This window comes from Stenella coeruleoalba (genome assembly GCF_951394435.1).
Source record: "Stenella coeruleoalba genome assembly, chromosome: 9".
NCBI lineage: Eukaryota > Metazoa > Chordata > Mammalia > Artiodactyla > Delphinidae > Stenella > Stenella coeruleoalba.
The window spans coordinates 23641459-23929816 of NC_137155.1; the positions used below are offsets into that span (position 1 = coordinate 23641459).

At 35.0% G+C, this 288358-nt stretch overlaps 1 protein-coding gene and 1 pseudogene across 2 annotated transcripts; both read left to right on the forward strand.

Annotated features, from left to right (window-relative positions):
• Positions 1-26842: 26842 nt before the first annotated feature.
• On the forward strand, positions 26843-221757 carry LOC307191509 (uncharacterized protein; the record flags this gene model as incomplete). Its single annotated transcript, XM_079931636.1, has 5 exons — positions 26843-27021; positions 27237-27488; positions 27531-27711; positions 27854-28223; positions 221350-221757. The coding sequence occupies 5 exons, from the start codon at positions 26843-26845 to the stop codon at positions 221529-221531; spliced, it is 1164 nt and encodes a 387-aa protein (XP_079787762.1). The 3' UTR covers positions 221532-221757.
• LOC307191827 (serine/arginine-rich splicing factor 3-like) lies at positions 190067-191360 on the forward strand (annotated as a pseudogene). Its single transcript has one exon. The product of its transcript is annotated as a serine/arginine-rich splicing factor 3-like (transcript).
• Positions 221758-288358: the final 66601 nt, after the last annotated feature.

The window sequence follows — 288358 nt, forward strand, 5'->3', positions numbered from 1 at the left end:
ATGTCTGCTATGAATATGATATATAGATTCCATTTAAAGTTAAATATTTCAGGGCTTCCCTGGTGGCGCAGTGGTTGAGAGTCCACCTGCCGTATTTAACTTTTTTTTTTTTTTTTTTTTTTTTCGGTACGCGGGCCTCTCACTGTTGTGGCCTCTCCCGTTGCGGAGCACAGGCTCCGGACGCGCAGGCTCAGCGGCCATGGCTCACGGGCCCAGCTGCTCCGTGGCACGTGGGATCCTCCCGCAGCGGGGCACGAACCCGTGTCCCCTGCATCGGCAGGTGAACTCTCAACCACTGCGCCACCAGGGAAGCCCCTCCACTGAGATTTTTAAAAATGATTAACAGTAAAATTAAAAGCTATTCCCTATATTATTTTGCAACACATAAAATGTCACAGTATCTTACACATATGTATCATGTATACCTATATATTCATATTTATATATTATATTTATATAATATACATTTATATTTAATAAACAGATCTTTTAAATAATTGAATTTTAGGTTTGCAAATGATCTTTAAAGTCAATTTCTAGTTAGCAGAGAAATTCCCTGAAAGAGGTCATATGATGTTTGCTGAAGGGGGCAGGGACCTCTCTTCTTCCAAGGAATTTCATTTATTGTCGCTGTATTCATCAAATATTCTGTCCTCACATATAGTGGTTTCTCAATAAATGTATAATTAGTTTACAAACTGAAACCCACCTAATTCTTAACTTTCATCTATTAATGCTAGTTCTGCCCCTGTAACTACATAAAATCAGTCTCATTCTCCGCTCCATAATACTTGAAAGTAGCTGTTTTGAGCTCCCTAGTCTTCACTTTTCCAGTGTAAACACATCAACAAATAGCTTTTCCCAGGGCAAAGAGTATTTCCCCCAAAATATTTATTACAGTCAGATTTCTATTTTCTTCAAATATAGAGCATACAAAGAAACAGCCAAAGTGCAAATGAAACAATTGAAATACACTCTGGGGTCATATTTCTGTTCATGAAAGTCAAGATTTTATTTACTTTGTGAGTCTCAGCAGACTGTTAAGTTTCACTGCTCTGTGGTTAAAATCATTTCTACTCTTGTAGTTGTTCTTGCTTTTGCTTGCATGTTTTGCTTTTATTTTTTTTTTCTTTTTTCACCATTAAGCTAAGTTTTGCATATCCTGCATTTTAAAATCAGGAGTGATGAAAACATATCATGCTACCATCAATGCCCTCTATGAGCCTGAATGGAAGACACTGGCCATTAATTATAGCCCTTTATCTTGTGAGGTTCAGATGCCAGCTCAGAATTTTCCTCGTTTTTTGGTGTTGACTTAAGGGATATTAAGTTTTGTAGGGTTGAAAACCACTGTCCTATAGTATATGAAAATTTTTGAGTATGGGAACACACATGCAGAGAGCTGGCTTCATGGGCATGAGACCTATATAGTTACACAGAACCCTATGCTTAGAAGGCACTCACCCTTAATTTAATGATCTTTTGTCACCATAGTACAATTTTTAATACATTTTGAACACTGGCTCCACATTTCATTTTACTCTGGATCTTGCAAATTAATACAATGAATAACTTGAAGATGGCTCACAGAAAATGCTGGTATTGCTCTCTCTGAATGAGCATATTTATATACCTACTCTCTTTCTAGATAATTTCATCAACTACCAACTTCAAAAGTAAGCTAATTCTTTCCCAATAATAAATTCTTGTCCTTGATTCATTCTTCTTTCTAGAGCTCCATACTGACGTTTTGCAGTGCCCAATAAACATCTCCACACACACCAAGTCAGCTTTTCCCCAAATTTCCAAGGCTCAGTGACCTGTGAACTAATTGAACCTCATCACATTGGTATTACTTTCTCAACTATTTATTTGCAGACAATGCCTTAGGTCCATGCATCTATATTATTATATACTCCTGATTAATCTCTTGATTTCTTGTTTCATAGCACCATAATTCAATCTCTAAACCACGCCTTGAAAAAACTTGTTCTAATTAAAACATAATTCTTACCATTTAATTATACTGCATTAAATGTTTAAATACTGCTCCATATATTTCTGAATTAAATCATAATCATTTGATCATAAGTTGCTTTAAGAATAGTTTCTCCCTACCTCTTCGGTCCCATTTTTGACATCTTTTCCAAAACCAAACTTAAGTTTTTAACCAAGCTGAAGTTCTAGAAGCTTCTTACAAACCTTGTTCTTTTACGCTTCTGTGCTTCGCTATAATGCTATTTTGACTGGGAGATCCTCAGTCATCATTACTGTGCTGGCTGGGTCCTCCTGAAAGCGGATGATAAGGAAGAGCTGGAAGTGCAAGGCATCTTTGGAGGATAATGCCTGTGAAAGATAAATGGAACAGGGAGAAGTGAACAAAGAAATCTTTCAGCTTGGAATGCAGGTCTGATCTCTTTTATTAAAAAGAGAAGAGGAAGCAAGGAGGATTGGGTACGATACAACTATGAATAAGTCTTGGCCAGCCCAAAGAGGAGCAGAAATGGCTGCTGGGGACCGGGGACTATGACTATTCAGGAAGAGCGTAATCTAAGCACAAACGCTGTGGTAGATCCTGAAAGCTACTGATTGGCAAGTTCTTGAAGAGCAAAGAAAGATCACACCTCCGTGACTGCTACAACTCTCTATCTAAGACAAATACTGTGGAATGTGATAGGAAATAAATCAGTCAATCCATAAATTAAATACAACAAATAATCCTTCAAAGTCAGCTTGAACTATTGAGTCATGATCTTTGACCTTCCTGGAAGGATTAATGTATTCCCATAGCTCCTTAAACATTTCAGTACTAAAGGACACTAATAAAATTACGTGTTGATGCTTGTCTATCCCTATTGCTTATGAGCCTTGCCCCTAGTAACTCATTTGGGTATGGACAGGGTGGCCACATGACCAGTTGGTAGTTAATAAGCCCAGGAAAAAGGAAAAGTTAACAGAGTCTTAGTAGGAATAGGGGTGTGTTTGGAGAGTCAAAGCCCATGAGACAATCATATCAACAACAAATCCTAACAGAGGTACAGTAGATTCCTTTTTCCTAAGCTCTGTATCAGGTACATGAATGTGAATTCTAGAGAATTCTTTGGAAGACTGCAAACCCTTTTAAAATACATTTTTATAATACCCCAAAATAAAAATCATAGATAAAATAGCCTACCTACTCTCATAGTATAAGATCAAAATCATGCTCTAATCATCCTATAAAGGAAGAATCAGGGGAAAGTGATTTGTCATAAAATAATGTGTATTTCAGTGTTTAAATCCTCAGTCACTATTTTACTCAAAGACATAAGATAGATACTTTCACCTACAGGGAAAAACACTATGAATATGACAATTATAAACTTCGACTGATAATTTTGTGTTGTACTGCCAACTCAAATACCATTAATGGTGGTAGGATTTTCCAAAATAGAAAACCAATCCTTCGTGAAATTCTAATCATAACAGAGCTCAATTTTCCCCCAATTTATTCTGTAGTTGCATTCCTGGTAATTTTGGTATATATTAAAACTGGGCAAGAAATGTGTTTATATCTATAATGAAGTTAAATTCTAGTCTTGACTTATTATAAATAGGCATTCCACCTACACAAACTACTGTATGACTATCAAAAGTTGCAAACAAAATGGAACAATTTTTGATAGTTTTGTTCACATTCTGCAGGATGTGTAATGCTCCTGGCAGTAGTGCTGCTTAATCATTGTGAAATCAAAAGATACCCCCGCAAATTTCCAAAACATTCTCTGAGGTCTGAACTTCCCCCACTGAGAACTACTGTTCTAGGTAGTATGTATAGAGATAATGAAGATTCATCCACAAAATAGTCACACTAAGATTTCCTCTGCAACCCTGGAGTACTGATGAGGAATTCTCTTTAGCATCAGCATTCTAGGAAAATAAAAACACATTTCTGATAACAAAAATGTGACTTTATAGTGAAATAGGAGTTAAACTCATGTAAGGGTGCCAGGAAAGTGCTAGTAGAGGGATGGAACAAAAGTTTATATAAGGCCCTAGAATTAACATAATCCAGTGGAAGGAACGCTGTTGGTTCTAGAGGATGGTAGAAGGATGGAGAGATAATGGGAGAAAGTTTTGAAAGCCATTTTACCTACTTTAAATTTTACTAAGAGCAATGAAAGCCATTAAAAGGAATGGTAAAATCAGATTTGCATTTTGTAATCTTGATGTAACTTGGAGTGGGGGACAATAAGCTTGGAGCAGGTGGTACAGTTAATTGTCTGATGGTTTCAAGTGAGAAGTATAATTCAAGTGAGAGATGTTAGGCCCTGGATAGGGCAGGCCTTGGGTATGGAAAAGAGCAGAAGACAGAAGAGCTATTTAGAAGGCAGAATTTACCTGACCTGGTGATTCACCTGACTGGGTATATGAAGTGAGAGAGAGAGAGATGAGTCTGGAATTTTTCCTAGGAGTCTGGATCCCAAAACTGGGTTAAAGTACTCCAATTGCAATCCACTTTTCATAAGGATGGGGACAAGACATTTAGTTTGAAGGGCAATAAGGACACAAGCTGTTAGAAAGTATGAAGTGAGATTAAAGAATATTGAAGGCAAAAGGACCTGCCCAGTTAGGTATCTGTATTTCTTTCTCTCTCTCCCTCTCCATCTCTGTTTCTCTGTCTCTCTCTACTCCCCTCCCCAAACTGGACACATTAAGTTTTAAAAGAACACATTCCGTCTTTGTTGCCAAAAAGATTTTATCTTTACATACCCCAAATGGATTTTAAAATCATGACAAAATTCACAGATGATAAGATCACATCTGCACATTTAGTAACAATGAAGTAAACACAAATTAGAGTAGCATAACTTTTGTACTGGTATTATTTTGTACACTGACCATTTAGACTCACTAGCTTAAAAACACCAAACTTTAGACTGGACAACTTATATGCAAGATAAACAAGAGAAAGCAAGAAGTATTGCTTTGTAGATTCTTTTATTTGCTAGAGAAGAAAATTTGATGTCTGACATTGCAGGGCAAGGTGATAACAAAAAAGCTAAAAGCAAGTTTCAAGACTTAAAAATTCTAGTACCAGATGGGCAGTTAAAGTGTCCAATTGGCTGCAAATAATAAATGATAAAGGAGACAACTTCTTTAAAAAATTCCAAGTTAAATGATCTAACTATGATATCATGCCTCTGAAATATTACAAACAGAATAATAACCTCTTCAGGAAAAATTTTAAGGAGCCAAGACTAATTAGGAGAATATAACCACATGCACTCATTTTATGACATAAGGAAGTCCAAAGAGGATTTATAATACAAAGAAAATATGAAGAATGATATTTATTTGTCACTGTGTTTATTTAAACTCTGATGTTGATGGAAGCCATTTTAAGTAAATATTGTTTTGCTACTCCTCTGAGCTCCTGAGGCATTTAATTAGCACTTTTATTTTACAGCCTATTAGAATTAGTTGCTTTTTTTGTTCAATTTTTCATATGTCTGTGTGCCTCTCTAGACCTGAAACCCTTTAAGGAAGAAAACAACATCTTATTTTTCTATGCTCCAGAAGACTAGCACAATGTATCCAGAGGACTAGAAGTAAAAACTAAAAGAAAGGTATATATTAAATCAATTTGTGTACTGAAGAATGTAATATGAATCAAAATACCATTCTAATTTAACCCTGACACAACTTCACAATTAGCATTTTTCCTGGATGTGTTAGATACAGGGATAAAACATTTATTGCTGAAACACTATTAATTAATTCTTGATTCTGATAATTAAAGATTTATGGTATAGTTTCATGATAGAAAAAATATCAGAGGAATTGGTAAAAAGATTTTGTCTTTTGCTTAGCGATTCAAGATTAAGAGATTTTCAACAGCACATCAACAATAACATTCTAGATTTTTATGTTCTGTATTTTAGGTCCTCTGGAGACATATAATAGATTCCTTAGGTGAAATAAAGTTTAAGTAAATAAGACTTGTTTACTCAAACAATCTTTGCTTAGTAACATGAGTTTTCATATCCAACATACGCTTGCCAGGCTGTAGACAATAAAATTCAATAAATGGGATGAAGACATTTCTCATTTTAAAAGTCTGTTTTCATTTTGAACTTATTTCTAAGAAAGGTTTTTGTTAAGATGTAGTCGGCAATTGGCCTTTTTTGCTCATCTTCAGTTTGAGAAATGAGTACAGAAATGGGAATTTTTTTAAGTTGACTTAGGAAAAAGATGGAAAGATGAGTATGACTTAATCCCCATACTCAACAATTTTATAATCCAGTGAGAGAGAAAAAACTAAATAAACACAAATAAACACTTCGAATATTGAAAAGTGAAATCAGAACAAAGAAAGATGCAATCTCTGGATGGAATTTCCCAACTGAAAATTGTATGCCTCTCCCTGAAAAAAAAATACAAATAAAATTATATAGCCATATATATGACATTTATTTTTTATTTGGTTGTAGTGATCTCAAACTCATATACTCCTTTTCAAGCAGAGTAAAATTGTCTTTCCTATAACTGTTCTCTGTTCTGCAAATCTTGGGTATTGGTAGCTAGAGATCCTATTTGTAGGTTTTTAGTTTTGTTTTACTTTCTTCTGGTCATGAAAAAGATCTGTAGTTCAGGTAGCTCATTACCTGAGCTACCTGGTATCTGTTAACACAAATGTCATCCCTACCCCTCACCTCCCCCCTCCGGTTTAACATATCCTAACATCTGAAAGCTTTTGCTTCTATTTGTGGAATCACTCTTCTTATTACCTCATTCTATAAATGTATCTGTACAACTACTAGTCCTCTATTTTAAATCACACTAAGAAGGGTTGCTTGAGAGTGAAGGGTCTCTAACAATATCTGTTGAGGTGACCAGGTTTTACACAGGCATCTATCTATTGCCCTATTTACAAAGTCTGTGTGCATTGCAATATGAAATTTCATTTAAATAAACTGATATGAATGGCAGGAATTATCTTTGCCATGACATTTTTTTTTTTCTTTCGGTACGTGGGCCTCTCAGTGTTGTGGCCTCTCCCGTTGCAGAGCACAGGCTCTGGACACACAGGCTCAGCGGCCATGGCTCACGGGCCTGGCCGCTCCGCGGCATGTGGGATCTTCCCAGACAGGGGCACGAACCCGTGTCCCGTGCATCGGTAGGCGGACTCTCAACCACTGCGCCACCAGGGAAGCCCTGCCATGACATTTTGAAGAAAATAGATAGATGTATTCTTATCTTTCATATATAGATAGAAAATAAATAACTTCCACTAAATATTACAGGCACTTTTTAAAAACTCTAGGATATTTGGGATAGCCCTGAAAAGTTTTTTTTTCTAATTTCTTTTCGAATACTCTTTACTATGGATCAGAATTTTTATAAACCATAAAGCCCACTGGATTACATCTCTCTGCATGATTTTATTAATTTTCATGGTTTCTTCTATCATCTGGTTTTTGCTAAACTGTAAGCACCTTGAGAGCAAGAATTATATCTTTTCTTCATTTCCTAAAAACTTGCTTCTGTTTCATGGACCTCACAGGAGTACCATAAATATTAACAAACTATAGATGAGTATCTAAAAATTGCGTTCCAGCCTCTCCAAAGTTAAGAGAGTCTTCATATTAAATTAGGCATTTGGGAATGTATAGTTTTATCTCCAGGCAATTAAGATCTTTAACAATCTGATTTACTCTTTATACTACTAATTTTTAGTAATGTATTTTCTGTTTTCAGGAAAAAAGATGTATAGGGCAAGAGTTGAATGCATATAAGAATTTTGTCCTTAAAAAATACATACCCATGAAGGCAAACTTCTAGAGTCTATTAAATTAATAGCATGAATTACCAAAGTAAAGCTGGAATTCAGGTCAATCAAAGAACCACTGTGCAGCTGAAATTTCAATTTAAACTTTGTTAGGGTCACAAAATGTGAGAGGTCAAGATCATTACAGTCTTTTAACTGGTATTAAGTCATCTAAGCAGATGGTGAATATATTATATTGAATAGTTAAGACTAACACATGTGCAAGAAAAATGTTTTCACTCTTTAATTTATAAAAATTTCCAGTGTAAAAAATATTTAAATTTACAGGATAAAATTTTAGAGGTTAACCTATGAAACAAAGTATATATGAACTCCCAGAGAGAAAGGTTTTGCTATTACCAATGAATTGAAATTGTAGAATTCTGTGAGTGCAGTCTGTTAATTTTATTTGTTCACACAGAACATGAAAACACAATTTCTCCCCTTAATTAGGATAAGAGATTCCTAAGTGATAATCTGTTATGAAGTCTACCTTCTTCTAAATTGTAGGTTTGACAAATAAAACAAATACCTGAAAAAGCAAAACTCCCTATTAATTTCCATGGGTCTGTGGCCACACGATCTAAGGTAGGAAACCTGTAGTTGTTCAGCACCTTGTTTAGGTGAGCTGTCATAATTTTTATAGGGGAAAACATAATATTTAAAAAAAATAAAATATGGAAATGCCCATTTTAGAGGTTATTAATGATGTCCAAGAAATATTTTCCAATTTTATATTGAAAAGTACTATAAAAAATGTCTACAACAGTCAGCTACCTATATTTAATTATAGACACAAAAAGATGGGAAACAAGGATTCCTTCTTCCCTAAATATCTGAAACATAGTTCTAAATAAGACATAATTGCTTTTCTATTATATAATGTTATTACAGTTTTAAGATGATTGATAACATTTTCCAAATTGTTAAAAATCGATTCCTATTACAAAATTGATTTCTGTATATCTAGAATCTAATGAAAAGAGTTAAATATTACATTTCATCATTTATACAGTAAGTCAAAGTACAGGGTATGTGAGTTGTATCTCAACATTGAAGCTGAAAAGAAATGCATTAAAAAAGTAAGATTTAAGATACACCAGTGATTCTCAGGTCCGTCCTGGTTGACAACCATAGAGACAGATTTCCAAGCCCCAGCGATGGCTCTGCAGAGCCTGTAGTTCCTGGGAAGACTGGGAGTGAACAGGACATTCAGATACACACACCAGGGTGCCTTTCAGAACTGGTGAGCCCAATCTGCTCAAACTCAATTAAAACAGCTTTTTCCTGGCCTTTAAAAATAGGGGTGCTTGACACATCATAACTGAATGTAAGAGTGACTGATATGATGAAGGTCATCATCGTTCAACCACAGGACTAAGAAGGACCTTCAGAGAGCATCCAGCCTAGCATTTCCCCAAGTGTTAAACGAACCCCACTAGTGGGACAAGGGATGAGTTTAGGTGGTACTTTGGCATATTAGTTTCCTAAACCTGCAGAAATTACCACAAACTTCGTGGCTTAACACAACAGAAGTGCATTCTCTTACAGTTCTGGAGGCTAGAAGTCTGAAATCAAGGTGTTGGCAGGGCCATACTCTCTCTCTGAAGGCTCTAGGGGAGGATCCTTCCTTGCTTCCTACCTAGCTTCTGGTGGTAGCTGACAATCCTTGGTGTTCCTTCTCTGTAGATACATCACTCCAATCTCTGCCTCCATTATCACATGGTATTCTCCCTGTGTATCTGTGTCTGTGTCCAAATTTCTTATAAGGACAGCCAGTCATTGAATCAGAACGAATAATCCAGTAGGACCTCATCTTAACATGACTACATTGGCAGAGACCTTATTTCCAAGAAAGTCCTGTTCACAGGTACTAAAGGTTAGGACTTGAACTTATATTAGTTTGGAGGACCCAACAAAAATGAATGTTATTTTTTTATAGCAATATATTTTAATTCACATCAATAAAATATAATTAGCCCATCAAACTATGATTTCACTGATGCCTGTATCATTGCTTAAGAAGACTAAAGACTAAAGGTTAAAAGAAAATAAATATCTTGAGTAAACAGTTCTATAGGGGTTACTCAGACATAGCAAAACTTGTGAAGTTGGTGCATTAACATTTGGAACTTACTGAGCTAGCCCCAACCCCTCCTTTTAGGCAGGCTGTTATCTAGAGAGGAAAATAAGGTAAATAACTGAAAGCTTCCCAGAGAGATTTTATAATCTCTCTTACAGTTAGAGGTCATTGTGCTACAAATCTCATTGCCTGAAAGTTCTTCCTCACATCTGACCCGAAGGCCTTGAGTTAAAAAAGATGACTGCTGGAGATAGACCCTTTATTATGCTTATGAAATTATATCATATATATCATCTATTACTTAAAGATAAGAAAACTAAGACTCAGAGAGTGTAAATTGAAAGGGAGGTGCCTAATTAGTGAGAGAGTAAGCTGACTAATCCTGGTCTTGTTAACCAAAAGCCTTTTATGCCACATCCTTTATACAATTCAAAACCATCAAGTAATCCAGCACACAGGCAGAGGAATTACAGGTATGCAGAACTTCTAGTATCTTAAGGATTTAATAGAACTATGACATATGAATTGTTTGTTATCTATTTTTAAAAAGATGTTTTAAAATGTACATAGCTATAGTTATTTAAATGTAAAAATTAGGGTTCATACCCAAACAGCAAGTGTTAAGATTTTTAATCTTGTGACAATAAAATATATATTAAGATTAAATTTTAAATCAAATTTACATTTAAAATATTTATATAAATCTTGTCAAATTAAGAAAGGTGTGTGATAGTATAATCTCATTCCTGAGCTTCTAGAATACAATTTTATGACTTGCATTGATTTACTTAATTAATTTTAACTGATACTTTAGCTTCAAGGATACAGAAACATTCTCTTATTCAATATCAATCCAAAAGCTCTCCACTACAAACATGATTTTAGTATGAACAATTTTTGTTCCTTACTGTCTTCCACTCTCACATTCTCTTTTCTTTACCCTTTGCAAAAGAATAATGCTTTAAATTTGAAAACTGGATGACCATCAAAGCTTTGTGCCTAAAACACTGTTTCCTAACAAAACTATGTAACAATTTTATACTCATATTGTGAAAGTTGATAGATTATTTTGCAGAGCTTTGTGGCACAGAGCAGATTGCTTTAAAAGTTTTAAAAAATAATTTTAGAACTTTTGAAGTTTTATAAATTTTTACTATTAATAATTACATTAAAAATTCTTTTAAAAGCCTTCTCAGATGAAAGAAAGCATTTGGAAACAAAATTTAAATCAACAACATAAATCAAGTTTAAATCAACTTTTTACCTGAACACTATATTTCATTTTGGAAGCACTTGGCATATAGGACAATAAGTAAAGCCATTTATTTTGTGAATGGAAAGCCATTCACATTTCTAGTGAAAAACATTGTTGGCACAAATTCATGAAATTTGAGAAATATAAACTGACCAAATGCAATAAATGTCAGAAGATACACTGACATTTATTAATGAATAAGTATGTTTGGAACACATTTTTTAATAATCATTAACTTTCCACAATTTATGAATTATTATTCAGGCGTTTTGCTTTGACCTTTCCTTGGTCAAATTGATACAATGGTCATTTCACAACATATTCTATTTTCTGTTGAAAGATAAGTAGAAAACAGTAGACAGGAAGTAATGTATCGTTAATAGTAGTTAAGTTTTGAGATACATATAATCATCTCTAATAACTATATTATCATTTTGTTCAGAAATACCTTCATATAAAATTTCCATAAGCTTCATGCTAGCTTGCATAATCTTGAGAAAATCTGTCAAATATTTAGTTTAAGAGTGGAATTAGGCAATAAAAGAGAGTCTAGATAATTCCAGTTCTATAAAAGAGAAATGTTTATTCTTCCTGTCTACTTGAACCCACTTGACACGCAAGTTTGTTATAGTATGTCTTTGGGAATCAACAAAGTTGTAGTACGTCTTTGAGAATCAGAGAAGAAATCTCCTCAAATTATGTGCATAGTATCTCAATATTGAAGCTGAATATTTGGTGAAGCATATTGAAAAGCATCATATAGTATGCTTCACCAAAGCTGTTTGACCCAAAAGATTTTCCTGGTCAGATTGGGGAATTACTTTATAAACTAAAGACCTATTGGCCCCTGATTTCTAACTCTTATGCAGAAATCCTGATAAATCTCTACCTGATTCTTTATCACCAAAATAATTTCTTTAATGTATTTTTTGTTTATTAATTGAGTGTTCGGTCTAATATAGCAAACATTCTTGCTCTGGAATCATATAATCTGGGTTTGTTTTTCAGTACGGGATACATACTGGTTGTGAAATTTTTAAAATATTATATCATAGAACTTCAAAATCCTCATCTCTCAAGGGAGATAACTATGTTAACCTTGCAAGTATTCGTATCAATAAACTGAGAAAGCAAATATGAAATACTTAGCGAGTGGCTGGCATATTAATGCAAATTCCACATGGGATAGCTAATCTACTTATTGTTTTATTTTCCCCCTCAAATCAGCAGTTATTAAACTTTTTGATCTCAAGACCTGTTTGCAGTGTTCAAAATTCCTGAACACTAAAGAATTTTATGTGGATTATAGCTGTTGATATATTTAAAAGAAAGTTGAGAAAATTTTATATTTATTAGTTCATTTGAAATAACACTAAACTGATTAAATATTAACATAAATAATATTGGGTTGGCCAAAAGGTTCTTTCGGTTTTTAAGTAAAAATAAAAGACACATTTTTCATCTTCACCAGGAACTTTACTGAACAATGTATTTACTGTATTGTTCCACTACCTTCTGCTGTTTTTCACGTGACTTCATAATTCCATCTCCCCAAAACTTTTGATCTTTTTGAGCAAAGAACTGTTACAGGTGCCTTTTGCAGTCTTCCAGGGAATTGAAATTTTTTCCATTAAGAGAATTTTGTAAAGGCCGAAATAAATGAAAATCTGAACGTGCAATGTCTGGTGAATACCACGGATGAATCAGAACTTTTCAGCCAAGCTGTAACAGTTTTTGCCTGGTCATCAAAAAAACATGCGGTCTTGTGGTAATCTGATGGAAGATTATGCGTTTTTTATCGACTAATTCTGGACACTTTTCGTCGAGTGCTGCTTTCAGTTGGTCTAAATGGGAGCAGTACTTGTTGGAATTAATCGTTTGGTTTTCCGGAAGGAGCACATAATAGAGGGCTCCCTTCCAATCCCACCATACACACATCACTTTCTTTGGATGAAGACCGGCCTTTGGTGTGGTTGGTGGTGGTTCATTTCACTTGCCCCACAATCTCTTCCGTTCCACATTATTGTACAGTATCCACTCTTCATCGCCCATCACAATTGTTTTAAAAATGGAATGTTTTCATTACATTTAAGTAGAGAATCGCAGGCGGAAATACGGTGAAGAAGTTTTTTTTCTCTTAACTTATGTGGAATCCAAACATCAAAGTAATGAACATAACCAAGCTGGTGCAAGTGATTTTCAATGCTTGAATTGGATATTTTGAGTATGTCAGCTATCTCCCACATGGTATGACGTTGACTGTTCTCAATTATTGTTTTGATTTGATAGCTATCAGCTTCAACTAGTTTACCCAATAGTGGAGCATCATCCAGGGAGAAATCTCCAGCACAAAACTTCTCAAACCACTTTTGACACGTTCAATCAGTCACAGCACCTTCTCCATACACTACACAAATCTTTGTTTTGCATTTCAGTTGCATTTTTACCTTTCTTGAAATAATAAGGCATAATATGCTAAAAACGTTGCTTTTTTTCATCTTCAATATTAAAATGGCTACAAAAAAATTCACCAATTTTGATGTCTTTTTTTAAATGCACACTGATATGACAGCTGTCACAATACAATCTAACAAAACTGTTTTGAATGAAGTTAAAGATAATTAAGCACTACTAGAGCCATCTCACAGAGAAATATGAATGAACTTTTTTGGCCAGCCAAATATTTGCTACAAAATGAAAGATATTTTCAAAACAATTTTTAAAAGGCAGTCTGCTGTGATATGTTTTATTTGTTGAAATTTATGAAGAAAATCTGGCCTCACACATATGCACAGTTAAAAAAGGATATTTTAATCTTTTCAGTAAGGGTAGATATTTTCTTGATTCCACACAAAAATTCCACAAATAGTTTCTAAAATGTTAGTGGCAACCTAGCTAAAGTTTAGTTGCATGGTGGTAAAGAAACTAAACTGAAACAATATCAATAAATATTTCATATTCTGTTATATTAAAATCTACGGCCCTATCTTACATTGTTATTGGATTTTATTGGAAAATATTGCATCACTGAGATTTGTAGATCTTCCAAATGTTGAAACATTTCACTACTGTATTAATTTGCTACGGCTGCTGTAACAAAGTACCATGAACTGGATGGCTTAAACAACAGAAATGTATTTTCTTACAATTCCAGAGGAAGAAGGCCAAGATCAAGATGAGGGCATGGATGGTTTCTTTTGAGGCCTCTCTCCTTGGCTTTTAGATGGCTGCCTTCTCCCTATGTCTTCACACAGTTTATCCTCTGTGTGTGTTTGTGTCTTAATCTCCTCTTCTTTTAAGGACATCAGGCATATTGAATTAGGGTCCATTCTAATGAACTTATATAACTTTAATTACCTCTTTGAAAATTCTATATCCAAATGTCGTCATATTCTGAGGTAATGAGGGTCAGGAGTTCAAAGTATGAATTTTGAGGGGACACAATTAGGTCTTTAAAATTATCCAATATCAAAAATCATATTTGTTAATATTGCCTAAATTTCATCAGTTTGATTAGAAGGAAGAACCTGATAGCTTTGTGGCTCTTTATTTGTTAATCAAGCAAACAAGTCTATATTTCAGTGTCTCACAGTCACGAATCTCTAGCAAGTTTTTACACAGTTCCTAGTTAGTCCCTGAAATATTTTTAACAATTAGACATGATTTGTAATTACCATCATTTCTCCCTTTGTTAAGGTTGCCCTATTTCAATGGCTGCTTAAGAAAGCTTGTGGTACTTAAATGCTAATACCTGGCACTTCTTTCCTTCCCTCCCTCCCTCCCTCTCTCCCCCTTCTCTTCCCTTCCCTTTCTTCCTTTCCTTCCTTTAGAAAAGGGGTCTTTATTGGACCCCTACTGTTTCCTCTAATAAACCTATGAATTTTGATATGCTGATGCTGTTTGACTGTTTGGTTGGTTACTCCTCCCTTCATTATACATACATGAGCTTTCTATCTGAAACTAATAGGAATTTATTCCTTTTCCTATAGAAATTATTTCTTTTCTTTAGGAATAATTACAGAAAAAGGGAAATTGACCATTCTCAAGTTGTCATTTTAATTTTGTCCCCCTTTCTCATCTTTTCAGCAAATACATCAGCATCAGCTAAAGAGGAAAGGGCAGCAGATATGGGGTGCTGCACATTTGTCTCTGCAAAAATGAAAAAGCTGAGAACTAATTTTGACAAATTTAATTGCAAATGATTCAGCCTCAGCAAATCAGATAAGAAAAAAGACAAACTTTAATTCTGACATGGTGAAGGATGCCTTTTTATGACACAATAAAGTTGAAAATAAACAGTACTGGACTAGGTGTTGACAGCTAAATGTTGCTAATGTCCAGAATTTCTCTCTGGGCACAAGGCTTATTGTGGTACAACTTCTAGACTAGGGGTTTTATGATGAGAGATATTTTGGTTGCCAAAAAGTTCAATCTTCTCCCCCATCCACCTTCCCCTGCCACACACACAGTCTAAAGTAAAGTAAATACGGAATAAAGAATAAAAATGGATTGGAGTGGGATCTAGATAGATCACTTGTCTCCTTTCTGCACCCCACTCCAGTAGATATAGGGAGCTAATAGCCTATTCTGATTAGAAAAAATATATTATATATGTCATAGCAACATACATAGAAACTTACACTTTTTTGTTGTATTGCCCCTTAAGATCATGGTAAGGCTTTAACAGATTCCTAACTGCTCACTTATCAGAACTATCTAATGCCTTCAGTTCAACACTGAGCAAGGGCTATTATATCCCTCAGGATTAAAAAAAAAGAAGAAAGGAAGAAAAGAAAAAATAAATTGATTTGATCAGAGTTGGACATGAATATTTGAGATCAAAGCCTTCAATAATTCTTTCAGGATGGAAATACTAGAGGCTGAATTATTTGACTGAATTCAACTTTGATGTACTATGCTAACTGAAAAATGTTTATTCTCCTTTGCTTTTACTAAAATAATCAATACCGTAAGCCACTGGTTCATATATTTCAAGAGGTCAGGAATTCCCTGTGGTTTTTAAAATAAGTTTGAATAATTGTTTCTTAATAATGTCTAACTTGAAGACAGATATATCTCCTTCAAGTTAGGTACAATAAGCAAGTATAGGTATACTTTGAAATAAGAGTGGTCTTAGAGACATAGAATTTGATATTCTTGGAGACTCCATAAACAAGGGCTATGATAGAAGAAGAGAAACTAAAATGTTATACTGATAAAATAAGACAGTTGAGAGATATATTGAGTACAATATTTTTTACTGGTTTTGCTCAATGTGTAAAGCTTATATACGGCTTCAGACTTTTATCCTCAACTAGCTGTATTCCCCATACAGAGGAAAGTATTTTCTAAATTACTTTTCATCTTACATAATTTTGGGATAATTTTTAAACTAATATTTTAACAGCTATCTATATATAAGTACTTCACATAGAATACTTTTAATTCTCCCAATGAAATTATAACATAGATATTATTTATTATTTAAAGATAAGAAAACTGAGACTCAGAGAATATACATTGAAAGGGAGGTACCTGACTAGTGAGAGAGTAAACTGTCTAATCCTAATCTTGTTAATCGAAAGCCTTTTATGCCATGCTGCCTTTCAAGAAGACATGTTTCAGTGAATATGTTTATGAAATTAATATAATTTATCAACAAAGATGGAGCTGGAGCAAAAGAAAGAAAGAGAGGGAGGGAGGGAGGAAGGAAGGTAGAGAGAAAGGTGGGGAGAGGGAGAGGGAGAAGGGGAGAGAGAGAGAGAGAGAGAGAGAGGAAGGAAGGAAGGGAGGAAGGGAGGGAGGGACGGAGGAAAGAAAAATAATTTCTATAGGAAAAGGAATAAATTCCTATTAGTTTGAGATAGAAAGCTCATATATATATATATATATATATATATATATATATGTATAAGCTTTTTATATGCATATAAAGGAGGGGGAGTAACCAAACAGCCAAACAGCATCAGCATATCAAAAATTAATATTTTTATTAGAGGAAAGAGTAGGGATCCAATAAAGATCCGCTAAATTTGTTTTAAAATTGAACTACTGGTGTGTGTTCAATACACTGGTGTCACTTTTTTTTTTCAATGGTATTTCTATTTTAACTCTTCTAACTTTCTGGATTAAGAGTAGAAACCAAACTAGAGTTTGCTTCCAGAAATAGCAATGGAATGGACAGTTGCAAAATTTTGGTGCTATCAGCAGAGAACATACCAAAAATCACATGGATAAGAATAAAATTGTTTGGATGAGTTTCTGTCCAATGTGGAAAGTGCAGGATGTTAAAAAATAACTAAGAAACGTTTTAATTTTGTTATGAGAAGTAGAGTGGTAAATTTTTAATTAAAATATTTCTTCACACTCCTAATAATTCATAATATTCCTAAGCATTCATAATAAAAGGAAAAATATACCATGTTGTCATCTTACCTTACCAGTCAGTCTTAATGCATATTTTAACACAGTGAAAAACAACCCTCTTTTTCATGAGATTTAATGTTAATATAAAGTAATATTTTGAATGATAAGCTAGAAGGTAGACCCAAGTAGTTTAAAGAGTTAATGGATTTTGTTTTTCATTTAAAATTTGAAACAAAAATCGTTTGTGTAATGTAACAAAATTAAAGATGTTAACTTCTAAACTAGGTGTTTTTTTGTTTTGTTTTGTTTTTTGTGGTACGTGGGCCCCTCACTGTTGTGGCCTCTCCCGTTGCGTAGCACAGGCTCTGGACGCTCAGGCTCAGTGGCCATGGCTCACGGCCCAGCCGCTCTGCGGCATGGGGGATCTTCCCGGACCGGGGCACGAACCCGTGTCCCCTTCATCAGCAGGCGGACTCTCAAACACTGTGCCACCAGGGAAGCCCCTATTAAGGTGTTTTGAGTATCAAATGTGTACGAAGAATTTTTAGGAAGTGTTCAGCATCGCTTTTTGAAAAAATGTTAGGTAATGTAGTTTTCCTTATTTTCCCAATTGATAAAAAAGTATCAGAGAATTCAGTGACTAATTCTCCATAGTAAACTGTCTAAGGTTTAAGTTATCTTTTTTGTGTTGTACATATTTTTAGGAACTGTTTCTTTCCTGCTGCCACCTAAGTCATTATTTGACTTTTATGACATATGTGTGTGTATGTTCATTTATGTGTGTTTATGCATTATATATATAATAATAGTTTGTGTCTGCAAAAGTATATTTAGGATAACTTTCAGACTGTAACAATATAATCCCAACATCATATTCTTCACTTTCCAGAAATTCTACTCACTAAATGATAAGCTTTTCAGAAGTATTTTGTGAAGTGGCAAGAAGCCAGCAGCTATATATACATATATATATATCTCAAGATTTATGATAGAAATGATAAAGTTAATCATGTGAGACTTTGTTACGTCAGATCCTTAGATATTTAGAAATATATACATTATTGATTTAAAATCACTTTCTTTACAGATAATTTCTTAATATGGAATTATTTCATATTTCAATATGAAAATATTGAAATTCATATTGAATTTTCATATGAAAATTTTCATATGAAAATGAAATTCATTTCATATGAATTTCATATGAAATTTCATATTTACAATATGAAAATAATTTCAAATATGAAATTATTTCAATATGAAATAATTATTTCTATGCATACAGTTGTTAATGGTCTCTACCAAAATGATAAAAGAGAGCTGATATATGGGATAATATATTTGATAGGAACAAAGGCTAAAAAAATACAACTACATAATAAAAACCAAATAAAAATTTTTGCATTTTAAGTATTTTTTAAACTATTTTTAAAATCAGAGTACAGCATTATGAAAAATTTTAAAGTTCAAAACTATACTATATTCCTAATGTTTTTCATTGTAATAAAATTAATACACATCCTTTTTGTCATATTGGCTAATCAGAAGTCCATATTAAACTTTCCAGAGAAAATTTCACATAAGAGGTTGTGAATGTGGCATTTCCAAAGACCAGTTGTTTCCATTTATTTTTATATACAACCCATATTTGTGACTTGAAGTCATTCAATTTTAGAATTTACTGTGTACATTTTCAATTCCTGGCTACCTCACCATATTTAATCATGATTTAGTTTTTAATTATCATAGAAAATGTAAAAAAACCAATTATACAGATGTGGTTGGTTTGTGTAAATTTCTCTAAGACAAGCAAAGAATTCTCAGATTTATTTTGACTTGCTTTATCCATTCATTCTTTAATTCATTCATCAAACCTACAGCAAATATTTATTGAACAAACTATGTAGAAGTTCTGAAAAGAATTTCAATTAGAATTTGCTTTTTGTTTTTTTAAATTGATTTTACTCTAGTCAGCTAAATCACTAATTTTTGACTATGTAAATTCTCAAATTAATTTATGTACTTAAAAATGATGAATCATGGAGCTTGTCGAGAAGTGACTGTCACGTTTATATTTAGGGATATGATTTTTCTTTTTAAAAAGCTATTGCTATTTTTAGTTACTTTGAAAACTGAGAAGAGTGCTAATACACTTTATTTAAATTAGGTTTTTTGTTTGATCTCTTTCCTTTCTTAGACATTATATTAAATTCTGTATTATATTTTTTATAAGCCAGGATATACTTACCATGACAAATATATATTAAAATTTCATTTCACAATTCCCACCCTCAACAGAATCATTTAAAGCCCTCTGTGTAGAAGTCTAGGAGCAGACAGAATAGTGACCAAGCCCATGTACTGAGAGATTAGATTTCATTATTAGTATGTCTGAACTTTATTATCTTAAACAGTCTAACAATCTATAAAGTCACTTGTATTCTTTGTGATTTTAATTTGTAGTGTTATCCAAAATTAGGAAAATAATTTTGTTTTTACTTTGGAGTCTAATTTCTTGATAATTTCTTTGTATGAAATGTCAAGGAAAGAAATATTGGAAGTTGCAACAGGTCATACTGTCTCATGAAGAAAGAGGTTAAGTGCAATGAAATCTTTTTATTAGCAAATGTAGGAGCAAATGTGCTTCAGAATTAATGCTATAGAAGTAGATCCAAAAGCATACTTCAATTTCCTCCTTATCTTTTCCTTTGATCATTGCCCAAGATAATATCAGAAGTAACTACTATATGAAAAATAATTTGACACCTTACTGCCTCTTGGAATTAGTAGTATCCTATTAACCTTACTCTAAAACGTTTTCCATGTAATTTATTTACTAACAATCTATTTTTTTGGTTTCAAACAGTCACTCTATTAAGGAAAACCTGCCTGTTTTATCAAAGGAGTAGAGTAAATTTCTCAAAGGCCCGTGGCAAAAATCTCTTTTACAATTTGGTCACTAGCTCTGATTCCTTCATGACAAGTCACATTTGTTTTAGCCTTTAAAAATAAAGCAAGGAAAAGCAAAAACTGAGGTAAAGAGGAAGGGTAAGATGAGGAGGAAAGAAGTCCAAAGCTTATATTATCTTAGTCTACTACCATGATTTACTTATTTCAAAAAGAGTTTACCTGGTAAACTATCTAGTAGCATGCATACATGCATGCATGTATACATACAAACAGACAAACAAATGGTTTGAACAACAAACATTTCACAATAAGAAAGAAATAGGAAGAAAATGTTTAGAATCACAGTAAATCCTTGTGTAATAAGTAAAAACTTCTTATTCTCCAGTCAAACCAACTCAAAAGTTAGAAAAATGACTGGCCAAAATCACTGAAAGATGTGAGAATTTTGTCCTTTTTTTCAGAAACTAAAATATGTAGTTTTCACCCAAATATAAAATAATAATAATCTCCTCCATTTTAAAGTGAACTTTAAAAATTACACTAATTTGTGAGTTTAATTACTATGATTATGATAAAAGCTATACAGTTTAAATAATTGTCTCATATTTCTACTTTAGGCTTCTAGATTGATCTTGACTTTCTACACACCTTATTTGGAAAAGTGTGAACTTTTCACTGTAGCATGTATGTTGCCTCATTCTGTACTGTGTTTGTTTTTCTGTACTTTTCTCATTATAGATTTAACATACTATGGCCTGTTGTCTAGGAATTGGTATAACTAATTCAGTGCTCAGAAAGAGTCATGTACATGGTACCAATTAATATAAATAATATATCGGAGGAACTGACTACATTTAAAGGATGCCTCTACTAAAGCGACTTACTCTAAAGCTGTTTTAATGGATGGATGATGGCACTTGAAATGCTGATCTAAAGAACCTCTTCAGGTGGATCCACCACAAACCCCACTATAACGAAGAAAATGTAAAATAAAACCAAGCCCTTACACTTAGTTCAAGCACAGCATTCAAAATGGATTTCATAAACATTATATTACTTAACAATCATTTTAAAGACAGCAAAATAGTGACTCAGAGAGTTTAAGTGACTTGTCCAAAGCAACAGATAATTAAAGATGTAAGTCTGAAATCCATGATTGTTTTTTCATTGAACTCAACAGTTACAAAATAATTGAGCTCATTTTGAAGCACCAAATCACTTTTTTTTGAAAGGGGGAGTAAGGAGTTAAAGTCCTATTTTTACCTTGTATAAATGTAAATTGCAGTGATGTTTATTAATTCGCCATTCATAAGAAACCTCACAATATTCAGTGCAATTATCTGCTATGAGCATATAAATCAAAGTTTTTCAGTTATGATGGTAGATTCATTTTCGATCCTCTTACTCTGTAGCAGACATTTTGATCAATCAATAAAGCATTTGACACCAATTCTTTGCCCAAACACATTTACACAATCATAAACTCTTAAAGATATCCTTGTGAATTAGCTCTAGGATTTATCATTTGATAAAGGGCCAATCTTTTACTTCTTGACTTTGCTATTTCCCGTCTAGACAACTACAGAATGCTATTTTGGGGGATAACTGTGCAGTTCTTTCAATTTTGTTTTCAAACTTTACAAAATGATGCAGTTGCTTTTCAGCACCATTAACTTTCTGGAGTAAAAGTTTTCTCTAATGATTACAAATATCCATGAGGCAGTCTTAGTCATTCTTTTCCCTGACCCCTATCCCTAGCTCCCTTATCCTTCTCTGCCAGGATACGTCGCCATATATTTTAGATTCTTTCCACAATTTACACTAAGTTTTTGGTGATATGTGTATTAAGGAGCAAACAGATTAGTGTTAAATATCTGAAACCAGAATATTTGCGGGGGGGTTTATCATATTTTCTCCGGTGAAATAAAAATTGTCACATCCTGTAATGCTATTAAATCCTCTAATCCTATGAAATAATACATTACACTAGATGTTTGTGCTCCCTTTTAAAAAGATTTAAAAGTGTAGTAGTATATTCATATGAAAGAACTTTTTAGAAAATTAGATCATAGTAACGTTAAAAAAAAATACTTCATTGTACTAAAAAAGTCAGGAATGGTCTGATACCATTAGAAGAATTAGTACCATGGACCAGGAAAGAGTAATTTCCTAGATTTGGGTGGTGTCAGAGCATAACTCTAGATAGAAGTTGGTTATCTACTTGTAAAATACTTCATTTTAGAACTGTATAAATTTAGATATGTTAGGAAGGAGCGATGATGTTTAAATACATGGATAGTTTTGAATACATGAATAGCTTCTTGGGGGGCGTATCTATCATGCTCCTCACAGAGATATTTAAGCTTTGTTCTATTCAGTTCTACCTTGGCTACTTATAAGTAAATGAAACATATATTTCTGATATGGACTGGTTAATAAACATTCTTTCTTTATAGTTAAACTTGATTTTAGTACTATAGTAAGAGAATTTAATTTCTCTTATGAGAACTCTGTCATGTATACAAATTTTTCCTCAAAGTCTTATATTATAAAAGAATATCAAAGAAAAAACATGTAAGATTTTAATAAAACTTTATATAAAATGTTGGTTGCTTTAGCATAAATGTTATCTGATGATAAAATAATAGTACTCCATTCTAGCCGGCCTGAAAATAGATTAAAATGCAATTAAAAGAGAACTGTGAATATTTTTTTTTTGGAATGGCAACCACCCCATGAACTGACCCACAGTTCTGTATTGCAATGTTTGCTAAAGCAACTACTTTGGATGGTATTACTCATGTTATCTACGGAATGCTAATTATGTTTTTCTTTTAATAATCAATTTTTTATGTATTTATTTTTGGTTGCATTGGGTCTTCATTGTTGTGTGCAGGCTTTCTCTAGTTGCTTCGAGTGGGAGCTACTCACTGCAGTGGCTTCTCTTGTTGCAGAGCTGGGGTCCAGGCACGCAGGCTTCAGTAGCTGTGGCGCATGGGCTTAGTTGCTCCTTGGCACGTGGGACCAGGGCTCAAACCTGTGTCCCCTGCATTGGCAGGCGGATTCTTAACCACTGCGCCACCAGGTAAGTCCCACTAATTACATTTTAAAGAGGAAATCAATTAAATGTAGTTTATACATCATTATTCTCATTTTGTATTTTATTTTAAAAATTAAGTGTATATAATTCAGGTTTTGCTAATATTACCTATTTTTACATATATTTTGGGGCTTCCCTGGTGGCGCAGTGGTTGAGAGTCTGCCTGCCGATGCAGGGGACACAGGTTCGTGCCCCGGTCCGGGAAGATCCCACATGCCGTGGAGCGGCTGGGCCCGTGAGCCATGGCCGCTGAGCATGCACATCCAGAGCCTGTGCTCCACAACGGGAGAGGCCACAACAGTGAGAGGCCCGCGTACTGCAAAAAAAAAAAAAAAAAATATATATATATATATATATATATATACATATATATATATTTTGACACTAATAACTAAACTGATTTTGAATTGCAATTAAAATAGATTATAAATAATATATATGTATGTATATATGTGTGTATATATATATATATAAATTTACTACTTCCTAAAACATTACCTCATAAGGCTCTAATTAAATTAATTAAATGGGAAATGTATATATTTGTATTTGATTATACAGATAAGTGTTAAGCCCAACTTTCTAGGACATTAAAAATGTAACCTTTGAATAGTGTATTTCCATGGGATAAATTAAAATCTTTGGCAATTTTTCAAAATAGAATTTTAAAATGAAGAGACATTTCTCATTTTCAGGTAGCTGTGTTAATATTTCCCATTTTTAAGAAAATCAGTTTGATTGAGTCTCTGACATACATCCTTTTAATGAGGAAATAAGAGCCTCCACATTATAAATAGAGATTCTAGTTACATCCAAGTTGGACTTATTAAATTAGCAAACACAATTCACCCATGTCCATAATATATAAAAGACTAGAAACTTGAACTAATGACTAACAGAAGCAGTGAGTAATCAGCTTAGGCAAAGTGCTGTGATATTTCCCTTTCTTCCTGTGGTTACAATCTCAATACAAATGAGAAGTCCTCCAGAAGGATTTCCTGCTACTTACTCCACTGTTAGAATCTTTCTAAACAGCAGAAATGCACAAGGCCACCTCTGGGGCTACTAGACCAGAGCATATTGAGATAAATTTTGAGCAAGCTTGACATGCATCTCCATAGTCTGGGGAATATTTATGAACAAAGCAACTGGAGTTAAATATCTTCTGGGTCCACAGGACTGGGTAAGGAGAAAGCAGTACAAGCACCCTGCACCCCCATAAGCAACATCTGGCAAAGATGTAGAGTTACCCATTGGCCTAGTGAAAATGCTGCACAAGTGGCCAGGCTCAAACCATCCTGACAGCACCCTATACAAGAGGGTGCCCTGTTGGGGAAAAGGATTCCAGCAATGTAACTCTATGGAGTGTACTTCCAGAAAGTGGGAAACTGAATGGATCTATGACATATGCAGGTACCCACAGGAGCCTTAGAAGTACCCATTAATACAACCAATGAAAGAATTCACATTTGCCTGACACAGAGTGCTCAGATGATAATAAAACCAATCACAGAAGATATCTTCCCATCTTCTCTCAAAATACACTAGAGGAGGAAATGAGACCCAGAAGCAAAGGGTGAGAAGTAGAGAAGAAAGAGAAAAAAAACATGTTTGTCTTCCCACTACCAGTTCCCAAGCCAAGTGAGGTCACAGCTACATTGGTAAGTGGGGAAAAGCTTTCTGTTGTATGTGAGATTTAAGTTTTAAATTAAACCAGACTGGACTTTTTAATACCAAAAGGATTCAGTATCTAAAAATGAGACTTCCTCTTACCAAGGAAATAAATATACAGCAAAAGATTCCAACAATTGAACTTTGTAGCAAAAGATTGCAGGCAAACTAGGAAGGGAGTATCAGAAATGTTTTAAAGCACTAGTATGGAGGAGGGGAAAAAAAGCCACTTTCTTATCTGTAACTTCACTGGATCCAATCCTTCTATTAAAGGGGTTAAATGCATGTCACCTCTCCTCCAGAAGCTCACAGTCCAATGAAGAATTAGTTGTGGGGTTGTTTCAATGTAATGCGAGATGTGAAAAGACGCAGATGCATTCATTAACAGGAGGGGCACCCCATCTAGTGAGCTTGTGAAAGACACTGGTACCTTAAATATGAATCTATTAGCTATGTAACACATGTCAGAGATGGAGTAATGGGTTGTAATGAGTATTCTAGCCACAGGGAGTTCATTTCAGGAAGATTCCTATGTGAGGGAAAATAGGACATTCTGAGGAATTCAGTCCAGTGTGAATATTCCTCTCTGGAGGAACATCTTTCTCCACCTCAAAATGTTTTGTAGAGAGACGTGTGAGAAACCTAAGTGGGTAAGAAGGACCATTAGAAACTAATTCAAAAGACCTGTTTTATTTTGTTTATTTTTCATCTCTGCAAAAATATTTGCTAACCACGGGTAGAAAAATCAATTAACAGATCTCCAAAGCCCTTCGGCAGAGACCAGCCAAGGCTCAAAAAGAAGGTACAAGCCGCAAGTAAAAAGAAACTTGAGGGGCAGCTAAGTAAAAAGTTCACTGGGGCTTCCCTGGTGGCGCGGTGGTTGAGACTCTGCCTGCCAATGCAGCGGACACGGGTTCGCACCCTGGTCTGGGAGGATCCCACATGCCGCGGAGTGGCTGGGTCCGTGAGCCACAACTACTGAGTCTGCGCGTCTGGAGCCTGTACTCTGCAACAAGAGAGGCCGCGACAGTGAGAGGCCCCCGCTTGCCACAATTAGAGAAAGCCCTCGGCACAGAAACGAAGACCCAACATGGCCAAAAATAAATAAATAAATAAATAAATAAAAAAGTTCACTTACTGGATCCAGTGGAAACACTGCATCCTCACCGGCACCATCAGGGAAGTCCAATTGTGTGGGCCAAGCCAGCTCTTCCTTCTCAGGCTCCCCCCGCCAGCATCTTGTTTCTCCCCTTCAGGTGTCGCTCCACCTCTGAGGCGCTATTTTCTTAGGCCGGTGAGGCGGCGGGCAACGAAACCTTCAAGGTGCTCACACCTTAACACTTCCTCTTCCGGCGGGTGTTCGCCAGCACCTGATGCCTCTCCGGGTTGTTCTGGAGCACCTTCTCGGTATGCCTGTAGGCCTTAGCCACTAGCAGTTTTGCTTCATGGTCCATTATCTGCCGGAGGCCCTGACTGAAGGGGCGCCGTTAACTGTGAGGCCCTCCGGTGCCTCGGGGAAGGAGATGGGCTGGATGCTCGGTGCCACACCAAACTGCTTCCCCCCCGGAGTGGGCGGTGCGGGTGACCTTCCTCAGGGTGTCCTGTGCCTGGGAAGGGATCTTTTTGAAGGAGATGGTCCCTAACGACATGCGGCCGCCTAGGGCCTTGTACACCCTCTCTACCAGTGGCTCCTTGGTGAAGAAGGGATGGTCTCTCACAAGCATCGGAGCCAAGCCCAGTGCGGCGTTTGTCTGTGGCGCGATGGCGCCTTTCACCACAGCCGCAGTGTGCTCGAGCGGCCAGCCAAACAAAGCATGGCCTGACTCGTGAAACGCAACCCCCTTCCTGTCATCCTCTGAGAGGATCCTGCTCTTCCGGGCAGCGCGAGAGGGAAAACTCGAGGTTCGCCGCTCGGTCTTCCTGCAGTTCTCGCGAGGCTTCGCTACAGAGCCCGGCTACACCCACACAGCTGAGCCCTGCCTTCAGCTGACAGGCAACGCAGATGAACTCAGCTGACCCGGATCAGCGCCGGCCTTTTCAGGTGCCGCTTGAAAACCTCCTGCATTTCCCGCCGCGTGGGAAGGTCGAGAAGGCTTGTGAAGTCGGCCTGGCCTCAGCAGAGCGTTGTCAAAAATGTCAGTTCAGTTGGTGGACGCCAGGGCTCTGACGTGGTCGGTGGTGCACGGTTCAACCATTTTCACAGAAGCTGGTTCAGAGTCCGCCCCGCCTCCGTGTTGCAGGAGCCGGACCTGGTGGTGGGGCGCTTCTTGACCACGGAGTCAGTCTCCTCAATGTACGCGACTCCCTCCGGGGGAGGGCGTCGGCTTCCTTGAAGAGGCTCCACAAATGCGCAGGGCCGAGACCTCCACAGACTCCGGACCGGCCAGCGCCAAGGAAGGCACAGGCCTCCGTCACTACCACCTTGGCCGGCGGCGTCTTCCCACAGCCCGGGCAAACAGCAGCGCACCTTCCAGAACTTTGGGACTGAGCTGAAGGAAGCACTCCGGGCTCTTAAGGTAATCACAAACCCTTTGACTGCATTCCCACCAAGTCTCTTGAGGCTGACTCGTTTCTGCACCTTGTTGTCCACCATTATGAAACGAGGCATTTTAAGCTGATTAAAAACACTGAATCCTGCCTCCCTCCCCGTCTCTCCAGTCAAATGGAAACAATGCACAGCCAAGCCCAGCGCTGATTTCCCCAAGGCGGAGGGAACATTTCCTAAGAAGCTGTAGGAAACTGGGGGTCCGGGCCTTGCCTTCCGTATTCAGCTTCTCTTCAGCCTCCAGAGTTTCTTTTTTAAACCGTCCATATCTGCACCTGCATTCGGTACACCCAGGCCAGCCGAGGACGCCGAACACTACAGCTCCGGGTGCAGGCCGACTCCCACCACATCCTCCCGGGCACCTGGTGGACCTGTGGGGCCTCGCCCGTGGCCAGCGCCTCGTAGACAAAGTCGGTCCCGGAATGTTGGCCCCGCAGGGGCTGAGGAGTGCAGCGGCTGCGCCGCCACAGCGACGAGGACAAGGTACAGGTGGTTCTCCCTCTCCTTGCGCCTCCTCTTCCTCTCCTTCGTCTTCAGGGCTCCTCCTCTTGGATTTAGCAGTGGCCTTAGTTTCTGCTTCATCCTTGAGGTGTTAAGTTAATAAGTACCATCTAAAAGTTTGTAGAGTCTGACTGGATTCTGGACCAGGTGCTGTGTCAGCAACCATCCGCAGATCCCGTCAGGGGTCAGCGTGAGCTGACGCACTTGCCAGCTCTGCGGGGGCTCGGCCTCCAACGCGGGGGAGACCCGCCGAGGCCTGCAGAGGCCTGTGAAGCGCGTTTGTGTCCTCACCGACCCGCTGAGCCACCTGGGCCCGGTGCCCTGGCTGAGGGCACACTCCCCCTCCCCCACCCCACCCCCGCCCGCCTTTTTTTGTTGTTGTTTGGACTTTAACCACTTCACCTTTGAAGGGGGAGCTATTTTGCATGGAAATTATGTTCCATCAGGCTTCTCCCTTAGAGCACTCCTCAAAACATCATAAAATGTGGTATACTTGTTGTTCTAATGAATCTTCAAGCCTTACTACCTTTCCAACCAAATAGTTGTCTCTGAGCTTGCCTCTTAGAGAAATTCTGGAGCCACTCTGTAAATATCAATATTATCAACCTTCAAATTGTATATACATATAGATGTAGAGTATACTAGTACAAATTTCATTTCATTGACTCCTACTGGTTTTGCATTTTTTTGAAGATTATTTCTTAGTTTCATTTTGTTTTAATGGAAGTACAGTGCAATGAAAACAACTTGATAAGCTTGTGGAAATGATTTAAATTAATAAAAGCCCGTTACATGTTTACTAAGAGACCCAAACACTAGATGTTCAGACTTCCTATTTCTATGTAAGATGTTGATTAATAACAGCTACTGCTTTTGCATCCATCCCAAGGCTTATGAATAACAAGCCTTTTACCTCATTTTGTTTAGTATATGATGCATGGCTTTTGACTCTAGTCTAGGGATTTATTTGACCCACATTGTACAAGTTTTAGAAACACTACTGAAGATTTAGATTGAGTGAATACCCAAGGGCCTAGGTAAACCACTATCTAGATTGAGTTGTTATTTAAATACTATTTAACAAAATTACACTTGCATCACCTGGGAATATTTTGAAGTGGCAGTTTGATGTAGAGGACAGCTACTGTAGGGCTACTCACTTTAATTTATTCAAAGGGAAGTCAAGTCATAAGAGGAAAAAAGTCTCTATATTAAGATAACCATCGCTGCTAACTGGTGATACATGGACGTTCTTTCCTAGGCAGGGTTATTGATTTGGAAAGGACAGTTCTTTTTTTGCTGTATAAGAAAATGAAACTATCAGGGTTATATGTGTGTTTTTACCGCATTTGTAAATTCCGTAAGAAAGGATTGGGCCATTGCATTTTATTCAGAGGTAAAAAGAGAAGGTACATTTTTCTGCAGAGTATACATGTTTTATCCCAAATTATACTTTCAAAGTATGTACAGATTTTTAAATACTAACTGTGATCAGGTCATTATCTAATTACTAGCAGTTTTAATTTTTAAAAATATAATTACCTCATTTGATGGTTATAATATTAACACTTTTCATTTAAGCTGTCACATAGTGGGGAAATGCTGAACAGGATGTGTTTTTCTCTTGGAACACTCTAGGAATGGTCTGCTTGTTCCTTTTTATAACTGTTCTTTTGCAAAGACTGATTAGAATAAAAAAATACGTATTTTACCTGCTGAAAAAAATGGCCGACTATGCTAGTCACATTTAAATATAATTTACCATTAAAAGAAAGCATTTTGTAATCCCAGATTATTGGGGAAAATGTTTAAATAAATTTATAAAAATTTACACTTAAGAAAGACTCAATTCCTAGAATATCATTCATGAAATCTTCAGTAAAACAGCTAATGGCTTTATCATAAATACATTAATAATCTGTACCCAGTAACTACCCATAGTGAATGTTAGACATTCTAGTAGAAAACATGAATAATATGAAACACTGATTTCAAATTTCCAAAGGTCTAAGAATGAATAGTGTTAGTGTTTCTTTGAGATTTTTTAAAAATAAGTTCTTCTCTGGCTGCAAGCATCAAATAAAATTGTATATAAGATTGTACAGAATAATAAGATTAAAATATCTAGTATGTAGTTTTCCTACTCTTAAAGATATTCTTAATTTTTTAATTGCCAGTTCTGCTTAGTTGTTGATTTTTTAAACATGAATATTTTTTAGTAATATTAATTTGACATCTCATAGGCTTATTATTTAAAATACATTTTTTCTCCTAGATTTATAACATGAACAACTTCAGAAAATAAGTAAAATGCATGTTTTATAATAGAATGTATTTCAAGTTGTAGCTTCTTGTAGTGGAGAAAGAGTGCATACTGTTTTCTATAATGGTTGTACCAGTTTACATCCCCACCAGTGGTCTACAAGTGTTCCATTTCTCCACACTTCAGGTACATAGACTTCTGATCTCAAATTTCCAATACCTTATAGTATCTCTATCTATACTATTTTTAGACCCCTCCTGAGTTTTATATTTTCATCCTCTCTTCAAATTGTATTTTTCCAGTGAACTTTTGTAATCATTTCATTTATTCCCATCCTTTTCCCTCATACCATAGATTTTCACATCTCCCATTTGGAATTAACCATTTCCATTTTTTTTTCCCAGTTAAGTATACTGTTTGTGGTTCCAATGTTTTTTTCAACAGACGTGTTAAAGTGAATATAAAAATCCATATGTTCAAGTTGCTCTTATTTTTTTTTTTTTTTTTTTTTTACGGTACGCGGGCCTCTCACTGTTGTGGCCTCTCCCGTTGCGGAGCTCAGCGGCCGTGGCTCACGGGCCCAGCCGCTCCGCGGCATGTGGGATCTTCCCAGACCGGGGCACGAACCCGTGTCCCCTGCATCGGCAGGCGGGCTCTCAACCACTGCGCCACCAGGGAAGCCCCCAAGTTGCTCTTATTTTAGTCTCAATGGATTTGGGGAATTTTTTTAGTAACAAAACCATAATTTTTATAATCAAACATGACCTTTCTAATTAATGAAGTGTCTGAAATGAGCAGTTTGTTTAAAGGAGTTTGTCCTAGGCCTTTTTATTTTCTGATTTATTTTATTGCAGTATAGTTGATTTACAACATCCTATGTCTGTTTTGATAATATTACTAACTTTTAAAATTTCCTTATATAGGTGAAACAGGAATAGAATTACCACAAGTTAATATAATTCTGTATCATGAATATCTGACTAATTTCTTACATATATTTTCTGGATCAGTTTAAGGACAACCTGAGATTGATTAAAAATATATTTTTACATGTAAAAAGGGGCAGATCAAATACCTTATCTTACTAGTACATTATTACTTTTATTTCTATTTTGCGTAAGTATAATAGTATCTTAATTCATTTGTTCAGTCTCTGATTTCCTCCAAATGTTGGTGAAAGGAGCCATGCTCTGGTGCGTCAGTAACATACACAAGTTTAGCAGAGAGATGTATTTCTAGGAACTATGTATGACAGGACATGCCAAGTAATTTGGCAAGGGTGGCTACTGGGCCTTACAGTGTAGATCTGGAAAGTTTATTTCTTTAGGATGATAAAAAGAGCAAGCCAAAATGAGAGGCTATGGAAGAGGAATTTAGAGCAATAGTATGGATTGAGCATCTACTCTGTGTAAAGGACTTCCTAGTTTCTGTGGAGGAGGGCGCCAAAAAAAAAATAAGATTGCTTCTTCCATCTTGAAAGTGATCTAGAGCTGCTTGAGAATAAGAAGCAACGGTAAAAGGGAAAACATCAACAACATAAATTACACTTTCTTAAGTGCTCTATTCTTTCAGATGCAATTCCTATAATGCCAACAAATGACTTGCCAATAATACAATGAAAGAAGCATCAAAAGTCACTCTACTAACTATTCATCCTCAGTCTCTCTTTCCAAAAAGAGAGGGCTGCTCTTCTGTAGGATCTAGAGTTTAAAGCTATGTCCCTAAATTTGAGTATTGCCAGGTATTCTCATTCTGGTTTTTCCTCCAACAATATAGACAGTTAAAATGTGTTTCTAGAAAAAGCTGGTCAGGGATTCACATAGATGCACTTTAAGAAAAAGTACTATTTTGGAGACCATTAAAGGTGTGAATCAGCAATGGAGATATAAAAAGTTGGAATTATTTTAAATGTGATAAATTACTTTAAATGTTCTTTAGGCATTTTAGTGAAATTTTACTTATACAGTTACAGGATGAAAGGGTTGATATATCAACATAAATAACACACACTCTTTGTTCTTAAGTAGCTAACAGTCTAGTAAGAAAGACACCTACATTGCTAAATATAATGCACATGTGATGCATTCAGTTGTAGTGGCCAAGCCATTAAGTCTCATGGAGTGCAGGAGAAGGATTCCTAGTGGATGACACATTTGTCTTAGAGTTACTTGAATTTCATACAGGGTGTGCGGTGTGTGTGTGGCAGTAAGAAAGATAACCCAAAACTCAAGAGAAGATGGTAAGAATGAATGTAAAGTATGATAGCCCATAGTCAGGAAGGTGCCTTTAAAGGATACTGCACATGAAAATAATGTGAACTCATTATTTGAACTCTTGATGTGTTTCTAAATTATTAGAGCAAGGTCCTTTTAAGTTACTTAAGGAAAATTGAAATCTAACTTTTGAGTGTCTCATTGTAGCGTGCTCTCCACCATTCTGTATTCCCCAGACCCATGTGATTTCTCAGATCTTAGAGGCGAATGTCACAGTTATTTTGTTCTCATTTATGTAAACTATGTTAACCACACAGCAATGCATATTTATACTAGTCTGTTTCCTGCCACACAAATCCGCTCTGTTCTCTTTCCTCTACCCCCACTGCTGACATACAGATGTACATGGCTTACAACACATGCGTATACACTAAAGAAAGATTTATGTTTCTGCTTGATGACTAGCTATTAAACACCGCCTTTGGTTATGGGAATATCACTAAAACATACACAGGTAGAACACATTTATATAAAGAGAAGCAATATCAAGTTCAGGAAGTAAATGCTAGAAACTAGCCATCAAATAGGATTAGCTTAGCTTCACTAGAGATTTTTCCTTCATATATTAAGCTTTCTTTGCTTCTGTGAAGATTATTATTTTGCACTCCAAAAATCCAGAACTAACTGAGCAAAATAACCTCCTTGTCTAGACATTGCCTAATAGACCATGGGGAAGGGGGTGGGAGGATGTGGAAGGTTTACAACAGGAGAAATATCTGTACAATCAGTTAAATATCTGCATGATGTGATGTTTTCAGAATAAAAGTATTGCTTGGACTTGACATGTACATGGAAGAGGATTGATTGACTAGAAAGAGTATATTCAAAACAGAGCACATGGCACTTAAAAAACTTTATTTATGAAAGTAGTGCCTTCTTAATTTTGGAGAGACTTGAGTAATTTAGTATGATTAAGTAAGCAGTAGGCACATAAGATAGTGGATTTACAGAAAAGAAAAAAGAAAACAGGCACTGCCTTGCTCTGTTATTATATGTGCACACCAAGTAGAATAGAATACAATTTGCAAGGGTGACAGAGGTTCACCAAAACTACTTATTTTCTTGTCCTTGTTGTTCCAAAACTCTTAATGTGATCAAAAGGATTTTGTGAATACGGCAGGACTTGTATATACCTCATTGGATTTTAAATTCCCATGAGAAGCCCCTTTGTTCTCTTAGAGTGTCCCTGCCCTTGACAAACAACGTAAGACTATAACTACTTTCATATTCTATGCATTTTCCACACTTTTTGTCATCTCTGTGACAGAAAAGTGCATAATAATTAAGGCATGGATAGGCATATCATCCCCTCTCTGATTTCAACACAAGAGAATTGTCTAATAGATTAACTGGAGGACTTTTGTCCTGGAAAACTGGTTAAAAAGTGAGGTGTAGTAGTGTGAGAAAGACTCCATGTTTAAAATACATAGTAAAGTACAGATAAAAGAATATAACCTAAAAGGAGAGGGAAAGAAGAGTGAGACAAGAAATAATGGATGGAGATAGGAGAGTTTGGAGAGTGGATGAAGAATTAATTGGGAGGTGATGACAGTTGTTTCTCGCTCTCTCTCCTACTCTGTGTGTTTGTGTGTATGAATGTAAGAAAGAAAGTAGACTTTTAAGAAAGTTTGTTATGCTGAGTATTATCCCCTTTGGCATTTTTGAGAAAATTCATAAGGGTAACTGACTCTATGTTGGCTACATCAGTAAATACTGTATTTGAGTCTTGTGAAAGATTTTTACCAGATAAAATCATTGCTCTCATACAAATATGAAATGAATGTGTACCAAATATTTTATTTAACTCATTTATTAATAAGGGACATGTAAGATGTTACAAAGGGTAGTTCAAAGGAGAATCAAAGTACTACACATATAGGTAAAGCAAGAATGCCAAAATGAATTTACAAATAGATGCAAAATTGGCTTTTTTCCACAAGATGGAAGGGAAGTCAATTGTCCTGTCACTTGACAATTCATTTGCATATGGAAAATAATAATATGCAGTGCTATGAATTGGTGAAGGTAACCTGCATATGGAAAATAATAATATGCAGTGCTATGAATTGGTGAACATAACCTGGAGGGCCAAGTTAGGACATCTGCTACTCATTTTTGCCCATTTTAAAGTCTTTTACAATTTTTCCTGGCTGTATGTACCAGGTTCATATTGTATTTAAAATTAGAATTTAGGAACCGTGTTTTAAAAATGCCATACACCTATAAATTGAGGAGAAAATGAGAGAAAAGCCAACTTGCTTTTTCATTTTGCAGTGGTTGTCCGGTATAATGACTCCTCAGGTCCTGCCAGTTTTCTAACTTTCCATCTAATAAATGCTTTAATTATTATACTGAAAACTCACATTGGTAAATCTTCCACTTCCCATATTTACCACATCCACACTCTCTTTATCTTCTCAAAGGATAAGTGAAATATCATGTGCATGATCTGTTGTTCTTGTCCCATTGGAATAGAGATAGAAGTGAGAAAAACAATCCTGATAAGGTAAGAATAAGGAGCATTAATTATAGGGGTTTAGAGTTAATTTGTTTAAAGTGAAGTTCTCACTTCCAGATCATCAGTTTCAAAGTATTAGAAAAGCCATATTAATTTGCCTAATGAATGGGTATTGAGCACTAAATGCTAAATAAAAATATAAGTAATCTTAGCACTTGGATGGCCACTAAGTTAAAACTATACAATTGATTTTCTTCTTTTCTGGGAAGCCCTTTAGCAAATTGGAATTAATCATTAATTTTAAAGATAGGTGATAGTTAAAAGTGTTTTACAAATTCATAAGTATCATACTATAAATATATTTGTGGTGCTATGCCAGTATTTACTGATTTTCAATTTTGATGCATGGGACTTGCAATTTAAAGTATTTTAATTAAAGGTAAATTGCGGTTATACCTAAGAAAAGGGAAAGACAAAATTTTTAATATTGTCTGATTAAAGGCTCAGTCTTTTAGCATAAAAGCCAATCTAAACATGTACAACACCATATCATAAGAATGGGTTACCAAACTGTTTCTGGTTTGCTTCATCTATGTTAATAACACTTTGAGCTCAAGTATGATGTATATCCCTATTAAAGTGATGTAAATATAGGAAGTTTAGTCTGAGAATTGCTTGCGTAATTTTTCTTGTTTTGGATTTTGCTAGTACCTAGAAAATGAGATTAGTCACTTCAAAATAGTTTTGTCATTTCCTAGGCTATTTACTGTGTGTAGATATTAAGCTTTGATTTAGCGTTTGTACCAAATAAATCACTGAGTCGATAGGAACAAATTTCAGAAAATGACTTAGTACATTTAACAAAACCAAAAAATAATTTGAAGTGTTCATTTTAATTAGGTTTTTGGATAAAGATTATATTATTTACCATTCTTGCCTCAAATTGGCCATGGAGAACATAAATTTAATGACTTGTTAAGAATAAATTACTGCTATGATTTTCCAAGCAAACAGCAAGTATAGCAACATTATATGGGAAACACAAATTTAGTAGCTTGTTAACAACAAAATACAATACTGAGGCTTTTTTATACTTTGTCCTACATTGAGGGGTTAAAAAAAAGCAATAAAATGGTACAAGTAATAAAATAGCTGCTGCTAAACATCAAATTAGGCTCAAAGAAATATGCAAGTTTAATAATCATCATTAAAGTTATTATCAGGCCTACAGTATGAGAAGTTTGTTGTTTAAACCCTTTGCTTTTAAACTAGGTACCAATTAAAATTATAGCTACAATATAATGCTGTGATTCTGACAAAAACTCACTCCTTAACCAAACGTTAGTCAGACTCCTCTGAGCCCTTTTTTAGACTCCGCTTTGTCCTTGAGCCTTGTGCTCAAGCCCTCCTAGCCCAGTTGTAGCAAGAATCCTGCTAAGTCATTGTAGAGAGAATCCCCACCCTTAATATCTGATCACGCTGGCCTGCTTTCACGATGAATCCTGTTAAGTAGGTTTAGCAAAAATCCCCTCTACCCTTGATGTCTTCTCTTAGTCATTTTCCGTCTGCTGATACCACCTTCCCCAACCTCAGTTCATTGGCTATAAATCCCCACCTGTCCTTGCTGTACTTAGAGTTGAGCTTAAACTCTCTCCCCTTTTGCAATAATTTTGATACCTATAGCAATAGTCTTCAATAAAGTCTTCATTATTATTTAACAAGTGTCAGAATAATTCTTTCTGTAACAGTTGAAAGCATATACTTTTGAGCCAGTGTAAAAATCAAGAAGATGCATTAGATGCCAAACATTTTTGAAAATATACAATTAATTACTCCAATTTTCTGAATCACAATTTCAGTTTTTATTAACATTGTTTAATATTAAAATCTTTTTATGAAAACAAAATCAATAAACATATCTTGAGCTCAAATTTCATATAAATGCATTACTTTGAAAATTTAAAGAAAACTTTGATCTTTTTATCCTAGTTCCCCAAGATAACCTGTATCAACACTTGGTGGATTTTTTAATAATATTTTTCCTTGGAATGCTTATTTTTATTTATTTTTTAAAATAAGTTTATTTATTTACTTTTGGCTACTTTGGGTCTTTGTTGCTGTGCGCAGGCTTTCTCTAGTTGAGGCGAGTGGTGTCTACTGTTTGTTGCGGTGTGCGGGCTTCTCATTGCGGTGCTTCTCTTTGTTGCGGAACACGGGCTCTAGGCACGTGGGCTTCAGTAGTTGTGGCATGCGGGCTCAGTATTTGTGGCTCACGGGCTCTAGAGCTCAGGCTCAGTAGCTGTGGCATACGGGCTTAGTTGCTCCGCGGCATGTGGGATCATCTCAGACCAGGGCTCGAACCCGTGTCCCCTGCATTGGCAGGCGGATTCTTAACCACTGCGCCACCAGGGAAGTCCCTGGGAATGCTTATTTTTCAAGTATTAATTGAATTCCTCAAAGTACCACTGTTTTTCTCTCCATGATTGAGTGATAAACTGTTCACATCTTGTACAATATTTAGTATATATAAAATATAAAAGGGCAGTAATTCTGCTGCTAAAACAAAATAAGCACAAAGCTGATGCTTTATAAAATCCAAACAACACACAAAATCATTAACCGTGAAGATTCCTGGGGGTTTACATATGTGTGTTTGGTGTTGGTGGTGGTAAGAAGAGGATTGGGTAACATTTATATTTTACTTGACATACCTCATTTGATTTTTAATTTTTTAAAAATGACTTTTACAATAAAAATAACATACAAAGTGTAGCACTTAGTATGTCTTTGATCAATAATGATGATAGGGTTTACTCCAGATACCTATTGCCCTACCCACTATATCGTGTCTCTAGAAAAGACATCGTGTGATAATAGGGTTGAATTGAATTGTTTTTTTCCTACTCATCTGAAAGCCTAAATGAAGATACTGTGCTGTTTCCTTCCCAGCACCACTTTTGAACCAGAATACCAAGTCTCCCTTTTATTTTTATTCGGATGCTATACACTTCGAGTCTACAACCTTCTTTATATAATCACTGTTATCATTCAACCCCAGATAAATCACTTGTATCTCTGTGGATAACTTCAGTTGAGTATTCATATGTGTATTTTCCAACCAACTTCAACTGACCTCATTCTCATGATTTCCAAATTGATGTTGGCTCTCAATGCAACTCTTCAAGTTCACGTCATCTTACTCTCCTCAATAACCCTGACCTTTACTTATCTTTATTCTAGATTGACCACCCAGTAATAGAGCCCCACTCTGAACCTCATCAGCACATCCACATCCAACAACTCAAACTCTACTTGGCATGTGTAATCAAAACTTCCTCTCTTGTTTCCCATATGCATACACCCGCTAAATCTGTTCTCTAACTTCACTAAGAATGCCCGTTTCTCAGCTTCTCTTTCTTTAATTCTCTCCTTTAAAAAAATACATATAATTTGTGGCCTTCTATGCATATTTGTTCAGAAAGCTTTTTTTTTAAATCATTTTTCTGGATTCTCTGGACCAATCTAATTATTTCTACTGGTTGGATTCATGGTAATTCTTGTGGGTAAGCCATCCAGAATTCCTTTGTTGATGCCTGTGATCTAAGTCTCATTCTCCAGCCTTCCTTTAGGTATATGAACCTAAACGTCTATTGGATAATTTTGCTCTCTGCTTAAACTAGTTATCTTTTTGAAAAAAATTATCTTTGCCACCGCGAATTCTGATAGACACAGCCAATAAAACCCCAGGGCCCACAATGAGCAGTTTAGCTTGGCTAGAGCACAGGGCATATCTGCACCAGTAAGAAGATAAGGCTTGAAAAGAGGTTTGGGAGCTCTCTAAACTAATCTTCTTATCATTTCCAGTGATTCTCAAATTGGAGTTCAAAGTTACGCAAGGAATCTGTGGATAGAAATGTATTTAACAGAACTGATTTTCTTAGGAGACAACCAAAGGTAACACTCAGTGAATAAATGCAGCTTAGAGTCCAGAATCTACAGTTGATAAGCAGCAATTACTCCACTGGGATTCTTTGTGGCTCTTTTTGGCCTTGAGACCTAAAAGTAAGAGGGCACACGGTATTGAACCCATGCACACCCAATATATGATGGTAGAGCATGGCCAGAAAACCACACCCACACAAAAATAGTCCCAGTTGAAAGAGAAGAATGGAAGTCAAAAAACAGTAAAAAATCTATAGCTTCTCTGAGCTTACTGTGAAGGCCTCTTACTTACTCTGGAGGTCAGGAGGTTCTTTAGGTAGGGTATGCTTCTCCTGGGAGAGCTGTTTTGTTCCTCTCCTTTATTTTTCATTATCCTCTTTGACCAGTTCTAAACTGAGGCTATGTAACTTTATTAGCTCACTTCCTGCTCATTGAAGTTTGAGGAACCACAGGTTACTTTAATTCCCAAAGAGTCACAGGCTTTTCTAATTCAGGCTCATGGCTTCTTTGGCAGTCACTACCCTTTCAGTCTGTTTGCTTCCAGTCTATTCTTGTGTTGGGACCATCTAGCCCCTTATTAAAAATGCAGCTTCCCATACTTCACTCAGTCACAATCTCAGGAGGTGAGGTAAGAGGCAGGGTCTGAGAATATGCATTTTAACAAACTTTGTTAAATAATTTTTGTTCTATGTAAATTTGGGGAACTACTGGGTTACACCGAAGATGATTCTTTGAGATAGGAGATGTTTTTGAGTTACTCAGAGGTAAAAAGATGGGTCCTAGGAGTCTGAAGTAAGGTAGTTACAGGGCAGATTGACAGAAATAAAAGATTCCAGAAATATTTTGGAGGTAGAATCCACAAGAGTTGGAAACATTACAGGTAGGAGATATTAAAAAAAATAAAGGAATTAGGATGAACTTCCAAGTTTTGCATGGAGTAGAGTGCATAGGAGTGTTCTTCATCAAGGTAAAAATACAAAAGAAAGAGTTTCTCTTGTTGATTTGCAGGTGTTTGTGGAGCATGGATAGAGAGGGTCTGTTAATTGAGGGATGAAACTTGAGGGATGAGAAGGTAAAAGAAGTAGAGTTTGTAGTCTTTGAGGAGACAGTATTTTGAATGATTCTATTCCAGTGCTATTCATTTGAGGTCTGATTAGCATACATTTTCCTCAGGTCCTTATGCTGAACAAGAACTCATTGTATAGTCTTTTATGCACTGGAAAGTGATTGTGGTTCTTTTAAAGTTAGGAGATTTCCTTGAAAGTATGATGTTCTATGATGTATTTATGAGAAAAAAAAAGACTTTGGCTTGACAAATTATTTTTGAGCCTTAAACAGTTCAGTTCTCTTACATTAACTATAAACCAGAATTCTATTGACACTCAAAAGGATGTGTTATTCTGTTTCCTCCCTTGTCTGAGACCGTGAAAGCATTACCTCTTTTCAGCACTAGGTGTTAACAAACATAAAGTAAAACTAGGAATGTTTCTATGTTTTCAAGACAAAAATTTCCTTGCCTGGGAATTGATGTACAATCTCTCAATCCCACAGGTCCCTGGTTAGACAAAAGGAGAGATAAAATGTGTGGCTGCAACCAGGGATGTAAAGTATCTTCTGTTCATGCTTTTGCTCATTTTTTTAACTCTAAAAAGTCAAGAATTTTGATTATACCTACCAATGATCTACCAGAAGTATAGATTCACTCTATTTTGCTCTGACCTAAGAGTTTCAGCAGCAGCACTTCTCCATTTAATAAAAATAAAAAAGAAGAGAGGATTCAATAAATGTGTCCATGCCATAGGAAGATAAAGCAAAAGTGTCCCTTGAGGCTCTCTCACATGACTCTGACAATTATAGCAGGGTGCTCTGGGGACATATCAATATGTCATTGTGTCTCCCAGGAGCACTAGATCAGCTTTCCCTTCCCAAGTGGGATCATTTTGCCTGACCAAAGTACTCTGACCTTTATACTACCCCACTGCCTTGTCATCCTTTCTGCCACCACTCCACTTCCCCTGGCTGTGCTTCAAGACAATCCCCAAATTCTATAAGACACCTGTACTCTCACTGTATAAAAAGTTAAGAAATAAAAAAAATTGATGAAAAATATACAATGTTAAAATTTCTAGGTCAAATAGGAGGAAAGTAATTGCAACTAGGAAGAATTTTATGGAAAAGGGTAGGCGAGCAGATCCTATTGGATCAAAGCCACATTCGTAAGGGCTAGTTTTTTCTGCATAGGTATTTAGTTGGGGGAGTCAAAAAGCAATAAGTATAAGTAGTAGGGCTAGGGTTGTATTTGTTAACAACGTTAATAGAAGGTTTATTGTTCTTTTTCGGAGTGTACCGAAACTAACTGATTGGAAGTCAGTTGTACTTATTAATACTAAAAGGACTATGAGCCTCATCAATAGATTGATACATAGAGGAATAATCATACAACATCTACGAAATGTCAATATCAAGCAGCGGCTTCGAAGCCAAAGTGGTGGTTTGATGTGAAGTGGAACATTATTTGGCGTATGAAGCAGACGATAAGGAAGGTGGATCCGATGATGACATGTAGTCCGTGGAAGCCTGTGGCTACGAAGAAAGTAGAGCCGTAAACTCCATCTGAGATTGTAAATGGGGCTTCATAGTATTCTGATGCTTGGAGTAGGGTGAAATAGAGGCCGAGTATGATTGTAATGAAGAGGGCTTGGAGTATGTGTTTGCGGTTACCTTCTATGAGACTATGGTGGGCTCAAGTAATAGATACACCAGAAGCTAATAGTACGGAAGTATTGAGGAGTGGGACTTCTAGTGGATTTAGGGGGTGGATACCTGTTGGTGGTCAGGAGCCTCCCAGTTCAGGAGTAGGGGCAAGGCTTGAGTGATAAAAGGCTCAGAAAAAGCCTGTGAAAAATAGGACTTCTGATAAGATAAATAGGATTATGCCATATCGAAGTCCTTTTTGAACGGTTGGTGTGTGGTGGCCTTGGAAAGTACTTTCTCGGATGATGTCTCGTCATCATTGGTATATTGTTAGGGTATTTGTTAAAAAACTTAAAGTTAGTAAAATTATTGAGTTGAAATGGAATCATATGATTAGGCCTGATGTTATGAGAAATGCTGAGAGAGCTCCTGTAAGTGGTCAAGGACTGGGATTTACTATACGGTATGAGTGGGTTTGGTGGGTCATTATGTATTGTCTTGCAAGTATAGGCTTACTAGTAGGGTGACTACGTAGGCTTGGATTAGGGCTACAGCGAATTCGAGGATGATTAATAGGGTGAGAATAATAAATGTGATGAGAGCTGTGAATAGACTAATGCTTATTAATGCAAGGGTTGCGCTTCCAATTAGGTGTAGTAGTAGGTGACCTGCTGTGATGTTCGCTGTCAGCTGTACTGCTAGAGCTAAGGGTTGAATAAATAGGCTAATAGTTTCGATTATTACCAACATAGGAATTAGGAAAGTGGGTGTGCCTAATGGTAAAAGGTGAGCTAGAGATATTTTTGTCTTATTACGGAAACCGATAAAGACGGTGCCAGCTCATAATGGAATAGCTATGCCTAAATTTATAGAGAGTTGAGTAGTAGGTGTGAATGAGTGAGGTAATATTCCAAGAAGGTTTGTGGAAGCGATGAAAAGGAAAAGTGAGATGAGTATTAGAGATCAGGTCTGTCCTTTGGGGCTATGTGTAATTATCAGTTGTTTTGATGTGAGTTTGGTAAGTCATTGTTGGATAGCGACCATGCGGTTATTGATTAATCGATTTGGTGTTGGAAATAGCATGGTGGGAAATATAATAATTAGAGTAGTAATAGGAATACCTAGCATAACTGGGATTATGAAAGAGGCAAATAGATTTTCGTTCATGTATGGTTTCAAGGGGTTTGTTGTTTTTGTAGTTTGGTGTCTACTGGTTTAGGGGAGGGAGAGTAAAAGTGCTTTGAAATTTTTAGTTGAAGTAGTGCGAACAGGGTGAAGATCATAGAGAGAATGGTAAGGAGCCATGTTGATGTATCTAGTTGTGGCATATCACTAAGGGGAGTTTATAACTCTCAATCTTTAACTTAAAAGGTTAACGCTAGTTTAGCTTCTTAGTGAAATTATAATATGGATGCAGATCATTTTTCAAAATTCTCTAAAGGTACTAGTTCGAGAACGATTGGTATAAAGCTGTGATTAGAGCCGCAAATTTCTGAACATTGTCCATAGAACAGGCCAGGTCGTGTTGATATTAGGGTTGTTTGGTTTAGGCGGCCAGGGATTGTGTCTGTTTTTAGGCCTAGGGAAGGGACAGCTCATGAGTGTAATACATCTTCTGAGGAGACTAATATTCGGATTGTCATTTGTATGGGTAGAACCATTCGATTATCTACTTCTAACAATCGTAGTTCACCTGGTTTTAGATCTGAGGTTGGAATTATGTATGAGTCAAAGTTTAGGTCTTCGTAGTCGGTATATTCATAGCTTCAGTATCATTGGTGTCCTATTGTTTTTACGGTAAGAGAGGGATTGTTAATTTCGTCTATTATGTAGAGAATTCGTAGAGAAGGTAGGGCGATTATGATTAAAATAACGGCTGGGAGGACAGTTCAAATAGTCTCTACTTCTTGAGCGTCTATTGTACTAGTGTGAGTTAATTTGGTTGTAAGTATTAGTGTAATAATATAAAGAACTAAGGAGCTGATTAAGAAGACGATCATTAATGCGTGGTCATGAAATTGTAGAAGTTCTTCTATAACGGGTGATGCTGCGTCTTGTAAGCCTAGTTGAAAGGGATAAGCCATGGAGATATACAGGATTTTCACTTGTGATTTAACTTTGACAAAGTTACGTAAGACTTTACTAATACCTCGCTCATAAAGAAAGACATAATGGTTATGATGTTGGCTTGAAACCGATTAGAGGGGGTTCGATTCCTTCCTTTCTTGAATATTTTAAGTTGACGTATACTGGCTCTTCGAATGTATGGTATGGTGGAGGACATCCGTTTAGTCATTCAAGGTTTGTGGAGGTGAGGTCTACTGCTAATACTTCTCGTTTAGATGCGAATGCTTCTCAGATAATGAAGATTATTAGTATGACTGCTGTTAGTGAGATAAATGAGCCTATTGATGAAATGGTATTTCATGTTGTGTAAGCATCTGGATAGTCGGAATATCGGCGAGGTATTCCAGATAGGCCTAGGAAGTGTTGTGGGAAGACTGTCATATTTACACCTACGAATATAATTATGAATTGGATTTTTGTTCATGTTGGGTTGAGTGTATATCCTGAAAATAGTGGAAATCAGTGAACGAAACCTCCTATGATGGCAAAGACAGCTCCTATTGAAAGCACATAGTGAAAATGAGCAACCACATAATAGGTGTCGTGGAGGATGATATCTAGGGACGAGTTAGCTAGGATAATACCGGTTAAACCTCCTACTGTGAATAAGAAGATAAAGCCTAGAGCTCATATTAGGGCGGGAGATCATTTAATATTTCCTCCGTGAAGTGTTGCCAGTCAACTGAAAACTTTTACTCCTGTAGGAATTGCGATAATTATAGTAGCTGATGTAAAATATGCTCGTGTATCTACGTCTATTCCAACTGTAAACATATGATGAGCTCATACAATGAAACCTAGGAAACCAGTAGAAACTATAGCTCATACTATTCCCATATACCCAAAAGGTTCTTTTTTCCCCGAATAATAAGTAACGATATGTGAAATTATTCCAAAGCCGGGTAGAATTAAAATGTATACTTCAGGATGGCCAAAAAATCAGAATAAGTGTTGATATAAGATTGGGTCACCTCCTCCTGCCGGGTCGAAAAAGGTTGTGTTTAGATTTCGATCGGTCAATAGTATAGTAATTCCGGCTGCTAAGACAGGTAATGATAGTAAAAGTAAGACTGCTGTGACTAAGACTGATCAGACGAAGAGGGGTGTTTGGTATTGGGTTATAGCGGGTGGTTTTATATTAATAATAGTTGTAATGAAGTTAATAGCTCCAAGGATTGAAGATACACCGGCTAAATGTAGAGAGAAAATAGTAAGGTCTACTGAGGCTCCTGCATGTGCTAGATTTCCGGCTAGAGGAGGGTATACAGTTCAGCCTGTACCTGCGCCGGCTTCAATTATCGAAGATGCTATTAGTAGTAGAAAGGAAGGGGGGAGTAGTCAGAAGCTTATAGACGAGGGAATGCTATGTCAGGGGCTCCGATTATCAAGGGAACTAATCAGTTCCCAAAACCCCCAATTATGATAGGTATAACTATAAAGAAAATTATTACGAAGGCATGAGCTGTTACTAGAACATTATAAAGCTGGTCGTCTCCGATAAGTGTGCCAGGTTGACCTAATTCAGCACGAATCAACAAACTTAGACCAGTACCCACTATTCCTGCCCAAGCGCCAAATAGTAAATATAGGGTACCAATGTCTTCGTGATTGGTAGAGAATAGTCATCGGTTTATGAACATAGGTAAAATGGCCGAGTAGGCATTAGACTGTAAATCTAAAGACAGAGGTAAAGTCCTCTTTTTACCAAGTCCTGTAGTGAATGATCATTTTGAATTGCAAATTCAAAGAAGCAGCTTCAATCCTGCCGGGACTTCTCCCGCCTTTTTTTTCTCGCGGCGGGAGAAGTAGATTGAAGCCAGTTTACTAGGGTATTTAGCTGTTAACTAAAAGTTCGTGGGAGATGTATCCCTCCAATCTAGTGAGGATTTAGCTTAATTAAAGTGTTTGATTTGCATTCAATTGATGTAAGATATAGTCTTGCAATCCTTATTGGACAGGGGTTAAGTAAAATTATACTTGCTTAGGGCTTTGAAGGCTCTTGGTCTTGTTTAACCTAAACCCCTATAGTAGGATAAAGAGTGCTGGTGTGAGGGGTAGAAGTATTGTGGATAGTACGATTGCTGTTGGTAGGAGAGTTATTTGTTTTGTGGGGTAGAATTGTCATTTTATTTTTATGTTATTGGTGGAGGGAAATAGGGTTAATGCTGTGGAGTAGGTAAGGCGTATATAGAAATATAGGTTGAGTAGAGCTGTGATGGCTATGAGGGTGGGTAGGATGAGAGTGTCGTTCTTTGTTAGTTCTTGAATAATTATCCATTTAGGTATAAAGCCTGTGAGTGGAGGAAGTCCTCCTATGGAGAGTAGGGTGAGTATAGTAAAAGTTGTTATAATGGGTATTGTAGTTCATGTTTGGGATAGTAGTAGTGTGGTGGTAGTGGAGTTTTGGATGAGTAATATAAATATAGTAAAGGTTATTACAATATAAATTAATAGGTTTAGTAAGGTGAGGGCTGGGTTGTATAGTAAAATAGCAGTTATTCATCCTATATGGGCGATTGATGAGTAGGCTATAATTTTTCGGAGTTGTGTTTGGTTTAGTCCACCTCAACCTCCAATTAGAATTGATAGGAAGGACATGGTGATTATTAGGTGTAGGTTGATTGATGGTGAAATTTGGTAAAGGATTGAGATAGGTGCGAGTTTTTGTCATGTAAGTAGAATTAGTCCTGTGCTTAGGGGAATGCCTTGTGTAACTTCTGGTACTCAGAAGTGAAAAGGGGATAATCCTAGTTTAATGGCTAGAGCTATTGTTATTAGAATAGATGCTGTTGGGTCGAATAGTTTTATGATGGTTCATTGGCTGGAGTGTATTAGGTTAATAATAATTGCTAGTATAAGTAATGAGGACGCTGTGGCCTGTGTTAGAAAGTATTTGGCTGAGGCTTCTGTGGCTCGGGGGTTAGGTTTTTTTATTATGATAGGAATGATGGCTATTATGTTTATTTCTAGTCCGATTCAGGCGAACAATCAATGGGAGCTAATGGTGACAATTGTTGTGCTTAGGATGAGGGTTGTTAGTAGGGTGATAGAGACGAATGGGTTAATTAGTATGGGAAGGATATGAACCAACATTTCCGGGGTATGGGCCCGGTAGCTTATTTAGCTGACCTTACTGTAGATTATGGTGTAGTGTGGTAGCACGAAGAATTTTGAATTCTTAAGGGTAGGTTCGATTCCTATTATTCTAGAAATAAGAGGATTTAAACCTCTATTATTTACTCTATCAAAGTAACTCTTTTGTCAGACATATTTCTTATTTTATGTTTGGGGTGGGATACCTGCTGTTATGATGGGTAATGAGATATGTCATATGCAGAGAGCTAGTGTTAGTGGGAGGAAATTTTTTCAAAGGAGGTGTATTAGTTGGTCATATCGGAATCGGGGGTAGGATGCTCGGATTCATAGGAAGGATATTGTTAGTAGTAGTGACTTGACGATTAGGTTTGTTGTACATAATTCTGGTATGTAGGGGTCGTGGAATGCTCCTAGAAATAAGATAGTTGTGAATATATTTATTATGATAATGTTGGCATATTCTGCTAGAAAAAAATAGGGCGAAAGGACCAGCAGCATATTCTACGTTAAAGCCAGATACGAGTTCTGATTCTCCTTCTGTAAGGTCGAAAGGGGCTCGGTTAGTTTCTGCTAAGGTGGAGATAAATCATATTATAGCTAGTGGTCATGAAGGAAAGAGTAGTCATAGTTTTTCTTGTGTGGTGTTTAGTGTAGATAGAGTGAAGGAGCCGTTTATTAGAAGTACTGATAATAGAATAATAGCTAGTGTTACTTCGTATGAGATTGTTTGTGCTACTGCTCGTAGAGCTCTGATTAGAGCGTATTTTGAATTGGAAGCTCATCCGGATCATAAGATAGAGTAGACAGCTAGGCTTGATATTGCTAGTATGAATAGTACTCCTAGGTTTATGTTGATGAGTGGGTGTGGTATGGGCAGGGGAGCTCATATTGTGAGAGCTAAGGCTAGTGCAAGTACGGGTGCAATTATAAATATGGTAGTTGAAGATGTGGCTGGTCGTAAGGGTTCTTTAGTGAATAGTTTGATTGCATCGGCGAAGGGTTGTAGTAGGCCATATGGGCCTACGATATTTGGTCCTTTTCGGAATTGTATGTAACCTAGGATTTTACGTTCTACTAGCGTTAGGAATGCTACAGCTAAAAGAATAGGAAGAATGAGTGTTAAAATGTTAATTATAAACATTTGTTGAAGAGAGGATTTGAACCTCTGGGTATAAAAGCTTAAGTTTTATGCAATTGCCGTACTCTGCCACTTCAACAAAGCCCTGATCTTGGGCAGGGTATGTTTGCGCTAGATTATTAGGTTGAGACTGGGTCACTAATTGTTTGAAGGCGCTTTTTTAAAGTTGGCCTTATTTCTCTTGTCCTTTCGTACTGGGAGAAATGCGTAATAGATAGAAACCGACCTGGATTACTCCGGTCTGAACTCAGATCACGTAGGACTTTAATCGTTGAACGAAGGAACCCTTAATAGCTGCTGCACCATTAGGATGTCCTGATCCAACATCGAGGTCGTAAACCCTATTGTCGATATGGACTCTAGAATAGGATTGCGCTGTTATCCCTAGGGTAACTTGTTCCGTTGATCAAAATTTTGGATCAATAAGTGATACTATACTTTGGCTGGTAGGCCTAAGTTTTAATCACTCGGAGGGTTTTTTATACTCCGAGGTCACCCCAACCGAAATTGTCAGCTCATGTAAAGCTTTGTTATCCCTTGGTGGTATTATTTTATGCTTTTTGAGTTGATTAATTAAAGCTCCATAGGGTCTTCTCGTCTTATTGTGTTATCCCCGCCTCTTCACGGGGAGGTCAATTTCACTGATTAAGAGACAGTAAAACCCTCGTGTGGCCATTCATACAAGTCCTTATTTAGAGAACAAGTGATTATGCTACCTTTGCACGGTCAAGGTACCGCGGCCGTTTAACGATTGTCACTGGGCAGGCAGTGCCTCTAATACTAGTTATGCTAGAGGTGATGTTTTTGGTAAACAGGCGGGGTTTGTGTTTGCCGAGTTCCTTTTACTCCTTTTAATCTTTCCTTAGTGCACACCTGTGTTGGATTAACAGTGCGATAAATAGTTTAGTGTTAGGTTATATTTATTAGCTGTTAACTATCAGTATATTATCAGTTACTGATATAAGCTTGTGCAAGGAGAAAATTTTTCTTGTTACTCATATTAACAGTATTTCTTCTATAGTTAAATAGATTAGTCCAATAGTCAGGCTAGGAGTTATTTTGCCTATTGTTGAAATTAAAACTTGTTTTTGTTGTTGAGCTTGAACGCTTTCTTAATTGATGGCTGCTTTTAGGCCAACTATAGTTTAAGTTTTATGTTACTCTCTAGTAAAGGTTGTATCCATTTCTAAAAAGCTGTACCTTTTTAGACTAACAGTTAAACATACGTTGAAACTTAATATGGTTTTTAGTACTGTTTAATGTTGAACTGAAATTCCTTTCTTGGACAACCAGCTATCACCAGGCTCGTTAGGCTTTTCACCTCTACCTACAAGTCTTCTCAGTATTTTGCCACATAGATGAGTTTGTTCTAGTTGCTGCTCATAAGTAGCTCGTCTGGTTTCGGGTAATTTAACTTAAGGTCTCTTTGCTAAATTATTACTAGTTAAATCATTATGCAAAAGGTACAAGGGGTAAACTTTGCTTTTTTCTACTTTTAGTAATTCTTTCATCTTTCCCTTACGGTACTTTCTCTATAGCGCCATTGATAATTAAATTTCTATCTCCTATACTTTAGATGTATGGTAAATGTTTTATTTGACTGACTTATAGTAGTAGTGATGAGGAGGAGTATGGGCTAGATATAGTTCAAGATGTGCACGAGTTGTGGAATCTTCTAGGTGTAAACTAGATGCTTTGTTTAAGCTACATCTTGTTTATCCAAGCACACCTTCCGGTATGCTTACCTTGTTACGACTTGTCTCCTCTTGTACGCTTGCTTAGCATGGGTTAGCAATCTGGGGCTTTGCTATGGCACTTGAGGAGGGTGACGGGCGGTGTGTGCGTGCTTCATGGCCTTATTCAATTAAGCATTCTATTCTTAATTTACTGCTAAATCCTCCTTTAGTTTTTAGGTTTCATAAAAACTTTCGTGTAAGTTTAAGGGGTGTTCTTATTATAGAAAATGTAGCCCATTTCTTCCCAATCCATAGGTTACACCTTGACCTAACGTTTTTACGTGCAATAGTTGTGCTTACTTTCGTTCCTTTTTTAGGGTTTGCTGAAGATGGCGGTATATAGACTGAAGTAGCAAGGATTGGTGAGGTTAATCGTGGTTTATCGTTTACAGAACAGGCTCCTCTAGAAGGATATGAAGCACCGCCAAGTCCTTTGAGTTTTGGGCTGTTGCCGATAGTACTCTGGCGAATAATCTTGTTTTAGGATTATTTAAGTTTACGACTAAGCATAGTGGGGTATCTAATCCCAGTTTGGGTCTTAGTTGTCGTGTACTCAGTTTATGGTAAAGTTACTTTCGTAGTTTAACTTAATTTTAATTATGGCTTTTTACAGCTTAATTAAGGTTTGACTTTATTTTTATATCGTTCTTTGACACTCTTTACGCCGGGTGTCTATTAATTTGGGTCAATCGTATGACCGCGGTGGCTGGCACGAAATTTACCAACCCTAATTAGCATGGCTAGGTCAAACTTTCGTTCATAGCCTAATTCTTGTCACTGCTGTATCCCGTGGGGGTGTGGCTAAGCAAGGCGTTATGAGCTACTAGTGTAGTGTGCTTGATGCCCGCTCCTTTTAGTCTTTAATGATTTGGAGGGCATTCTCACTGGGATGCGGATGCTTGCATGTGTAAGTCTGCTAAGAACTAATAGAAAGGCCAGGACCAAACCTTTATGTTGATGGGGCAATAATGCCCATCTAGACATTTTCAGTGTCTTGCTTTATAAAAATTTAAGCTACATTAACTTGTGGGGTAGAAAATTATTTGTATAATTTCATTATGGGGCTTGTGTCAGATTTAGTATTGATTTATTAAAAAAAGTGCGCGTAGATCTAGGGACGAAGCACTGTAGGGGGGTGGTGAATATCAAAGCAGACGATCAGTTTTGTAAGGGGGAAGGGGGGTTAAAACCTCTATGAGATAGGGTTTTTTGAGCCCGGGGGGAATAATAGAGTACTATGTCCTGTAACCATTAATTAAATAACACCTGTTGGTTGTGCTAGTCCAATCAAAAATACACACAGGTCCAGCTACAATTTATCTGACTGTGACAGGGCCTTTCTAAGTCCATAGCTGAGTCGGTGCAGGCCCCCCCCCAAAAATTAAAAAATACCAAATGTATGGAATCTCAGTTATGTTAGGCATGGGCTGATGAGTCATAAGTCCATCGAGATGTCTTATTTAAGGGGAATGAGTGGGCGATTTTAAGTTAAAATGGTCCTGAAGTAAGAACCAGATGTCTTATAAAGATCACCGTTAGCTACCCCCACGGAGCATGGGCCCGGTGCGAGAAGAGGGATCCCTGCCAAGCGGGTTGCTGGTTTCACGCGGCATGGTGATTAAGCTCGTGATCTAATGGAGCGACCATAGGATATAATGGAGGTGAAATTATTAGGGGATATATAATATGTAAGAGCATGCATATTATGTAATATGTAAAATTAATGATAATTAATACGAGCTTTAACTTATCGTATGGAAAATAAATGAATGCACAATAATACATAGCATGTATATATGGATATTTACAAGGAGAGACTAAATATTAGTATGCATACGTATGTGTGTATGTGATGTGTACAGTAAAATGTTTTTAAAACAAATTACTTTTAATACTGACGTAGTACTGTGATGTTGTGGTAATTGTACAATAAGCTTTTTCAAGGAATAGTTTATGTAGAATTCCAGCTTTGGGTGTTGGTGGTGAGGTTTAATGTCTCTTCCTTGAGTCTTAGGGAGGAATGGGGTTCTCCTTTTCCGGTTTACAAGACCGGGGTATTTTGTTATACTACAAAGACTCTTCATTTTAGGAGTTTATTTTCAATAAGGCCGGCTGTTGGTATTAGCACTAGGATTAGGAGGAAATATAGAATAGATGCTAATTGGCCTACAATGATGTATGGGTGTTCTACAGGTTGGCCTCCAATTCATGTTAAGGTTAAGAGGTCTGCGATTAGAGTTCAAAATAAGAGTTGGCTAAAGGGTCGGAATATTATGCTTTGTTGTTTGGATGTTTGAAGTATTGGGATAAAGATTAGGACAAGGATGGAAAGTAGTAGTGCTAGTACTCCTCCAAGTTTATTAGGGATTGATCGTAAGATTGCATATGCGAATAGGAAGTATCATTCTGGTTTGATGTGTGCAGGGGTGCTTAGTGGATTTGCTGGAGTATAGTTATCAGGGTCTCCTAGTAGGTCGGGGGTGAATAGGGTTAGTGCTAGTAGGGTTAAGATTAAGAGTAAGGCACCTAGGATGTCTTTGATTGTGTAATAAGGGTGGAATGGGATTATGTCTATGTTGGATGGGATTCCTGTGGGGTTATTGGATCCTGTTTCGTGTAGGAATAGCAGGTGAACAGCTGCTAATGCTGTGATGATGAATGGGAGGATAAAGTGGAAAGCGAAAAAGCGTGTTAGTGTTGCTTTGTCTACGGAAAATCCACCTCAGATTCATTCTACTAAGGTAGTGCCGATGTAAGGGATTGCTGATAGGAGATTGGTGATGACGGTTGCACCTCAGAATGATATTTGTCCTCAGGGTAGGACGTAGCCTACGAATGCAGTGGCTATGACTGTTAGTAGCAGGAGTACACCAATGTTTCATGTTTCTTGGAATATATAAGAGCCATAGTATAGGCCACGTCCAATGTGGGCGTAAAGGCAGATGAAGAATATGGAGGCTCCGTTTGCATGTAAATAGCGGATGAATCAGCCATAGTTGACGTCTCGACAGATGTGTGCGACTGATGAAAAAGCAGTTGAGGTGTATTGTATTTTTACTAATTTTTATCTGCTGAAGATGTATGTTTCTAGATACATTTTCAATAATACTCTAATTTGTCTTTGTATTTTTAAAAATTTTATGTCTGTTTCTATTACACAGTAGACAATTATGAGCTTTTCATTTATTCTGCACAAAGTTTTCTGTGTGTTAAATAGAAAAGAAAAAATATGTAGGTAAATATTTGGCTCAATATAAATCACATTTATAGAGTTTCTTAGCACAAAACAAGATTTATCTAGTTTGTTGGTGATTGTTTTTGTTTTTTTATGTTTGTGTAACAGTAGAATGAAATAGCTTCACAAATGAGAGGCAAATATTTATTTACTTTTTAAAAACCTTAGGATCAATTTAAATCTGTCCTTTATCTGAGAGGCCCTGAAACCGGATCTGGAGGTTGAGATTTGTGAAACCACTCTCAATTTCTGGCTCTGACATTCCCCAAATGCAGTGGAGAGAATGTCCTGTTTTTACAACACATTAAGAGCATATAGCTTGAAGCTATATTGAATAATCTGTAATCAGTGGAACACTGATGTGATTAAAAATGATAAATCAGTGGAAAAATTCTTCCAGAGGAGTAAAAGTAATGTCTTATTGGGAATGATTTTATCTGAGATGATCTGAGTTCAAAGTATTAGAAATACTTTCCTTGAACACAGGCCTCATTAATCTCCTGGAAATAGAAAACCACATTTTGAGTCAAGAAAGTATTCTTTGTTGGTGTAACACATACATACCTTTTATATCCAAATAAAGTGCAAAACATTTTAAAACTGTTTGGTGGTTGGAGGTGGTTGGAAACATTTTATTCAACAAAGTAATGTAGTAAAAAAAAATCCATAGAGGGAGAGTTCATTGATTCAAAAGTTTTGATCATTGTTAGGAACTTTACAAATATTTCTTTGTTCACAGGCTGTTTAGATAGTAATTTTAGGAGATATATTGGACTGTGTACTTTTCTTGTTATTTTCTACTACTACTTATATTTCCTAGAGACATCCTAAATAAGTAAATAAGATGGTATGCTCCTAATATATGAACAAATTCAGCTGTCTACAAATTTCAGAGGGATTAAACCATAGATCATTTGAAATTATGAAAAATAATTTCTTCTGTGAACCATACTTCGTTGAATTTTTTTTTACAACCCGACATAAATAACTTTACACAATTTGTATTTGAGGGTTTTTTTTATTTAACTAAATCATATGTCCATATCACATGTGTGAATTTGAGTTTTATAAAACATTTTTAAAAAGAAAGAAATAGTTCCAAATAATTTTCTTAAAAAGTTCATTATTGTTTTCTTTATTTTTCCATGAGGCCAAAATGAGAATTTAGGGATATTATACATTTTAATGTTAATACTCATTTGAATAAACTTCTGATGAAAGAGGAAAGGAAGGTACTTTTTCTAGCCATATTCTTTAACAATGAACAAAGAAAATAGAAGTAGTCCTTTCCACATATTTTTGGCAAAAAATTTTCCAAAAAAAATTTATTTCCTCCCGCTCACATGACTCCTGCTGTACAAGGGAAGATGCTTTGAGTTCTGATACCACTTGTTACTCAAAAGACTGTTCAGCCTAACAGCATTGATTACATATTTGCTTTCATGTGTGTGCTTTTTTCTTCCTTATCTCATTCTGTAAATGTAAGTATATTGAGCACCTACCATGGGCTAGGCACTGGCACATAAACTACTCATGTAATTCTCATAACAACACTGTTAATTTCATGCTATTCTTACACTACAGGTGAGGATTTTAAGGGTTAGTTAAGTGCTTGATCTGAGATCCAAACTTTTCTCAGTTCTTGAAAGTGAAGAACAAACAGGGTTTTACAGGCTCTTGAACTTAATTATTTGTCAGTAAATAATGAATTGATTTAGTCTTTATTTGATTGCTATAATTACCCACTGATAACATATTCCCCAATATTATTGGCTTGATTTTTACAAATAACATACATAAATAATCTAACTGAATTTCATACTAAAGCACTGGTTTCATGAGTTCCTAACCAGTGGCAACACCACAGCACTGCTCCTGTCCAAACCTTAGAAATGTTTGGGGTGGTTTTGCTTGTCAGTAGTGGAGGGGTTCCTCTAGCATTTAGTGGGTAGGGGTCATGAGTAGTAAATATCCCAGGATGCAGGACAGACTTCCATTATAACAACAGACTATCCTTCCCAAAATGCCAACAGTAATACTTTGGAATAACACAGAGAAAAACCAGCACAAAACTCAAACAAACTTTTGCACTGATGCTTCTATTATGTGAACTTACTCACTGAGAATTAGTTCATGCAATGTTTTTAAATTTGGGGTCTGATAAATCCATTAGTGGGTCATGAAATCAATGTAATATTTTGTGACTGAGATTATTTTTAAATAAACAGAGAATAGACAATATCAGATTGTACTGCATATAGTTAGGGTAAGTATTATTATGAAAACCTTTTGTTCCAGTTATATATTTTTCCCTCTGTTTTACTGAGATATAATTGCCATACAGCACTGTATAAGTTTAGTGTATATGGCATAATGATTTGACTTACATACATCATGAAATCATAACCACAATAAATTTAGTGAACATCTATCATCTCATACAGACACAAAATTAAATAGAAAAAAACCTTTTTGCCTATGATGAGAACTCTTAGGATTTACTTACCAAGTTTCATATATAATATACAGCAATGTTAATTATAGTTATGTTGTACAGTACACACCTAGTACTTATTTATCTCACAACTGGAAGATTGAACCTTTTGACTGCCTTCATCCAATTCCCTCTCCCCCTAATCCCTGCCTCTGGTAACTACAAATCTGATCTCTTTTTCTGTGATTTTGTTTGTTCATTTGTTTTTGAAGTATAATTAACCTACAACATTATGTTAGTTCCTGGTATACAACATTAGTGATTCCGTATTTCTGTACATTTCAAAATGTTCACCGTGATAAGTCTATTTACCATGTGTCACCATACAAACATATTACATAACTATTGACTGTATTCTCCACACTGTACTTTTCATACCTTTGACTCATTTATCTTTTTTTTTTTTTTTTTTTTTTTTTTTTGCGGTACGCGGGCCTCTCACTGTTGTGGCCTCTCCCATTGAGGAGCACAGGCTTCAGATGTGCAGGCTCCGGACGCACAGGCTCAGCGGCCATGGCTCACGGGCCCAGCCGCTCCGCGGCATGTGGGATTTTCCCAGACCGGAGCACGAACCCGTGTCCCCTGCATCGGCAGGCGGATTCTCACCCACTGTGCCACCAGGGAAGCCCGTATCATTTATTTTGTAACCAGAAGTTTGTACCTCCGAATCTCCGTCATCTATTTCTCTCTTCCCCCCACTTTCCCTCTGGCAACCACTAGTTTGTTCTCTGTATCTTTGATTCTGTTTCTGTTTAGTTATGTTTGTTTTGTTTTTTAGATTCCATATATAAGTGAAATCATACAGTATTTGTCTTTATATGACTTATTTCACTTAGCATAATGACCTCTAGACCCATCCATTTTGTCACAAATGGCAAGATTTCATTATTTTTCATGGCTGAGTGGTATTCCTGTGTGTGTGTGTGTGTGTGTGTGTGTGTGTGTGTGTGTGTGTGTGTTTGTTTCACATCTTCTTCATTCATCTGTTGATGGACACTTAGTTTGCTTCCATGTCTTGGCTAGTATCCTAGTTCTATTTTTAATTTTTTTGAGGAATCTCCATACTGTTTCCCATAGTGGCTGCACAAATTTACATTCCCACTAATATTTACATAAAAATGTGTATACAGGATTACTAGGAACATTTATTGCTTTCTAACAGTTGGCATTCAAAACAACTTTAAAAACCACCTACATAAGCTACAGTTGGCTTTTTTATTTTATCACATACAATCTTACTTGGGGATATTAGGCAATTAAGTCACTCCCAGCTCATTAAATCAGGCACTAGTTATCTATGCAGGAAGTTTATATAAGTCAAAGCAATAACTTAATGTTATTGTGAAAATTTTAGTGAAGGAAATAGGACTACATTACCAATTAAAGAAAAATGAAAGGAAAATGTGTAAATATATTTCAGCACAAATCATCTAGGAATTCTAAAAAGGAAAGATCAATATATACTTGAATAGTCAGGATTTTGAGGTAGATGTTGAATGAACTATATTTTAAAGGAAGTGTGGAATTTTCATTAGCAAGAGGAAGGAAATTTCTCCTTTGTTGAGAGACTAAGTGGAAGAATGTGAATATATAGCTCATTTAGTTTTGAAACTCATTTGTTTATTTATTTATTTATTTGAAAGTAACTTGAAAAATTTAACTTGCCTATCTTGTTTTTTAAAACCAGTTCTCTTTAACTTTTTGAAACTTGCATGTTCACAGCAAATAATTTAAAAAATAATTGGAAGCTAATATTCAGGTGACTTTCTCCTAACGGCAATAGTATCTGGCATAGCAAGTGATGTCAGTCTCTAAGATAATGTAACAAACAGAAGTGACCTAGTGTGTATGCCAAATATGGACTTTGTATTAACATCTTTTAAACACATGCTAAGTGAGCTATGAGATATCATTAGCATACTATTTGGTCTCAGTATAGTATAGATGAATGAGTGAAATTCATTCATAGAAATTAAATAATTCTTCAGTGTATTAAAATATTATTTATTTAAACATAAACTCTTCAGAACTCCATAAATACAATAAATAATGGAAGTAGATTACTTTTTCTTTTTTTATCATTTTAAAGTATAAGAACTTTTATTTGTCAGTCAGTGATCATTTCCTCTGTTTAAACAATTCAGTGTAGTGCTTTCTGAAACAAGTTCATTTTCATGAGTGAAGCAAAGCCATACATTGTATTATAAATATTTCACAGTGTGTTAACCATTGAGTATATAACTCCAATAATATTTCAGTTTATATGCATTTTCCTTTGTGAAACAGTATTTTGGAAGGGCATATGTATATATACCAGCTGTCAGAATTCCTACATTATGAGACAGTTTAAATTATCCCATAAACTGTTCCCTTCAAAACTGCTGCTTCCATAATCCACATGCAGTCACTTTAGACCTAACAGCCGAATTGCATTCTAGCTTTTGTAGTAAAAAATTTTATAGAAAGAAGATGAACTAAATTCTTAATTATAAGTCTGTGCTACATCTATGGAACTGAAGAAATGTATGGCATTGTATGTAATGATTAATTAAAAAATCGATGAAAATGACAGCTATTTTCATATTTAATTTGTAGACTTGGAAAATTATTTTAAGAAATAACTGTTACACACAGACTTACCCAGAATTATATTTATTCTAGCTAGATTTATATTAGGATAGTTTTCTTCCAAATAAAATAATTTATATTTTAGAAGATGCCTCAAATAAAATTTATATAAATCTTAGAGTTTTATAGCATTCATGTGATTTTACTCAATCATTTATGTCCTATTAGATAAGCAAAAAACAATTATAAAACTATTATTCTGATTTTTAGATTGAATTTCATCATTTTTCTTTTTTCAGAATATATTACAGAAATTCTGTCTCTAGAATTGTATTTTAACTGAATATACATCCCTTATACTCCAGATTCATTCATACAAGCCTGATATCTATGGTTATTCATCTTTCAGATGTTCAGTTGCTGATGAACAAAGAGTCCATGTCCTTTGTAGCATGTATGTTTTTTCATGCCTGCCCAGAGTGAGTCTGGTTTGTTAGATATGTACCACATACAGTTTTTCTAGGCTGTAGCTGATTGGTCGGGGGGTGAGCACCTGACTCAAACATACTCATCGAACTACAGGTGATAGAGAGAATTTGTTTCTTTTCCAAGAATTTTAAATAAGTTGATGGTGGATTCTGAAGTTGAATGGTCATGAACATTGTTAGTTTGGTGCTCTGGCAAAGGAAAACCAGTTGCAAGTTGAATTATGGGGATAAGAAACTATTAATTGAGTAGGAAAACCATACTGTTGATAAGTGAATAGCATTAACAGGCTGAGAGCATCAGAAATGGAAAATCTGTATAGCCCAGAAGAGAGAAAGGGAAATGTATTAATGTCTCCCATGCTTTCTGCATAAGACATGGCTGTCCTTCCTGCATTTTGACTTCAAGTTGATATCTTTTAATACTTTTCTATTATTGTTCTCTGTGGGTTTCATTCCTTTGTAAGGAAAGAGCTTTAACAGTCAGTATTGGTGGTAAGCTGACTCACTACACAATCCTTTCACTTGATGCAGTAAAGAAACAAAAAATATATATGTATATTACAGGTAATCTACCGACTAGTAATAACCATTTATGTCTATAGAATAATAATACCATTGTAAACATTTCTGTAGGATAGCTGCATTTCTTGATTGCAGTGGGATTTAATAACTTACAATTAGCAAGAAGTTATATTCTCAGTATTCAAATCTAGATGTGAAATAACCTGTTGTGCAGATTCCTTAGAATATATTATCTAGAATTTGAACAATTAGAATAAATTAGCCAGTTTTTTTTTTTTTTTGAATAATGCTATGGTGTGAACTTGTGTGCCCTGCACCCATCTCCCCATTCATATGTTGAAAACCTGATGCCCAATGTTAATTAGGAGGTGATGTTAATTAGGAGGTGGGGTCTTGGGGAGGTGATTAGGTCCCCAAGATGAAGGCAGAGCACAAATGAATGGGACAGAAACGTGCACTCACAAACATTAACCTTTCTTTCAGATGACAGTGGACCTGCTCTATAAATGTAAAGCAGAATCAATTTTTTTTTTAAGCCATTTCCTAACCAGCTTACTTTGGGCTGCAGTGGATTTTCTGTCTCTTAAGAAGCTCCTCCTGCCTCTTTCCATCTATCACCAGCTAAAGAGAGTTTACTACAAGAGATTTCAAAAATCTAGGACTAAAGAAGCATTTTTCCCTGAATTTATTTGATACAATAACTGTTTCTTAAGAAGCAAACACAGAGATTGCTAATCGCAGAATTAAGTCACTGGTGAGAGAGTTGAGAATGACTGATTTCAGACATTTTCAGGCAGAGTGCATGTAGAATATATATTTATCCTTTTATCTTACCAAGAATAATAAAAGCAGCCACCTGTGTACGAGTTTTTTATCTATGTACTGGGTACATATTATTTAAATCCCACAAACCCCACCACAACTTGTTATGGTAGGTGATGTTTTTATCTCGATTTTATTATTAAGGAAACTGTGACTTAAAGAACTGAAGTAATTTGAAAATGTTATTCAGTTAGTAAGTGATGAAACTGAGTCTTGAACTCACAACTTTTGATTACAAAGCTTCGGTTCTTTTCACTGAATAACACTGACATTATTTTAGAAAAATGCTTCATAATATAATGACACCACATATATTTTCAAAACTCCTGTCTAGAATGACATCAAATCCATTTGTTTATTAATCAGAAGATATAAAAGAAGCAAAATCAAATATGTTTTATTTATTTTATCCATATTTTCCTGACTTCTGCATCTTTCTCACAATTTCTCTTGAGGCAAGGGAGTATTTATTCTGTAAATACAGATACATGTTGTATATTTATATTTATGTATATGCATATTATATATTATAAATTGAGATTAGCCTTTTTAGTTTAATTTTTCTATATTTATAGTGAAAAGTTTTTCCACCTTTCCAAATTTTGCATTCTGAAAATCTTCAAAATATCAAAAGTTTCTCTTTGTTTATTAACAATGAAAGGAAATTCTGAAGTTGCATTCTCAGATTAAAAAGAAAGAAATGTGCTGTGAAGTCCAAAATGTAGTCACTAGTTACATGACTACTTAATGCAAAATAATTAAAGTTAAGTAAAATTTAATTTTCTTCACTCTCACTAGCCACATCTCAAGTGCTCAATAGCCACTTGTGACTAGTGCCTACCAAATTGGGCAACAAAGATGTAGAACGTTTCCTTCAAATTGGAAAGTTCTGTCAGAAAGCACCGAGATATAATCTTAGCATTAAGATATAATCTTAGCATGATTGAAAGTAGACCCTGAGGGCCAAATTGACTCTCCACCTGTTTTTGTAAATAAAATTTTATTGGAACATGTCCACATCCATTTGTTTACATTTTTATAACTCTTTTCTCACAAAATGGCAGAGTTGAATAGTTGGGAGAAAGACTATATAGCTCATAAAGCCTAAAATATTTAGTACTTTACTCTTTACAGAAAAACGTTTGCCAAACGCTGACCTAGAGTCTCTCTTCTAAGCAGTTGATAATTGGCATGATTTTCTGGCTACATGAGCATTTATAATCCTTTTCCCTCTTCACTTTCCTCTTCCTTACCCCTCCTCTCTTCTGTGTTTATGTTATTTCAATCATATATTCCTTTACTTGAATTGCTAAACTTGAATGAAAATCTCTTCAGGAATTTGTTAGTAACTTGACAATGAAAAGAAGTACCTAGACCTAGATTCCTGAATACTTTTATAACATTTTAGCCACAAAGACATTACAGTAAAAATCCAATAGTGTTTTCAGTAAAAGTCACAGAGAATATCATTATCCTGACATCTGCATCTGAGATGTAGAAAGAAAGTAATCGTTCTGTTTTATGGGCCTAAATAGAGAGGAAAGTTCTTTAGGGATGGAGTCCCATACATATCTCTTTTTTGCTTATTTCATTAAGAGAAACTTCATATTTCTCCTATTGATGCATAATATTATTTTTCATTCAAGATAGATTTATTTCTAAAGACAAGGTAAAGATTTTCCTTTCTTCTTATTTCATTCTTATCTAAAAACATTCCAAGACTGTCATTGGCTCTTTCATGGAATAAAATGAGAATTTTCTTTGACTAATCTCATATGGGACAATAATAGCTACATAAAATGTAATTTATTTGCCAAAAATACCCCCTGCTACTATAGGGTAATTACAGTTTAATTTGAATTTAACTACAATCTCGAGCTGTGTAGTAACTGCAAACAAAATTTTGGCTATGTTTATTAACGGTAATATAAGCCTGATAAGAAAATTGATTAGGCTTTCTCCACAAGTAATTGCTTTGACTCTTGGTAGATTGAAAGATTTATCTAATATTTGGTCAGACTCTTTACTGTGCACAATTTTATTCATTTTACCCAATGGTTAAGAAATAACTAAGATGTGATAAAATGGATTATTTTCCCCAGCTAGTATTATTAGTGATGAGCATACCCATCTGGCTGGCATTTACATAGCATTATATAGGTGAGAAGTCATGACAGAGATATCCCAACTCAGCCTCTTGCTAGCATGTAATCACTCACAAGTTACTTAGCCTCTCTGTTCCTCAGATATTTCATGTTATACAAGGATAAAAAGTGTCCATGGGATTGTTGAAGTGAATGAATTAAAACCTGTAAAACCCTTAGAACAGGGCCTCGATAAACTCTTACTAAATGTTAGAGAGCTCTGTGTTATAACAAGTGGAAAGATAATGTGCATCAGAATCAGACAGGTTTGTCCTTAATTCCCAGTTCTGTACTTCTAGTTATGTTAAATTTTCTGAGCCTCAGTTTCTTCAGCTATAAAATGAGTGTAGCTATACTTGTCTTAGTAGCTGTAGTAAAGGTCAGTGACAAAATACGTAGAATTCTTGGTATATGATAGATACTTAATAAATGACAGTTTATATTAAGTATGTGTAATTGTATAAGTATGAAGACTCCAAATTAGCTGACTGATTTAGTCAGTCCGGCCAACAAACAAATGTACAATTGTAGGTCCATTTCCTCAAATCTCCTCTGAGACCTGTCTTGTAAAATCTATTGAACAAATGTCTAACTAGTGAAGTTTGTGCTTGCCTTTCAAGAAAGAGGTACTTGCTCTTTGCCAATATGTGGCTTCCATTCCAGTAGAGTTAAGCTCAGAATCATGATTTCACAGATTATGAGAACTGGAAACAGACTGAACTGTATGTAAACTAAGCTCCTCATTCACAGATGTGGTGAGTGAGGTCCAAAAACTATAAACTATCTCCTTAGAGTTGTACAGCTATTTGGCCAAATTTCTTCCAGGAAGCTGGACTGACCCCAGCCCATGATGTTCCTTCCATCCCTTTGCATTTAGCATTTATTATATATACCCTTTATATACTTGTTTCTATATCTTCAGAGTTGTTCTACAGCTGCTCACATGTACATGTAATTTTTCTCCAAGTTCTAAGGTTTTTGAAAACAAGGATCTTGGGGTCTTCTCTAAACCCTTCCAAACAAACACAATAGTGTTATGAAAAAAAAGATGCATGTTTAATCAGCGATAGAATTGTTATAAGTTCCATAATAGAGTTAAAATTCTAGCATGTAGGGTGTCTCAGTCAGCTTGGGCTTCCATAGTAAAATGCCATAGACTGAGTGGCTTAAACAACAAAAATTAATATCTCACAGTTCTGGAGGCTGGGAAGACCAACATCAGGGTGACAGCATGGTTGGGTTCTGTGAGGACTCTCTTGGCTTGCAGATGGCCTGCATATCACTGTGTCCTCAGATGGTGGAGAGAGCCAGCAAGCTCTCTGGTATCTCTTTTTAAAAGAGCACTAATCCCATCATGAGGGCCCCACCCTTATGGCCTCATCTAAACCTAATCATATCCCAAAAGCCCCATCTCCAAATCCCACCACATTGGGGGTTAAGTTTCCAACATATGAATTTTAGGGGCACACAATTCAGTCCATAGTATAGGGGCAAGGTTTCTAATGTAATTTATATAAGCATTCCCATTCAGATCAATCTTCTTACATCTAGACATTTCAGACCTTGAAATTCAACAAACACATAAATACATGTACACAACATTCAGAGCTGGCTCTATTTCATTGTTCATGTTATTACCCATTCTTGGAATGCTTTAGTCACTGTTGTTTGAATGGAGAACAAACAACACATCTTCTACTCCTAAAATACTGATATGGTCCAGTAGGTTTCCTTGCCTCCCATTCTCCAATTACCACAATCATGAGCCAATGTATATGGCACACTGCAATTTTGACACAGCCGTTTTCACTAAACATGAACAAAATTAAATGTGAAGCTTTTAAAATTACTAAGTAACCTGTGATATAGACTTCCTCAGTCCTGTCCTTAAACATGCTCTCTGATCTCAGTGATTGCCATTTCTTGGTATCATGGATATGTTAAGGCTAAAGTTATCTGGGTTAGAAACCAGGGATAAGGGGGGCCAGAACTAAGGTCAAGGTAATGGAATGAGCTAATGCCAGGGATGTATGTTCATACATTACTGGGGTAATAAAAAAATGATTCTATATTGTAACAGATCCATATTTATTATATCAAACAACTATATCAAATAGACATCAACAAAAAGTCTTACTTTTAGTCAGTAATGATTATTAATAAGAAAAGTCAGTTTCTGATATTGGGTTAGAAAAAAAGATTGAGAATACTTCACCTTATTCTCTCTGTAGTTTGTTTCACATATTCTCAATGACCTGCATATAATGTCACATATACGTAATATATTCTTGATATGCATATTTATATATCTTGAGAATAAAAATGAACAGAATGAATGATTTATTTTTCTTTCCCAAATTAAGGAACTTCTATTAGCAGCAGTTTCTTAAGGTCTTATTCTGAAGAATTTAGTAATATAAAAATTCTCCAAATTATTTAGGTTAAGTTCACCTTCTTGTCTGTAAATACCTGATGTATTCATACACTAATGCTCTGTAGATTTCAGGTGTACTTTAAAACTTCTGATATCTCTGTTAAACGATTAGACTAATTTAGACTGTACAAAGTATTGGATTTTCAAAAAATCATCAGGATTACAAATGAGAATTAGAATCGTGTTATCATGAATATCATTAATGTAATTAAGCAAGGGCTATTAATTTCAAACAAGTGAAACCACCTTTGATTAGTTTAACAGAAAAATGAATTATTGGAAATATACCTGGTACCTTCCAGAACCAGCAGGAAGGCTGCTAAACTGGACTGAGAAAAAATAGCAGGATGAAAGGGAAACCAGGCAGCCAGGAAGAAAGCCGCCATCACATCATGCACTCAGTCTGTTTAGAAAATTGCCTCTGGTGCGAGGACCACTGGACATACCATGCTGAGTTGTTGGAATTCAGTGGAGCTGCCACTGTGGTCACTGGTCTCTGGCTATTTTTACTGCCACCACAATGTTTCAGAGGATTTGTAAGCTGTCAGTACAGAAGTGTTGTCTAGGACAGGCGAATCTACCTGGTAAAGCAGAGATCCCAAGCTCAGGCTGAGTCACTTGCCTATGTCTGAGCTGCCAAGGGTTTATGAGAACATGGATCTGGCCCTTTCAGTTTCAGAAGAAAGGCTTCACCAGGCCTTCCAAAGTGTCAGACTGCCTAACCCATAGGAGGACCATTTCAATGCAAATTAGCCAAAAAGCAAGCAATATCTATCTCACTGTTTGTCTTTTGTTGATTTTGATTCCTGCCTCTATTGTGACTCTAATCTTTGGCCACATAGAAGCCTCAATTATATTTTTCCCAAATTAAATGATCAAACTTATCTGAACTGTTGTTTATACCTCTACCTGAATTTCTTAGGCAATGGTGATGATCTTTATTACCAGTAATTTTGTTTTGCCAAATTATTCTTCCTAAACATTTCTACATTCTATTTCAGCTTTTTATTCAGCTTTGGCTCATTATCAGTAATAAAGAGTTGAATTACACCAAGGCAATGTCTTCTTCATAAGATGACCTTAACTCTACTGCATTTAGTTTAAATTGTGGTGAACAAATTGAACTAGTATCTTATTAGAGAGTCTCTCTTTTATTAGGTGTTAGGTATGGTATAGTTGTTACTAGTGAATTATAACTAAGAATGTATTATTGATACACAGACAGAAGAAAATTGCCATTTGTTCTCAGACCTAGTTTGTTTCTCTCTACAGTATTATTGCTAGTGTATCAGCAAATGTAGCACATAATTATTTTTCTTGATTTCTTTCCTAGGTAATTATCTCTCAGTGCCTAAATGCATTTGTGCAGCTGTTAGTACAGGCATGCAAAACATACACTTGCGCGCGCACACACACACACACACACACACACACACATACACATAGAGCTGCTATTTCTGTTATTCATCTTCTAGTTACAAGCAGAGCTGTGTGCAGGGAAGCTATAAGGAGCAAGAGGCCTGAATTCACCATTTTAAAAAAGACAAAGAAAAAATATTATGTATATGAATTATGCCTATGGATAGTAACCCTTAAAATAAATTTTCTATGCCTTTTATGCAGCATATCTATCAAGATACATTACATTTAATATATTAACATCCTGAATCATTATCTGAAGCAGTAAAAGCACTGTGAATTACTAAGATAGAAGCTACTCAGGGGATATGACCTGGTCTTTTCTGCATTATCAAATACACTAACATAGTCTTAAATTAATAAATACAACTCTATTATTCAACTTCGATAAGAAGACCTATCAATATTAATTCTATCCAAATAGGCTCATTTACCTCTCTTTGTTGATTAAGCTTATCTGTTGTTAGTAGAAAAGCTCATCTATTAGGTAAATAAAAGAAGTTGATTTTATGAGCATTAGCAATTGGCAGAACCCTGAGAAAACCATAATTCAAAAAGACATGTACCACAATGTTCATTGCAGCACTATTTACAATAGCCAGGACATGGAACCAACCTAAATGTCCATCCACAGATGAATGGTTAAAGAAGATGTGGCACATATATACAATGGAGTATTACTCAGCCATAAAAAGAAACGAAATTGAGTTATTTGTAGTGAGGTGGATAGACCTAGAGCCTGTCCTACAGAGTGAAGTAAGTCAGAAAGAGAAAAGCAAATACCATATGCTAATGCATATATATGGAATCTAAAAAATAAAAAATGGTACTGATGAACCTAGTTGCAGGGCAGGAATAAAGAGGTAGACATAGAGAATGGACTTGAGGACATGTGGTGGAAGGAGGAAGCTGGGGCGAAGTGAGAGTAGCATGGACATATATACACACACTACCAAATGTAAAATAGTTGGTTAGTGGGAAGCAGCAGCATAGCACAGGGTGATCGGCTCCGGTGCTTTGTGATACCCTAGAGGTGTGGGAGAGGGAGGATGAGAGGGAGGCTCAAGAGGGAGGGGAAATGGGGATATATCTATGCATATGGCTGATTCCCTTTGTTGTGCAACAGAAACTAACACAGTATTATGAAGCAGTTATACTCCAATAAATGTCTTTTAAATTAAGAAATAAGACATATACATGCATGTAACCAAATTTGGAAAAAGAAGGGAAAGAGGAGAAGAGTAAGTAAAGTAAAATAACTTTAAATTCATTGAAGGATCTCATTGGATATGGGTTAAATTTAATCAACTATGGTATAATAAAAGCATGCCATTTAGAGCTATACAGTTTAACTTCAGAAGAGCTGTGAATAGAAATGTTCAAGTGCTGTTACCTCTTAAGACTTAAATTTTGTGCTGGTATTTTGTCTATATGTAGAGAGAGAAGAGAAAAGGCAGAGATGGATATGGTGATTTGATTTTATAAACTTAAGATTTTGTTGTTTTGTCTACATATGCACATATTTACATAAAATAAAATTATACTACACAAAACCCACAACAAAAAAGAAAACTCTTAACCAATCTTAAGGAAATAATTTTAATGATAACGAAGTGCATCAAAGCTTTTTATTGGAGTAAAAGAAAAATGAAGGCAGAATAAGGGGGCACAAGAAAAAGGGACTAGATAAATAAATGATGATATAACTATATGATGAATTCCTTTACAATTATGAAAAATGATGTTTTAAATACAAGTTTTATTGACTGGATATCAGTTAGAATTAGGTTTGGATCATGAAACAGAAAATGCCAAAAGAGCAGTGATTTAGTTATAGAAATTAAACTTTCTTATTCATAAAAGAACCCTGAGAACAGGCAGGCCAGTACTGGTGTGGACTTCAGTTTCCTCTCTTCCTGCTGTCATTCTAGGAACATGGCTGCCAGACTCAGAACATGACTGCACCTCAGAACATAGCTGCTAGTCTCTCTTTTTAAGAATGTTTTTAAGAAAGCAGGCTCAGAAGAAACAGTGTCTCCTTCCTAGGCAGAAGGTGTTTAGGCTTAGTGACTGTTAATGAAAATTTCAGCTTCACGAGTGGCGGTATTGCCTGGCCCTCTTCTTGTAGCCCTGGGGAAGGGCTTAGAATTGGCTCTCGGAAAACTAGGAAAAGAAAACTGGTATTCTGACCACTGCTATTGCTGTGAGGAATAAGATCCTTTATTTCTGACACAGGAATCTCATATCTTCAGCTAGCTTCTAAGAGACTATAGTAGGCTAACTTGCTTGCTTGCAGGAAGTTTAAAATCTCAGAAACTTTGCAGTTCTTGACAGTCTCACACAATCTTTTGGCTAATATCCCTTTGTACAAAGGAGCCTGGGAAATGTTATCATTTAGCTTAGTACTAAAATTGGTGTATCATTAGCAGTGGAGGGAAGATGATAGACTTAATACTAGGACGCAAAAACTCACTGCTGTAGCCTTACAATATTTGTTCACAATTTATTTTTATGTGGAAGAAAATACATACTGACAAACAAACATAAAGAGGTCACAGATTAAAGAATTTATAACAAATGTTTACAGAAATTATGTCTGGGTAATGAAGGTACATTAGGTTGCTAGGGCTGCTGTAGAAAGTACCAAACCTAGGTGGCTTAAACAGCAGAAGTTTATTGTCTTATAGTTTTGGAGGCTAGATGTCTGAGATCAAAATGTCAGTAGTGTTGGTTCATTCTGGCAGCTATGAGGGAAGGACCTGTTTCTGCTCTCTCACCTTGGCTTATAGATGGCCGTCTTCCACGTATGCCTCTTCATGTAATATTCTCCCTGTGTGCATGCCCCTGTGTCCAAAATTTGTTTTCTTTTTTAATAAGAACACCAGTCACATTGGATTAGGACCCACTCTCATGATCCCATTTTACTATAACTAACTACATCTGCAAGGAATCTATTTCCAAATAAAGTCACATTGTAAGGGACTGACAGTTAGGATTTCAACTTATGAATTTTGAGGGGACATAACCCATAAGAGAACGTATGGATGATTTTGTTTCTTTTTTTTCCTTCCAAGTAATATTATATTGCTTTTATATTATTTTGATATTTTTAAAAGACACATTTTTTTGAAAACCGAAAGTCTGGAATGTTTTATGTATTCATTATGTAAGAATATTGTTAATAATCTCAAACTGTGGTTTAATGTTACCCACATATTTTTTAATCTTTAGTGAAAAATGTTTAGTAGCTGAATCAATAAATAGATAACTCCTTCCAGATTTGTCACAACAGGTTGTTATACCTCTCTTCCAGCACATTTTTATAATATGTGTTCTATTTTGCTTTGCCTTGCCTGTTTAAATCCTCAGGGCTCCATATATTCACAACATCATTGCATGCATGTATACTTAGTCCTTGAACTTGTATCCTTCAATAGAAGTGGCTGCAAGCCTGAGACTTTTAAGCCATGTATTATATTTCTGACTTTAGTGATGAATTGGTGGGAAATCATATCAACTATGCTTCATTCCCAGTGATACAGAGACACTGAGTGGGAGTTTGTGAAGTGATGACTTTTCCAGTAGAATGTGAAGGTAATTGTAACAGTTTGACATATAAGAACAGAGTGACTGCTTCAGGCATGAGGACATAGGGAACAAACCAAGATAAAAGGAAGGCTTGAAAACAAAGACTACATTCTGAACCAGTTCTTCCTAAGTACTTTACTCTGGAAGAGAACTTGTAAATGAATAACCAACATTGAATAGCTAACATGAAAGCAAACACAGAGCTATTCTACTATTAGTTACATTTTCACGCAAAGGTTACTACTCATTTGTTACTGAAAACTCAAATATTCCATATCACCAGAAGTAGGGAGTGGAGAGGAATGCTTAGGTAACCAACTTAGACCAAAAGATGAAGTAAGAAACAGGAATAATGAAGAAGAAAAATTGATCACAAATGAGGGAGTCTAAAACCAAGGAAAAGAAAGGAATGGAGGAGAGGCAAGCCCACATTGATATGGGGAAATGTGTGGCTCATTTTACTAAGCCCCAGAATAAAACTTTAAAGTTAACCTGATAATCAAGGTCATGGAAAGTTGGATCATTATATTCTTAGAAGTATTACTCCCAAATAGCAATATTTGTGTGTGTGTTTTTAACTCTGGTTACCATAAAAGACTAGAGCTTTACATAAATATTCTTTGTTTGACATCAGCAATATAATGGGACTCAACATCAATCTCATTTTAACAATTTAATACTGTATTCATTGTTCTATGCCTGATTTGTTTTTTATTTAGAAACAAATCTTAATTCTTTATTTTATAATTTATTTTAATTATCTTCTTAATTTTTTATCTCTCATAAATCTGATTTAATTTCTCTTCTCCAGTCACTTTCTAGTGTTCTTTTCTGCTTCCTATAAAACTTCCAATTACATCCACCACCAACCTCCTATGTGAAGTAACCCAGAAAATCACTGGATTCCACAGACATGTCATTTTAGTTAATAACATGTTAGATAAACAAATTCCAATTAACAGTTACATTTATTGAGTTGATTTTTTTTTTAAGATGTTGGGGATAGGAGTTTATTAATTAATTAATTAATTTTTGCTGTGTTGGGTCTTCATTTCTGTGCGAGGGCTTTCTTTAGTTGTGGCAAGCGGGGGCGACTCTTCATCGCGGTGCGCGGGCCTCTCACTGTCGCGGCCTCTCCTGTTGTGGAGCACAGGCTCCAGACGTGCAGGCTCAGTAGTTGTAGCTCACGGGCCTAGTTGCTCCGTGGCATGTGGGATCGTCCCAGACCAGGGATCGAACCCGTGTCCCCTGCATTAGCGGGCAGACTCTCAACCACTGCGCCACCAGGGAAGCCCTTGAGTTGATATTTTAAATTCATTTTTTAAATTTATTGAGTTTTTCCATAATGGATGATTCAATATCAGTTTCTTAATGGCTCCTCTCAAATTTCAAAGACAAGTCAAAAGTTCAATAGAAACTTCAGCCTCAGGGGTTCATGTATGGAAATATATAATACTATTTATATTTAAAATATAGAGTAAATTGAATTTTATATAATAAGCAAGGTTTTACATTCTGTTGGCTTCCAAAAAGCACAACTTACAGACAGTCTAAAAATGTGTCCTTTGTAGTCTAGTCTAAGTGTCAATTTGAAGACATGGTTCAATGTTAATAACTCAAGCCAGGAGGAATTTATTATTTCCCAAGCCTTGAAACAAGTACATCTGAAAAAATAAAACATTTTTAATCAAGCCTCATACATAATAATTACAGTCTGAATGAGATGCTTTAATCATGAAAAAAGAGGACAAAGAAGCAACTATTTAAAAAAATACTAAAGAAATGGAAATGTTCTGATGTGATAGAAACTGTTAGGTACTATAACACCTTCTACATTTTCCACCTCAGCTTCTTCTCCCCTTTTGATTAAACAAAAGCATACATTGCATAATTGATACCCAAGCAGATAATTTTTAAATATCTCCTATATTTCCATAACAAAAGTCTATCAATAATAATCTTGTAACAGTCACTAATAATTTTAAATCATCTTTTAATTCAAAATCAATTTTAAAGAGAATAACATTTAAGCTTTAAAAATATTATTCACATTCAATAAATATTTTATATCATTTGAAATACATACTTTATTGCTACTCCCCAAAGCACATTACCCCTTTCATGTACACAGTCTATTTTATCTAAAAAATTTAAATATAAGTAAAAACTCAAGTGGTTACATAGAAAGATAGAATTCAAGTTACTCAAGTTATTTCTTCATTTTTACAGTCATTGTGCTTTCACCATTTATTTAGAATCTGCTCTTTTAAATACAAGACTATGTAAATACTATGGGAGATGGAGACAAGATCTTTACCCAGAAAGAACTTACATGATTCAGAACCATTAGGAACTTAGTATAGGAGTAAACACATGTCACAGAGTCTGTGTGTATGTTTATGTTGAAGAATACAGATATAAAAGAGGTGCTTTAAAAATCCTTGGGAAGAATCTCAAAGTTACTTTTGCAATAAACATGATTTGTATGCTCATATGATGTGAAACATTTATATTTAAAGAGACCCTTGATTTGCTAGGACTTTTTTTTCAGATCTGTTCAACATTAAAAGCCCGGACATAAAAGATTTTTCTTTTCAACCCTGAAAAAAATGATTTACTGAATTTGTATTAGGTTAGTTGCAAAAATAGATCAGAAGATGCTAATCCATGAGAAATGTGTCTCCTCCTCCTATTTTTTCCTTCCTTTAAAACCAAGAGATGCTTTGGGTAACAACCAGCATGGGGTTGCAGTGCATTGAGTCTAGTTTCTAAGGAAGTACAATACTTTACATTTTTAATGCATCACTGAGCAGAGGTCAAACAGAGTGGTTCTAACATAACACATCACAGCACATCAAACTACCCACACTATAGTAACTCAATATGCCCTATGTATATTTCTCCCACATTAACAAGCAGGTCATCAATCTCTCAGCCAACATAAGTCCAGCTGTAAATTTATGGTGTTATGCTTCCCAACATGTTCCTGCTCAGTTTTCATGATTGTCCCTAACATATGATCACCTGACAAATTAAAAAAAAAAGACTTAAGATATTTATTTTTGATTGCCAGATTAACCTAGAATGATTAATATTCTCTAATGAGAATTTGGAGAAGCTACATAAACTATCAAAAATAATAAGTGCTTATCCAACAGAAGAGTTAGAATTATCCATCTGGTTTCCTTTTAAATTTTTTAATAACTATTTAACTAAATTAGCAGCTGGGGCCATCACCTTGAGTACAAGTAATTAATGTCAGATAGTAGAGTTTACATAATCTCTAAATTACAAATTTCAAAATTGCACAAAAGCAAATAAGATAATTAGAAATTCTGTAACTGAGAAAGTAGAAATTTCACTTAATGTGGATGATTGATAACATATATAAATATACTAATTCCCACAAGTTAATATATTTTCCTTGCTGTTTAGTACTTGTTTGTGGAAGTTTTGATATATATATATATATATTTGACATATATACTTCATTTTAAGGGCAATAATGATATCACAGTTCAACTACAAATGAGAAAAATGGAAGAGTTTGTGGCTTATTTGAACAATTCTTTCTTTATACGGTTATATGATCATATTTTCATACAACGAAGTTTAAGGTTTAGAAGATTTTTATACCATCTTCCTTTCAGTAAATCTAAGCATCTAACACATGTACATATACCTTTAATTTAAAAATATCTCCACTAGGCAATTATTTAATAATATTTGAGCATTATGCATGTTTCGGGGGTATGAAGTGAGTAGGATACAAATCCTGGTTTGAAGAGCTTTTAGTCTAGTGAGGAGAATATTGTTGGACAAGGTGTTTTGTTTCTCTTCTTAGATAACACAATTAGAAAGTGTGCAATTCAGACACCTTAAAAACTCATATTCTCTTAACCAATGAGGTATAGCTCAAATTGTTTATTTATATATATAATTGAAGTATAGTTAATTTACAATGTTGTGTTTCAAGTGCCAGGAAAGTGACTCAGTTATACATATATATACATATATATGTATTCTTTTTCAGATTCTTTTCCAATATAGGCTATTACAAGATACTGAGTATAGTTCCCTGTGCTATACAGCAGGTCCTTGTTGTTTACCTATTTTATATATAGCAATGTGTATATGTTACTCCTAAACTCCTAATTTATCTCTCCCACTCCCCGATCTCCCCTTTGGTAATCATAAGTTTGTTTTCTATATCTGTGAGTCTAATTCTGTTTAGTAACTAAGTTCATTTGTACCATTGTTTAAGATTCCACATATCATGTGATATCATGTGATATTTGTCTTTCTCTGTCTGACGTACTTCACTTAATATGATAATCTCTGGGCCCATCCATGTTGCTGCAAATGGCATTATTTCATTCTTTCTTTATGGCTGAGTAATATTCCATTGTATATATGTACCACATCCTCTTTATCCATTCATTCATATGTCAATAGACATTTAGGTCGCTTCCATGTCTTGGCTATTTTAAATAGTGCTGCTATGAACATTGGTGTGCATGTATCTTTTCAAATTAGAGTTTCCTCTGGATATATGCCCAGGAGTGGGATTGCTGGATCATATGATAAGTCTATTTTTAGTTTTTTAAGGAAAGTCCATACTGCTCTCCACAGTGGTTGCATCAATCTAGCTCAGATTATTTTGACATGTTCTAAAGATTCATGGTGGAAACCTGACCTGGGCCACTGCAAATAATAAAAGTCATGCTATCTCTTGGAAAAAAGAGTCCACTTTCGGAGCAGGTGACTGACTTATCCTCCATGGCTGTCTAGGCTGGGACCTGTGAATCAATCTTTCTGACTTACTTCACTCTGTATGACAGTCTCTAGATTCATCCACGTCTCTACAAATGACCCAATTTCTTTCCTTTTTATGGCTGAGTAATATTCCATTGTATATATGTACAACATCTTCTTTATCCATTCGTCTGTTGATGGGCATTTAGGTTGCTTCCATGACCTGGCTGTTGTAAATAGTGCTGCAGTGAACATTGGGGTGCATGTGTCTTTTTTTTCTCTGGGTATACGCCCAGTAGTGGGATTGCTGGGTCATATGGTAATTCTGTTCTTAGTTCTTTAAGGAACCTCCATACTGTTTTCCATAGTGGCTGTATCAATTTACATTCCCACCAACAGTGCAAGAGGGTTCCCTTTTCTCCACACCCTCTCCAGCATTTGTTGTGTGTAGATTTTCTGATGATGCCCATTCTAACTGGTGTGAGGTGATAACTCATTGTAGTTTTGATTTACATTTCTCTAATAATTAGTGATATTGAGCAGCTTTTCATGTGCTTCTTGGCCATCTGTATGTCTTCTATGGAGAAATGTCTATTTAACTCTTCTGCTCATTTTTGGATTGGGTTGTTTGTTTTTTTGATGTTGACCTGCATGAGCTTTTTGTGTATTTTGGAGATTAATCCTTTGTCAGTTGCTTCGTTTGCAAATATTTCCTGGACTTGGGTGGCTATTTCCTTTCCCATGATATGGAAGTTTTTGACTATAATATCTTCAAATATTTTCTCAGGTCCTTTCTCTGTCTCTTCTCCTTCTGGGACCCCTATAATGTGAATGTTGTTGCACTTAATGTTGTCCCAGAGGTCTCTTAGGCTGTCTTCATTTCTTTTCATTCTTTTTTCTTTATTCTGTTCTTCAGCACTGAATTCCACCATTCTATCTTCCAGGTCACTTATCTGTTCGTCTGCCTCAGTTATTCTGCTATTGTTTCCTTCTAGTGCATTTCTCATTTCAGTTATTGTATTGTTCATCTCTGTTTGTTTGTTCTTTAATTCTTCTAGATCTTTGTTAAGCATTTCTTGCATCTTCTCCATCTTTGCCTCCATTGTTTTTTTCTGAGGTCCTGGATCATCTTCACTATCATTATTCTGAATTCTTTTTCTGGAAGATTGCCTATCTCCCTTTCTTTTAGTTTTTTTTCCAGGGTTTTACCTTGTTCTGTCATCTGGTACATAGCCCTCTGCCTTTTCATCTTGTCTGTCTTTCTGTGAATGTGGTTTTTGTTCCACAGGCTGCAGGATTGTCATTCTTCTTGCTTCTGCTGTCTGCCCTCTGGTGGATGAGGCTCTCTAAGAGGCTTGTGGAAGTTTCCTGATGGGAGGGACTGGTGGATGGTAGAGCTGGCTGTTGCTCTGGTGGGCCGAGCTGAGTAAAACTTTAATCCACTTGTCTGCTGATGGGTGGGGCTGGGTTCCCTCCCTGTTGGTTATTTGGCCTGAGGCGACCCAACAGCGGAGCCTACCTGTGCTCTTTGGTGAGGCTAATGGTGGACTCTGAGAGGGCTCATGGCAAGGAGCACTTCCCAGACCTTCCGCTGCCAGTGTCCTTGTCCCTTGGTGAGCCACAGTTGCCCCCCGCCTCTGCAGGAGACCCTCCAACACTAGCAGGTAGGTCTGGTTCCGTCTCCCATGGGGTCACTGCTCCTTCCCCTGGTCCTGATGCGCACACTACTTTGTGTGTGCCCTCCAAGAGTGGAGTCTGTGTTTACCCCAGTCCTGTCGAAGTCCTGCAGTCAAATCCCACTAGCCTTCAAAGTCTGATTCTCTAGGAATTCCTCCTCCCATTGCCAGGCCCCCAGGTTGGGAAGCCTGACGTGGGGCTCAGAACCTTCACTCCAGTGGGTGGACTTCTGTGGTGTAAGTGTTCTCCAGTTTGTGAGTCACCCACCCAGCAGTTATGGGATTTGATTTTATTGTGATTGCGCCCGTCCTACCATCTCATTGTGGCTTCTCCTTTGTCTTTGCATGTGGGGTATCTTTTTTTGTGAGTTCCATTGTCTTCCTGTCGATGATTGTTCAGCAGTTAGTTGTGATTCTGGTGTTCTCAAAAGAGGGAGTGAGAGCATGTCCTTCTACTCCACCATCTTGAACCAATCTCCCACCACCTGTTTTTGTAAATAAAATACTATTCAAGTACAGCCACACCTATTCATGTACCAGTTGTCTGTGGATGCTTTCTCATTACATTGGGAGTTGAGTAGTTGCACTAATGACCGTACAGCCCACAGGACCTAAAATATTTATTGTCTGGCCTTTTATAGAAAAAGTTTGCTGACCCCTGACCTAGTGTATCCAGTTGCCATTTTCCTGTATCCTACCTTACACTTATTTGGTGATGTGATACTCTACATGAATACCATCCCTGCAGCTGGTACTCAACTTAAATTCCCAATTCAGATATTGATGTTGCTCATAGGTCTAGAAGCCACTACATAGGGACCTTTTGAGTTACATGTTTACAGCCACTGCTGTCAGGGTGCCAGATATCTCTGGTTGTCATTGGCAAGGATATTTGTGGTCCTTTGAAATCCTTGATATGATAGAGCTGAGCTGTGTTCTCATGTGCCGTAAGTGTGCATAACCATACCAAGTGTATAAGCAGAAAATATCCAAATCTCCCATTTTTGTAATACAGTTTTAAAATTACTACTTTTGTTGTCCAATATATTCAAAATCTTAATGAAACAGTTTCTTGTCAGGTTTGGATTTTGTTTTCTTTTGTACATTATTTCAGGATTTACTCGTGAGTTCATTGGCTAGGACAGAAAATAGATTTTAGTGATGAACACTCTATTGGACCCAGAATTACCTTTCCTTCTAGGAAACAGATTTTTTCTTTGCAACTTTTGTGCATTTCTCTCTCTCGCTCTTTAGCGTGAGTTTCTTCTCAGAAAGCTGCTTGTGCCTTTAGGTAAATGAACAGCTTGTAGTTCATCTTCACCACTCCTTCAGAGACTTAAATGCTTATGTCTGCATTTCACCTGGGCATAATTTAAGTTCTAATTGTGAATCCTTTAACCATGAGTCCACTACACTCAATCCTTAAAACAATTCTGGAGGGAGATAGTGCCCACACTACTGTGTAATGAGAAAATTAATGCTTAGAGAGGTTATATAAATTGTTCTATTTTAAGCAGTATAAACCAGGTGAAAACCAGACTTCTAACTTGTGTTCTTGCTATCAGACCAGGGTGCCAACATCTGGGATAGTCACACATTTCTTTTTATATTTAATTGTTCTATTTCTATATTTAAAAATTAAAACTACTGGAGAAAAACTGAAAAGTAGTCCCAAGTCAAGGAGACACCAGAAAAGGACAGCTTTGGAATTGGGAAACAACAGTTTCATGATTTACATTTTGTGAGTTAGCATATTAATTGACTGATTTATGTGAAAGAGCTTCAGATTTTTTCTTTAAGCACCATCTGACTAGAGCTCTTTCCTTCCCCCTGAAGTCTTCTTGAATCAATGATCATGTCCCAAGAGCTTGGGCCCACAACACATAGCCTTCACTAAATGAGTGCCTTGGTCTATTACATCAGTCATTAAATTTCACTGAATTTCAACCATTTAGAGTACCTGTAATGGGCAGAAGAAGGAACAAAGCACTGTAAATGCATGATCTATTTTTCTGGTTTTTAAATATGGTATCTTCCCAGACTGGGGAGACACAAATGGGCTGACACAGGCAGTCCATCAGACCATTTGTGATTAGCCTGTCACTCTCCAAAGAAAATTAGGCTTCTGCAGGTGGGGGTGAAATATTTATTTAATGTTTAAAGATCTCTAGTCTTCTGATTGAAGCTTTTGAAAAGCTATGAGCAAACAATAAAATAGCTTGTCAAGTAAGTAGTATCTTGAAATGGTATTTAAAGAATATCATTTATAGAGACATAATATTCATATAAAATAGCAATAAATCTAGAATTATTCAGAATTTCATTTTAAACACCTTGTGAGGTTTACAAATTAGTAAACTTTGCCTCTCTCCTTTATTAATACCACATGAAGCTAAATAGAAATTTATTAAGCACTGGCTGATAGTTTTTATTTTGTCTTAAATAAACTGAACACAAGATTTTAAGATTTTATATATTTTCATGAAGTACGTGAAAAACATTAACAGTGCTTCTCCAAAATCTGTTATTCTGTCCAAGAACTATTAGCTTGGTTTGTAGCATGTCACCCTTTCTTTATCTGAACTGTATTATTTATGCTTCTGCTTTGCTGCATTTTTTTTTTGTTCTTAATTCTTACTTCCCTTTTTTTAAGAAGCAAAAAACAGGATGGTTTAACTTGTAGAGTCAAGAGTTGTTTGTTCTTGATTACAGCACTCAATATGCAAATTGCGTTCACCTCTTGGAACAGAAATGGCATCATGCCACTTTCCTGGGATATTTAATCCAGACAGACTTTTTTCCTGAGTAACCTTTATCTATGTGTCTGCCACCAATTACCTTTTATCCCTTTTTACAGTGATCTGTAAACTGTCTCATCCAGAATGCTTGAGAAATGAGGTCTTTAGCTCAGCTGAGTAACCATAGATGGTGCAGAATCATTGATTTTTCAGTGGATTGATGTATTCTCAATTCCAGCTCAAGAGCCTAGCTTATTCAACTTGTCTTTTTATGATTTTGAAGACACTTGGAAAATGAAGGTTAAGTAGTTTGCACCATTATCAGTATGCAGCAGAGCATCAACTCAAATTCAAATGTGTCTGCTTCTAAAGCTTTTATTTTATCATAATTTGAGTTGAGAATTAATTACTTGTAGCATACTTATGAATAGAACATTAATTTTACCTTTGGTTTACCCCAAATTCTTTTATATCTTTCATTGCTTTTTATTATACTGCCCCACTTTGAACTCATACAATACCACAGTCCAAATGCTCTTAGAACCCTAATAAAATTTTAAAAGAAAAATTCCAAGTCTGAGTTCACAAATTCTTACATTCCAAGTCTACCTTGTAGTCTTATATTCAACAAAAGTTAAGGTCTGTCAAACTAGAGAATCCAAATAGGAAAAATTAACTATAATGTACCTGATAAGCATTGAACAATCTAATACATGGCTTATGATTTTTGTTTTCTAATCTGCTCTAGTCACTCAAAATGTTACTCTGAAAAGAAAAACCAGTGGGTTGTATTTGGAAAGTGTATGAGTCTAGTGTTGGCTTAGATTATAGACTCATCTTCATATACCACAAATATCCTTGTAGGAGTCATATTTCATCTGTGACTTTCAGTTCCTTACTGGTTAACAATAGTGTAGACTTGTTACTGTGCTTGAGGGAACTCCCTTCCAACACTTGTTTTGTGTCAGGTTTCCTCTTTTAATTAAGTGGTTTATGATACTGTACAAAGATATTATACTGAGAGTAAGTCCACTAGTTTATGAGCTCATCCAGAGCTCATTCAGAGCTCACAGTTTCAGATACATGGTTGACAATGAACAAGTATATTAAAATATGGGGAGGGGGAATGGTAAGCTGTGACAAAGTGAGAGAGAGGCACGGACATATATACACTACCAAACGTAAGGTAGATAGCTAGGGAAGCAGCTGCATAGCACAGGGAGATCAGCTCGGTGCTTTGTGACCGCCTGGAGGGGTGGGATGGGGAGGGTGGAAGGGAGGGAGACGCAAGAGGGAAGAGATATGGGAACATATGTATATGTATAACTGATTCACATTGTTATAAAGCAGAAACTAACACACCATTGTAAAGCAATTATACTCCAATAAAGATGTAAAAAAAAAACTCACTTATAAATAAGAAAGCCTCTGGGTATTACTTTAGAAGTTCACTTATGTCTTATCATTTGAGTATCATTTATTAAATGAGTGTCCAACTTGAATTTCCTGAAGGCAATACAATGGATGAATCATTTGTCCTTAGAAAGTAGACTTATTATGGATCAGAAACTGTACTCAGAGGCATTCAATGATTAGCAAAGGAGACAGGCTCCTGTACTATCATAAAGTTTTCATTCTAATGCAGGAAACTGTGAAAAAATCAGATTAAGCAATTACAAAGTATTAATGTCACTAAGAAAACAAATAAGGGACTAGAAAAGACAATAATAGAATGAGGATTTAGTTACGTAGGGTGGTCAGAAAAGCACCACCTTTGATTAGATAACAGTTGAGCTGAAAACTTGAGGATGAGAAGGAACTCATGCATGGAACTATGGAAGGACATTACAGACACACTGAGGAAGGAATATTTTGATGTGTTCAAAAGCTGAAGAAAGACCAGTGAGGCTAGAGTGTAGTAAATACAGAGAGAGAAGGATATACAGTGAAGTTAAAGAGATAGGCAATTGCTGCATAGTGGAGGGTCTGTAGCCATGGGAAAGAATTTCAGTATTATTCTAAGTATAGGAAGAAATAAAAGGCTTTTCTCAGAGAAATGACATGACTTAATGAACTGGAGGATGTAAAGATTATAAATGGGAAACTCAGTGTGAGGTTTTGGGTCTTGTAAGAGATAGTGGTAAAAGATAGTGGTGGCCTGTGTTTGGGAGGCGGCAGTGGAGAAGAATAGAATTAGACAAATTTGAAATGTATTTTGTAACTATTATAAAAAAGATCTTATGCTGTGTGGGATGTGGAGGATGAGGGGAAGTCTGGAATTTATGACGAGTTCTGTATGTTTAGTTTTAACAGATAGATGAATAGTGATGCCATTTACCGAAGTGTGGAAAAGTGGAAGTGGGTGAACACTTGGGCAGAGGGCTCTGTGAGACTATGTGAAGATGTCTAGCAGGCAACTAGATCGATGGAATACAACTCAGATACTAGCTCTGAGCTTGAGATAAAAATCTGTGAATTAAATTTTCAGTAATTTAAAGATGTGAGTATGGATGACATCACCTTAAAACAGGGTTTTGGTTTTTTTTGGTTTCTTTGGTAAGAAGAAAACCCAGAACTGAATTTTGAAGAGCATCAAAATTAAGAACTCAAGTAAAAAAAGAACAACAACAAGGAGGAAGACCAACAAGGTATATTGTTAAAGAAATTAAGAGAAAATTGAGTTTCAAGAAAGGGAAAAGGGGATAGCCATATTAATGGTAACTGAGAGGTCCATTGTATGAGGAGAAGGCAGTATTCATTGGATTTGGCAACATGGAGGTTTTTGATGATGTTGATGTGTGCTTTTGAAAAAGTGGTGGAGATAGAAGACAGATTGAAGTGCATTAAAGGTGATTGGTAAGTGAACAAATGCAACATATTTTCTACAAAAACTGTCAGAAAATTGGAGTTGAAGACAGATATAAGGCCAATGGAAGGCTTTTATAATATGGCCTAGAGTATAACATGCTTGTGTGCTTGTTGGAATGCTTCAAAAGAGAAAAAATGTGGTGATGCTGGAATGAGAGGAGGCAAACTAAGGTTCATTCATTGGGAAGGCAAGAGTAGAGTGGGTCCTGGGAATGTGTGGATAGATTGTTCTTTGATAGAAGATGGTAGGTGTGGGGTATTTCCTCCATTGTTACAGTTGGGAAGAAAATGAAATGCCTGTTAATGCCGGTGGGTCTACAAGTTTACCGGTGATAAAGTGAAGCAGTTTGAGTTTAATGTCTTCCATTTTTTGGAGAATGATGAGTATAGATAATCTGATAGAGACCCTAAAGGAGAAAATGAAGGGGGGTTAATAATTGAAAAGGAGATGTGTACTCTCTTCTTGGTATGCAGAAAAGTGAGAAACATATTAGGTTTTCTGGATAGAACTGAATATTTATTTGAAGTTTGTGACAATATCTGTATCTGCCTGTCTTCACATGGCTTTATCCTCTGTGTCTTCACATAGACTTCTCCTCTGAAACTCTGGTTTGGACTTCTATCTGTGTCTTCTCCTTTTCTTTCTTATAAGGATACCTGCCATTAGATTTTAGTCCCACCTGAATAAACATGGATGATCTCATCTTGAGATCCATAACTGCATTACATGTGCAAAGACCTTTTTTTCTAAATAAGGTCACATTCACAGGTTCTGGCAGACATATTTTGGAGGGGGCCATCATTTGACCAACTGCATTAGGGTTCACTGAAGAGCTGCTATTTTATTTACTAAACCATCTGATACATTGTGAATACTTCAGACTGAACGCTCAAGTATCAAGTGTGCGCCAAGATATAATAGATTATCAGATATGTGGCTTTATTTTTGAATACTGCACAAAAGTCAGTGGACTGAACACTTTACTTTTTAGGCTCCTCACTTTTAATATGGAAATAATGAAATTTATCTGCTTAACTAAACAAATACAGAGAGAGAAGTATATACAGTGAAGTTAAAGAGATAGGCAATATTGCTACATAGTGGAGGGTCTATAGCCATGGGAAAGAATTTCAGTATTATTCTAAGTATAAGAAGAAATAAAAGGGCTTCCCTGGTGGCACAGTGGTTGACAGTCCGCCTGCCGATGCAGGGGACATGGGTTCGTGCCCCGGTCCGGGAAGATCCCACATGCTGTGGAGCGGCTGGGCCCGTGAGCCATGGCCGCTGAACCTGCGCGTCCGGAGCCTGTGCTCTGCAATGGGAGAGGCCACAAGAGTGAGAGTCCCGCGTACTGCAAAAAAGAAAAAAAAAAAAAAGAAGAAGAAATAAAAGGCTTTTATCAGAGAAATGACATGACTTAATGAACTGGAGGATGTAAAGATTATAAATGGGAAACTCGGTTTGAAGTTTTGGGTCTTGTTCTTCCATAGTTCTATGCATGAGTTCCCTCTCCATGCATGAGTAAATAAAAATAATCCTCTGTGCTCTCTTTTGCTTGGAAGACCTCTGGTCCTATATTTAGCTAAAGCATTTTGTTTTTTTAAATGATCTTGAGACATGAAGGTGTGGTACCAAATGATAAAATAGTACACATTTTTTTCCTTCTGAATCACACTATGAAACCATGGGACGCCTCCTACTAAAACCCACATTTTCACTTACAAGTAAAGACAGGGACTTCCCTGGTGGTACAGTGGTTAAGAATCTCCCTGCCAATACAGGGGACACAGGTTCGATCCCTGGTCTGGAAAGATCTCACATGCTGCGGAGCAACTAAGCCCATGCCCCACAACTACTGAAGCCCGTGCACCACAACTACTGAAGCCCTGTGCTCTGCAACAAGAGAAGCCACCGCAATGAGAAGCCCGCACACCACAACAGAGTAGCTCCTGGTGCGGCAACTAGAGAAAGCCTGCACGCAGGTGCAGCAATGAAGACCCAACACAGCCAAAAAATAAATAAAATTTTAAAAAAAAGAAGTAAAGACAAAGAAGTACTCATCATTTATCACTGAAAAATTATTTTAAACCCATGTTCTAGATTACGGGGATATTTTTCTCATAGTTGTCTGTCTCAAAGGGAAAGAAGAGCCATTCTCACGTAATTCAGTTAAAATGTATTAAACTCAATTTATATTTAAAGTAATAAAAAGATCATTAAAGTTTGTGTTAAACAGTTGTAAAACATATTGCAATTCTATATTATGGTCAGCTAAGAGAGATCAAGAGCCAGGGAAAGTGAGAAATAAATGTAAATAATCAAAAGGTAAGAAAAACAGAGAAATTCATCAGAAATGAATCTTGGTGAACTAAAGTCACTCAGCACAGCTTTTTCATTGCTATGTGCATTATGAGATTACTATCACCTGTTATCTGTGTTCCTTCAGGAATTAAAAGATACCGCTATTCAGGGCACAGTAGATATTGGGAATAACAGACTCCTATTCTCAGCTATTTATTCTTCATTCTTAAGTATGTAACTCTGGTGATGGATATAAACTAGACTTAAATTGTGGTGATCATTTCACAGTATATAGAAGTATCGAATCATTATGTGGTAAAGCCAATACTAATATAATGTTATATGTCAATTATACCTCAGAAAAATTTTTGAAAAGATTATAACTCTACAACACACATTTAAGGGAGAGAGAGGGAGAATTATTTTTGTACTTTTGAGGCAGTGGCTTGGAGAAATCAAGCCTAGGACTGTATTGGACCCCAGGCTTATGTCTTTTTCCTCTTACTTACCACATATGACAGCCAAATCCAGAATAAATTTTCATGTTAACAAAGGGAATTCAGAAACCACCACCACATTTTATAACAAAGAAAACAGTTGATATAACAATTTAGCAGATTTATTAGATAAATAATAACAGTCACTAACATAATCTGAATTCATACCATGTACCAAAACTCATGTTTACTACTTATATAAATAAGTAAAAAATTACTTCATTTGTTCTTCACAAAAACTCAGTGAGTTAGTACTGCTGTTTTTTTTTACAAAGGAGAAAACAGGCTAAATGAGATTAAGCCACTTGCCCAAGGTAACAGATAACAAATGGGAGACATATTCAAAATCAGATCTATTTGACACACCATCTTTTCCATGGGAACATTTTGTAGCTTATTTTTCTTACCCAACAGTCAAAACAGCTAGTAGTTCAGGACATTTTCTTACAAACTGAAAAACTTCAGTAGTCTTCTAAGGCACCATAAAAATACACCATTTGTTACAAGTCAAAAGTCATCAGATAGTTGTTGTCATCAGAAGACTGGCCAGAAATACTGCCTTCCTTATTTGTACCTTGATTTAATTGCCAGTTTCCCTTACATTAGTGTTTCCACAGTTCTTACCTGGCAGTCCTGTCATCCTCTAAATTTGGAGGGGAGGGCCACAGGTAGTGATGTCTTATACAGCCACAACCATATCTCAAACAGATAATTCACACTACCATAGACAGAAATTTACAAAGTGCAGAACCCAAGTTTGATTTTCTAATTGCTCTCTACAATTAAGTTGTTTATTCAGGGCAGAACTCTAAAACTTTGTAATACATTAATCAGATTATACCAAACAACTTCCCATTTAAATTCTTGTCTGTGCCTGTCAATGTTATTCTCACATTTTACCTTCGCAACTAGCATTGATTAACATTATGTAAATAGTTATCACTATTATTCTCAGTACGAACTGAAAACTGAGAATAAGATGAAACCACCTGCTCAAGGTCTGAAGTAAATCAAATGGAGGTACACTGAATATCTCCGAAACCTAAAAATACAGGAGCTTTTAAATGTTACCCAAACAAGTTAAGCTGTTACATTTAAATATACCTATATAGAGAGTTTGAGATGTATCCAAACTTAAATTAGAACCCAGCCAACATATAGTCTATTTCAGTAATGTTCCACAACATGAATAATTATATTGATTTTTGAACATAACGAGGATTCTAGAGGAAACACGTTTTAATACTTGAGCTTTGCGCTTATTCATTTTGATACTGATATCTTTATATATATTAAAAACTAAGCAAATAAGGATTATATGAAATGAGAGTTTTTATTCCTAAAGAGATCATTGGTGATTTTTATTCAGGTAACAGATGAGGCTTAAGAAACTAGTCCTGGGAAAATTAGCCGTAACTTAGTGGTTCTCCTTTCCCAGTCCCTTTAGAAGTTTGATTTGGTTTAGAACCATGTTCTAAGTCAAGCAGCATACATTACATGAAAACTGTAACAATGGAAAGCAGATCTCTGAGACTCGCCTCCTAGAGAAGATCAAAGAGCTCTCTTTTTAAAATTCTATTAAATTCCTAGATTCTTCAAGTCTTCCTATGTCATATTTCTTAAACAATTCAATTACCAATTCAAATTTGAACAAAGAAGATATTATAAAATATCAGAACTTCGTTTCCTATAAATGATGAAGGAAGTTTACCACATGAATAGTTAATATCACAATCCAAAGCCAAGGGACAAAACCTATTGACTCCTTCCAACATACATATTTTAACAAGACACATACATATCCATGATTCACTTGTAACCAATTTGTATGTTGCCCAGGTTGTTTTGTTTTCTAAACTTATCCTGCATATGGTATAATAATGAACACCACAAATGTGCCCCCCAGCTAACCCCTATGACTTGAAATACATTGTAAAATGAACTTTCTATATAAAAATATTTACTGAATGAAAGGATAATATTAACATAAGACTTTTATTATTACATTATGAAGCTTGTGATACGGTCTTCTTTTTAATGCTCATGGATAAGTCATCTTAAAATAGTTTGGCTTTGTCTCCTTTCCCATTTTCATACCTATGTATAATAATCACACACAAAATCCATATGGGGATTTATTTTACTCTAAAGGTTCCTTTTTCATATTCCTAATTTATAATGTATTTGAAATATTTTTATTATTATTGAGGCTTTTTCACATGAGGATATGTTTTGTGATCAAGAAAAACAATTTTTTCTTTAAAACCAGTCAAACACTCTGATATCTTACTTACTTTCACATGTTACCTATTTCAATGTCAGGCTATTTCCATTGTTAGTCTTTATTATCATTTTTTGGGTTCATGATTAGTTCTAGTGGTTGCTAATTTTACTTTTAATAATTTAAACAATGTAATGTGATTTATAGGGAACGCATAAACTGAGGGAAAGTTGATTAAGTCAGTTACGGATAAGCTTAACTTCCCTATCTTCCTTTCATATTCACTAATACCCATGTCTTATCAAACACTCCTGAATGAATTTTTGGACTGACTGAGGTTTTACTAAGTTTCTGGGCAAGGATCCATGTCAGATGAAGTGATGCATTCCTCTATGATGGATTTCTGCATGCATCACTGGTGAAATGCTGGAAGGACCACTTGAACTGATGGATCATGTTCTTTATGTTCAAGGTGAAGGCTGCCTAGGAACTCTTGATTTGGCTTAAACTTGCTTTGAGCCAAATAGTCCCATATACATACAAGAAAGACAAACACTACCAAGGGATTTATTTTTCACAAGAAGCTGTGCACCACCAGCCAAAGAAAACAAACATCAAGGAAAAAAATTCTTATGATGTAATTAGAACTCACTCTGAAAATTCTTTTTCTCTCTCTCCCAGAGAATAATTGAAGGCAGTTTAGTGGTCAAAGGTCAATCTATGCCTAAAAGGATTTACTGCAGAATTTCTTGACTTCCTTTTCACCATATGTTTGAGCAATAAGGTAGAAACTCCTTATTTGCCTGAAACAAAAGGAGTTCCTGCATGAGGTCAATAATCCCTCTGTCTGTCCAGACGGATTATTCTTGTCCTTCACATTCTTCCCAAAAAGGAAATAGAAAAGCTGCTTTGTCTTTGGCACTGAGATTTTTTTTCTCCCTTTGAAATAGTCTTAGATCTATAAAAATATCTCTCAAATCTATAAAAATATGTTATAATTTGTTTTTGATTTATTATCAGTTTAATTATATTACTGTTTATTAGAAAAGTAACTTTAGTCTGAACTAAAATTGATTAATATTTTACAATAAATTAGAATATGAGTAGAATATGAGTAGTATAGTTATGCTGTACAGAACTCCAAGGAGTGCAATATATGTGGACTATTCACAAGGTGAATTCCCACCAAGAAATTATGTAACTAATGTAGCACTGTAGCAAATTAAATAACATAACAAATGACACTTTCATGGAATGGAAAAGAGAAAGGGAAGGAAGAAAGGAAGAAAGGAAGGTAGGAAGAAGGAAAGAAGGAAGGACAGACAAAGCTTTAAATTCTGTGTACATGTATCATAGTATCACTTCCCTCTCCTCAGAATAAAAAGCCTGTTTTGTTCAGATCAATGTATTATTTTCAGTCTAGAAAACTTCCTTGAACTAAATGCAATGTGAGCGTCAAACTAAATTCTGTAAGATAATATATAAATTTATTTTACAAATAAATTAATTGAAAGAACAAGGTATGTATGCTGTTTTGGATGATAATTTTTTTCTGATAAAATATTTTGGTGAGTTAAAGGCAAGTTATTCAGAAACATGTGGATTAAATTTTTTTCTTCAAATACACAAGGGTTTAAAGAAATACGAGTCTGAGCATTTGGTAAAATACTTGGCAAATTTTTTGAAAAGTTATCTGGCTTAAAGTATGACCGGGTTCACCCATCCCTTTAGGAGACCAGCTGTTGATGTGTCATTAAAAGAGAAAAAAAATAAAGGTCATTTCAGCTGTGTCTGCAAGCAGGCGTGTCAGATGTAGACACATACTGTAAGAGGTCACTTTATGTGTGTGTCTGAATGGACAAAAAGAAAGAATGAAAGAAAGAAAAGTGTTCAAACTCCAGTAGCAAAGATATAAACTTGTATTGGTAGGAGAGGTTTTTACAGAACATAGCACATTCTTTTCAAAGCATACATTTTTGGAATGACAACAATGAAGAATTTCATCCCCATGGAGAACGCATTTGTATGTCTCATGGGGCGGGCAAATGTGCCAAGCCTGCCACTATGAAGTAATTGGCAGCAAGGGTGGGAAGAAGAAAAACCTCATTTTAATGGTGAATTTAAATCTCAGAAGTCCACAGACTGCTTCTTCCTTAGGGGATGTGCAAACAGTGAGCAACTTGTTGTTGAATAGGAATTTTCAATGGCTGAGATCAAAAGCAAGCCTCAGCAATGTTGCCCAAGAGGCAGGGCAGTCTGTGGGAATAGGCAGCACAGGGTTGGTTGCTTAGGTGGTGTGTTTTATGAAGCTACTGACTGATGGCTTATCAGTCAGCCACCATCATTCATTATTGTCCTGAACATTGCTTCTAAAAAGTTTGTGGCTTAAGCTGTTATGAAACAACCTTTTAATTTTCCAGTTAATGACTTAACAGGGAATAAAGTATAGGATTGCAAATGAGTGGGAGCTCCCCATAGCAAACCCTGCTCAACTGACAATTTTTCCAAGATACGGTCTAGATACAGGGTGATAGATAGAGCCACTGATGTGCTCTGTACTCTTTCATCAAGTGGACATGCAACAACTGTCAATGTATACTCAGAAAAACCTTAGTGGAGAAAGTAGAGTCAAGTGCTGAAGTGTGAAAAGTTAAGTAAGGGTCATTAAAAGAAAAGACAGTAACAGTAGTATGCCTTTTATTTGGAGGTTTATGGTTCTCCAGAACTTTCAAATGTATTCATAGATATGATCCTTACAGCAACGCTAGATTCCTGACTGAATTGAATAGCAATAATAACAGTATCAGCGCAAGTTGTTTATATGATTTACTATGATGTTGACTTGTAGACCCTGTCTCCATTCAGATTGTAATAGTCACTCATCCTTAGAGGTTGCTTGTTTATATCAAGGGTTATGGTATCAATTTCAGTTCCAGCTAAATAAGAATTAGTTTGAGAGATAGTTTGTTTCAAACTTCAAAGAAAGATCTAAAGTTTCTCTTCCTTGTATATGCCTTACCTTCTTCACCCTTAGAAAAATAACCATCAATATTTTTACACAACTTCCAAGCCATATTCCAGTAGATGGCTGATTGCTGAGCATATCTTACAAATATTCCAGGCTGCAAGAGAGTGTGAGAAACGACTGTGGAGCTGGATTGGGAATATTTTGTTCAGCCAACCTACAGCATCTGTCACAGACCCAATTCTGAAATTCACTGGGACAGTGAGGAGGACAGTTATGTCCTATCCAGACTAGTGAGGACCACCAGGAGGCTTTCAAGCCCACCTAACTTCATGATATGACTGAAAATTTTATTTCTAATGCCATCTTTTGGTCATTCAAATTAGAGGGATTAGGAAAACTGAAAAAAAAAAAAAAACTCTGCAGGGCAACCACATAGTTTTTTAATAAGCTCACTTACTTCCAGCTGAATAGGAATAGCTCAAGGGGCAGAGGGTGAGGATTGACAGAGGATATCACTTCATGGGAAGGACAGAATCTCACCTCTTCTAGAGCTGGGGCAAAAGTTCACGGCAGAATGAGGCCTCTGAATTCTAGGAACTGCTGTCAGGCCATGTTGGTGCTCCTTCTGATCTCACCCATTTTGAACCCCTCTGAAATGCTCAGAGAAAAAAAAAACTCTACAGCCTTAGGAGATAAAGGTATAGCTTGGGTGCAGTAGATAGAATTGCATCTGATGTATCTCTCCTTTCACAGTATCTAGCAAAGTGTGCCAAATAATGTAGTGAAATCTTTCTTGCTTAAGCTCTGATGTTAACACCATGTCATGTCCTTGAACCTCAGTTTCCTCTTTAGTTTCTTTCAATGACAGATATGTAATGTAGATAAACTCACTTTGAAATTTTAAAATACTACATATATGTTATGAATATATTAGAAATGCTACATAATATCTCCATTGCTGTTTCTTAATTATACAGACATAATATTTAATAGCTTCAAATACTACGGTTATTCTCCTTGACATCTTTCCGTACCATAAACATGTAAAAATATACTTCTGTTTTCTCTATAAGACTTAATAAAAATAATTTCACTTTTAATTAAAAAAATGAGTTTTGAACATTTATGTTTTCTTAATTGGCATTTGTAGAAATGAAGTTTATTTATCAATGGCATAGAACAAGAGAAGAGCTTACAAACCTTCCGAAATAATGATATAAAAAATACCATTAGGAAAACTAATTATTTTGATAGAGACTGATGAAGCTTCAGCTGTAATTCTTAATATAGGTACGCTTTACAAGCATTTGCCTTTTTGTTTGTATTAGGCATCTGAACATTTGTTTTGTTTTGGAGCAAATACTCTCCAGCGTGAGTCTTCGTGAGAAGAAGTATTCCCTATCTAAATATGTAAGACAAGCGAGACAAATACAGCCTCTTCTCTCTTGACACACTGGGGCATGGACGTGTGTCCTATACTTGGCCAGTCGATCCTTATTGGAGACTTTGGATCTTAAATTTGTGACACTAAATGTAGAAACAGTAGCAGAATCGTTCATGGAGAGTGGGGAGTGGTAGCAGCATACAGTCATGGTAGCCTTGTGAGCCCACCAATAGCACTGCGTACCCAGTGGCAGAAATGTCACCTCTGTTGCTACTGATAGCTTAATAATTAGACTATTCCTGGGCCTGGCCTTGGCTGTACTCCCTTTTCTCTAGCCTCTATTAGTGCCTGCCTGTTTGCTAAAACATTGTCAAGTCTCTCCATCAATTTGGTGAGCTACTTATTATATTTGTTTTGTTTGTGGGTGCCAGTTTCTGTTCCTCACAATAAGACTCCTGCCTGATCCTTACACAGATTTCTATATGAATGTATCTATTTGCTAGCATCTTAATGCCATATGTAAAACAAATTCATACTTTATTAATGATTACCTCCCATGTACTTTAGTATCTACTCTGTGGTTGTTTTAAAACACTAAGAAGCCCTTGAACAGATGAAGAGCTGTATCTTCCAAAGGTAAAAAAACAAACAAAAACCCATGAATTATGTATCATTTAGTGAATAATCTCCGTACTTTGGCAAAATCAAGTAATATAAGTTAGCTATTTGGTTATAACTTTTGCTTTACAACAGTTAAATATTTACAAATAAATAACACCATTACCTTTAGGAAAGAATTGGTAAATCATTCAAACTGAAATATAGATAAATAGAGCCAATAGAAATATTTAGACTGGCATTTCTAACTACCTTTTTATTTTACATTACTTTTGAAATGTTCATATTTTACAGGTGCTATGTCTAGGTGGAATGCTTTCTTTTAAAAAATATACTGTTATTATTGAAATATTCATACATTTTAAATAATTTTTATATTTTGATTATTTTTCATCTTGATTTTTTTCTAACTAAGAAATACTTACATAGCAGAATATAATTTAAGTGTCAGGAAATAGCTTAATGAAAGAAATAATAAACAAACACAAACAAAACAAAAATAATTTGGTCAGCAGACTTGCCTTTAAGTTCCCACTTGGCAGTTGTTTGCCTTGGTTAAACCACCTTATACATCTGAATCTGGTAATTTACCTGATAAAAACATAGAAGTTATAACCATACTCCCAGGATTTGAAAGACTAACTGAGGTAACATTCTTGAATGAACATTATAAATAGCTGAACATATATGTTACTGCTATCGTAAATCTTTGATTGAACCCAGCTTCACTTAATTATGCATTTCACACATTATCTTAAAATTATTATTTTCAAAATTTCTAATCTTTTTTTATTGAAGTGTAATTGACTTATATTAGTTTCAGATGTATAAAAGTTATTTGATATTTCTATCCATTATAAAATGATGACCACTGATAAGTCTAGTTACCATCTGTCACCATACAAAGTTGTTGCAGTATTATTGACTATATTCCCTACGCTGTACATTACATTACCTTTATTTATTTATTTTATAACTGGAAGTTTGTACCTCTTAATTTCCTTCACAAATTTCACTCATCTCCCCATCCCCTCCTCTCTGGCAACCACTAGTTTGTTCTCTATCTATGACTCTGTTTCTGATTTGTTATGTTTGTTTGTTTTGTTTTTTAGGTTACTCATGTAGGTGAAATCATATGGTATTTGTCTTTGTCTGACTTACTTTACTTAGCAAAATTCTCTCTAGGTCCATCCGTGTTGTCACAGTTGGCAAGTTTTCATTCTTTTTTATGGCTGAGTAATATTGCATTGTATTTATGTACCACATCATCTTTATTCATTCATCTGTTGGTGGACACTGAGGTTGATTCAGTATGTTGGCTGTTGTAAATAATGCTGCAATGAACATAAAGGTGCATGCATCCTTTCAAATTAGTGTTTTGGTTTTCTTCAGAAAACTACCCGTAAGTAGAATTGTTGGATTGTAAGGTTCTTCTATTTTTAATTATTTGAGGAACTTCCATACTTTTTCCAAAGTGGCTGCATCATTTTACCTTCCCACCAACAGTGCATGAGGTTTCTTTTTTCACCACATCCTGGCCAACACTTGTTATTTGTTGTCTTTTTGATGATAGCCGTCTGACTGGTGTGAGGTGATATTGTAGTTTTGATTTGCTATAATGAGAACCAGCACTAAAATTCAAGTGATCCATTTCATATATTAACTCTGCACCTGATGCTTCCTGTTTGCTTGGGAGATGTATTTCTCTGAGTGGGCGATGGTTGTTTAATTTTAAAAAGTAGGTGGTGGATTTAAAGGTTCTTAAATTTTCTTTCAATTTGGAAATTCTATGAATGTGATATATATGTAGCAGTTACTTAGCAAAACAACTATTTCATTCTCTTCTTCGAAGGACATATATTGAAATTGATGGTATAGAAATATGTGTAGAAATGTAATTACATAGGAGTGATCCTATGTAGAAAGCCGTGATCATCAGGATGGACAAGCTAGGGTGCATCAATTGCAGCATGATTTGTAAGGAATGGAACATTTCCACCTGGCCAGAATACGTTTCTTCCCTCTATCTGCCCAACTGAACTGCTGGCTTAAAACTCTCACAATAAAACTAATGATAATAAACACATTTGAAGGCACATTTTCCCAAGAATGGGCATTAGTAAAATGCAGATTTGGAATCCTATATAAGAATGAAGACAAGAATTTGGGGTTCCTCTCTTTAAAACTTGACCATTCATTAACATTACTATTCCTGTGAAAATATTATTCATATTATTAGACATTAATTATTAATAATTATAATGCCTGACATTGTGAGGCTAGAAAATAGTGCACAAAGATAAAAGAGGTGAAGTACCAGTTCTCAGGAAATGTGTAGTATCAGCTGCACGCAAAGAAGAATGTTTAGAATATTATAGAGCAATATAATTGTATGGTAAATAACTTCTAGATACAGTAGTTGGACTTTTTGCCACTAACTCAGAAATTTCCTAAATATGTACTTTGCTTTTGAAAAGAAAAAAAAAAGAAACTGTGTAATGTGATATCAACAATTCTCATTTAATTTTAAAGCAAAAAAAAAAAGGTTGTTTACCTCCTAGACTGTTAGTAACTCAGTGAAGCTGGCAGATACTGGAGGTCTTGGATCATGTAGCTCAGAGTGAAGTCAGATTTTGAATTTTTATTATCTAATTCTGGCCTTAAGGGTTGGATGCAGGAGCTGCCCCAGAAGAGGTGTTAGAGAAAACAACTTCCCTTACAGAAAATCTCCACCCTTGTTCAGTGAGTCAGGATTACTGGGCAGATCTTTGGCAAATAAACCCAGAGCCATCTGTTGAAATGAAATTAAAAAGAACTGTCCTTTCTAAATTATTATTTTTCAGCTGAAGCAATTTGAGAAAATAGAACAAAAAGTGTGTTAAAGGAAAGAAGTAGATGCTGCTCAACTTTTAAAAAAATTTTTTCTATAAATTTATTTATTTATTTATTTTTGGCTGCCTTGGGTCTGTAGCTGCACACGGGTTTTCTCTAGTTGCGGTGAGTGGGGGCTACTCTTCCTTGCGGTGGGATGGCTTCTCATTGTGGTGGTAGTGAAGTGGTATTGTGACAACTCCTGGCATGCTTCAGCTTCACATTTCCTAAGACTCTCACTTGTATTGGGTTGGAATGAGATACAGATGGAAGAAGCAGCACTGATTATATCAACTATTCTCAAAGTGTGGTTCCTGGAGCAGCAGCATTGGCATCACCTGGGAACTGCTTAGGAACACAAATTATTGTGCCCTGCCCCAAACCTGTGAACAGATTTGGGGGCTGAAGTCCAGAAGGCAGTGATTTAAGAAGGCTTCTAGGTGATTCTGATGTATGCTAAAGTTTGAGAACCACAATTCTTCTGGAATGGCTCTTTAAAATTTGGACATGATGATGTACTAGTAAAAATGAGGTGAAAATGCTGAGAGTGATTTATTAAAGTATTAAGGTACATGTCAGAAGGCCCAGAGAAGTGGGCATGTTAGAGGGGAATTATTATATGATACCAGGAACTGAGAATGTTACCCACCTGGCCCAAAGGTCATTTTCTTTCCTAAGATAATTAAAATGCATTAGTGAGAGGACGTCAGCATCTTTGAAAAGTTCAGTGTTGTCATCTACAATATAGGGTTGATAGTAAGAGGTGCTATCCTAGAACTGAACTTCTTATTAACAGTAAAGCTGATAGGTTCCCATAATAGGAAAAAACAAATGATAATACATAGCCATCAGAGACAAAGTGGATGTAATTACCATAAGGGCAAGAAAGGTGTGGCAGTCCTGGTCCTTCAATCTGTAAGAACCTATAGTGATGACTAATAGATCATGTTATCCCCAGTAGTGAGAGAGATGGGCTGCCAACTGGAGTATTGTTTGACTTGTGCAACCAGAAAGAAATAAAAAGTAAAAAAATTGTGTAACGAGAAAAATATCTAAATAAATAAATTAAAGGCCTATATCCACTGCCACAATGGAAACTCATAATCTCTTGCCCAGTTTCTACATTTGAGCCAAGTAACAAACTCAGAACTTACTATTCTCAAAGTAACATGTGTTCTTTTGAAGAACTTTATAATCTTAGTTCAAAACTGTAAACATATACAATATTCCCATGAAACCTTTCCTAAAGGAACTAGAGTGAAGGTACCTTGAGCATGTAGAAACTCATCCTTTGAGGGTTGTGTCCTACAAGCTTTGTGCTGACACTGCCTGTGGACCTAACATACCTATATGTACCTCAGTTAGAGTGGAGTACAGTAAGTCCTCTATGTGAACGAGTTCTGTTCCAAGAGCACATTTGTCCAACAGTTAGCCTAAGAACCCAACTAACACAATTGACTATATAGTACTGTACGGTAATAGGTTTATAATACTTTTCACACAAATAATACATAAAAAACAAACACAAAAAATAAAACATTTTTAATCTTACAGTATAATACCTTGAAAAATACAGTAATACAGTACAACAGCTGGCATACAGGGGCTGGCATCAAGTGAACAGTCAAGAAGAGTTAGTGACTGGAGGAGGGAGAGGAGGTGGGAGATGGTAGAGCTGAAGGATCGTCAGCATTAGGACACGGAGGGCAAGCTGCAGTGTCACTCATGCCTGATGCTGATGGAGCTCACATTTGCATTTTTGAAAGTTTGCAACTTGAAGGTTTGTGTGTAGGACACTTAATGTAGTATTATAAAGGCCAGGTGATAAATGAAGTTCTGTTCTAAATTCATTTCATAGTGGCGTCAATGGGATGGTGGACTCATCCTATGGTCATTTTCCCAGACCGAAAGTATATATTATAATTGGGAGGGTTATGCTAAGAAGCAGGCAAAACACTCACATTGCATCTCTAGCCTGTGGAGTAGGAGCCATTAGGATAGTAAAAAAAAAATTCAACTGAAAGCCCTTAAAATTTCTCTTCTCTCCACCTCCACTCAAGATATTAAATCAGAAGCAAAAGTCGGGAGGAATTGTAAAGATTGGTGCCATCCTCAAAGAATTATAAGAGTGGTTGTTCTTATCATATTGACCAATTCACCTATTGTATCCTGGAAGAAATCAGATTGATATGAAAAATGATAATAGATTACCCTAAACTTCATAAAGTATTAGCTCCAGTTGCAGTTGCTATGCCAGATGTAATATCATTTCTGGGCTATATTAACATAGCATCTTGCACTTGGTTTATTTGATCTCATAAATCATAAAATATGATCTGAAGCAGTTTGCTTTTATATGAGAAGGGCAGCAGTACACATTTTTTGTCTTTGTCCAAGGATTGTGTTAATCCTTGTTCTATCACTGTATCATCTAGAGAAGTTAATTAGTTTTATGTTTTGTAGAATATTATGCTGATCAACTATCTTGATGACACTAGGCTAATTTAACTTGGCAGACCAGAAATGCCAAGTACTCTGAGTATGCTAATAAGCTAATGTCACCGTGTAGGAGCTAAACCCTAGAAATATCTAAGGGCCTGCCATATCAATGAATTTTTTAGGGATCAAATGATCATGAGCATACCAAGGTAAATGACAAGTTACTATATCTTGAATGTCCTAACACTAAAAAAGAGACACAGTGCTTTTGTATCTCTTTGAGTTTTAGAGAAGTATATCCTCTAATTGAGAATCCTTCTGTGACCTATTTATTCTATGACTGAAGACTATACTGATTTTGAATGAAACTCTAAACAGGGCAGGGCTCTGCAACAGGTCCAGGATGCAGTGTAAACTTCCCTGCCACTTGACAGATCTAATAGAGCTAGAGGTATCCTTGGAAGACAGAGATAGGTTGATAAGAATCCTACAAGGGTCCATGACCAACTGCTATAGGAAATGGAAGTATAGACCTCTAGTGTTCTGGAACAAGGACAGCTGTCTGTTCCAGAGAACTACTGACCATTTGAAATTAGCTATGTGCATGCTATTGAACTCTATTAGACACTGAGTGCCTGACCATCTGACATCAAGTGACTGAAAACAGAGCAGTGCCTCATAACCTAAATATTGTCCAACCCACCAAGTTATAAAGAGCAGGAATCCATTTAATGATGGAAATAATTCATTTGAGATCAGGCTCAAGCTCTTTGGTTGAGGGCATAAGTAAATTGCATGAGTAGGTAGTCTAAAGCCTTAAATCACCTACTTTTGTTTCACCTTTGCCTCTCACTCAGCTTATAGCAATGATCTTAGGGAATAAGCCCCTTTAATAAACTGTCAGAGAGGGAAAAATCTCAGGTTTTATTTAGCGTATGGATCAGTCTACTGATACATTGGACTGCTGCAGCCTTACGACCACTCATGGGGACCCCTAGAAGATGGTATACCATAAACCTTAAGGCAATCATAAAAATAACAAAATATTAGTGTTAATAAACAAACAATGGAGATAAACGGAACCAGTTGAAAATACTCATTAATACAGAAGAAAGTAGAAAAAAGGGGGGAATAGACAGCAAAAAATATGGCACAGGTAGAAAAGAAATAGTAAGATGATAGATTTAGACCATACTGTATCAATCGTTGCAATTCATATATAGTCCAAATATTCCTATTTAGAGGCAGATATTATAGGCTGGATTAAAAATATATCAAACTTAACTATATACTGCTTACAATAAACCCACTTCAAATCACACCAATAAGTCCAAACTAAAAAAGATAGAGACAGATTTAGGCTAATAGCTAACACTATTAAAGTGTAATAATACCAAAGTAGATTTTATAGCAAAAAATATGATAGATAAAAAGGTTCCTTTTTAGTGATGAAGAGGTCAATTTTTAAAGATAATATAATTCCAAATGTTTATATACCGAATAACAGTGCTGCAAAATATACTAAGTAAAAACTGATAAAACCACAAGGAATAATGGGCAAATATACAATATAGTTGGAGATATAAACAACCTACTCTAGGGACTTTCCTGGCAATCGGGGTTAAGACTTCGCCTTCCAATGAAGTGCTGTTTGATCCCTGGTCAGGGAGCTAAGATCCTACATGCCTCCCAAAACACCAAAACGTAACACAGAAGCAACACTGTAACAAATTTGATAAAGACTTTAAAAATGGTCCAGGTCAAAAAAAAAATCTTAAAAAAACCAAAACACAACAAAAAACAACCTACTCTAGGGGCTTCCCTGGTGGCGCAGTGGTTGAGAGTCCGCCTGCTGATGCAAGGGACACGGGTTCGTGCCCCGGTTTGGGAGGATCCCACGTGCCGCGGAGAGGCTGGGCCTGTGAGCCATGGCCGCTGAGCCTGCGCGTCCGGAGCCTATGCTCCGCAACGGGAGAGGCCACGGCAGTGAGAGGCCCGCGTACTGCAAAACCAACCAAACAAACAAAAGCCAACCTATTCTAAATAGGTGATAGAAAAAGTAAATAATCAGTAAGGATATAGAGACTTGAAAAACGCTATTAACTTGAATTAATTGGCATTTATTGAACTGCCATTTCAAAAAGGTTGTACATTTTTTCTCAGTTGTGCACAGAACATTTACCAGAATACACTATATTTGGGGCCATAAAACAAGTCTAAATTAATTTGAAATAACTTAAATAATAAAACATACTGTGTGATCACAATGAAATTAACTTAGAAAACAGTAACAAAGATAATCTGGAAAACCACCCAAAATTTGAAAATTAAAAAACATACTACTTAATACTTAAAGGCCAAAGAAGAATTCAAAGGGGATATTAGAAAATATTTTGAACTAAATGAAAATTAAAACACATAAAAATTTTTGGGATACAGGTAAGTAGTATTTGGAGGAAATTTTAAAGTGCCAAATGCTTATATAGAAGAAAATGAAGGTCTCAGAACAGTGACATTACCTTCTGCCTTAAAAGCCCAGAAAGAGAAGAACAAGTTAAACAAAGTGAAAGGAAGGAGATAAAGATGAGAGTAGAAACCAAATAATTAGAAAACAAAATAACAGAGAAAAATCAGTGAACCAAAAGCCATTTCTTTGAAAATATCAATAATATTGATAAACATTTAGTCAGGTAAGTAGACTAATAAAGGAGAAACGTTAGGCGGATACACAAATTACCAATATCACAAATGAGGATGGTGACATCACTACAGATTTTAGAGGTGTTAAAATAATAATAAGGGAAAGTTAGAAATAAATTTTTGCCAATAAATTTGACAACTTAGATGAAATTGACAAATTGCTAGAAATATACAAATTAAGAAAGCTCTCTGGAGAATGAATCAATAACCTGAATTAGCCCTATGTCTATTTAAGAAGTGAATCTGAACATTTATGGAGAAATAAATATATATTTTTGTTGACTGTCCTTAGAGAAGAGCTATATAGATGGATATTTACTTTGTATATGTGTGTAAGAAGATTCAACATTTTTATAATGTTAATTTTCTTTAAAATTATATATTGAGTCAATGCAGTTCCAGTCAAAATTCAGATATTTTAGAAGCTTGATGAACTTATTTAAAAAACACGTGAAAAAATAACAGGTGTATAAATACATAAATTAAAAATGAAACATCTTTTTGTTTATCAAGTAGCAAAGATTTTTTTCTTTTTTTTTTTTAAAAACACTGCACTCAGTGTGGATGGTATCTACAGTGTGACAGATGCTTTTAATGCTACTGGAGTATAAACTGTTATCACCATTCTGGAAATATCCTATGAAAATCCTTTTAATATCTTTGAATAACTAATGTTTCATTAATTTAAAGACTGTATATAACAGATACGTAAGTTATGAAACATAAAAATAAAACATACACCCATGAATCTAGTACTCTATTTTAGAACTAGTCCATTATTATTAATGTTCTAGGTACTGATTCAGTCTGCCTATATTCCATCCCCTTGTCCCCATACTGTTCCCTTCAAGAAGAATTTAAATTTTGGATTTTTCTCTATTATGTAGTTTTTAAAGATTTAGGTTTAACAGAATAGAAATATATATTGAAATTATGTTACCTATATTACTGTTTTTTATGGGAAACCGTATGCAGTATGAGTCAATAATGAGAGATATTAAGAGAGAGAAAGATTGAAACCTTTAATTCTTTAAAACTTTAAATTCTTATAGTGGATTGAATGGTGGACCCAAAAGATAGTTCTAGATCTTAATTTCCAGGATCTGTAAATGTTGGCATTTTTGGAAAAAGGATCTCTGCAGATATAATTAAGGATCTTGAGAGAGACCCTTCCAGATTATCCTGTTGGGCCCCAAATCCAGTGCCAAGAGTCTTAATGAGAGTGAAACAGAGGGAGATTAGACACACAAGAGAGGCCATGTGACCACCAAAACAGAGATTGGAATGATGAGGTCATAGAGAAATTCCTGGAGCCAGCAAAATCTGGAAGAGGAAGGAAAGGAATTCTCTCTTAAAGCCTCTGGAGGGAGCAGTGCCTTGCCGAATTTCAGACTTCTAGCCTTCAGGACTGTGAGAGAATAAATTTCTATTGTTTTAAGCCATTACATTTGTGGTTTGTTCCAGCGGTGTTAGAAAACTAGGTGCAGTGTTCCTAAGTAATTTAAAATTTTTTTCCATATACAGTTCTTTTTTGTCCAAAGTTTCTATAATCAATTTGTTTACAATAATTTTGGTAATAATGTAAAGTAATAAAATTGTTTAAAGACATTTAAGAAGATTCCATAATGGCAAATACAGCATGCTAGGGTACTTTTTCTTCTATCTGTGGTTCAGAATGTGAAATCATGACTACTCAGAAATTCTAATCAGGAGTGTAAGGAAGACAACCTGAAACTGTTCTGGAGATTAACACAACTCTTAGCTGTGAGGGAAGTCATATAATTCTTTTTCTTCAAGCAATGTCAGAGCCCAGTATGGAATTGGAATAGTTTACAGTCAATAAAGAGCACAAAGGCAGATGATACAACAGTAAATGGAAGTTGAAATGTCGGGAAAGCAGACTAGAAACTTGATGCTAACCTGGGCTGAGATATAACAGGCTTTTCTTGACTTTAAGAATGATTTAGAGAGAGCCAGTTTTACTCAAGCCTGAGACAATCTCACAGTTAAATTACAGAGATTTAGAATAGTTGAAAAAAACTGTGAATGGAGCCTAACTTTAGCTAGTTTATACTTTTTTTCTAAATTGTTTAGCTAATATTTAAATAAGCAATCAGATACTGTACTTTGTTTTACTTTGCTGTTCTAATAGAAAATTCTGTTTGTATAGGAGAAGCCCAAGTGAGGTGGAAAGATTTGAAACCTAAAACTAAAACCAAGGCATCCCCATGCATTTGTTGGTTGCAAACGAAAATCTAGATCAATATATTTATGAAATAATAGTCTCTGGAGTGCTGGCTTTACAATTTCAAGTCTGTTGTTGGTAAACATCACCAACTCTAAGTTTGTTAACTAAGGAATGTAAGATGTGGTCACTGTCCTCTGGATGACAAGAATATAGGAAGATGGGGACTTATTTTAAAACTATATTACAAACATCACAAACTCTAAGTTTGTTAACTAAGGAATGTAAGATGTGGTCACTGTCCTCTGGATGACAAGAATATAGGAAGATGGGGACTTATTTTAAAACTACATTACTTGGTATGTTGCATATAAATGTGATTTTGATAAAGAATTTCAGAAAAGAAAATATATAGGCCACTTTATTAACTTGGCATTCATTTTACCTCATGAAAAATTCATGAAATTATAATAAGCAAATTCTAAGGTAAATTAATGTAAGCTGATTAATTTCTAGATATACGCAATTCTAAACTCTTTTCATATGAAATGTTTTTCTTATACTTTCATATTCTCTTCAAAATTAAGCTAAAATACCTTACTTATGTAAATCAGAGATGTGTTAAGTGTGATTGAGGCCATATTTTTTTTTCAGAGGGCTATTTTTGGCACTCATTTTTGTATACAACATTTTATTATATATGAGGTAAAGGACACATGGTGAAAATATTTCAATTATGTCCATCTTTCCTTATTGAATTTTATACTCAGGTTCCATTTATTTGTGCAGGTATTGAATAGAACCTAATGAAAGGAAATATTCAAATGTTTCATCTCATATCAGATTTTCATATCATGCCTCCTCCTTGTTGACAATAGCCTTCAGATGAAGATGTACATGTGTAATCTGTAAATTGGCTATCATCACTAGCCCTAAAGGTTTAAATTGCTTTGTATGCATTTCTTTCCTCACATCTCTGAAAATCCCAGGAGGAACTTTAAATCACCATGGTCCCTTTGGGCTCTATTTTTCTACTTCTGCTTAATTTGTTTAGTTTATAGGTTATCTTACTTTTCCCCATATATAGTTCATATTCGGCCTCACATGGACCCAGATGTGGAACCCGGACCATTTTCTTAATGTTCACAAAGATAACCTCTTTCACTTAAAACTATGTTTCTGTGTAGACTTATGCATGATTCAGTGGAGGGAAGAAGGGAGGTATTACATCTCAGAAACACAAACAACTTAGAAATAAGGATTGAACATCCTGTCCACAGCAGTGGGAACCTTTTTTTCGCCCCATTCTTGTTATCTAGTGCCATCTAACCAGTTTCTATCTCCCTTTCTTCTTTTACAGTTCTCTTCTCCCCATTCTTCAACCCTTCCAAGCCAACCAAGTAGAAACTTGAATATTCATGTCTGGACCTAGGGGATGACTTAATTTGGGGGCTCCAAATTTAGGAGTTTTGTAAAGTCATTGCATTGGCATAAAAATGAATAGATAGACAATACACTGTGACAGAGGAAAATCCAGCATTTCAAAGTAGAAAAGAGAGTGGAATTAGCAAAGGGGACTGAAAAAGTAAACATTGCTGTGGGAGGAAACCCAGTAGAGTATGGAATCATAGAAATCAATTTATAAAATCATTCAGAAAAGGAGGAAATTATCAACAGTGTCAAATGGTGGTGATAGGTTAAAGAAGAAAATAATTTAGAATTGACACTCCAATAAGACAAGGAAAAGGTCATTGATAACCTTATCAAGACCAGTTTTAGTAAAATGTTTTGAATAAAACTTTAGGATTAGGCAGAGGAGAAATTTGGAGGTGAGAAATTATAGATAAGAAGCATAGACAACTCCTTTACGAGTTCTATTCTAATGCAGTTTTAACTAAAAGGAGATATAGGTTATAGGAGACTATATTATATTAAGATAGAGAAATTTCAGAATGATTGTAGCCTGATGGTAATGATAGATCAGAGAAGGAAAAATTATGATCCAAGTGAAAGAAGAATTAAATAAGAGAAGATGTGAGCTATAGAAAGGGTTGGGTTTAGATAGAAGCTGAGAGAGTTTATCTGTTTTGACCAGAGGCAGTAGGTGCAGACAAATCTCTAGATTGTGATATGGGATACTTTTTGTTTGATCATCTACATTTTCTCAGTGAAATAAGAACAAATATTATTTGTTTGCTGGGGGATGGGAGATAGTATACTTCCCAAATTGCTTGCTATAGTGTAAATTATTTGCAGCAATATATGTGGCAGCAATTTACCTGAATATCACCCTCAGCAGTGTTAGGCCTTTTGTATGATTTTTCAAAATTTAGGAAATATTGTAACTTGCTGTCAATTAGATTTTCATGTCTTGATAATCTGAAAGTGACCTTTTAAAAAAAACTACAGATCCTTATTGAAAAAATTAAAGAGAGATTAGAAATAGGGAAGGATCAGTTTAATCCAAGATATGACTGCTCAAGAAATTTGTGTTTAAGTTCTTTGCATTATTGGTAACTGTGTCTGCTGTGCTTTGGAATAGAATCCAAGGTTCAAAAATTACTGGATCAAAAGTAAGCATAGAGGGAACCTACCTCAACATAATAAAGGCCATATATAACAAACCTACAGCCAACATCATTCTCAGTGGTGAAAAACACAAACCATTTCCTCTAAGACCAGGAACAAGACAAGTGTGCCCACTCTCACAGCTACTATTCAATATACTTCTGGAAGTGTTAGCCATGGCAATCAGAGAAGAAAAAGAAATAAAAGGAATCCAAATGGGAAAAGAAGTAAACCTGTCACTGTTTGCACATGACATGATACTATAGATAGAGAATCCTAAAGATGCTACCAGAAGACTACTAGAGCTAATCAATGAATTTGGTAAAGTAGCAGAATACAAAATTAATGCACAGGAATCTCTTGCATTCCTATACACTAATGATGAAAAATCTGAAAGAGAAATTAAGGAAACACTCCCATTTACCATTGTAGCAAAAAGAATACAATACCTAGGAATAAACCTACCTAGGGAGACAAAAGACCTGTATGCAGAAAAGTATAAGATGCTGATGAAAGAAATTAAAGATGATACAACCATATGGAGAGATATACCATGTTCTTGGATTGGAAGAATCAACATCGGGAAAATGACTATACTACCCAAAGCAATCTACAATTTCAGTGCAATCCCTATCAAACTACCAGTGGCATTTTTCACAAAACTAGAACAAAAAATTGCACAATTTGTATGGAAATACAAAAGACCCCAAATAGCCCGAGCAATCTTGAGAGAGAAAAACAGAGCTGGAGGAATCAGGCTCCCTGACTTCAGACTATACTACAAAGCTAGAGTAATCAAGACAGTATGGTACTGGCACAAAAACAGAAATATAAATCAGTGGAACAGGATAGAAAGCCCAGAGATAATTCCATGCACATATGGTCACCTTATCTTTGATAAAGCAGGCAAGAATATACAATGGAGAAAAGACAGCCTCTTCAATAAGTGGTGCTGGGAAAACTGGAAAGCTACATGTAAAAGAATGAAATTAGAATACTCCCTAACACCATACACAAAAATAAACTTAAAATGGATTAAAGACCTAAATGTAAGGCCAGACACTATAAAACTCTTGGACGAAAGCATAGGCAGAACACTCTATGACGTAAATCACAGCAAGATCCTTTTTGACCCACCTCCTAGAGAAATGGAAATAAAAACAAAAATAAACAAATGGGACCTAATGAAACTTAAAACTTTTGCACAGCAAAGGAAACATAAACAAGATGAAAAGACAACCCTCAGAATGGGAGAAAATATTTGCAAACGAAGCAAAGGATTAATCTCCAAAATACACAAGAAGCTCATGCAGGTCAGCATCAAAAAAACAAACAACCCAATCCAAAAATGGGCAGAACACCTAAACAGACATTTCTCCAAAGAAGATATACAAATTGCCAACAAACACATGAAAGGATGCTCAACATCACTAATCATTAGAGAAATGCAAATCAAAACTACAGTGAGGTATCACCTCACACCAGTCGGAATGACCATCATCAAAAAATCTAGAAACAATAAATGCTGGAGAGGGTGTGGAGAAAAGGGAACCCTCTTAAACTGTTGGTGGGAATGTAAATTGATACAGCCACTATGGAGAACAGTATGGAGGTTCCTTAAAACACTAAAAATAGAACTACCATATGACCCAGCAATCCCACTACTGGGCATTTACCCTGAGAAAACCATAATTCAAAAGGAGACATGTACCACAATATTCATTGCAGCACTATTTACAATAGCCAGGACATGGAAGCGACATAAGTGTCCATATTAGGTTGATGGACAGATGAATGGATAAAGAAGATGTGGCACATATATACAATGGAATATTGCTCAGCCATAAAAAGAAACGAGGGACTTCCCTGATGGCGCAGTGGTTAAGAATCTGCCTGCCAACTCAGGGGACATGGGTTCGAGCCCTGGTCCAGGAAGATCCCACATGCTGCAGAGCAGCTAAGCCCATGCGCCACAACTACTGAAGCCTGCACACCTAGAGCCCGTGGTCCCCAACAAAAGAAGCCACCACAGTGAGCAGCCCACACACCGCAACGAAGAGTAGCCCCCTCTTGCTGCAACTAGAGAAAACCCACATGCAGCAATGAAGACCCAACGCAGCCAAAAATAAATACATAAAAAATAAATAAATTTATAAAAAAAAAAAGAAATGAAATTGAGTTATTTGTGGTGAGGTGGATGGACCTAGAGTCTGTCGTACAGAGTGAAGTAAGTCAGAAAGGCAAAAACAAATACTGTATGCTAACATATATATGGAATCTAAAAAAAAATGGTACTGACGAACCTAGTGACAGGGCAGGAATAAAGATGCAGATGTAGAGACTGGACTTGAGGACATGGGGGAGAAGGGGAGGCTGGGACATAGTGAGAGAGTAGCATTGACATACATACACTACCAAATGTAAAATAGCTAGTGGGAAGCTGCCGCATAGCACAGGGAGATCAGCTCAGTGCTTTGTGACCACCTAGAGGGGTGAGATAGGGTGGGTGGGAGGGAGTCGCCAGAGGGAGGGTATATGAGGATATGTATATATACATATAACTGATTCACTTTGTTATACAGCAGAAACTAACACAACATTGTAAAGCAATTATACTCCAAAAAAGATGTTTAAAAAAAAAAAACACTGAGATATCATCTCACACCTCTTGGGATGACTATTATCAAAAAGAGAAAGGATAACAACTGTAGTCAACGATGTGCAGAAAAGAGAACCCTTGTACATTTTTGATGGGAATGTAAATTATTACAGACGTTATAGAAAAGAGCTTGGAGGTTCCACTGAAAATAAAACTACCATATGATACAGAAAAAAAAAAAATTACTAGATCTTAAGATATTCCTCATCCAAGAAATTCAGGATAAATAGCCATGTGGAGACAACATCAGGATAAGAGGCTGTACAGTCTGCCCTGATAAATGAACTTTTAGGACAATATTTCTGGTTTCCTTTTTTTAATTAATAAAAATACATTCTTAATATTATGATATGTTCTATCTCCACTCCATAAAATTAAAAGACTAATATAAATATTAAACCACATAACAATATACCAAGCTCATAACTAGTTTTCCAATATACAGTTATGGAAACTGGATTTATTTTTCCTCTAATTTTTGTATTGTGTTGCTTTGTTTAGACATTGAGACAAAGATCAGTAAAAGAGGGAAAATTAAAGCTGAATATATGTGCAGGTTTCTTTCTGCTTCTGTCACCATTTATTGATTCAGTAAAGTATTTCCATGGTGACTTAAAATCACTCCCTGAAGATTAAGTTATAAAATTTAGATTGCATGAACACTACCAGAGGTTAAATCTCTCATGGGTAGGTGGGTAGCTGAGGCATATGTAGCCAAAGATAAAGTCTGTGTGTTTGAAATGAAGTGTGGTTTCCCAGAGATAATATTGCTGTAAGTAGCTTTGCCAAAATATTTTTGGAGTTAAAGTTAAGGTGTGTTCTCCTTAAAGATACAGTTACTTAGGTATATAAACTTTGTAATTCAAGATTTTAGGGTTTAGTTATGATTTACTTACTGCATAGTTACCTAGATTGCAAGGGGTGTTTAACCTTTGCACTGGGTTAAAGGGATTTAAATAAAATGACTTTAGGGAACATTGTCAACTTTATTAGGAATATATTATTAATGTATTTATTCTTTTTCAATATCCATGAATTAAAGTAATTTTCCATAATAATTTTTTAAAAACAGAACATACACACACATATATATATATTAAATGAAAACCTATATACATAGGTCCCTGAAGGAGTGTAAGGATTTGCTTTCCTTGTAGAGTTAGGGAAAGTGACTGTCTTATGCTGATTCTTGGGTCTGAGCTGTCTGTTGCTCATTGGTCCGTTCCTGAAAGCAATGTTGGCCTCTGATGCAGAAGTCCAAGTTGGATGAGCTAATAGTTTATTCATTTTGCTCAAGCAATGATACTAGGAAGTACTAGGCATTTCTCTCTCATTGATGTGGTTTTCACTCAATTCTTGCCAGCTGTGGACCCAGGCTCAACCACCCATCTCCACGCTCTGCCTTAAGGTCATCACACTCTTCCTTGGAGGCTCTAAAGCAGTTCTTCAGTATCCAGAGTTCATGTAACCTAGAAACTAAAAGTGGCTTAGGCAAGGTTATATGCTTCACATCCTTTATTTTTTTGGTCTGGCCAAGCTTACCAAGTTGCTGTGTGCCAGGTTGGTAATGTAATTGTTTTTTCCAGAATCCAGAAATGGATTTAAGTCCTTTTGCTTTACAGTACATATTATCCTCACTCATTTAAGAAATCTCCCCAATAAAGAACTTCAAAGACCCAGAGAAATTTCACAGATTTATTTTTCTCTCATTCTCTTTTTTTTTCCTGTTTTAATCATCTCCTAGTGCTAGCAAAGGGATACCTTTTACTATGCTAGCTCCTTTCTGACTCATCGTAAGCCTTAAGTGAATGGAGATAATCCTTTTTACCCTATGAACAAATTCTAGGAGATCGGTCCTCCAGGCTTGTGCTTGATTTGATAAACAAGAAGAACAAAAAAGTTAGCAAATTTTCTCTACTTTGCCAATAGATCTAGTACCAGCCTTCTCCTGGCCTGGGTAGAGGTTGCCATGAAACCAAGAGCATGAATAAAGTATACACAACAATAGACTTATGAGCCTATTATTGGAATGTCCGTGGCAAAGAAACGTCCCGAGATAAGTACCAATCATGCATATGCTGTACTTCAACAGAAGGTCAGATGGAACAGACTTAGAGCACCATTGCCTTGAGAATAGCATCTGGTTTATTGCCTCAAGCAAAAGGATAGTGAGGCAGCCAGCTGAGAGGGGTGGTAGAGTCAGCAGCCCAAATATATGAGTGAGCATGTCTTGAGAATTTACAAAGGGCTACTAGTCTATGATTCTCAGCCTTGGCTGTACATTAGAATCTCTTGGGAGAGCTTTTAGTGATCCAGATGCCCAGGCAATTCCCTGTTATATTAGAATCTCTAGGTATAGGACTCATATTTTTAAAACTTTCTAGGTGATTCCAATGTGCAGCCAAGTTTGAGAACCATTGCACTGGAGGATGAAACCTTAAAGGAGACTGGAAGTCATGCTGTTGTAAAATTAGGGGCTATTATGCTGTCATACTCTCTTTTCAATGTGGACACACATTTTTTACAAACTTTAAGATGTTATTATGCTTATTATTTCTCTAAAGCTTGTGAGTAGTAGGAGGAATGGCCTTTTGCTAGGGTTCTCCAGTATTGTTCTAGACCCATGATTCCTTTCCATACTATTTTCCAGACTGCATTAGTGAGAAAAGAGAAACTGTCTGTTAAAAAAAAAAAAAATGAAAATAAGTCTGAAGAATTAAATCACATGGTAGAGGATTCATGGTTCTTGAAAGAGTTATTTTTGACAGAACTCACAACTAAACTTTTTACCTTTATCACTTAAAGAAAACCCAAAAAACAAAACTCAGTTTCCAGATGCCAACTACCAAAGCTCTAAGTGGTGAGTTTAAGGAAATTAAATGATGTGCAAAATTTCTCCAGCCATCGATTAGCCAAAAAATTATCATTCAGAAGTTATGGCAAAGAATTTACTAATGTTTGCAAATCAAACCAGTATTTCAGTGCAAAGACAAATGTGATATAGTTCACTTAATCAGTATATTCTCCAAGGAAACTAGAAAAGCCTTTATGTTATTTGATTTCCAACACAGGCCCATACATTGTTTATCATTGCATACTCTCCTTTTTAAAATGATATTTTTATAATGCAAAATTCATGTTAGCTTATGTTAGTATTAATTCACATGTTTCACTCTTGGTGTCAGCCTGACAGTGTGCATGGTAAGAAAACATTACACATTGCCTAATGTGAATGTTAGCTCTGGAGGAGATAGCTGGAGATAAATTCCACTCTTCTGGGTCCATACCAACCATCACTAGGAAAGTGGTTATGATTAACAAACTTTGGAGAGGTTAATAAGCCTTATGTGTCTAAGAATTTTAAGAAGACATGATAAAATACAGGTGCTGTATACAAAATTAGAGGTATGAAGAGGAGAGAAGACCTCTGGTAAGGTGAATGGGTTAGCAAGCATCCAGTTTTATTACCCAAAATAATGTTTTCCAACAAATCACAGTTTATATATATATACACACACACACACACACACACACACACACACACACACACACACACACACACACACACATATATCTATTATCTAATCAGGAAATATTATACTGGAATAGTACATAGCTTCTTTCAATTGGAATTTTGCCAGTTAATTCCTTTAAGACCTTAGACAAGTTACTTACACTTTCTGACTGTGCTAAAATTGTGATAATTGAACAAATAGTATATATTAAGTGTCCAACCCATACATGATGCTCCAGAAGTGTTAGTTGGGTAATTCACAGACTAAGATTTGAGTGATCAGTTCTTGGCAGCACAACTAATCATTGGCAGAGTTGAGACCAGAACCACAGGATTCTGGCTCCTCTCAAATATTTTTACTTTTCCTCCTACCTCTTAAAAAGCAGAAGAGAGGTTATGATTCTCTAGGTTTCTTAGAATTTGTATCAGGACCCCCAAGCTGTTTTAAAAAGAAGAGACTACAAGTGGCTTTTATATTAGAAGTCTGGAGATAACTATAGAGATTATTCTCAAATTCTTTAAAATTAGAGCTTTGAGGTCATGATGGGAAAGTATTTTGAAGTATTCATCAATGTGTTTTTAATTTTGAATTTTTTTCCCCCTTCTCCCCATGTCAGGGGGAGTGAGAGTATTTTAGGCTTACTGTCTCAAGAAAGGGAAGATACAGTGAGAAGAAGATTTAAGAAATAAGTCATCTTTTGTGTTCCAAATTTCAAAATATACTTTTGTATTGAAGGGAGACACAACAGTCGACAAAAAAGGCTTTTGAGTTGTATGATGAGTCTTTAAAGCTTTGAAACTAAATAACTGACATAGAAAAATAACTGACATAGAAAAGTAAATATTCTGTTATAATGAGTTTTTCTCACCTGGCAAATCTTCATAAAGAATCTGGGAGGAGACTAAGCGAGATAGTGAGAAAAGAAAGATAGCCATGGACCAGTGCCTTCTCTATGTAAAAATTATTCAGGCAGCTGCACTCCTGGACAGAATGAGAGAACATTTAGCTTCCTGTTTGGGAAACTATTAACACTTAGGAAATTCCTCAAACCAGGTTTTGAGAATATGGAAGTGATGTTTAAATGGCGTTTTTGGCTGATAGACATGAGGCCCAGAGCCCCTTTGAGCCCCAATAAGTCCTAGAAGTGAGCATTCACATCATTTTATTTCCCTTGTATTCCCCTGAGTGGACAGCTGTGATCTGGAAAGCGAGCAGTCTGGAAGGACAGAGATGAGGAGCCATTGTGGAATGTGGAACAGAAACTTCCAAATACAACATGGAAGCCTTGGCTGGTGTGGAAATGGAGGATTGATTATACCCAAGGAGTAGACAGCAGTGAGAGGCTGCAGAGCAATGAGATCTGAAGCTCCAGTTCTGGAGCTCCACTGTTGTGTTTAGACTCCAGCTCTGTCTCTTAACTGCTGCCTAAACTTGGCCCAATTTTTTAACTGCTCTGTGCATCAGTTTTCCTATTTATAAAACATGGATAGTAATAGTAGTACTTTATTGGGCTGTTATAAAGGTTAGATGGATTCATATATATATATATATATATATATATATATATATATATGTACACACACACATATATATGCCTAGAATAGGGCTATATAAATATTCCATAAATGTTAGCTATTTTTATTTTTAATGATTGTTCTAGCAGGTGCCTGCTATGGACAAAAAGGACCAGATTCTTAATCCCCACTTTCACAACATTCCCTTTGACTACTTATACTCCCTGAATTTTAGAACTTATACCAGGTTGAGGGTTGGGTAGCGACAGGAAGGAACGCTACATTTACTGGAGAAAGATCAAAGGGACTATTTGATAAGGTTCAGCTTTCTGCAAACAGGTAGAATTATAAATTAAGTTTCATATATCTAATTCTATATTCATATATATGTGTGTGTATATTCATATATATATACATATATATATATTCATTTCTTTGACATCTAAGTATGTGGTCTATGAAATTCATGCCGCCAAAAATTAAAGGCTATTTAACTGAAAATTCCTTTTTGTATGACAGTAAGACAATTGTTACTGACATCTATATATCTATATATGTATACATCTCATGTTTGAAAGTTGATGTTATTATTGCAAAATAAAATTTCTGCTAAGTGATTAAGTGGTATAATAGTATATATTTAGGACTAGCATTATCTCAATAATAATGTTTTAAAAATAATCTGTTTCATAGCTATCTTAATTTACTAGCAGGTAATAATAAATGAATATTGTCTATCTATTGGCAACTCACCAGAGAATAAGCTCCTTTTCAATTTGTCCCATAAATATTATCATTACTTTTCCATTTCTGATTAAAGAAAGGCAAAATAATATTCTTTGACAAAATATTGGTATGTGTTAAATAAATCAAGGAAGACTAGAAGCCAAAATATCAGAAGTTAATCATGTTTTACTGAGCATGCTTACCATTTTAAGGATCTAAAACTTGTAACTGGAAAATTCCTGAAACTTTCAGGCTAAATAAAGGAGCATAAAGAATGTCAAGTTGCTTTTAATCTTTATGAGTGGAAAGCATGAGTGCCTCTATTCATTCATGTGTCTAAGTGTGCAATTCTGTGAGCACCTCAACTCACAAAGACAGATGTCAGTACTTAAAAGCTTGGCTTTGAGGCTATAGGAATTACTGCTTTCTGTGGCATTCAAAGTGGGAAAAAAATATGTTCATAGGAACTCAGAAAATGAAATAGTTTTAAAGAGAAGAGGGCAGGGCAACAAAATTCATGTTTCACATAATGTATTCAAAATTGTAACTTTGTTCACCAAAGAACCTTCTCTGTCCCCACTCCCCTCTTCATCTCCTTTCTCCTTTTCCTTCCCTTTCTCAGCAGTCTGGTTTTAGAGTCCATCTGGGCTAACAGGTATACTGTACTACACCAAGATGGCATGCTTTAATGGGCAAATAACTTCTAGGTTACATACCAGGAATTTTATAGCTTCAGTTCATTCTACAGCTAGACTTGAGAAAGGAAATGTGGTATAAAAATATTGGGTCACTTTAAATCAGAGAAAATTATGGTCTATAACTAAGAGGCAGTGTTCAACACCTGCAAATGACTGTAAGCGTTCGTTCATTCTATAGATAAATATTGATCACTGAGTGCCAGACACAGTTCCATTACCTGATGGTGTTAAATCTTTTCAGCTAAATTTTTCCAAGGTCAGTCTTAGTGCATATGCATAAATGTCAAGATTATCCATCAGTTTCATGGGATGCTATTAAAAACTCAGTAATTCATATATATTTCTTGTTTCATATTCCATGTATGTGCCACAGGGAGTGTGAAAAAAAATAGAATGTAGTGGCTGCTAGCTCTCCTTAACACAAATAAATATTGGATGATAGTTGTAGTCAGAAGAACATGGGAAGAAAGGTCACAGGAAAGCCCCTTGGTATAAACAGAACAGGCAGTACTGGATTTCACTAACCTGGGTGGAGACAGTACACTTTTGAAGAGCAAGGGTCAGAATTTATTAGCTGCATCACTCTTCTGCTCAAAACGTGCCAATGATTAGGATACAAGGGTGTAATAGGGCCTTATCCTCCTTTCATAAACAACTAGAACTGGACAAATTATATGAAACAATCATTTTTAGATGTTACAGGAGGTGCAGGACTATTATACCTGGAATTGGGAAAACAAATCACAGTAGCTTTATGCTTGGAGAAAATTTCTGGAATGCAGTAGTGAGGGGAACCTAAACTGTTATCAGTGGTTTTGTTATGTTGACACCATGAGACTTGAACTTATAGAATACTAGAATGGCTCGAATTTACAATGTAGAAAACATGAAATGAGAGAGATACACAGAAATAGTTCCAGAATCTACCTAGGGATCTTCCTCAGTTTTTAGTGAAATTCAACCTGCACACATTAAGAGTAAAACCCCAAAGGGCAGGCAAAGAACATCTTTGAAGGAAAGAACAGTTAACAAGGAGTTACAAGCCAAACAGTTCCCAAGATCACACAGAACTAGGCATTATTCAAGTCTAATCATCCAGAGTGGAGACTCATTAATACATGGGACATTGCGTGGAGAGACTCCAAAAGGATCGTACTTTAGCTGTAGGGCAAAATTAGCACTACAGGAAATACTACTCTAGACCTGCTCTTAAAAAAAAAAAAAATGTAGAAAAAGCTTTAAAAGGATCAAACTAATAAATAACTGCCTACTAAAACAATGTCTATCAATCTTTAAAGAAGGACGCAAATGTCAGCACTTCATAACATTCACAAGCATCTAATGAAAAAGTTAGGCACATGTGAAGAATCAGGAGAACGAGTCTGGTATTGAGCAGATATATCCATCAATGTAAACATTCTCAAAAATGACAGGAATGGGGGAATTTGCCAACAAAGACTATAAAATCAATTACAAACATGCTCAGAGATTTAAAGGAAAATATGAACATAATGAGAGGATAAATGGAAAAATATGGAATAACCAAATGGAATATCTGACAAAAATATAAATATAATATAAATCTGAAATGAAAAATTCACTGGATGGGGTTAGTGTCAGATTAGACTCTCCAGAAAAGCAGTATTAATAATCTTGTAAACAGTATCACCAACTATCCAAAATGAAGTAGAGAGATATTAAAAAATGAATAAAATAAAGAGATCCATGGAGAAAGATTAAACAGGCTAATATATGTGAAAATGGAGTCTAATGGGGGGTAGAGTCAGAAAAACATTTTTTTAAATTATGGCCAAATTTTCCAAATCTGATGAATATAAGCCCAAAGACCCAAGAGAGTCAGCAAACACCAAGAGGAAATGTGAAGAAAACTACACAAGGCAATTCATAATTAAATTATTTTTAACATTAATAACAATAAAGAGAAAACCTAAAAAGCTGCAAGAGGAAAAGATACAAAGCAAGAGTAAATAAAGTATGATCCATGTGCCAAAATTGTCATGAAGGCTGTTTTTTGTATGTCCCAAAAGCTAAGAATTTTTTTTACACTTTTTTGTTTTTAAAGTAGAATATGCAACAGAGACAGTATGTGGTCCACAAAACATAAAATATTTACCCCTGGTATGGAACAAAGGTAAGTATTATTGTAGACCTTTCTCCAGAAATTGCTGAAGCCAGAAGACAATGGGAAAAGCACCATTAAAGAGCTGAAAGAATAAAACTGTCAACCTAAAATTCTTTGCCCATTGAAACTATCTTTCATAAGTGAAGACCACATAAAACCTTCGCAATAACAAAACTGAACAAATTTGTTGTGTGCAGAACTGCAGTGTAAGGGATGTTAAAAGATTTCCTTCAAGCAGAAGAAAAACTATTTCAGGTGGAAATGTTGATCTATGCAAAACAGAGTACCCAAATCGCTGAACATGGCAGGGGGGACATTTTTATTTCTTACTGTTTTAATTTATTTAAAAATAATAGGGAGGGTAAGGGATAACTCTTCCTTACAGAAGAATTTCATTTCATAAGTGTAAACATGTGAGGGAAATAGAATATCACCATTAGAGCGCTACAATAATTGTTGCAGACCAATGCATGCTAAAATAGTAGGACAAAAGTTTAAGGTGAAACGTGGTATTTTATAGCTTCAAATTATATCATCCCAAATATTTATTTGTTACAGAGGGAAAAACACTAACTTTATAGTGAAGAAACTTGGCAGACATCACCTTAAACAAGTGGTAAATGTTAACATAAATAGTACTAAGCCATATACACATCGTATTTCCCTGATTTGATGCCTAAACAGGGACTTTTCCCCTCAAAGTCCATAACCTCAATCTAGTCACGAGAAAACATCAGATACGCACAAACTGAAGGACATTCTACAACATACCTGGCCATTACTGTCTCGAAGTGTTAAAGTCATTAAGGATCAGGAAAGGCAGAAGAACTGTCACTGATTAGAAGAGATTAAGAAGACAAAACTAAATGCAATGTGGGATCCTGGACTGGATCTCAGAATAGAAAAAGGATATTTAGTGGAAAAACTGGTGAAATGTGAAAAAAGAAAAACTATATTTTAGTCAATAAATTATACCAAAGTTAATTTCTTAGTTTCAATAATTGTATAATAGTTATGCAAGATGTTAACATTATGGGAAGCTGGGTGAAATGTGTAAGAGAACTCTCCATACTATATCTTAGCAACTCTCTGTGTCTGAAATTATTTCAAGATATAAAATTAAAAATGTTAAATGACAGTTTAAAACAAAGTAACAACAATATATTGTGAACAGCTCAAAGAACAACAGGAGAAAAAAACGTATCTCAAGCCAATTTATATCCTGCTTCAATTTATATCCCTCCTGTCCCATTGAGTTGCAGTATAACCTGGGGAAGATTATTTAACTGAGCCTCAATTTCCCCATGGATGGAATTCTCTCCATTGGGAGGATTAAGTTTATTGCTATATGTAAATGTCTTGATATATGACTTCCTAGTACTTAGTATACATACTGCCTGACAAATACTAAATAACACTGTTAGGGTAAATATGTGAGAAAAAAATAACAGGAATATAAAACTAAAAGAAAATCTATAGCCTGGTACTACTAGATCCTTCAAAATAAATTAACCAAATAACATTCTGTTACTCTTCTGTTTGCTGGTCAAATTGTTATGTGAGGCAGGCAAAATCAAAACCAAAAACAATGACAACAAAAATATCTACTAAGTTTGGCAAATAAATTATGAAATTTAATTCTAAAATTTCCTGTATGAAGGGTCTTGTTAGACATAAAAATCTATCAAATATAGTGTACTAATACAAATAAATAGAAGTGGAAATTTCATTTATAGTAATTTGTAACTGAATAGTCCCCTCATTTTAAAACTGTCACAAAGCTGGCAAGAATAGGTTTCCTTTAGACTACCTTAATTTCGTTAAATTAGACTACTGAAATGTCAAAATTTTATCAGTGAAGTATATTTGAAAGCATTATTGATATCAATAGTTTTTTTCCTTTTTGTTAATTATTTTTATATTTCCTATAAGATTTTTGTACATGGGCTTTTTTTTTAATAAATTAGAATAATCCAGTAAGAAAATTACATGTAAATAAGGAAAGATTTTGTTTTAATTTTCAGAAACAATAGCAACATTTTTCAATACAGTAACTAAATTTTAATTAATGTATATGATTGCCTGAAGTTTTTGGCCAAAGTTTACATACTCTAGAAAAATAATCTTGATTTTTATCTACCAAATTCAGTACTCTTCTTATTAATTCAAACATTTTTATAGAAATATTCTCAAATATTTTCAAGAACTCATCAAAGTAAAGCAGGAGTAGATGGAATAGGAAGACATTTTTTTTCAAAATAATCTTTTATTTTATTTAGTTTTGAATTTTATTTTTTTATACAGCAGGTTCTTATTAGTTATCCATTTTATATATACTAGTGTATATATGTCAATCCCAGTCTCCCAATTCATCACAGCCCCACCACCACCCCCTGCCGCTTTTCCCCCTTGGGGTCCATACGTTTATCCTCTACATCTGTGTCTCTATTTCTGCCCTGCAAACCGGTTCATCTGTACCGTTTTTCTAGGTTCCACATATATGCGTTAATACACGATATTTGTTTTTCTCTTTCTGACTTCCTTCACTCTGTATGACAGTCTCTAGATTCATCCACGTCTCTACAAATGACCCAATTTCTTTCCTTTTTTGGCTGAGTAATATTGCATGGTATACATATACCACATCTTTATCCATTCGTCTGTCAATGGGGATTTAGGTTGCTTCCATGAACTGGCTATTGTAAATAGTGCTGCAGTAAACATTGGGGTGCATGTGTCTTTTTGAATTACGGTTTTCTCTGGGTATATGCCCACTAATGGGATTGCTGGGTCATATGGTGATTCTATTTTTAATTTTTTAAGGAACCTCCATACTGTTCTCCAGAGTGGCTGTATCAATTTACATTCCCACCAACAGTGCAAAAGGGTTCCCTTCTCTCCACACCCTCTCCAGCATTTGTTGTTTGTAGATTTTCTAATGATGCCCATTCTAACTGGTGTGAGGTGATACCTCATTGTAGTTTTGATTTGCATTTCTCTAATAATAAGTGATGTTGAGCAGCTTTTCATGTGCTTCTTGGTCATCTGTATGTCTTCTTTGGAGAAATGTCTATTTAGGTCTTCTGCCCATTTTTGGACTGGGTTGTTTGTTTCTTTGATATTGAGCTGCATGAGCTGTTTATATATTTTGGAGATTAATCCTTTGTCCATTGATTTGTTTGCAATTATTTTCTCCCATTTTGAGGGTTGTCTTTTCATCTTGTGTGTAGTTTCCTTTGCTTTGCAAAAGCATTTAAGCTTCATTAGGTCCCATTCGTTTATTTTTATTTCCATTACTCTAGGAGGTGGATCAAAAAATATCTTGCCGGGGCTTCCCTGGTGGTGCAGTGGTTGAGAGTCCGACTGCCGATGCAGGGGACACAGGTTCGCGCCCCGGCCTGGGAAGATCCCACATGGCGTGGAGCGGCTAGGCCCATGAGCCATGGCCGCTGAGCCTGCGTGTCCGGAGCCTGTGCTCCGCAACGGGAGAGACCACAACAGTGAGAGGCCCGCGTACCGCAAAACAAAACAAAACAAAACAAACAAAGAAATCTTGCTGTGATTTATGCCAAAGAGTGTTCTTCCTGTGTTTCCTCTAAGAGTTTTATAGTGTCTGGTCTTACATTTAGGTCTTTAACCCCTTTTGAGTTTATTTTTGTGTATGGTGTTAGGGAGCATTCTAATTTCATTCTTTTACATGTAGCTGTCCAGTTTTCCCAGCACCACTTATTGAAGAGACTGTCTTTTCTCCATTGTATAACCTTACCTCCTTTGTCATATATTAGTTGACCATATGTGCTTGGGTTTATCTCTGGGCTTGCTATCCTGTTCCACTGATCTATATTTCTGTTTTTCTGCCAGTACCAATTACTGTAGCTTTGTAGTATATTCTGAAGTCAGGGAGTCTGATTCCTCCAGCTCCTTTTTTTTCCCTCAAGACTGCCTTGGCTATTTGGGATCTTTTGTGTCTCCATACAAATTTTAAGATTTTTTGTCCTAGTTCTGTAAAAAAATGCCACTAGTAATTTGATAGGGATTTCATTGAATCTGTAGATTTCTTTGGGTAGTATAGTCATTTTCACAATATTAATTCCTCCTATCCAAGAACATGGTATATCTCTCCATCTTTTGGCATCATCTTTAATTTCTTTCATCAGCATATTACACTTTTCTGCATACAGGTCTTTTGTCTCCCTAGGTAGGTTTATTCCTAGGTATTGTATTCTTTTTGTTGCAATGATAAATGGGAGAGTTTCCTTAATTTCTCTTTCAGATAGTTCATCATTAGTGTATAGGAATGCAAGAGATTTCTGTGCATTAGTTTTGTATCCTGCAACATTACCAAATTCATTAATTAGCTCTAGTAGTTATCTGGTGGCATTTTTAGGATTCTGTATGTATAGAATCATGTCATCTGCAAAGAGTGACAGTTTTACTTCTTCTTCCAATTTGTATTCCTTTTATTTCTTTTTCTTCTCTGATTACTGTGGCTAGGACTTCCAAAACTATGTTGATTAATAGTGGTGAGAGTGGACGTCCTTGTCTTGTTCCTGATCTTAGAGGAAATAGTTTCAGTTTTTCACCATTGAGAATGATGTTTGCTGTGGGTTTGTCATATATGACCTTTATTATGTTGAAGTAAGTTCCCTCTCTGCCCACTTTCTGGAGAGTTTTTATCATAAATGGGTGCTGAATTTTGTCAAAAGCTTTTTCTGCATCTATTGAGATGATCATATTGTTTTTCTTCAATTTGTTAATATGGTGTATCACGTTGATTGATTTGTGTATATTGAAGAATCCTTGCATCCCTGAGATAAATCCCACTTGATCATGGTGTATGATCCTTTTAATGTGTTGTTGGATTCTGTTTGCTAGTATTTTGTTGAGGATTTTCGCATCTATATTCATCAGTGATATTGGTCTGTAATTTTTTTTTTTTTTTGTAGTATCTTTGCCTGGTTTTGGTATCAGGGTGATGGTGGCCTCATAGAATGAGTTTGGGAGTGTTCCTTCCTCTGCAATTTTTTGGAAGAGTTTGAGAAGGATGAGCTTTAGCTCTTCTCTAAATGTTTGATAGATTTCACCTGTGAAGCCATCTGGTCCTGGAGTTTTGTTTGTTGGAAGATTTTTAATCACACTTTAAATTTCATTACTTGTGATTGGTCTATTCATATTTTCTATTTCTTGCTGGTTCAGTCTTCGAAGGCTATACCTTTCTAAGAATTTGTCTGTTTCTTCAAGGTGGTCCATTTTATTGCCATAGAGTTGCTTGTAGTAGTCTCTTAGGCTGCTTTTTATTTCTGCGGTATCTGTTGTAACTTCTCCTTTTTCATTTCTAATTTTATTGATTTGAGTCTTCTCCCTCTTTTTCTTGATGAGTCTAGCTAATGGTTTATCAATTTTGTTTATCTTCTCAAAGAACCAGCTTTTAATTTTTTTGATCTTTGCTATTGTTTTCTTTGTTTCGTTTTCATTTATTTCTGCACTGATCTTTCTGATTTCTTTTCTTCTACTAACTTTGGGTTTTGTTTTTTCTTCTTTCTCTACTTCCTTTAGGTGTAAGGTTAAATTGTTTATTTGAGATTTTTCTTGTTTCTTGAGGTAGGCTTGTATAGCTATAAACTTCGCTCTTAGAACTGCTTTTGCTGCATCCCATAGGTTTTGGATCGTCGTGTTTTCATTGTCATTTGTCTCTAGGTATTTTTTGATTTCCTCTTTGATTTCTTCAGTGATCTCTTGGTTATTTAGTAACATATTGTTTAGCATCTATGTGTTCGTGTTTTTTGCATTTTTTTCCCTGTAATTGATTTCTAATCTCATAGCGTTGTGGTCAGAAAAGATGCTTGATATTATTTCATTTTTCTTAAATTTACTGAGGAGTGATTTGTGGCCCTAGATGTGATCTATCCTGGAGAATGTTCCGTGCACACTTGAGAAGAATGTGTAATCTGCTGTTTTTGGATGGAATGCCCTGTAAATATCATTTAAATCTATCTGGTCTATTGTGTCATTTAAAGCTTCTGTTTCCTTATTAATTTTCTGTTCGGATGATCTGTGCATTGGTGTAAGTGAGGTGTTAAAGTCCCCCACTATTATTGTGTTACTGTCAATTTCCTCTTTTATAGCTGTTTGCAGTTGCCTTATGTATTGAGGTGCTCCTGTGTTGGGTGCATATATGTTTATAATTGTTATATCTTCTTGGATTGTTACCTTGATCATTATGTAGTGTCCTTGCTTGTCTCTTGTAACATTCTTTGTTTTAAAATATATTTTGTCTGATATGAGAATTGCTACGCCAGCTTTCTTTTGATTTCCATTTGCATGGAATATCTTTTTCCATCCCCTCACTTTCAGTCTGTATGTGTCCCTAGGTCTGAAGTGAGTCTCTTGTAGACAGCATATATATGGGTCTTGTTTTTCTATCCATTCAGTGAGCCTGCATCTTTTATTTAGAGCATTTAATCCATTCACGTTTTAGGTAATTATCGATATGTATGTTCCTATGACCATTTTCTTCATTGTTTTGGGTTTGTTTTTGTAGGTCCTTTTCTTCTCTTGTGTTTCCCACTTAGAGAAGTTCCTTTAGCATTTGTTGTAGAACTGGTTTGGTGGTGCTGAATTCTCTTAGCTTTTGCTTGTCTGTAAAACTTTTGATTTCTCCATCGAATCTGAATGAGATTCTTGCTGGGTAGAGTAATCTTGGTTTTAGGTTCTTCCCTTTCATGACTTTAAATATGTCATGCCACTCCCTTCTGGCTTGTAGAGTTTCTGCTGAAAAATCAGCTGTTAATCTTATGGGAGTTGCCTTGTATGTTATTGGCCTTTTTCCTTTGCTGCTTTCAATAATTTTTCTTTGTCTTTAATTTTTGCCAGTATGATTACTCTGTGTTTTGGTGTGTTTCTTATTGGGTTTTTCCTGTCTGGGACTCTCTGTGCTTCCTGAACTTGGACGGCTATTTCCTTTCCCTTGTTAGGGAAGTTTTCGACTGTAATCTCTTCAAATATTTTCTCTGGTCCTTTCTCTCTCTTTTCTCCTTCAGGGACCCCTATAATGTGAATGTTGTTGTGTTTAATGTTGTCCCAGAAGTCTCTTAGGCTGTCTTCATTTCTTTTCATTCTTTTTTCTTTGTTCTGTTGCGCAGCAGCGAATTCCACCATTCTGTCTTCCAGGTCACTTATCCGTTCTTCTGCCTCAGTTATTCTGCTATTGATTCCTTCTACTGTGTTTTTCATTTCAGTTATTGAATTGTTCATCTCTGTTTGTTTGTTCTTTAATTCTTCTAGGTCTTTGTTAAACATTTCTTGCATCTTCTCCATCTTTGCCTCCATTCTTTTTCCAGGGTCCTGTATCATCTTCACTATCATTAATCTGAATTCTTTTTCTGCAGGGTTGCCTATCTCCACTTCATTTGGTTGGTTTTCTGGGGTTTTATCTTGTTCCTTCATCTGGTACATAGCCCTCTGCTTTTTCATCTTGTGTATCTTTCTGTGAATGTGCTTTTTGTTCCATAGGCTGCAGGATTGTAGTTCTTCTTGCTCCTGCTGTCTGCCCTCTAGGAAGACATTTCTTTGTTTACTTTTACCCTAGGATGAGAGAAGTCAGAGGGAAGAAAAATAAATTCACATAATACAATATACTCATAAAGAGTGTTATTTTAATTAATTAATGAGCTTTTCTTAAAGGAGGAGATTTGACAAGATCTTTTTTGGAGAGGTTATTTGTAAAACTGACAGGTTAAAACAATCACTCTCCAAAGTAAAGAAAACTATTTCCAAGAAAAATCAGGGTTATGTGCAGTTCTTAAATCCCATACTCTCCAAGTTTTCACTTTGTGGAATACTTTGTGAACTTTCTCCCACTGTAAATTTGTTGCTTTTGGTATTAAGCCTTTACATTTTGATGTTCATTATCCTGATTTCCCTTTCTATTTATTCCTCCAATTCACTGACTCACTTCCTCATTCTCTTCTGCCCCTTATTTTCTTGTTCCCTGTATTCATACATTTGGTAGAGTATTAGTTATTATCATGTTCATAGTAGAATATAGCCTATAAAGTCATTAGAAATCTGAGCTAAACAGAGTGAGGAAGGTATAAACAAACATTTCTAGCACTATAAAGTCTTCTACCTTCGAAGGAAGAATTATGAATTACCATAGAAAGAAAATTGAATGATAAGTAAACACTGGTTTCCATAATAGTCTCAAGAATTTCCAGTGCAAAATATGGGAGTCAAAAAAGTGTATACAGGGGCGTGTACATATGTCTTTTCTTTGTGCATGTTTTCATTTATGTGTATACATGCATTTGTACAGGCATATGTATGTACGTGTGTGCACATGTGTATGTTCTCATGCACACACGTGTATGCACACACATATCTGTACACACATGTGTTTTCTTATCCATGTACATGTATAGGTATACAAAGATATAAGCACATGTATGCATGAATATGCCTATGTTTTCAAATGATGTGCACACATGAACTTAAGCAAAACAAACTGTGAATTTTGTGGCAGTAATCAGCATGAATGACCAGTTGTGGTCACTGAAAACACTTAAGGAAGACTATGAAAAAATATCAAGAATAATATTTGCCACATTGTATCGGCCATGAGATAACCTTCCTTGGTTGGTGAAATGTTCTCTTGAATCTTGAAAATATTTGGATAGTTTCTCATTGAAATAGAGAGCAGGGCTTCCCTGGTGGCGCAGTGGTTGAGAGTCTGCCTGCCGATGCAGGCGACGCAGGGTCGTGCCCTGGTCCAGGAAGATCCCACATGCCACGGAGTTGCTGGGCCTGTGAGCCATGGCCGCTGGGCCTGCGTGTCTGGAGCCTGTGCTCCGCAGCAGGATAGGCTCCAACAGTGAGAGGCCCACGTACCGCAAAAAAAAAAAAAAGAAGTAGAGAGCAATTTGTTTTGAGGACATTTTGTTGTACCTTGAAATGATCGCAGAAACAAAAGTTACAATTGTAAATGTATATACCTGGTTGAACAAAACTGATATAGAGTCTCTAGCAAGCATTTCTAACTCAAGTTTCTCAAACTGCTGTACACTTTAAAATAACCTGGCACAGGTAAAAATGTTGATTCTTAGACTCTAACCCTAGGGATTCAATAAATATTGAGTGGGTTCCACAGGTCTAAAATTTTATGATGTACCCTGGGTAATTTTTGCAGTTGGCTCATGGATCACACTTAGAGAAAGAGTACAATGCTGCAACTTGAATTTCATAATTTTTCTCCAATATAAGGAATTAAATAGAGGAGAAAAATATGAATTTCTGTTTAGAGTTTGCCAAGTAGACATAAATCCTACAAAGTTACTTCTTGCATTACAAATGTTAACATTTGTGGGCCTGTCTGTAACTACATGATTTTGGCTAGTGTAGGGATTTGCATATGTTACATGTTTTAGTGTTAAGCAAGGAGGTAGGCTATATCAGACTTAAGTAGTACACTTCATGTGGACCTATAGAGATTCAGTACTCTTTTGATGTATGTTAATTAAACAGCTGTATGCTTGTGAGGTACTAGGGCCAAAGGTAAGAGACAAATTTATTTATTTATTTATTTATTTGATTTTTATTGGAGGATAGTTGCTTTACAATGTTATGTTAGTTGCTATTGTACAGCAAAGTGAGTCAGCTGTATGTATACATATATTCTCCTTTTTTTTGGGATTTCCTTCCCATTTAGGTCACCAGAGAACACTGAGTAGAGTTCCCTGTGCTATACAGCAGGTTCTCATTAGTTTTCTGTTTTATTCATAGTATCAATAGTGTATGTATGTCAATCCCAATCTCCCAATTCATCCCACACTCCCTTTCCCCCTTGGTATCCATATATTTGTTCTCTACATCTGTGTCTCTATTTCTACTTTATAAATAAGATCATCTATACCATTTTTTTCAGATTCCACATATATGCATTAATATACAATATTCATTTTTCTCTTTCTGACTTACTTCACTCTGTATGACAGTCTCTAGGTCCATCCACATCTCTACAAATGATCCAATTTCTTTCCTTTTTATGGCTGAGTAATATTCCATTGTATATATGTACCACATCTTCTTTATCCATTCCTCTGTTGATCGACATTTAGGTTGTTTCCGTGTCCTGGCTATTTTAAATGAACATTGGGGTGCGTGTATCTTTTTGAATTATGGTTTTCTCTGGGTATATGCCCAGTAGTGGGATTGCTGGGTCACATGGTAGTTCTATTTTTAGATTTTAAGGAACCTCCATACTTTTCTCCATAGACGCTGTATCAATTTACATTCCCACCAACAGTGCAAGAGGGTTCCCTTTTCTCCACACCCTCTCTAACATTTATTGTTTGTAGATTTTGTAATGATGGCAATTCTGACCAGTGTGAGGTGATATCTCACTGTAGTTTTGATTTGTATTTCTGTAATAGTTAGTAAGCTTTTGTACAACAAAGGAAACCATAAACAAGATGAAAAGACAACCCTCAGAAAGGGAGAAAGTATTTGCAAATGAAGCAACTGACAAAGGATTAATCTCCAAAATATGCAAACAGCTCATGCAGCTCAATATCAAAAAAACAAACCCAATCAAAAAATGGGCAGACATTTCTCCAAAGAAGACATACAGATGGCCAACAAACACATGAGTCAAATTTATTTAAAACACATATTTAAAGCCATTTGGGAATCCAATCATTAATCATTCATCTATTGATGAATGTATGGTAACAGTCAAGTGGAACCCCAGAAAAGTCCATCCTGAGGTTTCACTGACTCCAGTGGAATGTTGATGGCAACATCAGCTAGGCAGATGTGGCAGGAGAGTGGCACTGGCTGCAGCTGTCTAAAGAATCCAGAGCTAAAAACTGAAAATGCACGTTAAATAACACATTAGACCAAATCAAATGGTTTGGAGCCTTCATAGTCTTTGAAACACTACATTATTATTTATTATTCTTCAAGGACAGTATATGGAAGTGGGGATATAGATGTCCTGTGCTGCCAGTTCTTTGTGTCATTTGCTGTAAACATGAATTCAAACAAGCTATTACTCAACTAAATTATGTTTCAACAAAACCTAGAAACCCTGTTGCTCTGTGTACTTGCCTTTTGTGGAACGGAGTAAAGAGCAGGATTTGTACTAATGAAATATACTGGACTCTTTTGGCCCTGCCATGACGGTCTGTTGATATATAGCAGGTTGTAGGCAAAAGATGAACCCCATATGTTCATTACGAGGAAGAAAAGAAAGCTGGTCAGTCTCTATTCTGCTAAGGGCACTAACAGACATATTAATCTTGTCAAATCATATTAAAAATATCCAAATTCATGTATGGCCAATTTTACTTAAGTAATTTGGTGACATTCAGATTAGTGGAAAATCATGATACAGTATCTGATTAAATTATTTATTTTGCTTTTGCATAAAACCATTTTAGTAAAATGCCTTTTAATTAGAAGAAATTAAGTATAAGTAAATTAGACTTTCAAAAATAAAGGCAGCAATACCATGAATCAATATCAGATAGTGATACTCATTAAAATGTATTCTAACATGATATAAGTAAACCACATGAATAAAATTATTTCTTCCATCTCACTGTGACCTATAGATAATAGAAAATAGACATAAAACTTTCTAGTGAAATTAAAATAATAAATAGTAGAAACTGTAGTCAAACAGGAGGCATAAATTGTGTTTAAAAGTAAATATTATTAAAAGTATAAAGAATATATATATTTTATATTTATTTATTGTTATTCATTTATTCAACAAGGCCAAACATATTCTAGATACTGGGGATATAACAGTGAATAAAAAGGGACAAAATCCACTGCTTTCATGGAGCTTACATTTTAGAGGAGGTAAGAAAATATATAAAATAAGAGACACAAGCGTCTAATAATTAGAGGTTTATAATTGTTAGGGAGGAAAATAAATCAGGGACATTGCATATATTTATGTGGCCTTTTGGTGAGGACAAGTTGCAGTTTTAAAAGTGGGCTGGGGGCTTCCCTGGTGGCGCAGTGGTTGGGAGTCCGCCTGCCGATGCAGGGGACATGGGTTCGTGCCCTGGTCCGGGAGGATTCCACGTGCCACGGAGCGGCTGGCCCCGTGAGCCGTGGCCACTGGGCCTGCGCGTCCGGAGCCTGTGCTCCGCAACGGGAGAGGCCACAACAGTGACAGGCCCGCGTACTGCAAAAAAAAAAAAAAAAAAAAGTGGACTGGGAAATACCTCATTGAGAAGCTGAGATTTCACTAGAGATCTTAAGTTGTTGAGGGAGAAATTTATGTGGATATCTCTGGGAACAGCGTTCCAGTCAGAGGGAACAGTAACAGATAAGGCCATCGTAAAGTCAATGCCTGGTGTATTTAAGAAAGGCAAGGAGAGTGCTCTGGGGACAAGCAGAGTAAAAAATAGTAGGAAAATAATTCAAGAAAAGCAAAAAGTAAACAATAGAAGAGCTAAGTCATGTAGTCATGTAAGGTAATGTAAATTAAGGACTTTGGCTTTTGCTTCCTCAGTAAGAAGTGAAGACTTTTCAAGGCTGTCAAATAAATCTTAATCATTTGAGAAGTTTTATCAATTCTTCTGTTTATAATATTTATATTATTAACTATTCAAAGTGTCTGTAAATGAGCTAGAAACCAGAAACATGAGAGTGAAGAAATGTGACATAGTACCCTCCCTCACTGAGCTGACAATCTGGTTGGAAGATAATCATTTAACACAAGTACACCTATTTAAATAAGTAAGGGACCAGGGAGCACTGTGGGGTCTCTTAAAAGAGCACTGTGATGTCCAATTCTCATGTCTAATCACTTCCTAAAGGCCCCACCTCCTAGATATCATCATATTGGACATTAATATTTAAACATATTAATTTTGAGGGGCGGGTCACAAACAGACCATAGCAGAGAGAATGGCTAATGTTTATAAATACTCCTGTGAAGTCAAGTAATTTAAGAACTACAAACTATCTATTATATTTTCTGAGAAGGCATTATTAGAGCCTTGTGGAAAGCACTTTCATTGAAATGGCATGGACTGCAAAGCTGAATGGGTAAATGCGAAGAAAAAAAGAGAGATATAAAAGTTGTCATAAAGTGGTGTGGTGCTCATTTATTAAAGTTTTAGAAAGGAGGTTTGTCCATCAGTCAGCGTACAGATTCTGAATTAAGTTTACAAAAAAAAAAATGGCATAAAGTTTTTCTTTGCTAGATGGTAGGCATCAGATCACATCCTAATGAGTTTGGCCCAGAAATAAAAACAGTGTCAACTGAAGAGGAAAACATCCAACACCAGAAGGTCACTGGACTGCTGCATGGTTTGCCAGTAGCATATCTTACTGAGGGCAAGTTCTTCAGATAATTGCAAACACAAAGTCTGCAACTCAAGCCAGGGTTATATTTCAGAAAAGCCATCTATAGAGAGCAGGAAACTCAAGTTTGCCAAACACATGGGCCAAGAGTGAAGCCAGTGTTGTTCCAATTGAGTTATTGCCAAGGAAGACAAACTATAAGGGAAGTGGGAGAATTTGAGGATCCTAAATTGTCAGGGCAATAGATTACATCCAAATGGGTGAACCAGGGAAGAAGGCTACATAATATCAAACATGATGCTAAAGAATAGAACAGCAGGAAACTAGGAGACAAATTGTGTCTGACAAGAGAGGAGTAGAAGCTCCATGTGGGTTCTGAGTCATGAGCCAGAGCCTTAGTTTTGCCTTCTAAAATGTTAAAGCAACATGTCAGAAAATAAGCTCAGAAAAATGAATGAGCAAGTACTAGCTTTCCTGAGACCCAGTACCCTGATATACCCTCTCTAGGGTTCTTAATATTTAGATACTCAAGGCCAGAGGATTTACCATAAACACAGAGCATAGGGGAAGGGATTTATTACATCTTCTACAAGTTAGTGACATGATTTGTTGAAAAATACAAATGTACTTGACATGTAGAAAAATCAGACAGATGAATTCAAACAGTCATATATTTAAGAATTACACAAGTAGAGGAAAATGTGAAAACCAACCTATACATGTTCGCAGAGGCAAAAATCTGCCTCCTAAAGAAATAAAGTACTGTAAAAGTTGTCATAACTCTGTCCTCTTGGTTGATTCCATTGACATCTTGTCACCAACGAAGTGATGCCGGGCAAAATTTTAATTCTCAGATAAAGTTCTTCTTGGAAGCTGCAAAGTTACATGTACTTCACATAATTGATTGTTAAATCAATTTTAAAATCATATTAAAGTCAGCAAGATTAATAGCATTATTCTTCCAGTGGGGGAGGAAGTCATATTTTAAATTTAATTATATTATTCTTGGTAAATAATGAGGTTATATTCAATTTGGAACTACTATATTACTTATTATAAAATAGGAAAACATTCTAAAGTGAAGCATGGGGGTTATGTATGTCAAAATAAGTCAAAATGTTATTCTCTGGAAATGAGAACATTTCATAGCAGATGCATAATGTATTTTCCCTAAGATGTATCAAGACAACATGCATAATAAAATACAGGTGACGAATATTCTTGGTAACAAGTGTTTTAAATTGAAACAAGAAACTCCTAAACCTTGAGGGAAAAAAATGAAAAGCATCAATGAGGATATTTCTTCAAGATAAACTCATCAAGATGAAAGTAACCGTGAATGACTTGTCAGTGTATGGCGTGACAGGCAATGAGGCGAATATTTGACCATTTTGCTTGGTACAGCATTAATATGCTTCTGTTATGACAAAGACATGTAGTTGCCAAGGGTTATTGATCTTTGTAAATGTTTTAGGTAATACATATATATGTACATATCTATACATAGTTTTGACAAGCCAGAAAAAAATTGGAGTAGAAATATCAATTAATAGCTAAAATTTTCCTTTATTAATAGAAAGGAAGTGTCTCTCTCTTGAGATTTTCACTCACCCCACAGAATTCCACAGCTCTGCCCAACAACAGGTGGTCTGACCAGTCTATCACAAAGCTTGATTCTGCCGTGCATATTAACTGTTAAAGCTAGCCATTGGAAGGTACTATAGACTGTTACATTTATGAGCACATGCTCCTGCTGTTCCAGATCTCTGACTACAGTACAGAGGTGCTTCAGTCTTCCCACCAAAGCTACATCTGTTTTATACCACTGTGCACTGGACTTTGTTTTTCAGCCATTGACCTCAGAGCCACAAAGCGTTCTCCATAACATTCCATCTCCTCATCTTGAAACATTGCCATCAGATTGAGGTTTACATATTAACTCTTAACCTCTCAACCTTCCTATTTATGTCATCTACCAATGTTCATTGTTATTTCACTCATTAATAAGTTTTTGTCTTATAAACATGCTCTCCCTGCCTAGATAGCATCGTTCTTGGCAGTATAAACATCCATGTGGCTGGCGCATCCAGCACCTGGTCTTTAATTTTTTTTAAACCTTTTCCATTTCAGTGGCTTTTTCTTCTGCTCTGTCTTTCAACCACTCCAATGGTTATTACCTTCTGGAACTTGTGATTACCAAAAGCCACATTATAACTTAATTTTCTAAAACTGAGATCCCGCTTTCTGATCAGTTACTAAAATTTGTTCTGTTTTTTTGTCCATTGAATTCAAACTCCTTATCCTGTTGTACTAAGTCTTGTTTGACCAAGGATAAACTTCTGTGCTAAGGTTAAACCCACCCCTTGCCAAGTGGAACCCATCCTGTCTCACCTGCTTAAGGACTTTGTTCCACTTAGCTTGTCTGTCCTTGTCCTGTATCCCCTTCTACAAGATCATATCTATCAACATGTCATATTTCCATCTTAAAAAGCAAAAACAACTACAGCAAAAAACTCTTGATCCTGCATTCCCTTTGCTGCTATTGAAAGCAAAACTCTTCAAAAGATGTCTGTAATCATTGACTCTACCTCCTCTTCTCCCGTTTCTTCTGATCGCTCTCCAATTAGGCTTCACTTGCACTGCTCTACTGAAACTTCTGCTGACAAATTCCCCAATGTGGAAAAGATTTGTATAAGTTCTGTGATATTAAATTATCCTTGACTAGAAATTATAATTGAAGCCACAAACAACAGACTTCAGTTTTAATGGGGAACCTCGAATAGATTAGAAATATCTTGACCCAGATGCTAGGAGAAAACAAAGCCATTACTTAGCCTATATATTATTAAATTTACATACATAAGGAAAAAAAATTAGCAAACCATTGCGTACTTTTTTTTCCCATAAATTTTAACTTAAATTTATGTCTTTTGTATCTTCATAGAGTTGAGTTTCTGTCTAAGAGTATTTGCCAAGGAAGACAAAGATTTCTCAAGTAATGCTAAAAGGGTTATTTTAATGTTTCTAAAGACTATACATGTAAACTTAGAAACTGTTAAGGTCTGTTACAAGAAATTACTTTTGTTAAAATATGTCCTGTAAAAAATATTTTGCTCATCTGTATTGTAAGTAGGTTTGTTATAGGAAATTTTAATAGTTAACTCACAATCTGTATACTGACTTTTTTCTCTAACTTCATTCATAGTTAAGTGGATTGGCTTTATTTATGAGTCAGCAAGCATTTGAATACTCTTTGTCTTCACTTTCTCCCTAAGAGGGCATTGCTGATAAAACTCATGACTCAAAAAGCAATAAAATTGAATTTTTCTCTCTCAACAATGACTTGTACTTTGTCAAATCTAATGAATGATTTTCAATTCTCACATTACATGACTTCTTAGATAATCATTTCTACCTTCCCCAAAGGCTTTCTTCATTTGCTTGATGCTCTTTGATTTTTCACTGACCATATTGGCTGCTGCTTCTCAGGCTTCTTTGTGGAGCTTCTTCATCCTCCCCAGTTTCCCTCAGGGCTTTTCTACTAATGAAATGAATTCAATACTTTGTGTATTTTAAATTTACAACTCTGGGACTCTCCTCTGCTCTGGGCTTCTGAATCATTCCCCAGTCACTAGTCACTGCCTCCTCTCAGCACCTTGGGCAGACCTCCTGTTCCCTATCTGCACATACACTAAAATTGAACCTCCAATCGAAATGACACTTTCTTCCTTCCTTTCAGTTACTCAAGCCTAAAATTTAAGTGATATCACCTACTTTATCTCTCACTTAATATCAATATGTCAAAATATCTTATCCCCCCCACCCCCACCCCATGCATCTAAAATATATACACAGTATGACCACTCCTTCTAACTTTCACTCTGTCACCATGGTTAAGCTGCCATCATCTGCTGGCCGGATTTATGTGCTCCCTTTCAATTCATCTTCAACCACACAACCTGAGTCATCCTTTTCAAAAAATAAATCAGATTATTTCACTACTCTGCTTAAAACCATCCAGAGGCATCCAGACATATTGAAAATAAAAATGCCTTGCTATGGTCTTGGCTATCTCTTAGATTCTAGCTCCAGTAGTCTTCTTATTGCTTCTCAATGAGGCTGTACTTACCTTATTTCCTTTGCACTTGCTGTACTCTATGTTGTGAAATCTACTTTCATAGATATTTTCATGAATGATTCTCCCAATTTTGTTTCTCTTTAAACATGATCTCCTTAAGATTCCTCAAAAAACTAAAAATAGGACTACCATGTGACCCAGCAATTCTACTCCTGGGTATATATCCAGAAAAAATGAAAACATGAATTCAAAAAGATATATGCACCCCAGTGTTCAATGTTCATATGCACCCCAATGTTCACAGTATATATACCACACAATGGCATATTACTGAGACATAAAAAAGACTGAAATTCTGCCATTTGCAGTAACATGGATGGACGTAGAGAATATTAACCTTAATGAAATAGCAGACAAACACAAATACTGTATAATATCACTTAAATGTGGAATCTTAAAAATAATACAAATGAATGTATTTAGCAAAGCAGAAACAGAAACAGATATAGAAAACAAACTATGGTTACCTGTGGGGAGAGGAAAGAGGGGAGGGGCACGTTAGGAGTATGGGATTAAGAGATTCAAACTACTATGTATAAAATAAGCAACAAGGATATATTATATAGCACATGATATAGCCATTACCTTGTAATAACTTTTAATGGAGAATAAACTGTAAAAATACTGAATCATTATGCTGTATTCCTGAAACTACTATAATATTGTAAATCAACTATACTTCAATACAAACAAACAAACAAACAAACATAACCTCCTTAGAGTGGCCTGCTCCAAACATTTCGTAAGCAAAACCATATTGCTCTTTACCTTTAGAACCTGCTTTATTTCCTTAAATGCAATTATTACTCCTTGAAATTACAATTCACATTATTTTGTTTATTTATTTTATATACTTCTCTTATCAAAAGAACCTTAGGAACTTTATCTTTTGGTTCACTGCTGTATCTTCACACTTAAACACCTATTGAATTCATGGCTTTATCACCATCAACCTCCAGGCATTCTTATCTCTCCCTCTCAGTTGCAGCCACACATGTCTCATTTTAATTCTCCTGCCTCATTAGTCTTGTGATCTCAGAACCTTTTCCCATATACTCTTCTCTACCTGGAACAATCTACCTTTTCCCAATTTTTTTCCTTTTCATGGTTGGTTTCATATAAATGAAATTCTTGGCTTAGATATTACTTCTTTAGAAAGGTCAAGCAAGACTACTAATATAACACTCATTCCTTCCACTATCCTATTATTAATTCTTTTGTTTTTCTTCCTGTATTTGTTACTATTCGCTTTTTCAGTTTTTCAATGTCTATATCCTCTAAACTAGAATAAGCTCCTTATAAGCAGGGATTGTATCTGCATTATTCATCAATGTGAATAGCATAGTGCCAGGGCAGAACTAACCAATATGCATGAGCATGGAGGGGCCAAAGGTACTTCTAACAATAACCTGCTATGCCAAGATCAGCTTACCCCATTCGCTCTTAGAATTTTTTTTTTTCTTTTTGAACCCAGTTTACTAGTCTCCAGTCTTCATTCTTATTTTCTTCAACTGATTTTAGTTTTTGTCCTTCACTGTCCTGCCTTGTCACTGGGCTTGAAGCCACCCCAAATTTAGGAAACAGAATTTAAAGTTCTGTCAAGTCCCACACAGAAGAATGACATTGTGCAATGGACCTATCTCCCTTCCTAGAACTCTGCATGTAAAAAAAAGACAGAAATGAAAAGTTTCTATTACTAATGAGTTCATTATCCATGAATGCCTTTCCTTATTTATACGTAACTAAAAATACGGCTAAAATGGTCCTTTAGAACAGTGTTTTTCAATTAGTTTTAGAGGGTATCTCACATCTTTTAATACATTTTACATCACATTTAAAATGTGGTTAGAATCTGCTAAATTAATTTCATGACCTACTACTGCGTTCCTCACTTCCCTTCCTTTACATTTTAAAAATATTGCTTTTGAAGGTGCAGAAGATCCACTCCTAAATCTGATTTGAACATGCACAAAAACACATTTAGCTCATAAACACAGGCATAAATATTTATCTTTTTTTTTTTTTTTTGCGCTACGCGGCCTCTCACTGTTGTGGCCTCTCTCGTTGCGGAGCACAGGCTCCGGACGCGCAGGCTCAGCGGCCATGGCTCATGGGCCTAGCCGCCCCGCGGCATGTGGGATTTGGGATCTTCCCGGACCGGGGCACGAACCCATGTCCCCTGCATCGGCAGGCGGACTCTCAACCACTGCGCCACCAGGGAAGCCCCATAAATATTTCTCTTAATACCAGTCCTTGGAGATCATCTTTAAAAGGGAAGGTGATGGTGTTTCCAGCATAAAGCCGTGTTAGACTGCACTTAATATTATTTAAATGGCAGCGTTTTTTATGGCAAAAAGGATTTCATAGTAGCAGTAAGAATTTGGGGAATGAGCCATGTGGTCTGCCAAGCAATTTCTGGTGAAGACATCAACCATTAAGTTGTTTATAGTTATTTTACCCCAAATTGTTATGAAGTCGGCATATAAAATTCAAATACATCAGCTAGAGTTGATGACCTGACCCCTAGGCAAAACCAATAATAAAATAGTTTTTTCTTCTGTAATTCTTCCAACTACTCAAACTACATTTTCCTCAAAATGTAAGAACCAACTCTAAAGAAATCAACAGAAAAAAGAGAATACATTACAAATTTTATTTTTAAAGAATGATGATTGTTTATTCCAGAACAAAAGTAAAACAGATTATCAAAAATTTAACCAGAAGTAACACCACTGAACTATGAAATAAATTCATTTATTAGCCAGATTTAATTTTATATTCAAGATTTCACCTTGAAAACATTGCCACTAAAATATATATATATATATTGTTTAACATCTTTGCTCAGGCTCTTTCCCAATTCTGAAAAGTTTTGTTATTTATTTACTATATTATTCTGCCATTCTTAGGGCATATTGTGATCTGATATGTTTAATTACAGTGAGCTGTAATTTTAGGATACAAATTCAAGACCTGTTAAAAAGTTCTTCCCCTGATCTTTATTCCTTCTGTATTACAACCTCCAAACACTATGTGGATGTTAACTTTAAGCCACGTGCCTCACAGTTCAAAATGTTTGTTGTCTCAAGTGTCAAGGGCCTGAGCTGGCATTGGTTTTCTGTGATGGGAAGTAGATGTCATAGGTGAGTGCCCACCATTTATGGCCAAAATGCTGCAGAGAATTTCTGAGCTCCCTCTCCAACAAATGGAGTGAATGGAATAATCTTGGTCCTTTTTAAAAGTAGTCTTTTATAAAAAAAAGAGCTTGCTAGAATCAAGATAAAATTTATGTATAAACAGTCTCATGACACAATTGCATTTGGCCTCCTAAAGTGGCAAGTGTCATTAGATCTTTTGATTTTTCTTTTGCAAATTTCGGAAAACAAAGGAACACAATTCTCCCTAAATATGTAAGGAAGACATACATATCAAAAGGTGAAGTTGGTAGGATTCCTAAATTAAAAATCTTTGAGTAGGGGTTTGTTTATGTTGCTAAATCTCCCTCAGTACTTAGGGAGATGTAAACAGAAACTAAGCAAACAGCTCTTAGGAACAAGAGTTCAAGTCTTTAACACTATTTTTTAAGGAGGAAAATCATTAAAGGATCAGGAAATTCAGTTTATAACTGGATATTTTTCTCTGGGACCTCACCTCCCAATTTTCTCAAAATGTCTTCCCTGGTAGAACAATACCTTGGTATGTTCATAGGAGTATTAATGAAAGAGTTGGTCGATGTAATACAGTAATTCTCAGCGAATGCTCCATAGACCTCTGGAGTTTCATGGGTACAGTCAGGAGGTCCATTAGGTTAAAACTGTTTTCATAACAATCCTAGCATGTTATTTCCTTTTTTTCCCTCTGTATTGCTATCTACGCTGGTGATATTCAAGATATGGTAGTTAAAACTACAGTGGCATCAACCTCAACTTGTTGGTTGGTTGTGAATGCGTAAGTGCCATGCATTCACAGTAAAAAAAAAAATGTTTTAACTTAAAAAAATCTTTGATGAAGCAATAAAATATATTAAATCATTAAATCTCAATGTTGGAGTATAAGTTTTTACAATGTTCTGTGTGAGAATAAGAAGTACATATAGGAACTTCCCTGGTGGTCCAGTGGTTAATAGTTCACCTTCTAATGCAGGGGATGCAGTTTCGATTCTCTGTCAGGGATCTAGGATTCCACATGCCTTGCGGCCAAAAAACAAAACAAAAACCCCATAAAACAGAAGCAATATTGTAACAGATTCAATAAAGACTTTAAAAGTGGTCCAATTCAAAAAAATCTAAAAAAAAAAAGAAGTACATATAGAGCCTTTCTCCAGCATAGTGAAGTGCAATGTTTGTATTGAGGAAAAGCACTTTTGTGATTGAGTTGCCATCTAAACTAGCCATTTTTTCACTGAACACAATTTTTACTTGAAAAAAAAATGACATAGGCATACTTGGAGATTTGGCATACCTTTTGGCAAAATTAAAAAATGAACAAAGTATGCCTGTCTTTTCAAGGAAAACAACTGCCATTGTTGACAGTGATAACATTTAAGCTTTAAAGTGGAAAATTAGAATTTTGGAAAACATGTTTCTGTCACCTTGTGCTCTAGAACTTCACAAAAATTAGTCTTTTCTAATGTGATTAGTGGCGATTTAGTAGTATGGCTATTTTTTTTTATGTTGTATAATGAAATGTTTCAACATTGAAAGGATAACTCAGTAACTCAGTATTTTTCAACTGTTTAGTAAATGGTATTGCAAAAGCATGTGCTATGGTCTGAATGTTTGTGTCCCCCAAATTCATATGTTGAAATCCCAATGCCCAATGTGACGGTATTAGGAGGTGAGGCCTTTGGAAGATGCTTAGGTCCTGAGGGTGGATCCTTCATGAATGAGATAAATATTTTTATAAAAGGAACCCCATAGATCTCCCTAGCCCCTCCTACTATGACAAGACACCAGCTGCGAACCAGGAAGCGGACCCTCAGTAGAATGTGACCATGTTGGCAACTTGATCTTGAACTTCTCAGCCTCCAGAACTCTGAGAATTAAATTTCTGTCGTTTGTAAGCTACCCAGTCCGTGGTATTTTGTTCTAGCAGCCCACATGGACTAAGATAGCATCCAAGATGCTAATTCAAGATCCATTTAAGATAGTCCAGTGCATATTAATATATAAGTAGGAAATAATTCAGGAATTCCAGCTTACTGTAGATGATGAACAAACAGTTCATAGAAGAGAAAATCTGAAAGATAATTAACATGAAAAATGTTCAACAAAACACTTTACACTCATTAGGTTTTCAAAAGTCAGATAAAGCAAGGATGGGGAAACACGACGTTCCTACACTGCACATGGTGGTACTGTGGGCATCGGTTTGGCTTTACCCATAGATGCTGAAAATGTACACACTCTGTGATCCAGCAATCCCAGTCCTTGGTTTATGTCCAAGAGAAATTCTGGCATATGTGCATGAATTATTGCAAGCTTGTTGCACATAATAGTGAAAAATGGGAAACATTTCAAATGCCATCAGTAAGACAGTGCTTGTATAATTTATAGTATATTTGTGTGGTGGAATACTTTAAAGCAATTTAAATGAATAAATAAGATTTATATTTAAAAACATGGCTAGAGCTCAAATAATAATGTTGAGTGAAAAGGAAACAGAAAACAGGTTAAAGAATGTTGTATAAACATATGGACACCAAGGGGGGAAAGTGGCGGGGCGGGGGTGGTGGTGGTGTGATGAATTGAGAGATTGAGATTGACATGTACACACTAATATGTATAAAATGGATAACTAATAAGAACCTGCTGTATAAAAAAATAAAATAAAATTCAAAAAAAGAGAGAATGCTGTATAGTATGTGATATTTATAAAACACAATGCCAAATATTTATGGATATGCTTATATAAAGTAAAAAAAAATGGTCTGGATATATATCAAATTAATGATAGTAGCTGTTCTGAAAGTGGAGGATGGAGACTGGTCCTGTGAGGGTCATATTAGGGATTACAAATTGGCCTGTGTTATATACTTCTTAAAAATAAAAGAAATTGATATTATGATTCTTTAAGACATGCATTTTAATACTGGTTTCATGAAAATTGTTATACTGTTTTGGTAATTTAATATTTTTTTCAAAAACACCTAAAAGAATAGTAATAAAGTAGATTTGAGTTTATGGTTGTAAGTAAAGATTCTTGAAATATAAGTGAAAAACTAATTGTAAGGGAAAACTACTTGCAAGGGGAGAACTAATAAATGATAAGACCTTAATGTATTAAACTCCAAGCAACAACTAATAGGGTGGGGAAGTAAAAAGGGGGAGAAGAATAAGAGAGAAGGCAGGAGTCAGGATAGCTTTGAAGCATTTTGTGAGTATAATCTTATTTAAATCTTATTAAAATCATCAGATAGGTGGCAAGATTGTAATCTTCACTAAGCCTAAATGTCAGGATAAACAGAAACTCAGAGAGTTAAAACAAGCCCCAGTGCACAAAAAGTTCTTTTGGTTCTAGGGCATTTAAATATGTACCTTAGTTTTGACTGACTCAAGGAGTCGGGGACAGAAGTAAAGACTTAGGGAGAGACAAGTAAGAGATCCTCTACAGAATAAGCTGATACTACAAAGGGCAAGGGTGAATCCATGCTTGGGGTAGTATGACTCGGGGAGTACTGTTTATATAGTGTTCTGTGTCTATGTTGTTTGCTGCGGTTGTGCAAAGTGATGATATTGGGAGAAGAGAAGTAAAAATACCCTCACCATCCTCCCCTGAGGAAGATTGTAGAGATGCAAGAAGGAATAAAAATCCCAGAAAACTGGGATTTAAATTTTTTTAAAAAATGAACTTTTACTTATTTATTTTTATTGAATATAATTGATATGTAACATTATATTAGTTTCAGGTGTACAACATAATGATTCAGTATTTATATACACTGAATATGTATTTGTAGATACACGTAAAACATTAGCATGTAGTGGGAATAAGTAGAGAAAAACCTAAATGAAGTTACAGTGTTCTAAGTTCTTTGTGTTGTTTGAGAAGAGAGCGAAAGTACTGATTAACTTTTGGTTTTGATACATTAAAAGGGGAAAAGAAAAGCTGAGACTCCTATTAATAGAAAGTGGTTTTGTTAAGCAATCATATCCCTCATTGTGTGGGTATAAATACACAACCAGAACACCATAATGTTCTCTAGGTGCTAGGTGCAATGGGAAATAGGAACAATATGTTGGGAGGCAAAAAGTCATCCAAGCAAATATTTTTAAAAGTATCTGTTATAAATTCTGTGTATATATATGTATATATTGAGAGATCTAGAAAAGAATGTTCACTAAAATTAATGTTATTTATTCCTTTGGCAAATATCATTGGATGCCATGTTCCAGGCATTGTTCTAGGTGTTGAATTTACAAATGTCATCAATGAAAGACATACTTCCCTGGAGAAAACATTCTAGAGTTATTGTAGGAAGGTAGAATTTCAGATCATTTCCCCTTTTCTTTCTTTTATTTTTAATTTATGAGAAGAGATTTAAATAATAATAAAGCTTTTTTCTGAGAAATAAACAGAAATTACTTGTTTTTATAAATAGCATTTAAATTTAAAATAAAAATGATTAGTACTCATTCATTTGATTTTAAAGAACTAAATAATGGTAAATTAGCAAATTTTGAATATGTAAGAAAATCCTCTTCCCCCCAAAAAAAATATATCCACTGTAGGCAAGGGTATTAGAAAGGTGATCCTCTCAAGCACTGTGGTGTTTAGTGTACCTTGGTACAGATTTTCTATATGCCAAGGTGTACAGAATGAAAGTTTTCATGTATATGTAAAAGTTAACCTAAAGAAATAATCTACTTAACCTAAAGAAATACTCTAGAATTGGCATGGTTGATTGTGAAAGCAGATTTGGGGGGAAAAAAAATCTACACATTCAAAAATTGGATGTTGACTAAACAAATTACAGTATTATATTGCATAGCCATAAAATGATATTCCACATCAGAGATCAGCAAACTACAGCCTGTGGACCTAATCTGGGCCACTACCTACTTTTATAAATAAAGTTTTATTTGAAAACAGTCATGTAAATACATATAAGTATTATCAATGGCTGGTTTCATGCTAAAATGGCAAAGTTGAGTACCTTCCATAGAGACTTCTAGGCACTTAAAGCCTAAAATAATTATTCTCTGGCTTTGTGTAGAAAAAGTTGCCAATCCTTTGTCTTGATGATTGTAGAAATAAAAATATATTCATAGTTTAATGGACTGTCTGTATTATATGATGCCACCTTTTATCCTGTGACCTATGCATATATACTAAAACATACACATTCATAAACAAAATAACTAACCTCTATTGAGTAGTATGTGCCAAGTGTCAGTTTGATAAGTTTATGTGTATAATTCATTTAATTCTTACAGCACTCTTATGCACCATTATTCTATTTTACAAATAAACTGAGGCTCTGGGAAATTATGGAATTTGCAAAAGATGACACAGCTAGTTGGTGACAGAGGTAGGATTCAAAAAGTTCCACATACTTTTTCTTCTTTATAACTGGCAGGCTATACCTCAAAATGTTAAAAGTGTTCTCTGGATTCTTAGACTATGAGTGTTTTATTCTTACTCTTTTAATCTATATATTTTTCTTTTCCTATAATGAACCTTTATTATTTATTTTATTTGTTATTTTTTATTAAATTTATTATTAAAAAAGAAAAATCCAAATATTCAATAGTTGTGAATTTGAAAACTGTCAAATTTAACTCCTATCATTTGACTGTTTCTTCATTTTATCCTATAGGAAACCACAGTTAATGTTTTTAGGGTCCTTGGTGCTGGAGAAATGATACACTAACTATCAAACCAAAGCACCAGTTGCTTTTTGTCATCAATGAAACTGGTAGGGCTGAGAGATATAACTTAATGTTGTTTTGTTGCAAAGGACACTGGTACTTCTTGACAAAAATCCATTAGCAGAATATTAAGAAATGAAGAAATACAAGGTTTAGCCTTTTTCCTTTTCCTTCTCAAAACTTCTTGCAAGAGTGATTTATTTTCCCTCTTGGTGGTTTCTCTTTCACCCCTTGAAGTAAAAAATTCACAATCCATTATGCTGTCAGAGGACATTGACATTGTTAGCCAGTAACCTTTTGTCAGACATGTTTAGCCTCACCTTTTTCTTTAGCGTTTGGCATGGTAGTCTTCCTCTCCTTCAGATAATCCTCTCCTTTGACATATTTTATCTTGCATTATCCCAACAATTCTCCTACTCATCTGCAGTGTTGCTCTTCTCTGCCATGCCAGTTCCTCACCCTCTCATGCAGGGCCTCTGTGACAGGTTTTTATCACCATTTCATCGTCCTTTTCACAGAACCAGCATTCTGGTATCATCTTTGTGTTGCTGCTCACAGTTTGTGTCCTTCTAGCGAAGATTTTCTCCCTTCTTCCTATGGTTAGTGTCTGCTCATTTTTTAAACCTTTGCTGAAATATCCCAACCTCCAGATATGATTTCTACCTTGTTTGGACCTTGATTTTAGATTTTTATAACTTTATATTTTGAGAGGTGTATTCTACTGATTTTATGCCATTTATGTACAGTGGGCAACGTGAGTGCTTACAATGACTGCCTCTTATCCATTTTTAAGAAGTTTCTGTAGCACATGCTACATTGAGCATGATAATGTGTGCAATAACAATTTGTTGTTAATATTTAAGCAAAAATTATGAGAATGGAATAGCACATGTTTTTTTGTCATGTTCTGTGAGTAAATGTGTCTATTATAAATTTGCTGTTAAGCATACCTGAGAAAAGTCTTTGATTTCCCTGTGTAGCTAGTATGAAAGGGTAGAGGTATATAAGAAAATGTGCAAGGCTTAGGAATTTATGCTTCTTACACATAACTCATAATTTACTCATGCTCTTATCATGATGAAACCTGTGTTTGATTATGACGTATATAAATGTGCTTTAAAATCTGTGTTCTATTACTATATAAAATTAAAGTATTTTGAATTGTGTATCACTCCTGTATCCCATTAATTGGAGATACTGGTTGTAATATATGTCAGAGATTAAGTACAATTTTGGCATTTAGAAAGGTGAGAATAACAGGTTATTGCAGCTGGTTTTAATATTTTTATGTTAACAGGAATTTTATAAGCAAAGAGTAATTTGAATAGATAGTTCTCAGAGATCTTCAATTTACTGTAAACTGTTGTATCTACCTTTGTCTTAAAAAGAAAAAAAAAAAGACTTTTTCTTTATTTACCATGATTAATCAAATCTAAGATACTACCTGTCTTACTTTGGGTTATTCTGAAAATAGAGCCTAGGATCTTTAGGTTGGACATTGTCAATGAGCACAGGAACAGCTACTATAGCTACAGCTGAAATCACAGGTAGGTCTGGAGGTTGTGGGGATGAGCACTTTGTTTCTGCTATACCAAAGACACACCACTATTTTATTTCTTAGTAAGAAAGAAAAAAAAATGCTGTCAATTATACTATGGTATAATGCTTTCTTATCACTTAGACATTTTATTTTATATTTATTTTAAAAGGTCTTTTAGATTTTATACATATATTTTTAAAATGCCCCCTACATATGTGTGTGTGTATGCGTCTGTGCAAAATAAATTAGATAATGTATTTGTAAAATTTAACATTCAGTCTGGCAATTATGAATGATATTTTGACTCAGAGTTGTCGATGTTTTTGTTTTTCTACATAAATTATAATGTGTGGCATTAAGAGTTTTGGTGGTACAGCATTTCTTAAACATGTGCTCCTCTGTTTTCTTTGGGACTTTCAAGCCTCAATATTCTTTCTGCTTGTTTTGATTCACATGCGCAGGCAATGACAACTATGTCACAACTGCTTCCTGGTTGGAGTCATTTTAGGACACATCCTGATTTCAGAGATGTTAAAATGTGGAAAAAAAATCTGAATCTTAGATAAGATGAAACATGGCATTTAGGCTATATTAAGTAATCATTGAAAACGTTCATAAATTAGTTAACATATCGAATTGCTGTCTATATATTTGTAATATATATTTTTATATATTAGCATATATATTTTATTATTAAGATAAATACTGATCAAAGATTAGATCAAAGGTTAATTTATTGAATATTATTCTTCTCGTATACTAAATTTTAAAATAGTGTAGTGTATCACAGAAATGCCAGAGGGAGCTTTCTAGGCTATTTTGATTAAATTTTTTTAAAAAAATTATTATTGTGTAATTTTAAAGTTGAACAATTAAAATTTCATTGTTTTTTTTCTTTAACAAAGTAATTTGTCATGCATTGGTCCAAAAGAGTGATTAAACAATTAAAATTAATAAATATTAGAGGTATACCATTTTATGCTTTTGATCTTCAGTTCCTAGGTATGTTCATATTTCATAAGCATAGAAGTATTTATGAAACTGAGGGAAGAAAGGGAAAACAGATGCCATTTATTAAAACTGTATGTTTAATGTTGAGTCCTTAGGAAGAAAAAGAAGGGTTGGTTACATGGAATGGAGACAGAGCTAAAATATAGTCAAGATTGAAAAGTCAATAATCTATGCTGCAAGAATCTCGTTGTTTTTGTACTCTTGCAGTATTGTTTCTAGTTCATATTTTTATATGCAACCGGACTTAGGAACATGAATTGCGAAGGTTATAAATTTCATATATTCATTATTTTAAACACACATACCATCCTGATATGTTATATATTTCTTCATAACTTTGATAAAAAGCAATAAATCCAGAAAGGTAGAAGAAAAAGAAAACTTTGAAATATGATCATTAAATACTTCTACACAAATATTTTAAGGCTTTGAAAGTTGTTTTCAAATTTTTGCATACATTTTGAGGAGTTTTATAAAATTTGTACTAAGACCATTGAAGCTGCCCTTGGCAGATAGTCTTGAATATTTTCATTATGACAATTCCTTCTGTGTGGGACTAAACCCTCATTTTAGAATATTGAAAAGCTCATTAGAAGCCGTTCTCACTTTTCTTTAGTTATACTGTTTCTTAATTTTTCTGCTTAAATAGGGTTGGATTTCTGTACCTTTTCGTTGTAGCTTTGGTGAGAGCAGTATATTTCCTCTTTAAGATACGTGAGGACTAACTGTTCCAATACATCCCAGAGGATTAATAAGAAACTCTGCTTTCATTTAAGCTTACAGCTGCCTATATTATAAGCCATTGGATCTAACAAGCATTTCTGTACTGTTTATGCATAAAGAAGGTGATTTTTGACTAAACCCATGTCATAGTTATATAATTATCCTTTCCAATAATCAAATATCAATTTAATTTTTGAAATTACAAATTGAACTAATTTTTAAACCACACATCTTCTAAAATGTATTTAAGTTATAAATCTATTCAAGCTTTCATATACATTATATATACATATATACATCAATTATATATATTGATTATAATTGTATATATTTATGTATATAGTATATATAATATATATATTTCAATAGGGCATAACATGGGGTTAGTTGGTGTCAGAGTATGCCAAAATAGGACAGAATATTTGATTTGGTTTTTAAACTTCTTGTAATTCATGCCTTAACCCACTTAACTCACTTGATTAGTGTGTGAGCAAGTGAAAACAAAACAAAAATTTTATATCTTGCTTCATTTCTTTATCTACCCATCCATTTCAGACCATTATTTACCACGTAGAGGCAGGACCAAACCTCAGTGGAAGCATCAGGGACATAGGGAAGGAACATTGGATTGAGAGTCAGAAGAACTGCATTGTGACGTCAGTGTTGTCCTTTATCACTCAAGTAACTTTGGAAGTGTCACATCTCAACAGACCTGAGTCTCCTCAATTTTGAAATGAGAACAATGGACCAGTGATCTCTTCTATTACTTAAATATAAAATATGATTCATAACCCAATGCAGATCTTTCATTGTTACTGAAAAATCAAAGGTACATCCTAGAAAATAAATGTTATCTTAATTTTAATTATTGAAGTCTACATTTGCACTTCATTTTCAAATGTAATCTACTCAATTCCCAAATTTTCTGTTATTCTGGAAAGTTATAAATTATATGCATTTTATGAAATTAACATTGGGAGAAAGTGACACTATTATAATCAAGGAATTCTAAATATAGTCAGATTTAATCACAAAATTTGGAAAAATTCAAAGACAAATGACTTGTAATGAAAAAAATCAAGAGATACCTACTCAGAAATAATATTCTGATAATACAATCACAAAAGATGCCAGTAGAAATGAGGGGACATCTAAAGTTCAGCACAGCTGTGTTTTGAAAGAACACATAAAAACTGAAAGAGTGAAATCCAGAGATGAGTAAAAGCTTGAAAAATTATGTCTTTAGAAATCAAATGAGGGAAAGACTTTAAAAATAATTGGGCATCTTTGAAGGGCTTTTCTAGGCCTAATTTGGTGAATGCAGAAGTCCACTGGTGGACTAGATTTATAGATGACAAAGAGGAAATGCTTAAAATTCCTTCAGTGCCTTCCCATTTTTTTAAGAAACGAATAAAAACCTTTACATTGCCCCTCTTGCTGTTGCTCCCACTAACCTTATTTAAGTTCTTGGGTAAATCAAATTTATTTTCTTCTCAAATCTTTAATGTATTCTGTTCTCTCTGTGTGGATGGTTTTCCCTCTCTTCTCTAGCTAATTTTACTCTTCCTTCAAGACTCTATGAAATCTTCCTGTTATAATCTTCACATATCCAATTTAGTCTATAACATAATTTATTTGCATTCTTATTTTGAATAATATTTGTTTAACTGACCAGACAGAAGCAATGTCTATTTGGAAATAGGAACCTTATTTTGTGATAACTGTTTTTCAGCTATCTGGCACTGTACAGGCACATAAGAGAAAAGAATATTTGACAAATTTAAGCAAATGAAGAAAAGACGTATGGCTATTATACTAGAGATTGCATGTTGTCTCCCTATATCCACATATCCCCTCATCCTTTAGTATAGAATATTTTCAATTTTTCTGTCCACTTGGCTGCCAAACTAAAGACATTTCCAGACTCCCTTATAACTAGGTTGTCCACATAACTAAGTTCTGGCAATCATATGTGAGCAGTAAAGCTATAACTTCAGAGCTGAGCCCTTAAAATGAAAAGACATGTCCTCCCCTTGCCACGATCTATATATGATGGTGGGAGTTGGTACAGCTCTTCTGGAACAGAAAATGAAAGCTTCTTGTTGAGAATGATAGAACAAACAGTAAAGGAGCTGGACTTCTTAATGTTGTGGAGTTAAATATTAGGCATGGTCCAGTTACCTCAGATTTAGACGTAAGAAAAAAATAAAATTTTCTTAAGCTATTGTAATATTTACATTTTTGTTACAGTATTCAATAGTTAAAACCTGTATCCTAACATGAAAATCTTAACAATTACTTTAGCATTAGCAGCAAATAGTATTAATCTTTTTGATATCTGTGTTTATTCTAATCAGGACCCCTCAAAGATCTAGTTCTTAAAATGGCTTATTTGGGACATTAATAAAGAGTTTGTATTAGTTTCATTCTGAAGCACATATACTGAGATTCTTTAATTCCACTTGAAACAAACATTACTGAGGGGTCTAAACATGTGCTATAACTAGGTGTCACTCTAATTACTGCAATAAATTTAAAGAAATGTTTAACTTCTGAAATTCCTAGAAACATACTTCTCACTGGAGGAAACTGTTATCCTACTAGCTAGGTTTAGAAATAAAAATAAAGAGCACCCATTTAGATTTGACTTTCAGATAAACAATTGAAAATTTTAAAATGTTGGTACGTCCCATACAGTATTTGCGTTATACTTCAATTTTTAAAAATATTCATTGCTTATATGAAATTAAAATTTAGGTAGACCTCCTATATCTGGCCACCCTAGTCATTGCTCATCCTACAATGCTGGGACTGATCATGAGGGCGTTTGTCCACAGAAGTTTTACATGAAGGAGGGCCAAGGACCAATTCCAAATGGCAGTCAGTAGTGTGTCAGTCTGATGAGAGATTAAATAGTCATTTGAAGAATAACTCTAATTAGGCTCCTGGCTTCGGACTAGGTAATTGCAACAATTCTCTCTTTAAAATGTTTCTTGAAGACACCAAAGAGGTAATCAGACAGCAAGGAACCACTGGACTGAGATCAGATGGGGTTCAATACGATGACAGGTTAGGACTCAACCCTTTTTCTTCCCATACTGGCCAGCTACTCCTAAGAGCTCCCTACCCCATCCCCCATTCCTCCAATACCTGCTTTTGTTCCAGGAGCCTTTGGCAATGTAGAGATGGAGCTACCCTTTCCGCAAACTAACAGGCTGGAAGGACATGAATTAAAGTCAGCTGCTACCAATGAGAGGGCCCCTGGTAAAACAGTCTTCTTATACTCTGAAAGTGTGACCTGGTAGGTCGGAGTACAGGAATCAAAGTTCCATCTTGGTCCTGGACTGCTAGCACCCTCTGGCGCCTGACAAAAGAAAACAAACATCCTCTCAGAGGAAAAAAAGCATCAGTCCTTAAATTGTCACAACATAATTTTTTGAAGACTATATCCAGCGAACAATCAAATACAATCAAATCCATGAGAAGAACAAGATGTAAGTCAGGCTCAGCAGAAACAAGAGCCAACAGAAATACACTTCCAATAATTTCAGATATTTGAATTACTTTAATAGACACATTGTAAAAAAAAAATGCTTTTCATGTTTATAGAGGTGAAAGCCAAATTTAAATTTTTAGATGGAAATTATAAAAATAAACATTGCATATTTTAATGAAAAGCAAATAAAATTATGTTGAAAATACAATAAAAAGATGGTTTATCCCAGCTGAAAAGAAAATTAGTGAATTGGAAGACATGTCAAACTATGTGCAAAACAAAATGATGTACAAGATACAAGAGAAGATAGACATCAATGATACATCAAGAATATATAATATATATTTAATGGATTATAGATTCTGGGGGCAGAGTCAATATTTGCTTACATAATGACTTAAAACATCCCAAACTGATGAAAAGCATCATGCCCACAAATATTCAAGAGGCAAAAAAAAAAAATCCTTAAGCAGGTTATAGAAGAAGAAATTCATATCTACAGACAATATAATAAAATTGCAAAAAATTAACACAAAGAAAAGATATTTATCTTACAAGGACCAGAAAAAAAGATTATTTCAGAGGAGGATAAGCTGGCAAACAGTTTTGAAAGCAATAATGGAGGATAAAAACAATATAAAGCTAGCTTCAAGTTACAGAAATAAAGGAATACCCAACCTATAATTTAAAATCACAAAAATATTTTTTAAATGAAAACAAAGTAAAATAATTCAAGACAAACAAAAGCTGAGAGATTTTACCACTAGCAAGCCATCACTACAGAAATTCTAAAGAATTTTCTTAGACATAAGCAAACTATTCAGAATAGGAAGGTAGAGATGTATGAAGAAAAAAAACAGCAAAGAAGATGATAAATATGTATAAATGTAAACAAATATTGACTGTATAAATTAATGTTTGTTATGTATTGGTTAAACTATGTCAAATAAAATTCCTACAGTCATACCACATATATCAGTAAAGTGATAAATGGAATTAAAATGTTTCTATGGATCCTACATTTTCTGGAAAAAAAGTAAAGATTAGCAGTAGACCTTTATAAGTCAGCAATACATCTATATATGTGTTATGATCACAAAGATTATTGCTAAAAGTGCTTATAACTTCCAAACAAAAAAGGAAAGAAAATGGAATGATTCTAAAAAATACTTTATCAATTAATAATAAAGACAGAACATATAGGGTGGAAGATACAATGCACATATAGTGATGCTATATTTAAATTAAATACACAGTAATTATGGTAAATACAGAACTGCTCCAATTAAAATATTTCAAGCTTAATAAAAATATCTACTGTTTATATTAAAAATATGTGCCAATTTAAATGTAAGGATACAGTAATGTTGGTAGTAAAAGGAGGAAAAAGCTGGATCATGTAAACACCAGTTTTAAAAAGTGGCTATATTAATATCAGACAAAATAGTCTTTAAGATGAAAGGCATTATGAAAATAAGGAATGTCTCGTTATAATGATAAAGGTTGAATTTTCTAGAAAGAAAAAATAATTTTTAATTAGTATGTAGCCAAACATACGGCAAAAGACAAACTAATCAACTTAGACAGAATCATGAGTTGAAATCAAGATATGCACAATCATATTGAGAGATTTGAAAACACATTTGGTGAGGTTGTTTCATACATTTGGAGTAAAGTGAGATTGTTCTGTCACATTCTGCATTTTGTCCTAGATTTCCCTAACCTCTTAAATAATTCCTAAAACTTTGCATGTATTATATGCAAAGCATATACTCTTGGAGCTATAAAGTTTTAAAGGTTTTGACAAATACAGTGTCAAGTATCTACCATTACAGTATAATACAGGATAATAGTTTCTTCATCCTAAGAAATACCATTTTTCAGCTGTTCAACCCCTTTCCACTTCCTGAGTCCCTGGAAACCACTGATCCTTTACTTCTCTTTTAATTTTGCTTTGTCCAGAATGTCATATGATTAGAATCATACAGTATGTAGCCCTTTTAATCTGGCTTTTTCACGTAGTAATATTTATTTAAGGTTCATCCATGTCTTTTGTGGCTTGATAGCTTATTTCTTTTTTATTGCTGAATAATATTCCACTGTTTGGATGTGCTAAAGTTTGTTTATCCATTCATTTATTGAAGACATATTGGTTGCTGTCAGTTTTTGGTGATTTTAAATAAAGTTGTTAGAAACATTCATGTGCAGGTTTTGTATGGACGTAAGTTTTCAAATCAGTTGGGGAAATGCCTAGGAGTGTAATTGCTGGATTATATGACAAGACTTCTAAGAAGCTGTCATCTCGATTTTTTAATGTTTTCTTCTAGAATTCTGTAGTTTTGTGTTTTACATTTAGGCATATGTTTGAATTTGACTCGTGTTTTATTGTGTTTTCTGTGTTTAAAGTGTCTAAATTTTTAATTTTTCTTTTCTTCTTCTCCTCTTTCTCTTCCTTCACCCCTCCCTATATCTCTCCTTCCTCTTCTCCTTCTCCTGCCCTCTCTCTCCTCCTTCTTCTTTTTGGGTATCTGGACACCCAATTATTCCAGTACTATTTGTTGAAAATATATCATTTTTTCACTGAATTGCCTTTGCTCCTTAGTCAATGATGAGTTGACTGTATTTGTATAAGTCTATTTCTGGCCTATTTCTTGTCTTCCATTGATCTGTTATTCTGTCACCACCAATACCACGCTGTCTTGACTACAACAGCGTTGAATAGTCTTGAAACTGAATGGTGTGAGTACTTCAATTTTGTTGTTTTTCTTCAGTATTTTTAAAAAAGATTTATTTATTATTTATTTATTTATTTTATTTATCTTTGGCTGCATTGGGTCTTAGTTGCGGCATGCAGGATCTTTGTTGAAGCATGTGGGCTCTTTGTTGCAGCGTGCGGGCTTCTCTCTAGTTGTGGTGTGCCGGCTCCAGGGTGCATGGGCTCTGTAGTTGTGGCAAGCAGGCTCCAGAGTGCGTGGGTCAGGCTCTCTAGTAGAGGTGCGTGAGCTCAGTAGTTGTGGCGCACAGGCTTAGTTGACCCATTGCATGTGGGATCTTAGTTCCCCAACCAGGGATCGAACCCACATCCCCTGCATTCTAAGGAAGATTCTTTACCATTAGACCATCAGGAAAGTCCCTTTCTTCAGTATTGTGTTAGCTACTCTGGGCCTTTTGCCTTTCCATGTAAACTTCCCAATTTGTTGATATTTACAAAGGTGGGATAAATTTCAAGTAGATCCAGCTGGTGGCTAGTGCTGGTCAGGTTAACTATATCTTTACTGATTTTCTTCCTGATTGATCTATTAATTACTGAAAGAGAATGTTGAATATTTTATTTATAATAGTGGGTTTGCCTGTTTCTCCTTTTAGTTCTATGAGATTTTTCTCACATATTTTGACATTCTGTTGTTAGCTGCATACATGTTAAAGATTTGCTGTGTTCTTAGAAAATTAACTCCTTTCTCATTATGTGATTTTCCTCTCTATCCATGATAAATTTTTTTGTTATAAAGTATGCTTTGTCTGAAATTAATATAGCTGCTCCTGTTTTCTTTAGATTAATGTTAGCATAGTATGTCTTTCTTCATCCATTTGTTATTGATCTATCAGAATCTTTATATTTAAAGTGGGTTTCTTGGAGACAATGTATAACTAGGTCTTATTTTTATCCACTCTGCTTGTCTTTCAATTTTGCTCAACTTATGCCATTCACACTTAAAATGATTATTGTTATATTTAAATAAATGTCATCCATATTTGTAACAATTTTCTATTCATTGCATTTATTTCTTTTTTGTTCCTCTTTTTCTGCCTCCTCTGGTTTTAACTGAGCATTTTATGTGATCCAATTTTATCTACTCTCTTAGCATGTCAACTATACTTTTTTAAAAACAGTTTTATGATTTCCCTGGAGTTTACGATATATATTTTAAAATAATGTATTAATCTAAGTCTACCTTCAAATAACACTATACCACTTTACACATTTCCAATTCCTTCTCATCCCTTATGACATTGTTGTATTCATTTCACTTATCTATATATTATAAACACACAAAATATTATTACTATTACTGCTTTAAAAGTTATCATTTTTCTTCTCTTTAAAGGACTTCTTTTAATGTTTCTTGCAAGAGAGACATGCTGGTAATGAATTCACTCTTTTTATTTCTCTGAAAAGGCCTTTATTTATCCATCACTTTTAAAGAGCAGTTTTACTGCATACAGAATTGTAGATCTTTTTTTTTCTTTCAACACTTTAAATGTTTCACTCCATTTTCTTCTTGCTTGCATGCTTTCTGATAAGAAGTCTGCTGTAATTCTTGCCTTTGTTCTTCTACAGGTAGTGCATTCCTTTCTCCCTTGTCCTGCCCTCAGCCCTGACTTCTTTCGAGATTATCTCTTTGTCTTTAGTTTTCTGATGTGTGAATATAATAAGCCTAGGTATAATTTTTAAGGGTATTTATTCTGCTTTATGTTCTTTGAGCTTCTTAGATCAGTGGTTTTGTATCTGTCACTAATTTTGGAAAGTTTAGGCCATTATAAATTTACATATTTCTTTGTTCCCTCCTCTCTTTTCCTTCTAGTTTTCCAATTACATGTTACACCTTCTGAAATTATGCTTGCTTCTTTTAGTATTTCATTCTTTTTTTTCCTTTGCAATTCAGTTTGAGTAGTCTCTGTTGATATATCTTCAAGCTTACTGATTCTTTCCTCAGCCATGTCCACTCTGCTGATGAACCCATCAAAGACATTCTTAATTTCTGAACAATGTTTTTGTTCCTAGCATTTCCTACGATACCTTCTTACAGTCTCCATCACTCTGCTGATGTTACCTACCTACTTTTTTCATTGGATCCTTTAACATATAGTTAATATGTTAATTGTTTAATTAGAATTTATTTTTTAGAATGCTTTAAAGTTCACAGCAAAACTGAGAGGAAAATACTAAGATTTTCCACATATCCTCTGATCCCACATGTGCACAGCATCCCCTACTATCAAAATCTCACACCAGAGTTGTGCATTTGTTTCAGCTGAGGAACCTACACTGGCACATCATTATCACCCAAAGACCATAGTTTACATTAGAGTTCATTGTTTGTGTTGTACATTCTGTTCGTTTGGACAAATGATATGTATCCACCATTATACTATAATACAGAACAGTTTCACTGCCCTAAGAACTCTTTGTGCTCTGACTATTCATTGCCCTCTACCCCTTAACCCTTAGCAATCATTGCTCCTTTTACCATCTCCAGTGTTTTTTCTTTTCCAGCATGTCGTATAGTTGGAATTATACAGTATGTAGACTTTTCAGATTAGACTCTTGCATTTAGTAATATGCATTTAAGTTTCTTCCGTGTCTTTTTATGACTAGGTAGCTTATTTCTTTTCAATAATGAGTAATATCCCATTGTCTATATGTTCCACATTTTATTGTTCTGTTCACCTTCTGAAGGACATCTTGGTTGTTTCCAAGTTTTGGCTATTATGAATAAAGCCGCTATAAACATATGTGCACAGTTTTTTTGTGTGAACGTAGTTTTCAACTTCTTTGGACAAATACCAAGGAGCAAACTATCCTCCAAAGTGGTTGTATCATTTTGCATTCCAACCAGCTGTAAATGAGAATTCCTGTTGTTTCTCATGCTGGTCAGCATTTGGTAGTGTTAGTGTCTTGCATTTTAGCCATTCCAATAGGTATGCAGTGGTATCTCCTTGTTTTAATTGGCAATTCCCTCATAACATATGATATTAGGTATCTTTTAATGTGCTTATTTGCTGTCTGTGTGTATTTCCTCTCCAGTGTACTGAGGTATAATCGGCAAATAAAAATTGTATATATCTGCTATGGTCTGAATGTTTATGCCTCACCCAGAGTCTTATGTTGAAATCCTAATGCCTGATGAAGTATTAAAAGGTGGGGCCTTTAGCAGGGGCTTACACCATGAGGGTGGAACCTTCATGAATGGGAATAATGCCTTATAAAAGTGGCTCCAAGAGAGATCTCTAGCCACTTTTGCCCTGTGAAGACACAGTGATAAATTTGCAACCCAGAATAGGGCCCTCACCAGACCATACCAATGCTATGATCTTGGACTTCCAGCCTCAGAAAGTATGAGCAATATGTTGTTTATAAGCTACCTGTATTTTGTTACAGTAGCCCAAACAGACTAAGACACTATTTAAAGTATATAATGTGATGATTTGATATACATACACTGTGTATCTTCTTTAGCCACATATATATTCAAATCTTTTTCCCATTTTCTAGTTGAGTTATTTGTTTCCTTACTGTTGAGTTTTAAGAGTTCTTCGTATACTTTGGATAGCAATTTTTTATCTGATATGTCTTTTGCAAATACGCTGTCCCAGTGTGATTTGTCTTATTCACTTGACAGCATCTTTGAAGAGCAGAAGTTTTTAATTTTAATGCAATCCAGTGTATCAATTTTTTTCTTTCATAAATTATCCCTTACTGTTGTATCTTATCAAGGTTTTCTCCTATGTTATCTTCTAGGAGATCTGCAGTTTTTCATTTTACATTTAGGTCTGTGATTCATTTGTGAAGAATGTGAAGTCTTGGTCTAAATTATCTCTTTGTCTCTCTCTTTTTTTGGTATGTGAATGTCCAGTTGTTCCAGCACCATTTGTTGAAAAGATTATTATTGCTCCATGGTATGTCTTTGCTCTTTTGTCAAAGATCAGTTAACTATATTTTCATGGGCTTATTTCTTCTTTTCCATTGACCTGTTTATTTATACTTTTGCTAATATGACACTATCCTAATTACTGTAGCTTTATAGTAAATCTTTAAGTTGGGTAGTGCTAGTCTTCCAGTTTTGTCCTTCTTTGGTATTGTGTTGGTTATTCTGGGTATTTTCCCTTTCCCTATAAACTTTAGCATCAGTTTGTTGATATCCACAAAATACCTTGCTGAAATTTTGATTGGGTTTGTGTTAAACTTATAGATCAACTCAGAAGAACTGATATCTTGGCAATCTTGAGTCTCCCTGTCCGTGACCATGGAATGTTTCTCCATTTATTCAGGTTTTTAAAAAAAATTTTATTCATCAGAGTTTTGTAGTATTCCTCACATAGGTCTTGTATATATTTTGTTAGATTTATAACTAAGTATTTAATTTGGGGGGGGTGCTAACATAATTTATATTTTTAAAAATTTCAAATTCTGTTTGTTCATTGCTTGTACATGGTAAAGTGACTGACTTTTGTATATTAACCTAGTGTTCTGCAAACTTTCTATGATTGTTTATTAGTTCCAGGAGGGTTGTTTTGGTCAGTTTTTTTCAGATTTTCTACATAGGCAAACATGCGATCTGTGAAAAAGACAGTTTTATCACCTCCTTCCAAATATGTACACCTTTTATTTCCTTTTCTTGTCTTCTTGAATTTGCTAGAAATTCCAGTACAATGTTGAAAAGAAATAGTGAGAGGGGACATTCTCACCTTGTTCCTGATCTCAGCATGAAAGCTTCTAGTTTGTCAGCATTAAGTACAATGTTAGCTGTATGCTTTTTTGTGGACGTTCTTTATAAAGTTGAGAAAGTTCCCCTCTATTCCTAGTTTACTGAGAGTTATTATGAATAGGTGTAGGATATTGTCAGCTGTTTTTCTGCATCCATTGGTATGATCATGTGAGTTTTCTTCTTTAGCCTGATGTGATGGATTGCATTAATTGATTTTTGAATGTTGAACCAGATTTGCATACCAGGGTCATGGTGTATAATTAGTTTTATGCTTTGTTAGATTTAATTTGCTAATATTTTGTTGAGGATTTTTGCATCTATGTTCATGAGAGATAATGGTTGATAGCTTTGTTGTTGTTGTTATTGTTACTGTGTTTTTATGTAATGCCTTTGTCTAGTTTTGGTATTAAGGTGATACTGGCCTCATTGAGTAAGTTAGAAGGTATCCCCTCTACTTCCATCTTCTATAAGATATTATGAAGGATTGATATAATTTCTTCCTTAAATGTTTAGTAGATTTTGCCAGTGAACCCATCTGGGTCTGGTGCTTTCTGTTTTGGAAGATTATTAATTATTGATTCAATTTACTTAATAGATGTAGGCCCATTTCAAAGGCCTGTCTTTTCTTGGGTGAAGTTTGGCAGATTTTGTCTTTGAAGCAATTGGTCCATTTCATCTAGGTAATCAAATTTGTGGACATATAGTTGTTCATAATATTCTTGTATTATCCTTTTAATGTCCATGGAATCTGTAGTGATGTCTTCCTACTTTCATCTCATATTAATAATTTGTGTCATAATAGTTATTTTAATTTTCTTGTCAGATAATTCTAAAAGTTGGGTAATATCTAAGTCTGGTTCATGTATTTGCTTTGTCTTTTGAGACTGCATTTTTTCTTATCTTTCAGCATGCCTTGTAATATTTCATTGAAAATCAGAAATGTTATATTAAGTACTAGAGACTGCAGTACATAGGTCTTAGTGTGAGGTCTTATGTTAATCATATTAGCAGTCGGACTGTGTTTGCTTTAGTGTCCTCCTGTTGTCCTTGTTTTTATCTGCCTTTGTGCTTTGGGGCTTCTATAGGTATTCATCTTGAAAGAGTGTCTTTGCATCTCTTTTATCTGTAATAACAGTGTATGTTATTGCACTGTATACCTGTTGGTGTGATGATAAGGTATGGGTAGGAGAAGTGTTCTATGATTGCGATTAAACTTCATTCTTCTGGTGGACCTGTGTCCTTGAGCTGTGATCTTCACTGGTGTTTCTAAGCGTCCCCCATCCCCACCCTCAAGGTGAGGAAGGAATGTTAGAAAGTGCTGGAGTGGAAGAAATGCCATTCCCCCAGGTAGAATAAAAATATGGTAAAATTATTTTCCCCTGCAGAGGACACCTTTGTTATGGAAAATGCTCTGGTATAATCATAATGCTTACTTTTCCCTTTTTCCCTGCCAAACCTACCAGGGGATTTTTTTTTTTTTTAGTTATTCACTGTGAGAACCTGATTAAGTTCCTGAAGGGAGAACTTATGAAAGTGTGGGAACACACTTATAACCATGTTCCCCAGGAGTTTCTCACTCTCATAAGAGTCTAAACTCAGCCTCCAGCAATTCACCAAAATTACCATTGTGTCCCTCCCAGTGTACAGCTCTGGTGCCTTCTGCCCCAGATAAGCAGATCCTAACTGTGACTTTCTGGGTTTGCCTGAACTCTCCAGATTGTGGGGTGTAGGTTTGCCTTGTAAACTCAGTTCTCTGATGGGTCCAAGAAGAGTCATTGACTTTCAGTTTGTTTAATTTTTACCTGTAAGAACTGGAATGATGACTTTTTTAAGCTCTTTACATTGTCTGATTGAAACTAAAAGTCCCTAATGAGGTCTTTATTTCTCTTTAGCATAGGGGATCCTGGAAAATATGTTTTAAAAATTACTAAATGTTTACTGTGTATCAGATACTATTCTAGGCTTTGGCAGTATAGTCTTGAACAAAACTGGATTAAAATCAAGTGCTGCTTCCTTAATAATTTTCACTCTCTGGTCCTGTTTGCCTGACAGACTCTAAAAAGGAAAAATCATAACAGCAGACACCTTTGATTGCACATAATTTAGTAGCCATTTTTAAACATGACCTCCTTAGAGTTGGAGATAGGACATAATGGAGATACTATGGAGCGCCTTTATTTTATACTAAGATTTTAAGCCCACACTTTATTTAGTTAGCCCACTGCTTATTCCTATTTTCATTTCCCTTTCTACTTTTAACTGTGAGTCATCCCCAAAGGGAAGATGAGAATTAGGGAATCCCCAAAGGGAAGATTGCATTAGAAAATGAGCTCTATTAAGAGATAAGAAATAGAAAATCTGCCAAAGTTTCACGTATACTGAAATCTGTGATACCAATCATTTAGGACAGCAGATAATTTTGTTTTTCCATTGAAGCATTTACTCATTTATTCAGCAAGCACTTCTAAATAGCAGCTTTACTTCAGGTTCTGTTTTAGTCATAATAATTAAAGCATGTTCATTACTGCTGAAGAAATCAAAGTCTATTAATGGAAATGCACATACTAACAAATTAATATAGTACATAATGGTAAAGTCTGTGTTAGATCTGTCTACCAACAGACCAAACATTTGCAAGAACCACATATGAAAAGCAAACATTAATGCCTAAATTTAATTTAAAAAGTATTGTTCACTTATTATAAAAGTTCACTCATAAATATATTTCCCAACTTAAAAAATGTCCCTTTCAATTGATTCTTTCCAGTTTACTTAAATGTTTAAACATAACCTTATTCTGAAGAACCTAGGGGCAGGACAGGAAGACAGAATCGTAGAGAATGGACTTGAGGACACGGGGAGGGGGATGGGTAAGCTGGGATGAAGTGAGAGAGTGGCATGGACATATATACACTACCAAATGTAAAATAGATAGCTAGTGGGAAGCAGCCACATAGCACAGGGAGATCAGCTCGGTGCTTTGTGACCACCTAGAGGGTGGGATAGGGAGGGTGGGAAGGAAACGCAAGAAGGAGGAGATATGGGGATATATGTATATGTATAGCTGATTCACTTTGTTATAAAGCAGAAACTAACATACCATTGTAAAGCAGTTATACTCCAATAAAGATGTTAAAAACAAACAAACAAACAACCTAACCTTAATGAGCACAGGGTAACATTTCTGAAAGTCATGCTGGTCCTTGGGGATGAAGATAGAAAATGGGCAATTTTATCTAATTTGCTCATGGATAGTGTTCCACTTTGTAATTTATTAGATTTTACCTGGTTAATTCTAATGCTAGAAAGAGCCAATACTCCCATATTCCTGGGTCTTCAATCAGAGTTATTTTTTCCAGATGGAAACAACGTGTATATTACTAATGTGTGTATATGAGCTTGCATATGAGTATGTTGGAAAGAATCAAAATTGGAAGATGAAAAAGTAGAAAACATTTCCATGAGTTAATTTCAATAATCTGTTGATTCTGTGTTTTCAAACATTGGATCTTGTCACTGACAATATTAATGAAATTATAAAAGAGAAACTTGTAGCTAGATATAGTTACACATGTTTCAAAACCATCTGGTTTAAATCTCACTAGACCTCTGAAGATCTTAATTATGTTTTAATAATTTATTCTTGAAGAGATTATTGTTTTAATCTGATTTTAAGAACATGAAAGAATATTTGAAAAACCTATGGTTCTTAATTTCACTGGCTTACAAAGCAAAAAAATGATACACATAAATATTGTAATCTAGATAGACCATTTACAATTTAGTTCAGGTTTTTGGTGTCAAGAATATGATCTTTCTATTGTATAAAATAATATGAGGAAGGGAAAGTCATGGTTAGATTGATTTTCTTTTAAAAAAAGAATAATGTAAAAAATACTGAAAATATGTGTTGATAGGGTAGAAATAATTATAAGAAGAAAATTTAGAAATAGATTTTAATAATTGTTCAGGAGACAGATAATGAGAATCATATTATATTTGTGATAATGGAAGTAGAGTGAAAGACATATCGCACTTCAAGTCACACAAGCAATAAAGTGAAATTGAAGACAAAAATGGCTACTGTTTAAGTGTCGGGCATTGTGCCAGAATGTTTTCAAACATCATTTTACTTAAGGCTAAAAACAAAAATTATATAAATGTTATCATTCCATTTTCGTAGAAGTGGATTTTGACTATGAACATTATATGATCTGCTCACTATTGAACAGTGGTATTGTTGGGAGTCCACCCTGGTCTAACTCCAAAAATTCTCAAATAGTGTTTGCCACTGTTGCTGCTGTACTATTTCAAGCCTAAATGACAGTAACGCTATTATCTCTGGCAAGTGGTAAGTGAAGAATAGCATGTGTACAGTGGATGATAGTAAGTTTCACTTTGAGCTCATTTGAGTCTGAGGAGCTTATAGAATGTAGCTGGCAGTTCCGTTCATACAGAGAAATTCTGTCTGTTCTTTTACAATGAATTTCTGTAATGCAAATTAACTTTCACCCTGTTGCTTAAGTAGGATATATGTGATAATAATGCAGAATTTGCTTCGATTCATAAGCACATTTTCCCAGAACATTAAGGTTTTCCAAAACAGAGAAAATGCACCTGAATACAATGTGCATTAACTTAGCTAAATACTCACTCACTCCATGCTCCTTTGGGTCGTATGGTCTTCCTAAGAATTGCTTTTCTCCTCTCTTTGTTTAGTTTGAAATGTCTCATATAATTTGGACTCAATCTTTCTTAAACTATCATAAAATTACCTTTATGTTTTAAAGTCAAATCTTGTGTTTTCTGGAATAGTTCTCCATTTATTGGGAATTTTACATCTCTTTTAAACTGCTAGCTATTTTTATTGGAATTATTATTGTTCTGTTAGTGCTCTGGTACAAACTAACATAGTTCTTAGTGATACTTTCCAGCCATAATTTTTCCCTTAAGCCTGTTATTTTTAGGGCATGATTTTGCCGGATCTGAAGTTTGTTCAGTCGCACGTATATTGTGGTATATTGTGTTATAATAGAAACACTGGAATGAGTTTCACATGTAAGAGAAAAGTTAAGATCGATACTGATATATAAATTTGGGAGAAATCACCATATAAGAGGAAGTTGAAGTAAGGGAAATAAATAAAGTCACTCATGGAGAGAACTAAGAGAGAAAAGACCTGATGACAGAACTCTGGAGACATCTGCAGGAGAGGTTTAAGGAAGAAAGGGTCAATGAGAGAACTGGTGGTTCTTGGCTTCTTCGTTCCTTGTACTATTTATTCATTTATTCAACAGTTATTTTCTAGGCTCCGTTCTCATGGAGGAGGAGATTGTGAGAGTGGCCTGGTTTCTTCTTTAATGCAGTTGTAAATTTTAAAAGAAGCACAGATTACATAAATGCTATCATTAAATCAGATCATCCTGAATTTTACACCAGTCCCTTGTGAAATCCATTTCCTATTCAAAAGGGACCAGAAGCTCTGCTTTGATTTCCTATAGGATTTGAAAAACAAGTACAACTGGCTCCCAGTTGGCTTGAATTTCACTGCTTCCACGGACATAAATTGGGCTACTTTGCTTGCCTTATTCATTTTCCAGTCTGTATTTCCCAGGTGTAAACACCTTAAAGGAAGTCATCATTCCTTTGTGAATTAACCAAGAGACACAACAGAGCAACAGGAACTAATTAATTCTGTTCTCTTGATTTTCTTCTGTGTAGCAAGTCGTTAAAGGAAATGTTAAGTGTATTGCATGCATTGATTTTGAGCTTGATAGGATCATGCTATCTGGCAACGAATATATTTATTTGCATTTAGTTTTTAGTCAGTTACTTATACGTTTCACTAGAGTTTCCAGCCATAATCACTGTGGTGTTAGAATAGAGAATTTCTCTTTTTCAGTCAGGCTGGTCTCTTCACATAAATTTTTCAGGATATACAGCTGCCAACTTCAAGCTATAGGGTATCTTTTTAAAATTTTAACTAAGGATATTAAAGCATATTGGATGAAAGATCCAGATTTATAAAGTAAATTGGTGATAAATATATTCTGTTTGAAATTTCTTAATTTTGGTTTTTAAATTATGGTATCAGTTTGGTTACTTTAAAATATATATTTTTATCCTCCAAAGCACTCCTCTCTCAATATCAGTCTATCATAAATCTGGTATAGGTTGGTTCCCAGCCATAGCATTGAAAATTATCTTAGAGTTTTTAATAATAGCAAGATAATTAATCATTAATAGCATAAGAGAAATAACTTGGCAAACCTAAAAGAGCTTTATTTATTTTATCCCAGAATACATAAAATATAAATATTTAATGAAGTTATATATTTTATATAGATACATGTTTATAGCAATGTATAATACATATTATATACACCAATATGTAATATATACCAGAATATATATGTGTATGCTTCCATGTATGTGTATATGTACATATAATGTATATATAATGTAATGTGTATGTGTGTGTGTATATATATATATATATATATATATATATATAAAGAGAGAGAGAGAGACTGGTTTACATATTGGCAAGATTTACTTATTAGCTATATATTATAAGATATCACAACTATGAATTCATGCTGAACAATTACATTGATTATATACTATCCAAAATAATTAGTATTTTCCATGCCTAGAATATTGAGAATATTATACATTTGATTTGTTTTAGTTATAAAATTCAACTTTTATACTGGTTATCATTGAAAATAGTTTTTTAAGTACCATCTTTATGTATAAGGAGCCAGTGAAATCAGTGACATTTCATTCAGTTTGAAATTGGTCTGCTTGGTGAGTGATTTTGTATACATTCCCACGTCATTTAATATACTTCAAATTCACTATGTAGCCTTATTCAAATGGACAATACTACAGAAAGTATTCTTATCATTAGGGTCATATCAAATGGCATCTGTAAGTAGTGGGGAGTTTTTTAAGAGATGTAAGAAAAATATTGAAATATTTCATAGACATAATCAAATGTGTTTCCCTTATAGTAATTCAAATTAGTATACAGAAAATAGACCATTTTATATTTTAATTAATAAAAACAAATGAGAACTACCCCTAATCAATAACTGCAAAAAAAAAAGTAAAGGAAAACCCTTTTTCATGTTCTTGATCACAGTTCACTTTTTTTTTTTACATCTTTATTGGAATATAATTGCTTTATAATGGTGTGTTAGTTTCTGCTTTATAATAAAGTGACTCAGCTATGCATATACATATATCCCCATATCTCCTCCCTCTTGCGTCTCCCTCCTACCCTCCCTATCCCACCCCTCCAGGCTATCACAAAGCACCGAGCTGATCTCCCTGTGCTATGTGGCTGCTTCCCACTAGCTATCTATTTTACATTTGGTAGTATATATAAGTCCATGCCACTCTCTCACTTTTATCCCAGCTTACACTTCCCCCTCCCGATGTCCTCAAGTCCATTCTCTACTGTCTGCATCTTTATTCCTGCCCTGCTCCTAGGTTCTTCATGACCATTTTTTTTTAATTCCATATATATGTGTTAGCATAACTTCTAATAGGATTTATAAAACTCAGGGATGACTCAACATGTTAGAACATTGAAGGCTCTATAATGTAAGTTCATTAAAAATTAGAGATTTTTTAAGGATCTATGAAAGAATTAAATACCTTTTCTTTCAAGAAAAAAAGAAGCTTGCACTGCTTAATAGCTCTTTCATTGAAAAGACCAAAGAAGTTTTCATGTGATGTAAATATTTGGCAGTGTAAGCTAAGCATATCTTCACCAACGGATTGTAAGGCAGAAATAAACCTATTCAATTATAAAAAATAAAACTGTGTGATAAATTCATTAATTGAATGGATTTAGAGTCAAATTGTGTGAAGAAATGAAAATAGTATATGTTTAATGTTATGGCATACCTACAATAAAGTAAAGGTAGTTACAATATTAAGAACATTGATAAAGAATTGGAGTGTTCTTATACATTACTTTTAATATTCCACCATCTGTGGTCTTAATTAGTATTTTATTAAATTAATTATTTGGCTTTCATAAATTAAATATTACACAAAAGTGTATTTTCATGCAGCTTTATATGGTATATCAAAAAGATATGGAGAAACTGAATAGAGAGATCACATTTCTTAGATATATAAGCTGCTTTGCTTAAATAGCTTGAATGTACTGGTTAAAAGAAAATGTTAGATTTATAACAGTTGCAGAAATACATATTGGAGTGATTTGATTTGAGGCATAGACCTGTCATCACACTTCCCCATTCACTCTTTTACCTGCTCATGTGGTTTGCATATGTGGAGTGAAATTAAACCTTTAGATCCTATTCAAAGAGATATTGTGTATAAACAAATATTAAACATACTATGTAACTGATTTCTTTTTTATAATGCCACAGTTTGACATACAGTAGCTCTTTCACTGCCTTTCACATATTTTTTGCAGTTATATTTACTGTGATATGTAGCTACATATCAAAGTGTGTTTGTCAAACTGGATTTGAATATTTCATTGTTGAGTAAAATGGTTTTAAAAAATGTCATGTAAAATATTTATCAGAAAATATAAGTACAGGTTCTGTAGAATATTTTAAGCATTCAAATATATCAACATTGTAAAATATAATCTTTTCATGTAAAATTGAGAAGAATAGCATCATCTAATTCATTGCTTCTGATTGATAAACTTTGTGATATAATTTTTATTTGTAATCTTTTTATTTTATATTAGAGTATAGTTGATTAACAATGTTGTGATAGTTTCAGGTTAAATAGACTCTAAGTAACAATTTAACGTCAAATACATTTTTTACAATACTTTCACTTTTTTCTGTCTAATGTATTTATATATTTAATTTATTTATCATCAACCTACAGAATATTTAAAACTGTAAATTTTCAGATGTAGAAACTCATTCTACTCTCATTTCTTTTTTTGGATGCCATATATTTCATTAGTGAGAGTAAGTACAGGAGAACTGTGGACTTTTGATCTTTATTCAGGATTATTATGACAAAGTCTTTTTATTGTGTGATAACTTCGTATGGTATTAAGATGCTAACAAAATTTTTGTAATCTTTTCCTTGTCAGTAATATTTAAATATCCAGGTACTCATGGCATTTCACTAGCTAAAGTAGTCATTCTCAGTAGGGTGCATCACCCTCCAGGGGGGCTTTTTAATACCTACGGAGTTTGTGGTGGTTACAGTGAACAGAGTCATCATGGCATTTAAAGATTAGAGGGGCTAGATTAGTTAATCTCCCTAAAATGTTTGGCATAGTCCTTATGTTCACATTTCCTTTGTAATCATATGTAATCATATGTAGGTAAATAATTTACTTATATAAGTAAATTCTTTTTTACTTTTCCATTTAAACACAAAATAGGTTTTACACGTTTTGTATGTACACTGAAATTTCCAGAAATGTAATTGTCATGTATAATGAAGGGAGGACCATCCTTTTTTTTCCCTTTGACTTAGCCAGCATTAACCATTGCATAAATCACATCACTAAAGACAGTGCCATGCATGGTATTTACCTGTCTACGCAGCTGAATCAGTTGACATTGATAGTGTTTGCAGTTATGGTGATTAGACATAAAAGTTCAAGCGTTTAACTACTTCAGTATGTCTTCCAGTTAATCATCACCAAACACTAACATTTTGAAATATCTTACTTTTATTTATTTCTTTCTTATATTAAATTAAACTAGCATTTTTTCTGAAATTTTGCATTTAGGTTTACTATCTAAGAATCTCATAGTAGAATAGTAAATATTTTACTATAGAGAAAGTGGATGTTTCTTTTGAAAGGTCTGTGAGATAACAGTGGAAAGTTATAATTCACATGTGAAGTCTTTTCTGTAAAATGTTTATCTTGAGGTATAATATACATACAATAATGTGCATATTTCTTAAGTGTGTACTTTGATCAATTTTAATATATAAATGTGTATGCAGCAGCTAGAATGACATAGGATACTTCCAGCATCTCATTCAATATACCCCTGTAAGAGATAAACTCTTGCCTTAATTCTTAATTCTACTGCCAGCACATTAGTGATATTAGTATTAGGTATATATTAGTATTGCCTGTTCTTAAACTTTACAGAAATGGACTCATGGATTATTGAAAAACATTTCTTGTATTACCAGGTTTGGGCAGTGAATGAATCTGACATGAGCATTTTTGTCTTTGTACATTGGTAGGTATTATGCACTCATTTTTATTTGGTGTAAATCTAGGAGTGCCACTTCCAGGTCATAGGATACATATGTTCAGGTTTAGTAGGTATGGCCAGATAGTTTTTCAAAGTGTCTGTACTATGTTATATTATCACCAACAAAGCCTCAACATTCTAGTTATTCCACATCCTCATCAAAACTTAGTGTTATCATTCTTTTAGGTTTTATGCCTTCTGTTGTATATGGAATAGTATAGTAATGATTTTTAGTTTTTAATTTCTTGATGGTAATAAATGGCAAGCACATGTTTGTATATTGATTTTCCATTTTGAAACCCTTTTCTTTTTTTTTCCAAAATCAATGTTTTAATTTATTTTCCTTCTGAAATAGAGTCTATTTATTTTATTTTTTAACATTAATTTTTATTGGAGTATAGTTGCTTTACCATGTTGTGTTAGTTTCTGCTATACAGCAAAGTGAATCAGTTATATGTATACAAATATCCCTTCTTTTTTAGATTTCCTTCCATTTAGGTCACCACAGAGCACTGAGTAGAGTTCCCTGTGCTATACAGTAGGTTCTCATTAGTTATCTGTTTTATACATAGTAGTGTATATATGTCAATCCCAATCTCCCAATTCATCCCACCCCCCCGCTTTCCGCCTTGGTGTCCATAAGTTCATTCTCATCTGTCTCTGTTTCTGCTTTGCAAATAAGTTCATCTGTACCATTTTTCTAGATTCCACGTATAAGTGGAATTTATTTATTTTATTCCACATATAAGTGGAATTTATTTACAATATTTATTTTTCTCTTTCTGACTTACTTCACTCTGTATGACAGTCTCTAGTTCCATCCACATCTCTGCAAATGGCATTATTTTTGCCTTTTTATGGCTGAGTAATATTCCGTTATATATATGTACCACATCTTCTTTATCCATTCCTCTGTTGATGGACATTTAGGTTGCTTCCATTTCCTGGCTATTGTAAATACTGCTGCATTGAACATTGGGGTGCATGTATCTTTTTGAATTATGGTTTTCTTTGGGTATATGCCCAGGAGTGGGATTGCTGGATCATATGGTAGTTCTCTTTTTAGATTTTTAAGGAACCTCCATACTTTTCTCCATAGTGGCTGTACCAATTTACATTCCCATCAACAGTGTAGGAGGGTGCCCTTTTCTTCACACCCTTTCCAGCATTTATTGTTTGTAGATTTTCTGATGATGGCCATTCTGATCAGTGTGAAGTGATACCTCATTGTAGCTTTGATTTGCATTTCTCTAATAATTAGTGATGTTGAACATCTTTTCATGTGTTTGTTGGCCATCTGTATGTCTTCAGTGGAGAAATGTCTATTTAGTTCTTCTGCCCATTTTTTCATTGGGTTGTTTTTTTTTTATATTGAGCTGCATGAGCTCTTTGTATATTTTGGAGATTAATGCTTTGTGGGTTGCTTCATTTGCAAATATTTTCTCCCATTCTGAGGGTTGTCATTTCGTTTTCTTTATGGTTTCCTTTGCTGTGCAAGCTTTTAAGTTTCATTAGATCCCATTTGTTTATTTTTGTTTTTATATTTATTACTCTAGGAGGTGTGTCAAAAAAGATCTTGCTGTGATTTATGTCAAAAAATGTTTTTCCTATGTTTTCCTCTAAGAGTTTTGTAGTGTCCGGGCTTATATTTAGCTCTTTAATCCATTTTGAGTTTAGTTTTGTGTATGGTGTTAGGGAGTGTTCTGATTTCATTCTTTTATATGTAGCTGTTCAGTTTTCCTAGCACCACTTATTGAAGAGACTGTATTTTCTCCGTTGTATATGCTTGCCTCCTTTGTCATAGATGAGGTGACCATAGGTGCATGGGTTTATCTCTGGGCTTTCTATCCTGTTCAGTTGATCTATATTTCTGTTTTTATGCAAGTACCATACTGTGTTGATTACTGTAGCTTTGTAGTATCAGTAATCAAGAAGTCAGGGAGCCTGATTCCTCCAGCTCTGTTTTTCTTTCTCAAGATTGCTTAGGCTATTTGGGGTCTTTGGTGTTTACATACAAATTGTAAATTGTTTGTTCTAATTCTGTAAAAAATTCTATCGTTTATTTGATAGGGATTGCATTGAATCTGTAGATTGCTTTGGGTAGTATAGTCATTTTCACAATATTGATTCTTTCAATCCAAGAACATGGTATATCTCTCCATCTGTTTGTGTCATCTTTGATTTCTTTCATCAGTATCTTATAGAGGTGTTTTGCCTCCTTAGGTAGGTTTATTACTAGGTATTTTATTATTTTTGTTGTGATGGTAAATGTGAATGTTTCCTTAATTTCACTTTCTGATTTTTCATTGTTAGTGTATAGGAATACAAGAGAGTTCTGTGTATTAATTTTGTATTCAGCCTGCTAGTTTACCACATTCATTGATGAGCTCTAGTAGTTTTCTGGTTGCATCTTTAGGATTTTCTGTGTATAGTGTCATGTCATCTGCAAACAGTGACAGTGTTATTTCTTCTTTTCCAATTTGGATTCCTTTTATTTCTTTTTCTTCTCTGATTGCCGTGGCTAGGGCTTCCAAAACTATGTTGAATAACAGTGGTGAGAGTGGACATCCTTGTCTTGTTCCTGATCTTAGAGGAAATGCTTTCAGTTTTCAACCATTGAGAATGATATTTGCTGTGGGTTTGTTGTATATGCCTTTATTATGTTGAGGTAGGTTCCCTCTATGCCCACTTTCTGGAGAGTTTTTATCATAAATAGGTGTTGAATTTTATTAAAAGCTTTTTCTGCATCTCTTGATATGGTCATATGGTTTTTATTTTTCAATTTGTTAATATGGTGTATCACATTGATTGATTTGCATGTATTGAAGAATCCTTGCATCCCTGGGATAAATCCCACTTGGTCATGGTGTGTGATCCTTTTAATGTGCTGTTGATTCTGCTTGCTAGTATTTTGTTGAAGATTTTTATGTCTGTGTTCATCAGTGATATTGGTCTGTACTTTCTATTTTTTGTGATATCATTGTCTGGTTTTGGTATCAGGGTGATGATTGCCTCATAGAATGAGCTTGGAAGTGTTCCTCCCTCTGCAATATTTTGGAAGAGTTTGAGAAATATAGGTGTTAGCTCTTCTCCAAATGTTTGATAGAATTCGCCTGTGAAGACATCTGGTCCTAGACTTTTGTTTGTTGGAAGATTTTTAATCACGGTTTCAATTCCATTACTTGTAATTGTTCTGTTCATATTTCCTATTTCTTCCTGCTTTAGTGTTGGGAAGTTGTACCTTTCTAAGAATTTGTCCATTTTCTTCCGGGTTGTCCATTTTATTGGCATATATTTGCTTGTAGTAGTCTCTTAGGATCCTTTGTATTTCTGTGGTGTCAGTTGTAGCTTCTCCTTTTTCATTTCTAATTTCCCTGATATGAGTCCTGTCCCTTTTTTTCTTGATGAGTCTGGCTAAAGGTTTATCAATTTTGTTTATCTTCTCAGAGAACCAGCTTTTAGTTTCATTTATCTTTGCTATTTTTTTTTTTTTTCTATTTCATTTATTTCTGCTCTGATCTTTATGATTGCTTTCCTTCTACTGACTTTTGGGTTTTGTTTATTCTTCTTTCTCCAGTTGCTTTAGGTTTAAGTTTAGGTTGTTTATTTGAGAATTTTCTTGTTTCTTGAGGTAAGATTGTACTGCCATAAACTTCCCTCTTAGAACTGCTTTTGCTGCTTCCCATAAGTTTTGGGTCATCCTATTTTCTTTGTCATTTGTTTCTAGGTGTTTTTTGATTTCGTTTTTGATTTCTTCAGTGATCCATTGGTTATTTAGTAGCATATTGTTTAGTTTCCATATGTTTGTGTTTTTTACAGTTTTTTTTTCCTGTAATTGATTTCTTATCTCATAGCATTGTGGTCAGAAAAGATGCTTGATATGATTTCAGTTTTCTTAGATTTAACGAGGCTTGAATGTGATCCAAGATGTGGTCTGTTCTGGAGAGTGTTCCATGTGCACTTGAAAAGAGAGAGTATTCCACTGCTTTCGGATGGAATGTCTTATAAATATCAAATAAGTCTATCTGGTCTGATGTGTCATTTAAGGATGTGTTTCCTTATTAATTTTCTGTCTGGATGATGTGTCCATTGTTGTAAGTGGGGTGTTAAAGTCCACCACTATTATTGTGTTACTGTCGATTTCCCCTTTTATGGATGTTAGCATTTGCCTTATGTATTGAGGTGCTTCTATGTTGGGTGCATAAATATATACAATTGTTATATCTTCTTCTTGGATTGATCCCTTGATCATTATGTAGTGTCCTTCCTTGTCTCTTGTAACATGCTTTATTTTAAAATCTATTTTATCTGATATGAGTATTTCTACTCCAGCTTTTTTTTTTTTTTTTTTGATTTCCATTTGCATGGGATATCTTTGTCCACCCCCTCACTTTCAGTCTGTATGTGTCCCTAGATCTGAAGTGGGTCTCTTCCAGACAGCATATATATGAATCCTGTTTTTGTATCCATGTATCCAGACTATGTCTTTCGGTTGGAGCATTTAGTCCATTTACATTCAAGGTAATTATCGATATGTATGTTCCTACTACCATTTTCTTAATTGTTTTGGGTTAGTTATTGTAGGTCTTTTCCTTCTCTGTGTTTCCTGCCTAGAGAAGCTCCTTTAGCATTTGTTGTAAAGCTGGTTTGGTGGTGCTGAATTGTCTTAGCTTTTGCTTGTCTGTAGAGGGTTTAATTTCTCCTTTGAATCTGAATGAGATCCTTGCTGGGTAGAGTACTCTTGGTTGTAGGTTTTTCTCCTTCATCACTTTAAATATGTCCTGCCACTCCCTTCTGGCTTGCAGAGTTTCTGCTGAGAAATAAGCTGTTAACCTTATGGGGATTCCCTTGTATGTTATTTGTTGCTTTTCCTTTGCTACTTTTAATATTTTTCTTTGTATTTAATTTTTGATAGTTTGATTAATATGTGTCTTCACATGTTTGTCCTTGGATTTATCCTGTATGGGACTCTCTGCACTTCCTGGACTTGATTGACTATTTCCTTTCCCATATTAGGGAAGTTTTCAGCTATAATCTTTTCAAATATTTTCTCAATCCCTTTTTTTTTTTCTTCTTCCTCTGGGACCCCTATAATCCAAATGTTGGTTTGTTTAATATTGTCCCAGAGGTCTCTGAAACTGTCCTCAATTCTTTTCATTTTTTTTTCTTTATTCTGCTCTGTGGTAGTTATTTCTAATATTTTATCTTCCAGGTCACTTGTGCATTCGTCTGCCTCAGTTATTCTGCTATTGATTCCTTCTAGAGAATTTTTAATTTCATTTATTGTTTTGTTCATTACTGTTTGTTTGCTGTTTAGTTCTTCTAGGTCCTTTTTAAACATTTCTTGTATTTTCTACATTCTATTTCCACGATTTTGGATCATCTTTACTGTCATTACCCTGAATTCTTTTTTAGGTAGACTGCCTGTTTCCTCTTCATTTGTTTGGTTTGGTTGGTTTTTACCTTGCTCCTTCATCCTCTGTGTGTTTCTCTGTTTTCTCAATTTGTTTAACTTAATGTGTATGGGATCTGTTTTCGCAGGTTGCAGGTTCATAGTTCCCATTGTTTTTTGGTGTCTGCCCCCAGTGGCTGTGGTTGGTTTAGTGCATTGTGTAGACTTCCTGGTGGTGGGGACTGGTGCCTGTGTTCTGGTGGATGAGGCTGGATCTTGTCTTTTTGGTGGAGAGGACTGCGTCCAGTGGTGTGTTTTGGAGTGTCTGTGAACTTACTGTGATTTTAGGCAGCCTCTCTGCTAATGGGTGGGGTTGTATTCCTGTCTTTCTAGTTTTTTGGCATGGGGTGCTAGTTGTTTGGCATGGGGTGTCTAGCACTGTAGCTTGCTGGTCGTTGAGTGGAGCTGGGTCTTAGCGTTGAGATGGAGATCTCTGGGAGAGCTTTTGCCATTTGATATTATGTGGGGCTGGCAGTTCTCTGGTGGACCAATGTCCTGAACTCAGCTCTCTCACCTAATAGGTTCAGGCCTGCCACCTGGCCAGAGCACCAAGACCCTCTCAGCCACACTGCTCAGAAGAAAAGGGAGTAAAAAAAAGAAAGAAAGAAAAAATAAAGTTATTAAAATAAAAATTTTTTTAAATTATTAATAATAAAAAAAATAAAGAGAAAGAAGAGAGCAACAAAACCAATGAACAAATCCACCAATGATAACAAACACTAAAAAGTATACAAAAAAAAAAAAGGACAGACAGGACCCTAGGAGAAATGGTAAAAGCATAGCTATACAGACAAAATCACACAAAGAATCATACACACTCACAAAAAGAGAAAAAGGAAAAAAAAAAAGTATATACATATATAAAAAGGAAGAGAGCAACCAAATCAATAAACAAATCTACCAGTGATAATAAGCTCTAAATAGTAAACTAAGATAAACATAAAACCAGAAACAAATTAGATGCAGAAAGCAAAACCCAAGTCTACAGTTGCTCCCAAAGTCCACTGCCTCAATTTTGGGATGATTCATTGTCTATTCAGGTATTTCACAGATGCAGGGTACATCAAGTTGATTGTGAAGATTTAATCCTCTGCTCCTAAGGCTGCTGGGAGAAATTTCCCTTTCTCTTCTTTGTTCGCACAGCTCCTGGGGTTCAGCTTTGGATTTGGCCCCGCCTCTGCATGTAGGTCGCCTGAGCGTGTCAGTTCACAGCCCAGGCAGGACAGGGTTAAAGTAGCAGCTGCTTAGGGGGCTCTGGCTCACTCAGGGCAGGGAGAGGCAGGGGTATGGAATGAGGGGCGAGCCTGCGGCTACAGAATCCGGTATGACGTTGCAACAGCCTGAGGCGTGCTGTGTGTTCTCCGGGGGAGGTTGTCCGTGGATTATGGGACCCTGGCAGTGGCAGGCTGCACAGCCTCCTGGGAGGGGAGGTGTGGATAGTGACCTGTGCTTGCACACAGGCTTCTTGGTGGCTGCAGCAATAGCCTTAGCATTTCATTCTGGTCTCTGGTGTCTGCACTGATAGCCGCAGCTCACGCCTGTCTCTGAAGCTCGTTTAGGCAGTGTTCTGAATCCCCTCTCCTCATGCACCCTGAAACAATGGTCTCTTGCCTCTTAGGCAGTTCCAGACCTTTGCCCAGACTCCCTCCCGGCTAGCTGTGGCGCACTAGCCCCCTTCAGGCTGTGTTCACGCAGCCAACCCCAGTCCTCTCGCTGGCATCTGACCTCTGAAGCCTGAGCCTCAGCTCCCAGCCCGCGCCCGCCCCAGCGGGTGAGCAGACAAGCCTCTCATACTGGTGAGTGCTGGTCGGCACCGATCCTCTGTGAGGGAATCTTTCTGCTTTGCCCTCTGCACCCCTGTTGCTGTGCTCTCCTCCGTGGCTCCGAAGCTTCGCCCCGCCCATCCCCCATCTCCGCCAGCGAAGGGGCTTCTTAGTGTGTGGAAACGTTTCCTCCTTGACAGCTCCCCCCCAGAGGTGCAGGTCCCATCCCTATTCTTTAGTCTCTGTTTTTTTTTCTTTTTCCTTTTGCCCTACCCAGGTACGTGGGGAGTTTCTTGCCTTTTGGGAAGTCTGAGGTCTTCTGCCAGCATTCAGTAGGTGTTCTGTAGGAGTTGTTCCACATGTAGATGTATTTTTGATGTATTTGTGGGGAGGAAGGTGATCTCCACATCTTACTCCTCTGCCATCTTGAAGGTTCCCCAAACTAGAGCACTTTAAACTAAAAACACAAGTTGTGCTGTCCTCAGTACACCTGATATACACAGTGGTGGGACAGAGACAGAGAAAATTCAACAAATACTCCTCTGGAGAATTGTGAATGGGAAAAATCAGAGAAACATAGCATAAACTGATCATTGAAAATTCTGAAATCTTTTGGGGAAGATATTTCAAGGGCTAGCCCTCCTAGGAATGGAGAATGTCCCTTGTTAAGCCTCTAAATCTGTTCCCCAGGAGTAGCTTCCTTGTTCATCATTCACTCTCAGAGATTCTTCCTTTTCCATTTTCATCATTAGCCACCTGTGAAGTGACTGTTTGCTCCTTGGAGGCTGACCAGCTTTCTTAGCCTGCTTTTGGCTCTTAGAAGATTTTCCCAGTGGTTATTTAAGGCATAAATGCTTATGGTCTCAGCTGGTGGTTCTGTTGACAGTACAGTTCTGTAAAAAATTTAGTAGATTTATCTGTTTAATTCTCAGTTCCATATGCAGTAAGCCTACCATTACTCTTTTCATAATATAATTCTCTAATCTGCTATATTTCTTTGTCCACTCCTTCAGATCCTCTCTTTCCATTTAAGAGCGTACTTATCAGGCTTTGGGAAGAACACACTTCTGTCTTTCACAAACTGCCCCCCTTCAGCCATTTTGTCCAATTGAAAACTTCTACTATGTGCCACCATATCTATTCAAAGTTTTAACAATGACTGTATTTTTTTAAAATTAATTAATTAATTATTTTTTGGCTGTGTTGGGTCTTCATTGCTGCACGTGGGCTTTCTCTAGTTGAGACGAGTGGGGGCTACTCTTCATTGCAATGTGCGGGCTGCTCATTGCAGTGTTTTCTCTTGTTGTGGAGCACAGACTATAGGCACACAGGCTTCAGTAGTTGTGGCTCATGGCCTCTAGAGTGCAGGCTCAGTAGTCGTGGCACATGGGCTTAGTTGTTCCATGGCATGTGGGATCTTACCAGACCAGGGCTCAAACCCATGTCCCTGCATTGGCAGGCAGATTCTTAACCACTGCGCCACCAGGGAAGTAAGTCCCTGTAGTTCTTTTGATAGTTGAAGAAATTGAGAGATTAAGTAATTTCCTAAGACCACAAAAGCTGGTAAGTGACAGATCTGGACATTGAACCTGGGCAGTGTGGCTCTACATACTACACAGTTAAACACTGTGCTCCACCACTTTCTGGATGATGGTGATCATTTACTTTTCATAGAGCAGCACAAATGTGAGCTATGTGGGCATCTTTACATTAGGTACAGCTAAGCACAACAATCCATCAAGGATGTTACTCAAATGCTTTTACTTGAGATCATTATATTGTGAATTATTTTAAATATATTCCTGCTGGAATGTTACTGTTGTTTGTCTTTTTTAATTTCTTCACCTCCGAGGGACATAAACCTATTTTTTAAATGTTAACCCTGTGTACTCTAGAGTTCTTAAAATCTAGTTCAGACAGGGAAATGATTTTCTCTTACCAGATTGCCATGAATATCAGAGGATATGCTGCTCGTTTAAACAAAAGCAAAGGTTGTTTTCATTTTACAAGGTGTTATGAAGATACGTTGAAATATGAACTATATTTGAGGCAATGTCAACCCTTGCAAATGAACTTTTCCATATAAGTGCTCAAGACTAGGTTTCTGCTTTCCCATCTGTGCATAAATGAGTCTAATATCACAGAAGATCTAATTTGAGAAAAGTTATTAACGAAACTTAAAAGTCAAGTACGATATAGTGCAACTCATATTGCAGCTTATTTTTAATATTCTTTACTGTCTTTCCTTTGGGATGGATCATCCTCACCAGTTTCCAGACTATTGCTGGTACTTCTTATCTAACCCTTCAGCAAAGAAACCACACATACTTCAAATTTTTCTTCTCCTCAGCAAAATGCAGTGGTCTCATGTTTTGTTTTCCAGCTTTGTTCTCTTCTGGGTTATAAATAAGAAGTTTAGCAGTGTATGCTAATGGGTAAACGGACACTAATGGCTAAATATATGTTCTCTTTCAAGTGATCTAATTGCATTTTAACAGGGATTTCTAATTTTCTAGGATTTCTAATGTCACAACCCAAGATATTGAGATAAAAGCAGTAGTAATTTCAGACAACTTTCAGACAACCCATTTCAAGTTAATGGGATAAATAACTTCCAAAAATTAGACTGAATACTGCCCAAATCATCCGATGCAAGGACACTTTTATGGTCATTATTAGGTCTAATTATTAGCTCTCCTAGAAAGTCATCAGCTTCAATATTTTTAATAATATACACTACTCTTTAAACAAACAGATTAAACCATGTATGTATGAAAGGTTGAAATAAATTTAAAGTTATTAATTTATGATTTACTTTGATTGTCTTTCACCGTAAATAAGAATATACAACAATCTTTGAACAATTAATGTTTGCTTTCTACCTTTTTCAAGAGAAAATGTACAATATTTTTAACATGCAATAAAGAGGTATGTGGAATTAAAAGTAGGCTTTTGTTGTGTGTGTGTGTGTGTGAGAGAGAGAAAGAGACAGAGACAGAGACACAGAGAGACAGAGAGATAGATTGTGTTTTAATGGGGGTGATCCTGAAAAAGTGGCTCAGTCTTTTCTACAAGTTTTACAATAGAAGATGCCATTTACTGTTTAAGACCAAATTATTTGGAGAGCTCATTATTTTATCTCATCCTCCCTTAAGTGTCACTGAAATGGAAATTGTTGCAGTGAGACTGACTAGTGATGACAACTCTGGTCAAAACTGACCTTTACTCTCTTGATTCATGACATCTCAGCAAGGCTTTGTCATCATTAAAGGCAATGTATTCAGACAGATTCTCTAAAATAGGGCCCCAAGGCTTTACTTTATTGAATTATAATTGATTTCTCATATCTTGGTTTCACGTAGAGAGAAAGAGAACGAAAAGAAGAAAAGAGAGAAGAAAAAGTTAAAAAAAAATCTTTATAGCTTTCTTTTAATGACTTTCTTAAGTTTAGATTAGAAGTACTTATTTTTGAAATATTAAATTTGAAAATTAAGTCACATAACAAATATTAAGTCTCTGTTATGTTTTAACAACAAAGCACACAGCTAAAAAGATTATATTGTCAATTTGTAGGGTGACCAACTGTCCCGTTTTGCCCAAAACTATCTTGCTTTTATTTTTTTAATTTTTGTTTATTTTTATTTATTATTATTATTATTTTTGCGGTACACGGGCCTCTCACTGTTGTGGCCTCTTCCGTTGCGGAACACAGACTCCGGACGCGCAGGCTCAGCAGCCATGGCCACGGGCCCAGCCGCTCCGCAGCATGTGGGATCTTCCTGGACTGGGGCATGAACCTGTGTCCCCTGCATCGGCAGGTGGACTCTCAACCACTGCGCCACCAGGGAAGCCCTATCTTGCTTTTAAAACGGAAAGACCCACATCATGGGAAACTCCTTAGTCCAAGGCAAACTCAAAGTATGACTATTTGTACACGTACATCTAACAATCATAACATAAGTGCAAGAAAAAGCACTTCAAATAATCTGCTTTATACCATTATATACTTTTCAGGTATCCAGAACTGGTAGATCATTGGGTAACTTGGCTTAAAGACTTGTTTTGCTTGATGTATTGTTTATTGCAACATAACAAATTGCCCCGACACATCTTAAAACAACATACTTATCTCAGTTTCTATGGGTCATGGATCTGTGCATAGTTTAGGTGTTTGGGACTGACAGCTTCATTCCTCCCAGTTGGTTGGAGGACACCATCCTCAGTTCCTTGCCAGTGGGCCTCTCCAACATGCCAATTTGCTTTATCAAAGTCAGCAAAAGAATGAGTTTGCTAGCAAGACAAAAGTCATAATCTTATGTAACAAACACAAAAGTGGTTTGCTGTATTTTATTCATTAAAGACATGTCAATAGGTTAAATCCATATTCAAGGGGAGAAAGTTACATATTCAAGGGGAGAAAGTTACATAAGAACATAAATAGCAGAAGGTGGAGACCAAAGGACATCTTAAAGTCTGTCTGCCTTACTTGGCTGTCAGAGTACTTAAGATAAATTAGTTTTATACACACACACACATATGTGTGTGTGTGTGTGTGTGTGTGTGTGTGTGTGTATATATATAAAACTATGCATCATTATATAGGATAACATTCTCTGCCCCTAACACACCACCCCTTCTAGTCATCATCCTCCCTCCCAAAGTTAATGATTTTTCTGAATTCAGGCACTACTGACTACTTTCATCTCTTTTTGATCTGCATATGAGTGAAAACATACAGTAAGTACTCTTTTGTTTCTAGCTTCTTTTATTCAACATCTTTTCTTTGAGATTCACATACATTACATATATATCATCAGCTTATTTTTCCCATTGTTATACAGTATTTCCTGTATTAATATCTCATGATTTATTGATGCATTGCACTGTCTCAAGGAATAGATGTTATAAAGAATAATCTTGCATTATAACCTTTTATACCTCAATTTCCTTTTCTAAACCTTTTCCCCATTTCAGTTTTTCTTCTCTTCCAGTCTTTCATGTTCTCATGGTGCCCTAGCCTTGACTCATATAAACTTATTGCCTAGTCTTTCTGCTTTAATGTTACCATTTTTTGGTAAGATATATACTCTCTAAAATTAAAAAGGAACTTTTAGAATAATATCTTCATTTTAATGGAAGACACTTCCTAGCTGAGAGGATAATTCAGGGGGAGGGGGATATCTGTTCAAACACACCTGACCAAACACATTCAGTCCATCTAACGTAAAGATATGTTAGACTTTCAAGATTATTATCCTATATTAGTTACTATTGAGAAATAATTTCTTTCACAGAATACCAAATATGATTGGAGGTGATAATGTGATATCAAATCCTTTATCATATGCTTATCTAAAGTAAGGTGTCCATTCTCTGAGTATAGTGAGGTGGTGTTGAAATAAAAGAGCAGAGATGCACAAATGCACTCTTGGAAAGGAGATGTTTTGCTTAGTGTAGGAGAAAAACAAATTAGCTACAAATTCAAGAGTTAGTTATTTGAAGCATTTAAAAAATTTTAAGCCCTTTATGCAATTCCTCAAAGCTTATTAGTATGTTAGAAGTATTACAGGAACTTCAAATTTATTCCTCTGGAGAAAACGAACATGTTTCCTAAATTCTCCCATTTAGTATTTGTAATTCTGAGTAAGCCTATTTGCACCAAATTCTGCATTTCACATTCATGTTTGGGGAGTGGTGTCTACTTTAATCTTAAAAGTCATGTACATGTGTGCTGATTTTCAGAAAAACAAACTGAATATTCAGTTATGGGTGTGGTAACTTCCATGTTTGCAGATTTGGAATTTTCCATGTGTTGAAAGAAATCCTTGCTTTACTTTCAGTTTTGGGCAGTAATCATATCTTCCGAATAATCTCAGTCAGCATGATGTATTGAGGAGGAGAGAGGGGCACTCCCCTAAAGTTATGCGCCACGAGGAAATTTCAACACTTTCATCATCTAGGTTATTTCAAATAAACAAAAAATGGAAGTGGTTCATGCATAATAAATCCCTGCTGTGCTATGCTGTGTTTTCATGACTAATTTCTTCACTAACCACAACTTTGCAGCCCACAACTTTAAAACACCAGGCATCCTTTATAAAAACATGGGCTTACTGTTAGGGTTGTGCTTTTTCCTGTCCACAAACTCCCTAGTGACTTGTTAACTGTCCAAACATAAATGTCTTCAAAAGACTTATGGAAAATGCAGTTGTAAGATATTTTTAGAACCATAGAGGAGACTTCCTATTATAGAGTCAAAATTTAAATTATAGTAAAGAGTAAGTTGTTACTCTAAGAATTGATTTGATACTTTAAATTTTTCCTCACAGAAATAACAGTTCTGGTAGAAACATTGAGGAATTATCTAGTCATTTCCTCATGATTGAACAGAATGACAAACCACCTCAGCTGAGATTTCTGAGTGACTTACCTGAGGCTAACGGGAATTTGAAGTGCTTGAACTTTATAAAGTCTGCTTTATGACTTCTTAAAAAACATAGTCTCCAGTCCAAAACACTTGTCTAACATTTTATACTTGCTTCATTTTCTGTTAGCTCCACTAGATATTGTTACTATCTCTTGAATATATTTTTGATCTTATAGGAAAAAAAATCTCTTTTTTTCAAGTGAAATCTACTTATATAGATAACAGTGAGGTTCAGGTCAAAACCAGGAATCTTCCCTGTCAAGCTTCTCATTCCCAAGAACAGAACCAAGATTGTTCTCAAGTTTCAAATAAATATCTTAAAATTTGTAATTTGTTTTTTTACTTCAGCATTCTCCATGATTCAGGCACAACATCTTTTCATTCTCAAGGGCTGAGGATCTCCTTAGGAGTCTGTTGATTGTGCAAGTGGGCAGCAGAATTGAGCTAGGGTACTGACTGAATAAGTAATGAATACAGTTTTGTTTCGTTTTTTTTCCGGTACGCGGGCCTCTCACCGTTTTGGCCTCTCCCGTTGCGGAGCACAGGCTCCGGACGCGCAGGCCCAGCGGCCATGGCTCACGGGCCCAGCCGCTCCGGGGCATGTGGGAACTTCCCGGACCGGGGCATGAACCCGTGTCCCCTGCATTGGCAGGCGGACTCTCAACCACTGCGCCACCAGGGAAGCCCATGAATACAGATTTTTTAAAGTGTCCATTAAGGGAGAAAAAGCAAGCAAATGGTTTGAATTCTTGCAGTTCTTGTCTCCTCTCTTCAGCATTCATAGATAATACATAAAAGCACTTTTTCAAGCTTCAATATTCTTGGGGTTTGCTTTGCTCATACTTCTCTCTGGGAGAATTGCACACCATCCACCTTCAGGAACTTACTTCTGTGAGCATGCTATTTTGTGTTATTCTTCCCTTCCTTACTCATTGCTAATTGGAGCAGAGCTGGACAGTAGGAATCCAATCCTTTTGCTTCATGGAAACAATCTGTTTCTTCCCGTGGTAGTTAGGATTAAGGGCATGGGGATGATAATGGTATGACTGATTGTGCTGGAGCTAAGAGGAAGATCACATATTAATGATCTCATTCATAATTATTTTTTCCCACTGTGTTCCTATTGTTTGCACTCCTCTAGTTCAGCACTTATGGACATTTTGAACTTGCAGTTTGCATTTTATTTTGGTGTTTCTTTCTGCCTCCTTGCAATGGAAAAGAAGATTTGAGGCTAGGTGCCATGGCTTACTCATTTCTTATTCTATTCTTTGTCTAGGATAGTGGCTAATAAATAAAGTACAAATTAAACAATTTTGCTGCTTTTTAAAAATTATATTTCTGTCCTCTTTTATTCAGTTTTTTTGTTCACCCTAAGATGTACTACAATGATCTTGTAACTTAATTCTGTTATATTTATTTATGATCCTATTTCCAGATAATGAAGACCAATTTAAATTTTGAACATGTGTTCTGCCAACCATTGCTTCTATCTCTGAAACTCAATTGTGTATGATGTCTAATCTATCAATGATGAAACAGCCTTTGTGAAATATTATTTATGCCTTCAGGTTGGGGCATTGGTTCACTGGTATTTACTTTTTGGTATAGTCCCACAACTTTGTACACCGACCTAATAGTTTTATAGTTTAGATGGTGTTTATTAGTTTAGGACTAATATATAATATTGAGATAAGATGAAAATTCCTCTAAAGATATTTTATATGATAAAAATATAAATATACTATACTTATTGAGAAAAATAAGTTACTTACAAATTAATTTTTTTGTAGAGGTCTCCTTTAAGATTATTTCCACAAAATACTTAATGGCAGATAGTTTGGTATGAAAATACAGTGGGAAAATAAACTAATAGATGTGTAAATATCTACGTTATTTCATAAATTAATTTTTTTCTAATTATTTAAAAAGGGTAATGTGTTCCAAGAATACTTTTTCATTATCTAGTACTGGGCAAGTACTATTCTATGACATGGGGATATAGCAGTTAAAAAGTAGACAAAAATCCCTGCCCTTACAGAACTTTACATCCTAGAAAGAGAAGGAAATAAAATAAATACTTAAGTATAGTACTAATGACTCAGGAGAAAATTTAAAGCAGAGATTAGGGGACTGTGGTGCCTCAATTTCAAACAAGGAGGTGGGGCAAGGGTTGTCTCACAGGGAAGCAAGTATCTGCTGAAGGAGAGGCAAGGTACTATGTAATCATCTGGGGGAGAGCTTTCTAAGATTAGGTAAAGGCAACTCAAAAGCCCTGAAGTCCTAAGCCTGGGGATTTTAAAGGAGGGAAATGAGGCCAGAGCAGCTGGAGTTGAGTAGGTTAACAGGAAGAGCACACAGGAGACTGCGGGGTGATGGTGGCTTGGAAGAGGTTATTAGCAGTGGAGGTGGTGAGGTGGGTATGGCCTTATTATGGATGTACATTTGACCCTTGAACAAGAAGTGTTCGAACTGCACAGGTCCTCTTATACTAGGATTTCTTTCACTAAATATATACTTTACTACTCCAGGATCTATGGTTGTTTGAATCCAGGGATGCAGAAGTGGGGGTAGAGGGCCAATTGTAAAGTTATATCCAGATTTTCAACAGTGCATAAGGCAGTGCCCCTAACCCCAGAGTTGTTCAAGGATCAACTGAACTTTGAAGTTACACCTGACAGGATTTGCTGACAATTAAATGGAAGTTATGAGAAAAAAAGAAGAATTCAGGGTGACCAGGATTTTGGTAGAGAACCTGGATAATTTATCTGTGTAAATCATGAGTAAAATACAATTGAGGTCTAGCTTTACATATTTTTCTTGTCCCATTGAATTTCTGGAAAGTCTGACTGAAGGTGTCAGAAAAAATTATTGAGATGAAATAACTCACTTGGCAGTATATGATTTTTCCCTTTATTACTCATGTATTTTAATATTTGAGTTGTTTAGCTTATCTTTTCTTTCCTGCTTTGCAATTTTGTTAGTTCTACATTTACTTTTCAAGTTCTCAATTTAAAATTTTCATTGTTCTATACTCTCCTTCCTGATTGACTCACCATTTATATGAATGAAATAGGGCAGAGTCTTCAAAATATTCCAGTTAAGGCTAAACCAGTATGACCACTGTGGTGTGCCTGGGGATCCAAATTGAAACACATTTATTGATAAACATTTTTAACTAACATTGTACTTATTTTTCAATATTTAATTCTTATTTGCATCCATGTTTTGTAGTAGATAAAACTTGCCCTAATTTAACGATTAGAAAATTGAGTCAATATTAGTTAATGCACCCAGAGCTATGCAGGTATTAAATTGTGAAATAGTGTGGAAACGGGTGGTAGAGAAATCTTTCAAGTCTGTATTATTAATACACAAACCCAAAGTGCCCTGTTAACTACTTAGGCAGTCATAGTCTGTCTTCCAGAGTGGAAAACAAGAGCACAGTAACTTTAATTGATATATCATTTTAGTTTGTTGGTAAGATGAATAGCTACAAGTTCAACATAATTAAATTTTGGACATAGTGTCCCTATGTAACTTTTACCAATTGATATATAAATTTTGCAATTTCTTGGCAGTCTTCCATTTCTCAGTTATGACTTACAACTTCATTTAGTGAGGGGAACAGTGCTAGACTTATAATCAGGGGACCTGGTCTCAATCCCAGTTCTACAATTTGCTGGTTTTGTGATCTTGAACAAATGTTATGTATTCTTTGTGTCTCATTTCCTCATTAGTAAAATGGAAAAAATAAAAATTTGCTTGTTTCACAGTTTGTCATGGGGATCAAATAGGATAGATTATGTGAAAACCCTTGGAAAGTTAAAAAGCTCTACTATTAATCTGTAGAATTAAAATTTTCCATTGAATTTTCTCTGGGGACTTAAAAAATTCTGTGGAGCTACATTAGCCTCTGATATTTCCAGCTTCTAGCACAATTGCACCGTGCAACTTCGACCTGATTTCCTCCTGCAGGTATAGTTGCTCTTTGTTAGTCACTTTACTTTATAAGGTTAAAGTCTCAGAAAAACTTTTTTGCCTTAATGAGATTTTGCTCCAAATTCCCTCTCAGAAAAAGAATTTCCAGTCAGGAATTGACTCCCAAGCTGATTTAATTTCCTTCAGGATTTACCTACCTGCAAATTCTGCTACCTCTGAGCTTGGCAAAGAGGGATCTAAGGGCATAGTTTTCTGTTCCCTTTCACATCAACACCCATTGAAAGAATTATCTACACTCCTTGTCTCCAACTTCCCTCCTACCATTGTCTCTTAAGTCTAGTCTAATTACAATTTCACCCCCTAGCACTTACCCAGGCTGACCTTGATGAAGAGACTGATGATTTCTATGTCGATAAATCCAGTGCTCAATTATCTGTCCTCATCATATTTGACCTATAAGCATAATTTGATAAAGTGCTTGAAAATCTTTATTCACTTGGCTTTTTTTGGTACACAGCCCTAAACTGTTTTTCTCTAGCCCCCTGTCCTCAGATCTCTCCTTTTCTGCTCTTCCTCTTAATCCCAAATATTGATATGACACAGGATTCAGTCCTTGAAACTCAACTCTTTTCTATCATCATTCACTCAGTAACTCATCTCACTTAGTCTTATGGCTTTCAATATTATCTATAGGCTTATAAATCTCAAATATTTCCTGCTGAATTTCTCTCATGCATTTTGAGCTCAGATTTCCGACTGCTGACTTTACATCTTCATGTAAATGTCTGATATCTCAAACTTACCACATCTAAAACCAAAACCAAAACTTTAGTCTTTCTCCCCAACTTGCTCTTCCCGAATTTCTTCTTCATCTTAATAAATGTCAACTGTATTCTTCTCCTGATTACTTAAACCGAAAACAGTATCAGTCTTCATTTTCTCTTTCTGGCATCAGACTTCACATTTGAAATCGTGAAAGTTTGAAGACAATGAATAGCATCTTCACACTATTGCAAACCAAGAATCATATACCAGGCAAATTATTTTTCCTTGTAAACATGGACATATTTAAGGAAATTTTAAAAATTCAGAAAACATATATCTCACATATTTCATTTGAAAATTATTTTTTAAATTACTCTAAAAAAACTAGGGGACTCTAGATGGGGAAGAGTTTAAGAAGATAGGAAATCTCAACTACTAACTAATCTCAGCTCTGTCTACCTATCTATCTATCTACGCATACACACTTATCTCTTTACAGATATTCATAGATTCAAGAAATGCCCATTAGTCAGGGAAATAGTAGGATTTGCCTCAGAAAAGTTTCTAGAACTGGGTCCCTGAATCCTAGACCACTTAGTGAAATCAAGAATATGTGAAACCTGGATTAGATCATGTAGAAGAGAGTGAATTTCCTGAAGTTTTTCTATAAGCTATATTCCTCCTCCACCCAAAGAGGTAGTTGCCAGCTTTGCCACATGAAGCCTAGCAGGTGGTGGTGCTTTAAGTGGATCACTTAAGAACTTAATGTGTGACCACTGTAATTTGGGGATTATCTGATCCAGGAAATCTTGAGGATAAAGAGAGCAAATCAGTTCTGTGGTTTCAGGGCCAGGTCAGTTGCATTAAGGCTGGAATCAGACTGTACTCTGAGTTTGTTAGAGAAGAGGTTGTATATTTCCTATAAACCAGAAGTGAGCTATGCACTAGAAGACCAATGCCACTGTGGAGTCTTCTCGGGACCTGGCTGATGGGTCACTTACATACAGGGACAAAGAGACTCAAGCAGCAAGAAGCCAGAAGTATATAAGGGCTTTCTAGGGGCTTCTGAAGGATTGCAAACCACCTTCTGAACTACTTATATATGAGTCAAAAGAAGCACAGGTGGGAGAAAACCCCAGGAATCTCAGAAGAACTTTTAGTGTCCCAGTAGAAAAAGAGATAATTCTAAACATTTGCTAGGCCCAGTACTAATTTATAACAGGAAAAAACAGTGATCAGTTCAAGTGAAAAATGTTTTGTTTCCCTTATCCTTCTCTCTGCCATACTTAGAGGTAGGCAGAGCAGGAAGATAAAAAAGCCAAGCACTTCTTCCAAATGTCAGAGAACGCCAACTTTTGGCAAGGTGGAAAAGAAGTCTTAGTTTATAGTGAAGATTTATGTTAAATGACATCTTGGACTAGATATTTTTAATTTTTGATTTAATCTTTGTTTTCAGAGACTAAAAATCAATATAGGACCCTTGATGACCAAAAAGTTAACAGAAAAGTCAATGAGACCTACCTAAATTTCTCCCAGTGGCACAGCAAAAGATTTATCAATTAAATAAATTTGAAGGGAATATGGGAGACAAAAATATGTTACATTTTGATTACAATTTACATTCTACACATTATGTTTCTATTAGATTTATGCACAAGTACATACTTCTGACTACTATATATATGTGTATATATGTATTTCTTTCTGACTTTGACCTTTTTAAAATAAGAATCTGACAATATAATGTAGAATAACATAAAGCCACAGCTTTAAACTAAAAGATGACTATGATATTTTAACTCTGAACATTCTCTATTATTTTTATGCTTGTTGTTTTTAAAATGTTACAAAATTTTAGTTAAATGATGAAGAACCAGTCCTAGCTCTTGGTGTGCTTTCTTTGTATTTATCAGAATGTTTAGGTTAGAAACACATTGTTTTTATGTTTATTTGCATGTAGAGAATAAAGTGCTCTAGGGAGGAGTGCAACTATATTTAGTAGTCAATAGTAAATAATAGTTGCATGCAAGTAAAGGACTGTAAATTTTTTTTTTTTTTTTGCGGTAAGCGGGCCTCTCACTGCTGTGGCCTCTCCCGTTGCGGAGCACGGGCTCCGGACGCGCAGGCTCAGCGGCCATGGCCCACGGGCCCAGCCGCTCCGTGGCATGTGGGATCTTCCCAGACCGGGGCACAAACCTGTATCCCTTGCATCGGCAGGTGGACTCTCAACCACTGCGCCACCAGGGAAGCCCAGGACTGTAAATTTTGAAGGTTGCCATAATGACTTGATGCTTTTAAAAAATCTAATTCATTGTTCACATTTATTTTAATGTATTTTTAGACATTATAATAGATATTATTTTATGTACATTTATTGTAATGTCATTAAAATGAGTATGTTTTAGCTAACAAATATTCATAGTTTTATTTTTTATGGAATCTTCTGTAAGTGTTCTTATGGCCAAGTGGAAGAACATTTTTAAATTAAACAAATATGGACATGAGCTGAGATTTTGCCATTTAATGGCTGTTTGACTTTGAACTTTAGTTTATTCATCAGTAAAATAATTGAAAAAATAACATCGGCTCTTTAGGATTGCCTACAAGTATCTTTAAACTTCCTTATACTTAAAATTCCTTTCCCATATCTCTTTATTCATTAGGTAAGAAGCAAAGTAACAGTAACTGACTATTCTAAAACAAGTAGATTATAAACTGGCATCTCTTCCTGTGTTATGCAGGCTTCTTTTGTAGGGTTTTCTTGCCTTATTCTTAGGTTTCTATTTAAGAATATGCATGTGGTCATAACCAAGTATTTAGCTCTCTCTGCTCTTCTCCACTATAACATTATTTTTAAACAACTGTTCATTTTTTCCAGTTGTAGAAAATGATATGAAGCATCAAATCTATTAAATCATTTAAAATTTGCTTCATCACTAGAAAAGGTTGGGGATAAAGTTGTTTACTTACATTTTTCTTATTTATGAGCTTAAAATTATCAGCTTTTCTGACATTTATCTGTGCAATTGCCTAGATGGATAATAAAACCCTTTTTCACTCACTGCAAATTCCCATGGGGCTGAAATTCATCTGCTTTGCATTATTGTATATCCCTGCCATGTGGATAGCTTACATCACGTTAACTTTAAAAGGTACTGAAATGGTGCTTTGCAGATACAAAGGAGAAAGGAATTGGATCAGCAGTCTCCAATAAACAAATGATATCCTAGTATTTAACACTGACTTATTTTATTTCTTAAAATTACCTATGTTCATTGAGAGTAAAGGGTCAAAACTGAATTTGGCTTTCTCAGAATGGTGTATTCTAGGTAAATTAATAAAGTCATTAATGCTTCCATACTTGCTGATTTAACAAATCTTATTTGCTTACAAACTATGCACTATAGAATAATAGGCTCTATGCAAAATCTGCCTTCCAAATTTTACTATATTCTTTTAATAATTGTGTTTTTGGTAAACTATCACACAATGGGGGAACATTCTTTCTTATTTGATAATTTATTGGCAGATTCATTTGGTTAATGTTAAAAATTAGTGTGGAACTTTAGGCGTATGGCATTCAAGGCAATTCCTTATGTTTGGTGGGAAGAATTAGAGTGTTAGACTAAAAAAGAAGACTTAACTGAATAAATTATAGCATACATCATTAGAATTATTTTACTTATTTATTCATCTATTTATAGATTTTTTTAAAAATTCCTAAAACAGCTTTAAAAAGCAGTATTTAATTGTGTTTAACAAAACACAGTTAAATACACTAGATATCAAAACTTCTTTCAACTATTTAAATTATTTAATCTGATTCTGTGCTTCCTTATTTGTGAAATGGAATTTTACTGCATACTTCATAGTTTATGGAGATTTTTAATTGAATTTAGAGCAATTTTGAACCTGGTTCAATGTAAGTGTTCAATAAATAAATAGTTTCAATAAAAGCTATAATAATGTGATGTTCAGTATCCAGCAAGATTGTACATATTAGGAGTAAGTAAACAGTTAAAAGAATGGCAACATTGTGTATGGAAAAATTTAGTTGAACTTACGCCAGATGATTGAAGAGAGTATTTATGATTAAGCAAAATTAATATTATATATATATGGCCTTTTAAGGAATAACTGCATAAGTAGACAAGTAATGGAAAATAATAGTTTTCCATTAAGGAAAACACTAATTGTTTTAACTACATAAAAATTAACATTAGTTGTCTGTGTACAAAAAAATTACAAACAGTATAAAATCAAAACAATTAACTAGAAAAATCATTTGCTTAATTTATTGTAAACAATAAATTTCTGTCTCTGAAAACGCTCACAAAGCAAAACCAAAAAAAATGACAAATATTCCAGGTTAAAATTGAGTGAAAGGCCCCGCCCCTCGGCCCACCGCCCGACTGGCCTGGTGCAGCGGCCACGCGCGCAGACATGGCGGAGAAGCTGGAGCTGAGGCTCAAGTCGCCCATGGGGGCCGAGCCCGCCGTCTACCCGTGGCCGCTGCCGGTCTATGACAAACCCCACGATGCTGCTCACGAAATCATCGCGACCATCCGGCTCAGAGATTTGGCAAGAGATAGTTTAACAGAAAAGGAATGCGTGAAGGAGAAATGGAATCTCTTGCCTGAATTTCTGCAGACAGAAATAAAGAATCAGTTATGTGACTTGGAAACCAAATTACATAAAGAAGAATTATCAGAGGAGGGCTACCGGGCTAAAGTCAAATCCCGTTTAAATAAAGATTTGTCCTTGAGAACGGAGCTCCTGGTTTCATTCGGGAAGTGAATGGATGTCTAGAAAACGGGAGCCAGACAAGTGGTGAGGATCGCAGAGTGGAAATAGCAGAGAAAAACTAGTCCCCCAGACCTGTTTCCAAACTTTGCATGCCCAGGAGAAGCAAGTCCGATGGAGAAACAAAATCAGCTGAAGTCTCATGTAGCCCCAGGATTACAAGGCAAACTACCAGGCAGACCACCATCACATCTCATTTCACAAGGGGCCCTGCCAAACAGAAACCTGAGGAAGACCCTGAAAAAGCAAAATCAGATTATTCTGTCGATGAAGACGAAAAAGACCAGGAGGAAGAGAGACGTAGAGTTACATCCAGAGAGCGAGTTGCTGGACTGCTCCCTGCAGAAGAACCGGGAAGAGTAAGACCAGGGACACACGTGGAAGAAGAAAGAGATGATAAAGTAAAGCCTGGTAACCTCCAGGAAAAAAAGAGACTCAGAAGTCAAACCGAAGGACTAACACCTAAACAGAAATCTAAGGAGGAGCCAGACAGAGATGCGAGGCCCGAAGGAGCTCAGGCTGAAACGAATGAAGGAGAAGACTAAGTTGAAAAGAGGCACAGAAGTGAACCCAAAGATCTAGCTAGCAAACGGACACCAGAAGGAAAAGAACCTGAAAGAGTAAAACCACAACTTTCTGATGAGAAAGATGAGGATGAAAAGATAAACAGATCCCAGATATATTACTGAAATATCTACAGAAGTGCTTCTAAAAGGAGAGGAGTCCCTTCCTAAACATCACCACTGGGCTCCCCTGGTGGCGCAGTGGCAAAGAATCCGCCTGCCAGGCCATTTGTGGACGATGGGTGTGCAAGAGCATCTGCGGGTGCCACGCGGGAGGGGATTTGAGCCTTTGCGTTTCTAACCCGAGATCTCGAAATGCATCGTGATTCCTGTCCATTGGAGTGTAAAGTTTATGTAGGTAATCTTGGAAACAATGGTAACAAGACTGAATTGGAATGAGCTGTAGGCTATTATGGACCACTGCGAAGTGTGTGGGTTGCTAGAAACCCTCCTGACTTAGCTTTTGTTGAATTTGAAGATCCCCAAGATGCAGCCAATGCTGTCCGAGAACTAGACGGGAGAACACTATGTGGCTGCCGAGTAAGAGTGGACCTGTCGAATGGGGAAAAGAGAAGTTGAAATCGTGGCCGCCTCCTTCTTGGGGGTCGTTGACCTCGAGATGATTACCGGAGGAGGAGTCCTCCACCTCGCCACAGATCTCCAAGACGGAGAAGCTTCTCCCGCAGCTGGAGCAGGTCCCTTTCTAGATATACGAGAAAAGAGAGATCACTGTCCCAGGATAGAAATCACAAGCCATCCCGATCGTTCTGTAGGTCTCCTAGCTGATCTAGGTCAAATGAAAGGGAACAGAAGACCACTTTGCAAGAGGAGTGGTGCACAGGAAATAACTTCATTTGACAGGTGTATGTACAGAAAATTCAAGTTTTGTTTGAGACTTCATAAGCTTGGTGCATTTTTAAAATGTTTTAGCTGTTCACATTTGTTTGTCTCTTGGAACAGTGACACATAAAGGTGTAATTCTCTGTGGTTTGAAATGGATCACGTGAGGCATGTAATATGAAGAATTGTTACTTTACAATGTTCCAGCAAAATTGAATTTGCTTTGAATTTTTAGTCTTGCCTAGACTGATAATAAAACTCGAATAACTCCTGACCAGCTTAAAAAAAAAAAAAAAATTTTGAGTGAAAGACACTAATAAACACACCAAAAAAAGAACAGCAAGGTCAATAAATTCTTGAAAAGATATAATAAAAATATGAGTTAAAGTAAAATATTTTATTTGTATTATATTGGCAAAATTGTTAAGAGTTATTACGGATGCAGAGGAAAGATTATCCTGCTACACCTTCCGTGAGGGGATAAGATGGAGGGCAAATTCTTTCAAGAAGCAAAAAAAACCAAAAAGTGTGCAGAAAGCCATAAAAACCCCTTGATCTAACAATTCTAATTTCACTTAATTATTCTGAGAACATGTTTAATAATAGGAATAGTTTGTACACTATTGTTTATAAGCTATTAAAGAATAAAACTTTTGATTTGTATTATCATGAAAATATGAGCATGTTATGCTGTTCATTTTTAAATGATCAAAAATGTATTCAGAATGATCTCCTTGTTAGAAATAAGACTATGCATACATACATACACACATATATACATACCTTCTTATAGTAGCAACTCATATACATACACACGCACATATATATGAACATATATATGTGCCTATATAACAGGTTGTTAACTAAAAATAATTATCTTTAGGTGGTAACATTGATGGGTTTAATATATTCTTTATTTATTGCATCTCGTCATTGTTTTAGTGAGTCTCTATAGCTTTTAATAAGAAAATAATACAAACTATAATAACTTATGTTAAGCAAAGGAGTAGGTGAGGATAAAGAAGACAAGCTACAAACAAACAAAACAAAAATGTAGTCAGTTAATTTATATCATGAAGTCTAAATACCTGAACACCAGTCATCACTGGTATTATATTCTACATTTATGTTTGCTAATGTTAAGGGTAGTATAGTCTTGTCTGTTGGAAAGTATTGATGAAACAAATTTAGGTTAAAAGTTTTAATAAATCTATCTGCAGCTTCCCATAATTACAAACACATATGTGAATCTTTTGTACATAGGGATTATATAAAAGATGACACGGGCTTCCCTGGTGGCGCAGTGGTTGAGAGTCCGCCTGCCGATGCAGGGCACACGGGTTTGTGCCCCGGTCTGGGAAGATCCCACATGCCGCGGAGCGGCTGGGCCCGTGAGCCATGGCCGCTGAGCCTGCGCGTCCGGAGCCTGTGCTCCGCAACGGGAGAGGCCACAACAGTGAGAGGCCCGCGTACCTCAAAAAAAAAAAAAAAAAAAAAAAAGATGACACATGCCAAACAATTTTTCCATCACTGTTGAACTTGAAAAGGTTCCTTTGCATCTGAAGTTTAAAGAACCTCTGATATGTGATTATGCATTTTTGCTTCATGAAGTACATCCCTACTTCTACTTTCTGCACCCTTCAGTTGATGCACTGACTGCTCAGTTCCCCATATTCCTTTGGACAATTAAGTGATGTTAAGGTTAATGTCTGCTATAGCATTCCTTTTGAGCCTCTGTAAACATCTTGCTCCAAACTATTTCCCATAAATATTTATTTAAGATTCTACTAGCAGGCCTTTCCCATTTTACTATATCCTTGATTTCTTGCTTGGGAGGTTGGTTAGGTTATGTGACTGCATTTTGGGTTATCCTTTTTGATATTCAGCATTGACATATGACTCATAGGTGGCCTGGTTTTGTAAAGACATGTGCAAAATATATGAAAGGAGTATTTTGAAAGTGTTTCATAGTATGACATAATAACAATAGAAAAAGGGTTATATGGCATGACATAAAAAGAAAAAATAATATTTGTTAAGATACAAAAGAAAGTAGAATTATATTGGTGATAATACTCTTAACAGAAGGACATACCAATCAGTGTTTTCAGTTATATAAAATTCTTCCATCTGGTACAATTCTAGCAAGAAAATAAATATTAAGGTGGAGTACTGAATCTCATTTTACAGGGTTAATAACAATAATAAAATAGAGTGGAGAAAATCTATTCTCGTGTGCTCATTTCTTTTGCAGCAGCATACAGCTGGGTTCTATCTTTTATTGTGTATATTATTTAAGAATTCTATTTCTTTAAACTTTGATCATGTAATTTTCTTACATCTGGTTTTATTTGACACTTGCTAGAGAGTGTGTATAAAAGGTTAGTTGAACATGTACACTCAACTATAGTAAAAAGAGTGTAGATCTTTCATAAAATATACATGTATAATATTTATATGCAATTTAATTGCTATTTATATTGACAATAAATATCTGTCAGTGTGGTTTAAAATGGTTTAAACTAGTTAAAATTATAAGATGTTATTTTAATTCTGAATCTTACTTTTGGTTGTTGCTACCAATCTATTCCATATATATTTAATCTGCTACCACATATATCTTAAAATATGTTTATTTTTTCTGTATCTTAGCATTGATCATTAAGCACTGTAATTACAGGTTGAGACTTCAGATTCTGGTCAACTCTGTGACCCTGAGCAAGTAACTAAACCTCTCATTACTTAGCTGAAAATGGGTTTAATCATAGCATTTACATCATAGCGTGATTGTAAGCATTCAAAGTGATAATGCACATAAACTATTTAGAATGCTGGGTGGTATGTAAACACTCAAAAATGTTACCTGTCATTATTATTTACTTTTATGATTACATTGAATGTGTCCTTTTGTGAAGTAAGAATTTACTATCTCCTTAGAATCAATTATTTTAGGTTAAAGTGAATCTGTAATAATTATCAAAACTGTCTTATTCAGCAAAATTTATGAATATTGAATTCCAGAAGTTGCCCAAATGCTGTATTATTTTTTCCAAAGTAATTGTTCTAATCTTTACTCATTGAAAGGGCATTTATTTGAATAAAACATAAGATACACAAGAACAGAAAAAAGTAGAATGGTATCTTTCTGTTATAAAAAGGAAAAATAAGATTATTCATATATGAATATTGAAATATGATATTGGAGATGAAAATAAGACTCTTAAGAGAGTCTTAAGAGTCTTAAAAATAAGAATATTCTTAATAGAATTTTTACTTTAGAACCATGTAAATTTTATATATTTGATTTATAAAAATTAAAAAGAAAAAAATGGGGCTAACACATAATGTAAACATGCACGAGAATGCATTATTTCAGATAACTTTGAAATACAGTATGGTGACTGTGCCTTAAGGCAGCTAGTCTCCAGGGAGATATATTCCATTGCTTGAAATAATAGGTACTATATAGGTTAGAGATATGTTCAATAATTTGATACCTGAATCTTTCACTTCAGTACCACAATATTATGTTTTTAACTTCAGGATAACCCCCGTGAGATCTTAAGAATTAAATGATGTGTAAATGAATGTTTCACAACACTTGATTTTCTTCACTTTTCAGAAAAAGATATTAATGATAAATATTTTAAAATATGTTAAAACCACATGAAATGTCACCACACAACATGATAAAAATCATTTTCAAGTGCCAAAGGCAACTGAAACAACATACCACGAAGAAAATGAAAAGGCAAGTCACTGACTAGGAGAAAATATTCACAACACATACATCTGAGAAAGAACTTATATCTAGAATATATAAAGAACTCTTACAGCTCAATAATAAAAGGAAAAAACAATTTTAAAATGGTCATGAGATTCTAACAGACACTTCATAAAAAAGATGTACAAGTAAGCACATGGAAAAGTGTTTGACATCATGGAATGCAAATGAAGCTGCAATGGGATACCAGCGCATATTCACTAGAATGGCTAAAATGTGTTGACCAGTATGTATGACTCTCGCACGTTGCTGCTGGTGATGTAAAATGGTACAACCACTTTGCAAATTTATTTGCAAGTTTCTCCTAGAGTTAAACATTCACTCTTATAATGCAAGAGTATTAAATACATATGTTCATAGAAAGACTTTACACAAATAGTCAGAGCAGCTTTACTTGTAACGGCCAAAAACTGGAAAGAACTCAAAAGTCCATCAGCAGGTAAATGGATAAACAAAAGCTGGTATATCCATACAAAAGAATACCAACGAGCAATGAAAATGTTTGAACTACACACAACAGTGATGAATCTCAAAATCATTATGCTAAGTGAGAGAAGCCAGATATAAAAGAGTACATATAATATGCTTCAATAACGTGAAATTCTAGAAAAAGCAACTCTAGTTTATAGGAACAGAAAGCAGGTCAGTGCATGCCTAGGACTGAGAATGTAGGGGATTGACAGGGAAAGAGCACAAGGAAACCTATAGAGTGATGGAAATGTTATATGTATATCTTGATTGTGGTAAAGAGTACCAGAAATATACATTTGATGAAACTCTTCAAGCTGTGCATTTAAAATGGGTACATTTTATTATATGTAAATTAGAGTTCAGTAAAGTTGATTAACATCTTCTGCACCTTATGAAAGGGGGGTTGAATTCCCTTTGACACTATTTCCCATGTTGAAAGTTAGTTTTATTCTTTTGAATATAATATGTGTTGACTTTGAATCTAAAATAGCACTGGAAATATTTTCAGAGAAATTTCTCCTATTTCTCAATCTATCTATATCCACAGCTATCTTGTAGACATCATAAATATCTGCAGCCATTTCCAAGGACCTAAATGTTTGAATTAAAGTTCTAAATTTGAAAAATTATGGATTTCTGAATAAACTGGCATTTTAAGATCACACATCATCTTATTTCACACAGAGCAATAATAGGCTAAAAATTAAAAAGAAAAATAAGAACTGCCTAGAGTTCCTTTGAAAAAGAAAAGACAGTTTCACGGGCAAACAAGAAGCAAATGAAATACAAAGTGTGTGTGTGTGTGTGTGTGTGTGTGTGTGTGTGTGTATTTATATTACAGATCACAGAATATACTGATGTGGTAATTCACAAAGCCAGTCACAATCATCACAGTTTTTCTATATTAAGCATCCTTTTGGTGGCATGGGACTTTTACTATCTGTCCATGTTTTTATTATCTGTCCATGTCTTAAAGTAAAGAGCATACCCTTGGACTCTTTTTTGAAAACAGCATCTTTGATTAATGAGTCTACTGTACTCATTAATCAAAGTGATGTATTACTTTTTATTTATTTTAAAATTATTGGGAAAATAATTTTTCATAGGATCTGAAAGAAATAATTCAGAGAGAGTTTATATTTGTGAATGACAATAAAGACAATAAAGAGTTTATATTTGTGAATGACAATAATGACAGTAAAGACAATGACAATGACAATTTTATTTTTTTTAAATTTCTAAACATCTTGTAAAATCTACAAAATAAAGAAAAAGGATACTTCTTGGGCTTCCCTGGTGGTGCAGTGGTTGAGAGTCCGCCTGCCGATGCAGGGGACACGGGTTCGTGCCCTGGTCCGGGAAGATCCCACATGCCGAGGAGTGGCTAGGCCCGTAAGCCATGGCCGCTGAGCCTGCATGTCTGGAGCCTGTGCTCCGCAACGGGAGAGGCCACAACAGTGAGAGGCCCGCTTACTGCAAAAAAAACAAAACAAAGAAAAAGGATACTTCTTTTGATTACACAAAAATTCCAATTTTAAAAGTAACATACTCCCTTTACAGAAAAAATTAAGAATTACAAAATGATTTAAAACAGAAAAAAGCCACTATAAATATTTCATTTAATCTTTTAAAACTATTTTACATGCTTAGTTGTGATATTCCTCATATATAAATTTATATCCTACTTCTTACCTTAACATGACAAAATAACATTTCTATGTTAACTCTATTTTAATTCTTTTAAAATAGTTACATAATGTCACAGTACAATTTCTTACTTAAAAATTCTTGTACTAATGTACATTTAAGAATTTCCAAATTTAGCTCTAATGGGTAACTTGACCTTTTATTTTTGTATTTTAAGCACTTTCATAAGAACAAATTTCCAGAAGTGAAAATACTGGATCAAATGGAACATTTTTGAAAAAACAAGTGGAATACAAAACTGACATTTAGATGTTGCCGTTTACTATTCTCCAAATTACTTAAGTATCACAGCTCAAATGTTGTAGTGTTAAAAAGGTTTTCTATCCTTTCCACATCTGTACAGCTTTCTCTTTGTCATCAAATTCTACTTTTATATCCACTCATAATTTCAGCCTCTCATGAAGATGGCCATCAAAAGAAACATATATAAATGCAACTAACCAGTTAGTAATTGGATCATGTTGTAAAGGTTTTTGGAAGGCAGCTGCAGAAACTGTCCTGAGTTAATTATTTAACTTTACTTTCCTCACTTGAAAAATGAGGCTAATAATATGTCCCATAGGGTAATTGCTTAGATTAAATAATATTAGACAAAGCTGCTCTTGTGCAAATGTCATTGCCTTCTCATCCCCTTCTCAAAATAAGAGAAGGCGGCTAGTCTACATGTGTATTAAACATGAACTTTGGCTCTTTTCTTTATTGAAGAAGCACTGAGGAAGGGTTTCTATATTAAGGACCAGGCTTCATAATTTAGAACATGGATAAGTGATTCAGTTACCAGTGTGTCCAGTCAGACTTCAGAGGATTCGTTTGGTAATGTTTACGTGTGGTCCTTTTCATGAATTGACTGGATAATGAAATTGTTGAAAATGAAGATTAAGTTTAGTTTCTCACAATTTAAAATTGCTAAGGCAATTTTCTCTATTTTTTAAACGGAATTACCTTTATTCCACACTAATTTTTGTTGTTGTTTTTCTGGAACTGAGGGGACTTGGATTTTTAAAAATTTTCATGTATATCCAGTTATCTTAAAATAGCATATGGTTATCTAGAAAAATAATTGAATTACAATGTCAGTATGAATATAACACAAAATTGAAATAAATGTTTACTTTTGAACTAAATATTATTTTGTAGTATTTCTGTTACATACACACGTTTAAAAAATCAGTGCAAATCATTATTTAAGGAGTCTTTATATTTTGCTGTTTACATCTAGGAAAATAACTTCTGTTAAAAGTAATGCACTACTACCTGAAACTAACACAACATTGTAAATCAACTATACTTCAATAAAAAAATAAAATAAATTAAAAACAACTAAATAAATAAGATTTGTTTAGCTACTTAAAGTAATACAGTACTTAATGCTTTAGTTAAATAGAAAATTTTTATATTTTCTGTAATTTGAGCCATGAAATTTAATAAAACAGAATAATATTGGGGATTACTTAGGTTTATTTTTAGACTACTCAGTTGTGTTTTAGAACTATGAATCAAAAGGCCTGAGTTCTCAAAACTGCTATCACTTTATTATAATATGATCTTACTTAATTCTCACCCAAAGTCCTGACATTGTTTTAATACAAAATTCACTGATAAGACAGCATAGACTCCCAGAGATTAATTTTGTCTAAACAAATCCTTTATTCTTCTATCGTGCTATTTTGCCTCAGATTAAATATTGGGTACAAAAGGAGTAATATACTGAGCCCTAGACTGAAATATGAGGTTTTATCATGTATATTAATCTTGATACTTCACTGTGTCCTATCATGCTCTTCTCTATATGGACCTTTTAATATTGTCTTGGAAGAAAAAAAATCAGAGCAAAGGAAATGGAGGAAGGAAGAAAAGGAGGAAGAAAGGAATGAAGGAAGGGCTAGAGTGAGACTATGGACACACCTGTCAGAACTTGAGAGCATTATGGAAAAAAACATGACTGGGGTAAATTATAAATAAAATGATAAAAGGCAGTTGACAAGAGAAATATGAAGAATAAAGAAAATATAGGAAGAAATTATTTTTAACATACTTGATATTTTGTAAGAGGTTATGAAAAGACTGTGTATTCCACTACACACAGACTTAATGAGCTGGACCTCATATGCTGGACACTCCCACAAAATTCAGGCTTTCTTTATAATACTGTCATTGTCTGTCTAGATGTCTATGTCCTATCACTGACTCTGGGAAAATTTGAATTTCCTGGGATATTGAAAAAGATTGTTGTCTAGAAAGAATAATTTGAGCAAAATATTGGGCCAGTGGTAATCATCAGTCCTATTGGATAATCACTGGGCAACTGCCAAAGAGAGATCCTCCCCCAGTGCCTATAGAACTACAGACCCACTCAAAGGCCCTGGAGATGGATGGTGCTCATTGGTTGCTGAATGCACAGTCTGCAGGTTCTAGAAAAAATTCTAGGCTTCTTGTGCTTGGGGACAATAAAATTTACTTGGATAGAGATAGCGTCAGTAGTTACTACACTTCTTTCCATGAGATATAATCAGGTCTGGATTCCTAGTCCTATATAACTCTAGCCCTTCTCTCTATTTATTTATAATCTCAGAGCTTGGAAATTTCTTCTTAGCAAGATACCAAAATTCAGAAAACATTTTGGAAAAAATTGACCAATTCAACTAAAATGCAAACAAACAAACCAAAAAAACCTCTGTATATCAAACAATAAAAATAATAACAAAAACCCTTTGTAATGCTAAAGATTGGCAAGAAACTCAGTTAATAGTTTATGAAGCAAAAATCTCATATAACTTGATACAACAAAAACAAATAATCCAATAGCGTAAGTGAATGATGAAATGGTCAGGCACTTTATAGAAAAAGAGATTCCAGTGGCTTATACATATAAAAGAAAATACTAATTCCACTAATAATTAAATAGAAATTAAAATAGGTTCTATCTATCAGATTGGCAAGTATGCTAAGAGTTTTGGTAAGTGATAGCAAAACTATAGAGAAATTGTCACTCTCACTGTAATTGGAATATGAATTGGTACAGTCCTTCTACATGGCATTTTGACAATATTCATATTTTATAAACCATATACATTTGTTCACAGCAAAGCACAGCTGGGTATTTGCCCAATGAATATATTTCCAAAAGATAAATATTTAAGAAGGACTTTTGCGGTATTGTTTCTATCAGCAAAATTCCAGAAAAAAATCAAAATATTCAATATAAGATAATAATGTTAAATAATATATATTGCATTCTTATGATTAAACATTTTGCTCTTTTTAAAAGAAAGAGGAAGATTTGTACCTCTGAGATGGAAGTTTTTGAGCTCTAAGTTTTAAACTTGGAAAAAATAATGTACAGGATAGTGTGGATAGTTAACTACCTTGTTTTCTTTCTGGGCACATAATACATCCCAAGTGCTTGTCTACATCTTTCACATAAATAATCACCTTCTGTTATCTAATCCAGTCTGTTATCTTTGGCCTTCAATTTGTTCTGCGATTGGTCATCATGGGTGTAGTTCAAAATAAGTATTTGGTAACAGGGCTTATTTGTGTTCCTTGTTTTAAATCACTAATTTACAGCCTCTTAAATATTTTGTACTAAGCCCCATGTAAACAAAATAGCATACCACTGCATACATATTTAATGCCCTTTGCCTGCTTTTTTGTTTGTTTGATAAAGCCTTGGGTAATTAAACAGGTAACTAATTCAAATTACTAATAAAAAAAGTATTTTTCTCTGTACTAACCCACCAAACATGATCCATCAACTTTGAAAAATAACAATGCTATGCTTTCATCCCTGATGAACTAAAAAGTACAGTTCTTCATCCCCCGAAATTTGATGGCTTAAAAAATAAACACCTATTTCACAGTTTCTGTGGGTCAAGAATCTGGGAGCAGCTCAGCTGGGTGGTTCTAGCTCAGGGTTCCTTAGGAGGTTGCAGTCAAGCCATAGATGAGACTGCTGTTAATCTCAAGGCTCAATTAGGACTGGAGAAACGGCTTCCAAGCCCAGTCGTGTGGTTGTTGACAAGCTTCAGGTCATCCTGGCTGTTGGGTGGAAGTCTCCATTTTCCCCCCCATCCCTGACTAAATGTCACAAGGTTGTGATTGGCTTCCCCCAGAAAAAATGATCTAAAAGAGAGTGCACCCTAAAGATGGAAGCTGCAGTCTTTTTATAATCTAACCTTGGCAGCAATACAACCCATAACTTCTGCCACATTCTATTAGAATCAAGTCACTAAGTCCAGCCCATATGCAGAGTTAGGGGAGTTAAGTCCCACTTCTGGAAGCATGGAGTGTCAAAAAACTTTTTGGACATATTTTAAAAATATCATTGCATTGTCCTTTTTCTCTTTAGCATGTCATAATTCAAGCTTTAGATAAGGCGACTGTGGATGAGAATTGATATATAATAAACAACATAAAGAGCACTATTCTACCTGAACATAGCAGTGTTATTAGTTAATCACTAATATGAAATTTCCAGCCTTGATAAATATTTTCTTATTAGATATGAATAATATAATTTTGATGTAGGTAATTCCCTTAACACTGAAATTTTTTTATTTTTGCCCATCAATCAAAATAGTGCTTTGGAGAATATTTGGTATCTATATATCTATACAGTTTTTAGAGAAATTGAAACCTCTAACCAAAGACTTCCACACATTTTCATAATTCTACAATTTTATTTCATCTTTCATATTTTGAAGTTAACTTGGAAATATATATATTTATATATATAGTACATACAATAGTATATACATATGTATAATATATATAATTTTGTATATTTGGATAGGAATCAATATTTTAATATTGATATATGACACAAAATACTTAAACTTATTCAAAATTAAAATGGCTGTTTATAAAGTTACCATAACTAAATGACACTCCTGAAATATAGATATTTGAAGTTTTATTTAAAATTCGTATAATTCATTTCTATCCACAACTTTCAAATTGGATTGTTTCCCACACATATCACGAGTTAGGCAAAACTTCAAATTAATTAACACATTTTTATCTGAGAATGTTTTTATTTAGTAATTTACATTAGTATTTCCTTCTTTGTGGCACTTAGCCTATTATAAAGTTAACTATTTTACTGAACTGCTTGTTACTCTACTCTTTTCTTTTAAACTTAGGAAAGTACATCATGATGTTGCTGTTGTTTTAACTATACACACCTGGCTCCTTTTCAGCCCCATATCTATTCCTTGTCTATCATAGTTTTTTTATACAAAATTCGGAGGTAATATTGACAAAGGAAATTCAAGCAATCACCATTTGAAACTCTTAAGTTAGGATGTCTCAAATGAATATTGGCTGGAACACTAGAGTAGGAAATCTAAAGACATAAAATATCAGGAAAACCAGGAGGAAGAAAGGGAAAAGAAAGTAGTATTTCAGCAGGATTACAAAATTGAGAAATGGCCTTGAATCAAGGGAAGAAGAATAATCCTAGTCTTTAGTTAAATTAAAAGAAATGTTTCTCATATTGAGTAAATTACTCAGGTTGGGAGTTAGAGTGGGAGAAACCCAGGAGCTGGTTACTGGATCTTCACAGTAAAAGGCCTATTCAGTGCAACAAAATAAACATTCATTGGCTTGATCAGATGCTAGAGCAGTTAGATTGATTCGCTGCAGCATAAACCAAGTGCTGAATTAAGGGTTTTTTATATTTTAAATATTTATATTATATATTTAAATAGAGAAGGTAATATATGTACTATACTGAGAGCATGAAGGACTAGTTTAAATTTTAGATTTACTACCAATCTTACATGGTACATCCAAAGATACATATATATTATTTTGGTAGCATCTAGATATTTTCCTACATGCTTTACTGACCCATGTCAGAGGTTGATTGCCACTCTTTGCTGCAATCAGAGCCCTATCACAGCTACTTGGGGTGAAATTGGCCATAGTGGGGTATCGATGTCTGTCCCCACCCCAGTCTCCACCTGGGCCTTTGAATCTCAGGAGGATAGTGCTCGCTATCAAAGCCAGTCTGAGGTCTGCTTTCGCAGCTGGTTTCTGCCAAAAACTTAAGTTTGGGAAACTGGATTACAGACCTCCCTTCTATCTTTTTGGGAAAATTTCTTTTGTTGTACCCTTGCTTTGCTCGAAATTAACACACTTTCTGAACGTTTATTTCTCCCTTGCACGTCACACATGTCTATAACTAGGATAGATTCCTTGTGTCCTTCTTTAATTCTGGTTCGTGATTGCTGCTATTCCTGAGTTACACTTTCTTTCTTCATTTTCCTATACTTTCTATCCCTTCCTACCTGTCTCACCAAAAGTTCAGGTGAGAACGGAGTGTCAGACCATGCTCCTGATAGCTAGTGCTGACAGAGATAAAAGCTTTGTACATACAGGGAGATGTCTGGGAATCTGATTCTTTCTCTGATGCTCCTCCACTGGATCTTATTTTCTTCCCTGGGTTTAGAAATTTCATTTTTGTAATCTGTGAAAATGGAGACAGTTGGACTCATTGTGCATTTAGAAATCCAGTCTCTGCTGGATCTGAATTATATGGACCATTAATTGGGAATGTGAAAAAAAAAAAAGTTTTCTTGGCACTATAACAAAACACTTATTTGAAAAGTTGTAGTGAGTCTGTCAGCATGACTACATGATGTCACAGGAATTGACTTGGTTTTGAAAAGTACCTGAATCAGCCATTTATTCTGAATTTAGTTAGATAGGGTGATGATTACCAACTGAATTTTTAGCTGAAAACACTGAATGCCTATACTTACTTGCCTATATATATTTCTCTAGCAGAATTTAATGTCACATAAGCATATTTATTCTTTCAACATGTTTTATTATTAATCTAATTTCAGCAAGCCTAATTATGAATATTTTAAAACTTTTCAAATAATTTAAAAGTATAAAGATATACTAAAATCTTATTCACCACTCCTTCATCACAATTACACTGTCTTCTCCAAAGGGGTTATTGTCAACAATTTAATATAAATCCTATTATCTAAATACCTTTCATTTCATGAAATTAAGTGCTTTTCATAAATAGGGCTTTATTATACACATTATTTTATAACCATTTCATTTAAAAATATATAATTTTGAAATTTTCACTTCATTATATATAACACTCCTTAATTGGATTCATAGTGTTTTATTTTAAAATGTGGGTATACCACAATTTATTTAATCGTTTGCTTTTTGATGGATACTTAGGTCATTTTAATTTTTTACATTATAAAAAATCAAAGTTGAAAACTTTCAACGTAAATGTTTGTGTGTACTTTTGTAAAATAAATTTCGAGAAATGGAATTACTAGATCAAAATGAATATCATGTTAAATTTTGAGAGATAGTTCCACATTGTTCACCAAATGAATATATATACTTGTCCTCCTGTGAAAATTATATAAAAATATCCACACTCTACCATTTTGAAATGGTCAATATCCTGTTCTAAATACATTTTTCTACTCATTGTCAGTGAGAACATACCAATTTATAAAGGAAAATGTAATATGATGATATAAAATTATCATTGATTTTCTCCTCTCTACTTTTTAAGGAAGAAGGCATCATACAGCATGGGTGCAGGGAATGGAATGGAAAAATCCAGTATTTAGTTGACCATTGGGACAATAGAAAAGAATGTGAATAATCTGCAATGCAAATGACTGGAAGTTAGTGCTGCCTGACAGACATGTGTAAAGAGAAAGATGAATGATAAATATTTAACACAGAAGTAAATAACACTTGGACATAACTGATAGTTTTTCATAAAGATGACATGCCCAAAGTTAAAGTCTCAGAATAAAGATGAAGAGAGATGAGTGTAGTAATCAACCTGGCAAGTTGTAGTTTGGAAAATACTGAGCATGAAGAAGCATGCCTCAGTGTGTGGAGAAATTGTAATTTAACCATGAGGAATCCCCAAAGGCCTTCTGTCTCCACAAATGAGATATTAAAACCTATATTGTTAAATAAGAACCAGGATGGATTAATGGATTTAGTGAAGAAGTGAAAAATGGTCAGGCAGGATAAATACAAAAGAGCTAGGTAAAAATGTAGTAGAAATATTTATTACTCCCTTTTAGGGAGATTGCTTATAATAATATCTAGAACTATTTGTTGAAAAGACTGTTCTTTCCCCATTGAATGGTCTTGGCACCTTTGTCAAAAATCAACCGACCACAGATGTATGGGCTTATTTCAGGACTTTCAGTTCTATTCCATTTGTCTATATATCTATCCTTATGCAAGTGCCACACTATTTTGATTACTATAGATTTTCAGTAAGTTTTGAAATTAGGAAGTGTGAGCCCAATTTTATTCTTCTTTTTCAAGATTATTTTTTAGCTTTTCTGTATCCTTTGAAGTTCCATATGGATTTCATGATTAGCTTCTACATTTCTGCAACAATAACAACAACAAAAAGTTGAAATTTTGGTATTGATTTTGTTGAAAGTATAGATCAATATGGGGAGTATTGCCATTTTAACATTATTAACTCTTCTAATCCAAGAACATGAGATGTCTTTCCATTTATGTAGATCTTGCTTACTATCTTTTAACAGTGTTTTATAGTTTTTGGTGGACATGTCTTGCATTTTTTTGGTTGAATTTATTCCTATTTCATTCTTATCGATGCTATTGTAAATAGAATCGTTTTTAAAATTTCACTTTTGGGATTGTTCATTGTTAATGTAAGAAATGAAACTTTTTCTTTTAATTGTGTATCCTGTAATTTTGCCAAGCTCATTATTAACTCTGTTTTGTGTGTGGGTGTGTGTTTGGATATTTTAGAGTGTTCTATATATGAGATCATGTGATCTGTGAATATAGATACTTTCACTTCTTTTCTTCCTATCTGGATGCCTTCTATTTCTATTTCTTGTCTAATCTCCCTAGCTAGAAAATTCAGTACAATGTTTTAATAGAAATGGTGAAAGTGGACATCCTTGTTTTGTTCCTGATTCTTGGGGAAAAGATTTTAGTATTTCACTGTTGAGTGTGATGTTAGGTTTGGGTTTTTAATAAATCCACTTATTATATTGAGCAAGTGCCCTTCTATTCACTCAAATTGTTGAATGATTTTATTGTGAAAGGGTATTTGATTTTTATCAAAAGCTTTTTCTGTATCCATTGAGATAATCATGTGGATTTTTTGCCTTTGTTCTACTAATATTATGTATTATGCTGATTAATTTTTATACAATGAACCACCCTTGCATTCCTAGGATAAATTTTACTTGGTCGTAGTGTATTATCCTTTAGCTATGCTTCTGGATTCAGTTTCCCAGTATTTTATTGAAGATTTTGCACCTACATTCATAAGGGATATTGGTTTATAGTTTTCTTGTGATGTCTTTGACTTTGGTGTCAGGGTAATATTGGCCTCATAGAATGAGTCAGGATGTTTTCCATTTTATTGTTTTCAAAAAGTTTGAAAAAGGGTTGGTGTTAATTCTTCTTAAGTGTTTGGTAGAATTCCCAGTGAAGCTATCTGGTCCTGGACTTTTTCTAGTGGAATTTTTTTAGACTACTAACTCCATTTATTTACTTGTTTTGGGTCTATTTATATTTTCTGTATCTTTTTGAGTCAGTTTTAGTAGTTTTTGTGTTTATAGGAGTTTGTCCATTTCATCTAGGTTATCTCATTTGTTGGCTGTTTCAAGGTCAGCAGAAGATGAGACCTTAGAACCTCATCAGGTCTTTCCTGAGCTTGCAAACAGCTCTTAACATGCATGTGACCTTCCAGGTTCCCAGGAATATGTTGGAGTTTTTCAAAGCCCTTAAAGACATATCATTCCCCAGCCTTTCCTCCTAAGCATTACTTATCAACTGTTATCTATTTCCTCTGGCAGCAGCATCTAAGAAATTAAAATAAACCTGTAAATATGTTTTTAAAATGGCCTTCCCCTGCCCTCTGGAAGCGACTTTAGCACTGGAATAGTTCTGAATTAGGCATAAAAAAAAGATAAGTCTTTTGAGCTGTTCTTCCAGGGAGCTACCAGCCAGATCTGAATAAATAATTAATTAAAATTCTTTGTGAATGAGGTCCATTGGTGAATGAGGTCCTGGTTCTTTTAGTACCAGGAATATGGACTTTTATTTTTTGCCTACAGCTAGGCGGAGGAGTGGAAGATGGGACTAGGGTAAGTTAAAATGCCACAATTTTAGTATTCTTACTTGGAATCAGCTGTTTTCTTGAATGGGTATTACCTGGGTTAATGTAAGCTTTTGACAACTTTCCAGAGGTCTGTTGATTCTGACAGGTTTTGCCCTTTTAAAATTACTTTCATAGAAGGATGTATTTTGGAGGTCCTTTCTCTGCCATTTTTGCTGATGTCACTCTTACTCAATTTTGAAGCCCTTAGCAACTTGCTCAGTAACAAACGCAATAAATGTTGGTTGGTTGAATGAACACTTTAACACGTGAATGAATTTCAGGTGGCACACTTCATGTAAAAAAAATGAGTTCTTTATAGGGTAAATAATATTTCAGTGGAATAGGATGTTTAAGATATAAAATTACTTATTCCCAACATTTTAATTCCTAAAATAATATTTTCCATGAGAGCTGCACATTTTTAAGGCTGTCATTATGTATTGCTCTGACATTGGTCATTAGAGAACACAACCAGTTATATAGCTATGTTCTGTGTGCATAGATCATTCTTTTTTCTTTTAACGTCTTTATAGGAGTAGAATTGCTTTACACTGTTGTGTTAGTTTCTGCTGTATAACAAAGTGAATCAGCTATACATAGATCTTTCTAAAATCTGTTTATAAGTAGCATAAGGTCAATCCAATAGGAAACATAAGAAAACGTGGTCAATTCTTGAAAACTGAAAAGAGAAGGGTAAGCCATGCACAATTCAACAAAAGGAAATATAGCTGTAATCCTGAAACATAGAATTTTCAAAAAGTTCTGGCAAGAGTTTGAGGAGAAGGTCTATGTAGTGAGCATGATACCAGGAATATTGTTTTATATTTTAATAGCACACTAACGCTATTAAAACTATTGGTGAAGAAACTTCTGGGAGCTCAACAAATATCTCAAAATAAATCCATCTATTGTCTAACTATCCTGGTACCTTTAATTTATTTATTTAATTTATTCATTAATTTATGTTTTATTGAAGATGGTTGACTTACAGTATTATATTAGTTTCAGTTGTACAACATATGATTCAATATGCACAATACAAAATTAATGCAATATTAGTGACTATATTCCCTGTGCTGTACATTGCATCTCCGTGACTTATTTATTTTATAACTGGTAGTTTGTACTTCTTAATCCTCTTCTCCTATTTCCCCCATTTCCCCACCCCCTATCCTCTGGCAACAGCTAGTTTGGTCTTTGTATCTATGAGTCTGTTTCTGTTTTGTTAAGTTTATTAGTTTTTGTTTTTTAGATTTCACATGTAAGTGAAAGCATACTGTGTTTTCTTTGTCTGATTTATTTTACTGTTAAATAAATATATTTGGAAAGGCTAAAATATGAATGTTTGAAATATGATTTTCAATGTTTTATACATGATTAGAGTCTTCTAAAATGGATTTTTTTTTTTTTTTTTTTTTTTTTTTTGCGGTACGCGGGCCTCTCCTTGTTGTGGCCTCTCGGAGCAAGGCTCCGTACGCGCAGGCCCAGCGGGCATGGCTCACGGGCCCAGCCGCTCCACGGCATGTGGGATCCTCCCGGACCGGGGCACGAACCCGCGTCCCCTGCATCGGCAGGTGGACTCTCAACCGCTGCGCCACCAGGGAAGCCCCTAAAATGGATTTTTAAACTGACAAATAAAAATAAGTAACCATGTAATAAAAATAGCACAAATAATAATGGATGAAATCTGATTTTAGTTGTAAACCTTATAAAGTTTTGTGAAAAATTCTTTCTAGGCTAATTTTGACTATAGTCACTATTAGGAAACTCCTAGTTTCCTAACAGTAGAGTTCTGCCTGCTCTCACATCAGAGCATATAATCATTATTCCATCATTCAAACATAAATTGATGAAGGTTCTTTTATCTTTTTTCATTGTGTAATGGATAAGCCATTTTCTTATTACCATTAATGATCCTGTGATTTGCTACATTAGAAGGCTTAAATCACTGTAATATAGTGCCCTCCCCTCTACCAATTGTGGCCTAGAATTTATGATCAAAGGAGTAGATAATCTGCATAAATGGAATATCATTATACTTATACTCTACCTTACTGGAAGTCTTCTGCCAGCTTAATTAGACCTTCATTAATAACTCAGAGATATTTGTGTGTTGTTTCTACATTGGTCTATTGTGGTTCACATTGGAATATCAAGCAACTCTCTTCCTCTATTGTTGCTGATCCTGGGAGCCTCATGTTTAATGGAATGGAAAAATTGAGGGGATAAGGAATTTAAAGGCTATTCTTGCCCACGTAAGGAAGCAGCATCTTGTTTTATGCATATGAGAAGCAGCAGCAGGAGAGTATAACCAGGGTCATGACTAACCAATACTTATCCTAAACAGATTCACCTCTTCTCTTCTGGATCACCTGCATCCTGGAGGTTCTTTCTATTTCTAATCAGGTTTCCTTCTTATGCTCCAATTTTGCCTTTTGCTATTTTGTGAGAAAGTCTTAAACTATGCTTGAGGAGGTAGCTGATAGTTAGATAAATTAGGTGCTGGGTTGAAATGAGTGAAACAAATAACACCAATGTCTTTCACACAATGATGATTAAGATAATTAAGACCACCCCCTAAAAGAATAAGGAAAATTTGAGAGCAAAGCTATTCACATTTATAGTTCTAGAAAAGAAAAATCCTCTCAGATAAAGCTTCCATTAGGCCTAAACCAGCTGTACTAAATTGAATTGATTGTATTCCATGTAGTGAGTCCTGTGGATATCTGTATCCCTAGTGTCCTCTTTTTATTTTTTAATTAATTTTTTATTGGAATGTAGTTGATTTATAATGTTTTGTTAGTTTCTGCTGTACATTAAAGTGAGCCAGTTATACTTACACATATATCCACTCTTTCTTAGATTCTTTTCCCATGGAGGTTATTACACAGTGTTGAGTTCCCTGTGTTGTACGGTAGGCCCTTGTTGATTATCTATTTATATATAGTAGTGTGTATATGTCAATCCCAATCTCCCAATTCATCCCTCTTCCCCTTTTCCCCTTGGTAACTACAAGTTTGTTTTCCACATCTGTGACTCAGTTTCTCTTTTGTAAATAGGTTCATTTGTACCATTTTTTTAGATTCCACATATAATCAATATCATATATTTGTCTTTCTCTGTCTGACTTCACTCAGTATGACAATTTCTAGGTCCATCCATGTCACTGCAAATGGCATTATTTCATTCTTTTTTATGGCTGAGTAATATTCCACTGTATATATGTACCACATCTTCTTTATCCATTCCTCTGTTGATGGACATTTAGGTTGCTTCCATGTCCTGGCTATTGTAAATAGTGCTGCAATATATCTGGAGAAAACCATAATTTGAAAGGATACATGCACACCAATGTTCATTCCAGCGTCCTCTTTTTAAATTTAGATATGTCGCCTCTGCTTCCCTATCAAAATAGAAGGATCAGATATGACATTTACACTTGTTTATTAACTAACTGTACTCTGAATGAAACCTACTCATGCAAATGTGCTTTTATAAAACAAAGTTTATTAGCTTTTGTCACAGTTGTGGAATAAAAACCATGATATATGAAACTTGCTAGATAATTGATTAGAGAAACTCATGAGAGAGTATACATAGAGAGGAGAGGTGATTGGTTGGTTTTGTGGAGAGGGGAGTGGCCTGAGGTTGGCGGTATAGTCAGTTGAATACACAAATAAGCCTAAAAGGCTGCCCTAAATATGAATAGAGTTCTTTTTTTTTTGCAGTACGTGAGCCTCTCACTGCTGTGGCCTCTCCCGTTGCAGAGCACAGGCTCAGCGGCCATGGCTCACGGGCCCAGCCGCTCCGCGGCATATGGGATCCTTCCAGAGCGGGGCACGAACCCGTGTCCCCTGCAGTGGCAGGCGGACTCTCAACCACTGCACCACCAGGGAAGCCCCATGAATAGAGTTCTTTAAAAAAAAAAATATATATATATATATATGATTTGGTAACCAAGAAGCACCAAGCCTCTCTTCCAACTGACTGAAAAAAAATTTTCTTTGATCTAGCTGCAAGGCCATCAATAAAGAAAGTTAAGTCTAGCATGAGAATTGAAGGATGAGGATAGAGTTCTACGTGTGAAAACTTAGAGGGCAAATGGAAATAAAAAGGCATATGACCTCGGTGGGTAATACATGTCTCAACAATGTTTGCCTATACTAAATACAACATGGTTTTTCTTGGTTGGTTATCAAAACTTCTTAGAATGTGGGCTAATAACATAGTATCAAGCTCAGCTTAATAAAATACATTTTATAGGGCACTAAAAAGATATGTTCCAAATACAAGATTCCCTGATGAGCTGAGTATTTTCAACTTAGGCTGATTTCCACTTTAAAAAAGTTGAAGCATTTAGCCTGAACACATTCATCAATAGAAGGCTACCTTATTTCTGGAAGTAGATGCACTACCAGCTCTATGATCATGGCAGGATCATTCAAAATTCCTTAGATTCACTTTCTTTGATTTTAAAATAGTCTTCGTAACCCTAAATTGGCAGTCATGTTTTGATGATTATATATCATAACATATATGTTGAAACTGGCTGTGTCTATTCTCTTTAGAATGGAAATCTGAGCCTCATTTCAACATAATTTCTGTTTGTCCTTGTCTTATGTATTATTAAGTCAATCTACAGAATAAGCATCCTAAGAAATATCTAAAACTTTAATTGATTCAGTTGTCAATAAGTATCACTATATTGTCTGGTTCTTCTGTGAAATGTGCGTAGTCTCAACTCATTTGCTTTAGAGTGGTTTCCTATGTTCTGGAAAAGGCTCTTATTTACAAAAATTATTTAGAAAATAAAATGTAAAGAAAACATAGCTGTAAGATAATATAGCCCCAAATGTACTACTGTAAATACTTAACAAATCTCAAATTAATAGCTGTTATGTTTAGGACTACCTGAATTTTTTAGTGGTTTTAGCAAAATCAAAAATTTGTCAAAAATTACAAAATAAAACCCATGTCAAAGACACAAATGCAAAACTGGCAGAGGAAAGGGAGTCCATACATCAAGACTTTGGGTATTGGAAATTACTGCTTGGGAATTGAAAGTGAATTTTGTTCCAGTGTTCTTTATCCTGCTTTGCATATGAATGATTCCATATTTTTGGATTTATAATTGAATTAACTGTGGATTAATGATTGGATTAAAGATAATTTTAACTTTTTAAGGGTATTTCTCAAGACACAGCTATTCACTGTAGCTTCTTATAACCAGTAAGAAATTCAGTATCTTTTCTGATGTATGTTTTGTGTAATATAATGAGCTCATTCTATAATCCATGCCAAAACATTATTCAGTATCACAGTTCACTCTCAAGGGGTAGTACTAGTATAGCATGAAGCCATGTATAAAACATGCTTTTTTAAGAATTCTTTTTCTTTGGTGTTAGAATCAAGACATATGGGATGCATTTAGATCTAGTTTGCTTTTGTAAAACTTGTCTAACTTAGACAATTGTTGAAGTCATTCATCATTCTTATAATTAAAAGTTGTTTATTTTTCCCAGTTGTAATGAACGATTGATACAAATAATTGTCTTTATTTGTAATAATTAAGAGTTTTATATCGTCATAAGCTAAAGAGTCCCATTTTTAGAGTTATATTTTATTACTAAAACACTTTCTCTTTAGCAAGTTAAAACCTTTAGATGAATATCATTAATGGCATTAGAAGTCAAATCACACATAGAATACTGTGTATTATAAAGTGGATTCATCAAAACACAGATGAGTTGGGTAATTAATTAGACTAAACAATTATTTAACCTTAATAAAGTCCTACTAAAAGCTTGATAATGCAGACATGAAGAGATATAAGACATATTATCTAATCTTAGTGTTTTTTAAATTAGATTGGAGTTGATGGTAAAATTAAAAAACAATTAACAAAGTAATAATGCATATTCCAAGATCTTCATATAGGTCATGAGAATTCAGAAGAAGAGAAAATGCATACTGTAATAGAGAACAGGTGCTTCATGAAAAAGCAGGGAACTGAGTTTTTTCAAGAATGGTCATGGTTAAGACAATAGAGAAACACTTAAAACGGGGAAATGGTAAAAGTAGAAGTTAAGATGTGAAACCAATATGTTTTTAGATGATATCAAATCTGGTTTCTTTCAGAAGTTTGATTCAATTAGACAGGTTTAGAACCTGAGACGACAGACTAAGTTTATAGACATTATAAACTCCATATTATGGAGCCATAGTTGATCAGGAAAAGAGTACAATCAAAATATTCTTTAATGGACAGGATTATTTAAACGATTTGGACTATGGGAAGAATTGGATAGGATGGATTTAGAAGTGGAGAAACCAGTTAAGTGCAGGTATTGGTTTAATAGTACCCTTAATACAGATACAGAAAATATTTGAATTATAGGTTGAAAAGTTAAATGGTTCTATTATTATTATTAACATTTATGAATTAAAAATGAAGTGAATGAAATCTATGTACTAAAGTGGTACTATAACTTTTAATATTCCAAAATACCTTCAACTAATTAATGTTAAATGCATATTTAAAAAGATAATTTGGAAAATATTTTATTTAAAACCTTATCCCTGTGTAAGATCAACCTAAATCAGAGCTGTAAACAATTTTTGTAAGTATATTGTCTCAAGTGAAAAATTCTCATGTTTCCAAAGGAAACTGAGATGAAAAGAATGATGAAATTATATAAGAATGTACCTTTTAATTTATCTTTTCAAGCCACTGGCCAATTCATAATAAAAATGCTTGAAATGAAGTTATATAGGTTATACTATATCTAATCAATTAGAAAGAGGTAAATCACTAACCAAAGTAGGGATGTATCTACTCATAGTAGATACTTACTTTGTCAACAAATTCTATATATCTTTAATACTCTCTGATTGTAAGGAGCCCTTCCTTTGAAAATTATAACAATGCTTTAAATATGTTCAGATTTTTTAGGTGTAAAATTTGTTGTATAATAATGTCATGTAATAATTTATTAGTTTATTTGGCATAAAAATGATTATTTATATAATGCATATATTTTGCTTACATAAAGTCCCCAAATGGGTTTGATTTTAAATTGCATTAAATATTTTTTTTTTTGTATTTATGACTAGGAAGACAACACAAAGTATGATGATGATAAAGAGCTGAAACATCTTAAAACGTTATAATTTCCCATTGCTCCTTTCTTTGGAAATTTTTATCATTCCCTGGCTGGTAAATCCTTTTATATTTATAGGGTAGGGTGCAAGCTTTAAAAAAAATGCTATATTAAATATAAAGGGTCATTCTGAGGTAATCCTTCAGAAAGAGATTTAAAGTTTTAAGTTAGGAGTTTAATGACTAATGATTTTTTAAAATACTATAAACATTGACTATCTCTTCTAGCAGTTCATGTTAAGATTTACATACTTAAACTTTTTGGATTTTAATATTTAGCTTTACTTGGAAGATTTTTGCCTAGTGATGTGTTAAATTAAGCACTGTTTTAGGATGTACTGTGGATACTTACAATGGCATGATGCCAAGAAAAATGATTTTATTTACTATTTCATGAGGAAAATAATTTATATTGTTCTAAGTGGCAGTCTTTTATCCTAATAACATATAAGTATTGTTAGAATGATTATATGAATATATAATTTAAGATTTCAGAAACTTTTTTTACATTTAACAATAACCTATATGTCAAAGAAAGTGGCACCATGTTGCATATTTTGACTTACTCTGTGCGCTAAACAGAATGCTGAAACCAGAGTTATGATTGCTATTTCCTGTAAATGAATGAGGAGAATTGCCTGCATTCTTTCCTTTTTTTAAGACTTTTGTTTTAGAGCAGTTTTAAGTTTACAGCAGACTTGAGAGGAAGGTACAGACCTTTCCCATACATTCACTATTTTCACACAAGTACAGCTTTGCCCATTATCAACATCACTCACTAGAGTGGTACATTTGTTACAAGTGATGTACCTATATTGACACATCTTAATAATGCAAAGTACATATTTACATTAGGGTTCTTGGTGTTGTATACTCTATGGGTTTGGACAAATATATAAAGACATAGAACATCGTTATAGTATTTTCACTGCCCTGAAATTGTGCTCTTCCTCTTTATCCCCCCCAAACTCTGGCAATTATTGATTATTTAACTGTCTCCCGTAATTTTGCCTTTTCCAGAATGTCATATAGTTGGAATCATATAGTGTATAGTATTTCCATATTGGCACTTTCCTTAGTAATATGCATTTAAGTGTCCTCTGTATCTTTTCATGGCTTGAAAATTAATTTCTTTTTAGCACTGAATAATATTCCATTGTCTGGATGTACCCACCTTTTATTTATCCATTCACCTATTGAAGGATATCTTGGTTGCTTCCAGACTTGGGCAATGATGAATAAAGCTGCCATAAACATCCATGTACAGATATTTGTGTGGATATAAATTTTCAACTCCTTTGGATAAATACAAAACCCAAGAAGTTGACAGTGGTACAGTATTGTTAACTAAACTAAAAAGCACATGAATCTTAAGCGTGTAGCTCAATGGATTTTCACAAGTTGAATATGCTATATAATTTCATGCATACAAAGTTCAAAAACAGGCAAAGTGAATCTATGTGGTTGGAAGTTAGGACCCATTGTGGGGGAAAGGGGAGGTGACTGGAGGGGGCGTGAGTGTGTGCTTTGGGGGTAACTACAAACTTCTTTTAACATTTCTTGCAAGGCAGTTTTCACTTCTGCTCAGAAGCTCTGCTCAGGTGTGCCATGATGCCATATATTTACCTGTTTCTCCAATCTTGGTGCAGTGGTTTGTCCGGTGTCTTCACCTCTCTTCCGGCTCCAAGAAAAATCGATTTTTCAGTTTGGTCAGCTTTTTACTTGTTGTTAGGACAGAATGGTGACTTCTAAATCCCTTACATGTGGAGCCCAAAACCAGAGTCCATTTAGAGGCTTTTTACAAACCCTTATTTGTGTTCTTTATATATAGTCGGGACCCAATATAGAACAATTTTTAAAAATAAAATTATGTTATATTTTGATTTAGCTATGAAATACCTTTGAAAGTGTAAATGGAGTGGAATTCTACGTTCTTTATTTAAAGTTCGAATATCCTTGGAGGGAATTTGGATAAATCAAATTCTCTGATTAGTGTCCCAAACAAGATCCCAGCTATGTAATATCCAAACATATATATCTTTCTTCTAAATTATATTTGTCACAGAACGATTATGTATGTGAGCAAATAATATAGTAAGCAAGTAAGAAAAAGATCAAAGTAAGCAAAGCAAGCAGGTAGTACTAAGTATTACTTGTGGATTCAGATTCTAGAAGCTGAATTTTGTTCCATATCTATTTTTATCTCTTTATTTTTATAATTAATTGTCAAAACATGTAACCTGTCAAAACTAATAGGGAGGGCTTCCCTGGTGGCAGTGGTCGAGAGTCCACCTGTCAATGCAGGGGACACGGGTTCGTGCCCCGGTCCGGGAAGATCCCACATGCCACGGAGCGGCTAGGCCCGTGAGCCATGGCCACTGAGCCTGTGTGTCTGGAGCCTGTGCTCCTCAACGGGAGAGGCCACAACAGTGAGAGGCCCGCGTACCACAAAAAAACAAACAAACAAACAAACAAAACAGGGGCATAAAAATATGCTACTTACAGTGGTCACCAGCTCTAAAAGTATAAAAACTGTTTTACCAAGATTGTGGATGGACTGGACCAACATCACAGTTCACTCTAAGTATATATGAAAGTTATGAAAAAATTAATCTTAGTTCAGTAAAAGGTGAAAAGAGAGGCATTGGCATAGAATATGATGCTTTCCTTTTACAACCAATAAATTATTCATGTCATACCTTTACTAACTTTCATGTTATCCTTATATCTCTACAGACTGCTGATTTTGTAATCACTCTCTACTATGCTCTATAAAACTTTACTGGTATATGAATGAAATGTAAAACATGTGTTCGTAGGATGAGATAGGTTATGAATAATTTTCACAGTCTGCTAGCTTTTGTTTTCCTGGAACTTATTTTTTATTATTTGAAGAATTCGGTTCAACTTACTCTTTGGAAATATAGTATTAAATTGACCTCAGGCCATTTCCTCTGCAACTTTTGGGGGGGTCACTTTTTGTTTTTACATTTAAGATGGAAAATACTGTGCATCTTTGTAAGCTTATGGGAATGTTTAAGTATAAAGAAAAACTGACATTTCAGGAGAGAGGAGATACCTGAAAGACTGATATCTTTAGGTAGTCAGGAAAAGAGTGGGATCTAATTAGAGAGGCTGGCTTTACATGGGTCTTAAGAATCATTAAAGTAATAGGAGTGTGGTGGAAAATATGTAGCAATTCTCTTCTGATTGCTTCTGAGGCTAATTCATGGGTTGAGAGCAAGGAGAGGGGAAGGATTAACAGGTATTTGAGATGGAAGGAGAAACTATGAAATTAAATCATGGAGAGTCAGAGAGTGAATTGACTAAGGAAATTTAGTTGGATTACTTGTAGCAATAACAGCAAAATTGATGTTAGGTAATCATGACTGAAAAGTCAATATAATGTTATGAAGAAAGAGTTTGGCAAGGGAGTTGAGGAGGCGTATGAGGATGTTATTACAAAAATGGGCCATGGAACCTAAGCCATGTGTGGAGGGTTTAAGAACAAAACAGAGGTGAGAAACAGTGTAAACTGTGTAGGTCCTGAAAGAGTGAAGACTATATTTATCAAAACCTATCTTATGACCGTGGAGGTAGATACCTGAGGAGGGATTGGAGATGACATCATTGGCAAGAAGGAGATCAGGAAATGGTGATACAAGATTGGAAGCATCCTTTCCAAGTATATTGAAATCATTAAGAACATTTACAGGACTGATTAAGAGAGAGGAAATAATTGTTGTTATAAAGTTGTGGGTGTTGGTGGTAACTTTCTAGGAGAATGAGAGTCTCTGAGGGTCTCTGCTTTAGTCAGCCTCTGATGGCAGAATTGAGGTCTATAGAAGGTGGGTGGCACTGAAAGCATGAGTATCTAGATAGAATCACTCAAATTATAATGAATTATTAATATAGGTATAAATATTAGCTTATAGATTGATCTATATTCCAATTTTGCTCTTGAAGTTTAGTTCCCAAAAAGTTCCTGATAAAAATCCCTCATTAACTCAGTTTTATAATTCTTTACATGTTTCTGATAAAACAGAGAAGAAGTTTTAAACATTTTCAAATAGCCAAAAGGAAGGGTCAACTTCTATTTTCTATTGATTGCATAACTCACACCAAACTAGGCAGTAAATATACAAATGAGCCTCACAATGGCCAAACATTGTGCTGTTACCATGTAGCTATCTTGGTATTTTAGCCTTAGTTTGGATACAGGGACTAAAACACATTTAGTGGAGGTCTAGAAAACTTTCATTTTAAGAATATAAAGAATATAATGAAAGAAAATTACTGAAAGAAAGCTGACTTTAGTGGAAATTGGACTGTCCTAGGCCTCATTTCGCTCTGATCTCAAACTGTCCTTTCATGCATATTCTTCCTTTATTGTCTTTTTGCAAACCAATTCATTACTGCTGCCCAAAAAGCAGCAGTCCTCACCCTTGATTCTCCTCACAGTAAATGCATCACAGCCAACTAACTCTTTGTCTCATTTTCAAACACTTAGGCTAGAAAATTTGTTTGGGTGGCTCAGTGTCAGTCAATTGTTTATCATAAACTAACCATCTGGATCCAACGTGAATGGGGTTGATGATGGAAGGAAGAGTTGATGCAGAAGTTGTACAGCATTCAGTCTTATTGATTCCAGACGACGTATGGGTCAGGTTCTCCAAGAAGGGATGTTAGGTTGAGAGGGAATGACTGACTTCATAGAAAAGAAAGAATTATAAGATGGTATCAATAAATCAGAGTGGATTACCATTTTGGAGAAATAAATTTATGATGCATGCACAGTTTACCAATGACATGATATATAATATATAGTTTGTTAATCTTTAACAAAATTTATTTTAAATTTATTTATTAAAAATGTCTTTAATAAACATAGTGTGTATTTATGAACAATATTGACTTTAAGTGGAAAAATGTGTTTCCTGCTCTAATTTAAACTTACTACACCAAATTTTCAGAATATGCCAAGTAATGTTTCCAGGGCCCATCCTTGAGGGAAGATAATATAATAGAATTCATAATTAGAAAAAGAAATCTATGATTGATTTTGACTGAAGATACCTTAGTTCTGTAGTACTTTATAGCACTAGGTATTTTGCAGAAATTAAATTTTTTCTAGTTATTATATACCCAGACTCTATGAGTTCTGCTAAATCCAGCATCATTGTAATCTATTGAATTTATTGACCTTCATGCGCTTGTGAAACATAAATTTCATGTAAGTCTAATGGAATATATTGTTCCCTAGGAGGCTAAAGATAAGAATACGTTACATGCCCACAAGTAATTATAGACCCTTACAGTTAGTTAGTTGTCACTCATAAACTCCAGCTTTTACCCGCTACTACATTACCTGACTCCCTTTAAAAAAAAAAACAAAAACTCGTTTACTATCCTTAAGAACTTCATAATATGCACTCTCACATTTACTTTTTACTTGTAATTTGATCTTTCCAAGGAACAGAGGGAGAAAAACTTAAGTAAGAGATGTTTTATGTTGAATCACTATAAATGCACATTCAGGTTATGTCTACTGTAACCAATACTATGCAGAAGAAAAATGAGATTAAGTAAATCTTTTGTTCTCGCCATTATGTTCAATTAAATGATTCTTTTATGGTTCTTTTCTTGATGTTTATGACTTTGAACAACATTTATGGACTCCATCTAATGAGACAAATTAAAACAGAATAAGAGATAAAGAGAAAAATCAGAAAATAGACTCTGGACTTTGATTGTAAGTATACAAACAAGAAGAACTGACTAAAAAATTCTGATTGAAATCCACTACTTGTAAGATTCAAGTTGATTACCATTCTTAGGCCTCAAACCTGTAATTTGGGAAGCTATCACCATAAAACAGTTGCACTTTGGCTAAATAATGAAGTAATCATAGCAGTGAATTAAAAAATATATTAACATGATCCAGTCATATAACTTCTGTATTAAAATACTCAATTTATAATTATTTGTGCAAATTAAATAATTATTATAACAATGCTTATACATCAAAACAAATAACATATAAAATTTTAGCATTTTAAGGCTCACATGAATCCTTGGTCCTACCATGTTTTTACCAGTGAGGAGCTAGAAGGAGTACTCCTATAGGATGTCATATTTTATCTATCATCATCAGCCATTATCAGTTTTTAGTTTGCCCTGGCTATCCATGTCAGGCTGTATAGAATTTTTTTCACAGTACCTTGAAGCTATCTTACTCTGCTTTTTTCTTTGTGGCATTTCATCAAAAGTTCCACAAAGCTTCTGATTTTTTTACTTTCTGGTCCTGACTGAAGAGTCAGGTACCAGAGTTTCACATGAACCATGAGGTACGAATTGTTGTGTGAAGACTTTAATTACAGTAGCTGTACCTTATTGATCAAAGTCCTGACAATTCCCAGTGTGGTTGAAAATTTAGTATAAGTCCTTATTGGTTTTAAGGAAATGAAAATTAACCATATAATGGTGCTTCTGCCCCTAAGGAATAACATTCTAGGATCAGAAAAATCGTATTGAAATAATGTGACATAACTTCTTGCTTGGTTTTATGCTCTTACCTTGAATAAAAGCATCAACAAACATATTTATTAAACCCTGTTCATTGATCTCTAAGATTATGGGCAATTTCCCAGATAAAGCTCCATGGAGAAAATCTTCTTCAGAGTGCATTTTTTCATCTATTAATGATATACATTTTAAAAAGGTAACCATGAGTGGAATCGAGTGGATAGTAGAATAACATTCTCAAAAGCAATCTTACACTACACTTCAACTGCAACAACAAAGTAATTACTTTTTTTTCTGAAGTAGAAAAGGTAGTTAAATTATCTTTCATTTCAAGGTGCTGAGACAAGGCCATCTTATGAGAACGTAGTGTGGAGTATATAATTGTTCTTGAATGATAAGTGAAAGAACATTTATTAACAAATGTTTTGTGATCTCTCCACAGATATGGAATGGATCTCATCCCAATTAATAGATTGGATGTGGAGGCTGATGCAACTTCGAGCAGCAAAGAATTTGAAAGAAGGTTTATTATTCACACAAGGGACTTCTGGAGAGAGAAAGGTAGGTGCAACGCAGGATGGAAAGGCATGTGCAAAAAGCATAGTAAGAGTTGGGCCTTTTTAGTGACTAGTGAGTGGGGCTGGACGATGGTTCCATCCAAGGCAAGGGCTGCAGTATTCAAACTTGCCACCAGTGACTAGCTTTTTTTATATAAAGAAAGTATAAAAGGAAGTACCGGATATGTATTGGTGGAGAAAGGAAGAGTGGAAGCCTAAATGCTTTTGTCAGTAGGTCAATGGTCGAACATCAAAAATGGAGTCAGGCTCTTACACCAAGATAGGAAAAATACCGTGTGTGTGTGTGTGTGTGTGTGTGTGTGTGTGTGTGTGTGTGTGTGTGTGTGTGTGTGTGTGTGTGTGTATTTGTAGTTTTGTGACTTTTCATGTTACTCATAAAATGACATGTTTAACATCTAGCAAATTTTCAGAAAAATGGTATCATAGCATTTAAGAACTTAAAGAGGACTTTGAAATCATCTGGTTCAGCTGTTTCATTTTACAGAGGAAAGTAAAATCTCTGAGTTTCAGGGACTTATTGAAGGTAACCCAGCTTGAAAATGCCCAGATTTCCAGGCCAAAACCCTGGGCTCCTAATTTCCAAGCCAGCACTCTTTCTAGTTCCATATTATTATTGTGAAATCCATTCAGAAACGCTTGCAAAGAAACTAACTTCATAAATTCAGATGTGTATGAAAAAACTCTTAGTTATATAATATTTCTGATAAAACACTTAAAAACATTCTTTTAAGTTTTTGCATTCCAATATATTGTGAGACCATTTATTTAAATTTGGCTCTGACTTACTTTTAAATAAGGCTATTGTGCTACTTCCTGGCATATTTGAGTAGTTTCATAAAAGAGCTGTATAAGAGAATTAAGCATAAATTCTGAATAGATATAATAATTAGACTTGACTCTGCAGAATTGTCAGTGTTTTCCTAATTCAGGGTGATAGGATGCAGTGCCCATAGAGGCAGCAGGTACCTCTCAATATCTGTATGTGAAGACATATTTCCCTGGAATGTGGTCTAAAATGATCACTGCAGGGAAATGTTCCAGTACACTGTGTACACGTAGCTCTTGGGTAACTAAAGAAGCTCCCCTCAATATTTAGAGGTCTTTGATGCTCTTCATCCCACTGAGGGGTTTGCTTTAGATGAATTGTGAGCAGGTGAAAATTATAGAGATCCAACATTATTAAATAATTATATAATACATTATTTATATAAGTGCAGCTTATGAATAGAAACTAAACTTTCATTATTAATTTTATGATTAAAATGTTTGAAAAACACTTAAAATTGCTTATTAGATCTCTCTTGATACCCAGCACCTAGATCTTGGTTTCTAATACCATTATTCAATGAAAAGAACCAGTGCTCCTTGGAGAAATAACTGAATCTAGGATGGGGGCAGGAAATATACAAGATGAGCCTGGATCATCTTGTGTGCCAGGAACTAAGGAAGTGATCATAAAATGTTAAAACCTGCAATGATGGAGTATATCAAATAGATACAAGGGGCATCCAAAAGAGTTCCCAATGACCAAAGTTGGAAAAATTTGAGCAACAGAATAAGTAAAGTGATATTGGGTTATAATCCAAAGTATAAAATAAATATCCATAAATTTATACTGATGTAAATTAATTAATTAATCAGTTAGCTAGTTAGTAATTAATAAGGTAGAATAGATAAATCTCCCATTGAAAGGAATTCCAAATAATTTATGTAACTACTTCAGTCTTAGGGAGGGGTAGCATAATTCCATACTCCTTAAGTTTTAGCTCCATTTAGAGACTTTCTTCCAAAGTGTACAGTATGGAAAGTGAGAAAACAAAGGAATAACTTGACATGGAGAAACCAGACAAACACTACATCAAGCTAGGTAATCAAGGTTAACAAGTGATAAGTGATAAGTTATGCTGATACTATACCCTTGCTATGATGTGATGAAAATGGTACTTGGCCTCTGTGGTCTTCCTCCTTAAAACACACTATTCCTGTGTACTCATGTCCCAAGTTGAGGGGCATTCTACGAAATATCTGACCAGAAATCCTCAAAACTCTCAAGGTCATCAAAAAGCAAAGAAAGTCTGAGAAAATGTCACAGCCGAGAGAAGCCTAAGGAGACATGACCATTAAATGTAATTTAGTATCCTAGAGAGGATTCTGGAATCAAAAAAGAACAGTAGAGAAAAACAAATACCGTACGCTAACACATATATATGGAATCTAAAAAGAAAAAAGGTCATGAAGAACCTAGGGGCAAGATGGGAATAAAGACGCCGACCTACTAGAGAATGGACTTGAGGACACGGGGAGGGGGAAGGGTAAGCTGGGACAAAGTGAGAGAGTGGCATGGACATATATACACTACCAAATGTAAAATAGATAGCTAGTGGGGAGCAGTCGCATAGCACAGGGAGATCAGCTCGGTGCTTTGTGACCAGCTAGAAGGGTGGGATACGGAGGGTGGGAAGGAGGGAGATGCAATAAGGAAGAGATATGGGGATATATGTATATGTATAACTGATTCATTTTGTTATAAAGCAGAAGCACACCAAAAAATAAAATAAAATAAATTAATTTTTAAAAAAAGAACAGTAGGTAAAAACTGAGGAAATCTGAGTGAAGTATGGACTTTAGTTAATAACAGTGATTCAATATTGGTTCATTAATTGTGACAAATGTACCATACTAACGTAGGATGTTTATAACAGGGGAAATTGGGTATGGGGTATATGGGAACTCTCTGTAGTATTTTCACAGTGATTCTATAAGTCTAAAATTGTTCTAATATAAAAAGCTTATTAAAAATACTTCTGAGTGAATGATACACATATATTTAAATATGTTTCCATAATGCATGCTATTATAAAATTTGAATATGTATACATATATTTATTTTCTTTTAGGAAAAAAATAAGAAATTCTAAATACCTCTATTGAAAATTTCTTTAGGTTTGCATATTTTTCTTATTGATCTCACTATGATTTCCTGGTTTAAAAATAGCTGGCTTTGTATTCAGGTTCTTTTTTCTGAACAAATTTTATATGTCAGATAAATGAATGGCTTTTTCAGCAGTGAACAGATGTATGGTATCTGGTAACTCCTTGAAGTTATTATTTTTTTTTTTCTTGAAGTTTTGACAATAGTCTGAGTACAACTGGGAATCTTTGTAAAAGTATGATTATTAATTCTTGTAATAAATAATTCTAAAGTTATATAATATTTTTGTTTTGAATATCTTTGTTCATTAGAAAGGTGTTTCTTAATATCAGAAAACCAGGCACGGGGTTTTTCTAACTTATGTTTATTGGTTTTTTTCTTCCAAATGTTACAGAATTTAAAGTTCTTTTCAAATGTGAAACAGGTTTATAATTTGGAGAAAAATCCACTCACCCATATATATATGGGTGAATATATGTGTATCATATGTGTATATTTATAAATCTGAGTATCATGTTCTTTCCAGTAAAATAATTACGCAGATTTAGCTGATAGAGACCTTAGACTCCAATTTGTTTATTCAGCTGGTTTGTTTAGGGCAACAGAGGGTAACTATTTTTAGGTAAACTGAGTGAAACTACAACTCAGTCTTTCTTGAGTCACAGTTCAACGATCCTTCCACTCCATCTCACAGAACAAGTTAGCAGAATAGTATTAACTAGCCTGGTAGAAAATTCTGTGAAGAAGGTGTTAGATAGACGATTCTTACATCACCAAACATGAGTGAAAAGTATACACCTTTTTCTGACAAGCACAGTGATTTGAACTTTCATTGGTCTATGAAATATCTATATTCTAAATTCCTATAGTTAATTTTTTGTACATTTATCATTAACAATGTCAAAAACTTCTGCTTTCATATTTTTATGATTGATTCCCACTCAATCAAAATAGATCTTAGGGAGAGTCATGAAGGGAGTTTATAAATAATTTTATTTTAGAACAGTAGTGGTATTTTTTTTTTTCAAATGTTGAGCCTTCTTTTAATTAATTAATTTATTTTTTTTATTTTTGGCTGTGTTGAGTTTTCATTTCTGTGCGAGGGCTTTCTCTAGTTGCGGCGAGCGGGGGCCACTCTTCATCGCGGTGCGTGGGCCTCTCACTGTCGTGGCCTCTCTTGTTGCGGAGCACAGGCTCCAGATGCGCAGGCTCAGTAGTTGTGGCTCACGGGCCTAGTCGCTCCGCGGCATGTGGGATCTTCCCAGACCAGGGCTCGAACCCGTGTCCCCTGCATCGGCAGGCGGACTCTCAACCACTGCGCCACCAGGGAAGCCCAGTAGTGGTATTGTTAAGTGATAATCTAACTTTAGTTGCACATGTATTTGAAACTACTTCGTAACTGTCCTGTAGGATGTGAATGATTCTTGTTTGAATTGTTTGTTTCTTCTTGCCTTTTTTGTTTTTTAACACCTACTGGAAGTCTTGCATTTTTCCCCCTATTCAATAGTACCTTCAAAAATGACTAGGAAAGAAGAAAGTTCCGAGGAGTGTAAAATTTACATGGTTGGGATTTTAGAAGACAAAGGAACCTCAGACATATTCCACCTGGAGAACAGAGTCCCAAATAGATTAAGTGGCTGCCTTTGTACGTAAAATGGCAAGGTTGGAACCTGGAACTCATTTTCAACTCCTGGTCCAGTACTCTTTCTGAACATTTGCATTACTGCTAGGTAATTTATAAAGATTATAATCTCTCTTACACCTCGCACACACACACATTCACAAAAACACATATACACAAATATGACACAGCAACAGCTGTGATTTTTTCTTTCAGACTGATGTTTAGAAATACTTTACACAGATGCCAATTTTATATTTATAGCCATGTAGTTTAATTCCTAGAATAGAAATATGAATACATTCTTTAGATGGCAGCCAAATTTGTATATGTGCTGTTTGTGTGTGTCATTTGGAATGTGTTATTCTTACATTAACATTAAAGGATCTATAGCTGACAGACTGACTTTGGGAAATATCAGGTCCCTTGATAACTTTTCACCGTTGTCCACTTTCAGAATCAGTCTTGGTCATTTAAAAGGGGATTAATCCACAATTCTCTAGAGTGTGTACATCTTGTTTAAGTAAATTTTTAAAAAATGTTATCAGTCTGCAAAAAAAACCCCAAATTTAATTAAAATGGTGATATTCCAATCCTCAATGCTATCCAACATTCTTTGGGGATAAAAGAGTTCCAGAATATGTAATGAGCTGTTTTTTCTTTTGTGTGTATATGTGGTATGTGTGAGGGAGGAGGCGGGGTGTGTGCGGGTGTGTGTATGTGTGTACTCTCTAACAAACAATGAAAGAAAACCCTACTAAGGATATTTAGTCTGTTTAGCTAAAGGGCAGAACATTTATAAAATGTTGGGAAATGTATCTGAGATGTTGGGAAATGTATCTGAGAGTTCTCAACTTTTCTCTTAATTCTCACAGTTATAGTTTACAGGGGCAGGCCAAAAGCTCACGTGGAAGGAATATTCCATTTGGTTATATAAAGCATCAAGAAGACACAATTAATCTTTGTGAGATATATAGCCTGACTCATGTATTCTAAGCTGATCTCAGTCTTATCCTAGCACAGCAAACTCATATTCCTTTTTCTGTAGAAGAATAGTTTTAATAACAAATTGAAACCATAAAGAGTGAGCTAATTAAGAGAAGAGACTTTTGACATCACCTTCAGCCTAATGGTGCCTTAGAGATGCATTTTCATCAAAACCCCACTTAAGGGTGCATGTTTTAAAATTTGGCTATTTTCCTTGCAAATGTAGTGGAATGTATTACTGGCATATTACATTTTTGCTTTTTATGAGCTGTGTGCTCCCTTCCCTAATCTCATACAGTTAAATGTCATATCCCTGAGGATTCTGAAAATATTATTAAAAGTTGGCACAAATATTAAATTTAATCTCTATTTGTACCTTAGTTATCATGGCCAATTCTAGTAATTATAGAGGAGAAAGGGCCTGCCTTTGTCTACAAGATACCTAAGAGTCTCGTAAATTTACAGGGTATCATAGAAGAAAAAGTGACATTGGCTCATGTCTTCATGGCTACCACAAATACACACACACACATACATGCTTCTAAAGAAATGTGATGTGTATATCATGTAGAAACAAACTACTTTAGGAAAAACATTAATTGTAGTGAACAATGCTTGATTTTAGACTGTCTTATGTTTATCAAGTAAATCAAAATTTTCATATTTAATAAGCAAACTTTAATTTTATTTCTCAGAAAGAGGGACATATACCACCATATAAAGGTCTTGCCCATTCAAGCTGGGCAGGCCTGTAAACTAATCTTGACTTGGCCACAAAAGAGTTGTATGATCTTGGGCAAGATTTTTAACTTCTTGGAGACTCAGTTTTTTCTTTGCTAATAGAACTGACAGGATTGTTGTGATTGTTAAATGAAACAACATACGTAAAAGTCTGGTACAGTAATGGCATGTAATTAAATGTCAGTGAATATCCTCTTGAGAAATAATTTTGCTTATCATAATTACATTTTTAGTTAGGCTGCTTATTATTAAAATGATATCTAGATACTATAAGTACTTTGAGGATAGGGCCATATCAGGGCAGCTTGAATTAAATTGAATTAATTTTATAAAACTTTTACTAAATATGTGTTAGCTTTTGCAAGATTCTCTCATTTGAAGGATAGTGAATTTCTTTTTCATTTCTAGAGCAAATGAAATCCATGCTTGATATGATAATTATTAATTAGATTTAATTTAAAAAGACAGTCAAACTAGGTGTATGACTGAAGTCCCACACTGAGAAAACTTCAGTGAGAAAAGGGAAATAAATAAATGATGAGGATGTTGAACAATGGAACCTGTGTACAGAAAGATATTCCAAGGTCTTCAAATTGTTTAGGTATCCTAGGTTTATTTGAAAATGATCTGTAGATTTTATAGACAGGTAGAATATTCCGACTGTAATTAAATCGGGGCAGGACAACTTGGTCCAATTTAAGTGATGCTTTTATATTTGGATCTTCTTCAGATTGAATGGATGACTCAAAATACTCAGTCACTAGAAGATTCCAAAAGAATTTACAGGAATGTTTGGTTCACTCTAATGGTCACAATGAATACTGAATGCCACTATCATTGCCTTGTATTACAGGGAGCTGATTAAATAAGTGAACCCTAGTATACATGTACTGTGAGACTAATACAAGTTAAATTATTCTTGTAATAAATTTTGTGTTATATTTTTATAAAACCAGGAATACAAACCAGTTTTACATAAAATAAAACTGGCATACTTTCTATTTTCATGCAGAATAAAAACCTTAAAAGTATGTGTTAAATTTTAAGGAGTATGTCTGAGGCAGTTCTCCATAGTGATTTTTTTAAGCCTAAAATTCAAACTTGTCTTGCCTCAAACGTAGACTGTAGTAGTGATTAGGGTATGTGAGAATATCAGGTGAGAAACCCAGCCACTCTCAATGAGATCTCCAAAAGTTACATAATCCTGTTTAATTCATTGAAGTCAATAGTTTGGACCAGGCTTATAGATCAAACATCCTCATTTTTGTCCATAGAGTTGACTTGTCTCTTTGGGATTGGCTTGTGCTTTTGAGATTTATAAGTGGCATATAAATATAAAAACCTCAAACTTCAAAGTATTAATTTACAATGAGAAGTTAGAGAACTATATTTACCATGCAATTATAGGAGCCCCCAACCATCAGAAGTATATGGCCTCTTGAGTCTACAACAACCCTACAAGAGGCTTCAGAGTATACTGTGGGCTTTGATGTGGAGAGTCTTGACTGTGAAGAAAGGGCGTGCCTCTGCACTCTTCCCTCTGACTTGCAGTGGTTGGTTGATTACTGGATCTAATACACACACACATGCACACATTTGGTGCCAAGATGATTAAATAGAATATTTTAGATTGTTTACAAATTACTAATTATTACCTTGATGCGTAGTTTACAATGATTTAAATATATTTTTCATCTTCAAATATTACCTTGATATTTTAAAACTTTTATATTGAGTATACCTTGAAGAGGAAGGTAGTAGAATTGTAAAGCAGATAATCCTTAAAAATGACTAAAAATTGTGTGTGCACGCATGTGTGTGTGTATGTGTGTGTGTGTGTGTGTGTGTAATGAAGGGAGAAAATGCAGATATTTCAGAAAATAAGAAGTCTATGTCAAGATAAAATAATATTTTAAAAAATTATACTTCCATACATTTGTTAATCCCTTAAGTTAGAAGAAAACTTTACCTGAAGAATTTCAGAAAATCACTAAGAGAAAATATTTCTGCTGAATCCAGGATACCAGGCTCTAGTAGAAGGGAGTTACCTTCTGAGCCATAATTCTGCATCATTTTATGGCTTAGATCCATAGAAAATAGTTGATTTAAAAAAATATATCTGTCTTGTGGTTAACAGATTTTTCTGATGAATCAGCTAGTTCTGGCTTTGTATAATGCTCTGATCTATAGAGTTACTCAGCTTAAAAGTCTCAAAATATTTTCTTAGCAATGTAGAAACCAAAGAGTGAAGGCAACAATCATATACTATATCCTTTACGCCTTTCATAAAAAATATTATTACATAATTTGATCATTTGCTTTTGCTTAATGTTACGTTTATATAACTTGTATTCCTTATTCCAAGGTTTTGATGTCAAAACTTACATAACGGGGAAAAGAATGTAAAACTCAGAAGTGGTAAATGAATGTCTTCAAAGCCCAAATATAATATAAAGATTACTTTCTGAGTTTAATTTTCTTTTTGAAAGACCATTACTTCTGTACTATTAGTGTATTACAATCTCTCATTTAAGCACAGGTAATTTTAGGAAAGAAAAATAAACTTTGCATATTATTATAGACCTTTATTTAGTCATTGAAATAAAGAAAAGTTACCAAAATTTGAGATTCTTCAAACTACAGGCTTTCCTCATGGTACATCTACCCTTCTGAATTATTTCACCAAAGTTACTTATGCCCACTTAAAGAATAATAACTTGTCTAAAATTCATATTTCTAGTTCAGTCCATTTAATACCCATTTCTTCTTTGAACCTTTTTTCTCTCTTGCTGCTTACAGTTTGTATCACCCTGAGGTCAACAGATTTAGTAATTTCTTCACTTATTTTATAAATATTCATATTCAATACTAGTAAACATAAATAAATAGCAGTGAAATAGATACTGATTGTTGTGTTACCAAATTATTTAGTATCTAAGCTTGAACAATTTTGAGAGTTGGAGGGAGAGAAAATAATAAATGCTCTGGGCCTCAGGAGTAAACAGACTTTTTTCCCAGGCAAACTGCCTTGCATGGCCATCCTAATTATGTAAATTCAACGAAGGTCAAAAGCATAGAACATATTTGAAACATTTAAGTTGGAAAAAGGAAACACATACAAAAGGTGAAAAAAATTGTAGAGTAGTGTGTTTTATTGAGAACTAAATAAGTGTTACAGTCTATATGTGTTCTCACAGGTAATAGATATAAGCATTTGTGTTTTCAAATTTTCAATGTGAAAAACGAACATGTTAGAGATTTTGGTTGTGAACATGCAGAGGAAGTAAAAAGAAGAGTATGGAAAAAAATGCCGCATCAACATGAAATTTGAAGTCACTGACATCAGTCAGTTGAGTGCCAGGCATTTTGCTATGTACTGTAGATGGAAAGAGTACATTTCATACATTGTCCTTGAAAGGCTTATTCTAGTGAGAAGACCAATAAAATTAAATATTTAAAGAAATGGTAAGTGCAATATTCAACATTCATAAAGTTCTATAAAAGCATATGTGAGGGGAAAAATGTGTCTTTGAAAACTGGGAAGATGGTTCAAAGATGTTTTTTGCTGAATATAGATGAAGGATGGGTAGAGGAAAGAGTGTGAGGTTGCTGTATTCCCAGAAAATGAACAGCGTCTTATAAGCCAAAAATGTGCCTTTAGTTATGACTGTAGTATAGAGTACATGTTTGAAAATAGCATAAGGGTAGAGATGGCTGAAAGGTCATGTAATGAAAGGTTTTTGTGTGCAAAATTGGGAATTTTACTGAATTTGAGATTTTAGTGAACATGATGGAATGAATATATTTTTATAGAATTTGAGATTTTACTGATTGTGGTAGGGAAGTTTTAAGTAGAGATTTACCTTTGAACTTCAGAAATATTACTGTTACTTTGACTATAAGAATGGATTAGGGAGTTACCATACCTGAAGCAAGAGGACAATTTAGAAGGATTTTGTGGCAAGCTAAGCAAGAAATGATAAAGATATGAATTAAGGGAAATTAAAGAAATATGCAAAACAGAGAGATAGCTTAAAGAGATATTAAGTAGGTCGAGTGAGCCGAGTTGGCAAAGACGACTCCCCAGAGTTCTGGGGGAGAATGGAGATCCTAGGTGGTTGTGGTGTTTCTCAAACAAGAAAGGTTGAAGAACCTACTGCGTATTTTAGGTGGAGATATCTGGTACAAAATTAGAAATCTAGAGCTCAGGAAAAAAATTAGTATTAATTGTCAATTAAAAACTATACTTCATATTAATTTACCTCCCACATATTTCTGAATATTATCCATCACCAGCCAGGACCATCTTCCATGCTCATGATTTGTTTTCAGTTTACACATTTTTGCTGTGCTGTGCTGTGCTATTGACTTGATTCTACTCTGGATCTTTTACTGATTTTTCAAGACTCTAATAATATGCCCAGTTATAGACACTCACTCTAGACTACTGATGTGAATTTCTTTCTGCGGGGAAAAAAAACAAAACCCACTACTGCAAGAAATAAAAGGAAGACATATTTTGCTGTCAGTACAAACAATTTTCCATGATTAAACAAAGATTTAAATTTAGGTCAACAAACATTTATTGAATGTTTCTATGTACTAGGCACAATGCTGAGATAAAGAAAAGTGTATACTGTCATTGTTGGTCCTCAAAGAGTATGCAGTTAAATAGAGAGGAGAATTGAAATTTAGATATATCAATGCAAAAACAGAAGTATGTAAGGTATCCATGTGCTGCAAAGAAGCATTGATCAACTGTTTGGATAGAGTTCAGTTCAAAATGGAATCGACACACAATGCTTCAGTTTTTTCATACATTTCTAATAATTTTATTTAAACATTACAAAATACAACTAGAGAAGAAGACATATTTCTTAGAAATATCCCATAAATTTGTCCTAAATTTTATTGACAAACCACTAGGAAAGTGAAGCTTAACAGTTATCTATGTATAATAGTGATCCCTATAATTTTGCTGTAGATCATGAAAAATGTATTCATCGAAACACATGTCTTAGGTTGTTTTAAATGCTGGGTTAAGTTTTATCAGCACCCTCTTACTTCACTAAAGGAATCTGACAGCATACATTATAACCATATGGCTTTTCTCTCATCTCAAGAATAATGGTTCACATGGGATTTTATTATAAAAATTAAAAAATTGGCTACAGAGTAAATGATTTCTTAGAACCACACCTAACCATGGTATAATATGAGATTTAAGGAGAAAGTAGCCAAGTTTTTCATAATAAATACCTAAAAAGAAAAAGAAACTTTCCATTCCAAAGAAGAATTCTATTTCATTTTTTACATATAAACATTCTCTCCTATTAGAAACAAAAGTAACTTAGAAAGTTGACATAATTGTTAGTATTTGATTGAAAAATAGTTTTTTGTGGAAACATATGTAAATGGATTAAAAATACTCTTATTGGTTCTATAAAATCCAATAAGCTACCCTGTGTCTCAGGTCTATAAGAGAACCATCAAATACTGAGATTGGAGACACTGTACCTCAAATTTAATTCCCAGTACAATCATTTATTATAGTTGTAAGAAGTATTTTTGTACTATGAATTTTATATAAGGTAAAACCAAAACACAATGCTACTTTTTATGATATACACCAGAGGTGTCATAGTTCAAGTATGATTCTAAATATAGTTCTCTTGAGGAGAAAGTCAATTATAAAAATTATTTATTACATTTACATTTATTTAAACTATTTGATTTTATATTTGTACTTAAAATAATGTTTAATAAAGATTTTGTTTTAATGCTTCTTACAAAGCCCTCTTATCTTTCCTTAAAATCCCCAATCTCATGCATTTATTCTACTTATATTTAGAAAAAATTTAAATATAATGGTACACACTCAGAATCAATTTCTAAAAAATATAATGAATGCTGTGATTGATGGATCATTTTGCTGGAAACAAGCAAAGAAGTTATTTTTGCCTTCAAATTGGTAGTAGAATTGTTATAACTTTCATACCACTAAATTGGCTCCAATAATTCTATTCAGGATTACAATTGGAGACAGATGGTTCTGTGTCTCTGGCAATTGATCATATGATTTTGTAAACAGATAAGATAATATCAACCTGGCAGAAATGATAGACACAACCTTTCATTAGCCTTTCAGAAACTTAGCCCCTAATCCAGTTTAGGTGGATCTAATTTAATGTGGGAAAGGACCCTTTCACCTTGCAAAAGAACACAGGCAGGAGGAAAGAGCTGCTGCTAGAACAGATTTGCATGTGAATGCTTATATGAATTGTATCTTGCCTGTTTTTTTTCATGTCATGAAGTCCCTGTTAGACAGGGATATTTTTATTTATTTATTTATTTTTGGCTGTGTTGGGTCTTCCTTGCTGCGTGCGGGCTTTCTTTAGTTGCAGCGAGTGGGGGCTACTCTTCATTGTGGTATGCGGACTTACTGTGGTGGTTTCTTTTGTTGCAGAGCACCGCCTCTAGGTGCGCGGACTTCAGTAGTCGTGGCACGTGGGCTCAGTAGTTGTGGCTCCTGAGCCCTAGAGCACAGGCTAAGTCTTTGTGGCCCACCGGCTTAGTTGCTCTGCGGTATGTGGGATCAGGGATTGAACCCATGTCCCCTTCATTGGCAGGCGGATTCTTAACCACTGCGCCACCAGGAAAGTCCAAAACAGGGATATTAATAGCACCTATTTCACAGGGTTGCTGTGAACAGTGCCTGTTTTATAGGTAACTGCTATGTAAGTATTAATTAATGACCCTATTTCTCCATTTTTTTTCTCTGATAGTTCCTAGGAGCTCCAAATTCTTCTCACTCTATTATGCTAAGCAGTTAAACTCCCCAGACTCTTACATCCAGGTTTTGTACATCTCTTAAATGCTCCTGAAATATTCTGAATATCTTCTGATATAATACTTACACTCTGATGAAACTGCCTAACTAATTACTACACTGTAAGACCCACTAAGACATGAACTGTGACTGTCTTGCTTATAGTTGTATGTCAAGTAGCTAACATTGATCTACTACTTAGTAAATATTTAAGTAGAGAAGAGAGTGAGGAAGACAGGCCAGCAGACTACTCCAGCTATTAATTCATCTGTTAAGTGGAACTACCCAAGCCCTCATTTACTTAATTCTGATCTTCTATAATCCATTTCACTATAGGTCCAAAAACCTTTAGACCCTTTCTCTTCACCCTTGGTGGCAGATGTGTTTCAAAATTTAAAAATATTTTAGAGAGTTATATATGCTATATATTATGGAATACCCCTTTATGAGAGTGTAAGCAGAGCTATAATCAAAATATTAAAATAATGACATAAGAATATTTACACTAAGCTGTATAACAAGTAAAATATTGTAAATAGCCTCATATCAGTCCAAATCAGATCCACTTTCTTTTTTTTGTCTTCCTTCCTTCCATCTTTGCCCTCCCTCTCTGTCTCTGTCTCTCTCGCTCTCAACAAGTGAGAGGTTTCCTCAGTCTTTGCTACCGATGGCATACATTAAAAGTAGGTTTCAGAACTTTCTGGATTTGGGAATTGCAAGTAAAGTATTGTAAACTTGTCATGTAAGAGGAGTTAAATCACGAACTGAAAATTTCACTTGGATTGGAGGACAAATATAAGTTATCAAAGGAAAGTTTTGATAAAGATTAGATTTTTTTAAAGTTCTCCTTGAGTAAAAAAGCTCTTTATATGCTTAATTATAAATATAGCTACTCAAGCATGTAAGCCTAATTTATTCGTCATGTGGAATGAAACACAGACTGAACACTTTGTTTAGTATAACCCAAAAAGTCAATTGTTAACTGAAAAACCTCCATGCCTTCCCTGCTTGGGGATAACAATGATGTTACCTTATCAGTTATATGCAAAAGCCTCTGATTTAATAGCTTATGCCAGATCTCCTAATCTTCTCTTAGGGATTACCTTAGCATTATTTCGTATCTTCTCTTATACCAGTCTGAATCGCTACTGGAATTCCTCTCACTTTTCTTCAAGTTTTCAGCCTTATCTCCTAAATAGCCCCAATACAGCAAGCCACTGAAAGTATTTTCTCCCCTAGATCTTGTCATGGACAGTCCATCAGACAGGATTTTTTCTTTTACCATGGAGATTTTCCAAAGGGATTTCATTATTGATCCATATCCCTCACCCCACCATGGCTCTATCTTAAATTTTGGTTTTCAGTGCCTCCTACCCCTAGATATTGTGAACACACTTGTACCTGCCTGAAACCATCCATATAAATTATTGTGTTTGGTTCAACTTCTCAGATATATCATAGCCCCAATTTTGATATGATAGAGGCCCTCACTGTTAACACAATCATACTCAATAGAGGAAGGGAAGGGGAAGAGTGAATAGGTGGAGAGCTTAGAATTAGTTGGATAGTTGTTTTAATTTCATGCTTTGCTCAGGAGAGCTGGCTACAGTTCCACATAAGACAACTTGTCTCTCTTCTATCCTGTGAAGAATCATTGTCTTGAAGAGTAATGGCTATTGATGGAAGTATGGTTTATCGGTGCTGCTTTTTTTTTTTTTTTTTTTTTGCCGTACGCGGGCCTCTCACTATTGTGGCCTCTCCCGCTGCGGAGCACAGGCTCCGGACGCACAGGCTCAGCGGCCATGGCTCACCGGCCCAGCCGCTCCGCGGCATGTGGGATCCTCCCGGACCAGGGCACGAACCCGCGCCCCCCGCATCGGCAGGTGGACCCCCAACCACTGCGCCACCAGGGAAGTCCTATCGGTGCTTTGAAAAGACTGAAAATCACTTAATCAGCTGTTAAGTGATAACTATAAACTATTTTACTTTGTCTAAAATTATGAGCTCTTAGCTAGCTACTTAAATAATCCACTTTTTTTTACCAATTATATTATCTGTATTGTTCTACCAAAATATACTGTGCATTTGTAACCTTCATTTTGACATGAAGAATCAATACTCACAGCTACAAAAAGTATATATTTTGAGAGTCTAGCTAGGGTCAAATTCTAGACATAAGTAAACTATTTTTTCTTGTGTCATAAAATGTGTTTGTGATTTTGCCTATTATTAAAGGAAACATATCAAAATCACTGTTTCTTAAGCTAGTAAAACAAATGTATGATGAAGTGTGTTTGTTTACATTATATTAATCCTATACTCATTAATTACCTCTGAAGTTTAATATAGAATTTTTAAAAATTATATAACTGGTATAATTAATTACATAGAAGTATATTTCTGTACAAAAAGCAGGTATTTATATATGGCTAGTACAACATAATTCTTCAGATGAATAGGTTAATAATATGTATATTTATCTGCAGTTTACAAAGAGTATTGTATTTAAGAGATTAATAGGATTATGGCTCTTGGGCAACACCTGCCCTTATTTACTTATAATTATTAAGTTTAAGATACTAAAACATTTGTATTTCTTAAAGACAAATATTTGATTTTAAATCTAAAGAAAAAATTATCTAGAATAATTGTCCATAATGCTTTGAGCCTCAACCAAATGACCCTTAAGAACAAATAAAACCAGATTCAGGTGTTCCCAAAATCATAAGCAATACCTAAATACAAAATTTGAATTGACCTTTTCTCATACACAATGGGTATTAAGATATTTAAGATAGCGGATTAAATTCAAATTGCTTCATTTCAAGAAATCTGACTGTAAATACGTCATTTGGTGCTACACTTTTGGAAAAGCGAAGCCTGCTTTTTAAGGCACAATATAAACTTTAATGTTTTAAAAATCAAAGTGAATTTATTTGAAAGGTTAAAATTCAGAATGAGACTCAGCAAGGCAATGAGTAAAATTAACAAATAAAAAACAGTCAAGAGAACAGCTGGTACCCAAGTGTATACTGAGAGACCAGAGCTCAATAAAGAGTAACAGATAAAATCCAAGTAAATTGTTAAGATTCAGAATTTTTTAAATGCAATGACCAATCTTCTTTCATTAACGTTTCCTGCTGTCATTAATGTCCAAGCTTTGCCACTGAGTACACTCTGATTCCCATATGTTTTATTCCAGTCCTAGACGTTAAATAACATTACTTCTAGCCAGGAGTTTTAAGGAGTCATCAGCCCAATGGTGTGACATGTCAGATTCCTCTGCTTCTCTAATAACTCAAAGCTAAGTTTGAGTACACACTTTCTCACTGTCTTTCTTGACAACACAATACATTTTGAGACTTGCTTCAAGAAACTTGACCTCAGTCTTAAACTTTTGATGAGTACTTCAGTTTTTACAGAATTGCAGCCCTTTTTTACAGAATTGCAGCCCTGCTTTGTTTTCTTTAGAGATGGGAACATTGCATCTGAACCTGGTCCTTATGAATTCTGGTTACTGTTATCAGTTGCAAGGTAGAGTTGCCAGATAGCACACAGTACACCCAGTTAAATTTGGATTCGGATAAACAATGGAATTTATTTTTTTAGTATAAGTATGTCCCAAATGTTGTTTATACTAAAAATTATTTGTTGTTTATCTGAAAGTCAAATCTAACTGGGTATTTTTTACTTGATGAACCTACTATCAGGCCTTCCTGTCACTAACAACCAGTTTAATCCTCAGTTTATTACCAGAACTCAATCACTGGGCCAGGAGCCAGCTGATATCTTCTGAATATTGTGATCAGTGTTGTACTGTATCTCTAGAAGCTTCTCCTGGCACCTTCTCTGTTTACCTATTGTACTATAGTCCTGGCCTGACAGAACTTTATGTCAAAAGTACTTTAGACTGCTGAAGTAAATAACTGTGATGGTCCTTCCAACATGGGCAATTGATAAAGCTCTCAAATTAATAATAAAATTGTTTGAAGAATTTCTTAACGATAGATTATGATCAAGGTAGGGTTATATGAGTCATTATAAGCTATTATATGGAGACATGACTTTGGTCTAATTTTGCCTCTGTGCCTTGCCCTTCCCAGCTTAAAACTCAGGGGCAAGAGGCAGTTTAATAAAAATAATAATATTATTATTATATATATATATAATATAGATATATAATTATATATAATATATATATTATATATTATTATAGTATACAGTTTAATAAAGTTGTATACTGTAACCAAAATAGGAATACTGCATTGATTGTATTATATAATATATATATAATATATATAATATATATAATTTTTATATATATATATTATATATATAATTTATATATTATTATTATTATAATATTACAGTTTAATAAAGTTGTATTCTGTAACCAAGACAGGAATAATTAATTTTTGGTTTCAGTAACTCAGAAAACATGATAAAAGTAATGGAAATTTTAGAGAAAGGAAACCAAAACCTTACTTCCCTGTTTAGGACATCTGAGAACAGATTTAAATACATACACATAGATTTAAATACATACATACAGATTTAAATACACACACGTGTATGTATGAAAACTAGGTCATATGTGGAAAGATAGTTATCACACATTTAATTTCAGCATATAATATCCATGCTAGCTAGTTCAAGCAGGAAGTTTATTAGAGATAATTAAATAATAAATTATAGAATCATTGGGAAGACTGAACAAGTATACTCTGTTTACCTTCTAGGAATGACTACCAAAGACACACCATTCAATTCTGCCACCAAAGTGGCCAGTGCCACTTCTACTATTAGGAAGCGACCACATACAGAATCACACCCTCACTGCCAGAATCAGGAACCTGACATAGTCAGGCATGTTCCATAATCAGGAAGCCCTAGCTGCTACTGCTGCCATTTACATAACTACACCTCACTTATTATAAACCACACTTGTAAAATGGGTGTCCCAAACCTTGCCTCTCAACACTCCCAAAACTTAAGACTGGATACTGAAACCACTGTTTATTTGCTTCAGAAAACTAAATACTTTCATCTCTGCACTTGCCCCCAGAAATAGTGGTTGCATCAAAAGGTTGGTCTCTGCTCACATCCATTTTCCAATATCATGCAAGGCCAATCTCATTGCCTGAATTTAAATCCCATTTGGAACCGCAGTTCTAAAGAGGTCTAGGAAGTGCAGTCTATAATTTTCCATCTAAATGCAAGAGGTACTAGAAGGAGAGTAGAATACTCACTGAATGCCAGTCTACCATATCCATACAGGATGCCATAATATTTTTTTAAAAACCTGAAAGCATATGTTTATATCATATCCAGCAGCCACCAGACTACAAAACAATGACATTAAATAAAATAATTTTAATTAATAGTATATTAAATTTGTTAATTGGTTGTGACAAATGCTGAAAATAAATGCAGATTGGGAATCTAAAGCTTCAAGAACTGCTTAGGTGCATTCATGGATAAGTGATAGGATTATTACTAGAAACTGTGGATGTTTTAGGTTTCGTGTTTACAGTCTTTTGAGATTAATATCCGGGACAGCATCTCTCAATTCTGGCTCCTAGTATAATCACTTAAAGAACTTTAAACAAAATGCCGGTGTCCAGACTACTTCTTTGATTTATGCAATCAGAATCTCTGGGTGCTTACAGATTCGTGGGTGAATCTGATATGCATCCAGCTTGATCATCATTTGCTTAGCATGAATATCAGTCCTTCTGGAAACACATCTCTGTTAAAAACTTAAAGGCTGTTGAACCCGTGGGTCTCATCTAGAATTGTATTTATTATGATTATTAAAAAGGGAGTGTATATAGAGACTTAGGTTTTATTTTTAGGTACATTATCACTAGATTATAAATGGGAGACTGTAGAGAGTTTTGTATGATCACAAATTAGACTTGGTTTGGAATTAATTTCAGAGACGGAAATTCTTATTTTGCATGGGCTAATGTATGCACTTCTTTAGAGAAAATGCATTACATTTTGGGAAAAAAAACTTTCCTTAAAATAATTTCTGTGACTTAAGAAAAAGTTATCTTACATCATTAATAAAATATGATCTATAAAAACAGGCTGTGTATTTTTATTAAAGCTGTATAGTCTCCCAGTTGTTTTTTGATTATTGCATATTAAATATAAATACATATTTTAGAATTAATTATGATCCAACACTTAAGGAAATTGTTAACATTTTATGAAAATTAATTATGAATTCTAAAATTCAACATCTAGCATGGTGTATGGCATACTATAAATATCTAATAAATTGGGTTTTTTAGTAGATTCATATTGGAATTATGCAACAAGGGAAAAGAAAATCACTTCCAAGAGAGAAAAAGCACATTACTCATCTTCTTGAAATTCTCTTTACATAAACCAAAGTGTATTTCTACACAGTATTAAGCAGTTTTCTAGGGTGGAGTTGCATTCCTTGTATTTTTCTGCATTCCTTCATCATTTATCAAATGCCCCAACTTGGATTTTGTAGATACTGATCATACATTTTGCTTAATAAACCTTTCAAACTTTAATTAAAAAGTCAAAAAGGGAAAGATTATAAACTGTAAAATTAAGGGAGTGGTACAATGATGAAAGATAAAGGAAATATTAATTAATGGATCTTAATAATCTCTTCAATGATTTATAATTTTAAAGAAAACAATCCAAACTTTTCATGTTTTTCTTTAAGATTTAGCTTATTCTTGTTTTCAGCCATTTTTTAAATGTATTAACCTGAAATTTTTATCAGCCTAATTTAAAAAGTACTTCTACTTAGCTTCATCTAGTCAACAGGATTCCTCACTCCAAAAACAATTTTTAAACTTTAATATTCACAAGTAAGTCTATTTGAGCTTTGATGATTAATCATTTTTTGTTGCTATGTTCTTATTCCCACTGAAAAATATTTACAATATTTAGGTATTTGGATCATTTTGATTACATTCTCCCCGCCTTACACTACTCTATGTAAGCAGAGTAGCTGACATGGACCTAAATTTCTCCAGAAGATAGTGTGGGTTGGATTGCTCAATATCCACTCAACTCCCTTCTAGCATGCCATTCTAAATATGGGCAATGTTTGAAAAACAAAAAAGTAAACTTAAGAGACTCCATTGCAACCACTGTTTTAAAATCTTCCAGGCAGAAACTCTACTAGAGAATTAGGAGGAGAGAAGGAACAACTTGAGCTACAGGAGGAGCTAGGTATGTTGTGTAAATACATAAGAGGAGGCATTTTGTTCTGTGGCTGTTCAAGCAGAGATTCTAGCACCTGGTTCCTGTTGTCATAGGTGCCAACTGGCATGAGACAGTGTCCATACGGTTTCCACCAGAACGGTCTTGCAGCTGAGTATTTACCTTGGCTGCCTTTGTTCTAGGCTGTGTCTAGCCACCCTGCCACCTCTAACTCCGTTAAGGATTCTATCAGCCACTCAATATGCTCTAATAAATCTCTTTGTGCTTAAAATAGTTATACTGGGTTTTGTTGTCTTCATCTCAAAATGCTAACCACAGAGTCCACTAAAGATGTTTGGGTAACCAGTCCTACTTAAATACTTTTGGAAATTGGGAAGATGCCTCAGCAAAAAAAGCCAGTAAGATTGCTCTGAAACATAGTCTAGAAGGAGTTGCATTGTGACTGGAGGTATCTCAACAGAAACTTCTCCCATCAACTCCAGAGTCTTACAGGATTTTCTGTCTTTGAGTGACCTCACCCACAAAAGCTTCCTTGGCTGTGTGTACAGCCTTAGCTAAATATAGGCATGTAGGTTTTTTCAGCAGTGTTTTACTTGACAACAGACAAGATTTGAAGTCACCCTCTCTCAAGTCTGTTCAGTCAGTGGGTGGAATCACCCACAGAATTATTCATTTATTAATTTTAGTGCCAATAACAGACCAAGCTTCTGATTATAATTTGGTTTAACTCCATATGTCAGCCTAGGTGCCAAGAGAAATCCCATTGCTTTAGGATCTGGTTTCTCTAAGAGAGTGCATTCTCATAATGATATTATTTTCTCTCTTGGCCACTGAGGCTCTTTACTACAAAAGTTGAATCCCATATATCTTTTTTTTTTTTTTTTTTTTTTTTTTTTTTTGCGGTACGCGGGCCTCTCACTGCTGTGGCCTCTCCCGTTGCGAGCCACAGGCTCCGGACACGCAGGCTCAGCGGCCATGGCTCACAGGCCCAGCTGCTCCGCGGCATCCGGGATCTTCCCGGACCGGGGCACAAACCCGTGTCCCCTGCATCGGCAGGCGGACTCTCAACCACTGCGCCACCAGGGAAGCCCAATCCTATCTATCTTATGTTATAAACAGGATGAGATACAACATTTTTATAGAGCAAAAATTTTTAAATAGAAATAACTGTTACTTCAGTTGAAACTGTGTGTTTAGCTGTTAATTGCCAACGTAGTCTAAAAAATTTGGCAAATTATTTGCGTACAAGTATGATTTCCATAAACGCCTGGCAACTCTTGATGAGAGGCATGATCATACTCACTTAGCCCTATATAATCAGTGATGCTCTCTATTTCTCTCCCTAGGCCAGATTTCCACAAATAGAAACAATCCTGGTATTTAGTGGACAATTAATCTATCAAATCAACCTGATCCTATTATGGCTATGATAAGGTTATACTTGCTAGTAGCAGTTAATACAAAATAAGACAAGATAGTTTATCACTGTAAAATTACAGAGGGGAAGGGCTAAAACTATCCTAAAAGTAATACAGTGTACATCGATACGGAGTTTAAAAGATATAGAAACCAGTGGGACCCCACAATTTCCCTCTGCCAGCCTTGCCTCACCACCATCCCAGTACATATAATCTTCTCCACACCTTTAGCTAATATACATTAGTAAGGCAGTTCCCCTTTTCAAAGTTTTAGCTTTATTATTCTAGCTGTAGCAAACAAACTGAAGAGGACAGAATATTGAAATATTACATGGTGACTCTGTTGACTCCTTAGCATGTAGTATCCCAAATTTGGTGTCTTATAACACTGAAGATATATGTCTTCTAATAGTATTGGGGTTGGAAAACCACCCCTGGAATAATAAGGTTAAGTATGATCAGCACGATGGTGACATTCTGGCCCAGTTTCACTAAAGGTCTTATATGACACAGACTCTGCAACCTCAGTTAAAATTGAAAGCTATGGCTTAATGAATTTGTATCTTAATACTTAAAAGAATATGATCCACAGAGTAGTATTATCTTTACACTCACAAGGAAATCATTAAAGTTACTTTTTGATGTGAAGTTTAAAACAATTAGGAATGTTATTATTTTGGAAGAATGTACTCCTAATCTAATTACAAGACATGTTGCTAAAATCATGGCTGGGTGCCAGGTTATTTCCACATGTCATTATCTATTCTGATAACTGCTAGACAACAGAGTGAATCAAAGAGACCAGCAGATATTTTCACTTCACTACCAAATCTTGTGAGAACACATCTAATTTTAATCTATGTCTCCAGAATCCTAACGTTAAGAGTTTATAAGAGGTGAAATTTTCAGTTTGGCAGTATCTGGAACTGGCAGGCACTCTCAAGGAGGATAGTACTGAGATTGATCAAATTAATACGCAGTTTTCACACAAGTAGTATTTAATATCTATTGACCAAGACTACCTCCTAAACTATAATGTGCATGATGAGTTATACATAATGGTCATTGTTATCATCAGTGGAGATTCAGAAGTTGTAAACTAAACAGTTTGCATTCCAAAAGCAGCCACCTCGTGCCAGGTCCACACCAAGGAACACCCAAGCAATGATGATATAGCTCAGGAATTCACTACTTTTTGTAGAAGAAAAATATGGGATGTCTGAAATGTTGCATTAGAATTAAGTATACCTGTGAGACCAGGTGAATAGCAATAGTATTAAGTTAGAGGCCTGAAAATGTAATTTTCAATGATCTAATTTAACATTTCCCTTCTTTTATATCAAAGAGTATTTTATGCAACAATGTTAGAAAAACTTAAGAGTTCATACTCTGTTGAGTCTATAATCAGAGCCTATAATTCAAGACTCTCAAATTTAATTTATTTAACAGTTGAACAGAAGCCTCTTAGCATATGAATGTTGAAAAGTAATCAGACTTCAAACTCTTCAATATGCTTCTAAGTATTTATATTAATCAGAGAGCCTGTTTATGTTTCAGAGTAAAATATATTTCAGTAGCTTACCAGAAGTAATTTACAGTGAAGTATACAGAATTCTTTCATATTCTTTAACAGGAATACACTCTCAGTATCAAGTACTTATTGGCTAGCAGCAATAAATTGGCAAGTAATAAGCAGGCCATCAACACGATTATATTTTATAGCTGTAAAACTCAGGGATGTTCTCACCATGAAAGAAAGAAAGAAAAAGAAAACATTAGAATACCATGAGCAACTGAATTCAAACAAGATATAGAACAAATAGAAATACTAACATTGAACCACAGTGCCCCCGGCACATAGAACAGACTGTAAATGGATTTTAACAATAAAAATCTAAAATATTCTTGATATAAAGAAAAGAGTTACTTCAGTGACTGAAGGGATATTTCAGGGATAACTGGATAAAGGTACACCTCTCTGTTACTAGGACACTCAAATGTGTTAAGACTGGCTATTTTAAATATGCCTATTTTGCCTGTTTGGGTATTAAGGTGAAATATCAAGGTAGTATATATAAAGGTTATCACAGAAAAGTGCTAAATAAAAATAACATACTAGTATTCTACATCTGTAGTGCAGTGGGTCAAATAAATTCATTTTTCTGTTAATATTTTATCATATACATACATGTTTTAAAATATTAAATTAGACATTAATCTGCATGTCATTAATCTGATGATATTTAATCACAAGGTAAATGCTGTTCATCTCAACATGATTTGATAGTATTCAGATAGAAAAAAAAAAAAGCACACATATTTGCATCTCCAAGACTCTTTTGAAGTAAAGTATAACATGAAACACTCAAAATGAGGAAGGCTTGACAGAAGAGATATGCTGATAAGCCAGATGACTTTGCTGAGGGGTCACAAAACTCATGGGATAGAGGAAACTCCAGTGAGTGGATTCTTCTGCAGGATACTTAAAGGAGATATAATTAATGGTATGAAATGCCAGGATACAATTTACCAAGAGCATGACTCTGAGAAAATAGGACTTTTATAATGAGGCAGGAAGCTACTAATAATTACTATGACCAATATGTATGCCATGAGTTATAAATATCTGCCCCTGTTGAAATTTTATCCTATAGGTGGCATCAACCTTACCAATTCATAAAGGATCCCTTTCAGCAAGAATGGAAAAAAACTTTGAGACCATATACCCTGGTCCTCAGTTGCTTCAGTTCACATGGTGATTGTTTTAACAAATTAAATGATTGTCTTGGATAATCTAACGTCTCTTATTTACAGATCAGGGACACCTAGAAATATTATAATACTCGCTTAAATACAGTTAGGGTTAAGTATTAAGGTTAGATACTAGTCCTTCTGTCTCCTAATTTAGAGATTGTTTTATTACACCATGCTTGAGAGCAGACCTGCAGAGCTTAGAAAATTTATATAAAAAAAAAAAAGTTCTCTGCTTACAGTCCATTTACAATATATGTTGATATACCTACCTGAAAAAATTGACTATTAATTCACTAATGTAAATTCATTTGGGTTACAATGAATTCTATACCTTGCTTCTCATTTTTGTTTAGCTAACTATTGAACAGAATCAAATGAATCTTCATAAAATATGTGAAAAGTATAAATCATTATTAATAAAAAGCTGTAGGTTCACCATCTATTTTAAGAAAACCCCTAAAATAAAACCATTACCTGGGAATTTTTATATTTCTGTTCTTTGGATTTTCTTTAATATTATGCTACAGAAATAAATATTACAAAATAAGATCTTATTGGTACTGCACCCTTGGGGCATAATTTAGCAGTTTATTATAAATGTTCAAATTGCTTAATCTAAAATTGAAATTGTTCCAAAAGCTGGCAAAAGTATTGTTTAGAGAGGCATTTTAATATTTCTATATAACTGATCTATGAAATTAAGTTGGGTCCTAGGTGAAATGAAGCTTGGGAAGAACAGAAAAAACACGAAAACACAGATAGTGTAGTATTTCAACCACTGAGCGAAGGTAAGCCCATGAGTGAAGCCACATCATTCCCCTTGCCCTCCCCAGGGACTCACTTTCCAGAGTACAACATCAGGAGAGGGTAGCCAAACAGTGCACAGTGGTCTTGCTGAGCTGGGGAGACAGATCACCGCTACTGAGCTGGCTAGAATTTGCTTGGCAAGGTAACAAAGAGAAGGGAGCTGTGCATAAATGCTCCAAAATTTCACATAAAGGTCCCCTTGAGTACGTTGCTGAATAGTAGACTGTATATGTACAGGGAGAAACTTCACAGGTTTAGGCAAAGAACAACTACTAGAGAAAAATGTATCAACCCCCCCCCCAAAAAAAAACCCACAAAAAACAACACTATATGGAACTGTAAGCTGAACAAACACCTGAGCTCACATAAAGCTTGGATATATTTAATACTGAACTACCAGAGTGGAGAGACCTCACCAAAAACTCTGATCACTAAGTGGTGATCTCAGACAGTCCATGCCTAAGAGTAGGGCTAATCTCTTTTCAAGTAAAAGATATTAAGACCCACAATACTCAAACTTAAAAACAAACATCAAAGGGTTCAAGCTGATTCACAAGTAAAGTAACTGCTTTCCAGAAAAAAACTCAGCATTCTATGAAGGAAGATAATAAAATCCAAATACGTAATGATGTAGCATACATATCTATAACCAACCATATATAATCAAAGTAGTAGTAGTAAAGAAGTAGTAAAATGTGACATATAACCAGGAGGAAAATCTCAATTAATGATAATAGAACTAAAAATAACAGATATGATGGACTATCTAATGGAAAAATAGAGATTTCATAGATATAAATAAATGTTTATGGGTAAATATATAAGCTATTATAAATATATTCAAGAACTTGAAGCAAAGCAAGAACATAACAAGCAAACAAGTAGGGAAATATCAGGAGAGTAATGGAAACTGTATATTTACAAAAATTAAAATTCCAGAACTAAAATATATCACATCTGAATGAAGCATTCACTGAATAAGCTGAACAACAGATTAGACACTTCAATAGAAACTATCAGTGATCTTGAAGAAAACAAATAGGAATCATATAAACTAAAGTATAGAGGAAAAACACCTGAAGGAAAAAAAAAAAGGAAGAGATTGGTAGGAAAACACTAAGAGAATGAGTACATGTATAATTGAAATGCCAGAAGAGATTGGGAAAGAAAACAATTTCGGAGGACTATCAATTGAATGCTTTCTAAATATGGTAAAAATATATAACCCAAGGACTAAAGAAGATTAGCAAATTAAAGGAAAAATAAACAAAAATAAAACCACAGCAATGCATATTATAATGAAATTGAGAAAGCCAAAATCCAAAGAGAAAGTAAAAATCTTAAAGCAGCTGGAGAAAAAAAAAAAAGCTGTATTATATCAAAAATAAGCATCCTCTGATTTCTCCAGAGACATAATACAAGCCAGAAGAAAATGCAATCACATCATTAAAGCATTGGGAAGTAATAATATATATCTTTCAACTTATAAGATAAATAAAGACATTTTTAGACAAATAAATATATTGTCCAAAGACCTACACTATAAGAAATGATAAAGTTTTTGAGAGTAAAGGAGAATGATATCGGATACAAAACTCAGATCTACACAAGCAAATGAAGAGTATCAGAGTAGTAAACATATGAATAAGTGTAAATACTTTATCTTTTCTCATATCTTAATTTAAAAAATTCTTGTTTTCTTGTTTCTTAAATCTTTCAAATGAATTTTTTAAGAAATTGATAATAATGTATTTTAGAGTTATATGTATAATTAAAACCTGTGACATGAAGGACAAGAATGAGAGAAATATAAACAAACTAAATAGTTAAAGACCATCCAGAGTACAGTCCAAGTTCCAAAATCAGAAAAAGTCATTACAAGAAACCTGTGAAAAACACTGTATTCCCCACTAAGACACAAAAATTCCTAAAATATTACAAAACCAATTCCAGCAATTAAAAAAAGGGGGGGGGGGGATGTGACATTACCAAATAGGGTTTATCTCAAGAATGAAAGTTTGGTTTAACATTCAAAACTTAATAAATGCAATTCAATACCTTAAAACAATAAAAGATAAATTATATGGTCATCTTAATAATTACAGATAAGGTGTTTAAAAATTCACACCCACTCATGTTAAAAACTCCCCAAGCTGGGAATAGAAGGAAACTTCCTCAACACAATAAAGAACATCTAAAGCAAATCTACAGATAACATCATATGTGAAAGTGAAAGACTAAAAGAATTCCCCAAAAGGTTGAAACAGAAAAATATCGTATTTTTGTTTAGCAATTTACTGGAGGTTCCAGCTAGTGCAAAAATTCAAGAAATATAACAGTACAAAATCCTAAGGAATCTGTCAAAAAACTACAACTAATAATTAAATTTAGAATGGTTACAGGACACAAGGTTAATATACAATATTTTATTTTTATATCCTAACAATGAACAACTGAAAAACGAATTAAAATATATATTATTTTTGATAGCAAGACTTCCATCCCCCTGCCCTGGTCCGTAGAAAAATTGTCCTCCACGAAACTGTTCCCTGGTGCCAAAAAGTTTGGGGACTGCTGACTTGAACACAAGCACTGTGATACCTACCTATGCTGTCAGTCTGATAAATGAGAAGGCTACTAAGTGACTAACGGGTGGGATAAGCTGGACAAAGGGATGGTTCATTTCCCAGGCAGGACAGAGCTAGACAGCGTGGGATTTCATCACGTCCCTTAGAATCCTGCACAATTTAAAACTTATGAATTGTTTATTTCTGGAATTTTCCATTTAGTATTTTCAAACCACAGTTGACCATTATGGGTACCTGAAACTACAAAAAGTGAAACCGTTGATAAGGGGGAGATGGCTGTACTTTCTTACTGCTGTGGTAACAAACTACTGCAAACTTAGTGGCTTAAAAAATCTACCATGGACAGTCCAATATATTTCTTCAGCAAAAACAGACTGATAATTAGCATGGTCATTGGCAGACTATCAAAGAGGTCCACACAGAGTTTTGGTTAAAAGCATCCAGATACAATTCATAATTCTGAAATCTGTGCTTTATATGAAACAATTTTGGTAAAATATGTATTATTATTAGTGTATGCTCTCCCTCCGAAATGTTTTTCTGTGATGTTAGCCCCAGTGATGAATTTTACCAGGCCTTTTAATACATCACCTATACTTTATTTTTCTTAAGAAATGAGCTTCATAACCTCCTAATAATAGTTTAAATGGCAAAATGTGATTTTGTATGTATTAAAGTTAAAAAGCCAAAATATTTATAATAGTGATAGTCCATCTTTATGGGAACAGAGTTGAGAGAATTACATTTTAGAGGAACTAAATAGAAAGCAATTGGCACATGATTCTTTGTATTATTAATATCTTCTTCGTAAAAATCTATTAATTTGTTTTTGAATACAGTAAAACTTGAAAAGGAATCACAGCATAGTTATGGATATATTATCTACTTTTTAATTAAAGTTAGTAAGACTTGAAAAGATATTAAGAGTGTTTATGGCATGTTATTACTATTAGTGATCAAATTTTTTAAAAGACATTGGACATGGTACAATATATACTAAAAGCATGATAAACTAAACATTTAATGTTTTCAAAAACTTTATGTATTCAGATCATAGAATTTCAACATAATGAAAACAAGATTAAACAAGAAGATAATACTTTTGCATCTAGTTTGATTTGGAAAAAATAAGTTGATTTGAATGGTAAATTACCGGATTTCCATTTTTCACCTTTACTTTCACTATGGTAGTAACTTTGTCTATGACATTTGAAAGGAAGACTTTTGAGGTGGGTTATTAATTTAAACACTGAATTCTCTTTTGTCTCTTTCCTCTCCTCCTTTTTCTCCACTTCCCCCCTTTTTCTCCTTTTTCCTTCTTCCTTTTCTTCCCCATTTCTTTCCTTCCTTTCTTTCACTAATCTTTTATATAGTTCTGTGTCATGTGCTTACTATGAGTAAATCACTATGTTCTGACTTCACTGTGCTCTATCTGAGAGAAATTACATGTAAACATAATAATCTATATCTATAACATAATTATCTGCTATAATCTGAGTGTGAACAAAGTATACTTGTGGTCATTCTAGGAAAGAGGTTGAGGGTGGTGATAGAGACTTCACAGAGAAGGAAATCCTGCTTCATATGGTTTAAAAGAAGAAATAACAATTCAACAAGCAAAGAACAAGAGGTAGATACCAGTAAATTTCTAGTAAATACCACATGTGAGAAGTGCTTAGTTGCATAGGTAAGAATGAACTTTGCTAAAACAACATTTTGTAAGAGGGATTTTCACTTCCTTGTTCGTGACTCAGAGTACTAGAAAAATGCATGGAAAAATATCTGGAGTAGACTTAGAGTGAATTCTTTAGCTAAGAATTTTTAAAGACTAACAATAAAGAAAAACTAATGGAAAAACAATACCCCTAGTCTCAAGAATAAAAAATATAATTATAAGACAGTTTACTAACATAATATACTATGTTAGTAATGTATACATATACATTCAACAACTTATAGTTGTTGTATAGTATAGAATGGTCTTCAAATTTTTTCTCTAATAAGGAATAATGAAAATGGATTGCCAAGTCCAACTATAGGAATTTCCCTTTTCTCATCTCTCATTTCTCATTCTGCATCATTTCCATATTGCCATCCTATTTCCCTGATACCCACTCCTCTCTCAGTCCATTCTGTTCTCTCTGGAATAGTCAATCTGTCTTATCAGAAGCGTTATTCCTAATTTTAGAAAACTCTTGTTCTTTTTGTGGAACATTATTAAATATTTGGATTTTAGATACAGAAACATTACCTAATGAATTTAAAATATGCTGTTTTCTTCAAATACATTCCATTAAATGCTCTCAGTCGTTATTCATTTCCTGAAAATTGTTTCTGTCTTTTTACATGGACCTGTAGCTTTAAGTTTCCTTTGAACAGTGTCTGTTAACTGATTCCCTTTTTTGTGTGCTTTATGCTTTGCTAAAGTTGGGGGAGGGCTGTTATTACTGGCTTTTTGAGATAAAACAGTAATTTCTAGATACTGAGCTGAAAACAAATCTCTGACTGTAAAGAAATATGGATGCCACTGTGTTGCCTATTAATAGTCTCTCTTTCTGCAGAAGCTTGAAATTTTGTTGTTCAACCTTCTGCATCCACTGAGTGGGCTAACTTCACCACAGATTTGAAAACATAAAACAGCATGATCCATTCAGGAAATAGAGGGGACATTTTTACGGCTAGACCACCTGAGTGGCGAAACAGTAGGAGACAAAGCTAGAAAGGAAAATACGGGCTTTGTGATGGTCTACTCTGACATATCTGCTAAACATTTCTGCTTTGTCCACAGTAGACAGTGTAGACCTACTGAAAGATTTTCAACAGAAGAGCAGCGTTTTCAGTTTTTACTTTTAGCTGTATTACTCTGGTAGGGGAGTAATTAGTTTAAAAAAGGTGAAATTTGCAGAAATAGAGGTAAGTTAGAAACTACTCTGAGTACCTGCTTGAGAATATATATGTGAGATATTGGTGAGGCCTTCTTGACACAGTATATTTAATGCTGGGGCTTTTGGATTCAGCCGATGATTGATTGAATAATGGATTAATTGATCTTTCTACATATATATAGATATACACACATATACATATATGGATGGCTAGATAGATAGAAAGTCTTAACTTACACTCCTCATTTCTTGTTCTATCTCATTGTTCAGGAATGGTTTTTATGACCACATCTGACAACCCTCAAACTCACCGCCTTCATTTAATATCTATGTTTCTATATTAAAATATAAGAGAACAAAACCTGTTTTTTACAACCAGATGACGTGCATGTTTTAGGTCTTAATCAAAATAATTATGAGCAACTGAAACACATTTAAGTACATTTGGCTCAAACAAATGATTGAGATCCTGAGATCACAGCCAAAGCCCTTTATTTCCATCTTATATTTAGGAGATTATGAAAAAACAATTATTTACATTGACAAAAAAATAAATAAACCATGATTTAGTTATTCATTGATAAAAATCAAATTCTGAATTCTGACTATTGGGATACTTGAAAATTTAATGATTGGGCTCTATGAGTTTATTCTGGAAGATAAGGAAAATGTGAACCTATAAACAAATGGAACAGCCACCTCAGAAGTTTTCAAATATGTGAGAAAAAAATCTTGGTTTAAAAGAGAATGATGGATTTTCACAGATATGGTTAGTGCTGATTTAGTTTTATACAATTTGCTTTTTCTTTAATGAGTGATTAGAGAAAGGCACCAAGGAAGGGGAGAGGGGAGTAGGGAAAGCTTAGGCTTGTAGAAGAGGTAGGGTCAGGGAGATCTTTTGTACAGCCTATTTGGTGATTTTAAAACAACAACAAACCAATACCCTCATATTTTAATATCACTATGTTGACTGCAGCAAATTAGTAGAAAAAATTGTGTTGCTTCAGATGGAGATTTAGAATCAAGGTAGTGAAAGTAAGGATAGAGAGGAACTCAAAGATAGGGAGGCATTGTTCAGCTGAGAAAATAAAAGGTGATATATTTGATATGGAAAGTGAGGAAGGAGAAGTCGAGAAGTCCAAATAACTCTCAAGTGTCTGATTTTGGAATTAAAAGGATTGGTGCCTTTTATTTTACTGAGCATCTACTGTGTGCCAAGACTGTTCCAGATGTTGGTGATAGTGCAGTAGACAAGCCAAGTCTCTATCTTCTTAGAAATTTTATTCTAGTGATGGAGACCAATTATAATCAAATAAGCAAAACACTGGTTTTATAAACAAAGATAAAGTTTGATGAGACAGAAGTGAAAGAAAGGGATATAAGAAAGAGTTATTTTCAGAAGAGAAGGAAGATAGCTCACTGAAAACATGACATCTGAGCCAAGACTTGAGAGAAGTGAGGATATGAATGAATCGTATTTCTATTACTTTTGGCCTAATTGTATTCATATCCTGGACTTTGGGACTGATTCCAATTTGCATGACAGTCTTAATGTTCCTTTTTTTTCTTCTTTTTTAAAATGCAACTGGGGAGCTACTTTTCATCACTCGTTAAGCCAAGTTTTGAAACCTGTGCAGCTGGCAGGCTGTTTTATGCTTTCTGTTAACAGTATTACTGGTAACTTCCTTTTCCAAACTTTGCATGCTGTTCTAGACACATTTTACCTAAATCATGATCTCCAGAGATGGGTAATCATTTTTTGTATTCCAAGAATGTTGAATCTCTAAAATAAGGAATCAGGGTATTAGTCATTTCTCATCTCTCCCAATCACCACCATACAGGTATGAGCTTAACTTAGTCTTACATTAAGACCACAGGCACGCTGCTAGTTTCTTCCTCTAGAGGTTTGTTCAGATTTTCAAAAATATCTTGTCCAAGCTCTGAAATTTTCAAATGGATTTGGCTATGAATGAAAAAAACAAACCTTTGTTGTAATATTTTTGTCCCTGCTACACATTTGGTGATTTAAGGAGAGTAAAGAACAATTACAGCTAAATTTAAGTTTGTGTTCATGTTGTTATTGATGGGGTTAGTAAACATGTAAACATACGTGTGTGTATAAACATGCATATGTATATATGCTATATTATCTATATATTTATATATATATTTATAGATGGAATCAGATGGATAGATGAATTCAAATTTTTCATATTCACCAAGTAAATTTCATGAAAATTCCTTTATTTCCTGTTTGTTGAAGTTTATCAGTGAGTTACTTAAAGTGTTAGAAGTTATGCTTATTTGGATCTGAATTCCTACTAAAACTAAAGACATAAAATTATCTAATATGACTGGCCTCTGATGGTGACAAAGCAAAATTAAAAATCATATTGATAGTACATGCATAATATTACTTTTCCTCCATTATTCTGTTATTTCTTCTGTCCCTTTCTCTTTTCTGTGATCTGACACTCATCAGGTCTGAGGTTAATATCAATAATACTCTCAAGACAAGTATTTAGCATATACTAGAAAAGAAATATTTGCATTCCAGGGAGGAAAGCCAGTTTACAAATAATTTAATTAATATGATGCACTGCTGTGCGAGGAACAAGTCTATTGCTGGGCTCTGTATAGCTCATTTATCTGCGTTTTATGAATTTCAAATAATAAATGTTTATTTTGCTAAACAACTTTATTTCAGTTAGTGTGCAAAACAAGAAAAAATTTACCAAGGAAAGCTTTTAACCATTTTTTTATATTATTACACACCATGAACACCATATCTTCTGCAAAGCCTAAAGTTTATACTATCTGGCCATTTACAGAAAAAGGTTTGCTGACTCCTATCTTAAAATGATGATCATTTATAATTTCTCATGGTTTCTGTTAGTAAGGATTCAAAGCAGCCAATTCAGTGGTTCAGCCTTAGGGTTTCTCATGAGGCTTATAGTCAGATGTTGGGTGAGGATGCAGTTATCAAAAGGTTTGACTGGAGCTAGACTACATCCCCAGACAACCTCTGACCATGAAGCTGACTACCGCGGTCCACCCTCTTTCCTTCAAATATTCATGTGCCTTTCTAGAAAAAGATAGACCCACCCCCATCCAAAGGCCTTGAAGTCTCCACCCTACAAATCATCAACTCAAATTCAAGGATCTTATCTTCTAAAAGAGTGACAGATGTCCCCTTGGTCCTTGGATCCATTTCCTCCTGATCTGAAGGCCTGTGAACAAAAATGGCCTAGTTATCTGGTCCCCATATACTCAACATAGAATGGTGGGGCAGGCATAGCAAAACAATACAAGACAGTCCTGATCAAAAAGAAGGAGGGAGGCATGTCAGGAGTCAGTTGGTCAATAGCACTTCTGAAATCCAGCTGGCACAGTTGCTACAACCATGCAGGTCTCATTACATAGCCAACTAGGACCTGGGCAGCCAGTTTTTATAGTAAGGGAGGGGGGATACCTGTAGTCTCCAAGAGCATCGAGTGTGCAAGCTAGTTTGAGAAATTCCAGGAAACTGAACTTCTTCAGGAGCCTGGAGGGATTTGAGGAGTCTGAGATTTTGCAAATTTGGCCAATGGAGGCTTAGAGATATTTTGTCTTCTTAGGGATGGTATGCCTTGTTGTGCTACTCAACTTGAAATACAAATTCAGATGTTGCAAAAATCAGACTTTCCACTGAATAGAATGTTGCATTTTTTATCTTACGGAGGAAAAGATTAGTAGTAAATAATTGTTTTAACACCCCTCGTGTGTAGCCTAAACATTTCCAAGAGCTCTCTGACCTTCACAGTCCTCTAGATTTCTCCAATATATTTAGATTTTCTAGACTTAGGAATGATAAATTAATGGTGAACTTACTGAATAAAGTTGAGAAAGGTTAAATTGAACAAAGGTAAGAAGACATCTAGGTCATTACTCACATTTAAAAAAAAAACTATCTCAGAACCATAAGAGAGAAATGAGATACCATACTTTCATAAACCACCTAGTAAACAGACCCACAAATAACCCAAAGATCTGATATTTTTTCAAATTGAACATAGATTTTTACCTTCAAGTAATGTATTTTTAAATCAAAACATAAATACATAAAATGTTATTTTAAACCATTTGAAATAGTTATTTTAAAAAATAAACAATATAAAGGTATATAATATAAAAAGTGAAGCTCTTCCCTCATGCTTCCTAATGCAGAAGTAGCTACTTCTCACTCCCTTGTGTGATTCAGTGTGACTGGATTTTGTGCCACATAAGACCTCATCCTTAAATAGATGGTATTCCTAAATATATATTGTTCTGCAACTTGCGTTTCTCATTTTGAAAGCATCGAGATCCTATAGGTTACATGCATGCATATACTTTTGTCCATATTCCTTAATGACTCAAATCTTTTAAAAGTTCAGTCTGCTTTATCCACACCACATCCACCACACCAAATGATGTGAAGGGATTTTAACATTTCTCTGATATCCTATACATTATGGTCTAGATAATAATTATTTTAGAATTATTTTCATATTTATCCCCCTTGTAACTTTCTTTATGACTTCTCATAATTTGTTGGACATATGGAAAGTACTCCATAAATATTTATTGTTTTATGCTGTGTGTCGTTTAAGCTGAGTTAGAGCCAATTCACTGTAAAATTTAGAGCACTGGCTTTGGTCAGAATCATCTAAGTTCAGACCCTGGTTCCGCCGTTTTCTAGCTATATGATCTTGGGCAAGTTACTTAACTTTTTATGGATGCCACTGTGTCCTCATCCTCATAAAATGGTACCTATTCTGATTACAACAGTTTTCCCCATCTCTATTTTGATTTGTCCCTTACTGTTTGAGAATCATCTCATCTCTTAACACTGCTGGCTGTCTCTTCTTCCCCTGGGTAACCACAGGAACTACAGAACAGCCTCCCTTATTCGAGTTGTATTTGAATAGCTTACCCAACACTAAGAGTTATCCATGACAGAGCAGTGGAAAAGGTTCCAGCTTCTCCCACCACTTTCAGACTCAGATTAAGAGCTTCAATATGAGCCTCATATTGAAGAGCTGGGGCTTAATACCCTATGGAGAGAAATTTGACCAGTGACAGATAAGACGCAGGAGGAGTCCACAGATCAATTTGTTTCCATTACTCAGAGTTAATGTGAGAACCTAGTACCTAGAAAAATGTCTGTACTTAAAAAAATTATTGCCTTATAAAAGAAGGCAAATTATATTTTTAATATAAATAAGTGGTAAACATATGGTATGGGATAGTAAATATACTTTATTTAGGTATAAGATTTCATTGGAAATCCATATATAATAATTTACAAGTTATTCTTAGTCTATTCATAAAGAGAATATATTCATATTCAGTGTATTTATTTTTAGGTCCAATAATTCAACATCTTTTAGTTGCTGTCATAATTGAATTCTTCCTATTTTAATGAATCTTTACTTTTATCTCTAAGTATTTTTTAATTTCCCCCCAAATTTCTATTATAATATATCAAGATGTAGACATAATATGAAAAGACCAGGATTTTACATTCCCCAATACTTACTGTTTTAACCCCCAGGGAAACGTCATTGTCTAGTTGAAAAAAATAACTAAACTAGAAGCCAAAATTCTGAACTCAACTCACCATCCCAGCACTCATTACCTGTTAGATGTGTGCTGCGGCCAGGAACGTTCCTCTTTGAGTCTCAGATCCATGACATGAACTCTACAAGATGGCTTCAAAAAGGTCTTCCAGCCCTAATACATTATGAGGGTTTTTTTTTTTTTAATGATTGTATTCATACCTCCACCCACACACACATTCCAACACATAGCCCAATATATTTATCTTGACCTCCACTTTAGCTCATTCAACTTGATGTTTATCCTATCACAGATTTTTTTTCTTTCACTAGGAAATTCATTTACTATTCATCAAATAAATATCAAGTAACTACAATTGTACCCTTCATTAAAAGTTGTTGGGAATACAATGGCAGGTAAAACATGGTCCCTGCCTTCCCAGCTAGGCCTCCTTACATTGTTCCTTGGGCCAGTAATCTTCAGTTTGCTTATGGCTTCTTGCTGGTAATACTCAGGTGTGTCCCTCACAGCAAATCTCTGGGACTGCTGACCTGTGAGCAACCCTTCTTCTTAGACTGGGATGCATCTAGTCTCTCCTCATTACAGGTGCTAAAATAGAGACGTGATGTCCTTGGCTGGGATCCAAACAGTTGAGACAGCTCAGAGAAATGTGGTTTGTAATCACTGTTGTTGTTCCTTGCTGTCCAGAGTGTCCAACTCATCACCTCCAGGTAGCGCTTATTTTCCAAGTCTTGGTGGCTTGTTACAATATGACTGAGGTGATTTTTTAAACGTAACTTTCATTAAGCTTTATCATACAGCAGAAAATTTCCTTTATCCCCAAAATTATAGTTTCAGTAATCTACCTTTCAATATTCACAAAACCATTTTTCCCAAGGTGTGTCAGGGACAGGCAGGTGGCTGGATCAGGAGAATTGTCTCTAATTAGCACTTGCTGACTCCTGACACAGTTTGTTCTTCTGACAAGTAGAGTGTGATAATTTGTATAATCAGAGATGCGCAGAGAATTGGTATCTAAATCAGACAGAAGGGCAAGAAAAAGCTTAGCACTTTAAGAAACCTGAAAATAATTCAATAGAGCTGAACATCTGGAATCAACTTGAACTGAACTTTACTATTCTAGACTTCAAGCAAATGGCATGCAGGGCATTGTTCAGAAAATTCCTAAATGTAACTAAAATATTACTTTTTCTCATGGGAGTCATTTGTTTAAGTTTCCAATTTCAGTTATTTTACAACACAGAAGCAGTGATATTCTAAGATGATAGTAGTACTAATATATTATTTCACAAGTGTCAGCATATATTTATGTGTATAGATGTATACAAAAGCACATTGTAGTATTTAGTACTCTGTTGTAAACCTCTATTTCAGTGCTTATCAACATACTTTGAAATTGTTGTTTACTTTTCTGTTTCCTCCGTGGATTCTAGACAAGAATATACGGGGACTGTACTTGTTCAAAATTTTGTTTGGTAAAATTGTTTGACAGAAGCTACTAAAGCTAAATATACATATGCTCTGACTCAGAAATTTTATTCCCAGATATATACCCAGCAGAATTGCATACATATATGCATCAGTAGATTTGCACATGAATGTTCCAAACTAGAGAATGTTTAATAAATACTTTTTGTGTGACCTAATGAACTGATGTGTTTTATGTTTGACAATGTACTAACAAAAATGTTGAAGTATAGAATTTGAATACTGTTTCAAAATCTTATATCTCACCAAAATATTCTTGTCTGTTTCTAAAGATCATCATAGCTAAGTTTCTTTTTTCAGTTCATTTAATATAAAAAAAAAGATGAATTAGAAAGGCTTTTATTTAAAATGCTTAGTTTTAATCTGACAATTACGTATGATTGATTATTTCAGAGAAGATATCCAGTCTGAATTCACTTTTCAAAACAAAAATATGGAAATTATTTGTCATTTATCCTTTACTTACTGAAAACGTGTTTGTTAGATTTTTAAAAGAAGACTAGAAAAGCACTGAATGCTTATGAAAGCATTCTTTGTGTCTTGGTTATCAATATGATATAAAACTTCTGACAACATTCAAACAATATAAAATGAGACCAAAAAAAACGCCAAACAAAAAACTCTTACGTTCAGTAAGAGCCAACTAATTTCTTTTTTTAATTGATTTTTATTGGAGTATAGTTGATTTACAATGTTATGTTAGTTTCTGCTGTACAGCAAAGTGAGTCAGTTATACATATACATATATCCACTCTTTTTTAGTGTCTTTTCCCATGTAGGTCATTCTGGAGTACTGAGTAGAGTTCCCTGTGCTATACAGTAGGTCACCATTAATTATCTGTTTTATATGTAGTAGTGTGTATGTGCCAATCCCAATCTCCCAATTTATCCCTCACCCCGCCTCTCCCCCCTGGTAACCATAAGTTTGTTTTCTACATCTGTGACTCTATTTCTGTTTTGTAAATAAGTTCATTTGTATCGTTTTTTAGATTCCACATATAAGCAATATCATATGATATTTGTCTTTCTCTGTGGACTTACTTCACTCGGTATGACAATATCTAGGTCCATCCATGTCACTGCAAATGGCGTTATTTCATTCTTTTTATGGCTGAGTAATATTCCATTGTATATGTGTACCACATCTTTATCCATTCATCTGTCGATGGACATTTAGGTTGCTTCCATGTCCTGGCTATTGTAAATAGTGCTGTAGTGAAGGTTGGAGTGCATGTGTCTTTTCAAATTATGGTTTTCTCCAGATATATGCCCAGGAGTGGGATTGCTGGATCATATGGTAGCTCTATTTTTAGTTTTTTAAGGAACCTCCATACTGTTCTTCATAGTGGCTGTATCAATTTACATTCCCACCAACAGTGCAAGAGGGTTCCCTTTTCTCCACACACTCTCAAGCATTTATTGTTTGTAGATTTTTTGACAATGGATATTCTGACTAGTGTGAGGTGATACCTCATTGTAGTTTTGATTTGCATTTCTCTAATAATTAGTGATGTTGAGAAGCTTTTCATGTGCTTTCTGGCTATCTATATGTCTTCTTTGGAGAAATGTCTATTTAGATCTTCAGCACAATTTTTATTGGGTGGTTTGGGGGTTTTCTTGATATTGAGCTGCATGAGCTCTCTGTATAATTTGGAGATTAATCCTTTGTCAGTTGCTTCATTTGCACATATTTTCTCCCATTCTGTGGGTTGTCTTTTCATTTTGTTTATGGTTTCCTTTGCTGTGCAAAAGCTTTTAAGTTTAATTAGGTCCCATTTGTTTATTTTTGGTTTTGTTTTCATTAGGAGGTGGATCAAAAAGATTTTGCTGCGATTTATGTCAGAGAGTGTTCTGCCTATGTTTTCCTCTAAGAATTTTATAGTATCCAGTCTTACATTTAGATCTTTAATCCACTTTGAGTTTATTTTTGTGTATGGTGTTAGAGAATGTTCTAACCTCATTCTTTTACATGGAGCTGCCCAGTTTTGCCAGCACCACTTATTGAAGAGACTGTCTTTTCTCCGTTGTATAGTCTTGCCTCCTTTGTCATAGATTAGGTGTCCCTAGGTGTGTGGGTTTATCTCTGGACTGTCTATCCTGTTCCATTATTCTGTGTGTCCATTCTTGTGCCAGTACCATACTGTTTTGATGACTGTAGCTTTGTAGTATAGCTGAAGTCAGGGAGCCTGATTCCTCCAGCTCCACTTTTCTTTCTCAATATTGCTTTGGTCTTTTAGGGGCTTTTGTGTTTCCATACAGATTGTAAATTTTTTTTGTTCTACTTCTGAAAAATGCTATTGGTAATTTGATAGGGATTTCATTGAATCTGTAGATTACTTTTAGTAGTATAGTCATTTTAACAGTATTGCTTCTTCCCATCCTAGATCATAGTATATCTCTCCATCTGTTTGTGTCATCTTTGATTTCTAAGAGCCAACTAATTTCTTAAAAACAAATTTCTTGATATTTCTAGTTTATTTTCCTAACTTTATTTGTATTCCTACCTGCACACCATAATAGAGTTAACCATTGAGTTTCTTGATCACATTGCATAGTGGGTTTCAAATCAGTATTTTCAATGCAAGACAACTTGTGACAGCAAATACTAAGTAAAGCATTTCACTGAGTTATGAACACCAGATCTAAACACTTTCTGTGTATAAGGATATTGTTGACTACCATTTCTTACCCTTCCTATTTTTTCTTAGCTTTCATTTAGTATAGAATCTGGCACATAAGAAACATTTAGAAAAGTTGCTAGTTGCTATTATCATTGCTCTTGTTATTGTTGAATAAGATATTTTGTATTTATTATTTTAAATTAAACTTTTCATTGAATATAGTACACACATAAAAGTTAGCAGATCATAAGTGATAAACTTTCAAAAGCAAAATAAAACCCTTGTACCTTTCACCCAAATAGAGAAATAGAACATAACAGTAGCCCAAGAATCTTAGTCATACTCCTATTTAGTAAACAACCCCACAGTTAATGATTACCCTGATTTTTAATCACTATAGACTATATTTCTTGTTTTGAACTTGAGATAAGTGGACTTATGCAGTATACTCTCCTTTGTGTCTGGTTTATAGTGTTCAACATTCTGAGATTCATTCATGTTGCCTTGTGTATCAGTGATTCATGTGTTTTAATTTCTTTGTAACATTCAGACACTTCATCAAAGGAGATATATGAATGGCAAATAAGCACATTAAAGATGTGAAAATCCTTAGTCATTAGGCAAATGGAAGTTAAAAGCATAATAAGATACAACTACACATCTATTAGAAAGTTAAAATTTTAAAGACTTACCATACCAAGTGTTGGCATAGATGTGAAACAATAAGGATTCTCATATATTGCTAGAATTTAAAGTAGTACAAATACCTTGGAAAACATTTTGACATTTTCTTAAAAAATTAAACATTGACTTACCATATGATTCAACCATTCAAATCTTAGAAATTTACCCAAGAACAATGAAAGCACATACCCTTAAAAAGGCATATCACAAGAGTAGTGATAGATTTATTCTTGAGAGTCCCAAACTGGAAACGACTCAAATGTCCATCAACAAGTGAACAGATTTAAAAATTGTGGTATGCCCCTACTATGGAGTTTTATATTCCATTCAGAATTCAAAAGGAATAAGCTCTTGTTATGTAAACTAACAAAAAGTATTTCAACATAATTCTACTGAATGAAAGAAGTCAGATCAAAGAAGAGTACATACTGTTTTATTTCATTTTTGTTATATTCTGAAAAATGCAAACTAATATATGGTGAGAGAAAATAAAGCAGTGGTTGCCTGGGAAACTGGGAGCAAGTAGTTAAAGGAGGGAGAGATTACATAAAGGCTTGAGGAAACTTGAGGGTGATAGATTTATTCAATATCTTGATGTAGTGATAGTTCTACAAATGCATAATATGTCAAAGCTTATCAAATGAATAGTTTGTGTGCATTTTGTTGTATAGCAATTATACTTCAACAATGTTGTTAAAATATTTTTCTCAATAGTTTAAAAAATAATTTGATGCTTATTAGTAATTATGATCATTGAAAGAATAAATGAACTGAAATATTCGTCTCTAGTGTTCTAAAATTTTGGTTAGCTTCCAATATACTTGGAAATAAATAACATTTTATAAGCTGAGTGAGGAATCGGTATGGGTCTGAGAAGTCCGAATGATGATAAGTAAGCATAGATTTATCCATTTGTTCCACAGATACTTCTTTTTTATTTAATATCTGCTATGAGTTAGGAGTTCCACATGCACAAATGAACAAGTAACTCCTCTCCTCAAGTTGAATTCTACTGAGGAACAACTAAGCCTGAATTTCTGCTCTGGTTTGTGTAAAGTTATGGTGTAAATACTGTGTTACAAGTGTGCTTTTTGAGGGAGAGGTCCTGCCCAGAGGTGAGCAAACATTCAATTTCTTTAGGTAATTGAGAAGGAGAGAAATTCTTCTGGACCAAGAGAAAGTAGTGGGAGAAGTGGATTTGAGGAAGAACCCCAGTTAAAAATTATTATAGTGCTTGAAGAAGATACAGAGAGACCTTGGAGCTTATGAGATCTCCAGTTTATGCTGGAAGTTGGGGTCAGGAACTTTAGAACCTGTAGGTAGTAGAGAGAACCAAGTGTGTGGACAACGTGGTCTAGGAAAAGTGTGTAGAGGAAAAAAGCAAGGTAAGAAAGGTTAAGGCCAGCTCTTCATTATAGGCACAGGAAAGAGAGCAAGCAAAGGGTCTAAGGAAGATCAGTCAAAGAAATGAGTAATCAATAGGCAGAAAGAAAATGGAGAGGAGAAATACACATTACAATAAGAACATAGTGAAATTCACTAAATCCCCGCTATTTGAAGTTTGGCTATGCAAAGCATACTCTAATGGTTCTACTAAAGGGAAAATGGCATGCAAAGACCTTTTTTGTGATCGAAACTTGAGCCAATCTATATATTCCAATTTAAAAAAAAAAAAGTTTTTTCCATGGAGCCCAAAAATTAGCACTTAAATCTAAATTGAAGAGTAATGCAATATAAAAACTTGATTTTTCTATGCATTCATCAGATTTTCTTTCTCATCATCTGACTCACATATTAGCAACTCTTTGTTTATGAGCAAATATCTAAAACCTGTAGCATTAGAAACATTTTCCTACTAATTTTATTTTTGTGCCTAAACATTTCCAAGTGCTAATGAGTGACTGAGATAAATGTGACTAAAAAAGTTTCCAGAATTTTACTAGTTCCTTATCAAGTGGAAAAGCCAGCTGACACTTATAAAAGAATTAGAGGGAGGGGCTTCCCTGGTGGCGCAGTGGTTGAGAGTCCGCCTGCCGATGCAGGGCACATGGGTTCGTGCCCCGGTCCGGGAAGATCCCACATGCCGCACAGCGGCTGGGCCCGTGAGCCGTGGCCGCTGAGCCTGCGCGTCCGGAGCCTGTGCTCTGCAACGGGAGAGGGCACAACAGTGAGAGGCCCGCGTACCGCAAAAAAAAAAAAAAAAAAAAAAGAATTAGAGGGAAATGGAAAAGTCAAATGCCAAAACAGTTTGAGTGAATCTAAAAAGCATTTTCTAAGAAAGTTGCACAAAGGAAAGTGACAATATTAAAACAAGAGCTAATTGTTTTAGTAGTTTCAAAATCTTGAGCTTAGAAAAGGATAGAGAACTTAGACTTTAAATCAAAATAATTAAAGTTGAGGTAATTTGTATCTTTATTATTGAAGTACAGAATATTTATTATCCCCTTCCCCCCAAAAAATAACAAAGGAAACTTTGAAGTTTCAAATTCATTTATATCTTCTGAATGGGATTTCTGAACTTCTTCAAAATACTCAATATATTTTTATTTTATAAATATAGGGAAAAAAATGGGAGAAAATTACAAAATTTGTTTTTCACAGCAGAGAAAGAAGTAACTTTGGTATGTTTGCTATTGCTGAATAATATATATATTTTTTACTACATTAATAGTTACTAGGTGATATTTATATGTTCTTGTTTACATATGCCATGACTTTCACAAGATATGTTGAATAGAATGTCTAGGATAAGCATTTTAACTCTATGTTTCAGAAATATTTGCTTGGTTTCAGAAAACCAAATGTCAGAAATTCTTGCAAAAATTTGTTTAAAGAAATCATTTTGCCATTCACAAAAACAAATCAGTATTATGAAAATGAAATGTTTGACATTTTAGACATAAAAATTTTGCTATAAAGTGATATTTGGATTAGACTGGGATAAACAATTCTGTATGGCATGGATAAAACTCTCTTTGCCACAAATATGGCTTTAAAATCAAGGTTCAGTTATTCAAAAAAAATAAAAAGAGAATTTCAGGTTCTGCCAAGCAGATTTGCTGCTTAGCTTTTCCATATCTCAGAGCCTTATAAATACCTGTCTGTGTCTCTAACTGGAAACAAGCCAGGCAAGAGGTGAAATACTGTTGATGACTGTAGTCCCAATTGTTTCAGGAAGCACAAAACACTGGTCTCCTGATGAGGGAGTTTCACATTACCTGCAATAATTTGAAAGCATTTGTATATGAAAATAACCATTCAAACTATTGTTCTTATGAAATCCATCTCTCTCTCTCTCTCTCATGCCTTCTGAGACTGCAAAAGATGCTATCTTTTCCATTTACCTCAGACATTTCAGTATTATGTTTGATGTTCAATGTGTCTGAGTCTTTGGGACTATAAATTCTATCCATCCATTCAACATCAGGGGTAGCCTCAAGTTTAAACCTGTTTTTACCTGACTTTTAATATTGCACTTTTTAATGTGAAGCCAACAAAATGAAAAGCAGCCAAAGCAGATCTATGTCTACTTCCAAGGAACAATAACACATATGTAAATATTTCAGAATGAACATTGGGAAGGCTTACTTAATTCACTGTGATACTCACAATGTGGATTTATAGGCCTTTGGAAATGCTGCCTATTGTAATCTTTCAGTACCCTTTGAAATACATTCTTTCATGGCAGTTCCAATGCAGCACGAAGAAGGATGAGACATTGTTTTATAATACAATCCTGGCATCACAGTTTTCAGTTTTCTTCCATGAGAAATATGGAGGGTGGTGCAAGGCAGAGAGTAAGGCATGGGGAAAGGGATAGGAGCAAGAGCTTCTCTAAAGGGAGTCATCTGTTTTCCTAGATAGTTTGAAACGTCTCATTTTGTTGGTCTAAACAGTCAGTTATGTTTTCAGGACATGTTGGATCAGTGTGTGTTTGTATTACATGGTTTATATGTGTGTGTGTATATATATATATATATATGCATATACATGACATAGATATATGCATATGTGCTATATATACTTCATAGTATATATAATGTACAAAGGAAAAGCTCTATACTACTTCTCCCAGGGGGACACACAAATGTTGAGTTTACGTTTTGTCTATTTGGTCAAGTTTAAACTTATTTTTAGCCTGTTTTATATTGTTATTCACAGTGGTCCATGCAATTACCCTCATATCTTTGTTCCTATAATGTGTATCTGTCTTTTCCATGAAGCTTACTCTGTTTCTAGCAAATACAGATATCTCTTTCACTGAACTCTGATGTCCCGTGAAATCAGTGCCACAAAATTTGATATTAGGTTTTTGTTTTTAATTTCTATTAGTTTTGTTTTTCTTTTTCATGGCCATAGTTCATGGGACCAATAGAGTAATGGGGATATGTTGGGTACTTACTAAACATGTGTTTATAAACCAGTTGAGCCCTTTTAATGATAATAAAAGATGTAAGGATAGGAAAAAAGTAACATCATGGTTATTATTTTAGACAAAAAATACAAGCAAAGGAACACTTGCACTCTAAAGGCACAGAATTATCACAATCTCAACCTGAAATGTAAGAAACTAGAACTTTGATGTCAAAATATTAAGCATATGATGGAGCTTATATTGAGTAATAAGATTTTGGGCCTTTAAAATATACAGTATTTTATACTTTATCATGTGAGAAAAATAAGATTTATTGGCCTTAGTAGAAACTGTATAACTTACTGGAAATGGAGGTATTTGCTCCTTTTGTTCAATTATTAAATTCCAATAATGTGGTTATTCAGTTCCGCTCAGAATCCACTCCCTTTTCTTTCTTTTCTTTGCCCATATGTTGAACTGTTTTTTGCTTCATACCTCCCATATCATGAGCATGTTTGGGCAACAGCTGTCTCTTACTATGATCCACTTGTTCTTACTGTGTCCAGGTTCTCTATCTGAGTCTATGGAACATATCAGAAGTGACTGAGCCTATGGAACATTTCAGAAGTGATTTAGTCTATGAACTTAGTCATTTTAGGTTAATTGGAAAGGGCATAATAAGTCACACTTTATCCTTCCATGTTACGTCATGATTATGTTAATTTGTTTTAGCTCTGTATCCAGTACTACTTGTGACATGGCCCTTTATTAGAAAAATGAGATATTAGTAATATTATACCTCATCTAATTTCTCCCTCAGTAGAAACCATGGAGAAGAGAAAAGCTTAAAGTTAGGATTTCCAAAATTCCATTCGCTTCATTTAATACTATATACAGAATTACTTTCATTTCCATGATTGTTTTGCACTCTTTTAGTATAGGTCTAGATTTTTGTTCAAATTGTTCTCTCTTCCTACAATTTACTTTTCACTGCAAATATCACAGAGAGTTCAGGTCACAGCTTAGTCAGCATTTCTTTCAGGATAATGTTCCTGTCCTTTTCCTTCCTCATTTATTATATTTTAGTTTATTTCCCTAGTATCATGAATTTCTGCTCTCATGGCCTTTTTCGTATTATATTTTAAATGATTGCCCATCTTTTCCACTGGTCTCAGAGTTTAAAGTCTGGTGGGAAAGAGAGACAATATTTTTCTGCTCCATTGTGCCCAGTTTTTGGCTTGATATAGAGGATCAATAACTATTTGTTGAATAGTGAATGTATGCAGTAATATATAAAAACTTACCAAAATTCATATTCTATACTTTGATTTCATAAATGAAGCACATATGTATGCTTTAATTCCAGACTTTTACCAGCAGGGCTTCATTTCAATAGTTGGAATTTTATTTTGTAAAACAACAGGAAAATATGTGTTCTTGTAAATTTATCAATATGATAACTGAATCATTTTAATGAATATTTTTGGTTTATAAAATGTAAAACTTCAATTTAATTATTTAACAAGGTATTTAAATTTAATACTTTTCATGTTCTAAAAAATAACTTTTAGAAAGGAAGAATTCATTTGGGTAAATTTTGAGAAAATATATCCCAAATAGATTTCAAAATTGTTTTTCCAAGTTTAAATTTTACATAATGCAGTAAACATTTTGTTTTCAATGAATCTTCATTTGGTATAATTCAGCTTTATTGTTACATGGTAATAAATCTTATTTTCAAAAGACATGTGAGTATGCATTATTTATGTAGAAAACCTACTTTCGTGAATAATAAAATTTAGTTTTTATTAAAATCTTTAGAAATAGATGATTGAAAGTCTAACACACATATTAGTCTACAAAATCCACAGAGAATTATGTTTGTTTTTCCTCATATTATCACCAAATGATTAAAAATATTTTTTAGAAAAGTGGCTTTTGAAATTTTTAATAATTTAATAAGGAATTTCTTGATTTTAGTCTTTAAGTAATGTCTAACATTTATTGCTGTATACTCCACAAATTATTTAATCTCTATAAATTTCAAATTTTACATATTGAAAATAGAGATAATTTGTGATACCAGAATACCTCAGAGAGTTCTAAGTAACAAGTAAATTATATAAATAAAGCCCTTAATGCAATGCCTGTATCATGATATGATCAAAATATTATTATAAAATTTTACTATAATTATTTTGATATTGAAAGTCAGTTTGCTGTCATTAAAAACAATTTATATAGTTTTCAGAAAATATCATGGTTTAACAATTATACTAAACATTCATCCCATTATTTTTAAATTTTAGCTAGAAACATTAATGAAGAATCACATTCAATTCATATGAGACCTACAAAATTATATAATCAAATCAGGACATGTTAATAATGATAGACTTCAGGGAATAGCATTAAGCAGTAGGTTATATTAGACTAGTTGGCATAGTGTATGGCTTGTTATCTAAACGATAAAAAAATTTTCAAATTTCTTATATTTTAGCCTAAAAGACATAATTCTAAAGCTAACTACTTCAAATCATAAACTCCCAATTACTTATGAATATTTTCCATTTTTAACCAAAATGTAAAGGACAAAAAAGTGTGAATTGATTCATTGCCAAGTTATTTATGTTTTCAACTTGCGTAGCCTATTTATGGTGTGTTAATAAGATAACCTTCAATATAATGCTACTATGTAACTGTTAATATTTAGGAGATATTTTTTATTCCATTAGGGAGATATATTATCATTAGGTTAATACAAAGAAGATGAAAATCCTACAAATTTATTTTTCTAAATGAGGTTTGATTAGATGTATTATTTCTGATGATTAAAATAATGTAAACCTTCATACAGTAGACACAAAATAAATTTTGCGTATCCCCTGTGTTTTCTTTGGGGAGTTTAATAGTTTCAGCTCTTATGTTTAAGTCTTTAATTCATTTTAAGTTGATTTTTGTTTATAGTGTTAGGAGATAATTTCCAACAAAATATTGGAAGCACTGGTTACGTCTAGGGGTTAGTATTTTGTTCTTTTAAATTTTCTTCATAGTGTTCTGTATGCCTAAGATTTTCTGCATGATTTCCTACTATAATAAGAAAACTTAATAATTTGTAAAGTCAAAAAAAGATATTCAGGGCTTCCCTGGTGGCACAGTGGTTGAGAGTCCGCCTGTGATGCAGGGTACATGGGTTCGTGCCCCGGTCCGGGTAGATCCCACATGCCGCGGAGCGGCTAGGCCCGTGAGCCATGGCCACTTGAGCCTGCGCGTCCGGAGCCTGTGCTTCGCAATGGGAGAGGCCACAACAGTGAGAAGCCTGCATACCGCAAAAAAAAAAAACGAAAGATAGTCTCCATAATTTATAGGACTGAAGACTTTCATATCGTGTGTGTGTGCGTGCATGCATGTGCATATAAAATCTTTGTAAAATTTTAATGGAGGAAATTCTGTCAAACAGATAGCCTTATTTCTTTTAAATATGAAAGACAGGAAGGGAACAATCAAGAATATGATGAAGTTTCCTATTATGAAAGGACATGATCATTATTTGCCTGAATATACCCTCTCAAAGACAGTTATAAAAAGTTTCAACAGTGAAAACTATTCGATTGTTTCCTTAATTATAGGTATTTATCTCATAAATATTTTTTTAAATAAAAAATTTTACTTGTCTAATCTTAGCTATGAAAATTCTACTTCCAATGACCAAAATATCCAAAAGAAAATCAAAGACCTTCAAAAAATTAAGGACAAAGTAGTATTTTAAAAATTAGTTTGTCCAATATTTTAATCTGAATTAGTCATTCAAACAAGATACCATAGTGGATATTTTTTTTTTTAATTAAGCCATTATATCTCAGAAGTGTGAGTTTCTGGTAGAAAACTTTAACGCTATTTGTTATTACATTTCCTAGCAAACAAATTTAAGTTGCTGACATTTTACAGTAACTTTTATGTTTAGACAGTTCTCTGAACATAGGATGAAAAGAGAATGCAGCTTCCAAACCAACCTTCAGGCAGATTGATAAATCCATGCTTACCAACCTCAGCTGGGTCTTTAACATGCCCAGCGATCCTATCATGCTTATATAATTAGCTCTCTTGTTCCCATTCTCCTCAACTACTATTTAAGAATTTTTCCATTCTCCTCAAGTCTAACAGCCTTCCAATAATTTCATCTTTCTTAGCTATTGATATCACCTCCTCCCTTAGAGAGAAATGAGTGTTCAGTGCACCACAAAATCTAAAAATCTACTGGTATCACTAGTGTTATAGTGATAACAAGGTTATAACCTGTTATAACAAGGTTTCTCCTAACAAGGGTCCCTGTCTTCCTTTCTTCTCAGAAACCTTTTTCTACAAAGATGATCTTTCTCTCGTAGATCTTTACTTCTACATGGTACTGTCTTATTAACAGTATTTAATTCTGTTTTTTTCTTTCGTATTAAAATTTACTGACCTACTCCCCTCATCTCAGATCTTCTAGCCTACCATCCTATTACTCCTCTCCACAGTAAGTCAGGCAAACTTCTTGACAGACAACTCTATTCATTTTCTCCATGTCCTTACCTAATTTTCATTTTTCAACCTAAGACTAACTACCTCCATGTCCACCATTCCACTGAGAACTGTACTTGACAAAATAACCTGTGGCTTCCTTGTACTTAAGTGCCAAGGTCCCTTTCGGTATTTACATAACCTGGCCACTCAGCAGCTTGGGGACTGATTATCCCTGCTTTTCTCTTGAATTGTTTTCACCCTTGCTTCTCTGCCACCACAGTTCTTTGCTTTTCTTCCCAATTAGTGGGATCCTCTTTCTTAATCTCCTCTGCACACTCTGTTTCCTCTATATGCTATATTTAATATTGAATTTCCTCAGTCTTCTATTTTAGGCCCTCTTCTTTCCTCACTTTAAAATTTGTCTCATACTTTAAAATGTCATTTATAGACCCAACTCTTTATGTATTTCAAAATACCCTGGACAATTTCCTAAACAACCCCTTTGATCTCTAGACTAGGAATACAGATTATTTACAATACTCTTAGAAGGCAGCCTGTCTAGCACTGAACTCATCTTTCCAACCAAAAAAAATGTGCCTGCCAAATAAATAGAACCAACATTTTAAGTATTTGTCCAGGTTGAATATCTTTGCATAAATCTTCTTTCTTTCATTTCCTTCACCACCAAACCAATTCAATAATTTGTGGGTTGTACAATAACAGCAACAACAACAAAAACAACAACAACAAAAGCCCTCCAAAAATCTCTCAGATTCAATCATCAATTTCTCTATATTAGTAATGCCTACCCTATTATCTCTTAGACTCTTTCATGAAACTTCTTAGTAACCTCTTTGCTTCAGTCTTTTTCGTTGCTGTTGTTTGGTGTTTAAACACTTCTAGTCTTGTTTTCCTCCAATCCATTCCAAAAGTGCAAACAGGTTTAACTTTATGACATACAAATCTGAAGCGTATATGACTTCATGTAAAACTCTTCAAGGTTTCTCATTAGCCTAAGATGAAGAACAAAGTTCATACTAGGATTTATAAGTTAATAATTTCCTAAATCATACTGTAACTCTCTAAAGTTAGTTCTCAATTCTTCAGCCATGTTTTAATTTCTCAATTACACCAATCTCGTTTTAGTTCAGGTTATCACATGTTCCCATTAATTCCTTCTGCCTAGAATTATCTCAACAATCCCCAAGTTGCTCTTCATTTAATTAATTCTCACTTATTATTTAAGTTTTAGCTTCAAAATCATTTTCTCCAGGAAAACTACCCTAATTATCCATGCAAATTGCATTCATCAACTTGATGCTCTTTTTTCACACTGCATTTGGACTTCAAAACAGTCCTCTGAACTCCAGTGTCGTCTCTTCTACTTCCTGTTTGATATGTTCCCTTGGACAATGCGTAGGCATCTAATAATTAACAACCCCAAACCTAAACTCTTCCCAGAACCTGCTTCTCACAGTTTACCCCACAAAGTAATTGATAATTTTATGTGCTAAATATCTTAGGATCATTCTTGAATCCTCTTTCCCTTATACTGCGCATCAGTGGTAGTTGTGTCTTTATATTTCCAGGTCTCAGCAGTGTCTCACTGCTTCCACCACTGCTCTCCTAGTCCAAGCCATTGTTGTTCTTACATAGATGATGATAGCTGCTAGACCTGTTGCCCTGCTTCTGCCCTTGCTCCTTTCAGTCTTTTTCCCATACAAAGAGAGGACATGGATAAGGTTTGAGGTTTAGAGGCAGAAACTTGTAGAATTTTCTCTGTGAAGTAAGAGGAGAGGCCAAATGATTGTTCGGTGTAAGATTTAAGGAAAATGGGCAATAGTTGCAACAGTAATTGTGATCAATGTGTGATCAGTGTTAAGTGGCCAAGTTGTGAATGATATTGGGAAAATAATAATGAAAATGCTAATACCAGGCCTCCAAGCAGGGTAAGAAGAATTATAAAAACAGAAGTAGTTATATTTGAAATAAGGAGTTTAAGCATTAATAGATGTCCTGCTAAAGTCAGACAACATGCATTTAGTAATGACTGATAGAATAAGACGCGAAGTCTGAGAAGTGTATGAATTTGTCAGACGCGAAGTCTGAGAGGTGTATGATTTCACATGTGGAACAATATCTGTTGATGCTGCCTGGCCATTAGGGAAGGCTATGAAGGGAAAAGACTGATCTTTTTGGAGCCAAGCAGTATTTTAATAAATGGCCACTCAACAATATTTATTTAATCCCTACCATGCTAGGCACTGGGAAATAAATTAAAAAAAAAAGATACGGTCTTCTCTATAAAATAATTTTATATTTAATAAGTAATAGGGGTAAATACACATAATAAAAATAGAATAAAACACAGCCTATAAAAGAGGTAAAGAAGACATTGCTCAGGATATAACCAGTTCCGCAAAAGCTGGGAAAAGGATAGACAGTCTCAGAAACTTCTGATATAGCAAGTCTTCTCAAAGCATATTAACCAACAGCAAAGAATTTTAATAGAATTAATAGGAAGTTAACTTAAAATTAAAAAAATAGAGAGTATTCAATACCTGATAAAGTTACTTAATTATAAACAATAAGAGATATCTTATTTCTTTACTATTCATAATGCAACACATAAATTCTGTGAAATAGATAGGAAGACCATATAGTATTAGTTAAAATCCTCCTCTGAAAGCATTACTCCGAGGTATCTGGATTTTCAACTTAACAAATAGATTTTTGCATGTATATCTGAATAACTAAAATTAGCTAAATTTAATTTAAATATGAATATATTTGAAAATTGAAATCTGTCAGCATTAAGATGTATGTTGCATGGCTGATAGTAATTTTTTTTATTTTAATTGATTTATTTTTTCCAGAAGTTTCAACAGCATGCCTAAAATTGTTTGGTAGTACTTCCTATAAGTATATGTGGTTAGATGGGAGACTGGGTCAAATGGAAGGACCATTTATTCAAATGAGGATATATAAATATTTATAGAAACTTTGCTTTTTTATTTCAAAAATATAGACATTCAAAATACTGTAATAAAGACAGTTGCTAACAAGACGGCTCTAGTAACAATTTTTTCAAGACAAAAAAGTTTACAATGGCAACTAGCAAAGTCTTTTTTTATTCTCTGCGATGTACTCTGCCAGCTTTCTTCTGTACCAGCTGCTATACAACATTGTCAGCCACATGCTCTTAGAGTCTCAATATGTCTTTAGGCCACAGAGTAGTAGAGCTGATACAATATCTGCAAAACTTTAAATTTAGTATATCTGATTTCTTGGCCTGACAGGAAAATAATAAACTTTAAACCCATCAGTGAAAACAAAATTACTGATCAAATTTTTTTATTATATAATGTCTTACTGTGGTAAGACATTAAAAGGGAGGCATGAGGTGAGTCTTCTTTCATTTGTTTTGTCATGAGTTGTTACACATGTGAAGTAAATGTACAGTCTCCTCTCATCCGTGGTGGTGAAAAGGGCAATACAGATAGTGCTCAGATAAGTCAATTGGTTCAACATCATATAAGCTTTAAAAAACAAAACAAAACAAACCTGCTGTTCAGAAGCAGCAAGACTAAAGGAACTAAGCTTCAGATATATGGAATATTGCCTTTTATGAATCTAGGCCTTTTTAAAAAATGCTTTTACCAGCATTTTTAATTCTCCATTCTGTGTTGGTCAAGCAACTATGAGAGTATTCTGTATGATGAGATAAACTTTAAAGAGATTTAGAAAGACAAAAATGTTGAATTATATTCGAGTTAAATCTTTAAAGAACTCAGTATCTAATGTTTATGTAGTTTGGTGTCAACTGAAATTTAAATGCAAAACCTAACATGGACCTCAATGAGTTTTCTTTGACATTATAAACTAGGAAACTACTCTAATGGAGAGTCCAGGTCACATTTATGGTTATTATTTTCATGTAAATAATGATAATCTTGGGCTAACGTTTGACCCTGGAAAAAGGTATGTATACTTTTACAATGAAACCCGTCATGGAGGAGAAGGAAAGAAAGTAATGGCAGTGGGGCTGTTTTAAACTTCTATGCTTTTAATCTCTTTTTCCTATACAAGGGAAAGAAATAATTTGTTTATGTTCCATATCAGCAAAGCTCAAACCAACTGAATGAGGCAACAAAGTAAACTCATTCAGATCTGATCCAGTAAAAATAAGACTGAGTAAAGTATTTCGTGTTAAGTTTGGAAAATATTACCACCAAACTGGATAGGTTCCTGAAACCCCGGGCCATTTTCTCATCTGGCACTGTGCTCAGAAATCTGTTCCAAGTGTAGCACTCAATCCCACCAGCCCACCAACTTTTCAGAAACCACACTTTCTAAATGGTTCTCGTGAATGAGAGAAGAACTAGACATTATGTCAATACGTTTGCCATCAGGACAGCTTCATGTTCTTATTTGTATCTTCAACAACAATCTTCAATGTTGTGTTAAACTTACTTCTGTCTGCCTGCATGTTCTCTCTTTTGCTTTTTCTCTGCAAAATTATTTAAATACTTCATACACAGGAAGCTCAGTTCTAATCTGAATACAAATTAACAATACATTTTTAAAAATGTGGCCAGACATTGCAATTTAGCTGACTTAGTATATATACACTTCTTTTTAAGAATCTCTTGGCTATTGCATTGGCATTTATTTATAACTATTGTGTTGCTATATATACAACTATCCCTTTTATTTATTCTTTCAGTAAAAGAGCACTTAGAATAGATTAATTGAATAAAATGTTAAAAAAAATGTCAGCCACTAAATTTTCACTGGTAGTAGGAAGTCAGTTAGCTATGGAATGGACCTTTATAGTGAAGTGTATTAACTTTGATTTACACAGTGTTTGAAATCAGAAACTTGAGAGCTGGACTGCTGAACTCCATTTTCCTTTGTTCTAAACACTTAAACAGTCCAACATTTCGGGAAGAGATGAGGGCCAATGGTGAAAACATTTTAGAGCTGACAGTTGTGTGCCATATGCCAGGATTCTTTTACAAATGGAACAGTATTTAAATTCAAAATCGGTTTAAACACAATGTTGTTTTTTAAACATAGCCATTTAAATATTAACCTGTGAGTATTGGGGGGGAAAAAAACTAACAGAATATGTTTGTCTTCTGCAGAATTCAATCAAAACTACTTTTTCTACCACATTTTCTGTCTTACTGGAATATTCTTAGCAATTAAAGACAAAATACCAAAAATCACTTAGACGACTCCTATTATACCTTACCCCAGTATCCAATAGTTCTCCATTTTATTTCTATTTCATCTCCTAACATCTCACAATGCATCCTTAGTATCAGTTTAGGGCCTCAGTGTCTGTCCTCATAAATATTGCCTGCAGGATGCAGCAGTGCCACTGGAGTCTAATGGTGCCCCTAGAGCTGTATAGTGCATGACCTAGGTGGGCATATGGGATGATCATAATTACAACAGTAATTACTGGCACCTCTACCCTATGCAACTGTCCTCTAATCCTCCATTAGAGTTTATTTTTTAAGTGAAAATTGGATTTATAGCCTCCCTAGTATCTGTCTCTTAGTGACTTCTTATACAGGATAATTCTTGTCACCATTTATGGATTAACCAGTTTCATCCATGAATGCATTTTTTGCTGTGGTGTTACCAAACTACTCTGAGTCTTCTTAACATGTTTCTTGCCTCTATTAGGCCATGTAACTTTGTCTGAAATGCCAGTTGCACTCTTGTTCAGCCAAAAACTACAATTCATTCTTCAAAACTTTACTCAGTTTCCATCCTCATTAAAGCTTTGCTTTCCTGATTCCAAAATAAATATAATCAATCACTTTTTCCTCTATGCTTAATCTGCTGCTTGAGCATACTTTTACTAATAATTCCACTACACTGTATTGAAATCTCTTAAAACTTACCAAGGAGTGAGTTTCTTGAAGGCAAGGTAAATGCATTTCATCTTTGGATGAGTTATTTGAAACTAAAATGACTTCACCTATAGAACATACTCAGCAATTTTGATAGAAACAAATCATACATATAATAAAATCTTAATATAGACAGTGGAAATATAGAATCCTCTTCCTTGTTATCTCCAAAGAAGTACCGTACTTTCATATAATTTGACAGCCAACTCAAATTCTTTTGAAAAAAGATGAAACATATACATTTCAATACATTCAAAACACATATCAAAAAAATAAATTCTTGGGCTTCCCTGGTGGTGCAGTGGTTGAGAGTCTGCCCGCCGATGCAGGGGATACGGGTTTGTGCCCCGGTCCGGGAAGATCCCACATGCTGCGGAGCGGCTGGGCCCATGAGCCATGGCCGCTGGGCCTGTGCGTCTGGAGCCTGTGCTCCACAACGGGAGAGGCCACAACAGTGAGAGGCCCGCATACCGCAAAAAAAAAAATTAAAAAATAAAAATAAATTCTTGTCCCTCAAAGTATATCTCTTTTGTTCTGTATTTATTTTGGTATGCTACTTGATGAAAAGAGAGCTTGAGGATTAATGCGGAAAGCCATGTATGTTATCAGCATTCATTTAATCCACCCAGTTTATTAATAAGGATTAATCAAGCAGTCGTTACATGTATAACACTATGAGGCCACATGGGAAATAAGAGAAGTAGAGGACATGATTCCTGACTTGAAGATCTTAGTGTACACTTGGAGAGACACAACTACTATGTTTAGAATATAAGTGAGGTAGACTCTAATCTACATTTGCAAAATGTGTTTAGTGCCACAATAGAACAATATTAGAATGTTACATTGAAGCTACACTCTTTTATCTTAAATTCTGCATTTTTTCTAAGGTTCAAAGTATAACATAAAAAGCCAAGCCATACTAGAGACTGAGGAAAAGGAGAAAAATCTGTAATACCCTGTTTTTATTTAATTTTTTAGATTTTATTATGGAATTTTGGCATTGTTATTTTAAAAGTATCACACTAGATATTATTTATCTTGATTACTGAAGGTTTTGGCATTCTCTTAAATTTTGCACCCAAGGTGAATACCTTACTACCTTCACCCTAGTCCCAGTCCTGTGTACTTATGTTAAATACTCTTTTCCCTTGTATTCCTTGCATATCATCAAGGATTCCCTAATTAAAAAAAAAAAAAAAATTGCATACGTAAACATGGAGTTTGTATTTTTTAAAAATGTTCCTTGCCTTTTATGAACTGCTAAACTCCACCAACCCACAGAGCAAATTAGACTTTTACTGACAAAGTGGACAGTTTAGATTAATGCTAACATCTCAGCTTTCGCTTGATTTTTGTGTTGTCTACTTATTCATGTGAAAGCCTTGAGCAAAGCAACTAAGGCATTTTAATATTTTTGTCAGTTTTGATTGTGAAATGTTTATAAAATGTGTTTTGAAAGCATGACTGGGGTATCTTGGGGGAAAAAGGTGGCTTATGAGAAGAAAGTGCATTTGCTTATTGTTAAGTTTTTAGACTGTAAACCTACAACATACAGCCTTTCAATCAGGAAACTTTTTTATTTGATACATGTATGAGAATACATGCAGTAGAAAAATATATTATTAACTTAGATTTCATATATTTCAGGTATGAGTCTGAATTGTTGACTTACCAGCATTCAGTAATATTCAGAGGAGATTTTTTGCTTTGGCTGGAAGTCATCTCGGGCGGAAAAAAAGCTCAAGTGATCATACGCCCCTGTCTGAGAGGATATTCATCCTTACCAAATTGCTGTGTGCTGTTTTCTCTCCTTGACATTCCTGCCAAAGACTGCCCTGGCATTAAAAGCCAATTATTTCTCATTCTTAGAATCCTATAAGATTTCCAGAGCCACCTCACAAAGAGGCATACAAACCCCCTACCATCACTGTGCTATGGGATTATTTCACAGTATAGATTGGGCTAGTATTATAGCCTGCAGGACTCCTAGCTTCTTGGTGTGAGGAGATTTTTCTAGTATTTTGCAGAGCAATTAGTGCAAGTAAAAAGAAACCTTATCTCTACTCTTTAAGATCCTTTAAAAAAATTCTCTAAAAATATTGTTGTCTTAATATGTTTTTTAAAAATACTTGTTGCTGAATTTGTTTTTGTGGAGCTTTAAAGTGAAGTAACTGCATTGATAAAATATTTTACCGACCATTGCATGGTACAGGCTACATTTTTGAATCATATAATCAGAACCATATAAATGAAGAATTTCTTAGAAATCATCCAGCTAAATATCCTTATTTTTAGAAGAGGAAACTAAAGCATCAAAAAACTAAATGACTTATTCAGTGGCTCATATGTACTTAGTGACAGAACCTGTATTGGAACTGAGATCTTCTGTCTATAACTGCAAAGTGCAGTGATTGCATTTCCTGGAAAATTGAGTGGTAATTTCAATATAACTTCATCAATGGTATAAATGCTTAAGAAAAAGATGTCCTGGGTAAAAAAGTTTCTTTTTTTTTTTTCCTGACTATCGTGGAGTCATTAAAAATGGTAGATGCTATGGACTGAATGTTTGTGTCATCCCAAATTTCATATGCTAAACCCCAATGTGTTGGTATTTGGAGGTAGGGCCTTTGAGAGATGATTAGGATTCGTTTAGGTCATGAGGGTAGAGCCCCCATGAGGGGATTAGTGTCCTTACAAGAAGATGAAGAGGCCAGAACTTTTTCTCTCTGCCATTTAGGATACAGGGAGAAGGTAGTTGCCTGTGAATCAGAAGGTGGGCCCTCACCAAGAACATGACCATGCTGACACCCTGATATCAGACTTCCAGGCTTCAAAACTGTGAGAAATAAATGTTTCTTATCTAAACCACTCAGTCTATCTAAACCAAGAGGAAGTATTTATTGGTAAAATCACAAGGATGTGGGACCTCTTAAGCAAAGAACTTTAGCTCTACTCCATGTAGAATAAAGAGACATGAGGAGTTTCAGTCTAGAAGAGGGATATGGCTCTTTCGTTCAAGGTCATACCAACTACATGGGGTGAAGATGTTTCTCCACCTCTTTCCTGCTGTCTTTACATCTCTGCTTCCTGTCTCCTCTAGGTAACTCTTAACTACAATACACACACTCACAGGCACTTACATGTGCATTCACCCCAACCACACATGCATACAAACACACATACACAGCCACCCACCCCTCACTTCTTCCATAAATAATACTCTTCAGAGATAATACCATGAACATATATATTTAGAATAATATTTAGAATATTATTTATTTCCATAAATAAAGGTTTATGGAAGATCCCATAAACTCAAAACAATAAATATTTCTTTCACTCTGCAAGGAAGCAGTTCTGCTAAACAAGCACCCCAATGTTTGACTGTAACCACTATTTCAGTAAGTTTTAAGTCATAGTCACTACTTAAGTATGAGATCAATCAAAAATTCACAGTTTTTTCCAAGAACAATAGATGAGAAATTGATTTATATTTATAAATATAAGAATAATTCTAGGGATTTTTCCAAAACAAATTGATTTCTTCCAAAGTTTAATTGCTGTATCCAAAAAATGCTAGAAATTTTTAAATTACACTTTGAAGCTTCAAAAAAATTTATTTAGATTCCAAGTTACCTGGATACGTAATATTCTTAAAGCAAGACTTGATGGTTAATTGGTATAGTGTGGTAGGGGTTAAATGTTTTTGGCTTGGACAACTAAATGGAATGTGATGCCTATAAGACAACCCAGAACTTGTTTCCATGAAATCACTGGGTATATGTGACTCTGGAACTTAGATGAAGGAAATGGGATAGAGAAAATACTATTGGATTCCTTAACATACAGATGGTAACTAAAGCCAAAGGAGTGGACAAGATAATGAGGGGAGAGTGGACAGAGTTAGAAGAGATGCATGCAAAGGACTATGCCCTGAACATCACAAACCTTTAAGGCACAGACGTAAAAAGAGACAAAGGGGCCAATAACATAGGATAGAATGCAGGGAATTGTGATTTCACAAGAGTGAAAAGAAAGCCCTTCACAAAAGAAAATCAGGTCAATAGTATCAAATCTTACTAAGATATCAAATAAGATATCTAAAAATCTTCTACAGAATTAGGAGAAAGGCAATAATGTGACACTTTGTGGAGAGTAGTTTCATTGGAGTTATTAGAGGGCAACATAGATGGCACAGGGCTGTTGGTGAGTGAAATGTGTCCACCTTGGACAGTTAGTGTTTAGACTTTATTATTTTTTTTTTTTTGCGGTACGCGGGCCTCTCACTGTTGTGGCCTCTCCCGTTGCGGAGCACAGGCTCCGACGCACAGGCCCAGCGGCCATGGCTCATGGGCCCAGCCGCTCCGCGGTATGTGGGATCCTCCCGGACCGGGGCACGAACCCATGTCCCCTGCATCGGCAGGCGGACTCTCAACCACTGTGCCACCAGGGAAACCCTAGACTTTAAATAAAAGAATCCAACAGACCTGTAGCTGAAAGGGGAGGAGTTTCATGAGGGGGTGGTAGATCAAGATTAGATATTTGGATTGGTTTTATGCTTCTCATCTTAACATGGAAAAAGTTTGTTTCAGTTGAAATACAAATGGGAGGTAGCCCAAGGAAAGGGAGAGATTGAAAATCCCAGAAAAAAAAGAAAATCTATGGAGTAGAGTCTCTGGGGAAATAGAACCCAGCACCTAAGCCTTAGATAAGGTGGGAAGGCTTCTCCAAACAAGGAGAAAAGGAGAGTTACACTTGCATATCAGTTTGTAAGATTGGTTCCAAGCTGTTAAGAAGCTTCCTTTTGTTGATTTTTTAAGTCTGTAAATAAAGAGGTATGGTTATTTTCTAAGAATGAGGTGAGGGATTATTGAGATGAGAAGTTTGAGCTATATATATCTCCTCAGATGTCTTTCCATCATGTAAAATTAAGTTTTTCAGAATTATCCTTTGCTTCAAATAGTCTCTCTTTTTTTTCTTTACTCTTTCTGTAATGTTCAATTCTCCAGATTTTCTAGCTTTTTTAGACTCCTTTCTCTCACTTTGAGTCTACTCCCTGTGTACTTTCAACTCACCTAGGAAGTCAGCAGTCTCATTGTTTCTTTCTTCCCAATGTCTTGCATTGCATTGTTCATTTCTCTTTAACTATATTGATATTACATCTATAATTGATAAATTCCTGTGTCATTGTTATAGCTTTCCTGGTCTTAGCAGCTCCCCTTCTTTCCACATCATCTCCCGCATTGTTGGCAGATTACTTAACACTGCATCAACTTGTCATTCCCTTGCTAAAACTTTCACTGTTTCCCCTGTGCTGACAGGATAAAATCCAATCTGTTTTCATGAAGTACAAAGCTCTTTATTATGGGCCTAAACTACCTGTAACAATTTATGTTCAAGTAATGCCAACCAGATTGGCAACTTCGACAACAAGAATATGTTCTTTTGATCCATATCTCATTTCAGAATTCATAACACTGCTTTTGTCATCCTTTTCCTCAGTTTGGAATGCAGTCTAAATATGACCAGTTCTATAAAAAGCTGACCTTTCAAGTACTTTGTATTCTGAGAAATCTACCTAGACTCTCTTCCACCAATCTCCTTCCTCTAACTTAAATAACATTATATATGAAGACGTACAGATGACCAAGAGGCACATGAAAAGATGCTCAGCGTTGCTAATTATTAGAGAAATGTAAATCAAAACTACAATAAGATATCACCTAACGCCAATCAGAATATCCATCATCAAAAAGTCTACAAACAGTAATTGCTGAAGAGGGTGTGGAGAAAAGGGAACCTTCCTACACTGTTGGTGGGAATGTGAGTTGGTGCAGCCCACTCACAATGCCTCTCCCCTGTGGCATCGCACATACTTCTAGCAGCAAGCACACTCCACATCCTACTCCCACCCCATGTAACATCATGTTCACAACAGGAAGAAATAAAAGTGCCTTTGGGGAGTTTTCAAAACATGGTCCAGACAGGGAACAGCTGAGATCACTTGACTGTGCCAATGAGTCTATGTGTCCATGCTTTCCTGAGTGTGCCTGGCCACATGTACAGCATACGATTATATAGTGCAGGGTTCTCCCTCACTGAGTCAGTTGTGAGGACTAGTACTATTCCTGCTTACTCTTAAGCTCTCACACAGGTAGAACATGTTTAGGCTGTGAACATGTCTGATAAAATGACATCCATGGAGTTATGAGGCCCTTATGCAGGGCACAACCCAGACAGACACAGGAAGAGCTTTTATGTTATCCTTCCATTTCTCCCTATCCTACTTCAGGATAAAATCTAAACAATTTGTGGCATTTAAATTACTTGACGGTTTTGTCCCTGCATCCCCTGCTCCTATACACGAAGAAAATTTGAATCCTAAAGAACTGTTTTCAGATCACCAAGGAATGTTATAATATAGTATAGTGAGATGCTAGTATAATGATAAAATCCCTGTTTCATTACATACTAGTTGTGTGATCTTAAACATGTAACATGTTTCATCTTAGTTTAATTTCATAGAATTTCATTTTTATCTTATGTTTAAGTTTATAAGATTTCTTCTGGTTAAAATACACATTGCTTCCTTTTGTTTGTTGAAACTTCCTACATATAATTAAAGTAGGCATTTTGATTGAACATTGATAATACAATCTGAAAAATAATAAGGAGCCATAAAACAATTTTACTTAAAATAGGGTGGTAGGTCAAAGGCATGAGGGTAATCAGAGAGGGCTTCAAGAAGGAGGTGTCACATAGGATGGGCCTGGAAGGACGATAAACACTAAAGAGAAAGGTCACAAGAAAGGAGCATTCCATTTAGACAAAAATATACTGAAATACAAAATATTGAGATTTGTAAAAGGAAAGAGATAACTGCTTTTCACAAAATCCTGAGATATGAGAAAAAGAGTAGAGGAAATAAAATAGAAAGATTGTTTAATCCAAAACTGTGGGTTCTAGTTTAATAAGGTTGACCTTTGTCCTATGGGTGATAAAGGGCCGTACATTTTTCTTGAGGAGAAGGTAGACATAACCAGAGTTGTACTTGAGGAAAATTTATCTGGTAGTGGGAAGATGAGTAGAATTGCCCCAAAAGGGGGTATATAACTTTCTCTCTTGCTTGTGCTTGCTCTCACTCTCTTTCTCCTTTTTTTTTTTTTTACTTTCAACATATTGCTACTCCAAAATTTCCTTCATGGGTATGCTGTTAATCAGTCAACACCACCACCTCCATCTTCTACTACATACATCCATAAACACAGACCAAATTTGTTACCAATTCTTGGCACTGCTTCTTACGAACAAACTGCCTTAGGTAGTACCTTGCTTATGTTATGTATGTTAGGGTTAACCACAACCACTGTGATCTGAGCCATAACCATCTTTCTCCAGGATTACTGTAACATGCTCCTAACTGGTTTCCCTGTTTCCATTACTGACCCTCCTGAGTCGGTCCCCATTAAGGGACCTTCTGCCCTGTGTCTTTCAAGCCAATAAAACAAAACCCAGTTCAGTTCAGAAGCAAAGGAAAGCTTTATTCTTTGATCAAAGAATGGAGAGTTGCGAACCCGTGCTCTAGAGTACATGCAGTCCAGAGAGGCTGGGGGCAGGGCTGCTTTAAAGGGATCTCATCAGCGGGGCAGGGCCGGAGTTCTCTCAAGGCTGGGGCAGGCACAGCTCTGCTATCTGTTCAGGCTCCAGATGGCAGTGCCGGGCACAGTGTCTCTGCACACAGCCTGCTGTCACCATCTTGAATTGAGTGTCGTGCACAGCACTTCTTTACCCGGCCTGAAGAGCTGAAGTGTCGTTGGCACAGACATTTCGTACCAGGAACTCTGGTCTGAAGTGCCAGGTTCAAGTTCTCTACATGGGGCACTCTGGGAGCAAGTGAAACTAGACTAAGCACAAAGGAAGAAAGGTTAGACTTTATTACCCAGATTCTATTTTTTTTTCACATCTTTATTGGAGTATAATTGCTTTACAATGGTGTGTTTCTGCTTTACAACAAAATGAATCAGTTATATATATATATACATATGTTCCCATATCTCTTCCCTCTTGTGTCTCCCTCCCTCCCACCCTCCCTATCCCACCCCTCCAGGCGATCACAAAGCACCGAGCTGATCTCCCTGTGCTATGCAGCTGCTTCCCACTAGCTATCTACCTTACATTTGGTAGTGTATATATGTCCATGCCTCTCTCTCGCTTTGTCACAGATTACCCTTGCCCCTCCCCATATCCTCAAGTCCATTCTCTAGTAGGTCTGTGTCTTTATTCGTCTTACCCCTAGGTTCTTCATGACATTTTTTTTCTTAAATTCCATATATATGTGTTAGCATACGGTATTTGTCTCTCTCTTTCTGACTTACTTCGCTCTGTATGACAGACTCTAGGTCCATCCACCTCACTACAAATAGCTCAATTTCGTTTCTTTTTATGGCTGAGTAATATTCCATTGTATATATGTGCCAAATCTTCTTTATCCATTCATCCGATGATGGACACTTAGGTTGTTTCCATCTCCAGGCTCTTGTAAATAGAGCTGCAATGAACATTTTGGTACATGACTCTTTTTGAATTACGGTTTTCTCAGGGTATATGCCCAGTAGTAGGATTGCTGGGTCATATGGTAGTTCTATTTGTAGTTTTTTAAGGAACCTCCATACTGTTCTTCACAGTGGCTGTATCAATTTACATTCCTACCAGCAGTGCAAGAGTGTTCCCTTTTCTCCACACCCTCTCCAGCATTTATTGTTTCTAGATTTTTTGATGATGGCCATTCTGACTGGTGTGAGATGATATCTCATTGTAGTTTTGATTTGAATTTCTCTAATGATTAGTGATGTTGAGCATTCTTTCATGTGTTTGTTGGCACTCTGTATATCTTCTTAGGAGAAATGTCTATCTAGGTCTTCTGCCCATTTTTGGATTGGGTTGTTTGTTTTTTTGTTATTGAGCTGCATGAGCTGCTTATAAATTTTGGAGATTAATCCTGTGTCAGTTGCTTCATTTGCAAATATTTTCTCCCATTCTGAGGGTAGTCTTTTCGTCTTGTTTATGGTTTCCTTTGCTGTGCAAGAGCTTTGAAGTTTCATTAGGTCCCATTTGTTTATTTTTGTTTTTATTTCCATTACTCTAGGAGGTGGGTCAAAAAGGATCTTGCTGTGATTTATGTCATAAAGTGTCCTGCCTATGTTTTCCTCTAAGAGTTTGATAGTTTCAGGCCTTACATTTAGGTCTTTAATCCATTTTGAGCTTATTATTGTGTATGGTGTTAGGGAGTGATCTAATTTCATACTTTTACATGTACCTGTCCAGTTTTCCCAGCACCACTTATTGAAGAGGCTGTCCTTTCTTCACTGTACATTCCTGCCTCCTTTATCAAAGATCAGGAAGAAATAGAAAATATGAACAGACCAATCACAAGCACTGAAACTGAAACTGTGATTAAAAACCTTCCAACAAACAAAAGCCCAGGACCAGATGGCTTCACAGGTGAATTCTATCAAACATTTAGAGAAGAGCTAACACCTATCCTTCTCAAACTCTTCCAAAATATAGCAGAGGGATGAACACTCCCAAACTCATTCTACGAGGCCACCATCACCGTGATACCAAAACCAGACAAGGATGTCACAAAGAAAGAAAACTACAGGCCAATATCACTGATGAACATAGATGCAAAAATCCTCAACAAAATACTAGCAAACAGAAGCCAACAGCACATTAAACGGATCATACACCATGAGCAAGTGGGGTTTATTCCAGGAATGCAAGGATTCTTCAATATACGCAAATCAATCAACGTGATACACCATATTAACAAACTGAAGGAGAAAAACCATATGATCATCTCAATAGATGCGGAGCAAGCTTTCGACAAAATTCAGCACCCATTTATGATAAAAACCCTGCAGAAAGTAGGCATAGAGGGAACTTTCCTCAACATAATAAAGGCCATATGTGACAAACCCACAGCCAACATCATCCTCAATGGTGAAAAACTGAAAGCATTTCCACTAAGATCAGGAAAAAGACAAGGTTGCCCACTCTCACCACTCTTATTCAACATCGTTTTGGAAGTTTTAGCCACAGCAATCAGAGAAGAAAAGAAAATAAAAGGAATCCAAATCGGAAAAGAAGAAGTAAAGCTGTCACTGTTTGCAGATGACATGATACTATACATAGAGAATCCTAAAGATGCTACCAGAAAACTGCTAGAGCTAATCAATGAATTTGGTAAAGTAGCAGTATACAAAATGCACAGAAATCTCTGGCATTCCTATACACTAATGATGAAAAATCTGAAAGTGAAATCAAGAAAACACTCCCATTTACCATTGCAACAAAAGAATAAAATATCTAGGAATAAACCTACCTAAGGAGACAAAAGACCTGTATGCAGAAAATTATAAGAAACTGATGAAAGAAATTAAAGATGATACAAATAGATGGAGAGATGTACCATGTTCTTGGATTGGAAGAATCAACATTGTGAAAATGACTCTACTACCCAAAGCAATCTACAGATTCAATGCAATTCCTATCAAACTACCACTGGCATTTTTCACAGAACTAGAACAAAAAATTTCATAATTTGTATGGAAACACAAAAGACCCCGAATAGCCAAAGCAATCTTGAGAACGAAAAATGGAGCTGGAGGAATCAGGCTCCCTGACTTCAGACTATACTACAAAGCTACAGTAATCAAGACAGTATGGTACGGGCACAAAAAGAGAAAGATAGATCAATGGAACAGGATAGAAAGCCCAGAGATAAACCCACGCACATATGGTCACCAGATTCTATTTTTGTTTCCCAGGAATTGTTAATGGGCTTTGGCGGTGACAAATCCCTCCTGTGCCTTTTGTCCTGCCTTTCATTCTTGAGGGGTGCAGAGGGACACA